The 288,358-nt window shown below is 41.1% G+C and overlaps 7 protein-coding genes across 19 annotated transcripts; 3 read left to right on the plus strand and 4 right to left on the minus strand.

The window, feature by feature from the left end:
• Positions 1–871: 871 nt before the first annotated feature.
• Positions 872–27,543, plus strand: ZNF131 (zinc finger protein 131). Of its 5 annotated transcripts, none has more exons than XR_011147729.1 (8): positions 872–972; positions 4,471–4,609; positions 5,685–5,786; positions 6,782–6,926; positions 8,720–9,408; positions 12,912–13,042; positions 22,553–25,042; positions 25,114–27,543. XR_011147729.1 is itself a non-coding variant. In XM_069001738.1 (8 exons), the coding sequence occupies exons 2-8, from the start codon at positions 4,486–4,488 to the stop codon at positions 23,213–23,215; spliced, it is 1,752 nt and encodes a 583-aa protein (XP_068857839.1). In that variant the 5' UTR covers positions 872–972; positions 4,471–4,485; the 3' UTR covers positions 23,216–27,543. The 5 variants fall into 5 exon arrangements, 4 of the variants coding, with proteins under 4 accessions (XP_068857839.1, XP_068857837.1, XP_068857838.1 ...); XM_069001738.1 differs by having other exon boundaries at positions 8,720–9,083; positions 9,186–9,408; positions 22,553–27,543; XM_069001736.1 differs by having other exon boundaries at positions 22,553–27,543.
• A 15,079-nt stretch (positions 27,544–42,622) lies between these two features.
• Positions 42,623–55,102, plus strand: NIM1K (NIM1 serine/threonine protein kinase). 2 transcript variants are annotated; one of them, XM_069002022.1, is made up of 4 exons: positions 42,623–43,372; positions 43,948–44,186; positions 49,883–50,151; positions 52,047–55,102. In XM_069002022.1, the coding sequence occupies exons 1-4, from the start codon at positions 43,302–43,304 to the stop codon at positions 52,794–52,796; spliced, it is 1,329 nt and encodes a 442-aa protein (XP_068858123.1). In that variant the 5' UTR covers positions 42,623–43,301; the 3' UTR covers positions 52,797–55,102. The 2 variants fall into 2 exon arrangements, with proteins under 2 accessions (XP_068858123.1, XP_068858122.1); XM_069002021.1 differs by having other exon boundaries at positions 43,283–43,372; positions 43,800–44,186.
• Positions 54,441–66,814, minus strand: HMGCS1 (3-hydroxy-3-methylglutaryl-CoA synthase 1). Its single transcript, XM_069002023.1, has 10 exons — positions 66,715–66,814; positions 61,716–62,173; positions 61,219–61,344; positions 60,535–60,699; positions 59,669–59,837; positions 59,375–59,545; positions 58,468–58,574; positions 58,002–58,127; positions 57,568–57,731; positions 54,441–57,169 (listed from the first exon to the last, which is right to left on the minus strand). The coding sequence occupies exons 2-10, from the start codon at positions 62,161–62,163 to the stop codon at positions 57,077–57,079; spliced, it is 1,569 nt and encodes a 522-aa protein (XP_068858124.1). The 5' UTR covers positions 62,164–62,173; positions 66,715–66,814; the 3' UTR covers positions 54,441–57,076.
• Positions 66,815–101,686: 34,872 nt separating this feature from the next.
• On the minus strand, positions 101,687–120,710 carry TMEM267 (transmembrane protein 267). Of its 3 annotated transcripts, none has more exons than XM_069001796.1 (5): positions 120,585–120,710; positions 118,384–118,569; positions 117,955–117,998; positions 116,477–116,864; positions 101,687–102,065 (listed from the first exon to the last, which is right to left on the minus strand). In XM_069001796.1, exons 4-5 carry the CDS (start codon positions 116,798–116,800, stop codon positions 101,730–101,732), a joined length of 660 nt encoding a protein of 219 aa, XP_068857897.1. In that variant the 5' UTR covers positions 116,801–116,864; positions 117,955–117,998; positions 118,384–118,569; positions 120,585–120,710; the 3' UTR covers positions 101,687–101,729. The 3 variants fall into 3 exon arrangements, with proteins under 3 accessions (XP_068857897.1, XP_068857898.1, XP_068857899.1); XM_069001797.1 differs by lacking the exon at positions 120,585–120,710 and adding an exon at positions 119,050–120,502; XM_069001798.1 differs by lacking the exon at positions 117,955–117,998.
• A 254-nt stretch (positions 120,711–120,964) lies between these two features.
• Positions 120,965–131,730, minus strand: CZH5orf34 (chromosome Z C5orf34 homolog). 2 transcript variants are annotated; one of them, XM_069002048.1, is made up of 12 exons: positions 131,591–131,730; positions 131,090–131,179; positions 128,289–128,914; positions 127,555–127,650; positions 126,191–126,314; positions 125,268–125,359; positions 124,981–125,050; positions 124,514–124,684; positions 124,025–124,113; positions 123,209–123,301; positions 122,348–122,388; positions 120,965–121,589 (listed from the first exon to the last, which is right to left on the minus strand). In XM_069002048.1, the coding sequence occupies exons 1-12, from the start codon at positions 131,636–131,638 to the stop codon at positions 121,396–121,398; spliced, it is 1,734 nt and encodes a 577-aa protein (XP_068858149.1). In that variant the 5' UTR covers positions 131,639–131,730; the 3' UTR covers positions 120,965–121,395. The 2 variants fall into 2 exon arrangements, with proteins under 2 accessions (XP_068858149.1, XP_068858148.1); XM_069002047.1 differs by having other exon boundaries at positions 131,444–131,730.
• Positions 131,731–135,375: 3,645 nt separating this feature from the next.
• PAIP1 (poly(A) binding protein interacting protein 1) lies at positions 135,376–163,066 on the minus strand. Of its 3 annotated transcripts, none has more exons than XM_069001278.1 (12): positions 162,962–163,066; positions 161,466–161,583; positions 157,936–158,117; positions 152,460–152,648; positions 148,991–149,103; positions 145,343–145,454; positions 143,631–143,756; positions 141,429–141,535; positions 139,332–139,449; positions 139,143–139,197; positions 138,439–138,532; positions 135,376–136,772 (listed from the first exon to the last, which is right to left on the minus strand). In XM_069001278.1, exons 2-12 carry the CDS (start codon positions 161,494–161,496, stop codon positions 136,679–136,681), a joined length of 1,221 nt encoding a protein of 406 aa, XP_068857379.1. In that variant the 5' UTR covers positions 161,497–161,583; positions 162,962–163,066; the 3' UTR covers positions 135,376–136,678. The 3 variants fall into 3 exon arrangements, with proteins under 3 accessions (XP_068857379.1, XP_068857378.1, XP_068857377.1); XM_069001277.1 differs by having other exon boundaries at positions 162,928–163,036; XM_069001276.1 differs by lacking the exons at positions 161,466–161,583; positions 162,962–163,066 and adding an exon at positions 159,535–159,770.
• A 124-nt stretch (positions 163,067–163,190) lies between these two features.
• NNT (nicotinamide nucleotide transhydrogenase) lies at positions 163,191–207,450 on the plus strand. 3 transcript variants are annotated; one of them, XM_069001272.1, is made up of 22 exons: positions 163,191–163,263; positions 164,202–164,396; positions 171,537–171,766; positions 172,868–173,085; positions 174,473–174,560; positions 175,186–175,274; positions 176,098–176,285; positions 177,032–177,165; positions 179,095–179,286; positions 180,253–180,406; positions 181,300–181,461; positions 182,205–182,315; positions 183,050–183,195; positions 184,489–184,684; positions 185,270–185,503; positions 187,366–187,526; positions 188,441–188,620; positions 192,712–192,871; positions 194,215–194,296; positions 202,538–202,656; positions 203,437–203,552; positions 204,695–207,450. In XM_069001272.1, the coding sequence occupies exons 2-22, from the start codon at positions 164,246–164,248 to the stop codon at positions 204,842–204,844; spliced, it is 3,261 nt and encodes a 1,086-aa protein (XP_068857373.1). In that variant the 5' UTR covers positions 163,191–163,263; positions 164,202–164,245; the 3' UTR covers positions 204,845–207,450. The 3 variants fall into 3 exon arrangements, with proteins under 3 accessions (XP_068857373.1, XP_068857374.1, XP_068857375.1); XM_069001273.1 differs by lacking the exon at positions 163,191–163,263 and adding an exon at positions 163,357–163,445; XM_069001274.1 differs by lacking the exon at positions 163,191–163,263 and adding an exon at positions 163,448–163,468.
• Positions 207,451–288,358: the final 80,908 nt, after the last annotated feature.

The raw sequence follows: 288,358 nt of genomic DNA on the forward strand, positions 1-288,358 counted from the left end.
AGGGGCACAGCTGGGCACCACAGTGAGCCTCGCTGGGCTGTATGTCCCTGCAGCTTTTGACACCACTTCATGATACCCATTTTGGGCACAGCTCAATCTAAATTGTAAAGTAACGCGGTGTTACGGAACTGCACAGAAGAGCAGCTGTGGAACGGAGTTGAGGGGACTTGGGCTAAAGGCAATCCTGTGGGCAGGAGTCCTGTGTGTGGGCGTGTCTGTGGACCTAACACCACCTGCCTTCCAAAATGTTCTGGCATGCCAGACTATGAAATCCACCTGCAAAATGCATCTAGAAGGGGATTTACAGGCATTCCATGTCTGCAAGAGGAACAGAGTTGAACAACAGAGATGATCAAGGGACTGGAGTACCCCTGAGGACAGGCAGAGGGAGCTGGGCCTGTTCAGTCTCAGGAAGAGGTGACTGAGAGGGGACATCATCAATGTCTGTCAGTGCCTGCAGGGAGGGGTCAGAGGAGGGACCAGGCTCTGCTCGGTGGGGCCCAGCAATAGAACAAGAGGCAACAGGGAGTAAGTGATGCACAGGAAGTTCCACCCGAACATGAGGAAGAACTTTAGAGCACGGATGACCACGTACTGGAACAGATTACCCAGAGAGGCTGTGGAGTCTAACTTCACAGATACTGTCCGGACACAATCCTGTGCCATGTGTTCTGATGACCTTGCTTGAGCAGGGAGGCTGGACCAGAGGACCCGCTGTGATCCCCGCCAGCGTGACCCATTCTGTCACTATGAAGGCGGCACACTGAACATACGGACTACAACTCCCGGCATGCCCTGAGTCGCCGGGCCCCGCCCCCGCCGCGCGCGCGCCCTGTCGCGTGGAAGGTGACCGCGGGGCAGGCCGGGAATGCGAGTCGGGATTGGCCGGCGCGCGCCCCGCTTTCCAGCGTGCTGGGCAGCAGGAAGCGGCGGCGGCGGAACGAGAACCAGCGCGGTGAGGAGCTGCTCCCGGTGAGTCCCCGGCGGAACCGCCTCCCCACCCCTCGGGGGGCCCCGTCGTCGGGCCGCGACCCGGCCGGGAATTGAAAAGGGATCGATTTAATGCGCGCTTTGATGACGTAATAAGGACTAACGAGGCGGCGGCGCTGCCGCGCGCCGGGCTCGGGCCGGCAGCGCTCGGGTCCTCTCTCGGAGCGCCCCGCAGTACCCCCGTGCCTGCCGGCGCCGTCCGCCCCGCGCCCGGATCCGCCGTGCCCGGCGGGCCCTGGGCGCGGGCCAGGCCTTCCGCCTTCGCCCGCTCCGGGCACTCGGCGGCTGCTGATTGGCTTCTCCGCCTGGGGCGAGCCGTGCCTGCGCCTCGCGATTGGCGGGGATCGCGCTGACTGACACCGGCGACCGCCAATGAGGCCGCGGGTGGCCGCGGGGCGCGCGGGCCGCAGCCCGCGGGAGGCGCGCGCGGGTGGCGGGAGCCGCGGGTGGGGCGGAGGTGGTGGGGGCGCCTCCTAGCGGCCGCTGTGCCCACAATCCCAGTGGGAACGGCCCCGACTCTTGGTCCGCACTGCGGGGCCGAGGGGCGGGATCGGGATCGGCGTCGAGGCCTGGCCGTGCCTGAGCGTTGGTTTTGTGCATGAGGAATTCCTGCTTCTGCAGTACCCAGCGGGCGGCTCCCCCTTTCCCAAGATGGCGGTGTTGCGGGCACCCTGCATCAGCTCCTCCGGGGCACTCGACCTGCCCCAACACTGCCTCGCTTGCGCTCCCGTGGGATCCGTGTGCGGGAAACAAACATCTGATGCCTGAAATCCAAGGAATTCCTGATGAAGCCCAGGAGAATAGTAATAATAACATGGCTTCATTGAGGTGGATTTATAAAAACAGCTCTGCGAATTACATGCACATCATATGAAATGCGTCCGGGGTTACAGGCTGATAAGGCAGTATTTCAGTGAGTCTTCCAAGGAAATTGCATAGACAACTGAAGCGGTCCAGTCTCCATCCCTCATCTGTGAGCCCACTTATAAGTGGGAATTTGGATCACTTCTGTCAGTCTTCCTTGGCTGCTTTGTTTTCCCAACTGTACTTTTCACTCCTTCCTCCAAAGCAGTCATGCTCTTATTGAACATGTGCTGTTCTGTCAGGCTTTTTTGTGCAGTATGACTGAGGTTTTTAAAATGAGAATACTCAATGAATGCTGCAGCTGCATTTAGACACAGTAAATTCACATTTTTACTAGTTCTGTGTAAATTAATGTACTGCGTAACATAAGGTGTACGTTTCTTACTGCTTTGTAAGAGTTGTAACAAAAAAAGACTTCTTAAAGTATCTTGTGTTTGCTGGGCTAAGGTTGCTCCATTATTTGGAGGTTTGGGTTTGTTTTTTTATCCCTACCATCAGTTTGGAAATAAGGCAAAAATCATGGGATTTGGAGGTCAAATTTTTGCTTAAGGAATTATGCTTTTAATTGCAAGTCATTTGCCCTTTTATGATGTGTCAAAAACGGGCAAGAAGAATTAAACTGTGAAGTAGGTAGCTGACACCTTCCCACATGAGACTTAATGTGAAATACCAGATGGCAAAAGAAAAGCAGGAGCTTCTGGTTGTCTGTCTTAGACCCATCATTACAGATGAGATGAAGAGAATGCAGCAGCAGCATCTGCTCCCTTCCACCTCATCTTCCCCTGCAGGCTGGCCTCCTCTGCCCCCTTTAAGACCCTGACAGGTATTTGTGGTGTGAGAGATGGAATATGTAAAATTTTCTTAAGAAAGAATGTGCTTTGATGTTTGATTTTTGTGTACTTTCAAGCTTCTTCAACAAGAAGGGAGATTTAATCCATTAAATAGAGAGCAGCCAACAAGCTCTAAGTGATGTCCAGGTGTTAGAAAAACAAATTCCTTGTTGGTAGAATGGCCCTCTTAAGGTTTACGACTGGACATACCTCAGTGATCTCAGACCTATGGGGCGGCTAACAAAGCCTGGGAAGAAGGGTGTTTTCTCTGATAGTGGACACAGAGAATGCAGAATTTAGGGGCCACAGGGACATGTAGCAGAAACCCCAAAATAAGGAGTAAAACTCAGCAACTGTGCTGGAATCAGCTCCAGCTGGGTAACAGGTATTTCTGGCTGGGGGAGATGTGACCACCGACCCAAGAAACCCAAAAGAAGAGAGACTGAGCATGTGGACTAATTAGCACTGGAAGCAAGGAAATCATTAACCAATAGAAGAGAGAATACTAATTAATAAGAGAACTATGTTACTTGTAACCAATGAACATTAATCCCTTAGTTTGCTAAAATGTGTAATTAGTAAAAAGTTTTTATAGTTGCGTACTTGATTTGTGGAATTCAACCAGGCACCCAGGCTTGTGCAACTCTGAAATAAATAATCTGTGCCATCTCGAGTGTGTAATTACTGGCTCATTGCACACCAGGTAATGAATCCAACTTTTGTGGGCAACATTTCTGTGGTTGGCAATGTACCAATAGCAGGTAGGGCTGAATTTCCTGAAGTGGTTGCTTCTGCTCTACTTATTTCATGCTCTTGGCAAAACAAGTTCTTCATGGGTGACTTTTTTCTGAGAGACAAGAAAGAGTGTGTTTTGGGATGAAAACAGGAACTCCGTAATTCTTTTTTTCTGCAGCATTCTAAGTGTAAGCCATGTTAGTGTGGAAGCTGAAGATGAGTGTTGCTGCATGGATCTGAAGTAATTTTTCCTGGAGGTAATTTGTGAAGTGCTTTTGTTGAAGCACTTGCATGCTCCCCTGAGGTTCTTTGCATAAGCAGCAGACTACTGTCTGCGTCTCATCCGCATGCATGGGAGTTCTGCTAAACCTCTCCAGGTCTGAGGTCCTCCACAACTCCCACCCCCAGCTATGTTTATTGTGTTAGCAAGGGAGGAAGGGCTATCGGATTATAAGCATTATGCATCTCTTTCAAAAGGCTGGCAAAGAGTATTTCCCTTTAGAGGGGAAGAAGTGTAAGTAGTATGGATTAATAAGCTTGAGAGCAAATGAAATCCCTGGCAATTGTGATGCACTCAGAAGTTGAAAATTGCTTTCTATTACATCCATGTTTAATGGAAGTAAACATCCTATGTTCATGAGCTGCAAAATGTGACTTAAATACATGTTTTAAGAACTCTTCATCAACCAAGTGGATTGGTGGGATTGCAAGAAGATACAAAGATTCTGACATTATGCTGCTGTGGTGTTGAATAAGTAGCTGTGGAGATGTTGCACCCCTGCAGTATTTGCTTTGAGGGTGGTGGGTCCCTACTGTAGGATAAAGAAATACTTCGACTGTTTCTTCATGTGTCTAAATAAGATAATATTGCACATCATTAACTGTGGCATTTCCTACCTGTCAGCTAACAAAACCTGAAAGCAAGACAGGTTTTCCTTTGGTTTTATAGTCCCTGCAAAGTGCTAGTTCACAATTGTATAATAACCTGACTGTGCACAGTATTTACTGAGTGGCACAGTATTCTTACTATCATACGATATTTGTTTTGCAGACCAGGCCTTTTGCCATGGAAGCTGAGGAAACGATGGAATGTATCCAGGAATTCCCGGAACACTATAAAGTTATTTTGGATAGACTGAATGAACAACGTGAGCAGGACCAGTTTACAGATATTACTCTGATTGTTGATGGTATGTACAGGCCTGAGAACCAGTGGGTATACAGGGAATTCCGAAAGCTGTGCTGGGATGATGTTGGATTTTTCATGGGTCACCGGTTAGACTGTGAACAAATTCTTGGTTCTGTACCTGTGTGCAAGTTACTTGAAAAATTTCATTGTAGTGATTAATAATTTTGCTTCTGCTTTTCCAAACAAGAAGCTAAATATTTTCAGACAGAAGCCCTCCTTGAAACTGGTGTGCTGTATTTAGTGTGCTAAGCATTCCCAAAACATGGTTAAAATATTCTTGTCTGACTTGAGCTGGCTGACTGCATGCAGAAAACTTTTACAAATACCGTGTTTAAATAAAAAAACCCCACACCTTGGAATAAGCAGTTTCTCTGGTATCTGTCTACTGTTTTAATACATACTTCAAAAATTGTAGAAGCACACACTTTTTTTATGTGTTCTAAGGACATAAGAACTGTTTTAAAAGGATGGGAAAGATACAAGTGCTTATTATCTTCTTAGAAAAGGTGGAATATTGTAGATACTTAAGACTGCTTCATATGTCAAACATGTCTTAGAATGGATGAACGCTACAGGGAATGTAGGCAGTGTCCACTATGACAGACTTAGCTAAAGGAGTACCACCTGATCTTTAAAAGGATAGCAGCAACTCACTTGAAGAAAAGGATCCTACGGAGTCCAGATTAGAAGGTGGTAAACAAATGAAGAAAAAAAAATATTCTTCAGGGACTGCCATAGCTTCACTGACAGCGCTTGCCCTGAATGTTTGCTCCTTCTTGGTCATTACCACATCCATATGTTGAACTCAAAGCTGGTTTTGTGTGCAGCTGTGTAGTTCTAATCCATGTTGCTTCTTTTATCCCTGTCCTATTTAGCTGTATGAATGTTCATGCCTCCACTGGGGAGAAGAAATACACACAGTCAGTGTATGCTGCAGGAATAGATGTTTACACTGGATGGTCCTTTTTTCTACATCTGCATTTATTCTGCACTATACATATCTATAACATAACATAATAGAGTTATAGCACTATTTGAGTGTTTCCCTAAACCGAAATTTTTGTCTCTCTTTGCAGGTCACCATTTCAAAGCTCATAAGGCAGTTCTTGCTGCCTGTAGCCAGTTCTTCCACAAATTCTTCCAAGATTTCACTCAGGAGCCTTTGGTGGAGATTGAAGGTAATCTGACTTGTGCAAATAAAAGCATTCAGAGTTGTGTGCTCAAACTGGAAATTATTGTAGCATCCTTGGTACAGGCCAGTGCACAGAATCATAGAATGTTCATGGTTGGAGTAATAGAATGTTAAGATATCTAGGCCCAACCTCCCCTGCCATGGACAGGGATGGCTCCCACTAGACCAGGTTGGTCAAGGCCTTATCCAGCCTGACTTTGAACACCTGAACATGCTTGGTCGTAGCAGTTAGCTTTCTAGATCTTAGTTCCTGAGTTGTTCTGAGACAGCTACCATCCCTGGAAAGAAAACCTTCCTGAATAAAAATCAAAATGAGAAGGAGCAGTATTAAATATGTTGGAAGGGAAAATGTGAGATTATCTGGTACTTTTTCATTATTTTTTTCCCTTCTTTCCCCTAATGCATGGCTAATGAAGGTCAGGCAGACCCTGCATATGTTTTTAGGACTAGCAGTACTACACAGAATTTTTCCCTGAGAAAAGCCATTCCAGTCAGCTGAAAAAGGCTGCCAGTGATGGCCAATGGTAGATGCCTTGGCTGGGATGGAAGAGCATGACAGACATGGAGCAATACTTATGTGGTAGGCAGGGAGGAAATGAAATTCCTGAAGCAGCATTTCAAACTTCAGGAGCAGTATTTTTGTGTTTAAGTCTATATAATATTTAAACAGCTTTTGGTTCATCTTATCCTTCCTTTTATCTTTGTCATGGTAAAACTCCACAGTTTTTCCAGATTCACATGTTTCTCTAGTATGTTTTTTTAATTCCAGCATGAGTGAGGCTGGAACTAGATGATTTTTAAGGTTTCTTCCAACCCAAACCATTCAGTGGTTCTATGGAGACATTTAAGGGTATCATCTTTATGAAACTGGCATCTACAGTACTGTGATCAAAGTGGTGTCCAGGCAAGTGGGCAAGGTTTACTGGGAAGATGAGACTGCAGAATTGTTAAGGGTAACTTGTTTCTCTTGCCTGTATACAGGTGTAAGTAACATGGCATTTCGTCACCTAATTGAGTTCACCTATACAGCAAAACTAATGGTACAAGGTGAGGAAGAAGCAAATGATGTTTGGAAAGCAGCGGAGTATCTACAGATGCTAGAAGCAATTAAAGCGCTTGAAATCAGGTAAGCACATAAGCCTCTTTTTCTTCCCAGCGCTGAAGGAGAGAGTCGCAATAAGGCTTTTGCAAGAGCTGGCTGCCAGTACTTTGCAGTGCTGTTCCGTATGCTGGAACCTCCTTAACTTGTGTAGGACCGTATATTCTTCTACTGTAACATACATGTCAGAATTACCCAGGGTAAAAAAAGAACGTTGTATTCGTTGGGCTAGCACTTGATGACAAGTGCCATGGCTTGTAAATGTTGCTGATGTTTTAGGGCTGTGACTCTGATAGGTGGTCTCTGTGCTGTCTGATGGCCCACACCTGACTGACAGCTGGCTGTGCAGTGACAGTGTGACTTTGGTAATCAGACCACATTAGCAAGTTTGTGCTGGTGTTTTGATTTTGTGCAACTTTCTGCTATTTCTGAGAGAATAAGCAGTGATCTTAAAACTGCTCGCTGCAAAATTAACCTCTCAAACCTTTTGAATGAATGTAACTGCTAAAGTCAGTTTTATCTGGGTTCAATACTCAATCAAATGTTGCTGCAGCACCTGTTATTCAGTACCAGGAACTGTAATCCATTGCCAAAGTCCAGCTTGAAAAAAGTGGGCACCAGTCCCATCATGCTGTTTTTCATCCCCTTTCTTCCATTTCACTTCCATAAAGTGCTCTCATGTTGTCATTCCTTCTGTATGTTACACTGGTTGCTTTTGGTACGCAATGCTGGAGCTCCTTGCAATGTACCTGTCATCTTGTAGACATCAGAAATCCAGGCTATATGAAACTGGGTTTAGCTACTCTGTTTTCCCATGTGTGAACAGAGTAAGGTGCCATTTATAAACTGTTGCCTGCACTACATCGTTAGTTACACACCTCTGACATATGACTTGGAGATACTGGGTGAAGTCTTGTCTCCTGTAACTGGAAAGCCTGGAAGCGATAGGGAGTGCATTCCATGAAAGGATTCATCATGGTGCAGAGGAAGGTTAAAAGCACAGCTTACTCCAGTCAGTCTACTTGAGGGGAATATAGCCACTTATTTTTGTAACTGATGATCAGTAGTAAAACCTGCAATAGAGAAGTGCTGTGGATGACTTAAAAGCATTGACCCACTCAGCTGTGTCTGAGATGACATGCTATCCCTAACATTTTGGAGGAAGGGGGTTGTGTGTATATTATGCAGAGAGAGGAGCACAGAACTGATGGTTGTGTTTAAGCCCAGAAAATTAAATTAGAACACTCCTTCCACATTCTGGTGGCTTTTTTTACATCAGCTGCTAGCGGTGTGCCTTCCTGAATTATGAGATATGTTAACCTTTGTGTGTTAACCACACAATAACCATCGTGTGAAGTCACAGCTGAAGTGTTTTCTAACAAGCTCTAAGTACTGCTGGCAGTTGCACACACTCCAGAGCTTAAGAGGTGAACGGTGTAGGAGGGACTTGAACCTTATTTCTGAGTAGGCAGGACAAAAAATTCATTATTTTAGAGGAGTTTTCTTTCCAACTACAAAATTTCACAAATTTTTACATAAGCCTATGTTATTAGGTTAACTGGCTTTTCTTCTTGATAGGTGCTCTGTATCATTCAAGCAGAGCTATTTAAAATACTTTATCAGCTCAATGATGTTATTTTACTGCACTGAGGAGCATAGATTAAGGACAAATTAGCTTTTCATGTGCACACAGATTATGTGCTCATCATTCAACTTTGAGAAACAGCTAGGGTGTGTTGGATGCAGAAGTTCATTACTAGGCAGGAGTTGTTACGTCATTGTTAATAGATCTTAACCATGTTTACGCAAATGCTTTTCAGGAACAAAGAAAATTCATCACCCTTAGAATCAAATGAAGCACAAGGTAAAAATAAACCAAAAAAGAGGAAGATTGCGGAAACCTCTAATGTTATCACAGAAACACTGCCATCTGCAGAATCAGAGCCTGTTGAAATTGAGGTTGAGATTGCTGATGGGACAATGAAAGTGGAAGATGACAGCATTGAAACCCTTGAAGAAGTAGCTTCTGCAGAGCAATCCATAAAGTACATACAGACAACAGGTACATCAGATGAATCTGCTTTGGCTCTTTTGGCAGATATCACCAGCAAGTATCGTCAAGGAGAGAGAAAATGCCAGATCCAAGAAGAAGGTGATAATGCAGCTGACGCCTCGTGCAAACAGGTAGAAGGTATTGAAATTGTGGAACTTCAGCTGTCACACATGAACAATTTATTCCACTGTGAGAAATGTAACCGTTCATTTAAATTGTTTTACCATTTTAAGGAACACATGAAAACACACTCTACTGAGAATTACAAGTGTGACATATGCAATAAAAGATACCTACGAGAGAGTGCTTTGAAACAGCACCTCACCTGTTACCACCTTGATGAAGGTGGTGCCAGCAAGAAGCAAAGACCTGGCAAGAAAATACATGTATGCCAGTACTGTGACAAGCAGTTTGACCACTTTGGGCATTTTAAAGAGCACCTCCGGAAACACACAGGTAAGAGCACTACCACAGTCCTGTGCTTGTAGCCTTCATTCTAATAGTTTGGGCTTTTGCATGTTTAGGGGAAATAGATAATATGCTGATGTAAACATGAGTCCTGAGTGCTAGAAATACTTGGCTTTTACTTATAACTAAAACAGTGGTGTGTCTTTTTGTTTGTTTGTTCATGGGTTTTTTGTTTTCTATTGATGTAAACTTTGAGGGATTGAGTTGATTAAAAACAGTCACCTAAAACCAGAAGATACTAAGGAAGTTTCTGTGTCAAGTCTATTAAATCTTAAAGGTATTTTTCAAAATACTTCCTTAAGGCAGGTTCCCTTCTTCAAAAGTACCAAACTGAAGAACTACTTTTATTTTCAAAATTTTCTAGTAAGTGTGTCTGTTGAAATATTATTTTAATCACAATCTTCTTGGTGGAATACAGTTTAGAGTGTTTCTTTACCTAACAGAACTTCTGAGCAAATGCCTATTAGACATAAAATACCCTCAAAGAATTATTTCTTGTACCATCTTGTTTGGAAAATTTTACTCTTGCTCTTGTCATCTTATCTATGATTTGAATTTTCTTGGTTAATTAAGTAAAACTACTAAAACTGGCAAAACATTTCTAGTCATTGTAGTACACTTGTTTTTACTGTGAAATCTGCCTTTTTGAAATCTGGGTGGCATCTTCTGAGAACAAAGTGATTTGTGCTCCTACTTTCTTCTTTGTAGTATGGGAGATTACTTCATCTCACTGAAAAGTCTGCTAACTGAACAGACACTGAGAATGACACAGATAACTGAATGTAAAATGTATGCAGTCTTGATCTTCCAGAGGTTTTTGTTAATTATGCCAGTCATGAATCATAAGTAAAAATTTAATAGAGGTTAGCAGCTCTATTTCTTTTGCAGCATGTTATTGTTAAAGCCTTTTAATTAGAATGTCATAATTTAATTAGAACGTATCTGTGTATGGGACTGTTGAGTATTGATATATGGCAGTGTCCAGTCCATTCCCAATCTTAAAAGTTCCTTTTATAAACAGTCTTTGGCAAGTCCTTACCCCCTATAAAGCAGGGAGTGTTTCTCCATTATAAGCAATTCAAATCCAGGCTACTTAACAAAAGTCTATTTAAAAAAATTTTGGCAGATAATCCAAAATACATACTGTGTTGGTTGTAGTATGTTGGTTGCTCTTGCAAAAAAGTATTTTTGATTCAAAGCAAGTTAGCATATCACAAGAGGTACAGAGTACTTAATAAATATATATTTATCTAATAAGTATAACATATGGAATCTAATTACTTACAGTTTAGCATTTTCAAAAGCCTTAAGCTTAAAATCAGAACAGATATCAGCATTTAACTGTGGTCTCCTAAGGTGAATGAAAAAGCTCCCTTTCAGTTATAGGCTTTCTAAATTCTGAGTTCTATATAGCACTGGTTGAATGCTAAATTGAAATTGAAAGGCCTGCAAGAAAATGTCCTGAAAATATTTGATCCTGTTGTTGTTCAGTCACTATACCAGCAATTACATTAAACTAGCAATGGGGCAGTAATAGGATGATAAAATGGCTTGGGTTGGAAGGGACCTTAAACATCAGTTAGTTCCACCCTCTGGGGCCATGGGCAGGGTACCTTCCACTAGACCAGGTTGCTCCAAGCCCCAGCCTGGCCCTGAACACTTCTCAGGGATGGGGCAACCGCAGCCTCTCTGGGAAACTTGTTCCATTGCATCACCACCCTCTGAGAAAATAATTTCTTCCTCCTATCTAACCTAAACCTATTCTCTTTCAGCTTGAAGCCATTCCCTCTTTGTTGTTATCACTACTATTCCCTTGTAAAAAGTCCCTCTTCGGCCTTCCCGTAGACCCCCTTTAGGCACTGGAAGGTGCTCTAAGATCTCCCTGAAGCCTTTTCTTCTCCAGGCTGAACAACCCTAATGCTCTTAGCCTGTCTTCACAGCATAATTTCCAGGAGGATCTGCTCCATGATTTTTGGGGCATGGAGGTGAGACTGACAGGTCTGTAGTTCCCCAGGTCTTCTTCTGTATTTCCTTCTTTTGAAACAGTTATGTTTCTGCATTTCCAGTCAGCTTGAACTTTACCAGACTGCCAAACCTCAAATTTTATGGATAGTTGTTTAACAACTTCCTTCACCAGCTCCCTCAGGACCTGCAGATGCATCTCACCAGGTCCCATGGACTTCCTTTTTGTGTTTGAGTTTGTCCAGGACCTTGTGATCCATGCGTACTCGGTAGTATCACAGAATCACAGAATGGTTTGCATTGGTAGGGACCTTGAAGATCACCTAGCTCCAATCCCACTAGTAGCTTGGGCAAAGTCCATGCTTTTTGACCTGCAAGACTGAAGGCAGTTTAGTGTCCTCTGCATTTCCTGTAGAACACTCTCCAAAAATGTAGCATTTTCTAACCATTGAGGGGAATGTTCCCACCATTTAACATCTTTCTATAGCTTTTAGGTGTATCAATGAGACTTAAGCTACTTGTGAATTTCTTTTGAAAAGCTAATTAGGAGCTTGTAAATATTTCTGAAGATTGGTTATTGGTTTTCCACCTCAATATCCAGGAACTGTTCCTGAAAATGCAGACTTTTGATTGATCCTCATGGTATTCACTGAAATGGTTCTGCCTCTTTTGGAGATCATTATCCATTTGTTTCAGTATTGGTGTTGGTGTCAGTACCTATACAGATTATTACAGACTTTCAGAGGAAACACACTTTTCCAATTATTTTTGTAATTTAGTTTGCTTGAATGTCATTGTGCATGGTGGAATTCACCACCTTTTGTTCATTACTACTTGATGACAGCATAGTACCTTGGATAATAAAATTACCTGCTTTCAGCCTCCCCTACTCTTATCCTTAGTTGGCTATTTTTGATACTATGGTTGAAATGAAGTGGCCAAACTGAAAGGAATTTTAATCTTGCTCGTGCCCATTAATGTCCCTCTGTGCTTTCTCTTCAGTGTATTTTGGAGAAAAGTTGGGTGCAGGTTTTTTTTGGTTTAGTATTGATGCACTGTTACTTCACAATCATTCTGTGCCAGCTTTGTTTTCTGGAGTTCAGTTTCAGCTCTCAAGCATAAGCTGTTGCTATTGAAAATAAAAGGTTGTATTATTTAAATACTTCTTCCTTTAATATGTCACTCTGTATATTTACTAATGTGGATTCTTTAATTGTAATTATTATCAGATGAAAAGTGTGAAATAGCTGCCATTTCTTTAAGAAATTTGCCAGAATAGTAGTATAATTTCCACAAATACCTTAAATGCTACTAGTAATTGTTACATTGGTTTTCTTCTAAAAGAAGAAAAAAAGGTTTTGCCCTTTTATATTGAATTTCCATCTCTTTTTCTGCAGAATAATCCAGTTGGCCACATCCTTACAGTGTATTTATCAACCTAGACAAGAGGGAGAGAGGAGAAGAAGAGAGATCAGGAAGAAGACTGGGTGGTTTTAAACACTTACAAGTCCTTGTATCTGTCTTAACAGGTGAAAAACCCTTTGAATGTCCAAACTGCCATGAACGTTTTGCTAGGAATAGCACACTCAAATGTCACCTGACAGCCTGTCAGTCTGGAGCTGGCGCTAAAAAGGGAAGAAAGAAGCTGTACGAATGTCAGGTGGGTAATGGAAGTAGCTGAGTCTGAGGTTAGATACCTCCCTCCTTCAAGGAGCATGGGAGGACTGACCAGGAAAGGCAGTTAGAGTGGGCTTACGTCTCTAAGAGCTACTTCAGTAAAATAAAATAGAATCACAGAATACACTGAGCTGGAAGGGGCCCACAGGGATCATCCAAGTCCAACTCCCAGCCTTGCACAGGACACCCCAAGAATCACACAGTGTGCCTGAGAGCATTGTGCAAATGCTTCTTGAACTCTGTCAGGCTTGGTGCTGGGACCACTTCCCTCAGGAGCCTGTTCCAGTGCCCAACCACCCTTTGGGTAAAGAACCCTTTTCTGATATCCAACCTAAACCTCCCCTGACACAACTTCAGGCTATTCCATTGGGTCCTGTCACCGGTCACCACAGAGAAGAGATCAGTGTCTGCCTCTTCTCACAAGGAAGTTGTAGACTGTAGTGAGGTCTTTGGATTACATTGAACCAGAATATGCAGATAAATTCTCACCTCTAAGTATCTTCATATGGAATTACTGATGTGGAGCCTCATAATACTTACAGAGATTCTTCTGAGTAGGCTGCATTTTACTGGTCTTTCTGCTTTCTTTTCAAGGTTCTTGATACACTGACCTAGCTCTTTTCCTTCTGAGCATGTGTCTCGGTTTGAAAGACAGGTGTCTGCTAAGGAAGGCAGAAGCCTCCCTTGGAGTGGCAGATGTAACCCCTTTCCCTCTGAGTTATGATTTTGGAATCAAGGGTCTTTAGGCAAAGATGTGGGAAATAGGAATAACAGTTCTTTACTATATATATATATAGATAGATAGATAGGTAGATATATAACCAGTCGAACAAAACAACAACAACTATGGCAGTAACAGCAAACACAAACCCAGTCCCAGCCTTCTCGGCTGTCAGGCTATTTCCCCTCGGGTGCAGTTCCGCTCGCAGCCGACAGGGATCGCTGGCGGCTCCCGGTGAGCAGGGCAGGTGCGATGGTTCTCCCGCGGCTGCTTTGGTGCCCTGGGATCCCGGGGAAGGATGGAACAAAAAACTTCACAAATCCCGGCTGGTCAGCCGGTCCTGGACTCCCGGAACCTCAGGCTGGACTGGCAGGCCGGAGCTGCAGGCACAAACACAAATCCCGGGTGGCAGACGAGATGTATCCAAAAGGGGAACCCCCCGGGGCTCCAGGCAGGCAGGGTAAGCACGGCTACAGCGTAGCGAAGGCTCGAAACAGCAGCGGTGCAGGGCGGCCCCAGCCCCAGCCTCTAGCAGGGCAGGGAAAGCAGCCTTGGGATCCCGGTGTTGTTTCCAGCAGAAAGGAAAGACGCCGAAAACGGGAACCAGCAGCTCTTCTCTCCACGGCTTCTCTCTCCAGACGCTGAGAGCGAACTGAACTGCCCGCCAGGTGAAAACAAAGGCCTGGACGGGCCCTTTTGTCTTTCTTAAGTATGGCTATCTCCTCTCAAGTATGGCCATTTATCTCCTAGCAACATGCTATGGGAAAAAATTCCTTTAACAGAAAAAAAACTAGGACTAAAGTAAAACCCCAACATTATCCACCCCGAATTTTTTCCATACTAACATGTTACATGAAACTTAACTTTTTAACCATATAAATACAAGCATCACCTAAATTATATACATATGTACATGCTGATACTGATACAAGTACAGAGCCATGGGTAGTTCACCCTAAAACAAGGTCCCCTTGCGGTATGCATCGGGTCTCTCCATCCCTTTGCATCACCCACCAGGTACAACCTGGTCCCTGAGCAAAAACAACCCCACGGATGGGTTTGTCTTTGCTCAAGGCAGATTTTACCCAAACAGTTTTTCCAAGCATACCTCTCATGTGCACCACTGGAACCTTATCCCCATCTGTTGTTTGTAGGGGTTCGGATTGGGCAGGGCCTGCTCGGCCGGTGGAGCCTCAGGTGTTAACTAACCAGGTGGCTTTTGCTAAATGCACCTCCCAGTTTTTGAAACTCCCCCCCCCAGTGCCTTCAAGGTAGTTTTAAGCAGTCCATTACACCGCTCAACCTTCCCAGCTGCTGGTGCATGGTAAGGGATGTGGTACACCCACTCAATGCCATGTTCTCTAGCCCAGGTGTTTATAAGGCTGTTCTTGAAGTGAGTCCCATTGTCAGATTCAATTCTCTCAGGGGTACCGTGCCTCCAAAGGACTTGCTTTTCAAGGCCCAGGATGGTGTTCCGGGCAGTAGCGTGAGGCACAGGGTAGGTCTCCAGCCATCCTGTGGTGGCTTCTACCATTGTGAGCACATGGCGCTTGCCTTGGCGGGTTTGAGGCAGTGTGATGTAATCAATCTGCCAGGCCTCCCCATACTTGTATTTGGACCACCGCCCACCATACCACAGGGGCTTCACCCGCTTGGCCTGCTTGATCGCAGCGCATGTCTCACAGTCATGGATCACCTGGGAGATACTGTCCATGGTCAGATCCACCCCTCGGTCTCGTGCCCACTTATAGGTGGCATCTCTGCCCTGATGGCCTGAGGCATCATGGGCCCATCGAGCTAGGAACAACTCTCCTTTATGTTGCCAATCCAGGTCTATCTGGGACACCTCTATTTTCGCAGCCTGATCTACCTGCTTGTTATTACGATGTTCTTCATTAGCCCGGCTCTTGGGAATGTGAGCATCTACATGACGGGCCTTCACAGATAGCTTCTCTACTCGAGCGGCAATGTCTTTCCACTCCTCAGCAGCCCAGATTGGTTTTCCTCTGCGCTGCCATTTTGCCTTATTCCACCTTTCCAGCCAACCCCACAGAGCATTGGCTACCATCCATGAATCAGTGTAAAGGTAGAGCTTTGGCCACTTCTCTCTTTCAGCAATGTCCAGAGCTAATTGAACGGCTTTGAGTTCAGCAAATTGGCTCGATCCACCTTCTCCTTCCGTAGCCTGTGCAATTTGTCGTGTGGGGCTCCATACAGCGGCTTTCCATTTCCGGCTAGCGCCTACAATTCGGCAGGAACCATCAGTGAAGAGGGCATATTGTCTTTCACTCTCTGGTAGCTCGTTGTATGGTGGGGCTTCTTCGGCACGCGCCACCTGCTCCTCTTCTTCTTCAGAAGATAACCCAAAAGTCTCACCTTCTGGCCAGTTTGTAATTATTTCCAAGATCCCAGGGCGACTTGGGTTTCCAATTCGGGCGCGCTGCGTGATGAGGGCGATCCATTTGCTCCAAGTAGCATCAGTGGCGTGATGCGTGGAGGGAACCTTTCCTTTGAACATCCACCCCAGCACTGGTAGTCGGGGTGCCAGGAGGAGTTGTGCCTCAATTCCAATTACCTCTGAGGCAGCTTGGACTCCTTCATAGGCTGCCAAGATTTCTTTCTCTGTGGGAGTGTAGTTGGCTTCGGACCCTCTGTAGCTTCGGCTCCAGAATCCCAGCGGTCGGCCTCGAGTCTCACCAGGCACCTTCTGCCAGAGGCTCCAGGACAGACCATTGTTCCCGGCTGCAGAGTAGAGCACGTTCTTCACCTCTGGTCCTGTCCTGACTGGGCCAAGGGCTACGGCGTGAGCGATTTCCTGCTTGATCTGGGCAAAGGCTTGCTGCTGTTCAGGGCCCCAGTGGAAATCGTTCTTCTTGCGGGTAACCAGGTAGAGAGGGCTCACAATCTGGCTGTACTCAGGAATGTGCATCCTCCAGAAACCTATGGCGCCTAGGAAAGCCTGTGTTTCCTTCTTGTTGGTTGGTGGAGACATCGCAGTGATCTTATTGATGACCTCAGTGGGAATCTGACGCCGTCCATCTTGCCACTTCACTCCCAGGAACTGGATCTCTCGGGCAGGCCCCTTGACTTTGCTCTTCTTGATGGCGAAACCAGCTTTTAGGAGAATTTGGATTATTCTCTCTCCCTTCTCAAACACTTCTGTTGCGGTGTTCCCCCACACAATGATGTCATCAATGTACTGCAGATGTTCTGGGGCCTCACCCTTTTCCAGTGCAGCCTGGATCAGTCCATGGCAGATGGTGGGACTGTGCTTCCACCCCTGGGGCAGTCGGTTCCAGGTGTACTGCACACCCCTCCAGGTGAAAGCAAACTGAGGCCTGCACTCTGCTGCCAGAGGAATGGAGAAAAATGCATTGGCAATGTCAATAGTGGCATACCACTTTGCTGCTTTGGACTCCAGCTCATACTGGAGCTCCAACATGTCGGGCACAGCAGCGCTCAGCGGTGGAGTCACTTCATTCAAGCCACGATAGTCCACAGTCAATCTCCATTCCCCATCAGACTTGCGCACAGGCCAAATGGGGCTGTTGAAGGGTGAGTGGGTCTTGCTGACCACCCCTTGGCTCTCCAGCTCACGAATCATCTTGTGGATGGGAATCACAGCATCTCGATTTGTCCGATACTGCCGGCGGTGCACTGTCGAGGTGGCAATTGGCACTCGTTGCTCTTCCACTTTCAGGAGCCCAACTGCAGAAGGATTCTCAGACAGTCCGGACAGGGTGTTCAACTGCCTAATGCCCTCTGCCTCCACAGCAGCAATCCCAAACGCCCACCTGAGTCCCTTTGGGTCTTTGTAATAGCCATTCCGGAGGAAGTCTATGCCCAGAATACACGGGGCCTCTGGGCCGGTCACAATCGGATGCTTTTGCCACTCCTTCCCAGTCAGGCTCACCTCAGCTTCCAAAAGGGTCAACTGCTGTGATCCCCCGGTCACCCCTGCGATGGATACAGGTTCTGCCCCCACATGTCCCGATGGCATTAAAGTACACTGTGCCCCAGTATCAACCAATGCATCATATTTTTGTGGCTCTGATGTGCCAGGCCATCGGATCCACACCGTCCAGAAAACGCGGTTCTCCCGTGCCTCTTCCTGGCTAGAGGCAGGGCCCCTCTAGCCCTGGTTATCATTCTTTCCCTGGGCATACATACTAGAGGTACCTTCGAGGGGATCTGACATATCATCCTCCCTTTTGTAATACCTGGCAGCTCGGTCACGGGAGGCTGAGGCTACTTTCACCTTAGCGGAACCCCCTCGGTTAGTGCCTCCCTCCTTGAGTTCACGCACCCGCGCTGCCAGGACAGAGGTGGGTTTCCCATCCCACCTTCTCATGTCTTCCCCATGCTCACACAGGAAAAACCACAGCTCAGCTCGTGGGGTGTACCCTCTCTCTCTCGCAGGGGGACGACGGGCTCTGACCTGGGGGCCTGTGACTCGCACTGGTGCCACACTGACCTTCCTCATCTCCTCCATCTCCTCCCTCATTTCCTTCCTCATCTCCTTCATCTCCTCTTTGAGGTCCTGGACCACAGCAGAGACATGAGCTTTCAGCGGACCATTGACCATGCTGTCATAATTCCTGAGCTTGTTGGCAACAGAGCCCACTGTTTCTCGGTTATTGTCAGCATCAATGGTTGCAATGAAGGTGGTGTATTGCGATGGCCCTAGTCTTGCCAGGTTCCACATCATCTGTCCTGTGCACCTGACCTTATCGGGGTCATTACCGTGCTGTCCATCCCTCCCAAAGAGTACCTCTAATACTGCCACCTCTCTTAGCTGCTGGATACCTTCCTCGAGTGTCTTCCACTGCATTCTATGATGGTACTCCTGCATTCTCTCTTTGTGAATGAACCTTTCTCTCACACTCATTAAGAGCCGGTCCCAGAGAGAAAGGGGTCCTGGCTCCCTCACAAATACCTGGTTCACACCTGGGTCCTGGGTCAACGATCCCAGATACCTTGCCTCACCACTATCCAGTTGCACACTTGTGCCCATAAGGTCCCAAACCCGAAGCAACCAGGTGGTATAAGGCTCACGCCCCCTTCGCACAATGTCATCTCGCATACCACGGAGACTGTCGTACGACAGGGACTCAATGATGATTTCTGGCTCTGGCTCCCCTGCTGGTTGTGAGGGCCCTGGTTCCCCATCATCATTAACTGGTCGTACTGATTTGGTCTTACACTTCCTCCTTTGCACAGGGGCGACTGCTGCTGGCTGTACTTGTCCTTGGGGTTCAGCTGAAACCTGGGTGGTTGTAACATCCGTGGGTTCCACTGCTGCACCGTCAGACTCACCCTTTTTGGGGCAGGGAGAGGTTTTTTCACTAGCTGAGGAGGTGTATTCCCTTAGCAATTGGCATATCCCCTGGTGCACCTGGCCCATCTCCTGGCGCACCTGGCCCATCTCCTGGCACATCTCCTGCATCCCTTTCGCCAGTACCCCCACCCATTTCGGGTAGTCCATTTCTGAGGTGGGCTGTTGGGCGGTATCTGGCTGTGGGGTAGGATCTCTAGTGTCTGGGGCCGTGTCAGGTTCCGGGGCAGGATCAGGCTCTGGGGTAGGAACTCTACTCTCTGGGGCCATGTCAGGTTCTGGGGCAGGATCAGGCTCTGGGGCAGGATCTCTAGTCTCTGGGGCTGGTGTCTGGGTAGTTATCCAAGCCAATCTCAACTTATCCTTGAATGCTAAATAGAGTAGGCCTACCAGCAGCAGGTGGTTAGTATTCAGAGGGAATCTAAACCCTTCGAAAATTGATGGGGTGGGTCCAAAGAACTGGTTGAGGGGTTGGGGGAAAACTTCCCCTGGTGTCATTTCCTCACAGAAGGTACCATTGTTAACATAACCCCAAAAACATGCGCTCAGTGTGTGATAGCCATTTATCCACGAGCCCACATTCCGGAGGAAGTTAAAAACCCATGAATTCCTCACCTTCTCGACCCATAGCACAAGCTGGATAACAGCAATGGTAGCCTTAGTCAGAGGACCCATATTCAAGTAAGGAGCTGCAAAGGGGAAGAATATAGCCACGGCCACATGCCACCCGAACCAGGGCAAAGTAGACCACATAGTGCTGCCTACCAAGGTTCCTATATCCAACACACCAAATTAAGTTATCCAGGAACTGTTATTCCTTTTTCACCTCTCTCTTTTAATGCCCTCAGGCCCCACGTTGGGCGCCAAGATCTGTCTCGGTTTGAAAGACAGGTGTCTGCTAAGGAAGGCAGAAGCCTCCCTTGGAGTGGCAGATGTAACCCCTTTCCCTCTGAGTTATGATTTTGGAATCAAGGGTCTTTAGGCAAAGATGTGGGAAATAGGAATAACAGTTCTTTACTATATATATATATAGATAGATAGATAGGTAGATATATAACCAGTCGAACAAAACAACAACAACTATGGCAGTAACAGCAAACACAAACCCAGTCCCAGCCTTCTCGGCTGTCAGGCTATTTCCCCTCGGGTGCAGTTCCACTCGCAGCCGACAGGGATCGCTGGCGGCTCCCGGTGAGCAGGGCAGGTGCGATGGTTCTCCCGCGGCTGCTTTGGTGCCCTGGGATCCCGGGGAAGGATGGAACAAAAAAAACTTCACAAATCCCGGCTGGTCAGCCGGTCCTGGACTCCCGGAACCTCAGGCTGGACTGGCAGGCCGGAGCTGCAGGCACAAACACAAATCCCGGGTGGCAGACGAGATGTATCCAAAAGGGGAACCCCCCGGGGCTCCAGGCAGGCAGGGTAAGCACGGCTACAGCGTAGCGAAGGCTCGAAACAGCAGCGGTGCAGGGCGGCCCCAGCCCCAGCCTCTAGCAGGGCAGGGAAAGCAGCCTTGGGATCCCGGTGTTGTTTCCAGCAGAAAGGAAAGACGCCGAAAACGGGAACCAGCAGCTCTTCTCTCCACGGCTTCTCTCTCCAGACGCTGAGAGCGAACTGAACTGCCCGCCAGGTGAAAACAAAAGCCTGGACGGGCCCTTTTGTCTTTCTTAAGTATGGCTATCTCCTCTCAAGTATGGCCATTTATCTCCTAGCAACATGCTATGGGAAAAAATTCCTTTAACAGAAAAAAAACTAGGACTAAAGTAAAACCCCAACAGCATGCTTCACTGAAAGTGAAGTCCAAAGTCCAAAATACAAAGTATTATTTAATTTCTTGTTTTATTATTCTTCTGTTTGATGCCAAACATACTGATTTTGTGTCAAAAGTAATTCCAACCTCTGATGGCAATCTGTAATATTTTTTAAACAAAATAAATGCTTTAGAGATAGCTAGGGTACTTGGTCACTATATGTAACTTGACATTTGAAAAGCTGTTGAGATAAATCTTACTTCACTTTTAAGGAGCTGATTCAAGTCCTAACTCATTTTCTAAACTTCCTCATCCTCTCACAGATGTTGCAAACGTGAATTTGTGTCCCTTCAGCCTGCAGAAACTGCCGCAATTCTTGGATAAATTTTTCTCTTTAGAACTAAATTTGAACAAATAAATCTTTGTTCACTGGACAAAGAGGAGAAAACATTGTGCTTTCTTGATGAGTCCTTTTGGTGCTCTTTAGGTGTATGCCTTGAATTCGGAATTAGATTCTGTGTGGCAAGAACAGTAGTTATGTGGCTGGGCATTGCTGATAGTCATTATCTTTATGTATGATTAAGTAATTTTGAGTGCTTATCTATAATATTAGTATTTTAAAAACTGTATGTGCAATCTCTTTCTGAAATGTGAGCTTGGGGGGGGGAAAAAAGTGTGGAAATAACCCATTTTAGCTGACTTCAACAGCAAAATGGAGATGTTTGTCTCAACTACACAGACTTGCTCTTGAGTTAATCTCTGTTAGATACTCCCTCCATCATCCTTCTGTGCTGTTACTGAAAATTATGAAGAGATAGAACATTCTGTTTCAAAACTATTTGCCAGCAGTGAAGGGGTGTTGAAATGTGTTCTTGTTGCTTTCTACAGCCAAGAACACTTGCATGAACAAAGACTTTTGAGCCTGTGGGTTTTTTTACTCCAAGCCTGACTCTACCCCACTCTTCTGTCTCCCCTACCCTGCATCTTATTTATTTCTGCTGTCTCTGTGTGTTGTTTTCCAGCTATTTACCTTCAGTGCCAGCTGAGGTAAGGAAAGGAGCTCATGTGCTTTGTGAAAACAGCATATCTGCAGTTGAGACAGTACTTTTGGCTGGAAAAGAATGAGAGGGATGGAATTTTAATAGTTTTATCTGCTGAAATCATACAAGTGGGGATTTTTTTAAATCACAAAATGGGAGAGTTCAGCCTAGCCTGTTAAACCTCACAATGTCATGGGCAAGTGAAAGATGATAAGGAAAAGTTGTTCAGTAGTACTTCTTCTAGAATGTCAGTAACATGGCAGTTTGTATTACGCTTTCATTGCACACTATTAATGTGTAAATATTTGGCCACCCAAAACTCTAGTGCCAGACATGGACTGATGGGGGTATGATATTGTATGTGAATTTCAGATGAGAAAACTTTAAAATGCTCTACTGACTCATTGATTTTGTAGGTATTTTACATATGCACAACTCAAAATAGTTCACCATTGTTAAAAAAAGAATAAGTAAATATCAAATCTCCTGTTCACCTGAAGCTGTCTTCTCAGCTTTTACCTCTAACATGTATGTTTTTTGAATCCAAGTAGCAAGAAGCTATACGATGGGAAGCCATGATCTCAGATAGGCACTACATTTTGTCATATTTCTGTTGGCACTGTTTAACACACTGTATCTTTTGTTTCAGGTTTGTAACAGCGTGTTTAACAGCTGGGATCAGTTCAAAGACCACTTGGTAATACACACTGGTGACAAACCCAACCACTGTACCTTATGTGATTTGTGGTTTATGCAAGGCAGTGAGCTGAGAAGGCATCTCAAAGACATGCACAATATTTCAGAACTATTAGTGACAGAAGAGGTTCTTCCAGTGGAAGCTATGGAAGCTGAACCAGTAACGTCAATGACAATAATAGAACAAGTTGAGCAAGTGCATGTCCTACCAGTAATTCAGGTACAGGTGGATCCTGCACAGGTAACTGTGGAACAGATGCACCAGGATCTCATACAGGACAATCAAGTGAAAGGCACGCAGATGGAGGAACTGCAGGAGCAGGTGCAGATTAGTTACTTGGAAGTTGAACACATTCAGACTGAACAAGGTGCTGAAGTTCATGTGGAGCAGTTACATGTTGAGCATGTAAATCAAATACAGATGGAAGAAGTACAGGCAGAACTTATAGATGGAACAGACCTTGAACAAGTAGAATACCAAAGTGTTGATCAAGGAGAAGCAGAAGAAAAGGAACATAATCAAACAGATGATGCAGATAAGGAACATCATGAACAAGCTGAAGACTTAAAAACACAACAGTTAGTGGACACACAGAATGCAAAAGTGGATGACTAGGACAATGAAATGAATGAAATACCAAATTATTTTTGTTAACTTTTACATTGGTTTTTGAACTGTCACTGGTCATCTTTCCAATATGCTGTCCATAGGAAGCTGGACAAGTGGACCAAAATTAGCTTTCTTCATGTACAGTTAGACTTCTCTCATATGTGAAAAATACTTTCCCATTCTGGTAGTGCCATGAAAGAGAAACTACCACAGACACGGACAACTTTGTGAGGTTTTTAGCAATGAATAGCGTGTATCATTTTTACATCATTCCTGGGCATATGTAAGAATAATTTCACCTCTTTTCCTCTTGCAGTAGAAGCAAAGTCTTGGATATATTTGCAGGATGTCTGTGGTAGGAGAATCAGTAAAATCTGAGGGGTTCTGCTGTAAGTGGCAATTACATACCTGTGAATTTTCAGATCTTAACTTTCAGGCTGGGCTAAAAGCACTGTTGCTGGAGGTTTCTGAGCACAAAAATCCTGTGCCTTTTCAACTCTGAGTGGGTTAAATTTCCACAAAGTTTGTAGAGTTTTTGAGAACTTAGTTCTGTAAGAGGCAATGTAGGTAATGTTATAGTGCTTTATATTTTTGCTTGAAATTGTCAGTTACTGATTTTCTTTTTGCATTAAAGTAGAGGCAGGGGGCTGAGGGAGGGAAAATATTTCACTTGGAGGCAGCAGAACATCCTAAAAGAGACACTTAAAAGTAGGCAAAGCTTAGTAGAGTCTGTGATAAACATGAAGATTTGGAAGAAGGCCTACGAGCAGGCTCTTCTTTTATAAATAATCATTTTTGAAAATGAATTTGTTTAAACATAAACATAGAGACTTGTCTATATGGTATCAGGTTCTTGTTTTTCTTGAAATGAAATTCTGACACTTGACAAAAACGTGCTAAACATAAAAATAAAAGCCATAGGTATGAGTGCTAAACTGTGGATTGAAAAGTAGAAGTGTAAATAATTTAATCGATATTAGACAATAAAACAATACCAACCATTAAATGTTGCATTATTTGTTCCATCCAATGTATTAGGAACAACTGAGTGACTGACAATTAAGTGCCAAGTTCCAGTGTTAAGGATCAATCTCATTTTTAATATGATTAATAGCTTTTTACTGTAAAGTTAGATTTGTTTTGAAAATGTTTGTCAATGGTCAAGGATGCTAAGAACGTCTTAATTACTGCTGGAAGTTAGAGGTGCTCCAAACTCCTAAAGAAACTTTACTTTCAAAGCCTTAAATGAAGGGAAGAATTTTTGCAAGGACATTCCCTACTGCTCTTGGTAATACTATAGATCTTAGTTAAAATCAGGCTTTTCTATTCCATCTTCAAATGCAGAACTGTTTCCTGGGATTTGTGCTTTTATTTAGTTTAATTCAAAATTATTCGTGTGTTTCATCTTAGCCTTTGAGAAACTGTTGCAAAAGAAACATGGATCTCAATTAAAATTACAAAGTTTGATAAATGTAACTTGCATTCTTTTTTTATTATATTTTGTGTTTTCTGAGATGCAAGTAATCTGTGATGAGATTCTGCACAGAGGAAAGGATGCGGCCCAGCGTTAATCATGAGAGTAAATTTTAGCTATTTTATTTATACCTGGCTTCTGATAAGCAGCTTGTCTTTTGATAACATGAGGGGACATGTTATCAAGCAAGCCTGCTTGCTTGGCTGCCTAGCTGTATAAAGTGCATAATAGACAAAGTCTGTCGTGGTGGAATTAAAGGAACAATCTGTGCATCTGACCAACAAAACTAATTTTTGTGTAGTTTTTAAGTCGAATGTAAACTGAACATTTCCGTGGCATTGGCAGCAAGGCCGTGGTTGGTAAGCACAGTTGGGCTATTTCTTGGTTCTGTTTGCTCTCTCTTTTTAAACAACAGTTCATGGATTTGTAGGAGAGGAGCGGTGCTCTGCGGTTGTGCCCAGCGGTGCCTATTCCGAGTCCCAGTGAGGCTGGGCGAGAGCATGGTGTCCCCTCCTCACCCGGAGAGACGTGGAGGAAGCCTCTCCTCAAGACATTAACTGCTGCGCCGTTCCCCGCGTTCCCTCTAACTTCCTTTCCAAGTGACGGAAGCCCACACTGGTGCCGGCGGAGTCCTTCGGGCCCCGTTCCCGCAGCAGTTGATCCTGCAGGAAGAAGGAAGGTTGGTAGGCTGTGGGAGTTCCTGGGGCCGCGCCGCCGGGAGGCGGGGAAATGGCGCGGCCGCCCGGCAGCAGCAAATGGCGGCAGCGGGCAGGGCCGGCCCGGCCGGGCGATGGCTGCGGTGGGATCCCGGGAAGAGCCGGCCTAGCGGGGCGATGCCTGCGGCCGAATCCCGGGACGGGCCGGGCCGGCGAGACCCAGCGGAGCCGCGTGGAGGAGGCGGGAGCCGGCTCTGAGGGAGCCGCCCTCGCCTCGTCGGGAGCTCAGCAAAGGGCCGGGGACTGCGGGCCGGCGGACGAGCCTCCTCTCCAGGCTCTGCCGACTCGCCGCCGGAGGCGTTTTGCTAATTTCAGTAATACCTCGTCGCTGCTGCTTTACCATGTGTGTGGGTTTGCCTAGAGGAAGTACACCGGCGAAGTGGAATCATGGAGACACTCCAAACCCACCTGGAGCCGGTGCTGTCTCACCTGCTCCAGGCGATCTTGCCTTGGCAGGGGCTTGGGCCGGATGATCTCCAGAGGCCCCTGCAACCCTAGGGATTCCGCGATTTTTCCCGAAGAGATTACGGGTGCAGCATCCCGCATCTTTCTAATGCTGAGCTGTCTTTCGGTGTGAGCCCCGCGTTCCAGTTGTTACTTACATGCAGATTCTTTGAGGCATACCCGTGTTTTATCTGACACCTCACACTTGGGACTAATTGGAGCCTGAGGCAAAAAACATTTTGATTCAAAGAAATGTCATCCCGTGTTTGAGCTACGAAACACCCCACTAGTTCTGTGGGAGGAGCAGGGACACGGTGCAGTGTTTTCTAGGTTGGGTTGTTAATTCCTTGGACAGTGCAGTCTATTCTACAACTTCAGAGCGGGAAGGACAGTCCCCGTCAAAGCAAACCTCTAGTTTCAGGACTTGCTCCTTTAAGGACATAGTCTGGCATCCCAGTTCATCTACACCGAGTAGGTGTGTTGGCATCATGAGTGCTCAGCTGTTCCAGCCTGTTCAGGTGGTCCCAGCTCAGGGAAACTGAAAACTGGTGCTGGTTATCAGAGAGTGATTTTTCTCTCTGATATTTGTGCTTGTTCATGTGTATATTAAAAAACTGCACCTGAATTTAAGAAATATAATTCTATCGAAAAGGGTCCTAAATTACATATATTTTTTCTTGCACTAGGTAATTTCTTTTAAAATATTTTTTCAGATCTATAGCAGTTCCAGGGCCTGAGCAATCTCATGAATGTAAATGAGCAAATAATTTGGTTGAGTTTATTTATTTTTCCTGAACATTTTAATTTTATCGTCAAGTGCCTTGCATTCAATGATACTTGTTTTCTAAATAGTGCCTTATCCAACAAATAAGAGGTGAGGACTCTAGCATTTTAATTAGTCCTAGACAGTCAATCTATTGGGAATCAGGAAATAAAATACTTGAATATGCCAGTTTTCCTATTCTTACAGTTGCTTGTTTGGAATCTTTTTAGAGTGTTTTGAAAATTGCAGCTCTGGGATATTTAAAAAATGTCCAGTTGTGGAGTCCTTCGCTTTTCCAGATGAAAAAAACCAGTGATTTTATGAACTAACACAGGAGCTGCACTATTGCAAATATTAATAATTCATTGTAACACATTCAGATGTAGTGATGCTGTTTTGAAGGCAATTAAATTGCACTGGAAAAAAATTCGGTTGTTCATACTGCAACCACATTACAATAAACTGATGTGTTGGCCTTTCACTAAACAGGAGTTTTATTTGGTTCCTGTAAGTCGAACTTCATGGCAGGATTTTCTGGATTTCACCACTGAGGAGATGCTCTGGAGTTGGGCCCCACTGCAAGTTCCCACTCAACGAGGCACTGACCCAAGGAGATGCAGCATTGTGGCAGCTGTGGTGCTTCGTCTGGGGGAAGCACATATGACAGAGATGCTTGTCTCTGTGTGACAGACACACTGAAAAGATGCTCTTTGTGGGAGGATTTGGGGTTGTTGCTCTTTTTTAGAGGCCAAGTTACACTGTGGTGGAGGAACACAACAAAGGACAGCTCATGATTTTGAACCATACTCACAAGTGATGAGATTAACTTAGAGCAGGAATATCACACAACTTTTTCATGGCCAATGTTAGCCTCCAGTGTTGTTGCAAAGTCCTAGAAGTCGGGCATGTTTGCTTCTCTTCGTGATGTCTATTGTGAGTTGGGAAATAAAGTTCAACCTTTGAAATTCTTGGCTAGCACTGAGAAAATCTCCAGCATGTTCTATGTGTTTAGAAGAAAGTAGTCCTTCATGCATAGACAGCCCTCTTTTAGGAAGCTTGGCAGATATTATTTAGCTCAGCCTCTTACCACTTCCTGTAAAGTACCTAAATGTCTTTTATTTTACCCTTTTTAAAAAAATTGTTGGGTATTTTTTATGGTTACACAGACTAAAAATAGGCAGTGGAACAGAAAATAGGCAGTAGTGGAACTGAAAATACTGTCCAGTTTTCTGGCTTTCTCTCCTGAAGCATAAAACCAGACTCTTCTCATTGCAAGGAAAACAAGTTATCAAGAAAGGCAACTCCAAAATAGAAATCAGTGTATCCCTTGCTTGAAATACGAGAGGACTATATCTAATGTGGGAAGTATAGGGTAATACTCACTTTCTTATGTTAGTAAAATAAACACAAACTTACTCAGTACCCTTTAAAATTAATTGAAAAACACTGATATTTTCTAATAAATTACATATTTCAGATAGTATCCAAGGATTTTCATTGCTTTAAGTATTAGTGCACTATCTGAGCCTCTCTTTTGGTTGTGAATTGGTATTTTAAGATTCAGGGAGATTTAGAGATTATACCAGTCTGGATATCTGCAATGAAATCATTGCAAGTATGTCTGTGCTAGTGATAAATCTTGTTAATGCTGCATGGAGACAGATCAGCTCTGTGTGAGGAGGATTACTGGGATACATTTTCTGCTGGTTGTCTTGACAGTCATAAATCCATGCAGCTGTACAGCAGTGCATTAATCTGTGCATGTAGTTTAATCCAGTTTCCAAATTAGATCGTCAATTCTGAGCAGATAACAGCTGGATTAAATTCTCTCTGTTCACTTTCCTGGAAATAGAGTCCAGCCAATAAATCTCCGATCTTATCAGACACATGGAGCAATTTCTTGTTGTAATGGCAGTGTATGACTTGCCTCAGTGTCCCAAGCCGCATATTTTTCAGGTATTTATAATAAGTAATCAGTCTGAATTATGTCATTTATGTTTTAGAGATTGTATCAGATGTCTAAGGACTCTTTAGTCCCTCATTAAGATAATCTGGTTATTACACTGTGCAGCAATGTGTGCTGATACTATCGTGACTTTAAAGCTCTAATTGCAAAAGAAGAATGTGTTTAACCTGGAAGGAACTTAGAAAACTTATTACTTGCAAGGCAATTAGAGTGTGCTTGAAAACTCACCTGTCTTTGAACAATTCAGGACAGCTACTACTGGTGTGACTTGATCCCTCTTTTATTATTTTGCAATTACTATATTATTATTTATGTTGTATTTCCTGTAGCTTGCTGAAATGTACTTACGAACTTCCGTGTTTGAGAAAGCTCTCATGAAGTCAAGGTGAGCAGGTTCAGTCCACATGTGCAAGGTGGCCTCTTTGAGAGGCTGTGTTTGTGTAAAATGACAGGCCTGTTCTCTACAGCAGGCCTGTAGATAGGGCATTTTTTTATACAGCACAGTTGAAAAAAATCCATTTTTCTTTCTCCACAGGACTGGATTGTACTGCCAGTTGTCTTCTCTGCCCTGGCAGGCCACTGTGAATTGAGCTAATTGCTGTCTGAGAGGGGCAGCATGGCACTGGACTCGTAATTATAGAAGGAGAGTGTAACAGTGCTTCTCATTTTCAGTTTCATTTTTACACACGGTGAAGTAAGTTTGGAGCTTTCTCTTTGGTTACGGGTTCCACAGAATCCTCATTTAGGAGCTTGGTTTTCCAGAACTCAGGTTGAGGAGTGTTTCTGCTTGTGCCCAGGTCTGGTCCAATAATCAGGAGGCACAAAAATTATGGTGTAGGACTGAGTCTGGGGCTTTGCTCTAAAACAGAGTTCCACTTCTCTGGCCAAACATGGCATAATTGCACCAAAGGAGAGCTGATCGCTGAGTAGTCAGTGTTTAATTCCCAGTGGCACATTTTCATTAGCAATTAATAGGAAAGTCTTGCTTTACCTATTGTCAGCAGTGTGCAGGGTTGTTTAGCTACCAAAAAGCATGCCACAGGAGCACAGAGATTTCAGTTTTCCAGGGATGTTCAGCCACTCTCAGTGAGGTGCTTCCCACTCTTGGCAAGAGCTTCTTAGAAAAGCAGTGAAGCATTTACAAACACCCTGCCCCGGTCTCGTAGCCTACAGCTGGTTGAGGTGTGGATGCATTGCAGAGCTGCACCACCACGCTAAGCACAGACACTGCAGGCCTTTGTGGCTGTACGTGTTGTATCCCTCTCTTGGAAGGGAGCACATTCAGCCTGGGTTTCCTTTACCGGTGCTGCTGCAGCAAGGGCAGAGCCTCTGCACTCTCACCGTTAAGGGCTTGTGTTTGTAACTGGAGCTGCGTTTCTGCAGGTGTCACCCAGAGGCTGGGGCTGCACCTGGAGAGCTGTCCTGAGGCTGGGGACATCCATGACAGCTTGAAAAACGCTCAGATTCTGTAAGGATCAGATTTTGAAAAAACATCAAAGGGAAGTAGTTCAGAAGTAGTACTAGTACAGAGTGTCAGCTCCTCTGCAGAATATCAGTGGCTAATTTTTATCTTAATTTGAAGTGTAATCAGCTCCATTTGGAGATTTCTCTTGACACCAGTTCATTTGTAATTAAGATTGACAACTTTTTGCAGTAGTAATGATTTTCAAAAGTATTTTATTTCAATGTCTTTGTCCTTATTCTTCCTTGGCGTTTTGGTTTTTGGCTTTTTTTTTTTTTAATCCCTCGTGCTTTTCTGTCCCAACCCCCTTTGGGCTGCTTGATATCATTTGAAACAGCTGATACCTTGCTAAGTAGAAAAAATTAAAATGCAGGTTTCCCTTAAGAATCAAAGAGCAGGAGCATCAGTAAGAGCTGGGTTTGACCTTTTTCCCAGATGTAGATTATATCACCCTCTTTGCTGGTTTTTGGCAACCTAGGATCCGATGACTATCTGAGTTCCTGTTTGGTAGAAAAGTGAAATATTGAAGTTAAGAAATACCTGTAGCCCTACACATGACATGAAAATGTAGACATTAAGCAAAGTATAATGAATATGTATGGAAATATAGATTGGAGTTGCTGAAACTCTGTACTTAACTAACACGTTGAAACCGAGGTTTCATTGTAGCAATATAGATTGTTGCTAAACAATCACGTTACTTTATTCAAGTGTCTTCCATAGAGATGTGCCCATAAGCCTGATGGTGAGAAATTATTTCTTAGCTTTCCTTCACATGAGGGTGTAATAGTTTCATACATAATTTTGTGTGTAAATTGGTCCATGGATCTGCATCAGAGTCATTGAACTGCCCTCTCCAGCTTTCTAGAAATTCGCTTTAATGGTTTTCAAAGCATACTCGTAGGATAGTTGAGCAGTGTTCTTCTGTACGTTGAAAGACTGCATCTGAATCCCTTCTTCTGGATTCAGGATAGGGATTCAAAAACACCACTAAGGTCTGAGTAAGTGCTCCAGTCATGAGGCTACTTTGCAGAAGTTCTTCTGGCCTGCGTTCTGTTAGTTTTGTTTGTTTTGTTTAAAAACATATGGAACTTGTTTTTGTCCAGATGTACCTGCTTCAGCTGGTAGACACTGAAATGACAATTAATTGCAATACAGTTCCCCAGAAATTATATCCTTCAGAAGTGCTTTGTGAAGTTTGGCAGCTTTAGCACTGGGAATTCACTTTTGGTTTTGGTCTCCACTAATCCTCCCAGCATAAATACAGCATGGTGTATGAAAGGGATTTCAGGACTGTGAACAGGAGATGTCTGCCACAGCCTCTGGAGTTTTAAACCTTATTTGGTCTCATGTTCTATTTGTACAATTTGTACAGTGAAGTTTTACATCTGCTACTGTAATTTTCATCTGTGTAAGACATTCTGCCAGTAGAGGGATTGACATATGCATTTCAGTACAGAAGTGATACAGACATGCTCAAAAGATGTCCGTGTTTTGTCTGATTCTTGGAGTGCAAACACTAGGTCACCTAGAGAAACCACCGAGGAAGGATGAAAAAATGCCTCTATTAACAGTATTTTTCTGTCTTCCTTGACTTGCTAAGTTAGAAATCAGAATTAAAAGAAAGTCTAAATTACTCTGAAATAATAATTGCATGAAAACTCTGTTAGAGTTGGAGTTCCCATGTGGGCTGAAGGAAGGGAACTCAGCTTCATCAAGCTGTATGAGAAGTCCGCGTATAAAGTTTTTTTCATCTGATTCAGTAGTATTGCAAAACTTTTCAAAGCTCAGAATTCTGTCTTACATTTAGTGCTGTAATAAGAACTTCCAGAATTAATAAATACATTGTTAAGACTCCTTTACATGATGAGAAATTCCATTGTTGGTACTAAAATAGAAAAGGTGAACATATCCCATCTTCATCAGAAATGAGACTCCATTGTTTCCATTTAATCTGTCAGGCTAACAGTTGGGTTCTAGCAATCTTTAAGGTTCAATTTCAAAAATTTAAAAAACTTTGTGGTCATCTGTGTGTGATTGGCATACAGTAACAATTCACTAAAGCTGTTGGCTTAACTCTTTTACTTCTGTACAGTGAATTGTACATATAAGCAGTCATTTTTGTGCATTTTTTGTTACAAAGGAAAAATATGTAAAACATCTTAAAGGAATATTAGGAGTATCATTATCAGGAGTAAAAAGCGGGAACTGTGACATTGTCTAGAGTGAACAGTAAGTCTGTGTGCACATCTAATTTAATTTTCATGAAGAAGAAGAGAGCACAGCCAAGGAGAGGTTGTCTTTTTGCTTGGCTTTGGATTCAACAATGCACACAAATGGTGTATGTGTGCGGTTCTATATCATGTCTGTGAAAAATTGTGGAATTCTATTTTGAGGGTGCAAGAGGTGCAGGATATAGGCTTGATGCTGGTTTTGAATTGGGTGTGGGCTTTCACGTTAATGGTTTTCTGGGTTTTTTATGTTGAATAAATAGCTCTACAGTGTTAAATAGTAGAATGGTAAATAACTGTATCTTTGCCTTTAGAGTGGTTAGGGGTGCCCCTAGGTTTAAAAATGAGAGACACTGAGAGACATGAGAAAAATGTATGAAGTTATTTGGCCCAGTTAATCAAATTATGCCAGGCCTGTGATTTAGAGGTTGTGAGAGTAATCTCTTTCCAGTCCTGTTGAGCTGTGCATGGTGTCATCAGATTAAATGGTGTGATTAGCTGGGTTAAGTACTAACTATATGAAGAGGATGCAAAAGACATGCATTTTCTTTCTTTTTGTCTCTCAGCTAGTGCTACGGCACTGAGAAATGCTGCTGCCGTGGAGAGACACAAAAGTAAATATTGTCAATGAAGGTTCAGTCAGAGACCTTTGGAAGAACTAGAAAAATCAGCTAATCTTTAAGGCTGAAAATCTTGGTGCCAGCAAAGCAGGCTGTTCTAGCTCTGGTACATCACCAGGTAAGATTATGGACAGTATCGTGTCTACTCTGTGATGCTTGCTGGAGAATTTCTTCAAATTTCTTCAGAGCTGATCATGAATATGCTTCCTGAGAGGTTGCAGGCTCTTAATGGAACTTATTTACTAGATTGAGGATATAGGAGATGAAACAAATCAATCCCCTTTTACCTGAAAATACAGCTGTTACAACATGCAACTCTTTGCATGTCTTTATTTCCTGACCTGTTTCCTGCTGTCACTGTGGTGCTAAAATGATATGATGCAATTTGTAAAATGCTGTGAAGAGTAAAAATATTTTGGTCTTGTTGCTGCAGTTCCTTGTGATGCCTTTTTTTAATAATCAGGAAGATGAAAGGGTGCCCTTTCTTGAGAGAAAGTGTTGCCATCCTGCCTTTGAGCTTGGGGTGATGCACCCGGCACATGAGAACTAGGCCTTTTACTGCCAGAGGCTTTGACTGTCATCCTGACAGCAGGTGACATCCTGCCCTGCATAAGTACCTGATAAGTCAGAGTTTGTCCTGAGAGAATGTGACCTTCTGGAATGCCAGATGCAATTTGTTCAGATTGCAGGGCCACATTAAGCATTTCTTGTTTTATCTTGCTGGCCTCCTGGTGTTAGCCTGCTGGGCTTGGAAAAACTGAACAGACTGTTCCTCTCTTATTTCTTGTTCCCATTTTCCCCTATTCGCAAAAGCTGTCCTAGAAACCTTAGCAGGTCTTATAACTTGATGTTTTGAACCGCTAGTGACACTGTGTTGCCTTTAGTAGTATACAAAGGCATCATTTTGGTTTTAAAGCCTTTTTTTCTCAGTACGTTTTCCTGCTGGTATATAATTTCATGTGCATACCACTTAAACAGCAGTTTCATTCTTAAGTATCTCAACAAAACTCCCACTCAATAGGTTTTATAGTTTAATTAGTCATAAATGGAAAAAATAAGTTGTGCTCAAGCAATTCTCACAATTAAAGTAGTATAGACCCTTATAATAATTTGACTCTATCCATTTTCTTTCTCTTTACTTTCTCTTTTCTCCTAAACACTAGTTGTGAACTAGTTCCACTGATTGTTTTCCTATTGTCTTTTTCCCCTTGCTTTACAAAGTAAAATGAAACTAGAGTTTTTGCTTTTCATTGAGTTCTGCTGCGCTCAGACAGCTGCTTTCCTTGAACTGATAAAAGGCTGCTGGAACGGGGTATAGCATTAAGCAAATCCGGGATAGATTAGTCAGTGAATGAAATGCTAGCAGCATTACATTGTTGTCTACTTTAAAATAGATTGCTATTTAAGAACTTTAGTCTAATAGGAATAGCTTATAAAGTAATCTGCATGCCTCTAGTCTCAGATACATTTCTGGATAAATTCTCCTGCAGAATTCTTCAGGGAGAAGATTGAGGAAAGGTGAGAAACTGGAGTCTCTTACCTATAGACTGATAAATAAACTTGGGATTTTGGATTGTGTTATGTGAATAGTGGTTGTCTGCAGAACTGCATCAGGGGAGTGGATGCTTGCAGGGAAGATTATGGCTTAAAGATGTTCTAAAATTTTTTTGTGCTGTACTTCTGCATGTTATTTGCTTTCTGCTTCCTTACTGAACCTATACTCCTTGAAATCGTGGAATGTAATTAGTATCTGTGTAATACCATAGAGTAATAATAGTTACATGTAATACCATGGATTTTTTTCTTAATTTTCTTTTTTGCAGATTTGTCAAATCTCTTCCCTAAACATGAACATTGAATGTGTTACTCTTTACCATTTTAACAAAACATCAGCTGTAAATGTTATGATCTTTTTTACTCAGATTTGCACTATTCTTTCTAATGGAAGATAATTCACATAACCCTTCATTTTCACAGTAATAATAGTAATGAGAACAGCAATAATAATAATAATAATAATAATAATAATAATAATAATAATAATAATAATAATAATAAATAGTCTGAGTTCCAGGACAGATGCTCAACAAATGTCTATAAGATTAGCTGATGAAATTAAATGCTAGGCAAATTGATTAACATTAATATTAATTCAATTCTGGAAGGCTTTCACTGTTTAAGTGTGATATGAAAAGTAGGATGGGTTTTAGGGCTTTGAGATGTAGCAGATTTTTCACATGACTCTGTCAGTGGATCAGTAGCAGGGTCTGTATTGCTTGGAGCTCTGAAGTATTCCTCTTCTGCAGTTTCCCAGGGTATTGGTCTGTGCTTGCCCTCAAACACTGTCTGCTCTGCTGATCCTCGCATCGGGAGAGGTCAGTTGCCTAAATGTGCTGGCAACTTTCTTGGCATACACTGCTGCATTTGGAAATTCAGTCTGAGACAGCATTATGAATTTTTCAGTGCTCCAAAACCAGGTCAGTTAAAAACGAAAAAAAAAAAGGCTGGTAAAAGAAGCCTAGGATGCATGTGAAGCATTAAGCTGCAACACTGAAGCCAAAGCTGCAAAAGAAGAGCAAAATCTAGAGTTGCGCTCTATCTTGTTTGGGTTAATATCCCTCACTTAGGATCCTTGTTGTGCACCACAGTGATGAAGCTGATAGAAATTTCAATTTGCAGCAGGCTGTCTTGGATGTTTCTTGCTCCCTTTGTACTGTTTCTCTAGGCCCCAGTTTCAAAAATACCTATCCTAATTTCACTTCTGTTCTCAATCCAGTGGAAGAGGAATCTTTGGTGAGCAAGATTTCTTTGATACACAGAGATCAGTAACTTATGACCTGTCAAATAAGATCAGATTTCTTCCTGCTAAGCTCCTTGCCATGTCCTGAAGATGTGCTGTGCATTAAGCAGTTTCCAGAGGTTAATCAAAGCTTCAGCAACACTGGGGAGCTTGTGCTTATTCCCCTGCTCTGTGGCTCTGTGCCTGCAAAGCTTGGGGAGGTCATACAGATGGCAAACCTGGCAGCAGTGCACTGCCACATGCAGAGGTTTTCAGCATATGGTACCCAAATAGAGCTCCAGAGATGGGAGCTGGTGTGAACGACGTGTGCATGGCAAGGGGACCCCTTCTGAGAACGTGCCACACTCACAAATTACTTGAGAAATAAGTCTGGGACTGTTTTCCTTTTCCATGTTGTTTTCTGGTTTATTCTAGACATTTCCAGTCTGATGGTCAGTGAGATGAAAAATACAAATACCTGTGTTTCTGTCTAGATTTTTATTCTCTAAAAGCTCTAGAAGTTATCAAAGCTGCAATCACTTTGGGATGTTTAAAATTGGCAGGGGCAGAGAAGTTGCAACAACAGTTTCAGGGGATAATTCTTCAGCATTTTTAAAACCAAGCAGACAGTCTTTATGATGCTGCTCTCCTACCACTTTTATGTGGGTACTATATTTCTAAATCTGTGTCTTCTATTAGTGAGTAATATAATTACTGTAATGCAGTGTTTTGTTAATACTGAGTCAGGGTAAATATCAAGTGTCTTAGACATTACTCTGAAAAATTGGAAACTCCAGTCAGTATAAAGTATATTTCAAAGTGCAGTGCAGGATTTATATATTTTCAAGTAGGTCTTTGGAGAATAATATCAGCTGCTTATATTCTGTCCAGTTACATTGAAAAATGACCTTAGAATGCTTAGTCTTTTAGTACTCAGTACTTTTGAGTCGTGCATATAGAGTGATGCAAGTAAATTTGATTACCTTGTAAGAGGTAATCAGCCAGAGTTGTTCCTATTTGCTAAGGCCCAACTAGTAAATAAGTGGAGAGTAGTGAAAGAAAACTGTGATAGACAATATAAGCCAGAACACTTTCTGCTTTCCTTGTATGAGAACACATTTTAGGTTCTCTTCCTTGAAAATGATAGGATGTTTTTATTGCAGGCCATCTTCTTAGCAATGCATATCTGCCTAAATATTGCAGTCATTTTCTTGACATAAGTGAAAACTGATTTCTTCAGTGATTTCAGCAGGACTCTAAGTATTGCCTGTTTCTTACTTCTTGGACTATAGCTTGCTTTATCCAGAGGATTTATTTTATTCTCACTGAAAAATGAGTCAAACTAAATTTTAGTGAAATAACCAAATTGAATGTAATTTTTTTCTGTTATTTAAAAGGCTAATAAAGACTTTGTTGCATGTCTGTTGACTCAGAATACATACTTAATGGAAATTGATTTTATCTTGGAAGAGCAATTCTGAGTTAAATTGACCTCATTTGCATTATACGTCAAAGAAGGAAAGAAAATAGACTGGCCAGGCTAAAGTTTTGAAAGGGAAAATTTAATTTCAAAATACAGTCAGACTTCAAATTAATCCCTCCCATGTATTTCAAAGACCTGAAGACCTGGAAAATCAATGGGTTCTACTAATAAATTCTTATTTTTCTTTGTTTTTAATGCTATTTTCTGCACAATTCAAAGACTAATTAATTTTAATTCTCTTTCTAGCTGTTTTATCAGCGTTGCTGTGAAAGGATGAAAGGAGTCCCCTCCCTTCCCCCCCCTTTTTAGTTTCTATTTCACAAGTATTAATGTACTTGCTTGGTACTGTTTATGTTACATTGATTGCTATGCTTTGATTATCTTTCCCATATGCCCTGTACACTGCAGACAGCGGATTTGATGTGAGACTCCACTAGCTGGGTGGCACCCAACCTGTGTTGGCAGGGTTATGTAAGCTCTGACTGCTGAGGGCTCTGTGCAGCCTTCCTTCATCTCGCCAAGAGCTTACTCCAGCCTGTCAGCAGATAATCCCTGGGGAGGTGGGAAGGTGAGTCTGTGCTGCACCCTGACACCAGTGTTGCATGAAGTGCCTGCCAGTGGCCCTGCAGGACTCCCCGAGCTGCTGCTGCTGCCACACAGGCACTGGCAACCTGGGTGGGTGAATGCTTGTGCTGGCCCAGCCTGGGGGTCCCTCTGGGTGGGTCTCTGTGGGTCAGGCTGTAGCACTCCTGGACACAGCCAGTGACTGCTTGTTGAAGATCATGGAGAGACCTTTTAGGGGTGGACCACAGAATAGGGCACACCAGTGTGGTTTTCCTCTATTTCTCATTTCTGGTTTTGGCAAGAATGAAGTTGGACTAAATAAATGTGGGAGATTGCTTAGATCTATAGTTTTGTGCTGCAGTGACCTGTGCTGGGTAGTGCTCAGTCAGCAGGTCTGGCAATGGGCTGGTCAGGTAAAAGCCCTGAGAGAACCTGTTCCATCAAGTTCTAAGTAATTGTTTTTGTCTTTAGAGATCCATCCCAGAATGACTGTGGGGTCAATCCAAAAGATGAAGGTTTTAGTCTTTCTGCTGAGGTTAGGGGACACTTGAGTAAGCATCCACCTGTATTCTACTTCAGTATGAAAGGCTCAGGCTTATTAAACTTCTAAATAGGTTGCAGAGTCCCCTGTCATCTGCTCTAAGTCACAATTACAGAATTAAGTTGCAGGTAAGAGCTAGCGTGTTCCAGTGGGGAGGGGTATTTTTTGGCTGTTTTTTTCTTTTTACACCAGGATTTCTTGTTTTTTTTTAGTTTGATGATGGCGTGTAGAACAGGATTTCATTGTGCAACTGTTTGTTATCTCTTCCTGCTTCCCTTCTTGGTGCTGTGGCCAATAAGTGAGGTTTTGTACAGAAGCCTTGAAGGTGTTTATGTTCTGTTTCAGCCAGGGTGATGCATATGTTAATATTCCCTGTTAATATTTGTGGGAAAACAATGCCATGTCTTAGGCTAAGAACATTGGAATCATTTAGGTTGGAAAAGATTCTTAAGGCGATCGAGTCCAACATGTCATGGTTTGACATTGGTCCCCGAGCCCTTGCTGCAGCTTGGATTTACCCGTAATCTGAAGTGCCTTAGGGCTGCACCTGCTTCAAGTGGAGCCATATCTGTGAGCCACAGTCTCCTCAGGGCTATACCTGCTGCGGCATAGATTCACTCAGGCACAGTCCTTTGAGGTGCACCGAGGTGCACAGTGTGGCCTCCATGAGTCGTAATTCCTCCAGAGGTGAACCTGCTGTGGCACAGTCACAACCGCAGCCACAGACACTTTGAGAGGTACCTGCTCCCATGTCATCTACAGGTCACAGTCCCTTCAGCTCAAGTTCACTCTGTAGTTCCAGCCTGTGCAGTGCAGCAGCACAGAACCAGCAGCAATGCCCTGCCCACCTGCCAGCCCAGGCTCATCACTGTGGCTGTTATCAAAACATTCCCAGGCACAGCAGGAAGGTGATAAGAATGGTGTTCATTGTGTCTGGTTTTCATCAAGTGATAACTGGCAAACAGAATGCTGTGCCAGCTAACAGTAGTAATTCTGGGATATATGGAAATGGGTGGTGTGTGGGCCTGGGCAGAGAGGGCAGGTTGTTTCTGGAGGTTCTGTTAGTATTTCCTCCTACTTGAGCTGGGAACATACAGGTCTGTGTTCAGCCTGGAAACACGCTATATTTTGTATTTTGAATAGTTGGGGTTTTTTAACAATTCACATGAAGCTCTGGGGTGTATTTTATATAGTCATTCTGTTTTGTGGCATTCACAGAAATAAGACTGAAAGTGCTTCTCATGTAAATCAAAAAAATGTGCTCAGGGCAAACTTTGAACAAATGTTGACTTCCTTTGGCCACAACAGCCATGCATTCAATATTACTTGAGCATAAGCAAGGAAGTGGAGCTATTACTTTCCCTGTGGTGTCTGTCTGTACAGTAGAGCTTTTGTGTCACCTGTGGTCTGTGCCACAGGTCTTGGGGGACTGTTCTGCTGGGCTCTCATATTTTATAAAAGACAGGTCTTCTATACACAGGAGTATACTAGGTTGTTGGTATTTTCTTGCAACAACTGAACTTTCAAAGCTATGATTAAAAAAAAGGGTCGATATTTTTCTTGCAGATGACTTAAAAAAAATCCCTGCTACTTTAAATTCAGTTTTGTTCCAGAGCTGGGCACATGGTGCATGTAATCTACTAAGCACGAGACATGCTGTTCTTCAAGGGAATTTTAAAAAATTGAACTAATCCCCTACCCTAGGGAAATACCTTAAAAATCTTCATCTCCTCAAACTAGACAGCAGAGGGGCTGAAAAGGGAACTCTAGTGAATGAGTTGCAATATCCAGTGACATCCTCATTAAAACCACCTGATATTCTGACAAAATGAGTGGTAAGAGACCCTCCAGTGTGACTTCCTTCACATACACTGTAATAGGAGCTGCAGCAGTTTAAGCACTCAAAGCCAAGTGGCTTTTTGCCTCTATGAAAGACAGGTTTAATGAAAGAGACCAATTTGTAAAACACAGTGCTTGGAGTGCTGGTCTAACTGCTTCTGTGCTTTCATGTACTCCATTTAAAGCTGCTTAAAACCAGGTCACTTTTTATATATCTATGAAGATGGGATTTTAGGAACCAAAGTCTGTATACCCAGTGATCTCCTTCTTGGTTTAATTCTTTTTCCCTTCATTCAGAACTTCCTTAGAGTTGTGATGCAGGGTTTAAACTGAGCCTGCAGCAGTGTTAGGCTGGCACAGGTCTTAAAGGATTGATACATTTGTTCAATCTGTCTTGTGTTGCTTTTTATGGTGGTTTTGGTTTTGTTTTGGTTTTCTTTTGCTTGCTTATTTTGTTTTTTTAAAGTTACTTTTTGGTCATATAAATTCTTGAGAGGTTCTTCAGGTCACCAGCCAGACTGGAGAAAAAAAATTCTTGGTCCTTCGTTGTATTTGGATCACTCTTGATTTCCTTGCTTTTCCTCTGTCTTAGAATAATTTTCTTTTACAGTCAGTGCCCTTTTATATGATACCAGGATAGATTTTGCTGGGTTTGATTATGGGAAGGAATGTAGGCCATAAATAGATGGTATATGTACTGCTAACACCAGGTATACTGAAATAGCCCATCTCAAAAGACAGGGGAAGTCTAGCCAGTTGGCCAAGTGCCAGGAGGTTGCCGGGTTGACAGTTAAGCATCAGTCCTGAAAGGGAGATTAATGGTAGGCTGTGCTCTAAAAAAGAGCATGTTGAGCCACAGGAGAAATTCTGCAGGAGCAAATTCAGGAAGAGCTGTGTGCTGATGCCTCAATGCAGCTTTACCTTTCTCTTGGCTCCTCTGTCCTGACAGGGTTCTGGAATTCCCATGTGGTTTGTCTCTGTGATCCATGTGGACTGGCTAGCTGCCTTCTGTGCTTTGATGGAATGTATTCAGGAGGGGCTTGTCTACACAAGTTTTTTGAAGGAAATCCTTCTTCTTAGTCAGCCTTTTCTGCACAGCCAGTTAACTGCAAGGCCCCTGATAATTTTTGCAGAAGATGGTAGTAGTTCTGTGTTTCTTCTTTTGCAGGAGCAGAATTGTCCATACCTGCCACTCCGGAGGCTATAGCCGTAAGTTACAGCTGTTCTCTGGTTATGAGGATGTCACTGCCCAACTAAAGACACTTGTTTAAATAATAGTTTATAGTTTGTACATGGCATGCCTGACATTGCTTGTGGAGCTTTCCAGGCTTTTCGTATGGACAACCTGTGCTGCTGTTCTCAGGGTCAAAGAGCAGAATGGGGCCAGAATTCTGCCTTTGAATTGCTGTGACACTGTACAGCAGATGAGTGGCTTCCCTGCTCTGCTAGAGTGTCATCCACCATTTAAACTGTGAAATAGTGACATTTCATGTAAAGAGTTTTTTATTACCTGAAATACTTTTACAATTGTGATGTTGAACAGGTTAAAGCAGAAAACAACTGTGGGCCAGAATTCAGGCCATCCTGCAAGAAACTGTCCTTTTCCCAAATGGAGGAAAAACAGAATGTAAGGTGTGGGTTTAGGTTTTCAGTTTGCCTGTGGATGGAATGTCCTTCCACATAGATTTTTTCCTCTGAGGTATAAAATAATAAAATTAGGGGGAACATTTGGTGCTAAGAAAGACCGGCTTGGTGGGAGATTATAGAAGAATTTTCTCATTTGTCACTTGGTCTCTTCCCTAATAAGAATTTTGGGATTTGGCCATTTGGCTGTATGTATACATACAGTATTTTTCACGGGTTTCACTCTATTTACATCCAGAGAATAATACAATTATGTATTATTTTAAGTTTATGTCAGCCATGAAAGGGCCCTTTTCTTCAAACATGAGTAAGCCAAAAAGAGTAATGAAGGCATTCTGGAAGAAGTACATTTTCCCTCTGTTCCAGTTACAAACTGCATCAGTTAAGTTTGCAGCACACACAGTAAGAAGCATCCCTGGTTCAGAGAGGTGAGAGGGAGAGTCACAAACTCTGAGGGGAAGGAGAAGCCAGGCTTTCTGCTTCACCCTGAGGCAGATTTGTGTGTTGGCGACGTGGCTGCAGCACAGAGAGGTGAAGTGGCTTGCAAAATTTCTTCAATGCGTCTCAAGGCAAGGAGCAGTGTCCCAGGGCCTGGGTCAGTCACCTTGGCCTCTCTGAAGGAGCAGACGAGTGCTTCTGTGCCACTCCAGTTCCCATTTAATGAAACCATCACCAGCTGCCTTTTCTTTGCCCTTACGTCGTGCCTCTGACCTCTCTTCCTCTTGCTCACACAGGAGATTGGGGGGGGTTTAGAGGGCAGCTCCGCCTGACAAATGTCACATGCCCTCTGCTAGTGTGGCACCTTAGATGACTGTCTACCTAAGCTTCAGGCATTGAGTTACTTACTGGTCCGATTCACTCCCCCTCAGTCGGCTGCATCTGCTCTGGCAGTCGGGTGTCTCCCGTGTCCACCAGTCGGGAGTGCTGCAGGCTGAGAGCCGGGGAGGTGAGCGTTGCCACTGCCTGTGCTGTCTCAGAGCCCTCCTGCCCAGCTCAGCACCCTCAGGCGTGTGGCTGCATGATCAGCACTTGCTGATCAACTCCTGCTTTTCAAGGTTAAAAAAGAAAGGTAAAGAAGAAAAAAGTGATGTGCTGCTTTAAGGGTAAGTGGTTGCTCGTGTATTTAGGGAAAGTACTTCTATGTCTGTGCTGCCAGAGTTAAACTGGTGAAACGGTATGGGTCATGCTGTCATTCAGTGAAGTGTATGGCTGTTATGTAAAGGTTTTATATACTTTCTTCATATGTCTGCTTAGGAACATCACGCGTCTGGCAAAATTTTGAGAAGGCTCAAGGCATTAAAGAAAGCTCATCTAAATAAAGGAGGGTTAACGTGACATTGCAGTTACTTAATCCTGTATTGTCCTGCCATGTGACTGCAGGGATACTGAGGCGCAGCATTTCTTTTGCCTGGTGCACAGATTATGCTTTTCCTGTCATCTTCCAGAATCAGTTGCTTTGTTGAACACACCATGGGAAAGAAAAGGAGGGGCAACGTAGTTTTTACAGCAAGGCTTCAACACCAAGTGACATTTCCAAGGTACAGTGACAAGCTCACAGGCTGAAGAATGAATCAAAGGCAATCCCTACAATTAGCTTTTGGACTTCTACCAGAATTAAGGAGAACTACGCTCTTAAGGTCAGCTATTCAAAATTAACTAGAAGGATCTAGATTTATTCAGAGCAATTAATCAGCTTTCTGTTTGACCTTTATCTATCAAGTTAGTTCTCAAAGCATCAAGCTAAAGTCTGAAAATTTGTGTCAAATATTTTGCATGTGTCAAATGTACTGCATAGACAATAAGCACCCCACTGCTTTCTTGCACAAAGTTCATAGTTTTAATTGCAAAGCCTCTTTTACCTTGCAGCTGAAGATCCTAAATCTGTTAGTGAGGAATGGATGTATACAGCTTCCAGTTTTATCTCTGATTTTGAACAAGAGGTGCAATATGTAGATGTGCCAGATTTGTTTTTGAACAAATTTACAAATCTTCAAACTAGTCTTTGGACTTTCTGTAAGCTTCTTTTTTTTTTTTTTTTTTTTTCTTTTGCTGCATTTTTCACAGTGTCCATAATGTGCAGGATTGCACATTCATACAGGATTACTTCATTTAAACTTCAGGACATCTTGTTAAATGGGGAAGTGATTACCCTATAGACTATGACAACAGGATATGTGAATGAAGGAAGTCTTGGAAAATACCGCTGTTCCAGGTGGCATCACGAGGACAGCAGAGAAGATGATGGGCACCTGGAGTGCCATGAAGGAGATGAAGAGGGCAGACAAAACAGGCTGACCCCCTTTGAGAAACTAATGCAGGATATGTCTCATAATGAAAAAGTGGTGAAAGAATTAACCCTGGGAAAGAGAATTGCCTTCTATCGAGTCAGAGGAGAAATAGGAAATGGGAATTTCTCACAAGTGAAGCTTGGAATTCATTCCCTGACCAAAGGTAGGCACCATTGCATGCTGAGTGCTGTATATAAATAGCTTCCAATGGGAAGAAAGATGCTGTGGGAACCCTAAATACATATATAGTGTGTGTGTGTATTTTTTAATGTTACTGAGTTTATCTATAGGCAGAGTCACACATAAATGCTCAGGGTTGGATTAGGCTTTAAAGAAACTAGGCATATTTTCTCTAGATGGAAGCTATTACAGGAGAAGGTCATCACTGCACTTCATGGAGTTAACACATCTCATCCTGTGGCTCAAACACTCCACACTTTGAAGTGTGGTGTTGTGCCTCCCCTCCTACAACCTGCCCTGTCCATCTGCCCTCTCCCCTGCCCCAGCTCATGGCCTGCAGGAATACAGGTGATGAATGCCCAGGACAGTGGGCCAGGCATGCTCCTGCCTGCAGCCAGAGGTAGCAAGGCTTCCTTTGTTTCATCATAAATTTTACTAGTATGGACAAAAATTGTATTTGGTCACAGTAATTTTGGTGAGAAGTGTTATGCCCACTTTACTACTCATTTGCTGATGGATCTTCAATGTAAAAAGCTGGGATGGGGCTATAGGAGGAACAGGTGCAGGGAAACAAGCTCTAGTATTGCCAAATTGGTGTTTGTGTTGTTAATGTGTCAGTTATTTTCTCATTTTAATTATCAGCTGTCCTCTTTCTTCTTCTGCCTTTGTCTGACAATAATAGAAATTGTTGTTTTCCATCAGGGTGACTAGTGCTCTCTGTATCTTTGTACACTACTGTCTTGCTTTTCTTCTCACAGTCTTTTCAGTTTGATTTGCTCCCCTTCCCTTCATCCTCTTACAGGTGAGAGAACGAGATATGCCCCCAAACTGTATTATCTGTTGTTATTTTCTCTAATCACCTCTTTCAGCCCAGATATAAGAGGGGTGAAAACTCACAATTATCACTCAGGTGCAGCAGTTGCTGCACTGGGAATCTAAGTGGGCAACTGTTGGTACTTAATTTTAAGTACATTTAAGCCGGCCAACACCCAAGGGTTGCTTTAACTGTGTGTTGATTTTTTGTTTATGCTTGTTTCAGAAAAGTATCTCTGTTTTACTTGGCCCACAACAAGTTGTTTCCTCTTCTGTGATATTATTTTTCTTCCAGAGGTAACTGTTTTGTGCTTTACTGTTGGAGGAAGTGCTGCTCCTGTACTGGGAACATAAGGAATGCTAATGAAAGGCAGTTAGAAATTTGATCAGGATGAACCCTTTACTTGCTGAGCTTACTTAGGAAACGGGTTGCTTTAGTATCTGAGGAGAGCTGATTGAAAAATTTTGAACTTCAGTGAATACAGTATGCTCAGACAAACTAAATACCAAAACCAAAACTGTACTTTTTCTGGAAAAAGTTCTTTTTCAACAGAAATCTCTCAAATTATTTTTCTTTTGTTTGTTTGTAACTTTTTTGGTTCAAATATTCACTAGAAAGGGAGTTGATTTATTGATGCTAAGTTTGTAACTGTCATGGGGAAGGAAGAAAGAAAGATAAACATTTTCTGACTCATTTCTGCCTGTGAGCTTATCTGTATCTAATAAAATACAGTACATGGACAGAAGAACAGGAATGTGCACACAGGGATTCATGTATACACACTCACCACCACCACACACAAAGAGGATTCTGTTTTTTGCAGTAGATACACATCGTTGTGTTGGCAATGAAATGATGTTCCTACACAGTATTAATGAGTGCAAATCTTTTTTTAAAATCTGATTATGTAAATAATACTGTTTGGATCTCTGTGGTAGAGGGTGGTATATGTGTCAGAGTGCTGTTCAGCTCTTCAGTTGCTGCCAGTTTTGTGTGGTCTCTCTCCTTACATGTCATCCTGTATCAAAAAAAGAAACAATTTTGGTTTTTTACTAAGATGAGCCTTTGCAACAATTACATCTATGTGCTTTTCTGTTGCCCTTGTGATCTGTTGCAGCAGGACACGTGATTTCTAGCAGAGGGAGGGGAAGAGATAGAGATAAAGAGAGAGGAAAAAACTTCGGGATCATACTGGGTGATGAACCCTGTTTCCCTCACAAGGGCTGTCTTGGTTCTTTAGAAAACAACAGAATAATCTTTGGTGCTATGATGCGGATGCCATGTCCCATGGCTTGGACAGGTCCTCTCTTCACTGGATAAAAAGCTGGCTGGCTGGTTGGCTGGACCCAGGGGGTGGTGGTGAATGGAGTTACATCCATCTGGGGCTGGTCACTAGTGGAATTCCACAGGTCTCAGTACTGGAGCCAGCCTTGATTAATATCAGTCAGTTTGCAGGTGACACCACATTGGGCAGGAGTGTTGATCTGCTGGAGGGCAGGAAGGCTCTGCAGAGGGATCTGGACAGGCTGGATCCATGGGCTGAGGCCAGTGCTGGGAGGTTCAACAAGGGCAAGTGCTGGGTCCTGCCCTTGGGTCACAACAACCCCAGGCAGCACCACAGGCTGGGGCAGAGGGGCTGGAAAGGACCTGGGGGTGCTGGTGACAGCAGCTGAACATGAGCCAGGGTGTGCCCAGGTGGCCAAGAAGGCCAAGGGCATCCTGGCCTGGATCAGCAATAGTGTGGCCAGCAGGACCAGGGCAGGGATTGTCCCCCTGTACTGGGCACTGGTGAGGCTACATGTCACATCCTGTGTTTCATTCGTTTTGGACCCTTCACTGCAAGAGAGACATTGAGGTGCTGGAGTGGGTCCAGAGGTCAACAGAACTGTGGAAGGGTCTGGAGCACAAGTCCTTTGAGGAAAAGCTGTGGAATTTGGGGGTGTTTAGCTTGCAGAAAAGGAGGCTCAGGGGAGACCATTCCACTCCCTACAACTGCCTGACAGGAGGGTGTAGCCAGGTGGGGGTTGGCCTGTTCTACCAGGTAGCAAGGGACAGAACAAGAGGAAATGGCCTCAGATTGTGCCAGGGAAGGCTGAGGTTTAGGTTGGACATTAGGAAAAATTTCTATACTAAAGGGGTGGTTGGGCCTTGGAATGGGCTCCACAGTGAACTGATGAAGTCACCATCCCTGGAGGTATTTAAAAGATGTGTAGATGTGCCATTTAGGGACAACATTTAGTGGTGGGCTTGACAGGTTGGACTTTATGATCTTAGAGGTCTTTTCTGATTTATGTTTCTATGTGTATTGTGTTATTCAGGGGCACTGCCCACTATATTAACCTGAATTTTGGCAGAGATTTTCTCCAGATATCCATGGAGTTTCTTGCTAAGGACTGTTACGTTCCTAAGCCCTGTATAACCTTTATTTTACATGCCTTCCATCTGACAAAGGAAGAGTGAGAGCGCAGCTGAATAGAAGTAATTAAGAGCATCAAAAATTTACAGCTAGCAAGAAGTCCATCTAACATGACACAAATTGGAAAAGCAGGAATGTCCAGGCACCCAGTTTACTTTTTTTTTAAGCAATTTTAACTTGGTTTTGTTTGTGTTTTTTTCATTCTGCCATCACAGCATACACCATTTCTTTCTGAAGTTATTTCCCAACCTTTTCCTAGTTTCTCTTACTAAGATTTCACCTAGCACTTTTCAGACCTCAGCATACACTGCATATAGTCAATCAAAATCTCTTTCAATTATTTTTGTAATTATTTTGGTAAATAAGCTGCCTGCTAAAAATGCCTTTCTGTTCAGCACAGCTGCTAAGCAAAAGTAATAGAGGATTTGTAAACCAAGCATTGTTTGGAAAGAGGAAGGAAGAGTTCAGAATAGGAAAGGAAGGTGCCAGATCTTTTGCACTCTAGGTTTCTTTGCATATCATGCATTTACAACTGCAATGATGTAGATTTAAAGGAGCTCGGTCTGAATTTATGGTGGTGTTTGAATAGGATCAGGCCCTTAGTTCTAAACCTTTTTTTTCCCCTCCTCTTTCCTTTTAAAACTTTGCAGGGAAACTGACCAGGAGGAAAAGTAGATTCCAGCAAAATGAAAGGGAAAAAATATAACTTAGAATACTTTATTTTAATGCCCAAATATCCCCAATTTCTAAAGATCAAGATGTAATGATGAAATTACATGGTGGAGATTGTAAGAATTGTAAGCATTTAGTTGTGCAAATATAACCTACTGCAAGCTGCTGCTCTTCCCTCTTGGTTTAACAGATCAATGTACTACGAACATGACAAGGGTCTTTCACTAGGTCAGCAGTCAGAGTGCTGCCAGCACCACTGTCAGTAGCTGCATTTCCTCCTGGTTCACCCCACCTCCACACCATGCAGGAGGTACTTGCTTCCCTGAGGGGCTCCCTAGAAAGCATGGAACAAGTCATAGAGAAGCAGTGTGGCTGGGAAAACTGCCCTGTACTAGCACAGACTCCTGAAAACAGGCACATAAAGGGATAATTCAGCACCTTCCACCACAAGAATCACATGTGCTTCAAGCATCTGCTGCACTTCAGTAGGGACGTCAACTGATGCATGTATCATACTAAAAAAAATGTAAATATACCAAATGTGGCGTTTTCTTGATCTGTACAGGTACATGTGTAAGTATCCTTTACTTGCATAAGTATCCTTAACATTTCCTTTATGTATATTGAAATACTAAACTTGAGTTAAAAACTTAATCACATTCAGTAAAAAAGTCTTAAATGCTTTTATACCAGAAAATGTGTACAAATGTAATAGCCTTCTCACTATTTTCTTACAGCAACAAGTGAACAATACCTTTTTTCCTAATTTATTCCCGCTTAGCAGAAACCAAGGTGAAGTTTTTTTTCTAAAAGATTTATTTAAAATGATTAATTAGTAAGAAATCTGATTTTTTGACTAAGATAGTCTTGAGGGGAAAAAAAAAAACAAAAAAAAAACACCAAAAAAACCCCCCAGAAATCCCTTCTTGCCAGGAATAAATAGTTGTTTTTCTTGCTGTGATGCATTTTAATTTTGCTGTCCTGACAAGTTATACAAAACCACTGTAAACCTGTTTTAACCAGACTAATCCTTCAAATAGCAGCTGTATTCAGAAGAGCAAAGACAAAAGCTGTAACCTACAGACTAATATAGAAACATAAGGGCAATTGTGACTGACCTACTCATACTGCTCTGAGCTACCCTGATGATGTGGTGCAGCAGCAGATATATACATGTGGTTTATGGCCCTTGGCTTCACTTTAGATATGCTCCAGAAACATGTAGGACTTAATAGCAGCTTTGTATTACCAGAACAGCTTATGCTGGCTAGATTTGCTGTTTTACAGGATCCCTGCAACTTACTTTACTTCACTGCTCAGAATAAAATAGCCAAAGCCTCTAAATTTCCCGCAAGTTTGTCTGTCTGGTCTGAAACAAAGCACCCAAATTTAGCACCTCTATTAGCCCCCAAGTACCTGGCTCATCTGAGGAGCTCTGAGCTAACAAGAAAAGCACAGACTTTCTCTACCGGCACTGGACACCAAAACCAGATGCTGTACCTTCAGACCTGTCACAGCGAAGCACACCAAGGCAGCAGATGATTTGATCAGCCCTTGTAGTACTCTACCAGCTTTCAGCTTCCTCAGCACTGAATAGAATGTCCTAGACAGAAAGGGTCAGGGGTTGTGTGGAAGAGTGCAGGTAGGCCCCTGCACCTTAGTTTATACTGAGGAGAAATTTTATTGCGCTTCTACAACCAAACATAGTTGTAAGTAAATAGTATTACTGTTTGTACCTATTGCATTAACAACATGGAAAAATTTTTTTTCTTCTCAGAGAAAGTTGCAATTAAGATTTTGGACAAGACAAAGCTAGACCGGAAGACTCAACGTTTGCTGTCTCGTGAGATATCCAGCATGGAAAAGCTGCACCACCCAAATATAATCAGGCTGTATGAAGTGGTGGAGACGCTCTCAAAACTGCACCTGGTGATGGAGTATGCAGGAGGTGGGGAGCTCTTCACTAAAATCAGTACAGAAGGAAAGCTGCTAGAAACAGAGTGTAGAATAATCTTCTCCCAGATTGTGTCTGCTGTGAAGCACATGGTAAGTTGCTCTTACACAGGCACTCACTACTCTTAGTACATTTTGTGGATATTTCTTTTGACTTTCAACAGTAGGTTTACTGTTAGCCAAAACTTCAGGCCCACATTTCTGAAAAGCAACACAGCTACAGAAGAGCTATGTTAAAGGTATTTGAGAGTTTTCACATCCACCTCGAGTTACTGCCTCTCTGTTGACAGCTTTTAGGAGGAGGCTGAACTGGGAACACCTGGTTGTTGGAATCATCCTTTTAGCAACAGTGTTCTGTTTGCTTTAAGGTTGCTGTGGGCACCAGTGAACAAAGCTTTGTTTCTTCTCTCCCTGTTTCAAAACATAGCATCAGTCACTCTTCTGCTTCCAGAGAGGCTGCTTAGGTGTTGCAAACATCCGGCTTATTTATTAATGAATATGGGAGTCTGTCACTTAAAGACAGTCAATTCCTGGTCCTTACTTCAATGCAAATCTGTGAGGTTTGACCCAGCAAGTCACTTCTTGCCTAGTCTTCAGTATATACACTTAGGATGATGCTGTCTGTATAGACCCCGAAGCATCTTGTCAAGGCAGAAAAGGGGCAGTTAACTACTTCGGTACATCTCCTCTAAACTTTGCAGAGTAATTACAGCTACTTCAAAAAAATAAAATCACGGAGAACTGTTCTACAGGTCTGAGACGTAGCATTCGTTAAAATTGGCTCAGGGTGCCCTCCGGTGGCTCATGTTCTCCTTGCCACGTAGTAGCTTCTGGCAAAGTCAAGGAACAAGGGTCTTCCCAGGTCAGACATAGAGAAACTGCAACGCAAACTGCTCGTGGCTTACATAAACAGCATGCATTTCTTATACGAAATGATCGTGTGTGCTTTAAGTGGTGGATTAGCTTCAACACCTTATCCACAGGACAGGCACCCTGCAGCTACAGGAACTGAATTTACGTGTCAGAATTATACCACATCTATTTATTAGAATCAAACACAGACTGTTGAGCTGGCTAACCTCCTCACTTGTACACAAAGACTTCTGCACATTTCACTTTTGCTAAGTCATCACATCCAGGTTACATAAATCCCATCTCACTGCTGCCAGTCCACAAGGACAGAGGGTCCCTGGCTGTTACTGATGAGAGTTGAAATAGGATGCCAAAGGGTTTCCTTATTGCCTCCAGATACTGCACAATGTTACTCCAAAGGATAAAGCAGAGAGTGCTCATCCATTCCTTCTAGTTATTCCAAAGATGAATCTAAACTCTTACTTAATCAAGACAGCAAGTTCAGTTTGAGTCCTTAGCTACTTCTGACATTTCCAAGGGAAAAAGTAGAAGTTACGGTGTATGTATTTTAGAAGACACCACTAAACTTGGGTGTCCTGCAAAATGAAATACTACGAGGCACAATGGTCCTTTTCTCCTGCCATCACCAATTCCTCGTAGGACATTAGATCACAGAATGTAATTGCCGCAGCTTTCTTACTTTATCTGTGATAATGTTCAGTTGGTGAACTAAATGCTTAAATCTGTAAGTTACATGTAGTAACTGCAAAAACAAGTGCTGTGAACTTATTTTGCACATATTTGAACATACTTTGCACATGAAGGTATATAGTCTTGTAGGATAAGCCACACTGCCCTCATACATTTGCTTCATGAAAATAGTTATGATTAGTTAACAAGTTGAGACTGCTGTGCTTAAAGAGTCCCAGCATCCTTCTTCTCCCCCTACTCAATTCTTCTCCTATCTTTGGAGAATTAAGTTAAATTTATTTAATACTTCTTCCAACTGCAATACTAGTTTCTGACTTTGCCCAAGATAACTCCCTTTCTCCCACGGGGTAATTAACAAATTAGAGGTAGCCATTGAGAACTTTCCTGGGAACAAACCAATACCAACTTTTCCTCTTCTTCCACAGCATGACAATAATATCATTCACCGGGACCTGAAAGCAGAAAATGTCTTCTACACTAGTAACACCTGTGTTAAGGTGGGAGACTTTGGATTCAGCACAATAAGTAAAAGAGATGAAACTTTAAAAACTTTCTGTGGCTCTCCTCCTTATGCCGCTCCTGAACTCTTCCGAGATGAAAACTATATTGGCATCTATGTAGACATCTGGGCACTGGGAATCCTCTTATACTTCATGATGACAGGTAGCATGCCATTCCGGGCAGATACAGTAGGCAAACTGAAAAAGTGCATTCTTGAAGGCACATACACTTTGCCTCCCTGTCTCTCAGAAAATTGCCAGAAACTGATAAAAGGAGTCCTTCAGCCAGTACCAACCAAGCGATACTCTGTCAAACTGATTATGAACAGTGAATGGATGCAAGGAATACAGTTCCCCAAACCCTTACAGACATTTAAACTGGATCCAAAGTATTTATCAGATGTCAGTACACTCAAAGAAGAAGAAATTGAAGTGAAAAATATCCTGGAAGATTTGGGAATCACAGAACAGCACATCCAAAACAACCGGGGAAGAGGTGCACGCAGCTCTGTAACAGGGGTCTACAGAATTGTGTTGCACAGAGTACAGAAGAAAAGGGCACTTGAATCTGTTCCCATCATGTCCCAGCCAGATCCAAAAGAAGACGACTCAAGGAACGGAATCAATTCTTACAGTGGGATTAAGCACACATCCAAGCTATGTTCTATTTTATAAAATTGCACTGCAGGCTTTATGCTCAGCACATTTGACAAAGGGGATTATTCACTTATCCTTAAGTTCTAGTGTTACATTTTTTTGTAATTTTTGAATAAACCAAAAATGCCTCATTTTCTTTGCATTTCTCAAGTGACAGTGAAGCACTCAAATACAGAGCTCTTGTGCATTTGTTTGACCCTTTCTCCAGACACTTGGTATAGCCAGTGCAAGAACCCAGTACCTGAAAGGATCATGAGTGGAGGGGATCTTTTAATAAACACCATACTACTGCACTTAATCCGCTTGGGAGATTCTCTGTACAGGCATGTTAACAGCTAACTTCTGAAAAGCTGTACCTAAGCTTCTCACAACTTTACCTCTGCAAACCGGGACAGTTTTTGCAGAGAACTAAATTTAAGCAGAGACCAGACCACAATCCAAACAACAGCAAATTCTGCTTTTAAACTTCCTCATCAAATTTAACAAGTTAATTTTAAAAAAGCATTTTATTTTCTTTCAAGAAACAGCAAAGCTGTTGTTGGCTGCAGTTCCCAACTTGTCATGACTCCAAAAGACAAATCAGGATTCAGTACTTTAACCCTGCATGTGTGGGTGCCTGACTGGTTGGGCAACCATCAATTACCCTTCTGACACCTCTTCCACGGCTTGCACAATTCTGCCAATCTGGAACTGCTTGGACTCCAGCTGCACTCCAATAAATAAAGATTTAAGCATACTCCAAAACCCACGTAGCTTTAAGTTCTTGCCTTAACCCTTGTTACCAGTAGCTGAATGCAAGCATATATAAGCATAATATAAGCAAATCTGCTTATATCAACTGAGCATTACAGGCTTGTCCTCACTCCTGCCATCCTGCTTTGGCAACCAAAGCTGGCACAAAGCTGATTTTGACACTTGACCACTGCAAGTTAAAAGCTAGACAGTCTGACAACTCCAGTTGTTCTGAGCATCACCAAAATGCAGATACTCCAATTTTCAGCTTTAATGGCTTATTCTGTACTTACATCTTCAACAGCATCAACTCCAGTGCAAAGGGCAAGTGTGGTAGCTGTTCTCTGGACAGGGACAGCTGACATGCCTAAGCTAAGAGGTAGAACCTGTGAGTTTAGTTAAGGTAAGATACCCAATACAAGGTGTACACAGGTACAGCTGGTGCTTTCACATTTAAAGGCAGATGCCTTATCTGTCATGACACCGATGAGACAATCAGTTCACTTTAGGAGAAGTAATTCATATAAATGAGCAACAGAATGACTCAGAAAAGCCACCCATGGGAAACTGGACTCAGTGAGGCTCAGGTATGTACAAAGCAAGAACTAAGCCTCCTTCACAGAGTTTCTGAGGGTAATAAAACAATACATTTTTAATAAAACAGTAATTAATTCCTCCACTATAAACAGTTTCTATATAAAAGCATTTAAGTTATCTTGAAACATGGCCCTAATAAAATTGTTTTACACCAGCCTAAGCTACTCTTTTTTCCACTTTTGTAACGGAATGACACTAAGAAGAAAGACGCAGAATGTCTACACAGTTTGTGAACCCAGAACTTTGGGTTTTAACCAGAGCCAGCTTCCTCTTTCCTGTTAAAGAAAAAGAAACCCATCCTAAAAATCCAACAAGTCAGCACTCTCCAACAGGTTTCAAATATCTCAAACTTTATTTTAATAAAGGATCAGCCTCACAGATCTGTGAGGTCTGTGCCAGTAGCTTGCTTCTTGGCTTGTCCACTGCCAGCAATGGACTTTGTTCCATGACAGTTTGTTTTACAGGTGCCAAGGTTAAGTTTCATGAGGGCAACCTAAACCAAAATACTTGCAAACACTACCATCATGCATTGCTCCATCACTGTCAGCAGAACAAACAGATTAGTATTCATCAATTTATAATAAACAACTATTTTACCAAGGCTTGACTGTACAAATACAGCAAGTTATCAAATCCTATTGAGTGACAGGTAATACAAACACTTCATTACACACACCAAAAAAATTGTAATTAACAGAGAAATTATTTTTTGCTACTTTATATTAACTAATGTAGCTTTGTAGAATTAGCAAAGAAATAAATTCAATGAAACTTCATTCTGTACATTAGCTCAACTTAAATATATATATATATATATGTATGTATGTATATATATATATATTACAAGCTTAAAAGGCTCATATCGTAGTTCATTTCCAATCTGGGCTTTAAAAATCAACCAGAAAGGACTCCCCATAACCACTGTATATTTATCTACTGCTTGCAAAATGGATAGCTTTAGCTTGCACACTGGGGGAGGGGGGAAAGAAATAAAAGACTTCACTCCTACAGTATTACCAACAGTAAGAAGGACTTCAAAGTACAAAGCCAAATTCAAAGCTAGAAAGAGTCTTTTGGAAATGTGTTATATAACAACGAGTAATAGGCCAGAGTTCCAGACAAAGTGATGAAGATCACTCTCTTCCTTCGTTAGCCAATTAAAAGAGCTCCACAATATCTCTAAGTTTTATTTGAAAATTCTGCTGTCTTGAATATTTCTATTGAACAATCCATTATGGTGCCAAATCAATAAGCCCATTTCTTTAGAAGAAAAATTTACCTCCCTTCTTCTTCATCTTTCCTCCCAGACTCCTGTGACGTAAAATGCAGGTATAAAACACATAAAATGTTAGGAGGAATTACACAGTAACTAACACAGTGGATCACTGAGTTTCTTCTACAACCACTTGTCAGCCTAGACATTCTTGATCCAGTCACTTTGACAGGGAAGAGACATCTATTCCAACAATGGATGTTCGTCATTCTATGCCTGTCTGTCTTGGTTTTGAAAGACAGGTGTCTGCTAAGGAAGGCAGGAACCTCCCTTGAAGTGGCAGATGTAACTCCCTTCCCTCCGAGTTATTATAATTTTGAAATCAAGGGCTTTTAGGTAAAGATGTGGGAAATAGGAATAACAGTTCTTTACTATCATATATATAACCAGCCAAACAAACAGCAACAACTCTGGCAGTAACAGCAAACAATCCCAAACCCAGTCCCAGCCTTCTCGGCTGCTGGGCCCTTTCCCCTCGGGTGCAGTTCCGCTCGCAGCCGGCAGGGGCGCTGGCGGCTCCCGGTGAGCAGGGCAGGTGCGATGGTTCCCCCGCGGCTGCAGGGGGCGCTCCGGAGCGAGCTCGGGGAGCACGCGGCACTGGGGCCCTGGGATCCCGGGAAGGGATGGGACAAAGGCTTCACAAACCCCTGGGCAGCTGATCCCGGACTCTCGGGAACAGCAGGCTGGAGCGGCAGGCTGGAATGGCAGGGAGAGCACAAATCCCGGGTGGCAGACAGATGTATCCAAGCGGGGAACCCCCCGGAGGTCGGGCAGGCAGGGCGAGCAGGGCTACTGCGTAGCGAAGGCTCGAAGCAAGAGCGGGGCAGGGCGGCCACAGCCCGGCCTCCAGCAGGGCAGGGAAAACGGCTTTGGGATCCCAGCGTTGTTTACAGCAGGAAGAAAAATGGCCGAAAAAAAGAACCAGCAGCTCCTTTCTCTGCAGCTTCTCCCTCCGAGAACACCGAGAAGGAACTGACCCCACACCCAGGTGAAACAAAGGAGTAGCCAAGCCCACCCCACCCCCAATGGGCAGCGCTTTTGTCTTTCTTAAGTACAGCCATTTGTCTCCTAGCAACATGCATATGGGAAAAAATTCCTTTAACAGGAAAAAAACTAGGACTAAACTAAAACCCCAACATTATCCCAAAGCAATGGGGTGATGGGAGGCAGACTGGGAGATGAAAGGGAAGGTGATAAAGTGAAAGAGAATTGCAGTATTCAGAAGGTTGACTGCTTATTGTCAAGGCACTGAGAACCCTAACATTAAAAGCTTGGACTATTTTGCACACACTTGAGTACTAGTAAAAGTAGAAGTTAAAAGTGTAGGTTTCAAGTCATTTTACATGGAAGAGCAGGCAGAAGATTCCTTTTTTTTTTTTTTTTTTCTTTCTGTATATGAAGACTTCATAATAGACTACAGCTACTTCTCAGCAATTAAAAAAGTTCAGACATGTTAAGGAATCCCCACAGCACCTGGCAAGTCCCTCTATCTCCAATATACTCCTGATTTTAGTGTTCTGAAAATAGTATAAAATAAGCAAACCATAATAGGATGATTTTTCTCAAGGAGTTTAACAGTTTTTTCATGCTCCAATTACATGCTTTACACTGAAACTTCAGTGCTACTGCAATCCTTTTTCTCTCTCTCTCACCCTGCCCTCACACCTCGTTTCTTTCCCCACCTCACAGAGGTATCTTAATGCTCCCCATTGGAAATGGCGACAGTAACGCCTTCAGATTCTGTTGTTGCAGGGATTCTTGGCACTTTCTTAGCAGGGCTTGGGATGTGCTAAGAAGAAGGGAAAAAAACCATTAAATACAGTTTTCTAGTTCATAGACATTCATACTTCATGGCTAGTCCAACTCTCAAACAACATTCATGCTACACTGGACAGCTTGGCTTTAAGTCAATCAAATTGGTCATGCTTCATGCAAACAGATTGTGTGAGAAGAGCCAGTTTGTTCTTCTTTCATTCTTGTGCAGTTTTGTTCTTTCTAGGATGAAATGTACTTTTTAAAATTGCATGTTCAATTTTTTACTTCTGGCTTGCATGTTACACATGTTAACAAAGTACTCAATGTAACTCATAAAACCACTTCCTCTTAACATACATGCACATGCTAAGACAAACATGTAAATGGTTCCAACCATTTACATCAAACTTTAAAAGAGTGCCGAGTGTTCACCTCATGAACAATGCCTGGGTGGACAACTCCAACTCTTGCTTCCAGAGGTCCATCACTCATGAGTGGGCGCCGGGCGTAAGTTCTCCTGTGTTTTTCATCCACACGCACAAGGTACCATGTTCCTTCAAAGAGATCCTCGACTGAACACTGTGGAATATAATTGGCTGTAAAAAAAGGAGTAACACATTGTTAGTTGTTTCCTGGTAAGAGTTTTACCCAACACAGGCCTTTCCAGATTGGCTGCACTGAGACAGAAAAAAACAAGCCAGTATTTTTACTTCAGACATATTGGGCCAATGAACACAAGCTACTCAGAAGCACAAAGGGTTGGACATTTCCTTCATTCTACATCCTAAGCATGTAAAGTCAGGTGGATTAAGTGATGAGAATTTTGCTCTAGGACTAAGAATGATGTACATTTATTAAGTTCTTACCCAAATGATGTGTTTCCTGTCTGAGCTTCATGTTTTCAGCAAAGACATCAGGTGCAATACATTTTCTTGAGTCAAGTCTTGTTTTGAGATCAGAAAGGCTGGCAGTTATTTTGTCCAGTGCAGAACCTGCAATATAGAAACCATAATGTAAGGTGGAGCCAGTACTGAGCATGCACTAGCATGTGAACATTTCAAACCCAAAAAGCACTTTGCCTTACAGAATCTCAAGTATTAGACATTTAAAAATATTCCCAATTACCAACTCAAAACATTTAACAGCATTTGAAAAATATTATTTATTTGTTCAAGAAGACATTTAAACACTCCCTGGAGCTGGATATTCTCATTGTGGCACTGCTGTCATTAAAACTGCTATGCAGGCTTATTTATGCTAGTGGGTTGTGTAACAAGGCATCGAGAGCAAGCTGTGCAAGGGAGGTAGTTGACATCAAATCCTGTTACTCACCAGGAGTGGCATCCTGTGTGACCCTGATGGAATACAGGGTAGCAGCAAAACCAGAGCCATATGAGAACACACTGATTCTCTGTCCCGCAAGCTGCTCTGGGGAGTACCTGCAAATCATACAACAGTTTTTTAAAGTCAGAATTAAGCCAAAGTGCCAATTTTAAATATCTAGAAACTGCAGCTAGCTTCAGAAAAGCAGCCAGCAAATTGCAGTGTCTATAATACACAATTAGCACGCTATGTGCATAAATGCTGACTTTTAAAAACACAAATTCAAATACTGCTGTTACGTGATGGGTTCCAAAGCTGCTTACAGCAAAATATGCCTGAGAAATGCCCAGAATATGATGAAGGCAGCCAGATTTCATTCTTAAACAAACTAAAGCCTAAAATGAATAAACACATCATGGAAGGCAATGTCAAAATGAAGAAAAATGGAGAAAAAAGAAGAAAAAAAGAAAACCCAGGAGGAGTGGTGTAATGTAAATGTAATATCATTTTGCAAAAGACTGTATTTGAAAAAAAATTAATTAAATGCTAATTTAATGTGGCTTTGCTTATTATAGTAAGACAGAAGAAATCTGAATTTTCTTTTCCACTTCAGGAGTATTTCTAGAGGAAGGGAGAGGGGGAAGGTTGGGGCTGAGAAGAGATGCCACCTTACAAATACGATCCTACTTTGCGAGGCAGTACGCAGCTGTTTTGGATCAGTTTCTGACACAGACATTTTTACTGCTTGTCACTTGAACTGAACGTGTGTGCAGAATAGTGTCTTAACTTTAGTTTTTCTGCTTAAGGCAATCTCATAGGAAAAGGTTTGCTAGACAATGCTTTTACAAAAGACTTTCTGAAACAAAAACCTTTTATGACCTTATTCATAAACAGCTTTTCCCGATTTTATGCTTACTGGGCTAGAAGAGAGGCAAGGCAACCATAGACTGAAGGAGTATACATATTTCCATTCTGATTGGATACAAGTAATGAAGCTTTGGTTTTCTGATTGAAGAGCTCTGCACTAGCTTTCATAAAAGCTTTTTCCACATCTCTGTCAAAGTATGTATCTTCAAGTTTTATATCCCTATTCAAAAGAGAAGGAAAAAAAAAAGAAGTTCAGAAACAGTTACTAAAATAGCAGAAAGTAAAAACACACCTTGGATGTGTAATTGATTATCTGAATAAGGAAGACAGCAGCCATTCTCACCTGAAAGCTTCCAGACCACTGAAAACACCATTTGCTGTTTCTGGGTTCTGGTCACTGAGAAAGTCATTCAGCAAGAGTCTAGCCACGGATTTCTGCACCAGTTTACAGTACGGAGAATGGAAGATCATGAATCCAAAGTCATTCAAGGTGAAACGCCTGTCTGTCCCCTCTGGAAATGGAAGAAGCGTTGAGTTACAACCTATGTTTAGTACTCACTTCAACTACGGAAATAAAGCAGGGAGCTGTCAGGACACCAATTATCATAACATGTTGGCATAGAGGAGACACAAACATACAAATAAGACTAACTACTGCTGTCAAGTGCACTTAACATACTGCACTTAATCTATTTAAAAATTCTTTTTTTAACACCTTTTGCACCAGCTAACGTTTGCTCTTATTCTAGAATAAAAAGCTATGTTTAACAGAATTTCTGTATTCCTATCCAGTATTTTGACTTAATTTGCCTCTCTTCACACCTATGCCTCTTAATATAATTTAAGCAATTATTAAACATATTGGGTTAAAAAAAAAAATCAGTATCATTACATTAACATTTAAATAGTAACCCAAGTTTCTTAAAAGCCTGGATGGAGGTGAGTAATAGCATGCTTTTAACCAAGGTATTGTATGTTACACCAACAAATGCCTGTGGAGATTACTGCTTACAGACTGCCAGAAACTCAGCCAATCCAAAACAGAAACAAATAATTTCTTACAGGAAAGAGCAAGTATTTCAATTGCTTCAGAACATACAAATACGAAGAGACTCATAGACTAGTCTTTAGATCAGATACTAAAACTGTCTGTGTAGGACACACTCCAGCATTTGCCAATCTGCAGTCTCATCAGGAGAGGCTACGCACCCTTCTGCCACTGGGCGTGGATTTTGTTGCGATAGACGGTATAGCAGCGGTCTAATGCACTGAGGTAGCACTGTATGGAGAGCTTGCCATCCACTACAGGATATTCAGAGACCATGTCTGGTTTATAGAAGTCATACGCATGCTGCATGTGGGTACCACGCAGCCCTGGTGGACAGAAATTGACAAAAGTTGAAAATTAGTTCATTCAGCTGCTTTGAGTCAATTGGAATGCACCAGTTGGAACAAGTGGGGAAAGAAGCAGTTTTGGCTCCAGTCCTGCAGTTTTTTGTAGCACTTCAGGCTTTTTAAGGTAAGGTTTCACACAGTTCTCAATTGCCTGCAAAGCAGAGTAGGACTGAGCATGACAAACACATGCAATAAAGGACTGTCATCCCATTGTCCTGGAAGTAGAATGTTGTGTTATTCAGCTTTAGTATTACTCTATCAATTTTACTGGAGAATCCTCAAGGAAATAAACAAACAAGAGCATCTCTAATTGTTCCCTGCTGTGTCCTGCAACAGGACTTGGCTGAAATAGCCCAGAGCAAGAGGAGACAAAGAACAATTTCTGACATTACTGGGAGTTAATCCCCTGCTTCAGCAAGGCACAAAAACCAGGGAAGTGGCTTCAGGACAAATGCAGTTATCTGACCTGAACAGTGTATGTTCTCCCACAGGACTAACCTCTCTCAAAAATCAATGGTGCATTTGGGCCGACCAGCATTGCAACAGCACCAGCTCCCCCAGTGGGCCTGGCATTTCCAGAGGCATACACAGCGATGTCTCCAGCCACCACGAGGGCATAGCGTCCTGGGAAAAACACACAGAAAAAATGGTGAGAAGGAGCCACGAGTCTGGCACATCTTAACATCCATCAGCAGTTTTTAATTATTGAGGAGATGACACTGAGATTAAAGGGCTTTTCAATCTTGACTTTTCCCCCACGTTTCAACTAGGAATCAATAGAATTTACAGAAAACCTTTACATTAGTAGCTAAGTCATTGTTATTCACACTGTGACTGAACTAGTGGCAAATGCCCAGGGCATTTAAGAACAAAAACTGCAGAAGAGAGTAACAGTTTACCCTCTGGGTTTTATATGGTTAAACATGAACTCTGTCATTGTAGGGCAGACTGATGTAAAGATGATGCAACTTTTCAAGAAAATACCCTCGACTTACCATCCCAGGAACTGGACTCAATCCAATTAATAGCATTAAAAAGAGCAGCAGTGCCTCCATAGCATGCATTGGTGGTGTCGATTCCTTCTACATCTGTATTACCAGACTCTTCAAAAAGCTGCATCAGGACAGTCTTCACAGATTTCGATTTATCAATTATGGTCTCCGTTCCAACTTCTAATCTCCCGATACAATCGTAGGAGAGGCTGTTCCTCTCCATGAGCTTCTGAACCACAGTCAAGCAGAGGGAATTGATATCCTCCCGGTCAGAGCAGAACCCCATCCTTGCCTGGCCTAGCCCAATGGTGTACTTCCCAGCATCCACGCCATCATACTTCTCCAGCTCTGTCTGGTCAACATACTGGGAGGGAAAATAGATTTCCAGTGCCACAATTCCCACATCTTTGGGCCAGCAGGATTCAGCATTCACTGGAAGAGACCCAGGCATCGTGGCAGATCTTTAAGAATAAAAAAGAAAACCACAAACCCATGTGATTTATTCACATATATTTAGAGGGACCTACTTTCAGTTCCTGTAATTTTATGGAAGGAGTTGTGTTGCACATACTCTATGAGGTCATTTGCAAAAGGCAAGCCTTTGCCTCTGGTAAAGCTTTGGTATGAGAGTAAGTTTTTTTTAATTAAGAGAAAATACAAATTTCAGCCCTGAAGATGAACAGATGTAGGTTAAGCCCAAGCTATCTTTCTGAAGCAGAACACACACTTAGTGAGTGTTAAGTGTTTGAGAAACTAGTGTTCATTATCTTCTGCTTATATGCAAAGTCTCAATTTTGCATATAACCAAGCTGGAAATACTGGATGTTTTTATTAGCATTGCTAGCTGAAAACCCTTACTAGGAAACCACCTTCTTAAAACAGGGCAGGACTCTTCAAAATAGTTTTTATTTTTAAACAAAGTGACATAGGTCACTTTGTTTTGCTTATACTTGCAACAAGGCAGAATTATTTCTGTGTTATTTCAGTTTTTGTTTTTGTTTTGAGGGGCGTGTTTGTGTTCGCTTTTTGGGTTTTTTTTTGTTTGCTTTAGGCATACTTTATTTTGGCATTCCAGAACACTGGAACTCCTAACACCAAGAGTGGAGAAATATTTCATGGGCTGAGATGAACAGTGTTGTCCCTGATAGGCCGAGTTTCCTTATTCTAACCCCACAACTTCCCTGTCCCCACACTAGGAGATTTACTACCCCCAGGGACATACTACATCCATTACTTCAACCCTACCTCAATTACACAGCCCGGCACCATCCTCCTTGGCTAACATCCTTACAGGACACTCGTCCCTTCCGTGCCCAGCTCCAAGCACCGCCGCGCTTACCTCACCAGGCTTCTTCCAGAAGCCAGGACCAGTTGTGTAAAGGGACAAAGAACGGCCTTACAGCCAGCGCACCGCGCGGTTTTAAGCAACACGACCAATTTCGCCTTGTTTACGTCCCCTGCTGGCGCCTCCCCCCACACCACAAGGTTATCCATAACCTGCCCGGCAGCCGGGCAGGTGCCGCGGGAAGGGGCGCAAAGGGGGTCGCACCGCGCCCCACCCGCAGGGTGTGCCGTGCCGTGCCGTGCCGTGCCGTGCCGTGCCCAGCCCAGCCCAGCCCAGCCCAGCCCAGCACACAGCCACCGCCCTCCCTCCGTCCCACCTCTGCCCTCAGGCAGCCGCGCCGCGCAGCCCTTACGCGCTCTGGAATCCCATGGCCGGCTTCTGGCGGGCTGCGCATGCGCGCCGCGGGCAGTGCGCGTGCGCCGGGAGGCGCCACGCCCGCACAGGACGGGGCTGCGGGAAACGCCGGGATACTAAGCTGGGCTTCGCCACCTGGCACGGGGCAAAAACCCCGACGGCACATAAATCTGAATTCTCCAGCACCCAAAATCCCACTTTGAGAAGGCTTTCTGTGTGGTTTTGGTTTTGTTTGTTATTTTGGACAATCTCTCGGCACCTCACTTCTATTTGCACAGTGGAGCGGTGCCGTATCTTCGTATCTTGCTTCAAACTGTACAGATTAAAAAAAACCCCAACAACCCATAAACTGAGCAAAACCATCATTATTCCTGCCTCCTGGAAGCTGTCAGGATTATGGATTTGTTATGGCGCAGCAGCAGGCTGATGCTCTTGGTGGAGTGGCCATCGCCGACTCGTTGAAACAGCGGCCAGGGGAGGGAGGGTGCTGGTCCAGAGAGCCCCCAGGAGCTGCGGGGAGAAAGGGCACGTCCTTTCTCAGCAGTACCGTGAACAAGTCACACGGCTTGGGGACACAGAGCAGCGCTGGGGTCCAAATCTTGGCTCCAAGAGCTGTGTTTTATCCCAAATCTGCCCAGGCACTGCAGGGGAGGAAGAAGCTTTCTGGCTCCCATGTGAATGTAAACACACTGCCCACAAGAGAGATCCCAAGGTACCAGCTGGGAAAAGGCCTTTGGGGTCCAGCTCTCCTTCTGGTACGAAACACCTCATTTTTTTTCAAAAGGATTTTTTCAAAAAGGAAATACCAGCTCATCAATGTCTGGCAGCCACGCTGAGGGTGAGTCACGTACCCAGAGCAGAGCTCTCTCTGCTGCTCCAAGGGCCAGAAAGCTGAAAGTTGGAGGCTGCAGAGAATCTCAAGAGGCTTAATTTTATTTAAAATTTATACAAAAATAATTGAATAGTTTGGGTTGGAAGGCACCTTAGAGACCATCTCATTCCAACCCCCCTACACACCTTCCACTAGACCACGTTGTTCAAAGTCTTCAACCTGGCTTCAAAGAGTTCCAGGAATGGGGCATTCACAGCTCCTCTGGACAACCTATGCCAGTGCCTCACCACCCTAACAGTAACGAATTTCTTCCTCATATCTCATCTAAACGTACTGTCTTTCAGTTTGAAACCATTCCCCCTTGTCCTGTCACTACACGCTCTTGCAAGAAGTCCCTCTCCCTGTGTTTTTTAATAAGCTCACTCTAAGTAAGAAAGAGTGCAGCAAAGTCTCCCTGAAGCCTGCACACAGCATGCAATGGACTTGACAAGTAATGGGCATAGGAGAACAGCAGCTTTCAACCAGGCAGTGAATTATTGGGAAAATCAGTATGCTAAAAGGAACTGCAGTATTGGTGAGAGCTAAGGAAAACCAGTGTGTTCTGTGCTTGCTCCTTACAGAACTTTGAGATGCCAAAACTGGCACTCAAGTGATATTACTTGCTGCAGTTCTCTCATCAGGAAACTTTGTGAAGAACACAACTAGAGGCAGGGTGTTTCTGTCTTGTTCCCAGGCTCACCAAATACCAAGCTCACCAGTCACACCTAACAGGACAGCAGTCTGCGCTACCGGGCTGTACTGCTATGAGAAGCAGCTTTGTAAGTGTACTCTGACCACTGAAGGAAATGGGACGTATGACATCTTGAGTCAGACAGCCATTGCAGAAAAAAAAATTGTTTACTCAGTGTAAAACAGACAGTCTTTTGTCTTCCTGGTCAAGCAGCAAACAACATCCTATCACTTTTACTGAAAATGAAAACTTTCTCAGAAGTATGATTTGTTTTAGAAGACCCAAGAATCCCAAATGCTTTTATTTATGGCATTGAGAAACCTGCTTTGTTCTGTGTCTCCTTATGATTCCGCTGGGAATGAATGAGAAGCGCAAGACAAGTAACCCTTTCTTTCTGCTGGTGTTACCAGAAACACATTCTCTCCTAACAGCTGGTAGCATTATTGTCTTTCTCAGGAATTTGAGCAAACTATGTCAACAATTTGACTCTGTTATTTCTTACCTAAATGTTTAATTCTAACGGAACGTTTTACTCAAAGGTAGAAAATAAGTCTCGGCCCTGTTTGCTACAAGAGATGCCTTTGGCTCCAGTGGGACGGGCTGTGCCCGTGGCAGCCCCGGCTGTGACATCACCGACTTGTCCCCGCACGGGCCCGCAGGTGACGCTCGCACGACACCGCTGCCGCCACCAGAGGTCGCCGCGTCCGCCGGGACCGGGGCCACATCCCCGCGGGACGCTCAGCTCCGGGCGCCGGGATGGGCCGCGACGGGCATCCCCGCGGGATGCTCACTCACTCTGGGCGCCGGCAGGGGCCGCGACGGGCATCCCTGCGGGATGCTCGCTCACCTCCGTGCGCCGGAATACGGGCAAACTGCGCAAAGCCGCGGGGATGGAAGGTTGGATGGAGCCGTGCGGCCTCACCCGCGGGGATGGCGGCACATCCGAGCACGGGGCTCCGTCAGCAACACGGGTGGGCGCCGGGATGCCCACACCCTTGCGGCAAACGCCATCAGGAAAGAAGGCGGCGGCATCCCTTGGGGAAGCACCCGGCTGCCTTTGCCTGGGCGACGGAAGGTGGCGTGAGCAGAGGGCCACGCTCGCTCTGCCTTTCCCGACTTGGGAGGGCGACACTGTCGCGACACTAAGAGGCAATTAAGGAACACACCGAAGGCTTCTCGGTGGCCTCCGAGGCGGGGGCAGAGCTCGGCGGAGCCCCGCAGCAGCCGCTCACCGCAGCTCACACAGCCGCGGGCCTCCCGCGAGGACAGGACGGGAGGCAGCGGCGGGGATCCCTGTCCTGGGATGCGGTTCTTTGGGGAGGCAGCGGCAGGGACCCCCGTCCCGGGATGCGGTTCTTTCGGGGGGAACTTGGTTGCCCGGGCAGTGAGCGTTGCCCGCTGCGCCGCCCCACGGGCCGGGATGCTCTGGACAGCGGCCGGCGCGGGGTGCAGGGTGACACCTAAGTTAGGACCCTGACACACCTTTTTGGGGTGTTTTTTATCCTTTTTTTCCTCCTCTCTTCTTTTGCATTTTTAATTTTTTTTTTTTTTATTTCCCCCCTGCCGCGCTACGGGTGCTCCTCCAAAGGCGTTCCCATCCACTGGAAAGACAGTTCCCAGCTATGCCGATCCTGCCTGCGGCTCCCCCTCCCAGCCCCGCCGCCCCTCGCGTGCTTCCCCACCCGGCTCCGCAGCCCCTCGCTCCCGGCCCGCGGGCCTCCGCGGCCCTAGCCGCCCTCACCCGTCGGAGGTGATGGCTCCCGGTGTCGCTCCCGATGTCGCTCCCGGTGTGGCTCCGCACGCACTCAGGACAGCACCGGCCTCCGGCGGGCGTGCGGCCCCTTTAAGCAGCTGCGCCGCCCGCCGCCCGGCGCGCGCCCTGAGCGGCAGCGTCGTTGCCCAATCACAGCCGCGGCCGCCTCAGGTCCCGCCCCCCGCCCGGCGCGCGGCGGGCGGAGCGGGCGGGGGGAATGGCGTGAGAAAGTGACGCGGCGTGGGCAGAGGGCGGCTCGCCAATGGGGACGCGGCAGAGGCGGCGGGCTCCCAATGGGAGCCGAGCGCCGCGCGGGGACAGCCAATGGGAGCGCGCAGCCGACCGCGGGTGAGGGTAGGAAGGGCTCGGGCCGGGCGCGAGGCGGTTGCCTAGCAACGGGAGGGCCCGCCTGTCCCGCCCGGAGCAGCCCGGAGCATCCCGGCATCCAGGCTGCGGCCCATCCAGGCCCCGGCCTATTCCGGCCCTCGTTTGTCCCGGCTCCCGGCGCATCCAGCCCCCGGCGTGTCCTGACCCTGGCGTGCCCAGGCACCGGGGCTCGCACGGGACTCTGCCAGCAGAATTGCTTCACGGAGGATATGATGGATGTCCTGCCCTGCCCTGCCCTGCCCTGGATCTTCTCGTAACATTTTCGTCCGAGCTCGTTAAATCTTCCATGTGGCAAGCTGCACATCACGGGTTTACTGCTGTCTGACAAATTGGCAGTTAGCTAATGTGTGGATTCCTCCTGCGAGCCTCGCTTGCCTTTAGGCCGCGAGATGATTTATATCCACCTACTCCACTGTTGCACATCCCCAGAGAACTGGGAGCACAAACGTCTGTTGTGGAGGGGAAGTTGCTTGACAAAAGTCAAACACAAATTTTATGAGGTGGATAATTGGGCTGTAAACCACTGCTCAAGTCAAGGAAATGTACTCCCTTAGCAGCTGCCAGGTTCTGTGGGATCTGACTGCTATAGCTAGCAGAAGATACCACCTTGCTCACCTCACACCACTCCAGGGTGTTAAACTGCCATCTTAGGGGCAGGTAAAAATACTGCTAAGGAAATGGAAAAGCCATCATTGAAAGTGTTAACTTCTGACCTGTTTGTTCAGTCTGTTTTGAACTTGTAGCTGTTTGCTGTGCCATTGTCATGCAAAATCATCACAGATTTGTCACCTAACTATCTGTAGTGCAAGGACTGAGAAATACCACTGAGAAATCAAGAGAAGTTTTTTCTGCACGTCTCCTGATAAGCTTGTGCCAGTCAGTGTACAAACCAGTTCCATTTGTTATTCTGAAAAAAGCATGTTGACAAAATGCAAACTTGGTTGGTGATGGCATAGTTACATCATGTTACATCATGTGCAATGGTGCTTCCTGTGCCTACAGATCAAAGGGGCTTGTTAGGAAAGTTCATCTGCTCCGGGATTCTAAAACTTCAATTCCTTCTTCTTTTTCATTCCTTCCAACAAACAAACAAAAAAACCAACCAAACAAACAAAAACAACAACAACAGAAAGCCACCAAAACCCAACCCACCAACCAAAAAAAACCCAAAACAAAAACAAAACAAAACCAGCAGCAAAACAACCAACCAACCAACCAAAACAACAACCCAAAAAGCAAACAAAACCAAAGAACCAGAACTAGAGCTGTATCCTTGTTCTAGACATCAAAATGGGTTCCTAATACCAGCCTTTCAACATGCACTTTGGTGGCAAAATGTTCCTGACATGGGGATGCCTGGACTGTCCTGGTTGTATGGAAGATGTGCTGGGAAGCAGATGGAGCGGCTCATCTCCCTGCTCCCTGAGGGCTCAGCTGGCTATGTGCAAGACCAGCTTTGATTCCCACATCTCAGGTAGCCTGGGATGGGACTGCCCTGGGGAAAGTAGTCTGATGGAGCTGTGAGAAGCCTCCATGGCCACCTCTTCCTTTCGCTTGGGAGCTGTGTTCAAAGCTGGGCCTTTGCCAGAGGGGCATCATGAATGTGCCTGTGCCTGGTACGACCCTTGCTGATCCTGACCCAGTGACTTGACCCCCCAGCTTCACCTCCAACCTACTCATCCCTACAAACTTGTCTGGAAACCTGGAGTCTTGGTTGACCCTGTTTTGCCGTCACTGGCCCTGCTCTCCATGTTTGTTTGGGCACTATGAGTGCGTGCCCTTGGCCCGGTCACTGCCCTGCCTGCCGCCCTGTAACTGCTCTGGCTGCACCTGCTCTTGCTGCTCCTGGCGATGTAAACCTGCTCAGCTGGGAGCCTGCACTCAGGTGGGGGTTTCCTTCTGATAAATGTCTTATTTGCTTTCAAAATGGTGAAGTCAGAATTGTGTTTTGCAGTTCTTTTTGTGTGTGTGTGCGTATAGTCAACACTAAATGCAGATCTAAAAAATAATATTTTTTTATTACATCTTCTACAGATCTCATTAAAAACCCTGACAAAATTACTAAGATTAGCTTGGGGAGGTGATCCATATTACTGCTTTCTTTCCCATGGTCTGTGTATCTCTACCAGATATTTAGAAATTTACGTGGTCATTACACTGCTAAAAGCATTGTTTTTGTCTCCTCAGGATGTTTATGGATCCAGATGCTAATTTAAATTTGTATCAAGTCCAGATGTCCTCCTCTTGCAGACTAGTTTGATGACTAAATCTTATGGCCCAAGATCTAGAGCCTACTTTTTCTTATTAATCAATACAATTTACTTTATAATTGTTGTCAGTAGTGTTGTTCTTTTTATCTAGCTTTATGAGACTATTTGCTTTTCCTGCCCCAGAGTGTATTACAAGGGAATACTTTAAAAAATTACAATTGTTTCTTCACAAGAAAGGGTCTGTCTGTGCTGCTGTTGAAATAGTCTACAATTGTTTTACACTAATTTCTTGTAAAGATTGCATTCATATCATTAAAGTTGTTGGTGAATCTTATTCCAAACCTCTTAGGTAATTAATTATAGTTCTCTAACCAAACTGTGCTTCAGACATGTGATTGCTCTATTTCCAGCCCAGCTAGGGAGAATGCAGGTCATTTCCCTTTCATGGCTGTAGAGTTTAGTCGATCTGCCCAGGGAGATGTATAATCAAAAATTGTATTTGCAAGTTCTGTTTGTTAATTTGGACTAATGCATCAAATTGAGTGTTGCACCTCAGTAACCTTAGAACTGGAAACCTGAGAAAGGACAGGTTGTTTTAATAAAGATGGTACTACCAAAGAAACTCAGCATAACTCAGAATAACCTTGTCTCAGAAACATGCTCAGGTGTGCTACTGAGAGGGCAAGCGCATATCCTCTTCCTCTGTTAAAATCCAGGCTGTTTTGATAAAAGATGGATTTGAATTTGAGCCTCTATCAATGTTTTTCAACTGTGTAAAAGTGTGTGGGAACTCCTAACCCAGTACTGGTTTGAAAGAAAAGTGTTTGCAGTGTTATGACTCACTTTCTAGTTTTAAGCAAGACTATCAAATTCAGCGTGCTGGTTTTGCCTTAATAGACCAAACAGGTTCTTTGCTTCTCTTTAGCAGTTCTTAGGCAATGCTATCTGTGATTTTTTAAAGCATCTTAGAAATGACTTAGAGGCCATCACATTAAGTTAATAACTCTTAAATGAAAAAGCAGACTATAATAATCTGTTAAACTGTTTCTTAAGTGTGTAAGAGTGTCTTTACTGGAATTCTCAAGAATATTAATTACAAGCCTAATCTGGAACTTAATTCAATGGAAGTTACACTTCCAAGCCACTAAAATACTCACTGGGGTTTTCAAATGCAACCAACTACACTTTTAAGCCACCGAAACCCATTGAAAAGAGAGCTTTATTCAGCATTTTCAGGGAAGACAAAGTAATGTGCCCTAATAATCTCTTCCACCAAGCAAGATGTTGAGATGACTTTAGTGAAAAAGGCATTGATTTTATTTTGTTGCCAAGTACAAAATGGCAAAGGTCAAAAATAATGCTCAGGTACAGAGAGTATGAGGTCACTCAAGTGAAGGTTTGGAAACTGGAACGTTTTGCTTCTACATATTTGTGTTTCAGGGTTTAGGGATAAATGAAACTGTATGAGACAGTGGATCTTTCAAGTGCTGTTTTGATACTTCATATACCATTACCAGGGAGGAACGATTTTTTTTAGGTTGAATGACTGGTAGAAGTTTTTCTAATTCAATTCCCAAAAGAATGCACTGGAACCAAAACTTGAAATACAGCTGGTAGGAGAGAGTGGACTTTGTAATCTCGTAATCTCTCGGTTTGATCTAGTGATTCCAGGAGAACCTGATAGAAGACATCACACTGAAGAACTTGAAGATGTAAACAAAAATATCAAAGGTCTAGTAAATGCAAGTATTTCAATAACATTTGAGTTGCAGGTTTGGTTGGGTCTTTAATTTCAAATATGAAGCAGGAATTGATGAAATGATAAGAATCAAAGATTAGGAGGTGTTGGGGTTTTAGTTTAGCTTTTTTTTCCTGTTAAAGGAGTTTTTTGCCATAAGCATGTTGCTAGGGGACAAATGGCTGTACTTAAGAAAGACAAAAGCGCTGCCCATTGGGGGTGGGGTGGGCCTGGCTACTCCTTTGTTTCACCTGGGTGTGGGGGCAGTTCGCTCTCGGCATTCTCGGAGGGAGAAGCTGCAGAGAAAGGAGCTGCTGGTTCTTTTCAGCCGTTTCTCTTTCTGCAGAGAAAGATCCCAGGACCCCCGGCCCACCTTCCCTGCCCTGCTGGAGGCCGGGCTGTGGCCGTCCTGCCCCGCTGTTGCTTCGAGCCTTTGCTGCGTTGTAGCCCTGCTCGCCCTGCCTGCCCCGACCCCCGGGGGGTTCCCCGCTTGGATGCATCTCGTCTGCCATCCCTGCCGCTCCAGCCTGCTATTCCAGCCTGCCATTCCAGCCAGCTATTCCCAAAGGTCCAGCCGGACACCGGGATCAGCTGCCCAGGGGTTTGTGAAGCTCCTTTGTTCCATCCTTCCCCGGGATCCCAGGGCACCAGAGCAGCCGCGTACTCCCCGAGCTCGCTCCGGAGCGCCCCCTGCAGCCGCGGGGGAACCATCGCACCTGCCCTGCTCACCGGGAGCCGCCAGCGCCCCTGCCGGCTGCGAGCGGAACTGCACCCGAGGGGAAAGGGCCCGACAGCCGAGAAGGCTGGGACTGGGTTTGTGTTCACTGTTACTGCCAGAGTTATTGGTGTTTTGTTTGACTGGTTATATATATAATAGTAAAGAACTGTTATTCCTATTTCCCACATCTTTGCCTAAAAGCCCTTGATTTCAAAATTATAATAACTCGGAGGGAAAGGGGTTGCATCTGCCACTCCAAGGGAGGTTTCTGCCTTCCTTAGCAGACACCTGTCTTTCAAACCAAGACAGGAGGCCAGGAAAGCTGACAGTACGAAAACAAGTCACCACCAGTATCTGTACTGCTTTACAAACAGAAGAGAGAACTGCAGCTGTGCTGTGATCCTACAGCTGTCAGAGGACAGGTCTGCAAGCCAAGAGTGCATGGAGCTTCCCAGCAGCCTGTACCTAAACCAGCATGGACCCTTTCCCTTTCCCCTGGAACGGTTGTTCCAGGCTCTAATCCTGTGAAATGCTCTCTCTCATAGAAGGGCCATGGAAATTGGGGTACAGTCCATGCTTTAGTCAGTATGTTGGGTACACTATACACTCAAAATATCACTGGTTGCATTGATGGCACAATTCTGAGGAGCTCAGATGCCATCATAAACCCACCCAGAAATCTGAGGGAAGCAAGAAGGTAAAATCTGGAATGCAGAGCAGAACCTGAGGAAGAAAATAGAACTGCCAGAAACAGTAAACTGCTGCTGCCATATTGTAAAGAGCTTCTGCAATTTAGCATTCCTGGTGCTCTGCTGACCTAGGCCCAGGGGGGTTGGATTCTGTGTAATACCCATTAGCTAATTATCCATGTGGTGTCCAGGCAGTGCAACTGTAATGGTGGAAACTGTGTGCTGTTTCAGCTTGCATCAGCCAGGGTCACATCCTCTGCCTTAGCAGTGTGCTGAGCACAGCCTTGGGAGGAAGAGCCTCTGTGAGGCTCAGAGTCAGAGACGGCACCCCTAGCTCCTGGTCCCAGCAGCAGGCTTCCTGCATACAGTTCCAGCAGGCAGAGGATGGAGCTATGCCAGTGTACGTGCTGTACAAAATATTCCCTAGAATCTGGAAGAAGAGTTATATTAGTTGCCTCATCCCTGTCCAAAGGCTGTTGGCTCCTAAGGGCAGTAATGGTTTCTCTTATCTGTTTTGGAGGGAGTCAAGTTTCTCTCACCAGATTTGCATCTGTAAAGTATGGTGCTTATCTCTAGTGACCTTGCTTTGGTTTTTCATGTTCTTTCTTATTTAGGGAACCTACCAGCAGCTGCTTCTATCCCCTATCATTGGCCTTGCTTTCAGGATGTAGTTTTACATAAAAATTTCAAAACAAACACAAGAGGCAACTCAGAGGAATTCACTTCAGATGCAGTGATTGAAAAAACCAGTAATTGCTGGGGGAAGAGGAGAAAGAATGGAATTGTGCTGCTGTAAGTATTTTTGGCTCACTAGATGTATGCATTCTATGGCACTTACTCTTTTAAAAACCTCTCTTCTCCCTCATTTGCTGCTTTCTGTGTATGTGTTTGTGAGGAGAGGTGCTGTTGATGAGATGCCTTTGTGAAAATACTAAATTACTTGGAAGTTTCCAGGAAGGAGGGAGGAAATCAGGACTGTGCCACACAGGAGAAGGCAGTGCTGTGCAGTGGAAGAGAGGCTATGGAGTGGCCAAGCTGTCATCACTGCTAGTCTTCAAAAAAGGCCTTGAGGGACACACGTAAACCTCAGTCCTAATTATGAGAAATTCAGCAAAGAGTGTAGGAAGGACCCATCTGAAAGATCTGAGTAGCGAACTGAACAAACAAAAGCAAGAGATGATCTTTATTGCATAGCTCTGAATGCCACACTTTGAGTCCTATGGACAGGCTTGGATATTATCATTGAAATTACATTTCATGATAGTAACAGCTGGGAGCAGAGATTGTTTGGAATAGGTAAAAGACATGTTTTTGGCAAACTTAAACTGTAACTGTCTGAAATTGTGTTTGTAAAACTAGGTAAGATGAAGAAAAAAGAAAGATTAATGACTGGAAGAATATAAACAAAACAGGCAACAGCATGAAGATGACTGCAGACAGGGAAGAGTAAGGACCAAGGATAGGACTGGAAACAAATGGAGGAATGTGAAGGAACAGTATGTTAAAACAGAAATCACAGGGGAGGTTGCAATGAAGGCAGGGTGAGAAAGAGGAAGATTTAAGTCTGCCAAAAGATCCAGGAGGTACAGCGAGCACTTGCTACAAGACATTACCAGGAACACCTTGTCGTTTGTCTGATAATCTGATCAGCATCGTTCTGAGTACAGGTGATGTTTTCTGCCTCTGCTTTCTCTGGCACATAGAGATTTGAGAAGTTATTTTAATGCTACAATCATCCATCACTGGTAGAATACGGTATCCTTGCTTGCAGTGCCCTATGCCACAGTATCTTCATCATGGGGCTTGCTTCATCTTGCTACTGCTTCTGTTCTTTCTGTTTGGTAATTTTGATTCTTCTCTGCTTTCTAACATGAAATTTGATCCTGTGAATCTTGTGCTTCATCTTCTTCATCATTTTTTTGACTTTTCTATTCCATGGATTCACACAGAACTTTTTGCCTTTTATGTGGAGACTGAGAGAAAAAAATGGTTGTCAGTTTCAAAGAAAAAAAGTAAAAATCCCAGCTTTTAAAAATCATCATACGTATCCCTCACCTATGAAGACCACAAAGTTGGACTTGGTTCATCTTAAATTATATTTTATACTGTGTTTATTCACTTTTTCTTCTGGTTTCAAATAAGTTAGGATCTAAGTTTTACATTATTAAACTTACATTCCAAAATCTGAAAAAAAGCTTTACTACTTCAGTTCAAAAAGATCCATGGTGCAAAGCAGTACATTTCTATGGCTAATAAATAAGCAGACCACTGTATAATTATTATGACTGTCATGATTATCATGCAAAAATCTAGAAAATGTACCAATTTAATCCAAACAGTGTGATATTGTACCAGAAAAAAAAAAAATAGAAATAGTTTATTTGCGAAAGTAAAGCTGATTTAATGAGTTTAGGCAAGGTTTTTAGAGGATAAATAATTGGAAAAAGCAGATAAATCTTAAGGTGCATGAGTAATTTCTCAGTTCTAAAAATAAAGCAAGTGTCAATGAAGGCTGAATAATATTCAGTATTATTACTGAAAAAAGAATTAAATTTTAACAATCAAGTTTAAAGAGCACAAGGAAAGACAATTCTTAAATCACATACAATGTCGGTTTTTGAATTTGTGTTAGCTTTCCAAGATTCTACTTATTTAAATGCTGCCTAATAGATTTTAACTTGCAGTATCTCTTTCACAGGGAAGGACACAAAATATCTCTTACATAACAGCCTCTAGGTGACACAGGCCATCAGCTTTCTGGATTTCAAACCTCTCCACTCTTCTGAGAATTCCTTTTGGAATTTCATCTGAAATTTTCGTGCAACAGTCAAAGGCCCCAGGAAACAAAGCTAAAAAGAGGAGTAGCAATGTTAGAAACAACACAGATATGAGAGGGACAAGTCATAGTTTGACTGCACAGAATCACAGAGGGGTTGAGATTGGAAGGCACCTCTGGAAGTCATCTGGTCCAGCCCCCTGCTCAATCAGGAACATCTGGTCTCTGCGTCCTGCTTGAGCTTCGCTCCCACCCCCTGATAATGTGGTTAGCTTAATTAACTCCTTTTTATGAGACAAGCAGCCGTTCTGTGACCATGCAAGTCATGTCTTCATGCCCCTTCCCTCATTATGAAGCCCTGGAGGAATTTCCTGAGAAACAAGAGACAAACCAATCAGACTTCTATTTCTGTTCTCTACTAGCCCCCAGCCTCCCATCATTTCTCCCTAGATGCAGGACTTTCTATTTCCCCTTGTTGAACTTCATGAGCTTCCTCTCTGCCCATTTCTATGTCAGCAAAATCATGTGGTGCATCAGCTACAGCTCCCAGTTTGTTATCATCTGCAAACATGCCACAGGTACATTCTGTTCCACCATCCAGGTCTTTAATGAAAACCATGTTGACCTCTGGGGTTTGTGGCACCAATTACAACACTCTGAACCTGGTCCTTCATTCATCTTTCTATCTGCCTCAGTCTTTACTTGTCTACCTTATACTTTGTCAGCTTGTCTATGATGGTATTACAAGAGACAGTATCAAAGACTTTCCTGAAGTCAAGGTACACAAAACACATATCTCTCATCTTGACCAATATGCTAGTCATGTTACTGGAGATGGCTACCACGTTGGTCAAGCATCATCTCCCCATCATAAATCCATGCTGACCACTCCTGATGACTGTCTTGTCCTTCAGATCTTGGGAAATACTTTCTCAGAGGATTTTCTTCATCACCTTCCCAGGGACTGAGATGAGGTTGAGCAGCCTATAGTTCTCTGGATCTTCCTTCTTGCCTACTTGAAGATAGGGGTAATACTTGCTTTCTTTCTATCTTCAAGAACCTCTCCCAGTTGCCATGACTGTTCAGAGGTAACTGACAGTGGCCTCCCAATGACATCAACCAGCTTCCTCAGCAGTGGTTGTGCCCCATCCTATCGGTCCTGTGGCCTTATATGTGTCCAGCTTTTAAAAGTGCTCTCTAGTTTGGTCCTTCACTGCTGACAACAAATCACCCCTGCTGCAGACATTCCCTCTGGTCCCAAGAACCTGGGATTCTTGAAGCCCAGTTTGCATAGTAAAGAGTAAGACAAAGGTGGTGTTGAGTACCTCAGCCATATCCATGTAATTTGTCACCAGTTGCTCTGTCTGATTTAGCAGTGGGTTTTCATATTCACTCCTCTTTCTTTTGTTATTTATGTACTTGTGGAATATTTTGTCACACGTCACATCCCTTGACAGATTCAACTCAGCTCAGCTTTTTCTTTATCTTTCCTAACCTTATTCCTGCATTATCAGAGAACCTTATACTCCACTTGGGTCACCTGGCACTGCTTCCACCCCTTTGTTTTTGCTTTCCACACATTGTTTTTACATTCTGGTGCAGTTAAAAGCTCTGAGCACATCCAGCCAGGTCTCCTGACACACTGCTTGGGTTTCTGTTTGTCAGGACAGACCTTTCTAATGCTTGGAGGGGTTGACCGTTGAACATCAGCCAGCTCTGCTTGACCCCTCTTCTATCCAGAATCGTATTCCATGGGATTCTTTCAAACTTCTGAAGAGGTTTTAAATCTGCTCTTATTAAATCCAGGGCCATCCATCTTGCTTTTTGCCCTGCTCACTTCTCCTAGAATCCCAAACTCCACCATCTTATGGACACTGTAGCCAATGCTGCCTCTGATTTCAGGCCCCTGACTAGGTCTGCCCTGTTTGCAAGTATCTTGTCCAGCTGAGTGCTTTTCTGTGCCAGTTCCTGGATTACTTGTCATGGAAGATGTCATCAATGCACATCAAAACTTACAGATTGCTTGAGCACGGTTGTATTGCCCTTGCAGCAGATCTCAGCATAGTCAAAGTCCCCCCATGAAAACTAAGGCCTGTGAATATGAGGATTTTTCCATCTGTTTGAAGAAGGCTGCAGCTTCTTCTTCCTGGTCAGGAGGTCTATAGCAGACCCCCACATTACCATGTCACTCCTGTTGGTCTGCCCACTAATCCTGACCTGTAAGCTCTCAGCTCGTCCCCCATCCCCAGGCAGAGTCCATGCACTCCTGGCTGCCCTCTTGCATAAATGCCAACTCCTCTCCTTGCCTTCCAGCCTGCTCTTCCTAAAAGCCCATATCCCTCAACTGCAGCACAGCAGTGACATAAGCCAACCCTGCACATGTCCCTGAGCTCAGTGCACCTGCAGCCACACATCATACTCTTGTTTGCTGCCCATGCTGCACGCCTGAGTGGAAGGGCAATTTGGAGTGTTGTCAAGGGCTAGTTATCTTCACAGCTTTTGTGGTGAGATACTCTCTTTTCAGTTTCTCCCACAAGAGAGATTGGTGGTTTAGTTGTTTAAATAACAGTTTCCTTTACCCCTCCTTGTGCATGTGTATGTAAAGGTTTGATACAGTTTTATAAAAGTAATTTTTAAAGATTTATTTTTACTTGTGGATCACCAACATTAATGACGCAGGAACTGTCAAGAGTATAATTTAAAAGCTCTGCCTTTTGAGGTCAAATCAGGCCCATTATCTTTTGTTATCTTTTTGAAATTATTAATGTTCTTACTCGGCTTTGTGTTTTCTTTTACCCCAAGGGCTCCCAGGATTGAATATGCCTCCACTATGGAATTATTTCCTGCAGATTTTTTCCTGTTTGCTATTACCATTTTGAAAATAAAATGTCACCGAACTTTAAAAAGCAGATCATAAATCTAGGTGGGTTTTTATTTTTAAAGATAAATACTAACATTTTGAGGTTTGATTTTCTTCTGTGCTAGCACAGAAATAGATCTTCTAAAAGGGATTTCCTCCATCAGTTCAAGGACAAGCAAAGCTGTATTGCTCAGGGATTTATCTAGGATGAAGGTCTCAGTATTAAACCCACGCTTCAAAGTGAGCACAGCAAGGACCCCTGTGTCCCAGACCTTGAACTAATGTGGGAGAAGTGGGGAGAGAGTCTTCCTATTTGTTTTCATTTTTCTTCCTATCCGTGCTTTCCCTAGGTAATCATTTAGCCTTGAACACAAGAGTCATGAACTAGAAAAAAAAGCCAGAGAATCAATTTCAGCTGCAGTAAGCAGGAGATAAGAAGTGTGTTTAAAAATTTTCCTGTAAGCAAGACAATTGTGTGCTCTGCACCTTACAAGAGTGCTTGCTGAATGCTGGAATAACAGATGCTGGCACAGCTGTAGCAGTGAGCTCGAGCAGCCAGCGATGGAGCTGCAGTCGCCGGAGAGCAGTAACATTGCCCGCTGCTGCTTGCAGGGGCATTTTGTAGCCGTGGGCGTGATAACAAAGCCCTGGGATTTCACAGTCAGAAGGGAGGGGGAAAGACAGAAGCTGGCCCAGCAGTTGTCTCCTCAGAAACCCGGAGAGGAAGGCTATAAATAATCATATGGTGCAGAAGGACTAATTAAGTGTTGAATGTTACCTGTGTTATTTCCCCATTGTTCTTTGTTTTTCCCTCTTCAGCAGCATACTTCTTAGGAAGCAAGTTAATTGATGTTCACAAATGGAAACTCAGCTCATTGAACATCACTAAGTGTAAGTTTTTTTCTGGGTCCTCAAGGTAGAGTTGGTAAAACTAAGTTATAAACTTTTGTCATTGCCAGCAAGCTCCTGACAGAAGGATTCTGTCAGATAAAAACTTAAGGAAGGGTAATTATATTTTAAACTCTGTCTGATGTTGCCTGTTGTGCTTTTTGGAGAGGTCTAGTCCTGTACTTCTTTGGGGTCTAGTAAATTAAAATACTTGGCAAGACCAGTACTACGAGCTCCTGTGGAATGGCTGAATATTACCAGAGGTGTCAGGGAGAACCAGCTGTCCCCTGAACTATTCCTCAATTGGTTTTGCTGATGCTTGGCTACTATATCTTTCCCTCATCCTACTTTATGTACTTAAAATCATCACTTGCTTTGATACTCAGATCTGAGCTATCAGCCTTGCACTTTACAATGCACTATACAGCACCATGTTAGCCATTTGTACACTTTATAACTGAAAATTATGAAATTAACATTGATGTACTTTTATAGCTTTGTAAGGAAAAATATACACAGGCTCAACCAAGGAGAATAAACCAAAACTCCGGCTGGGCTTGTGTGTGTCTTGCTGGGCACTGCTGACTGGCTGCCCCTTTGCAACAAACTTAACCAACAGGAGTTGCATCCTTTAGCAACTTGTTTAGAACTCCACCTTCATACACCACTCACAAGACCAGAGCTGCCGTTTTAGAGCAATTCAATCACCCTCTGCTCAGTCAATCTTTGACCCGGAGCATGGATGCCACTGACGTCCAACCCATGCGGCTGTACAAAAGCTGTGCCCTGCAGCATAAGCACAAGCAACAGGCTTCGTGTGAAACTGGGGAATGCCTCAACGGAAACCAGGCTGAAATTCTGCATAAAATGTAAATGAGTGGTGTTTATGTTCTTGCTAACGAGGCAAGAGAATTTCTTAGGGAGATTGAGAGTCTGCTAGTACTTTTTATTAGAGGTATGTGCCTGGGGAGGCTTTCTTGTCTTCACAGATAGGTATTCCTTGAGGAGTTCTGATGTGCACTGGTTTTTTGAAGAAAAAGAAGCTGTCACCTTTAAATATTTTTTTTTATATTTTTGTTATGTGTACGAAAGCACAGCTACAAGATGGAAAATAGAAATAGACAATCTGTGAATCATAGATGAATGTATGGTATGAGGGTCTTTCTGTCAGAGAACACGAAAATGTCACCAGCAACCTTCTGTTGACAGAGGCACTTATGATAACTGGTACCTTTTTACATGGAAGTCAGTTTTTAAAGTGATTTTTTTTTTCCTGTGTGTGAACAATGAGAGCAGTGAGCCAAGGAATTCCTTTATTTCCCCAGAGCCCGGGAGAGCTGATGCTGCTCTCATGGAGCATTGAGCCATCCTGCAGCTCCATTGTTACTATAATTTCATTCTAATCCTGCAAGTGGGAAGAAATTAGGAGGTAATAAGCAAAGCTAACCATTTCAGCCCAACCCAGGGCCATGGTTCTTTTGTGGTTTCAGCAATTAGATCAGGGTTATTAGTAATTGTTAATCTAAACAGTGGTTAAAAGGAAAGGACTGTGAGTTTGCACATGGATGTTGGAATGGTCTTTTTTGTGCCATTTATCAGTCAATGGGATTTTTTCAGTGCTTCTGATTTCATTCATCTCTGTCACTCAGTGGCACAGTAAGAAATACACAGCAGCTCACACAAAAATTATTTAGACCTGTTGTGTGAAATCGAGACTCTTAAAGCTAAAGGAGCTGCTGAAAGGACTGACAAGCTTAGTGATGGATCTTGGCACAGAAGGGATTCCTCTGTTGTTATCTGTTGTTATTTCAGCAGGTGATATTACCTATTTTGGTATTTCTTCCCTGGGAACTCCAGGGAATGACCTGTTGTTTTCAAAGTTATTTAGCACATTCATTTAAAAAAAACCCAAAAAACAACAAAACAAAACAAAACAAAACAAAACAACAAAAACAAACGAAACGAAAAACAAAAAAACAGCCAGAGAAATAGTCCTTGCACAGAACAGAAGGAGTTGGAACTGAATGATCTTTAAGGCCCCTTCCAACACAAACCATTCTATGACTGAAGTGGAATACTTGGGAACGGAGCACAGTGAAAACAAAGCCTCTCCTGGAACAAGACCTCCATGAGTACTGTCCATTACATCTGTCTTTACATTTTAGTTGATCACTATTAAATCTCTTTGACTGCCTAAACTTTCTTTTTCCATTTCCTATCTGCTTCCTGACCAAATTTAGTCCCTGGGAACTTGTCTTACCCTTCCGCTCTATTTTTTTCATTGTCATGCTCAAACTTGAGAGCCACATGTTAATCAGCCAGAGGAGGCTGGTCATTTACGGTTCAGGCAAGAAATACTAAAAACAATTATTGGTGCATGCATGGTTTCTGGGGCCACAAAGAACTTTTCCATCCTTCTTCAGTTTCAGGCTGATATTCCAAGACTTGCCAAGTCTTTTGGGAGAACTGCCGTGCCTGATGAGGAGCCCTTTTGTGGCACACAGCGGGAGCATGCTGGGCTCTTGTACTGCTCTTGGCTGCAGTTTCAGGCAGGTGGGACTGGGCAGGGGGAGGGCAGAGCACTGGTAAGGAAAGACATGGCAGTTAGTGGTTCTGCCAGCCTCCTCCATAGAGAATTTAACACAGCAGGGCAGGTCTTTGCCTCATGAAGGAGGGCCAGATAGAGGAAAATAGAGGAGATGATGCCACATGGAAATAGATGGTGAGTGATGGAGCCATTGTGTCCCCAACCCCTGTACTTGCTCTTAACTATTGGTTTCATTTTGGTCTTTTAGACTAAACAGGATAAAGAAATCCCTGTGCTTCCCTGTGTAGGGAAGGCATTTTTCCTTCCTTTCTCCATTTCCCTCCACTCCAGACCCAACCCAACTGCCTTAGGCAGGACTTGTGCAACTCTTTACAAGTTTCACTCCAGCAGTCAGTGTTTTGACCAGGCTTTTTTGGTGGTCCCTCCTGGATCCTGCTGGCAGCACATAGGATCCTGTCAGTACTGCTGGCAGACCTGGCTGACCTTTGTGAACTGCATGTAACCCATGAACTGCTGAGTGAAAGGCTGTGCTGTATTTGTTCTTTTACCAGGACAGTTCTTGAATTTACACAAACTAAGGGAGCCCAGCAAGTATTGATAACATTATCAAGCAGGTTGGGTTCTCCCAACACATTGTGTGGTCTGAGGGAATGCTTCTCTTCCATGGTGAGATCCATAAATCTGAGGCACTTTATGTTTCAATGTTGAAATGTGAGACCTGCTGGTAATAGTGCCTCAAGTTCACCCTGAATGGTTGCAGCTCGGCACACATTGCACAAGTTTGGCACACCTGTGCTATTAGCAGCAGGCATTAGGTGTTTCCTAGTGGAATTCTTTTGTGGTTACAAAGTAGGCTTTGTACATCTGGAAAGAAAACCCACATAACTTTGCACTGATTAATCAGATTGACATCTTGGTTATTCAGAACATTGTGTGATATGCTCTGGTATCAATACAGCCATTTCCACAGACGAGTTTCACTAGTCCCATGTTGTTGGCTTATGAACATAGAACCCAGGCTCTGCTCTTGGAGGGAAATTTACTATCACATCACCTACACTTAATAGTAACTACTGTAAGGCAGCTTATTTAGCACTCATTTCATTAAGCTATCAGAAATTGTTCCTCTCATTTAAAACAAGCTTGAGGCTATTTTAAGAGTTCAGCACCTCAAGGCAGGTTTTTTTCAGCTTAACCTAAAGCAAGCCAATAACTATTTCATTATGCAGAACGCTCTGATCCTGGTTGACAGGTGAACAAAGCAGGATGCTAGGATTCTTGGCAAATGCAGCATAGACATAGTCTGTAAAAACAAGGAGGTTGCTTAATAGCTGGATTTGAGAGGCAAACTCAAATGCTGAAAAATGTTCTAATGCATCCTACTATTTTGACATGGTAATACACACAGTTAAAGCACAGTTCGGAGACAGAGTGTAAAAAAAGATAGAAGGGGTTCTAAGCTATAACTGTATAACCATAAACAATAATATAAATATATATATCTATGAAGCATGCTATATATAAAGAATAAATACAAATGAAGCTATGCAGTGATGCTTTTCCTGTTTTGCTATGAGGACTGCTGTTAATATGGACATTTTCAAAGCTGGAAGGCTGACTGGAAATGGATAGATGTCTATTTCATACAAGTCAGGGTTTTCACATGGGTCTTTGTCCATCAAATCATGATCAGTTTGCAAGCTGTCTGTCTCCATACAACATCCTTGGTACTTGAATTACAGAGCATCAAGGAAATGCAGGCTGAAAATTGGCAAAACAGAGTGTAATACTGATGTAGTCAAAAACCCAGTAATATCTATTGCCTTAACAGAAGGGGAAATTTCTGGTGTTCCTAGCAAAAACAAACATCACAATGTCTTTCATATTAAGATGCAAAAAGAAGCTGTCATGTGAACATAAATGTGGTTTGTTTCTATAAAGAAACACATTTTGAAAAGAGGGAACCCATCTTCCACACTGCACAGACCAGACTAACATTAGTACCTTCAGTAGGATAACTCCAGATAACTCCTTTGGGAAGTCTCAGACAGTCTTATTTAGTTGTTTTTCCTATGCAGTAGCATCAAACATTTGGTTTGGATGCTATTATTGTATGTGTATTTCTCTCTTCATATCTTCAGGATGAATACATGTAGGAGCTTCCAGAAGAGAACTTCTGTCTTCTCAAATTGAAATTCAAACCAACAATCTTTGGAATAAGCTCCATTGTCCAGCCTGCTGCATATTTCATGCAGTGCTGCCCCCTTCACTGCAGGTGTAGGGCCCTGTAAATCCCTGGCACTGAGATGTGATCATGGAAGATTACCAGGGTTTTTTAAAGTAAAATTGCAAAAACTTCTTTTTAATTATATTTTGGGAAATGGGGGTAGAGGGGTGGAGGTTGTGGAGGGGGAAATCCCCATCACACTCTACAGAATACCTCAATCTTGTTTTCTGGCCTTGCCTGGCTGGGCCATGTTTAAGCCTGTGGCTAGGTGTGATTTTGGCCAACAGATGGCTTTCCTGGCCTCTCTCAACAGCTACTAATTCACATCCATAAGCAAAGGAAACTTCTGCAAGTTTACATGTACCAGCCCGAATCTTACTTGTAAATCTACTGTCACCCTGAAATAAATGGAAGCATAATGGTGAGCCTAAGAAGTGTAAGCCTAGGTAGGGTTAAGCCCAAATCTGGTTCAGCTCAGGGTAGGGTGTGCCTGTGCCCAGCTAGCCACGTGCAGTTCTGCTCATTTTTACTGTGGGTTCTGCCATTTGAGTATTGTAGCCAAATATGGAGCATGTCTGGATGAGGAAAGTTAGGTGGTAAAGGCATTTCCCCTGTGTCAGGTGGTTCAGTGTGAAAGAGCTATTCTAAGAGAACCTTTACTTTGACCTGTGCATGTACGTGTCAGTCCTATTGTGCAAGACCTTGCTGACTGGCCAGATCATATATCTATAACAAAAGCACTTGCAGAGCCTTCCTACGCCAGCAGGTGCAGTGGCCATTTTAACAGAATAGAATTTTAAGGCAGATTTTTTCCCTGTGTTGCCTAAATCTTCAAAGAATTCCACAATTCCTAATCCTACTTAAGCCAATAGAGCCTGAGAAAGGATCATCCTCCAGAATCTGAGTCACCTTCTCTGTGAACACAGTTTATTTCACAGTAAAAACTTACAAAGAAAAACTAAGAATTCAAGTACAGCATTGCCTAGTTGGTTTTGAAAACTTTTAAAGTTGTTCTATTTTTCAAAAATTTTTAATAAATTTTAAGTTTAAAGTTAAGTTTACTTTTCAAGTGTTATTTGATCTCCTGAATCCTTGAGACATGCTGCACTGAATGCACAGCAAAGTTCTGCTGGGAGAAATCAGTTACTTGAAGTTTGTCATAAAAAGTTTTTTGAAACCTCTACCACCCAGGGCAACTTCACTTTAAAGGAAAAAGACCAAGTGATTTTCTAAACATATTTCCTCTGGGAAGCTTGTAAAGGAGGAATTTACACCTGAACTTGAGAGATCCCTTTAAACAAATACTGACATTTTACTAGGTGTTCCCTCAGGAAATCACTGCTTTAAAGGTCTTACACCTTAAGCAGCTAAAATTTTCATGATACATTTCCTATGACAAATAACTCACATGACTTTTCCTTGCTTAAGCCACTTCACAGAATTATAACGTGTCCACACCTGTTGTGGAAACATCAGGTTTACAGAGAAAATTCTCAGGTTAAGCCCTGACTCCACTGAAAATGCCAATTGCTCTGTGCAGTCAAGGCAGCCAGGTTTGACTTTTTGAAAAAAAGCAGCACAGACCTTTATGTTATCACCTCTGGTCCTGTGTAGAGCTGCAAAGGCTCAAGCAGACACTGTTCCATGTAGCCACACTTCAGGTCTTTTTTCCTTGAAAAGACTAAAGTATAGAGATAGATGAAGTACAGTTTTACTTACTCTCAGACGTCTGACTAACCGTGACTGCTAGAACAACCAAAAGAGTGACAAATTTCACATCCATTCCTCCTTGGAGCTGCTGGAGCACAGACACAGATCAGGCGGTGAGCTGCAGGACTAACACCTGACCCTACCTGCTGGCTGCTGGGGATGAACGTGCGTTAAAGCCCCACCCTGAGCAGCAGCTTGGCGTTGGCTCCGTGGCACTCTGGACTTCAGCAGGATTCCTCCTCTCACCTGTAGACACCTTCACCTGTGTTCCACCTCTTACTTGTATTCCTCCTCACACCTGTAGTGTGGTTCAGTGTTTTGCCAGATGGGAAGATAGGCTGTATACCACACAGTTCCCCAAGATGGTACTGCCTTACAGCCAGATCCCCACAGCCCTCCTCACTGATGAGGCTCTTCAGCAACAGACTTGCAGGGTAGGAGTACTTCAGAAACAAGTACTTGCAGGATTAAGGATTAAGAAAAAAAGCTCCTCTGCTATTAGATGTCAACTCCATGGAAGCTACATGTGAAATGCTGTGGGCCAAACCTGCTGTAGTACAAACAGGTACAACCTCAAGGAGACCCCAGCCTTGCGCTAGCTTTGCATTTGACCTATGAATTTTCAGTCTGTAAGGACCATGTTACTCCTATCACACTTGGCCTTCAGCATTGTTTCAAAGCTTCCAAACCCCTAAAAAAATTACTGTGTGGTTTCAGTCTGAACCGAGCACTGTGGCTGTAAGGGTAGCAAGCAGCTGCTGTACTCCACCCCTGCCAGTGCAGTACAGGCTGCCTGCTTTGACCTTTCCCAGGGCTGAGCTAGAAAAATCCGTCTGAGAATTTCCTAGACTGTTCAACCAAGCTCATCTTTGCTCTGGCTCATTACACCATTCTTACTATTCCTAAATTTTCAGAACACAAGGTAGAAGAAATTGCTAACCTCAGGGACTTTAGTCTATACTTACACTGTCCCAACAGTGGTTTTGCAATATCATCTAATAATAAATTAATAAAGTGCAATCAACCTTTCTGGCTATCAGTGTTTTTCTTCATAGCTGTTGGTTTCTGCTAGTCAATGTTATCTACCAGGATAAGAGACATGGGAAAATCCAGACTACTACACTTTGATGAAAGTCTACTGTTAAAATGAAAAAGAGTAGAAGATGAGTGTTCTTTAAATATGATTTTGGGAAAATCAGCAAGTTGATTCATTGTCACCATTTAATTAAAAATTAAAATTAAAAATCTGTATCATAAAAGCTAAACCACCCTGGCCAAAGCTAAGACAGACCACAACATCTTTATTAACCTGAACCTACATAAGGACAAGAGTATTAGCAGCATTATTGTTCTTCAAAGTAGCATGAAGAGGAACAAACTAGATTAAAAGAAATACAGTCAGACGGGTGCTACTGGAGTAACATGTTAAAGAAGCAGCTTCTGTCAGAATTAGATTTTGTATTCCAGTGTCTGGTTGATGCTGCAAGCCGGGATGCTTTGTTTCCTTGCAGATAATTAATTAGTTTGTTCTGGCGAATGCTTCACATGGGATGATACAGATTATAATTGTCTTTCCACAGCAAGAGTATGGAGTACAGGGAGCTGTAGCAGTGATGGGGATGACAGAAGAACCAAAGCATTCTGTGTTTCTTAAGACCTGTTCCTGTATGACAAGTTCTAAGTGTTCCCCAGAGGTTTCTCACACACACACACCTCCCATGTTCTCAAAAACACAGAGTAAATACAGGTATCTATGTATTATTTTCTCTGTTGCTGGCAACAAGCAACTATACACTGAATAAAACTTACTTTTTTCAGCTTGAGCTCAAGTTTTATATCTCATATTCCTCTGTCTTATGTTCATGGTGTCATTTATAAGTACAGAATAAAATCAATGCCCATTTACTTCAACGTAAAAGTGCAGCAAAGAAACTAGGATTGTGTCAGACCCGGAACATGCTTCCCACTTTATGGAGGCTATATAATGTGTCAACAATTTAAAATGCTAAATCTATTGGAACAGGACAAAATTTAAACTGAGGAAACAACACTGATTTATGAGACTGAGAAATTAAAAATAAAAACAAAGTAAGAGAACAATAGCAAATATTGTACTATGGCTCCACATGAATGTGCAGGCAACCATCCAATTCACAAAGGAAGAAGAAGTTAGCCAGAAATTCTTTTCCAAGAATTGGGCTGAGTTGACAGTGGCATTAGTTACAAGTATAGCTGAAAGAAGGCAAAGAGTTTTATTGACCTATTGACTTGGATTGCATTCAAAGCTCAAATCAAAGCAATAACTTGCAGGCAAAAACTGTTGCAAATGAGAAGCTAGTCATTGTTCTATCCTGAGAAACAAAGAAAATGCTTGTTTTAATCCTTTGTGAATTTCTACCTTTTATTTGTGAAAGTAGAATGGCTAGCAAGGCTAAAACTGACAGATCGTTTAATCTGAGCCTTCAATTTTTAAGCAGAGGTTAATGATTGTAACTTCTACTTCAGTGTGCACTGTAATGTAACACCCTCAGTTATATTTACCTTTCTCCAGTCACTCAAGCCGAGGCAAGAGTAAATGCTCCTTCCTTCACCCTTTCCTTGCAGTCAAACAATCTTCTTTTGCAACAGGAGTACTGATTGCTGAGGAAGACTAAGTCCAGTTTGTTAAAGCAGGATAATTTGTGTTAAAACAACTTTGGATCTTTACTGTTTCCAGGAAGACTTAATTTGATGAGCAATTCTAACACATTGATAGATGCAACAGGCTTATCACAGTACTTCCTATTACTCTGTAAATGATCATAACAATCAACTCACAGTAATAATTTTTTTTTCTAGTTTGGCTTAAATGATGAATGGACAGATTTCACAATGATTTACAATTATACTTTGGACTTCCTAGCAATGTCTCAATTGTTTATGTGGTTATCAAAACCCGAAACTGTGGCCTCCTCAGATGTCCCCTGTTCTAGACTGCATCAGCTGACCCTGTGCCTACCATAAGCCCCCAACTTTAAAATGGTCTGCATAACTCTCATTCAGCCTTCTGCATACCAGAAATTTATCTGTGGGTACTTTACTGTGGGGGAAAAAAAGAGTCCAGAAGAAAACTTTGAGCTGTGAAAATTATTAGTGGTTAATATGCAAGTTCCAATATGCAAGCCAGATTCAGTCCTCTGCCCAAGAGGGAATGTATGGATACACCTACACCTCAGGAAAGCTCCCCAGCAGCCAGCTAGGGCCTCAGTGGGATCTGTCTTACACTCAGCACTACATCTCATGGGTACATAAAACAGGGAAGAAACTTGAGGAGGGACTGGAGCACTCATTCCCCTTGCACCAGGTGAATGTGCCACAGATGATGTTCACATGCTCCTGCTGTACTCAGCCTCCCCAGGACTCTCTGGTGCACAGAATTGCAGCACTTGCAGGAGTTGCTGAGAGGCTTGTCTCTGTCTGTGCTATTGCCTGGCATTTAGGGCATGGACTTCCCATTCCCTGACTACTAAATTTTGACAGAATAGGATGAAAGTTGAGTTCTTTGGAAGAAGATGCAGGTTTTTGTGCTGGTATTTTGGGCTTTACAGACCAAGAAGGCAAAGGTGCCAGCTCTGACTGCAGTGCTAAAATTCAGAGAAATACCTAGTATTTCCCATTGTCCATTTCAGTAAACTGTTTATGATGGGTATTTTGAATTCCATCTGGAGCAGCTGACACAGAGAGTCACATACAGACAGACAGACACAAATACACCCCCCAGGCATTTTACCTGGAGGTGGCTGTATGGACTTAAGCTCTTCCTGTGGCAGCAATTAGCATCACCAATGGAAACAGCACAGAGAAAACCTCTACCTCTAGTACACAGCAAAAGGGATCATTCCTCACAGGGCAGTGTTTTGGAGGCCAAACCACAGGAGGAGGAGAGAATGCTGTGGCACAGGTGCTAACAGAGATGAGAAGCTGACTGGCATTCAAAAGAGAACTGAAAATCTCTCTGAAGTGAGAACTATGAAAAAACAGAGGCTGATACAAGTTCTGTGATTCTATTCCTCTCTGAAGGAATGAAACAGACTGAAAGGAAGATGGCCATAAAAATGTTGCAGACTAGAGAGGCACACACCCAGAAAACAATTACTGGAGAAGCAAGGAGTACCATTTGATATAATGCTGTGTTAGCATCATGTTCCAGATGTTGAACCATTCTGGGAAGTCAGCCCTGAGCAGAGCCCTGGGATTCACCTCAGAAACTTACTTCAAGACTGCCAAAGAGTACATTATTGATAGTGAACTGGAAATCCTGGCTTCTAATGGCATGTTCCCATCATCTGAGATAGCCAAATTATAAACCCTTTCCATACATCTGGTATGACATTTAAGGCTGGCACACTCTTATGCAGCATTTGAAGAAGGACCTAATTTATTGAGGCAGTGAGCAAAAGGACAAACTGGAGAGCCCTTCCCAATCACTGTTTTAAAAAAAATTAATCATAATTTAGAGGACCACAAGATGGGTGCTGAAGAGAAAGAACAGCAGATGTTTTCCATGGCTGATTGGCTCAGGAGAAAACCTGGTGCTAAGATGCACAAGCAGGAAATAAGTACATTTGGATTTGTGACTTTGAATAGAACAAAGACCAGTAATTCTGCATGCTTCCTTATTATTTTAAAAATAAACATATCTTCTTGACTACATAGCTTAGTTTTTCTTGAAACCAAATAAAAAATATGGCGTTTACATCAGTGTCCTCACAGCCTCTTTCCAACTCTACCTCCCAAGAGACTTTGCCTTTTGTTGTGACAAAGCTGAATGCCAAAGACCAGGTACCCCTAAGTTTTGGATGGGGTTTTCTTGTCCTAGGCCTTAAATGACTTTTCGAATGAGGAAGTGAGTCTGTGATTTTGATTCCAAAAGGCAAAAACCAAAATAGGGGATGGACAGAAGGTCTACTCACAAACATGTGAAAGCTCATGCCCTACAGAGGCAGTATCTGCCCATGCATGTCAGTGGTCTGGATCAGCATAATGTTCTGTTTCTAACCTGCTTCTCCTGAGTCCTAAAAAACTTGAAGTTGTCTTCCTGGACACAATGTATCCTGAGCATCTATTCTGATCTCCCTATCTTTTAAAACCCAACATTGTATGCATAGGATGATAACACAAATTGACAAATGTTCAATGGAAATGCATTAAGTCAGGTTTTTTAAAAAGGTTGGTGCTCTTTTCTACCAACATAAATAAACACAGAAATGTCCTGGTCTTACGCATGTTTACAGTCAGAGAGGCTTACGCAGGACAGTGCAAACATAACCGCTGACAAGGTTATACCAACACAAGTGCGTGTGGAGCACGTGCAGTGCATGGCAGCAATGTGTGGCGAACAGCAGCCTTGCACCAGTTTTACAGGGGACAAATGCGATTCTACCTCTTTTTCTGACCCAAATTCACTGACTGTGACAGCAGCTTGTGAAGTCATTACCAACCCTGAACTATGATCTCTTGCAGCCCTTGTTTATACCAGGAAATTACATTTTGTTTTATAAAGCACCATGCCCTCATGTTACATTTTTGTTATTTAGCTAGCACTGAGGCTTTTATACAACTTCACATGACCTCAGGTCTGCCAGGTGACAGGTAGTTGTCCCCTCACAACTCTGAGGTCTCTGAGGCTGTGCTGCACTTGTCAGTCTCACACAGCATACTTGGTTCTTCATTTGGAGCTGAATTCACAGTTCCTTTAAGCCCAGTGTAGACCAAGACTTCTTTTATGCTTTCTATAGCCCAGGCTAAGAAATGTGAGGGTGACACTAATGAAGGATCTTTCCTTTCTAAACAGGCCGTGTGGCCCAATGCAAAACATGTTTTCACTCTGTCTTTGCATAAATTTCCTATCAATGCCCATTGTGTCTCTGGAGCTGCCAGGTAGCTTGGCACAAGTGGGGAAACTCACCATGCAAGGAGCAGTCATCCAAAACAGCTTCTTCCCCATGCCATTTTCAATTTTTTTTTGTCCTTTTTGTTTTTTTTCAGAATGGGAATAACAAAATAACTTCACTGTGCTACTCCGTTATGTGTTATGATGAAACACAGTATACAGGACTGCAGTTGGCTTAATTTCTACTGTCTCATTTGGAAAAAATCGGATTTGCCAAGCTTTTGAAAAAGGCTGTACTCTACCAACAATGGGACACAGAGAGACCACATTTTTGAACAGTAAAATGATGCATGATTTGGATATAGATCCTCCCCATCATTCTCCATGAAGCCACTGTCTCAGGAAAACATACTTAAGGTTTTTTTTTTTTAACATGAATTTAAAGAAAAAGCACAAAAAGTGGGATTATTCCTGGCCTCTCTCTTTTTGGAATACCAGAAGCATGAATTTCACAAGTCCATGGGGTATGGGAATGCCAACAATTTGAAAAAAGAAGTAATAATTTGCATTCATTAGTTCTAGTTTACATTTATAGGGTCTGTTCTTTAAAAACAAGATTAGAATCACTTCTTCTATTTTCATATTTTTACAGTAAAATGTTACCTACATGATATAAACCAAACTATTTATATTGTAAGACTACTTGGGAACAGATTGTGCTACTGTTACACAACATCTAAAATGATTAGTGACTGAGACCTCCCTGCACTACCCAGGACAAATAAATTATTAATAAGACTGTTCTTAATAATATGTAATAATATGTTCTACGGTTCTTGCTTATTAATACTGGAAGGGCTCTGGTTGCTGGATTTGGCCTGCTTTTCTTTTGAATTCCACTTAAAGAAATCTGATCACCAAATATTCCTCATTTGCAGTAAAGGTTATATCATGAAACTACCACAGCAAACCGAGCTCCTCTCACAGCCAGCAGATCGAGGCTGCACAGATGTAAAAGAGTTAATCTGATTCGTGAAGATACACAGGTATAAATTTGCACTTAAATGTGTTTTAGGTTATGATAGCCACTTGAAGTTGAGCAACTAAATTTTTTGTTTAAGCTCATTTACACTCTAGTACCACTGACTGTATCTTTTGATTTAAGGATGGACCACCCTGAATCGTCCACTTCTTCAGACATCCGGTCTTTGGGTTGCAACAGAAATCAAACAGGAATAAGAGACAAATCTTTCAAGTAAATGCTGACTGTCCTGCCCAGGGAGGGTTCTGTGCCCTCCAGAGGACACGACACAGCCTGTCTTCCTGTAATCTCTTTCAATGCCTGTTTTCTTCAAATTTTCCAGTGGTTTCCAGTCCATCAAATACTTGGATGGAGAGAGTCCTGCACAGGTATATTTATTGACTAATATGGGGCATGGAGGTGATTTACTTTGGCAAGTGAATTTGGTATCTTAGTTCCTCATCACTATTCCAGATCCCATTTCCTGGCACTGGAAAGTTGTTTGCAAAACCTGCTCTGTTTTTGTAGTTTTAGAACCCAAACTATTTCATCACTGTAGGTCAGCTAGCAGGAAGTGACTGGTACATACCATTTAACCATGAAGCTAGTCCTTACAGAGTTTGAAACAAGCTCCTCTATAGATCGGTCTGTTTCTTGAAGAAATACATTTCATCATAACATTATCCATTCAGCTTCAAAGAATTTATCTTTGAACACACCCAAGTGTGTTCAAGTGGCCCAGCTATGCCACTTGTTCATATTAGACAATAAGCTTTTCTTCCTCCTATAAACTGATTAGGGATCTAGTGAGATTTGGTAATTCTTACAAAGCACATTGGAGACAAATGTGAAATGCTACCACCAGGAGAGTCACGGATAGAGAAAAGAAAGGACTAGCCATGGACTGGAAGAAAGAAAACAAATGGCAGTGAAGTTTTATTTTGATGAAGTATGAAGGAATAAAACATTCAGTAGCATTGAAGTGTATTTTCTGTATGTCCCAACTGTTCATGTTTCTGTATGGCTCAACTGTTTTGACTTTGAAAGCCTAGCAGAAAACCTTCAGAACATTGGTAAACCAAATTTTACTCAGTATTTAACTCCGCAAGTTCTTTCCTTCTGTGTGAAGCAGCTAAAGTATTCAATTATGTTTAACTTTGGGATGGAAAGGAAGCAGAAATAGCAAACACCCTTTGTAAACATGACAGGATGTGAGTGTTTTCAAACAACATCTCCAATGCAAAGCATTCTATTGCTATTTTTTTTTTTTTGCAAGTCTAGATATAGCACAAGCTTGGAAAAATTTAGTAGAAGCTGTTCTCATTACACTGAGAACATCAATATTTATTACCTCTGTAGATGTAATTATGTCAGTATAGAATCTCAACTGAAAAATAAAGCTTCCATCTCCAGGAGTAAAGTAACTCCTGCCAGGGAAACTGGAGAGAGGCATAATGAAATACTACCAGTGCCAGGGAAATAATGTGTTCTCTACCTTTAATAAATTGTAATCCTTTTGAGAGGTGCTTTCCCCACCCCCTCTGGGCATCACCTACCACCAGCTGAGGAACAGAGCATTCTTCTACACTCAGGCAATTCACCTTCACCTGTGCATTTGAAACCTTTCCCCTTTCATGAAAGCTTGGAGAACATGTGCACTGTGTGGCAATGAGAACAAACTCCCTGAAAGGCCAGGCCTCCTGCAATGCAGGGAGGCAGAACAACTGGGTGAAGAAAAAAGCCAGAGCAAAGTAATTCTGCCTTCAATGCTTTGTTTTCCAATAGACTTTTGCATGCTTTCAGTTAGTCTCTTCCAGAGGAGATTCACCTACAGTGTGTTATGTAAGCAGTTTGGACAGATTCTGATTAAAGGTTCAGTGCATGCCTAGTGCAAGGCATTTTCCATCTTTTGTTGAATACCTTTCATAACCATGACAGGTGAATGCTTGTTAATATGTGCCAAAGGCAAAAAAAGTTGTCCTCAACACTTCCAAAGCTTTCTATCTGTTCACTATAAAGAGGAGAAATGCTCACACTTGGTGACTAAGAAAAAATGTCCATTTTTTTGCAAAGCTAATCCAGGTAAGAGAGAACTACAGAAATGTGCCAACATTCCTCACTTTGAAATAGACAGCAGGAATATACTTGTAAATCAAGTCACTGCCAAACTGGTTTTCTTACCTGAAATGAGTTTTCAAGAAATTTTATCATTCAACAAGACTTTCAGTGGCTGAAATTCTTTAGGGAAAAAGCCCTGTTTTTTGGAAACTCATTATTTTCTTTGTAACAGAAGCAGGTTTTAACACAGATGGAAACCACTGAAGGATGGAGCCCCATTCAGCACATACTCAAGCGATGGTTTCCCTTAACTAACTGCAGCACTCATTCTTTGTGCTGAGTTTGCAGATGGCAGCAGCAAACACAGCACACATCTCCCTGGCAGTGCTGCAGAGTGGTATCAGGAGTTCTAACTGCAATAAATATTTATCATGACAGTATCAGGTGATCAGCTTTTTTCTATATTACCACAGAGACTAGCGCCTAATACAAGCTCCACTTTACGATACTTAAACAGAGCCTCTTCTGTGTTAAGTTTCAAGGGAGAAAAAGGTGCAAACTTTAAACAAATTTCGTGCTCCTAGTCTTAAGTCCTTAAATTGAATCTAGAACAAATAGTAAACTGAAGCAAAGATTTAGCACTGAAAATTTCAGCCATAATAATTATTCTAACTGAAGCTGTGACATCTTCCAAAGAGGAACTCCTGTGTTTGGACAAATTTTGACAAAATTGTCTAACTTTACAATAAATGCTTCATCTGCATTTTAAAAGTTAAAATTAATTTTAAAAAGCTGGTCATCCCTTTACTGAAATATGCCAGTCTAGAAGCAACTATAGCGTAAGTGCCTCCTGAAAACTGTCTCTAGTTGTTTCACTTTTTAATGTTTACATTATTATGTTACATGTCAAAGAACCCCTGGATAAAATAGTCTGTGAAGAAGTAAGTTTCCTCCTCCAGCAAGAGGAAATCATGTGAAGGACAGGAAGACAAGCCCAATCTACAGTCCCAATTATAGTCATGTACCATCTAGTTAGAACAATCTGTGACGACTGGAATGCAATTCAGTACACCAGAAGCATACATCTCTTTTAGGAAGAGATAAATCACATTTTAACCACCACTGAATAGACTGAGCAGCCACACACTGAATACAAAAGGTCTCTGTGATTGTTTACTATGAGACAGTAACCTCGTACATTTTCTACACCCAGCTGAGGTATGTGGTACACTGAGGCAGCAGGACCATGCTTATTATCCAACCTGAGTTAAGTCAAGCACCAGGAGAGCACATGAAACACTGCATTGTCTCTGTAGCTATATAAAATTACTAGAAATACTGTTTGATCAACATTTATATAGATATTTAAATGCAAAATGCATGATGCTAGAGCATGTGGAATTATTTTTCACTTTGTGGAAAAATTACAAATAAATCATGTGCACACATTTTTATAGTATGAAGTTCTGAGCGCCTCTACTTTGCTTATTTATGTTTGATGTATAAGGCATACAGAACACTCACATAAAAGATGCTGGGAAAGCACTCAAACTTTCACCTTAACAAAACGTCAAATAGAAGGGAAGATCTATCTCTTCATGGATTAATGAAACAAAAATTACTTGTGTTAAAAGGTCATGCTAGTAGAGCATTTTGTACCAAAACTCCCCAAGCCACCACGTTTCCACAATAAGACTAGGAAATAACTGAGTGTATCTACATACTGTATACAGCTAAACAAACAAGATGACACAGATTCTTTTTTTGGAAATAGATTGATAAAGCCTTATTACTTGAATCTTACAGTATTCACTTGGCCCAGAAACACCTCCAATTTTTAGAGCAGTCACCACAAACTATGCTCCTAAATTGCTGGCAGTAATACATAAAAAGGAGTTGTTTTTGATTATCAGCAATTTGAATGGAAATGTGAAACTAGAAGCATTCTACCTTCTGAATTCCTTATGCCAGTATTATGTCCACTACCTTTGATTTAATTTATTTTCCACAGTTACTATACCGACCTTCTTTGGCTTATCTGTAAATGCGAATGAGTGGACAGCAGTTTAAGGAAACTACCCCCACGCCAGGCAAGGAGTTCTGGCTTAATGTAATTTTTAAAGGGAAAAAGGAGATTAAAGTAAGATTGAATTCCCTTGGCAACATGAGGAAAGCTCCAGGGATACTGCAAACGTTCCTTGGCCAAAGGAATTGTTTCCGTGGTGGTGGATATAGCAACAGCAACTTGGCCAATTATCCCTGCAACAGTTTCATTACACAAATCCAGTGCCACGCAGATTGTTCACTCGTATTTACTAAGACAAATGCTTTTGGTCTACTAGTTTTGATTAAACAAATCTGTTTTTAAAAACTGCCTAGAAACCTACTGACTTCCATCAAAAGGACAGCATAATCTCTTTTTTAGTTTTCAATATTCTGAAGATTTCCTGCACATTGCACTGAAATGTTTTTGCTAAGTCATAGCATACCTGGGTTTCCCAGTCACTGGGACAAACACTTCTCCTCTCCCCAGGAAAAATCAATATAAAATTAGGCTAAACAAATGGAAAATTATAATATGAACATAGAAAGAAAAATCAGTGTGTGATATATATTTATATAATATATATATATATGTATATACAAAAAATACAAGTACTGTTTAATAGGGGGCTTAAATAACAGGAAATAATTCTACAATGCAGAATTCAAATATATGATTTGAAAGTATAAATTCAAAAATTCAATGCAGAGTATGTAAAATTTGGGAAATCTTAAGAAAGAGCTGAAGACACCAACTTATTATTTTGAGGAAAAATGTTACTACTGTTTTTTTGAGATGAATGCAAAAGGTACTTCAGCTTGACAGCTCTTCCTTGCTTCACTGCAAGGTCTGGCTGTAGCAGGGAAACAAAACTTTTTTGTGGGCTCAAAATTACCAGCTGATCAAAGCTCACAATGTGTAACACTGAGAATACAAAATTTCTTCTGCCCTGAATAAATCTGCATAATTGTCAGTATTTAGATTGGCTCAATTACTCAAACAGACATGTACTCTTCTGATGCATTTCATCAGTTAGCTTTGTACTGACAGTGATGGGATAAAAATACATGTGTCCAAAATTAACTATGTACTAACATTTCCTTCAGAATGAATTTTAACCCCTTCTCTCTCTTTCTGGAACTTTATTTCCATTAGCAATGGAAATTTCTTCTCATAATAAGTCAGTATCAGTGGCCTGCAGTAAAAACTACTTCAGTTTAATTCAAACTTAGCATCATTTTCCTTGGTACATGGCATCAACTATGAATAATTCACTTACCAATACCTTATTAAGGGCACATGATAACGTACTGCACTGTAGAAATAAGTGATGCCAGCAGTCAGGTGAAAATACAGACTACATTTTAAACTAGAACACAAAGTGATAGGAAACATGTTCACGCATTCTGTTAAGGCCACTAGGGAATTAGGAGAATTTTATCTTATTTCTCCAGGACTGGGGAGAAGAAACAGTCTAACATTTTTCTTCTAACTTGGCAGCTATTAGTACCTACTTTTTACGGCAGCAATCCGTTAAAGCAAGAGAAAAGAGCAGCACAGTTCTAACAAAGGAAGTCAGAAAAACCCTACACTTTCTTCAACTTTTTAAGTTCAACTTGAAAATACATGGAAAATGTTTAGACTCGCGTATTAAAAGAATCACTGAAATACCTAATATTTTAGTGATATCATATATTGTGCACAACATCAATACCTTGACTTTGCAAACCACGTTTTGTGTAATTCACATGCTTTTTTGTATATTACATTTACCCTTTATAGTAATGCATGCAGTAAAGCACAAAGTCATTATATTTTTAGTACCTTGATTTATTTTTGTCATGGTTTTGCTACACATGGCAGGTATCAATGCATAGTTGGAAACATCAGTGAATTTGAAATCCTGGTAAGGAATTGTTGGGCAATTCACCTGTAGCACGCAGGTGTTGGGTGAGGAGGTGTAGCAGGATGGTCTGCCTGGAGGGAAGTAAAACAGCTCAAATAATGCCCTGTTTGCAAAGCTACCAGTGGTGAATGCAGGAGGGGGTTGTCCTGGTGCTTTTGGTGCTGAATAATGCTGAAACCAGCCTGCCTCATCAATCCCAGAGTTAGACACACCTGATAGAGAGGTGAAGCTGTGGCAGACCTGGTAAAGTACTGGATAAAGCAACAAACAAGTGGCACTACTACTACTACTACTACTACTACTACTACTACTAATTTGTCTACAGATGCTGAGCTTACACAGCTGGCCTGGAAACATATAGCCCACTCCTACTTTTTAACGAGTTGGGAGAGTCTTCCAACAATCCCCTTTCTGGAACTTGTGTGGAGATTCCTTCCTTGAGTTGGGACATGCCTCAAGGTTACCCCTCGAAGCTGAGAGAAAGAGATTTGCCCACACTCATTGGTATGGGTGAGTAACATCAATCTCTACTTCATAATTTCTTTTGCTACCTTTGATATAATTGCTTCAATAATAGTGGACTGAACTAGACTAGCAGTTAGAGCTACCTATACTGTGTAGTAAATAATTCTGATTAAGATCTTTCAGTCTCATCAGTATAATAAATAATTTATTTTTATATAAATATCTCTGGTTTGTCATCCTTAATCCTGTGGGACAAAGCTGTGAAAAGGTTCAATACCTATTTAATCCATTAACATAAACCATTGACAGAGTCCAGGACTAAGGCTGGATCCAGCTGCACCCAGAGGCCTCTGTGGGGAGTTTAGAAAGCAAGAGGGTCCTGTCTGTGCCTTGTGACTCAACAGGAGGGCTTCTCTATAAACTCTGTAGCTCCCACTCTGCCCACGACACACAGGCTGAAACAGACACCTAACTTCTCCTTTGTACTCTACTCTGGCTACCCACAAATTACAGCAGTACATGCAGCGTGTCAGTTTACCTTAAAAAGTGGCTGATGGCCTCAGCTAAAGCTGCCTAAATGTTAGGCTGAGGTGTGAGACTGCCATGTCTGTCTGGTGGGAAAGAAGTCATGAGGTACAAAGTACTTGCTACTTTCCTTAATACGTATCTGAGTGGGGTTCACCTGTTGCTGTGTTAGAACTGGTATAAGAACAAGGCCAGAAAAAATAGTGTTTCAAAATACATCTCAAAGTTACTGTAAAAGCTCACACAGAAATATCTAGAAATAAAGAGAATGAAACTATGTAGTTTTAAACTACTGAAGATGTACCCATTAACTGATCCTTAAACATATCTAGAACAGTACAGTATTGATCTTAAGGACTGTGGGTGGACATACAGTTACCAGAAACACTTCAGCTACAGTCTAAAACTGAGAAAGTATAATTCTACACTTTGTTCCTATATACATTTCCCTTTGCACGAAATCTGGATAAAGCACAAAATTATACAAATATTATACCATGAAATAAGAATACAGAAGATATTCTAAACGGGCTTTGGTGCTCACCCCTTGCACAATATTCATTATTGGCATTTCATAGCCTGTAGTTTAAAATACAGGCTAGAAGTAAATGAATGAGCAACGCTGCCCTTGTAAACCATCACGCCTTTAGATAAAAGACAGTTTTGATCTGAGGGCTCTAAAGCAAGACATTTCTTACGCTGTTTCTGGAAAACTCTAAGGGACAGAAATCTAAGGAATGTTTTGCTCTTCCAATCTTCTTTCCAAGAAAGAAACTTTTTATTCATTTTATAAAAAAGGCTAGACAGGCCCACTGTACTATCAGACAAGTTTGCATTGTTACACATTTCTAACATGAAGAACAGACAGGGCAGAGACTATTCTTGTAAAGTCACATTTTAAAGAGGCGAAACACTTTCTGTAATTAGCATAGAAAGCTGCAAAGAGCCTTAAGTATTCTGCAACCACAGAAAGTTTCTGGTACTCATTAAGACAGGCATCCCAGTTAATAATTTATCTTTTTTTAAACTTTATCCTAATATACATTTAATAATGTAAATATACACATCCCATAAACCCTTGCACCCCTTGGTAACCTAGTTTAAGCACATGCTACCCTATACATGCAGTTCCATAAAAATTATCCCCTTTGACAGCTATTCACCACAAGCTGGAGTAGTTAAGGCCCCATCTCTTTAATGGGAAATGAATAAAAAATCTAAAAAATATTAATAGACATTCTCAGCTTGTACACCATACACTACACAAGTCTAGACAATCTTGTCTAGTTAGACAAGACCAGATAACTTTTAGTTTGGGACTCTTTCTGAGACATGTCTGTAAATGAAAACTGAATAGTCCATAGTGCAAATTATTACCTCATAAACCTGCAGCATAATAGCACTTTTCCTTAAGGTACTTATTTATGAGGAAATTTCTATTTATGTATAATAATAATAATGCATTTTATTTTACAGTTATGAGGATGATATTGAACTTAATGGAAAATGCTTTACTGAGTAGTAATGTCTTTAAGCAAACTTGTATTATGAGCAATTTTTATTTCCTTGTGTCTCCCTGAATCTTCACATAATCCTTAAATATTTACTAAAATTCCAAATTAAATAGTATTCATAATTACTGTATTTTGAAAAATTAAACAATTTGGCCAACACACCATAATACTAAAACCAAACTGTCTACTCCTTTCTAATTTTGAAGCTAATAATCATCTGCAAATTTAGTACCAAGCAACTACAGGGGAATATAGAATATAGTAAAACTCTGTGATTGCAGGTTCAAAGAAGTGTGGATAGACAGTGTGAAATACAGGCAGCATTTCTTTTAAAACGGTTGAATACAAGAGTCCAGTAGGACTCCTAACATATAAATAAATTTAAAAGGCTAATTGAGGGTTTTCTTAGAAGTATTTTCAGTAATACTTAGCATTTATATAGAACTTCTCACTTTTAAAGTGCTATACAAATACTATCTAGATGAAATGTATTCTCTAAAGGCAGAATACAAATCCAAAGTGAATGGTGATCAAATGAATGGCGCCATGACAGCAAAATGCAATGTAATTACTACATAGACAAACTAAGTACTTTATAAATCAGCTCGCTAGGCATGAACTATCATGGAAGACCACACACTTTACAAGGGGAATGTACAGATATAAAATTATTGTCATTCATTAGATAGGTTCTATGACCACAAGGAATTGACACAAGAGCTGTAATTGGCTCCAAAACCTTAAAATGCCTAATTCAGAAGGTGTAGGAAACATAAGGAAACCCTTCAGTGATAGACAGGCAGGTTATTTCAAGTGCTAGCACAAACCACCTTTAAAGTCATTATTCCTATACATCAATGCGGATTCCATGTTTTATGGACATTAATTCTCTAGTGCCCGTTAAATACATAATAAATGAACATAGATGAGGTAAAGATGCTGTAATCGCCACATACAGCCAGTACGGCAAGGGAGGAGTTTTTCCAAATGGGCAGATCCAGAGGCCATGACGAATCCCATCACGGACGTGATGAGAAGTCCAGGATATGAACAACATCCAGGGAAGAAAGCACCATGAGTCCTTAAGCCTGAAAAGCTGCATGATAAACTTTAATGTCAGAGCCACCACGGGAATCACAGTAGAACAATGAAGAAGTGGTCTCCGTGGAAGAGTCAGAGCAGCCTGCAGAAGAGAAAAATATTATTACCAATGGCTACAATTCTGACAAGAGAAAAAAAGAAAAAAGTTTCATGAGTGTCTACAGGTGTACTGTCAGGTGACTAAGTGGAAGCAGAAAGAAAAACATACTGTTCCTTTCCATTGCAATTAATTTAAAACCAATTTTATGCATGAGAGTTGCGTGCTGCCCTGTCTCTCTACTGGATGATATGAATCATGCATCCTCCTAAGTACTATCAACACCAAGACAGGGAGGGAGAGGGATGAGGCATCCTATTTGTCATATAGTCATGTGGTATGCAAGGACATGTATAATCTGCTGCACTAATTATACGTATTTAATGTCAAGATAATTAAAAGGAAAACAACCACGCAATACACTTGAAATATTTAATATGTTTTATTTGAAATAAATAATGTGCTTTAATGGCATTTACCTTCAAAAATACCACCTATATTTTACTAGAGTTGTCACCTGTAATGTTGTTTCAGTTGCACGGTGTTTAAAACAGAACAATAATTTTTAACGGGACAAAAATATAATCAAAGTTACATGTATTCTGATCACCTTGAGACAGTATTCTTCATGGACAGGCAAACAAAGTTCATAAGCCAACATCTGAAACATTTGTGACTGGGCTTTTTGTCTCAACAACCTGTTTAACAGTAACTCACTCGAAAGCCTGATATTGATTTTAATCAGGTGAATATCTAGCTAGTGAGATTAGATTTACCCATTTTAAGAAGTGATAATGTCAATTTAATATATGTATTTGAGAAGATATTCTGTGGGTGTACTCAGTAGCAACTACACCAGCACCACAAATTCAAACACAGTAAAAAACCTGTAATGGTATACTGGATTTCTATTTGACAAATCAGTAGATTCTTGTGTCTGTAAGCACAGAAGAAACAACAGCACAATACTAAAAGATCTACAGAAGTGCTGATATAATATTCATTGGCTCAATTCAGATACTGGTGAACATTTGGAAAGACTGTTACCAGGCACCAGAGATATAACGTGATGGTGTTATCTGTTTGCTGTGTTGAACACATCCCTCACTGCACCTACTGTAGGAAGTAAACAAAGCATCTCTAACCTTCCATTCTTCTGTTGTGTTAATCCTTGCAGGATTCAAAAGCAAGAGGGCCTGGCAATGAGACTCTGGAACAGTTTCATCAAGTTCATGCATAATTTAGATAACTGCATGGAACCCTATCTTCTCTGCAAGGAAACTTAACTAGCCTTAGCCAGTTAACACAGAGATGGGAAGGTATGGGCTACCTTGAAAGGTAACAGCTCATGCTTTAAACCAAAGCCAACATTAAAAGGCCTGCAGAGAGTTTTGCTCTATTAGCTTCCCACCACATGCTTGTCCATGACTGTCCTGATCAAGTAATGGCGATTAAAAGGTCACAAATTGTCTCAACAATTTTTAAGTCTAATGTTGTGGACCCAATTCATTTAAGTTGGTGCAAAAGGTGTATTTTCTCCAACTTCAGTTCTGTTTCACACAAGCAGATTGTTTGTGGGGTATGCCCACCCCCACCCTGGAAGGACGTCTGCTGAGATAAGGACAGTGCCTAAACCTCACAGCAGAACTCCCCTGGAAAGGGAGCTACACTTTAGTTATGGCGAGAAGAAGACAAACCCAGAATCCTCTGGGGAACTCTATGCAGATCCTTTGTAACCCACTGGCCCTTACCCTCTGACACCCACCCCCTGTATCCCTATAAAGCCAGCCCCCTGTCCCTGCGAGGGCAGAGAGCTGCTCATCCCCGCCTCCCCTTCGCCGGACTAATAAAGCTGCCTCGTGCGGAACAGCCACACGAGCCTCTCGTCTCTCTCTGGTCTGGCCTGGAGGTGCCCTGCAGAGCTGAGCTGGAATCACGAGCTGACAATCACTAAGGAGCTGACAGCTTCTGCACAGGCCCTCCTGCCAGCAGCTGAGGGAAGACACCGGGCCTCGGGAAGACGATCTCTTTTGGGACCATCTCTCCGGACCGGTCACAGCTTCCTCGGTCAGAGCTACTGACCCCCAACCAGCTGCCATAACTGGCACCCGAACAGCCATTGGACCCCGGACCTCCAACGGGCCCCTGGCCTGAGCTGCGTCTTGACCACGCCAAGACAGAACCAGCCATTCGTGTGCTGATCCTCTGAAAAAAGGACCTACGTTTTAGCAGGGCCTTTTGGATGGGGACAGTTCGAGACCCTTGCCTCTCATCTAGGACAGAAATCCCTGAGGATCGAACTGGCCGGACCACCTTCCCCCCGCCAGCAGACTTTTTTTTGGACTTCAACAGGAGCCAGCGTCACCAGAAGATGGGATTTGTAAGTTTAAGATCGGGCTCTCCTCTCTTTCTTGCGTGCAATACTTTTAAGTCCTTTTTGGTTTTTTTTTCTCTTTTTTCTGCTGAGGGAGGCACTTAACTCAAATGGGAAATAGGCAGGCTAAACCCAGCCTTTTCCAATCTGAGAGAGACCTATACCCCTTTCTTCTAACCCTTCTTTTAAAGTCCGACTTTAAATTCTCTAAAGGTGTTCTTTCTAAGAAAAATCTTAAAAAAATCTTTCACTAATTGGATATCTTGAAATTTTCCTGATGCCACCACAGACTCTGTCCTTTCTGATCCATTCTGGGACAAAGTGGGGAAGAAACTATTCCTTTCAAGCAACGGGAAACCTCTCTGTTTCCAGATTCATTCCTTTATTTCATTTAATGGTTAGTATGTGCCGCGTAGCAAAAGCCCCTCAGCCAAACCCGTTCTCTGCCCTTCCCCTCTCCCACTCCCCCTCCGCCTCTGTCACCGGCCAGTCAGAGCGCGGAGCCCTGGCCAGGCAGGGGCGCCGGCCACCCCACATCCCCTATTTCCAGCAGTTCTCCCATACCCAAATCCCCCTGCTAGCCCCCTCGGTCCCGCTGTCACCCCCCAGGCAGCGTGCACGAGAGCCCCAAACCCATCCTCCTTCCCCGGGACGGATGTCTCTGAGCCTCCCCCAGCCCCATCTCCCCGTGCCCCTGGTATTTCGCAGCCCTCTGCACTCGACACTACCCCCGCCCCGCACCGGCTCGCGGTGCCTCTGACCTCCCCCCCCCGCGGCGTCCCAGCTCCGGGCCGCGTCCCTGCTCCCCACAGCCTCGCCCCCGCCAGCACCTCCGCCACGGCCCCGTCTCAGCAAGTCACCCTGCTGCCACTGCCGCTCCCCGCACCCACGGAGCAGCCATGGTACGGCATGGGGCCGGTCCCGCACAGTCCCACGCACGCACTGAGGGCACGGAACAAGTGTCACGCCCCCCGCCAGCATCTGCCCCTCTCGCCGCTGGTGGGACGCAGCCATCCGCGGCACTGCCCCAGGCTGCCGCCCATAGAGTGGAGTCTCCCTCCCCCCTCCCCCACGGCTCTGCTACCCTGGCAAACGCCAGCAGACCCCCTCTCTCCCCCCACCCAGCTGCATTATACACAATCCCTGCTACTAATCTCTCCCTTCCTACACCCCCCCGGGTTCTTGCGCAATCCCCACTTCCTCCGCTCCTGCCCTAAAACCCACCGCCCCCCCCACCCTCCTACAGCCCGTGCCGACTCCACACGGAATTGAGAAACCGGCACCACCTGCAACCCGACCTCCCCCCAAACGACCTGCTGCTGTACAGCCTCTCCACCCCCATACTGCCACAACAGACCCTCTTCCCACCCCTCAAACCATCCCCGACCCCACGCTACCCCTGCCCTGCCTAAAGCAAAGCCAGCATTTCAAAAATGCCGCGCTACGGCCCCTGTATCCCAGCCCCACCCTGCCACAGCTAGCTCCTCATTTCAGATGACAGTAGCAACAGCTCTGATTCTGAATCTGAGGACCGCTGGGCACAGACATGCAGGGAGGCTAACCGCGAGGGAGACTGGGAGCTAGCCAAAAAAATCTCAGCCTTCCCACTCATTATAGGGAAAGGGAGGAGGGGTGGTCCATCAACTACAAAAACATGGGAACCTATCCCATACAAAGAAGTCAAAGAGCTTTGCAAGACAGCAAAAGAACATGGGAGAGGGTAACATTTCTTTAGAAACTTACTGGAAGCCACTTTCTCTGCCTATACATTAGTACCACATGATATTAAAAACATTATTAATTACATCCTTTCCCCTGCTGAATATGTGTTATGGGAAAGGCATTGGAAGAGACATTTAAAAACACTGTCTGACACTTATGCTAAAGATGCAAATCAGACAGATTGGACAATAGAACAACTGGCTGGAGAAGGTGACCTCCAAAAACCCTCAGATCAAGCTACAACCTTACCTGAAGTAGCATTACAAGACATAGCTATTGCAGCTAAGACATTGCTGTTTCTTACCCCTGATGATTCTGTTCCTACACAATATTTCTCTAACATCAAACAGTCAGCAAATGAAAGTTTCATTCAGTTTGTTGATAGTTTAAAACCTAGCTTAGAGAAACAGATAGAGAGCCCGGATGCACAAGAAGAATTGTTGAGTAAACTTGCCTGGCAAATGCTAATGAACAATGTAAGAATATCTTGAGGGCCCTACCCATGGACACAGAACCCACAATAGAACAAATGATAGAGACCTGTACCAGACACACATCCACAGAGAACACAATGACCCAAGCAGTTGTAAAGGGCATCACAGAGGGAGTTTCTGGTGCATTTGCCGCAGCAGTCTCTAAGGAGAATGCCCGCTGTTTCTATTGTGGCGAACTTGGACACTTTATAAAGGACTGCCCACAAAGGTCACCCACCCAGGACCGTCGTGCCGCCTACCAAAGGCACCAGAGACAGCAACAGCACCAGCAGTGTCCAGAAAACTTCAATTGCAGCACGGTGTCAAGGCCCCATGCTCAGACAATAAATCAAAGGCCATACTACCCCACTCTGGCTGCAAACTCCACATCGGACCACTGAGAGCAGACAACTGGACCTCACCCGGCACCATCATCCCAGGCGATACCAGAACACATGAGAAGGATCCAACACACGGAGCGCTACCGATCGGAACCAGACGCCAACTGGTAACATCACTGCCACTTAACTTTGTTGACAAGCGTTTTTATTGTATTCCCACAGGAAAGTATGGGCCGCAGAACGGCCCGTGGGACATTCTTATCCTAAGCGATACCATCCATGGTCCAGAACAACTCTTTGTATTACGTGAGATAGAAACAGTGCACCCTGGACAAGAGATTCTTGTCCAGCTTTGCTGCACGGACACACCTTTCTTTCCCCACAGGGAACACCGATTGCTCAAGTTTTTTTACTTCCACAGAACCGCCCAGAACAGCTTCCTCTCAATCCTACAGCAGTGTGGATAGAGACTGTGGGCTCAAACAAACCGACCATCGAGTGCAGCTTGTTCTGGAAAGGAGAGAGGGTCTACCGCTGAGGGATGCTGGACACCGGAGCAGACATGACCATCATTGCCCGCTCTGAGTGGCCAGGGAATTGGGAACTGGAGCCAGTGGCAGGTATGATCTCCGGGACTGGAGCAGTATCCATGAGAAGCAAACGGAATGTCATCATCAAAGGACCTGAGGGCAAGATAGCGACCACCCAACCATTCGTGGTAAGGGCCCCCATCACCCTATGGGGCAGAGACCTTCTATCTCAATGGGGTGCCACCCTCACCATTCCCAGCCAGGATTTCTGACCGGGGCCACTGAGAAACGCGCACTGCCATCTACTCCCCCACTCACCTGGAAGACTGACAACCCAAAGTGGACAAGGTAGTGGCCCCCTGAAGAAGAAAAACTCCGCACGTTGGAAGCCCTGGTGGAAGAGCAACTCGCCAAAGGTCATATCACCGAAACCACAAGCCCTTGGAATTCCCCTATCTTTGTACTGAAAAAGCCCAGCAAAGACAAATGGAGACTACTCCAGGACCTATGAAAGATCAATGGGGTCATTGAAGACATGGGCCCCCTCCAACCCGGCCTGCCATCACCATCGATGCTGCCCCGAGACTGGCTGCTGGCCATCATAGACATTAAAGACTGTTTCTTTAACATCCCGCTCCATCCCCAGGATGCACCACGGTTCGCCTTCCCCATCCCCTCTCTTAACGATGAAGCCCCACTCAGAAGATACCATTGGCTCGTCCTCCCACAAGGCATGAAGAACAGCCCGACCATCTGCCAGTGGTACGTCGCCCACATTCTGTCCCCCATCAGGAGCCTATTCCCAGAAGCAATCACCTACCACTATATGGATGCCATACTAATCTGTGCATCAGAAAAAACTTATTTGGACAGAACTCTTATAAAGACAATTGAAGCCATAGAAGAAGCAGGGTTCAAGATTCGTGAGGACAAAGTGCAGCACTCCAGCCCATGGACTTACCTCGGCCTCCAGATCCGTGAGAGAACCATCGTACGCCAGCAACTCGCCATCAAAAAGGATCCCAAAATCCTAAGGGACTTACACAGCCTGTGCGGATCCATAAATTGGATATGCCCCTCACTAGGAGTCACAACAGACAACCTCACTCCCTCTTCAACCTCCTCCGCGGCAGCAAAGACTTGGACTCTCCACGTGCCCTCACATCTGAAGCCTGAGACACCATCACCAAAGTCCAGGAAGCCCTGTCTTCACACCAAGCCCATCGCATTGAACCCAGCCTGCCTCTCCCGTTTGCAGTTTTGGGTAAGGCTCCCCGTTTACACGGACTGATCTTCCAATGGGACCCTAAACTCAGAGACCCTTTGCTGATACTTGAATGGGTCTTCACAAGCCATCAACCTACAAAGACATTAACCACCTTCCAAGAAGTAATGGCACATTTAATAAAAAAGGCCAGAACTCGTCTCCGCTCTCTCGCAGGGTGTGAGTTCACATGCATATACTTGCCACTGAGCACTGGAGATCTGAAGCAGTTGCTCCAGACCAATGAGAGCCTCCAGTTCACCCCAGATAACTACACAGGCCAATTTCCATCCACATGCCAAAAGGCAGACTTTTCTACCATGATGCAGCCTTTAAATTGAATCCAAAATTAATCCAAAGCAGAAAACCTCTCAAAGCTCTGACCATCTTTACTGATGGGTGTGGCTCATCCCATCGCTCTGTCATGACATGGAGGCAACCCAATACCCAAAAATGGGAATCTGATATCGAAATAGTAGAGGGATCACCACAGATTGCCGAGTTAGCAGCCGTTGTCAGAGCCTTTGAGAAATTTGAAGACAAACCTTTTAATTTGGTCACAGATTCGGCTTATGTCACTGGCATAGCTATAAGGGCTGAACACACTTTTCTAAAGGAGGTCTCCAACCAAAAATTATAGCAATTGGTTTCTACATTAATCCATTTAATCCCCCACAGAAAACAAACTTACTACGTTATGCATGTGCAGTCACACACTGACTTCCCAGGTCCCACTGCCAAAGGGAACAGGAGAGCAGATGCACTGGCCATGCCAGAAGAGACTGCAAATATCCCTGACATCTTTGCCCAGGTGAAGTTGTCACATGCATTTTTTCACCAAAACATTCCTGCCCTCATCAGAATGTTCAACCTTTCAAAAGATCAAGCAAAAGCGATCATTGCAACGTGCCCGAACTGCCAGAACTACCAAATACCCTCTATGGGTACCGGAGTCAACCCCCACGGTCTGAACAGCTGCCAATTGTGGCAAACTGATGTAACCCACTTCTCATCCTTCAGGAGATCCAACTATGTGCACATGTCAGTTGACACATTTTCTGGGGCAGTGTTTGCGTCAGCCCATGCAGGAGAAAACGCCATCCACGTCATCAAGCATTTTCTCCTTGCCTTCGCCACCCTGGGAGTCCCTGAAGAAATCAAAACAGGTAACGGGCCTGCCTACACCTCTTGTAAGTTAGAAGATTTCTTCAACCAATGGGGGATAAAACACAAGACAGGGATACCTGGCAATCCCACAGGACAATCCATCATAGAAAGGACCCACCAAACCCTCAAAAGAGTCCTCAACCAGCAAAGGAGAGAAACAGAAATCTTGTCTCCTGTTGAAAGACTCTGTAAGGCTCTCTATGTCATTAACTTCCTAAATGATACATCATCAGAGCCTGACCCCCCAGTACTCCGCCACTTCTCAAATTCAACCCAAGCTAAGCAGACAGAGAAACCACCAGTGCTGGTGAAGGACCCAGAATCACACCAGGTCTCTGGGCCTTTCCAATTGATTACCTGGGGGAGAGGCTATGCCTGTGTCCAGCTACCATCTGGCCCAAAGTGGTTCCCAGGAAAAAGTATAAAACCATACCTAGGCCCTATGAACACTGCTCCCACAAACACCAACAAGAACTCTCCTGAGTCAAATACAAGACCTCCCCAAAACCAGACCAGCTCTTCATGGAGACGAAGACGTCGCCAGATGCCCACCAACCAGAGAAAAGATCGTCCCACCACACGGCAGCAGACGAAACAGAAAGCTGAACAAGAAGCTATGGCAAAAGTCAAGCCATAGGCCAGACACAGCCTGAAAAACTGATCCATAGTTTATATGTTACCACCCCTTTTTACCCCAAAATATCCCCTTCCCTTGTCAAACCTCCTTAAACTCTAAAACCTCCCTTCTGACCACAAAGCTAACAAATCTCGCTTATATTCCCTCTCAGAAGCCCCATCCCTGTCCAGAGATGAAATTTATCTTCATTGATGCTGTCCTCACCGCTGCCTCGATGTTCTTCAACAAAGAACGAGTAAAAGACCTAAAAGTAGATAAGAGCCTAGACTGGGTCAATGACGTTTTCGGACGATGGGGAATAATGGGATGGACTGCATCTTTGATTAAGGGAGCTCTGTGGATATTCATTGTAATTATTATTATGTTACTTATGTTCTCTTGCCTCCTACATTGCTGAAGAAAGGCTGCCAGAAATGCCTTTGTAATAAATACAGAAGGGGGAGTTGTGGGGTATGCCCACCCCCACCCTGGAGGGACGTCTGCTGAGATAAGGAGAGTGCCTAAACCTCCCAGCAGAACTCCCCTGGAAAGGGAGCTACACTTTAGTTATGGCGAGAAGAAGACAAACCCAGAATCCTCTGGGGGACTCTATGCAGATCCTTTGTAACCCACTGGCCCTTACCCTCTGACACCCACCCCCTGTATCCCTATAAAGCCAGCCCCCTGTCCCTGCGAGGGCAGAGAGCTGCTCATCCCCGCCTCCCCTTCGCCGGACTAATAAAGCTGCCTCGTGCGGAACAGCCACACGAGCCTCTCGTCTCTCTCTGGTTTGGCCTGGAGGCTGCCCTGCAGAGCTGAGCTGGAATCACGAGCTGACAATCACTAAAGAGCTGACAGCTTCTGCACAGGCCCTCCTGCCAGCAGCTGAGAGAAGACAACGGGCCTCGGGAAGACGATCTCTTTTGGGACCATCTCTCCAGACCGGTCACAGCTTCCTCGGTCAGAGCTACTGACCCCCAACCAGCTGCCATAATTGTTCACAGATTAAAGTAGAAAAATCTTGTGATGGTGAAATTGTTTATCACCTGCCCTAGTCAGATTTTTGTTACTGTCAACAAGAGCCTCAAAAGTACATACTAACCTAATTTTGAAAAAATCTGGACAGCGATATGTTTCAGTAGATAATCTATTGACTGGTCTCTATTTCTGCATTTTGAAAAAAGCCAGTAGCAAAGTCTAAATTAGCCTTTTCCCTCTGGCCTATTAAGGTTAGGTGCCAACAGCAACACTGTGAGTAAGGAAAATTTTAATGTTACTTATGTACACAGTTTATCAGTATTGGTGCCAAGGTGATGCTTAAATTCTTTTCATACAAATTTTAGATGGCCGGGTTGTTCATATAGCAAACCTGCGTGCTCAATTTTAGCAACAGAAAGTCCTACTCTGTAATTGCAATACAGCCATCAAATTTCTGATATGCTGTTGCCCAAGGTCTGAGGGAAGAACATGTTTTACATTCTATGACTAAAAGAACATTTACATCCTTGAGTTGCCAAGCCCTAGAGACAGACAGTTCTGTTTGGTAATACAAGGTGCTATACTCTCTTTTTCCTAACAGGCAAATTTGTTTGCCTTGAGAGATCACCAGATCCTAAAAAAAAAAAAAAAAAAAAGGTACAAGCTTTTTTGCTTTAAACCTCCTGGAAAAAGCTGCAAACAGAATTTATTTGCAAATTACCTTTTCCATTTGCCAACGTGTTCAATCAGGTGCAAGATCATCTTGAAGTTGCTGCTCCTCCAGCCTCTCTCACTACAATGAGCAGCTGGAGACAATAATTGCATGCAGGAGAACCCACGCAAATTATCTGCTTTAACGCTCATGGTGACACCATGGATGTTAGGTAACAACAGATGCTCCCTCACTCATATTCTGCGGTGCCTCACAAGCCTGAAGTCTTTAGTTTATACTAACATATGCAATGTAACATATATTATAGTAGCAACATTAACAGTATAGTAACATATTCAATTCTATATTAATTGTGCTTGTGCAAAGTTTATTCTCCAGTTCTAGAAATGCTCCTGTGCAGCCCAGGTCAGTTATGGACAGCACATTTCCCAGCAGTGTTATGTATGTTTGCCACTGACTGCATTTACTACACTTCTAGAATTTGGCGAGTCTTTAGTAGCAAGACAGCAATTTCTGCATGTCTGTTCTGCAACACGAGTGTCTGGGCTACAATCCTGGTGGATCAGCCCAGCATGTCATATCTGCACTCCTGACTGATGACAGACTGTAGGAACTACCACCTTTAGATCTGTCAGTGAGACAGATTTTTCTACATTTATGTGCACAGTAAAAACTACATGGAACACAAAGAACTACAAATTCCAAGTATGAAGTCATTGTAGACTTCATACTGGTTGCAAAAATAATGTGGGCAAAAGGTCAGATCACATGGCACTCGGTACAGAAGTATTTGTCAGAGCAAATATATAAATACCACAGGTGACTATTTACCCTGAATACTGCAGAAAAATAATCGTGACCATGAAAAACAGCCCAGTGGCCAAACAATCCAAGCACTGAGCTGCGTCAGCAGAAACAGAAGGAGGTGACTGGAGTAGTGTGAAGGTAGCAATTGGAGGTAGAACGTAGTGCTGCTTTGTGCTGCATAAAAAGGTTACTCCATAAAAAATAATCCATCATCAGATTTAAAAGTGATGATAACGAGCTTTATAGGTAATTGTGTACAGTAATGTGAAAAATACTATTGGTACAAATTAGTAATAGTGGTGTGGTTACTTAATTAGACATACTAATTTATTAGTTACTTAGTAATGTGTTGCAAAAGCAGCAAACATAGTGGTCTCTTAAAGCAGGTAAGCTCAATCATGCAATTTAAAGATGAAGAAAGGGACTGTAACTACCAAATACATAGTAAAGAAGTATCCCACAAAGTAATAAATTACATAGCTGACAGCCTGAAATTATGCCATGAAACTGAGAGGCACATCATATTAAGCCAAGGAAAGAAAAATCACACATTACCATTAGATCTAGCTGGCCAGATAGCACACAGAAGAGAAGTTTATGGGGATTACGTTACATCACAAACCAAAGGGACTCTGATGGCACTTCAAGAAGATGTAGAACCTGTAATACACTACTTTTTATTTTTAAAAGGACAGAAGAACTGTATTTTTGTGCCACTGAAAGGAATTAATCTATGGTATTTGGCTCAAATGAAGTCTCACCTAAAATACTACTCACGGTTTTGGACAGTACCCTTTAGAGTACTGAGTACAGAGTACGCTGTACTGAGTACAGAGGGGAGGAGAAAAACAGTATGAGGTTTAGAAAACATAAATTTATTCTCCTAAGATTTGGTTTTTTTGAAAGTTATTTAGTTGAGAAGAGAGTTTTTGTAAAGAATACAAGTTTGCAAGTTGTAATAACATTTTCACTCTAAGAATAAAGAGACCTACACTGGATTATTTCCTTTATTAGCCCAGTTAATATATGGAAGGGAAAGGAGTTGGTAGGCAATTCACTTTGAAAAAGCCTTTGGGCATCCTGTCTTCTCCTTACCTCAGCTAAGTACATTTGGCTACTAAAAGGGCTATGATTCCACCTGCTGTGTTTTGTGCTTCTGATTTCAAAAACAATTTTGGGGTGAGCACAGATATAAGCTGTCTTTTGCAAAAAAACCTTAAAGAATAAGAAAACTAGATCTAACTGTCAACAACAATACTTCAGGCTGGATTAGAAAATGAAATGCTACCTGCTTGGGAACTGAAACAACAGTTACAAATTAAGTGACAAAATTATGAAAATTTACTTGGTTTCACATTGTAGGGATAGGCTAGGCTACACAAACATTCCCCATCATGAAAGGTGTAAGTATATCTAACCTTGCCTCACTGCCAAGAGGCAGGTCACCTCCCAATTCCATGGAAATAATTTAATATTCAACTTTTCAAACAGGCATCGGTGAAGTCTGACATCTAGTGGTCATAATTAAGAAAAATACTGGTAATCATCTCAAATGCATGAAAAAGCAGCAATAAAATGTTAATACTTTCTAATTGCTAGCTAATAATTTACTTACATTCATTGATTTTAAAATAAGGAAAAATACATGAGAATAATTAGAGATTTATATTCTATTCCGTATTGTTATTCAGCAATAATATTATAGGACCCATTAATCAACCAAGCTAACTTTCCTTTTCTTTATATATCTTTATAATTGTACAGTAAGTATTTCTCCATGGAGGAAGTACAGAAAAGGGGAGAACTACAGACTACCTAGGAAATAATGATGCCAGGCACCAGAACATGCTGGTGTCTGACTGTCCATGTGCCAAAGATGGACAGTGGTATCCTGGGCTGCATCAGGAATGTGGCCAGCAGGTCGAGGGACCCGATTCTTCCCTTTCTCCTCAGCCAAGAGGGGAAAACTGACCAAATGCACAAATAAAAGGCATCTTTTCTCTATAATAAATAGTGATACTGTAAACAAAAAATATTTTTCCATTGGAAATCTGATTTTTACATCTCAACTATAAGCAATATTTGCTTATTGCACTTAGCCGTCACCTAAATATTTTTAAAAAATTGGTACACCATTTTTCTTCCTTACATGAATATAAAGAACAGGATTCCCTTCCCTTCCCTTCCCTTCCCTTCCCTTCCCTTCCCTTCCCTTCCCTTCCCTTCCCTTCCCTTCCCTTCCCTTCCCTTCCCTTCCCTTCCCTTCCCTTCCCTTCCCTTCCCTTCCCTTCCCTTCCCTTCCCTTCCCTTCCCTTCCCTTCCCTTCCCTTCCCTTCCCTTCCCTTCCCTTCCCTTCCCTTCCCTTCCCTTCCCTTCCCGCACCTGCCCTTCCCTTCCCTTCCCGCACCTGCCCTTCCCTTCCCGCACCTGCCCTTCCCTTCCCTTCCCGCACCTGCCCTTCCCTTCCCGCACCTGCCCTTCCCTTCCCTTCCCGCACCTGCCCTTCCCTTCCCTTCCCGCACCTGCCCTTCCCTTCCCTTCCCTTCCCTTCCCTTCCCTTCCCTTCCCTTCCCTTCCCTTCCCTTCCCTTCCCTTCCCTTCCCTTCCCTTCCCTTCCCTTCCCTTCCCTTCCCTTCCCTTCCCTTCCCTTCCCTTCCCTTCCCTTCCCTTCCCTTCCCTTCCCTTCCCTTCCCTTCCCTTCCCTTCCCTTCCCTTCCCTTCCCTCCTCCCTCCCTCTGTCCCTTCCATCCTTCCTCTTTGAGCTATTGCCCTATCAACAGTGTAATAGTATTACGAGCAAACTAGAGGAGGAAAACTACTGAAAAAGAGTGCCATAATCTGGTAATGTGAGAAACTGTCTCCTAACACGCAGTTCTGCAAATGGATGATGATCCATTCACTCCTTAACAGGAGCCAATTCACCTTTTTACTTTTATTAATAAGCTGATGCTTGCTTTCCTACTATTTTTTCACTTGTTTAAATTTTTTTTTCAACGAACTAACTTTTTAAAGGTGACAGGTCACATATAGCTTGTTCGTGGGAGATATATTTAGGGCTGGCTAAAACCAATGTATTACTCAGAAACACTGATGAAATGAAATGGAAGCTTTATCATCTACGTTTCAGATATTTCTACCCCACATTTCAGGTATTTCTAACCCTTACTGTAAAGAGAAATGGAATAATCCACTTCATCCACAGAAGTGTGCAAGGCAGCACTTAACTCTTTTAAGCTGGATAACAAAGCAACTATGTGATACACTTAGAATAGCATGTATATGTGCAAAACTCCTTTTTTCCCTTCTAAGTAGCAGAAACTTAACAGTAGATGTAGAATATTTTTATGGCTTTTAAAATCATAACAACTGCATATAAACATAATTCCTGTATAGCTATTAAATGTATTTAATTAAATTATCAATGGAACTTTTTTTGTCTAGGACATGGTAGAAGAAAAATGAAGTAAACAGTGATAAAGAAATTTAACAAATCACCGATCTACTGACTTACCTTTAACGACAGGGATCCAGCAAGAAAGAAGTGGTCCACATCAATGACAGAGGCAAGGAAGCCAGCCAGGGTGACCTCACTGAAGTCACTTTTCTTCCTGAGTCCAATCACTATGGCCCAGGACCACATTCCCAGTATACCATGCACCGCATTATCAGATAAGGCTCGGAGCCAGTCATTTTGCTGAATGAAGGAAAACTGCAGAAGTCTGTCTGCTACAAAGCAGAATATCCCCAAACCTAGACTGGAAATAACTGAGGCTGTACTGAAAGTCTGGAGAAGAGCGTGGGCCTTTTCAGTCTCAGATGCCATGACAAAAACCATGTCACAGCACACAGAATGTCATCAGGACACACACTGTGCATTGTCCTTGGTATCGTCAGTTGTTCTGTAAATGTCACAGATCAGAAAGAAAATTATTAAACAAAGAAAATTCATTTGCACAAAGCATTTGCTATCACAGCTACCACTGGGCATTAAGAACCCAAATTCAGTGTTTGCATTTAACACTCCCAGGGAAGTTTTTATGTCAATTAAGCTGATTTATTGATTTGAACACTACAGCTCTGAATTAAAACACCTGCCCTGTTTAATTAGAATCAGCACAAGTAACATGGAGAGCTCTAATTCCACTTACTGAAATGTTAAATATTACAAAATAACTTGAAACATATCTACAATGGTAAACTGAATATGCTTCAAGATTCCTTCTGATCTTAAAGACATTACTTAATCCAATGAATACTTTACACTGTAATAATAAAAGAAGATTCAATTTGGAGGATTCTTAGGACTGATGCTGAAAATCCCAGACCTCTTTATACAATAACTGTTAAAACTGAGTTTTTAATCTATAATCCAAACCACTATTTTAATTTACATTCTTTGCCAACATATGAATTATTCCCCTGGCACCCTCTCCTGAGCAACACCTTGTTTAGTTTGGAGACTGGAACATAGAATAAGCCTTAAGAAAACCGAACCTACTAAAACATCTTCCCTATTTATAATAAACACAAAGGCAACTATCATTTAGTCAACCAAAGTAACCAAAACCACCTCCTTACAGAGTAAAGCTACTTAAGCTTTTCCTTAGCATGTGCTCCAGTAGAAAAGTCTGCTGTTACTTTTAGGACTTTTCTATTGTCTGCCACATTACCCTCATAACTCCTCTTTTTGCAAGAGAAGTTCTAACTGTCCCAGCTGTTATGCTAGTCTTTTTGGGGAGCTGTAGGGACAGACCACAGTTTTAAAGCCTATATCCTGCCTAAAAATGGATTCTTCCCATGAGTTTGCCATTTTTGTGCAATACATTAAATCTTGACAACCCTTCTTTATTAGGTAAATCCTTAATCCATAGGGACTTTTTTGAGTGTATTAGACTTCCTAAGCTGACACATAACAATTTATGATTTTAAACTTATTATTGATTACAAGTCTCACAAGTTATAAGTGTTTCTTCCACATTATTTACACACCTGCTTATTGTAGAATTATCCACAAGACAGAACTACTGGCATCTCTGTAGGACAAAAAAAAGCCCACTGAATCATTTATTTGGAAAACATTTAAAAAAGTAAAAGAGAAGAAAGCATGAATAATACATGGCCTTTGCACAAAGATGAAAAAAGTGGGTCAAGTTTAGAGTCTGTTAACCGTGACTGTGCCTCTTTGGAATGAATGTGTAGACACAAAGTATTTCCTGAAACAACGGAAGTGCTGTTTTCTGGCGGGTGACCTTCCAGTACACGGGACATTGATGAATGAATTCCATTTTAAGGAAAAAATGGCAATCTCGTCACAAATGTTTCTTCTATATAGCCATCACGTCAGATTGGATTTCATTTAAAATTACCATAATAGCTGTGTAAGAATCCAACCTGTGAAGAGGCGATGTAGCAACATACCTTTAAAAAGCACACCAGTATTCAGAATCAAACTTCCCCTGGGACTAGAAGAACACTTTTTTTCCCACTGCAGGTGTCTTACTCTAGTAGGAAATGTGGTCTATGCCTCAGTGTTGAGCCTCTGTGCTTTCTGAATCCAGTCTGCCCAGTCCAGTGCAGGAAGTACCAAACACCATTTGTTCCATCCTAAATAAAACCAGGCACCAGTAAGCACTGATACTATGCAAAACAGCATACATGAAATATGAACAACAGTAAAACAATCCAGAAAGAATAAACGGATATTTAACTAATTTATAAAAAAATATAATTGAGCTAAAGGCAATTTCAGCTAGCACTTTGAAGCTCTGTAAAAGAAAGCAGAAAAAAAGACCATAAAACAAGAGCAGAAATAAAAATGGAACATGATAATAACTAAAAGATAATAAAATACAAAGTTCAAGAACAGTACCAATGAGTAATTGCACTTCAACAGATAGAGCAACCCATTTTCACAGGTTTCTTCTTGTGCCTGGAAGATTCCCACCTAATGAAACATTTATGAGTCCCATTCAGGTATTTCTTTATTAATTCCACCCCATCACTCAGTGACCTTGGAATAGATAAAGAGAGATCTAGAAATTAATATAGCAACAGAAGTCTGTGTCAGTTCTGTATTAGGCTTACACTTTTGCTGTGGGTAGTATTAACATGTGTTCTTTGAGTCAGAATGAAGAACAGGATGCAGAACTGGCTTCAGGTTGACTGCAGTCAAGAGCCATGTCCAACTGTTGTTTTTAAACAGCCTGTTTCAGCCTCCCTTTTAGACAAAAGTGAGTGCCACCTGTGCAAAAATCAAAGCACATTCCCAGGTACAACAGGTACCTAGAAATACTCTGCAGATCAAGAGTGAAGTCTGACCAGAAAAAGGACAACTGTGTTCAACCAAAATAATCTCTGAAATTACAAATTTTAATGTAAAACTAGAAACTTTTTCCTGTGAAAAATGATGCTTTTCAGACTGTTTACAAAATATCACAATAAAGCCTAAATTTTCCAGCCTATAAATCTCAGAAAGCAGTTGTGGATCTTACATTCTTGTTCGAATAGGAAAGTGGGGAAAAATTCACACAAGAATGCTTAAAAACTGCTGTGTGGTTGGTCCAGTTAACATCCTGAAGGGAAGTTCTAGGTTGGTTTTACACAAAACACAACAGCTGATAGAGTAATCCTGCATAGAGTTGTGGTTTCCCATGTCATTTGTACATGAGATAAAGAACTAAGCACAATCTCTGTCTATAGTCTCAAAATGCAATTTTGTGGATATGCTTAATTTAATTTAAGGATATCACCATGATAATTTTAACGAATGCACAGTTAACACTTTAAATTACTGACACAAGAAGATATTTAGATCAAAACTGTAAATATACTCTTGGGAAAACAGCTGACACTAAGAGGCCATGCTGTATGAGGAAAACAAAAATCCAGTGGCTAAAATTACCACACAGAAATATTGCCCTGCACAATTTTTGCCGCAGTTTTGCCCAATGTTTTCAGGTATGCAAATATGTATAGGAATTTAATGTATAAAATTACAGAATCACAGAATCAATTAGGTTGGACTAGACATCTGAGATCATCAGGTCCAACCTACAACTGACCACCACCTTGCCAAATAACAGAATTATGCATTCTACACAAGAAGTTAAAAGACTGTAATCCCTTACAACACTATAATCTCCTAAACCCCTCATTATTTGATATTGGATGTTTATTTCTATTAAAAACTGCATGAAGCAGAATTAAGACACCAGCTCAAACCTCTAGCGTAAGATCTCATGTAAAAGGAGATCCCAGCCTAAGACTATCGGTGAAGAACTGACAGTGCCAGCATTTTTGGGTCAGATACTTATAACACATTATTGGAGTGATAATGCAAATATTTTTGGGCCAGATAATTATAATGCACTATTGTGGTGATCATGCAAATATTTTTGGTCCAGATATTTATAATGCTTTTGGGGTTGGAGAGGACAAAAGCCCAGAAGGAAGCGCTAGGATTTTACCAAGGCGCTGAAGAACAAACTAAATGACACCGAGCAGAAAATTAACCTGGAAACCCGAGATCGGCAGGAGCGTGAGGGGAAGCGCGGGGCCTCGGCGGGTGAGGGGCCCGGAGCCGCCGCCGCCGCCCGCGCCCCGCCCGGCCCGGAGCCCACCTGAGTGCGGCCGCCGCCATCCGCCCTTCACCCCATGGGCTTCAGCCGCCCCGATCCCGGCCGGAGCAGGCTGGGAAGCACCTCAGGCAGCCGGCCAGGAAAAGCGACAGGGAGCCGGTTAGGAAGCATGCGTGGCCGCGGAGCAGGCTGGGACCCGGACCCGCCTCGTCTCCTCCCATCCCCGCCCGGTCCGGGGAGCGGGGCTTGGTCGTAAGGGGGAAATGTTTCCAGGAATATTAAATACGGGGTTTGGGTGTTCGCGCTTTGGCTCCTTAAAGCGCTGGGAGGGAAATCGACGGTGAGAGTTTAGTGTTTTGTCACTAAAGACATGGTGAGCCACTGACAGACCACACGGCAGAAAAGTGTCTCCTACCCTGAAATTAGTATTTATTTACTAAAAAAGAGCACGATAGAAAGCGTTTGGGAGACATTTTATTCGGTATTATCTTGGTGTAAGCATCTGAATAAAAAGCACGTTTTTACAGTTAAAACTTCCCACCTCTACCCTGGTCACTTCAGCAGCGATCCATCAATCAAATTCATTCGAAAACACATTCATACATTTAAAAGCAGCACTGTCTGGTCAGGCCTGATGTATTTACACAGCAGTGCTCCATTATCTCAGCTGTTCTCTTTGCCTATACCAAATATACCACTGGCGTTATAAATGATATTACACTGGCACCTGGCAGACTTGACCAGGAATACACTTGTGCCTCTGGCTTCAGCCTTCATTCCTCTCTCCCCTCAGAGCCTCCTCAGGCACAGCTGGTGAAGACACAGAACACAGGGCTTCATGTGCCCGTGGGCTTCACTTCCCAGAAGCGGCAAGCAAAGATTCAATATCCTGAATGACTTTAGAAGTTTTTTCCAAAGCCTCCAAGACACAACCTTCGCTGAGTTCTTCCGTCTCACTCCTGTTTTCATTTTTTCTGACAGTGATACCAGATGGATTGGATTTTGCAGCAGATGTCCTTCTCAAAATGTTGCTATTGTCTAATAAAACTAGTGTTACTTTGTTAAGAAAGAATTTCAAACTCTTCCTCCTAAAGAAAAAAAATTAGTTTCTTATAATAAAAATTAGCATTTCTATTCATCATTCTGCTTGCAAAGTCTCACATTTTGTAGCATGGTAATTACATACAGCTAAAAAAAAAAAAAAGTGTGTATTGCTTAAAATGTCTACAACATTTATAGGAAAATGTCTTTTAGACTCCAATTTATCCAAGAGTTACTTTAAAAAGAAAACAGGTGTTACACTGCAGTTTAACAGCATGCACGCCTCATACTAATAGAATTGAACAGTTCTGGCTTAAAGACAATTATAGAGAGTGGCTTTAAGCAGATTCAGCACAGTACACATTCTGACCTGGCTGAACAAAATAGAACAATACTAAGGTAACTGATAAACAGAAAGATACTGTACTGCAACAACAAGCCCAAAGGCAACTGTGTTATTCCTCTTCCAAGAGCAGATCAGCAGATGACTGTTAGCAAAACTGATGCAATACACATAAAAGGGCTTTATTTTCTGGTGACTTTTTATTTTAGTTCTGTACTTAGACACTGTTTTTGTTTGGTTTTTTATCTTTACCACAAGATAAGTGATAAAACAAAAATGATAAGTAAGAAAAAGAGGTAATTTTAAGAAGTGAGACAGTAAAAGATGGTAAGATCAGGAGAGAGAGCCTTTGATGATCTAAATGGAGATGAACATCAGGATATAAAAGTGAGAAAAATCTTTACAGCTTTTAAAAGGATACAATTAAATCTCTGTATTTTTTCGAGCTCAGCATCAGCAGACCTATCCAAGAAAATAAAGGCTATTAAATGATTTAGTATCATAAAAGGTTCTCAAGGATATTTTCTACTTCAGATTTTAATTTTTAACAGTTTCCAGCAATACTGAAAATTAGATCAGCAAAATCCAAGTGAAAAAAAGCATTTTCTCTGTCTTTGATACCATTATTCAGTGGCTGACGTTTGTCAATCACTTGTGTTTCCAAAAATCGGGCCTCTGCTCTAAGAATAGACTCTTTGCTGTATGTATAAATATAGATAGAAGTTAATTTCATCAGCTATAAAATGTGTCAGCTGAATCTGCTACAATTTAAGCAACAACTGCAACTGCAATTGATTTCAATTAGCACATTTTTAATATCCCAATGTGTTTGCTGATGATGTCAGTAGATTTTTGGTCAGTAGCATGTATTAAAAGGGACAAGTACATCAGCAAGAGACACAAGTGTCATTAAGCAGGTTAAAGTACTGTTTTGGACTGCTTGATGTTCTGTTAAAAGACACTTTCTTAGTCTGGTATCCCATCTTTGCCTTCCAAGATACTATCTTTGTAACATTAATTATCCTTTGACAAAGTCACCATAATTCTGATTTTTAAGTAAGACAGGCAAAGCTCAAGGAAACAACTTTCACCTGAAACTCACCTAATATTTTAAACACTGAATGAAAAATACGAAACCATATACAAAATAAATGGACTTTAAAAATAAATTTTCATTTTTGACCATTAGAAAATGCAAGATATAAAATTCACAGCTTATAATATTTTTGAGTTTTGTTTTAAACATTATTTAGAGTAAATTATTTAGGATAAAGATGAATACCAATTTTCTTGAGCTACAGGGTGTGCAGTATATTCAGGAATCTCTTTCATTTCATTCAAACTTCTGCACCATTCTATTGCTGTTCTGACGTACCTATGTTAATACGAAAATACAAAAAAGTAGTTATTTATATGAGAAATATACTCCATTAATTTGAGCAAAAAACTGAAGGCATTAAGGAATCCACCTGGATGTGAAGGAAAACCTATGACTCAAAAACGAGCTTTTTCTCCTAGCTTGCCTTGCCATTTTTTGATTCGTACTTTTTGTCCAGAATCTTCTTGATATTTAGACCTATACACATACAGTAAATTATAACAAAGCTGTATGATTTGCAATGAATGGTGTACAAGTGTTAATTTTTGTTTGTGAATATCCGCTTGCTAAAACACAGCACAGAAAACTTCTGATGATTCCCATAATGAGGCTGTAATTAGAGCAAACAGATTAGAAAAAGCAATCTGCAGGCAGAGGTCAGTATCTGTAATAAAGCAAAAACTGGATAAAGTGCTGTGCAGTTCTATATATCAGCTCTATATAGGACAAATGCTTTTGGGGTTTTTTTTCTTATCCCCTGAAGTAAATGCCAAGTTGCAGCTCTTGTTATTTTTCTAAAAAGACATTGCCATAAACAATTATAATGGAATCACACCATGCAATGACCCTGAGTCACACAGGTCTTGAATCTTTGCCAGAAGTAAGATGTCATATCATTACATGTTTGGTCCACCCCTATTGTCAGTAAATACTGGTTTTTTCATATAAGAGGATTTATAGAGAATCATTTTATATTTAAATTGTTTCAGTTGCTTATACCTTTCATAGACTCCAGGATGACTTATTTGTATTAGCTGCTGTAGCCCATTAGGAGTAGACAACTTACACCAGCCTACATCTTCATTTATCTTAGAAGAAAAAAAAAATCAAATATTAATTTTCTGCTGCAGTCCAAAGAAAAAAAAAGCAAGTATAATATGCCAATTCAAGAATTTAATACCTATGAACAATCCACTTTTAACACTTGCAAATCTTTGTTTTGCTAGGGATAGAATCTGGTATTGTCTGCTATGACAAATGCAGGGGAAAAACACCTGGCAAAGCCCCAACTCTTGCTTTGTGCTATTCAAGAATAAATGATTTATAAAAGTGTGTAAAAATGTCTCCAAACCTGTAGAATTTTCAATTCTTTCTTGTTTTTGTATTTCATAGGTGCCAGAACTTTTGTTTCTTATCCTCATTAGTTTCCTAGTAATACTTTCTCCTGGAAAGTTTTAGGAATAGTCCTTCTTCTAAGTTACAAGTTACCTGGATCTCACTACAGGAAGAGCTGAACTCCCAAACCATAGTCAGGGTTGTCCCATCCCAAAATCCAGCATGGACTTTATGATCTGAGTACACAACCAGTCTTCCTACACTGGGAATAACCTTTTCATGCAGCAAAACTGGCAACATTTCTCGTCCATCTGTCTCAGGTACCTAGAACCAAAAAAATGCATAGAAATGTGAGGAAAGGATATTTACATCATTAAAACTGTCTGTATCTGTTCCAGATTTTTAACTAACTTGTTTTTCTGGATCACAACCAGCTCTCTTCATCATGCAATTGCTTCTTAAATATAACTTTTAAATGCATGCTTCTGATTCCCAAATATATGCCTCCTGATCTGTAAGGATACATTCAACATTCTTCCCTCTAGATTAAGTTCTATTCCCTATAGCCTGTATAATCATCCTTATAACACTGCAAGATTTATAAATTTTCAGCTACATACCACTTTCCAGCAGCAAAGATAATAATTATGACTTAATGACAGTTTTGTTTTGCAGCAATACTGAAGTATTCTGAGGAGAGAAAAAAAATGAACAAAAATTTAAGCATTTCATTCCTACTATGTCTTCTAAGCACTTGCAACCTTTGTTTTACAAAGTTTAGATACATCCTCAGTGCTAAGATAACTTCCTTTAATTTTTATACTTAACATAATAATAAGTGTTATGTGTAATTTTAACTCCTGTCCTTCCTAAGTCAGTGGAATTAACGTAAGAAGGGTACAGTTACTTGGTTGCCTGAGTAATAATTGAGGATATAGAGTATGGATTTCCTGACACATCAGGAGGCAGGCTGTTCACTGAATACATCTTTTCTTCCACCTGCAGTGAAGAGCAGAAAGAAGATGAGTTAGTTACAAGCACCATAGCATGAAAAGAGCATTAAGATCTTGCAAGTTATGAAATTTCTAACTTCTCAGAAACCAACTATAATCACATTTAAATCTGCCAGAGAACACAGACAAATATCTCATTGAAAAGTGTATCCTTAACCTTATGTCTGTGTGAAGAAATATTCAAATATTCAGTTTCTTTACAGTCAGTAAGAACCAGGAAATTCTCTTGTCAGAGAGGAGACTATAGTTCATTACTGAGTGACAATGTTTGACTACAAGTAAAAGCCTGTGTTCCAAGAGAACAAATCTCATTCTTAATTCTGCTTTAAAAATACAAGGTGCTGCATTAGCACTTGAGAGGACCCCTCCTCTGGTAGAACTTGACAGACACAGAGGGGCCAAATCCTTTCTCCAGCACTGAACAGCAAAGACAGAACAAAACCTGCATCTTCTAGGTTCTAGTAGAAAACACTTCCAAGTACAAAGAGATTAAACTCTAATCAGTACATTGGCTTCAAGACTAAACTTCTAAATTAGTGAGAAATGGTCGTTGTAGAATCTTACTTTTGAGTTTGATAAAATAAACGTTAAAATGAGGAAGATTTTTCTTATTGTGTAAAATTTACAACAATAAATTCTGAAACAGAAGGAATAATCTCATCTTTTTGTATGACTGATGGCTTGATTGAGGCATTATAGTAATTACCAGTGTTGACTTCACTACACACTGCACAGCCAAATGTCTTAAGGAAGCTGCTAACTTGAAGGAGTTTGAAACATACTTCTAAGTAGTTTTAGTTTTTAAATAGTTTTATACCTTTTTTGTTCCTTTTTGGATTGTATAACGTACGAAATATTTTCCCAAAAATGCTCCCTCTGACTTGAAAAATGAGTCATCACCAGGATAAATTTCTGTGATGTTTGTCTTACCATGGATAAATCTAAGAAAAACAATAAGATTTTAAGCAATTATATGTCACTATACAAGGAAAACAGATTAGTACACCTGAAGAAAACAATAAGCAGAGACACACAGCAACTCACATGTGAAAATTTTCTACTGTCTGACAAACAGCAGAATGTACCAATAGTTTAACACAGAAGATTAGCATTACCAGGCTCTTTGTTTGCACATGTGCATGGGATGGGATTTCAGTAAGCTAAGGGAAGCTTTTTTGTGTTGAGGTAAACACCTCTCAAGAGCTGCTCATTCCACTGACCACAAAACACGGTGATCCTGAAAAGAAAAATCCAACTTTCTTAGTAGACCAGCCCTACCTAGTGTACACAGGAAACAGCCAGACTGAACAATTCCTGAACAATCTGAAGATTTTAATTTCCACTGCAGCTGTGTGTTTTTCACAAAGATCAATGTTTTTTAAGTTGTGATCATATGGTATCTCTGAGCCTAAAACCAATTTAATGACCCAGTTTTGCAACTCTGGTTAGATGCCTGGACTTTGGAGGTGGAACTTATATGTATGGCTACTCACCATACTTCCAAGGAAATTAGGATTCTCAGAAAAAAGCTCTGAAGTGCTGCTAAACATTTGGTTTAGATTAGTTGAAAATTTAGGAATTACACTGACGAAAAATGAAGAGCACTGGGCAGAAAGATTAGAAGTTTAAACACCAGTAATACTTTTATCAAAGACTTTTAGATGCTAATAGCAGTTGTAGCAATTTCAATTTTAAAGTGTTATTGCTGTGGTTTGTTTTTGGTGGTTTTTTTGTTTGTTTGTTTTTTTTTTGTTTTTTTGTTAACCATATGGACAAGGTGACTTGTCAGGAAAATCCACAGCTGAAGTGCCTGAAACATGTGAATTGGGTCACCAAGATAAACATTTATAAACTAAGAAATCTTCAGCACCAAAAGGAGAAAAATAATTTGCAAAGAAACCAATTACCATGATTATTAGTGAAATCTGTGGGAAGTCCAGCTGTCCAGTAAACCTTTCAGGAATCAGATAATCACTTAAACATGATTTCAGATTCAGACCTGATAATACACTGTGCTAGAAAATGTGAAGTTCAATGAACAAACAGAAGAAACAAAGAGACTCGGACATGAAGATTATGTTCCATTTCTCAGAGAGTGAGAAAGGGACAAAGTAAGACATTTAAAGTTTAACTCCCATACAAATAAAGTCTTCCAGATAACACAAATGATGTCCTACATACCTGTAGAAAACACCCTGGCACCACACAACGTGAATTAGCTGAGGGAATGAATACTTCTCCATATCTTCATTCTGAAAGAAGTCACAGAAAGTCCACCTGTATAAAATGCAATGAAAGTGTCACTAAGTCCATGTGTTGGTTGTTTTTCTCTCTGTGTGTGTGTGCTGGTAATCATTTCTGTAACTAGAACTGATGCATGCACACTCATTCAAAAGAAAAAGGGACGCATATTTTCAGAGTCCTCTGACTCCTTGATTATCCCCATTAGTTACCAAATTAAACTTCTCAATCCTGCAAATGTTTTTTTTTTATTATTATTTTTAGTGATGCTGACAGACAGCATATGCCACTGGCCCACCTCAGAAGCATTATCTTTTCAAAAATGAAGAGGAAAAACCAAGCCAACCCAGTACAAAACCTGTGTTCTTTTTTCAATACAAAACCTGAGTTCTTTTTTTAACATTCTCTTTTTCTTTTGCATGTTCATACAGCATATCAGAAAATAAAATTTACTTTTTCTCCAAACTAATTACTATAGCTTCACTACAGTAGGTTACAGAATGTTGTTTTTACAATGTCATGTTTCAAGAAGTTCCTAAAAAACCCCCAACTGATAGTAATTTTAAACTTTTTTTTTATACCTAGGATTCAGTTATTTCACTAGAAGTTGAAGTTCCAAACTGCAGAATTGTAAAACATATGTTAACAACTACAAAGTAAACAGCTTAAATTACCTGTGTAAATGTGGGGCTCTGCAGCTGAGTGGCAAAGCTGTAGGTAAACGAGAAACTGTTTCATGTGTTTCAGGGTCTGCTAAAATATCACTTTCAACAGCTGTACAGCTGTTTTTCTCATATGTCTTCATTACATTCTTCACAGTATGTAAGTTACAGCACTGTAGTGCCAAGGACAAAGGGTATTTCCATTCTTCTGGGCAGGAGGAAACAGTCCAGCGCTGTGTAACCCACGTGTATTCAGAAGAACAATTTGTGTGGAACAAAGGGACTCCAACTCCTTCGTCCTTTGGTTCGGTTAGTTCCCAGTATTTTCCTTCAGCACAAACATGTTTATTCTTACTGTTTATTCTTGATTTTTCTGCAGCATAACTTTTACTTGGTTTTCCACACTGATCTCCGCTTTGATAGTTGCTGTTCTTTTCAGAGGAGCATGAGTATGCTGCAGATGACTGGCTGACTTTGCATAAGAACTCCACTGTAAATTCTTGCTGCAATTCTGACAAGTAAAGGTGAGCACAGCCATCTACAGATGAGATCTTCACACTGCCATTGTCTAAACATCTTGTCAGATCAGCTGTAGCAGGGTCAGGCCATTTAATTTCTAAGGTATCACTGAGAAGAATCTAATACAAGAAAAAGGATTGAAATGTACAGCAAGATAAAAAATGACCTGCCTTCCAGAACCTGCAATGGAACATTTACATTTAAATTAATTCAGTCCTTCAGTAAGGTGATGTATGGCAAGAAATGTTGCTCCATATTTATCTGCAAGTATGAACTCAGAGGAAGCAAAACATCTAATCTTCATATCTGCTTCCTCCCGTACTAAAGAGTTCTATCTAGCAATAATGTTTTAATTTAATATCCAGTCATAAATGAGTAAGGTACATGGGCAACTGACCAGGCACAACTGACAGTCCACAAGTGTCCACAAATATAACTGTATGTAATTGTGTTTCCAACTGCTTCTTAAAAAATGGGAGAGAATGGCTGAACTATCTTGTTCATACCGATTACCAGTCAATTTGATAAAGAATTGCAAAAGGACACTAAAAAAATAATCACTACCAGACAATGAGGCTGCAGATAAAAATTCAGTTGAGATAAATATAATGTGATCTGAATGGGGAAAGGCAATCCTAACTATATATAGTTATTTATATATATATATATATTTTTTTTTTTTTATATAGGAGAATGGGCTCCAAGCTGACTGCCACCAACCAAGACCCTGGTGTTGTAATCCTCACTCCCATGAAAACGTACTCAATGCTCACCAGCAGTTTAATCAGTATGAAATGCTTGAAAATTCTAGGAATGGAACAAGAACAAACTGAACACATAGTGATACCACTGAATATATATTCACAGTTAACCTGCATTTTGAATACTAGTTGCAGTTCAGAACAGGCCACACCACTGACAAGATCCCTCTAATGGAGCTGTCTAGAAATGTGGATGGTTGGAGTGGCCAAAGGAGAACCTAAGCATACCACAGGAATGGGTTGTTTTGAGCACAAGCCAAGTAATGCAGTCTAAGTGTTTTTGTGCCCTGTGGCCCATGAAAGTATTGTCACTGGTAGTAACAGGTCTCAGGTTAACTGCAAGGCCCTGGGCTGGCCTGTCAGGCTCATTAACAACTTGTTATGAGAGCTGAAGCTTCATAAACTCTTACTTTATTATGGTGGACTGCTGGAGTGTGGCAAAGAGCAAAGGCCTTGAAAACATGGGCACTGGTTGGTAACAGGCCATAGAACAATTAACTGACAGTAAATTGCTGGAGAAGGACAACCTCAGGAGTTCTAGAAAGACTATTTTGGCTTTAAAAAAGGCAGGAGTTTTTCTCAAAGTGAGGGGGAAAAAAACAAAGCAACAAAAAAGGAGTGTGGGGGAGAAGCCAACCAGCACGGTAAGGTTCTTGCTGTGGCCTAGGAAAGTTATCCTTCAGCATGCTGAAGCAGGTAGTCACAAGGGATGCTGTAAGTTAAAAACAGTCTAGAAACCCAGCCAACCTCCAAACGACCAAGATCTTTCAAGGCCTGAGAGAAGGTGGAAGTCACTCACCAGTGCTAAGAACAGACCATCAGCTCTTTGCTGCTGTACTTTGCAGAGAATGCATAACTGGTAAGGGCTGATGTCTTTTAATTAAGTGTATAGTGATACTGAGCATCAGTACTTAAAGCAGCTAAACATGAAGCTAAGCATGAAGTGTGTTACTAATGAAGGGTCAGTCTAAAAGCTTTAAAACTTGCCAGATTAATCAGTTGTTTTAAGATTCCCACCATGCTGTGCCCTCAATTTTGGTGGGTACATTCGGAGAGATGCTGATCAGGAGCAAAACTTCCATAAATGGTAAATTGGTCTCTGGATGGATGTTCAGTCTGACCTGGAGCAGCCACTCCCACAGAGAGACACTTTGCCCCATTCCCCTCACAGACCTCAGCAGCATTTTCACGCAGGTACTTCAATGGGAAGATCTGACAGCCTCACGGAAAACACCCTCCCGTTGCACTGTGACCGTGACTGCCCTGAAAAGTTTCTACTGCCAAAATGTAACAATGTACAAAATCCTAGGTTTTGCCCTTACTAGGAGGAAACTAACTTCAGTGTTTGGCTTCAAAGAACGTGCATAAACAGAGGGCTAAGTAAGAGTTAAAACCTAATTTAAATGGCAGTTTTAAGAAAGATGACAGCTCTATTAGCCGAACTCCACTGGATAGATCTCCACGGCCTGTGAAATGATATTAAGTCCGCTAGAGAAGCTTGTTTTACAAAAACATTACACGGCTAACTCCCACCTTTTTTCTTTCCGGAGGTATAACACGTGAAGGCAAGTAAGGGCGAGAAGAAAACGCATTCCGGAAATCTAGCGCTCGTAGAAGTTGCTCCTGTTGAAGTGCAAAGAAAAACCCTGTTACGAGTTATTACATGCAGTGACAAAATTTCAAACTGATCTTTTGTGGAGCGGAGGCTATAAAACCACCTCCTCTTTTATAGAGAGAAACAAGAACTCTTGTTGGTGCCGTGATGCCCCGGGCCGCCCCGTTCCCGCGCAGGGAGGCAGTCCCGGCACTGCCCAAGGGATGGTCCCTGGGACGGCGCAGGGACGAGGTACAGCGCTCCCGTCCCCAAAAGCACTGCCCGCCGCATACCCGGTAGGCACTGACGACGAAGGCGACCCGCTGGCGGGTGGTCACCGCCGGCTGGAGCGGGTGGGCGGCCGCGGGGAGCGCCGCTTCGTACAGATACTCCGAGCCGCAAGGAGACAGCAGCAAGCGGGACCCCCCCGCGTAGTGCACCTCCACCGAGTCGTCCCCGAACAGCACCATCAGCCTTTCCGCCTCCATCGCACCGGACGCCGAGCCCGAACCGCGGGCGGCGCTCAAGCCGAGCCCGCTGAGGCGGCCGCGCCGCCGCACGGCGGGAACAGCGGGGCGGGGAGGGGCGGGGCGAGCGCCCGAACTCCCCCGCCGAGCTCCCTGCCGAGCCTCCTGCCGAGCCCCGCCCGAACCCCTGCCGCGCTCCGCCCGAACTCCTGCCGAGCCCCGCCCGAACTCCTGCCGCGCTCCGCCCGAACTCCTGCCGCGCTCCGCCCGAACCCCTGCCGCGCTCCGCCCGAACTCCTGCCGCGCTCCGCCCGAACTCCTGCCGAGCCCCGCCCGAACTCCTGCCGAGCCCCGCCCGAACTCCTGCCGCGCTCCGCCCGAACTCCTGCCGAGCCCCGCCCGAACTCCTGCCGCGCTCCGCCCGAACTCCTGCCGAGCCCCGCCCGAACTCCTGCCGAGCCCCGCCCGAACTCCTGCCGAGCCCCGCCCGAACTCCTGCCGAGCCCCGCCCGAACTCCTGCCGAGCTCCGCCCGAACTCCTGCCGAGCCCCGCCCGAACTCCTGCCGAGCCCCGCCCGAACTCCTGCCGAGCTCCTCGCGATCCTCTCCGGAGGCCCTCCCGAGCTCAATTAGTCGGTGAGGGAACCGCACACTCCTGCTCCCTCACGGAATGTGAGCGTATTTCATACACACATCTGTAAAATAAGCTTAAGGGAACAGCACACGGTGTCTTTGTATTTTTTTTTTTTAAGTAAGTTTTTATTTGCTGAAAACGGGGGTGTCTTTTTTTGCTGCTGTGGAAATGAAAGTTAGCAGTACGAAGGCCTAGAAAACCCCCCCACCCTGTTTACGTGTAACTGTGCTTCTCCAAGAGACACCTCGTGCAGTAGGTGCCCCGGTGCAGAGCGGGGCTCCCCACGGAACTGCTTCTCCCGCATCCCTGTGCAAGACCGCGGCTCAGCAACTGGGCATTCGTTCCTCACCTCCCCACACCGCACCTCTGGAAAATCGGGAGGCAGACTGCCCATCTACAACACAGGCTATAGATAAATAATTCTCTAGTGACGGCTCCTTTTCATTCACGCATTCACAGGGCAGGGCGAGCCAACACACAGCTGCGTAGCTAGAACTGGGTAGTAGAAACCCTCCCTGAATAGAGAGAAAGACCAAGGTGCCAAAGGACAATTTTAAAATGATACCTAGTTGACTTTTTGGGAAGATTATATACACTCTCCACCTCCCGCCAACACTTACAGTTTAATCAAAGCTGTTTTAAGTGGATTGACAGTTCACATCTAAGTGACAATTATTATGAACCCCCACGCCAAGCACTTAGCAAATGCAGTTGAAGATCCACACTAGATCAATATGGTCTCTCTTAGCTGCAACAATTGTCCCTTACCTGCTTAGGGAAATACAGGTTTCTCAGATCAGTGCAATCATGGACTAAATGCATTCAGTACAAGTTTCCATTCTTGACAGCTGTTGTCTCAGCAGAGAGTAGATCAACACTCAGTCAAGTGGCTGCTGACACAGCCATGCATCAAAATAACCTCGTTATATTCACAATACCTCTTTTTAATGAGTACTATTATGTACAGTAGTTGCCTGAAGCAAGTTTCAAAGTATATATTGGGATTATGAATGAGTTATGAATATTAATTTTTATAATTGATGGATGATGCATTGTGTTTTGCTGGCAATTTCACTGTTCTGGCTGGAACCCTCAGCATAGGAACTGTGGAAGTAGGTCACACAGGCTGAAGTAGAGGGAGCAAATCAGCAATTCAGGGTACAAACAGTGTAGTATCTTCCCAGACTTTTGGCCAGAGTGTCATTTTCTGTTCCTGTATCAACTAATGATCCACAGGCATCAACTGGATGATTAGAACTATAATTCAGTCAGAGAGAACTTGCAGACTTGAGCTATCAGTAACTCAATGAGTTGTGTGCAGCAGGAAGGAAAGGCAGAATGTGATAAGGAAGTAATGACCCAGTGAGAAATAAAGATTACTACTACAAACCAGACCGAGTGTCACTAACATTCAGTGCCACAACAGATTATTCTATTGAAAAACAAAAAAAAAAAAGCCCAGCTGTGTGCAAATTGTGATACCTGTGAAACCTGTGAAACCTGATGTAGTTGGGCCAGTTTTTCTTTTCTCTGTAGGGCTGCAATTATTCTTTAACACAACAGTTAAAGCCCAGTAACCTCTTCTGTTAAAAAAAAAAAAAAAAAAAAAAAAAAAAGGCCAAAGGCCAGTAGCAAGAACTTCCTTGCAGATTTGAAAGGAAACTACTGAGAACAAGCTGACTTCATTTCTGGATATGAAAATCACTCAACAGCAAAGCACATGCAAAGCAGCAACTCTTGCAGCCCATTTTGAAATTACTTTAAACAAAGTGTGATTTTCATATACTAAACATTTTTGTTAAATCATAATTAATTTGTCAAGAGTGGCAAATTGTGTGTATACTTTTACTGATCTGCAAAGCTGGGGTCTCGTGCTCAAATTCGAATGTGGAGCCTGTTTCTTTTTAGAACCAGTGATAAAGAAGCTTGCTTCACATCTCCCCCAAATTTTGCTTTCCATGTTTCAGTGCCTAAACTGATTTACCATTCCACCATTAGGAAAATACATCTTTTTAAAAGGTTGCACATTTGCAAGGCACTGTTCAGAAACCTGTAGACAAGAAACACTTTTATACAGTGCATTTGAAATTTGTAAATGCTAAAATTCAGGTGAAATAATCTTTAAACCTCTCATAACTCATCTCTATCATACACAGAACAATGAGCAATTAAGAGTGGGCAGACAAGCAGCAGACGAGGGGGTCCTGACAGTGAGAAACCTGCTGCTTTCTTCTGCTCTTTCACATTCACTAGCTTGTATTGAAGTTCTGTGAGATTTAAGACAAGTAGGAAAGACTTAAGTGTTTAATGAAAAGATTATCCTGTCTTCCTTAGGCAGCAGGACAGAGTTAAAACTAATTTTTCCCTGCTGCAGTAAAGACTGAAAGCACTTACAAAGTTCATCTGTACAGACCATAAACTTGTCCAAGAATTTGAACAAAAGTCTCACTTTGATTTTTCAGTATTTTCAGTGGAGGAAAAGACTTGTATTGCAAACTTGACCTGAGCTGCTCTATATATATACAATTCCTAGTTCCTGACTTTTTTTTTACACAATGATTTGGCATGCTTCTTATCTACATGTAAAATTGCTGCTTCCACAAGCTGACAGTACATCTGGAGCTGACAGCTACCTTAAAGAAGACTCACCACCAACTATGCAAAACTAAAACATGTAAATTGCAGTCCCTTGGAGTCACTGTTACTTTACTGTAAAGCATATATGAATGCTCATTCCTTGGGACTTGAAGCTCTGAATAAATATGTTTTCCACAAGACATCTGCTTGTAAAGTCAGCAGAAAGTCTGACCTGTATCTTGATTTAAAGTTTTGTATTAAAATTATGCTCAACTTAGAGAATATGTATTTAGAAGTCATCTAGTTTTCACATTTCTAGTTTCTGGATTTTAGTCTAAAGACTTTGAAATGCTAATATAGTCTTTATGAACATATTGCATTTTGATACATTTTATTTTTCCAGCAAGAATTGAAAGATAATAGTCTCTGCAACTGTGTGCTTTGAAGAAGAGAAAGGAGTGCTCAGTGAAGGAGAGATAAAAGAAGGCAAAAAATCATTTTTGTTTTAAAGCAAGAAGACAAGGTAGTGATATTATACCAAAGGAAATAAAGCTAGTTAAATTTTATTTTCCAAAACTCCAACCTAAATAAGTGTGTTAAATAAACATCCAGAAAACAGTCACTGCTCACTCTATTAGCAGATGCACAACTTATTTAACCAAAAAAAGAACAGTGAAATATTATCAGAATTATTTACATGCATATTTACAATGCGTGTACTTTAGAGTAGCTAACTGTTGGGAAATACTTGCGTTTGTTTTTGGTAAGGATTTCTACTCAAGTCTAACCAGCAACAGGTAACAGGAAACAATTCAACTGAGTTTGGCAACAACAACAATGGAGTACCCTAGGAAAACTAACATGATTATATGGAGTCAAAAAAAGAGCAGTTTGCTCCAGAATGTTAACATTAATGAAATTTATGAGTTTACTCCAACTACAAAACTAAATCAAACTACATAAAATTAGAAGAATAAAAGAAAGTTACAAGGGTTGAGAAAGGTAAGACATATTAGATACATTACTAGAAAAAAAAGCAAAATAAAAAAAAGCACTGCACATACTCTTGAGAAGCATGGTTTAGAACATAACTATATTACTATTGCCTTAAAGAACACAACAAATTACAGAACAGCTTTTTCTTGTAGATTTGAAAATAAGCTTATCTGAACCAAAGATCTTGAAAGCACCTCACTTCCAAAATACTGCTTGCTTTTTCACATATCAACATGTGACATATTTATTCCAAGAAAAAAGAAAAGTCCAGACCTCACTGATGTGTATTTTGAAAGAAGAAGAAAAAGGGAATGAACAAAACAAAAACTCATACACAAAACTTCCACAAGCCACTTTTCATGATTGTGATCTACGGACAAAAAAAATTTCTTTCTTATTTGGATCATACTCTTCTTGGGGGGGAAGTGGAGAAAGTAAATGCAAGATATATTGTTTATGGTAAATAGGATGAGTAAATCCCAATATATACTAAAGCAAACAAGCAAGCAAATTCAGATCATTATTCTTTCCCTTTCTTCCTCAAGGGAAGTTTTATGGGACAGTTCCCCATTAAATTTTAATTTCAATTATAATTTTTAAATAATTTTTATTGCAGCCAAAACAGTGTTCAAAAAACATTTTTCATAAAATAAACTATGATATATACACAACATTTTAAGTTACAGGGCATAAGTTTACAATTTTTGGCAGATTCTGTTAAACAAAATGGAAATTGTGTAACTTTAGTACTTGGAGAAACTGAAGTTCCTCATTTTGGTACAAATGTTTTGTGTCCCCCTGCACCCTAACCATACCTAAAGTGGTTAAATAAACTAACATTAATATGTAACATCTCACTGTTTTCTCTTATGTTCTGATTCTAGACAGAATTTTTCATATGCTTCTTCAATTTCTGGATCCATCTCATCATCAATCTCATCAAAATACCTGAGGGAAAAAAAAAGATCACCAAAGGTGTTAGGTTTACATACAGATTTTTAGAACCAACAGATCTGTGTAGGTGTCAACAAAAAAAACAAAGCTTTATAAATGACAGTTATTTATGACATTTTCTTAAAGGGAATGAAAAGGGAAAAAATAATGGATACTAGGAAAACAAATAAACAGAAACCTCAAAGCAGCACAGACATGTACAAATACCTACAGTGTTTGCCACCTTTTTTCGATCACCTTATGCTGCCCAGTTTAAAACACAGAAATAGTTTCCAAGATGACAGAAAATGCAATCATGCAATACAAGCTTCCCAAAATGTAATAATGCATCTGTACTGATCCATTTACCAAAAAAAAAAAAAAAATTACCAACATATTAGTGTAATTTTGATTGGTTAGCATCCTAGTTCAAAGACAGAATACATTAATATAGAAACCCTGCATTCCTGTTTGCTGGTATGTAAAAGAAGGCCATAGAAAATGTGTAGGAAAAGTTTTTTTGTTTAAAAGTGTTGTGCATTGAGCAATCAGTCTACGTATTTATCTCATTTGTTCCTGCTTCCTTGTAGAAGTGTAGCCTTCAGAAGAAAGAGCCCTCATACAGAACCCTCCTCCCTGGTGTCTGTCAGTCATGAGAAATAGCTGACAGCAAATCAGCAGACATTTGTCTAAGCTTTTCTTAAGCCTTCAACAAAGAAGGTTACAGTCACCTTGCTTGAAGGTTGACTTAGAGTGTTTTACATGTAATTTTCAGATTTGCTGTGCTTTTTAACTGCTGTCTGTCTTCAGTTTGCATTTTTCCTTCTAAGCAGAGGTTCACATGGGTCTTTTTTTCCCCTTCAGTATGAACTTGTTGATTTCTGATGGCATCTCTAATATATCTTCCAAAGTTCTTGACATTCCCCTCAGCTAGGTACAACCTGAAAGTTTTCTAATTTACTAACAAAAATACTGATACAGGCCTGCTGTGTTACCACACATAAAAACAACACTGCAAATGTTCTTGTGTGTCAAATCATGATCTGAAAGTCCTCCTTTGTGAGTGTAAAGCTCAGAGCAATTTACTTTAGACCATGTTTCTTCTTATTTTACATATTTCTTTCTTATAAACCAGTGCCAAAAAGTCAGACTAAAGTCTCATCTACTGCTTCCACCTTTACCATTAGCTTGCTTTTCTTGCTCAACAGGAATACTGAATGGCCCTCTAATTGAAGGGAATGCTACTTAGGCTGAGGAGAGAGAGTTAACACTTCCTCCCTTTGAAAGACACTGGAAATTCAGTAATCATGTCTCGCTGGGATGTTCATGCACATCAGTCAAATGAATTTAGATTGCCTCACTACAAACACTCGAAGGCCTGGCACTTCACTTTGCTTGCAATTTTTTTTTTTTAAATGCAGAAGTATGTTTGTACATGTGCATAAACATCTGAAATGTAATTATCATACTCAATAGAACAAATATGAAATAGGTTTCAAACTTGTGTGATTAAAATCCAATTTATACCCAGACAAATACATCCACTGTAGAACTAAATAACAATTACATTATTTAGTTTCATTTTTGTCAAGATTGGAATCCTAACCCTGTACTATCACAGCATCACAGTAAAAATAACTATTATTAAAAAAAAAAAGAATCACTAAAAAAGAAAACATACAGCTCTCCATGTCCTGACAGATCTGCTCCATTTTCTTCATAATATGGAAACAAATCCTCTCTTTCAAGCAGCTCTTGGTATTTTTCTTGATAATCTGGCAAAGTAAAAATGAGACTGAGTAGATATATGACTAGTCTTCTAAATTAACAGAAAACTATAAAGTTTGAAAATTAGCCAGTTAACAAAACCATAAACTGCAGGAAACATATTAACAGGAAAAGCTCCTCCTACAACATTTTCTCAGGACATGAATGGATCTCTAGGAATGATGCTTAACTTCCCACAGAACTGTAAAGGTAGTGACAGATGTCTTTACTTCAAATGATGCTATGCCATGTTGTGCTCAGACTACAGATAAAGAAATAAAGGATTTTGATTTGATTTTGTTACTAACAGTGGACAAACAACAGACTTAAGTATTTCTGGCTTTTTGGAAAGATGAAATGCTGTGGACTACTGAACAAATTCTTCTGACCTTTATGAACTCAAATGCACATTCTCCATTTCAAACATCTACCTTCTTTTAATGCAGAATAAATCATGTGCTCCACCAAACCAGGAATTCAGGCAGAATTTTGTCTTTTAAGTTGCATAGGTTTTAGATTCTTGAAGAATAACATTTTATGTTCTTCAACAGACTGTAAACTTGATTACAACTTTTTAAAGAAGATTGAGAAGACAGGTAAGCTAAACTTGTGCCATACCTGGGTCTGCTGCAGTGAAAGGAACACCATCAGAAGTGTAAAATGTTGGTTCATTCTAAAAATAAAGTCATACAGAAAGTTATATGTGTTCAGAGAGACAGATGTTTGTAGTTTTGAGTAATGCGATTGTCTATGAATCAAACTAAATTCACATGAAAGTAAGGAACTGAAATGTCCATATATTCTTACCATAAAATAGTTTGGGTCATTTTCAGGGGTAGCTTCTGTGTGTGGAGTTGTTCCATGAACTCTACCCCAGTTACTAGATCGCAGTTCTACTAGTTTCAGAAGCATGTGTTTCACATCTCTGAAATAGAGAAGCACTACAAAAGTTAGAGTGTTTTGTGCCAAGCAAGAAATTGGACTTCTCTTATTGCACAAATACAAGGCAGTTAAATCTGTCCAAAAAAATAAGTTCAAGGACAAAAATGGTGTCCAGTGTGTCCTATCTGTCCAGTGCACAGATAGTTTTCAATTCAATTCTACAACTGCAAGTCTAGATGCTTTAAGTGTCAATTATGAGATATTCACCCTTTTTCCTTTCTCTGCTGTTAAGTAAGGAGCTCATATGAAAAAGGAAATTGCTATAGCTTTTATTGAGATACCACACCTTGCAGTACAAGTTAAAGAACAAATCTGTTTTTGATAAAAGGATAATACTGGGGGGAAAAAGGGAGATGATCTTCAAATTTTAATTTAATTTCCTATTCTACGCTCCTGACTTCAGTCTTCTTCATCATGCTGAAATGCTGTAGTCAAAAGTAAGAAGTAATGTCCCCAGTACATTAGATACCAATGCTCATTTTGTCCCTAAAATAAGAGAAAATCCCTTCTTCTTTTAAGCTAGTCTATGGAGAAGAGTATAATTAAAGAATATATAAATAAATAAAATTTTAATTTCATTTTTTTTATTTTTTCATAAAATTTTCCCAGCTGAAAATGATGCTGAATTTATTTTTGCCTTTTTTTTTTCTTTTATATATTCTCTGTATTCTTTACACATGTATTTGTAGCTCTGTAGCCTATTCTAGTATTCATAGCTAGCATTTTACCTACTCTGTTAGACAGAAAGACAAAAAAAATTCCTCAGTGGCTCCAGGCTGGGGGTCCAAGGTTAGGTTCTCTGGGAAGCCAAGGCCGAAACCAGCTCTCCCACACACATTTTCATAAGCAAAGTTTAGTTCCTATCTAAGGGAGGGGGGAGGAAAGGGGAATTCAGAAAGGGTTGCACCTCAGCATTTATGTCTCTAATTTGGGATACTTGTCAGTTATGCTAATTTGCTAAACATATAAAAATTGTATATGTGTTATGCTGGGTGTGCATCATTGGTGCTTTTCCACCTGGTGAGTTGTGCACATAAGGATCCTTATAAAAGTAACCCCTTTTTGTCACTTAAGTGTGTCTGGTTTATGATTTTAGGATCAGTGAAAAGGCAACAAAATTAGTTTGTTCTGTATCTTTGAAGCCTCAGCTTGTGCCATCAATTTTGGTTCCTGAAGCAAAAATTTCCTCATCCTCCTTGGGGGCAGCTCAATCACAACCCACAGATGTTATGAGCTACTCTTGGCCTCCCTCCATATGGCAAGAGATCAGGGTCTGAACCCTCTACAGGTTTTTAGTAAGTTTGCAAGAAGCTGAGGATAAAGCACAACAGAATCAGATAACCTCATGCACACAGGTTATTAGTCAACCACTAATATATTACTAACACATTAGTCAACCACTCGTTCTTTTCCAGATTGAAGCTAAGACCTTGCCAAAAAGGTGTGCTCTCCAGAAAAAAAAAAACCAAACAAGAACCAGACCACAAAGTATATTTCATTTCGCCTTTACATTTGTAGTAATTTGTATGTATTTAATACTGCTACTTATTTAGTGCTGTTTGCATGTATTTAATCCTGTTCAATTCAAAATTAAAAGTATAAACTATGAGATATTGCCCCATTGTCTCTTTGTACATACTTGCTTTAAGAGCCTAAAGCACTTACAGAGGATTTCAAGACCTAATAGGAAAAGAAAAAAAAAAGTGGAACTTGAAACTCTGTTAAAAACTAAAATACAATAAACCCACCCCAAAACAAAACCAACTCAACTACCAAAAATCCACATTACTCTTCAACTAAAACCACTTTTTTTTAATGTAGAAAATGACCCACACATCACAGTACTTTTCATAAATATAAATTTTTAAGATAATTTTTTGGACCTGTTCATTACTGTTGAAGATTTTTCAAGGTGTTCTTTTTCATATAAACAAAATACTGCACATTAATTTATCTTCTCACCTGCTACAGTTTGCATCCAACACAACATTTTCAATTCTCTGAATAATTTCCTCCATGTCATTCTTCCCTTTTTCTTTCCAGGCATCTTCTAAAACTGAGCCTGTCAACTAAAGACAAAGGATTAGTTTGGGGTTTTTTTTAAGAAAATTAGAAATTCTTAATAAACAGTCAGCTGAAGAGATTCTGTAACAATTCATGACACTTGGACTACCCGATGGCTGAAGCTCCCAGCTGTCTGTATCTCATTGCTAAACATATTAATAGACCTCATAAATAGGTTATTTTAAACTACAGACCACATAGGAGCTCTGTGTCCCGTGTTTATGCTACCTAGAAGTTCACAGCCACTTGGTTTCAGTCTTGAAATATGATTTTGAAACAACTCTTCAGTGACATTGGTCAGATCTTACTTGATTTAAGTACGTACTATCCTCCTTTATTTCCTTTAAGTCTTATTTTTGCAGCTGATTCCACCAGTTTACATGACAACAGCAAATACTTTATTAAACTTTAGAAACACTTCAGTCAACTTGGCTAGCACCACACACACCAGAGAATTCCATCTCGGTATACATAAAGGAGACTAGAATTATCTGACCAAGCCAACCTGAACTTTATTACATGAAAGTCTACAAGGCTAAAGCTGCTGCCCAGAAAGCTTTAGCAGCAGTCAGTCTAGAACGGCTATGGATGAAAGCCTCTGACTACAAGAATAGGTACTTCAGTGCCCAATAATTGCACAGAAGGAGTTAAATCAGAAAAAAAAAAAAATTAGTTTGCCACTAATAGCAATCTCCTTACCATAAATATTACATGATCAAAAATGCTTGGAATGGCACCTGATGATACAAAGGGATAAAATCCCAAGATAAAAGCAAGTACATTGGTCAGCATTTGCTTGGTATTTGTAGTATTCCACAGTGGTCCGACCTTAACCCTAGATAATTAGGTAGTAGCATCAAAATTAATTAAAAATAAACATATTGCACAGCAAACAGGTGAAAAACCTGTATCTATCAGTGGATTAAATGGAAAAGATAAATAGAGACATTTATTGCTTTGGTGGTGAAACCAAGGTTTCATGAGGTAGCCCAGTCTAGCTACATATATACTCAACACTTGTAGTTACTGTAAGACATCAGAAAACACTTGCATGAACAAAACTAAAAGTCTCTTTGTTCTGAAACACCTTTTAGATGGGTGTGTTATAAAACAACTTAGATTACTGGTTTTCTTCAGCATGCTGCACTGTAAAGCTTCCTGATTTGTGTATTGCTGCTTAAAAAGGTTCGTCAGTGGGCCTTACCTCAGGGAAGCACTCCCAACATAAGGACTGACTGCACGCTCGTATTGAGCACAATTGCACTCTTGCTGTGAAGCAATCTCTTTAAACATCCAAACTTCAAATGAAGGTTTTAAGTTACAAAAACCTCTCTTCCCTACTCTCTGTTTATCATATCAAAAGCAGCTGTGAGAAATTACATTCAGGATAGAAGAGTCTGAGAAGTAGTGGAGTATGAGGAAGGGTAAGGAATGAGGAAAAACAAACAAGCCAACCAAAAATCTTCCGAAAAATACTGTTTAGCACTTAACCTTCATTCTTAATTTAGACTGTTTTCCCAACTATGAGTACAATGATACCTAGTGAAGGTAAGAGTTTCTCCTACATAGAAGCTAACCATTTTACAAGGAAAGGCATGGGTTATGAGCTAAGAGGTTTATTTTTGACACGAAAGAGAAATCTATATATTTCTACAACAGTAATGACACATATGATACAGAACGAAATAACTGATATTGAGGACCTTTTCCACAAAAAATGGTGGACCCTAATGGCCAAGTGTCCTTCAGAACACAGAATATACCTCAGATCGCACAATTCATTCAGGCTGGTTAGTTTTCTCCCACACAAGAAGCAGCAAAATAAGATCTAGAGGAAGCATTTACTCCTTTGCACCTGAACTTTAGTTCTATTGCTCATTTCTACATAAATGGCCTTCAATTTATTTTTAGAGCACCTTGTTACTTTTTGTACTGGCTCAATTTCCTAATGATACTAAGGAAAAAAAGTAGTTTGCTCTGCTAATGCTGTAATGCATAAACACCTATAAATATTTCCTCATTTGCAGTTTACCCTGCTATTCCCAAAGCTAGAACGTTTAAAATCTTGATTATTTTTTTGTTTTAAAACTATTATCTCACCTTCAGCAGTTTCACTGCACATATCAAATTACTGTCCACAGGATTAGAGAAGAGTGAATTCAGTAATTCCCGAAGACCTTCTTGAAGAATTTCTGCCCGTGTAACCTGTCCCTTTGTTCCTTTGATCTGAAAAACACATATAAAACCCCCCAACATTTGAATTACTTGAGTTTTAGAAAGTAATTTAGGCTCATGCTCTCTCTTGAATGCTGTATGATTTGGTTTGTGATCAACATAGGTGATCTCTATGGTGGGAAGAACATGCCAAATACTGTAACCATTTTAGAACACAGACTTTTATAGAATGGTTTGGGTTGGAAGAGACCTTAACCATCATCTAGATCATTACCTCCCTCAATCTTCTGGCCATACCTCTTCTGATGCAGGTCATGTTGAAGTCCTCATCCATCAACACCTAAAGTCCTTCTCAGCAGAGCTGCTCCCGATTAATTCTCCAGCCAGCCTGTTCTTGTTCCTGGCCCAATGAAGTATCTTGCACTTGGCCTTGTTTACATGGTCCCATCTCCCAAGCCTCTCTTGGTCCCGCTGGGTGGCATCCCTTCCCTCCAGTCCACTGACTGCACCACACAGCTCAGTATCATTGGAAAACTTACTCTGAGTAATGTCCTTTCAATTCTGACATAATTGCAATGCAATGTCTAACATTTTGTTTCTCAGCTAACAAATTGCCAAGAAAAGCGACCAAATGCCTGCCTAATGGTCCAAAAAATACCAAATTACCGGAACCCCATGCTCTTTTCCATACTGCATTACATATTCTCTACAGCAGTGGTAGCTTGCTTCCAGAAGGCAGTGATTATATATTTAAAAAGTTATAGGAAATAGTTTCATAACAAATTGAATGCTCCAAAGAATATGGTATACTCCACAAATGGACAACTCCCCCTGCTCCAAAGTCTTTGAAAATCTTCCCTTTTTCTTCTAGCAAGTGAAAAGTAGATTTCAAGGACCACTTATGGTTCAGAAATGGAAGAGTCAGAGAAGGATTTTACTCATACCAGCAGAACATTTTTAGAGTGTTTGCTTAAATCATTGAAATAATCAAGTTTAATGTATATTTTTAACTACACTGCAGCAGGAAATGAACTTGGTGAAAGCACAGGCAAAATAATCAAAGAAATTTTTTACACATTTTTGTACATATCACAGACATAGAAAACAAATTTAAATACAAGATTGCATACTTCATGCATAAGCCAATGACTCAACCATCAGAAGAAATATCTTTAAAGGTCTGCATTTTTAATTCCTCATTTTGAGTGTTTTCACATCTGCCTCAAGGGATTGTTAACACCTCTTATTAGTGCCTGAATACTGAATTACATGGGTTATTGATCCTGGTCTGCTTCTGCTAGGCATCTAATAACATTTAATATGTTGGTTAAGTATATCCATCTGGGGTTTTTGCCAGTAAAAAGAAAATACCAAAAGCTTAATTTCAAAGATGTTTATGGTTGGTTCTTCCCAAAAATTCTTACACTTTAATTTTTATACACTTCTCTTCTAATGATCTTCTCCTTCCTTGTTTACATGTTTCTTGGATATACACATTGTAATGAAACTGTTCTAAAGTTTTTATTTACTGCCTTCTGCCTTTAGAAGAACACCTCAAATTATAGTCCATTTCAGTGTTTACCTACACACAACAAAAAATTAATGAAGATCCATGTGACATGCAGCTTTCTTCTTACCTCTAGGTTAAGATAAAGTTCAGCTAAGAACAGCACAAAGGCATGAAATTGTTTTCTAGTAGTCTCATCCCCTTTGGTAGCTTCATCTCTGTTTTCATACTCTGTCCGACACCTGTAAAAATTCAAACAAAATTATATAATCTGTAGCCATTCCAACATACGTAACATGCTACTCATTTAAAGGAATTCTGAGAACTTATGAACTGCATGAAAACTGTTACATGCTGAATGCTGGGATGTATGATCTGTGAAGGAAATGAGAGGCCTTCACAAAGAAACAGTGGATTTGCATCCTTTTAGATGAATACATATGATTACATGATTACGTCTCTAAGCACTGAGATACCTGATGCAGCAAAATTAAATAGAACAACTTACAACATGTAGAAATTAATACAGTTACACAATTTATACAGTAGAATACGGGTTCAGGATGTGCAATAGTAACACAGGCAGCCAATGCCCACAGAAATGAAGCAGACGTTCCCCTCTTCAGGGTGCTTACCACATTGTCTTAGATGCCTTTACACCTATTTGATAAATTCTTTATCTTGCCATGTTAAATGATAAGTGATACATAATTCATGACATCCAGCTGAGTGGTGTTAAGTGACACTCTAGGGGGAAGGGATGGAACACAAGAGGGACCCTGACAGGCCTGAGAGGTGGCCCTGTGCAACTCATGAACTTCAGCAAGGCCAAGTGTAAGGTTCTGCACATGGGTCAGGGAAATCCCAAGCATTAAGAACAGCTTGGGCAGGGAAGTGATTGAGAACAGTCCTGGCAAGAAGGACTTGGGGTGTTGAGTCATGAGAAGGTCAATGTGATAGTGCATGCCTGAATCCCAGAAAGCCAGTGGTATCCTGCATCCGGAGCAGTGTAGGCAGCAGGTCAGGGAGGGAATTCTGCCCCTCTGCTCCGCTCTGGTGACACCCCAGCTGGAGCATTGCATCCATTTCTGGGGTCCTCTGAACAGGGAGGACACAGACATATTGAGTGGGACCAGAGGAGGCTGCTAAGTTGACCACGGGGCCTGAGCATCTCTCTTATGGGCACAGGCTGAGAGAGCTGGGATTGCTCAGCTGGGAGAAGAGAAGGCATTTCTGACACCTTATAGCACCCTCCAGTACCTAAAAGGGGGCCACAAGAGAGCTGGAGAGGGACTTTTCACATGGGCATGTAGTGATGGGACAAGAGGAAATGACTTCAAGCTAACAGAGAACAGGTTTAGACTAGATATTAGGAAGAAATTCTTTACTGTGAGGGTGGTGAGGCACCGAGACAGATTGCCCAGAGAAACCGTGGATGCCCCATCCCTGTAAGTGTTTAAGGCCAGGCTGGAAGGGACTTTGAGCAGCCTGGTCTAGCAGAAGGTGTCACTGCCCATGGCAGAGGGGTTTGGAACAAGATGATCCTTAAGGTCCCTTCCAACCCAAATAATTCTATGATTCTGTAATTTAAATATAAATACAAATAGATAGGATTAACATACCATGGCAGTGAAGTAATCTTTCTAGTATTTAGCAACTGTGCCAAAAATACATAAGTTTACTTAACAGTACAAAAACAAAATTAAAAAATATTTGGGATAAAATAAAACCCAGACAAATTCTAATGTATTCTCAATGATTGTGTAATGGATTGAGAAATAGTGGAGAACCTGAAAAATCTAAAGAGCTGAAATACAACATTTCAGGCAGAAACTTTGTTGATAAACAGAAGATGATCTCTCTGTGGTCACCTTGTTAGGTTGTTTATCTGCCTACACCCTAACCACTCACAATTTCACCCGTATTAGCAAATAAAATATAAGCAACTTTAAATTCATGGCTTCAGGGTGCTAACATTATTGTTACCGATTAGGTTTGCTTCAAAACCAAGAACCAGAAAATCCAACATTAACAAGGATTTATTAATGCTTCAAAATATTACCATGTCCCGCAGCCATAGGGAGGAGGAGAGAAGATCCAGCAGGCAGGAATTGTGCAGCAAGATTGATTTATTTAATTATTTTACAAACTCTTTTATAGATTTTTTTCTTCATAGTCTAATTGGGCAAAGGATCAGCCATTCCTTGGGGGTGATTGGCTAAAATCCTAAAACATCCATTGTCAAAATATTTTTCTACTTTACTATAAACAAGGCTTCTCAAGGTTGGAGGTGTTTCATTGTTTATAGAACTCTGCTACTATCTTCTGTGAGAGAGAAAACTCTCTCACGGACTTAGAAAATAGCAAGAAAACCCTTGCTATCAGCATTTTTGTATCCACAGGGATTTCCTTACATGTTCAAGTAACAGATAGTTAAAAATATCAAAAGCAATAACTTTGAAAGAAAAAAAAAATCAAAAACCAAAAAAAGAAAAACAAACCCAAGAGAAAAATGAGTATTTACAGCTTCTGCATGCCCTGGTTTTAGCTGTTGCTTCGCAGTGTTTGCACTATCAAGGACTCTTCTGCTTCTCACCCCACCCCACCATCAAGGAGGCTGGGGTGGCACAAGAAGATGAGGGGAGACAGAGTCAGGACAGGTGACCCCAACTGATCACATGGCTATTCCTCCCATGCAGCCTCATGCTCAGCATATAAACCAGGGAGAAAGCTGGCTGGGGGCTGCTGCTCAGGAACTGTCTGGGCATTGTGGGTGGTGAGCAATTGCACGGTGTGTCACTTGTTTTGTATATGCTAATTCTTTTACCATTGTTATATTCCCATCCTTTTCTATCCTAACAAAATACCTCAATTCTACTTTTTCTGCCCCCAATTCTCTTGCCTATCTCATTGAGAGGGTGGGGGAAGTGAGTGAGGGGCTGCAAGCTGTTTAACTACCAGCCAAGTTAAACCGTAACATTCCACTCATGATAAAAGACCACTGGAATGCATTTCCATAGAAGTTTATCATGCTTTTGCTCCCAAACATTGCTGGACTAAGTAAAACCTTTTAAAATAAGAGGCAAACCTGAAGGTTAGAAAGCCAGATGTCTTTAAAGAAAAAAACAAAAGCACAATTTCTAAAGAATTCTGAAGTGTCCAACTACAATAGTCCTTCAAATGTCATGTAGAAATATTTGAAAGGATATATAACAATTTAAAAAATGTTGCATTTTTGTCAACCAGGAAGTGTAATCATCATCAAACTAAGGTCCTCAGAAATCTGCAGTAACCAGAAACTGAAGAAATTTATACTTCTGGATTTTATACGGCTATTTCATAGACACAGTCAGTTAGCCAATCAGTGAATAAACCTTGCACAGCAACTCCAGGCAAAAAAAAAGTGTTAAAGAAAAAACCACAATGAAGTAAGTACTGGCAAGAGTCAAAGGACAAGGACAGTACATACATGTGCATTTAGTATACTTTTAAAGTAGACTAGCTTTCCAATTTGCACTATTTTTTGAGATCAGTCTAATGTACTCAGTTCAAAAGAGCCTGTAGAACTTCGAATGGAGTCCTATTTTCATATTTAAAAATACTAAAATATTTTAAAATGTTTGTGTTCAATACTCAGCATGTACCTGTGCTTCGATACTCCTCAACCTATACTACTATTTAAAATAAGTATTTCTCTGTATGCAACAGGAAGAGTTAACATACAAACCAGAAAGATGTAACTGAAGAGAGTAACAGGCTTAAAGTGACTGATACTGACCTTTGAAGTAGCAACTGTCGGAAGTTCCCGCTTTGTGGACTAATGGTTAGATGGTGAGACAGATAGTTACACAATCGTGCTCCCATGTATGAAAAGTTTGGTACAGATGTGGCCTTCCAAAATAAAAATGGAAAAATAAATTATTTATAGCCTAACCATTAGTTTTATCAGGAAACATTTTTAAAAGCCTTTTTGAAATCTGTATGTTGATCAGACAACTTGAGCAGAAAATTAATGACTAATAATCACTGTTAGCCATGTTCACTTTTATATTGCATCAACATTTTGCTATATGCATTTCAGCACTTAAAAGCTCATTATACTGTGATTTTGTGGCTCTAAGAAAACAACCACCATTATGCCATGTATCTTCATGTAACTCTACTTCTGCACTATGACCTACAACCAAAGAGTGTCCCAAAGTCAGTTACAAACTGCTTTACAAAAAATCAGCAGTAGACATTAAGACACTTTTTCAAGAATAATTACTCACTCAAGGAGCAATGAGTACATTCAAACAACACCATAAAAAGTTGTCTTGTTTCAGTCTATGAGCTATTTATTCCAGAATCTCTTTTGGGCCATGGTTAATATCCAAGGAAAGAGTGTAAGAACATGGCAAGTAAAGAGAAACTTTTTCTCCCATACGTGCTCCAGCAATCTGCAGAAGAGGAAACTTCTGAATCAGAGAGTAAGACTATACAATTACAGTTAATGGCTCTTGATGGATCCTTTTTATCCCAAAACAAGTCCTGTTATTGCTGAAAAACTACACCTTTCTCATCTAAAAAAAGGTGGTAAGAACGCTATTGTGTAAAAAATATTGTTTTAATCTGATAATTCAAAATTTAAATTTATTACTGTTCACTCATTTTCAAGTCTCTTCTAACAACACCTGAATTTCAGATTATTTCTCAGTTGCAGTGAAAAGAGTTTCTGCTGCAAATAACTTCACCAGCTCTGCCCAAAAGAAAATGAGGATACTAAGAACTCAGTAAACTTCTCCTCTGGCTTTATCATCTTTGAATATTTCTTTTACATCTTGATCATCTATCAGAGCTATATATATGTTTGCATGTTTGAACTGTTCCAACATGTTTGAAAAAACGTCTTGCTTTTCTCTACCTCTTACAGGTAGAGAAAAATATACAGTTAGTGTAATTCTACTATGTGCATAAAGTTACTGGGAAAAAAATGAAGTGTCTTTGGAAGACGAAACAAGTTTAAGTAATTAAGATAGACAAATGGAATTCACTTTCCAGTAAGAGGCATGTGAAATACCTAACAAGACTTTGGTGCTTTGGTTCAATCAGTTGCTCTGACCAGAAAAGGTACCCCATTTTTATAAGGTGCCCCTTTTTAATACTCTTTCCTAACAAAAAAACCCCCAACCCAACAAACCTCCAGCAAACCAAAACCTTAGCACTCAAACACCTACACAAATTATTCAAACTTCATCTGTATTTTTAAAATATTATCATCCTTATTAGTTGGTCTGTACTTGTGGTTGCATCAATCATTGAACTAATTAAATTTTAGGTGTTATAAACTGGCATAGCACACACAGACAAAAAGAATTCTACCCTGTGTCTTCCTAGTAACCAATTACATTGCAAAATCATATTCTCAGAACTATTATTGCTGGTAATGCCACTTCATCTCCAATTCAAAAAAGTCACAATCTAAGCATGAAGGATAATCTACCAAGACATAGCTTGAGAAACTGTAGTTGCTCTGACAGGAGCAATCCACTGCATTAAGTAGGTAACAGTCAGGGTTCTTAAACTATCAAGTCAGTGTCCAACTTTTGGAAGACAAAAGAACTCGCACTTCACTCTGTTCAGACAGAAATAAGAATAGGAGGAAGTATATAATTAATTTTTAGAGACAGGCTAAGATACCCGACACAGAGGTGAAGGGAAGACCCTGCAGGACGTGGGTTTACTTCATTTTAGTATTTTTCCTTCACAAACCTAGCACCTGTAAATCTGCTTAGTTGGGTCAAATTTACATCACTGAAGGAGATGCTTATAAATTTCAGCAATTTTAATTGTTTTGTGAAAAGCCAGGAGACAAATACTTGAGTCTCTGCTCAAGACAGAAGGATAATAAGCATAGTTGGCTTTGCTTAAACACTATGCCAGCTTGATATACAATAGATCTAAAATTAGGTGCTTTTGGATACTAGCATAGCTTTTTGGCATTAGGTTTTATTTTTTATGTAATTTTAGACTAACATTGAGCTTCTCAGTTGAGGACGGCACAGTAAACCCTAATGCTGAACACTTGTTTTTAAAAGGGAGGCAGAGAGGAAGAAGCAACATTAAAGACTTCTATTAAATGAGACTCAATGTATTTAAAATACAGGAAGTTACAAATAGCATAAAGTCCTCTTTTTTTCTTCCAGTAAAGCTATATGGAATATTTTAATCTTTTCTAAACTATCCTCCATGGGTTCAAATAAAGGATGGGAAAATGATGCTGCCAAATGCAGCACAGGTGATCATCAGTCTCACTAACTGGTCTCAATTAAATTTGCATTAATTCTGTATCATAATGAGAAACCTGAGACTCTACAGTTCTGTACAATGCCCAAACAGCCATTCCACTTCTACATATACCAGATTAAAATAATCTGCAGGTATCTGCACTTGAATAAAAGTCTGCATTCAAGGTAAAACCTGAAAGCAACAAATCCATGTAGGGGTGAGACACCCAACATAATAAAGAACAAGCCAGAAGTATGGCTTCATTCTCTGCAGCGAGCCCAAAAGACAGTAACAACAGCTCATTTGCTAAGCAACACATATTAAGCTGTTCTTTCCAATGGCTCCCCTAATTAGTACAGAGTTCAGCTCAAGGTCTCTGTCCTCATTTCCATGGCCATCAATGGGACTGGACCAAGTTACCCTTAGAGGAGCTTTCCTTTTCTCCAATTATGCTGTTCTGAAATAAGTATATTTCAAATAAAGAAAAAAGCGTGTCAATAAATAAGCATTTCCCAAAGCGTAGTGTGTACAGCAGGTATGGATTTAATTTTTTTAAATACCAAGGAATTAAGAGTATCTTATGACTATGAAGAATTTTTTTTTTGCACAAGAGAATAAAAATGTACAACATTGCTTAAGTTTCTTCAATCTTTACTATATAAATACAGAAATTAAAATACAACCTCTTTTAATTAAGTGCTGTAACTTCAGCCATAATATGTTTCTCAGGAGATACAAACACACAACAAAGGAAACAGAGCAAATTGGGAAAATGTATACAGTTCAGGTATCCTAAATCTGAGCTACCATTTCAATTTCTTGAGCAAAATCCTTCCCTGTATACTTCAGTCCAAAAGGAAAAAAAATTCAAATCATTAAAATACTACATTGATACAATTATGTAACAAATACTGGAATGCCTGTCTTGGACACTGGGTAACAGAGGCATAATGTACATCTTATAAGACAGAATACACTACCTGCTGGTAGATGAGTTCAACAAGTTCTTGTAAAGCTTCATCTGCAATGACCCAGCCATTCAGTGTTTCAGCAAACTGCTCTATTTCAGTGTCAAAACAACCTGGTTGCTCAGTGAGGTGATTTAGGAAGTCTTGTACATATTCTGCCAGAGTCAGATAGCCATCACATCTATTTTCAAAGGAAGAATCCTATAAAAGTGAAAGAAAATACCAAATACTTAATACAACCTTGAATAATTGTTACACTTACTGTCTCCAGAAATAACCATACAGCCCTTGGTTTTGAGTCTCTGCATACTTGATAGTGATCTTTATCACACGGTTCATTCAACATTTTTACAGAGCATAGACCTCGACACCTCCTGGAGTGAAGACCTCAGAAACCTCCTGTAGTCCAATCACCTTAAGAACCAGGTAATGTATTTTTATAGACATTAGGGTCTCCCAGGAAAATACATAAAAAGATGGATTAAAAAGAAATCAGCTTCCCAAGTTAGGTGCAAGATTAACTAACAAACAAAGTAAGTTTATCTGTTAGGTGTAGAACTACCAAACTGAGGCTCAACGCTCATTCCTGGTGTGGACATTAACTGTACTTGTAGTTTCATGAACCATAGAAGAAAAAGCATGGAAAATTTGAAACAAAGTATTTTGCACTTAGATAGTGTGTATAGTGCTTCCAAAACATGCAGAAGGGGGAGTAATTAAAGAAATACAATAAATTCATAGTATTGTTCCCATGTAAAAAGTATAATCAGAAAAAATGGTATTTTAAAGTCAGTGTATTTGCATCTCTTGGCAAAAGATGAAAAATTACAAGTCATGAAATGAAGCCATTCAAATGGAATTGCATTAATTTGCAGCTACTGAGGTTTAAAACCAGATAACACACTTGCTCTCTAAAGAGAGGAGGGGCTACCCAATATCACTTTATCAATATTTATGCTCCCACCAATGGAACAGAAGAACACTGATTTTGTCCATTCAGAAATGAATGTATGTAAGACTATTTAAAGTCAATACTCTTCCAGATGATTATAATGCTGGTATATGAAGGGAATAGCAAAGAAAGCAGCATACTTTGTGATGCCACCACTAGCAACACAGTACAAATAATTCACTTTGTCATGCTACACAAAAGATTGTGAAAAGCATCTCTCAGATTTCAGAAATGCAAGGAGTCTGAAGAAGCATTTCTTAAAAAGTTACTTACAATAAGCAATTCAAGACATAAGAGTGACATACAGAAAATCAGTATTCTCAACTGTTCTACGCTTTAAAAGTGTTTAAAGGATATCCATAGTAAAGCTGAGCTAAAATGATAAAGAACATTTTCTTTACTTAGTGTACATTAATATATCAACAAGGTTTTTAAGTATATTCTCCCTCTCCCCCTTCTACTTCCTTAACAGGGATTTTTCATTACTTTGTCTTTGAACTGCCTGTCTCTCCTCTACTGTGAAGCAACATGGATCTGTGAAAATTTTTTAGCTGGGTATGAACTATGAGAAAGACACACTGTTGAAAATCACATCCTGATATTAATTTCGTGACTTGTGAAGAATGTGTGGGTAAAAAAAGCAAACTTTCCAAAAGCATTCAGACATGTCATAAGGTTATATACTTAAGCTAGTGAGGTGGGGCACACATCTAAGAAAGATTTCCTATGATATTTAATTAAGTAGAAGATTTGCCAGTTAATAATACTAAAGACTAAATAACTTAATGTTGCCTACCAGAAATAGGAAAAAACATATGGGTTTATGGAAATACAGGCAAATTGTTACTACGTAAAGCCTTTGACAGCCTGAGGATTGGAGCATGAGCACTTCAGAGGTTCTTTCTAGCCTAAGATTTTCTATGATTGTAATGGCTTGGAGCTTACAAACCCAAAAAGTAAAGGCCTATGTATGACTTGCTAAATACTCTGCTTCACTAAAGGAAACCAACATTTATGAAGCAATTTCAAATAGCCCCATAAGAGTTCTGTACAATGAACTTAAAACTAGTTTGTTTCATAGAACTATTACACTACTGTGCAGCTACTGCAGCTTAATCAAATAGAGCTGAACTAGCATCTCTCCAAACAACCTGTCTGAAAACTCTCCAGCCAGGCTGCAGAGCATGCAATTGCTGTAGCTAGTAAAAGAAGCTGCTCTTTCTGACAGCCATCAGATCGTTACAAGATCCTCCTTCAGCAGAGAGAAAGGTATCTTCCTCTCACAGTCACTTGGCAAGAATCCAGTCTTGGAGAACCTTCTTGTTTTGTAAGGGATTCCAATACCATTTGGTACACTGGTGTCCCTATTGTATACTCTTATTTCCAGTTTGTAATTACGATGCTAAACATAGAGAACTAAACTGTACCATACTCATCTACCTGTACTAAATATGCAACTTCAAAAGAAGTCTAAGTTTCAGTGACTGTGATAGGCATCTGAACAAATGAGAGAGAAGAATTAGTACTTTAGGAATTCAGAAATACACAACCTTTAACAATTTATTTATACCTGATACTTTAAAAACTAACTAAATTTAGCCCAACAGCCTCTAGACATTAAGTACTTGCATTGCTCATTGTCAGATTTTAGGATTTAACATAGAGGTAGAACCATGCAATGTATCAACTCAAGGAAAACAAAGCAAATGGCTGTTATTTTTCAAGAGGAGTTGGCTAACAGAAGCCTGCAAGATTACACATCACTACAAAGTTATAATTTAAAGCCACGAAAGTCAACTAGAAATTTTCTGCTAATTTCAATGATTTGTCCATCAAGCCACCACTCCAATTCTTCTCTCAAATCTTTGATAGCTACAGGATGGGATCCTGGATTGTTCACAACAAAAGAGTAACTGATGAAAAGTTTATAGATTTGCCTCTCTTTTATTATGTGTCAGTTCACGAGCTTACAGACATAAGAGTAGAAGGCTAAATAGGTACTAAAACTTCTCTGATTTACGTAAAGATAAAACAGAAAGTCTATAGAAAAGATTCATGAGCCAAATCTACTCTTAAGACTCAGCTTCTGTATATGTACTGATTACCATTTTCCTATATCTAGCAAATACACATTTCCACTTATGAACTTAGTCACTAATATTTTATCGTGTATTTGATTTTTCTTCAGACTTCTTAGGAACAAGCTTTTTTTCCCTTCAGTTATATGAACTCAACAAGTTTCCAATAATGTTATTGCAAACTCAAGTACAAAAAGACTGTTGCATATACAAAACCACCCATGCATGCTGAATGAGGTTAAGTGGCACTCTCATGCTTGGCTTCTGATGGAAATTACTGAAGTTAAAAAAGAAAAAAGCAGGAGGGAAAGATTGCGGAATCCTAAAATAACAAAAATCTCACCCCTAAAACTATGAAGTAAGAACATCATTATGCCCTTCTGATGGAATGACAGCCATGTTATACACAGAGCCATGCCAAGGAACAAGTCTGATGTCAAATCCAAACCTACATCTAGTCACTAGTTCTGCTGCAGAGACATCTACAAGTTCCTATGCATTGGACTCTGTATGCAAACAGAGAATTCCACGGTTGCCTTTCTTCAAAGTCCGGGTAAAGCTTTTCTGAAAATTCTAGTAAATCGTGTATTCTGTACCCCTTAAACCATCTTCATGAGTAATTGAGAGTTTTGAGTATCAAAAACTGGAAAGACTGGAAAGTAACTGACCCAATAGCAAATGTTATATGGACAGATACAGTAATTATAATAGTGCACAATCAAACAAGAAATCAACACTATTTCTAAAATAATAAATGGTTTTTTCTATTGCAAAACAACCATGTACTTTATGAGAGAAATACAAGATTTCAGATCTAAAAATGCAGGGGCCTTTATAAATGAAAGCTAAAAAGTACTAATTTTAAGTAAAAGAGAAGTTTCTCTAGCTTTGTTTTGATTCAAATTTTAAAACTCATGGTCAAAATCAGTGTAACTGTAAAGTGTGCTAAATTTCTTATTTTTATTACAAGTGAGCCGAGTTTATAAAATTTCTTCAGTTACTGGAGTAAAAAAACCAACAGATTTTGTAATAGTGAAGGACAAAAGAAAAAATACAGCTGTTTTATGCCTATCATATTCTGATTAGATTAAAGTCCCTGCAACATGTTTTGCTAACAGTTTCAGAGGTATTTTTATTAATAGATGAGTCACATTCATAGCATATTCCAACAACATAGCAACCAGGAACTCCCACATGCTCCCGAGTTTTTACAAAATAGATGAAAAGCAACATTGTTGGTATTGAAACTTTGCAGTTTCAAGAGTGCACTGTGTATGCTATTCGAAAGGTTGTTTGGGTTTTTTTTTTGGTCTTGAAACTGAAACACTTTATTTATAGAAAACATGTAGCCAGTACTGGGACAAAGTAGTTATTTTTCCTCTAGATTATCCATTCACCAAAAAAAAGCACGTTCACACTGGCATTATTAACAGTTGGATATTGGCAGGGGGCTTGTATTATCAGGAGAGTAATTATATTCAGTAAACAGGCAAAGCTGGTAACAATCAGGTAACATGAATTTTACTGGTGAGGAAAAGATTTCAAAACACCAAACCACCATATTTAGCACTCAAATGAGGTATGTTTCTACAAGCTATTAAAAATCTATTTGATTCAGCAGCACTGTTTTTTTATCACTTCATTGCACTTGTAAAAGTTCCCACCTGTTTAGATATAGTACCAGAGTTTTACTGCTTACATAACAAAAGGATATTCCAAGAATTCACACAGATCTTCCCTGGAGCAGAATTACTGAAGCAGTAACATGGAATACAATGGAGTAGAAAATAGAAGTACCAACTTTTATTACATGATGCATCTACAGATTGATCAGAGATGAGTCTGGCTGGAGATACATTTCTTATTAGGTGTGTGGGTAGGTAACTGCTAGGAATGAGTCTAATACTTTTTTTGCCCTTTGGTGATACAAAACCACTGAAGGAATTAGAAGACACATGATGGTACACTAGCTCAGGCAGTCATGACGAATGGTACCTGTGGTGCAGGAAATTCAGGAAAGGCAAAGCCTGTGCTCAGAAAAGCTAAAGTTCAAGCTTTCTCCCACGCTTTCTTCAAAACCCTGTGACTTTTGCATAAAAGTACAGCTAGGCTTTCACTTAAAATGCAGTGTAGATGTAACTACAACAGAGGTAGTCATCAAAAAGCAGCTTACTCTCATACTGGATGTAAGCAATGCTTGGTGCAGTCAACAAGGAATGTGGTTATCCGCAGCAAGCTTTGGCAAAATATCCCATACTAGAGGCTCTCATGTACACCATAATATTCATGCATTACCATTTAATATCCTGGCTGCAACTCTGGAGGTTATCATCAGAATTTTTGCAATCTCTTCAGCAAATATAGAATTCAAATTATCTGACATAAAAGAGCTAAAGAAAACATTAATTTAAATACAAGTAAATTGGCACATACTAAGGAAAGGATTAAAAACACTCACTGTGAAATTCTGATTGAAGTTCTGGTTGTATCCTGGTGGATAAAATTCAGGTGCTTTAACAGACAAGTTTGATGTTGTTACAGGATCCACAGCTAACTGAGGTTCAGCATTTTCTGGTCCAGAATCAGGCACTGGGACTTTATCTTGTGATCCAGATGGAATTCCCGTCTTTTGCAGGTGTTCTGAAAAATTTTTGTTAACAGCTTGTCTTAGAAATCACTCAATTAGTATGTATTCACACAGAATAAGCACAGAATATGTGGTTTTGTTTATTTTTTTTTTTACTTCAAGTATGGTTTTACTATAAATATACTTCCTTTAAATACACAGCCTTACTTTAAATACACAGGTTTTATTGTTTATTCTCAGGCTTGGATATTCATTTGAGCACAATCTAGATGTCTTTCTACATGATAGACAGTAAACAGTGTTCACATGCAGGTGACAAAAAAAAAACAGGAAAAGGGAAAATAGCCTCTCTTCGTTTCCAAGAAAACATGTTTTCTAAGAGTTAACCTAAGAAACTAGTAAATCTGCTTATAGCACATTTGATTATCCTGTGATTTTTCATTGATTTTAGATACAAATACAAGATACAGTTGGAAGGTCAATAAATGACAGATATCACTGATTTTTACCAAGACACTTTCAACAAAATGCTCAAGGACACTTGGTTACTGCTGTTTTTATATATCATTTGCCAAACCATCCAATTGAAGTGTTTTTAAAACACTATTTTCCAAACTTCTCTTTACAGACTAGCTCATAAGTTTACTGAAAACAGAACCTGATACCCACCTGACGAACAAACAGTGCTTTGTGTTACTGTTGGGTTGGGTTTATATTTTGACAAATAGTCTGGAGTTCTTCAGTAGGGGGAAGGCTGAGACCATCTGCAGTCAGATTAACAGATGGATAAAAAGTACACTCAGATGTGGGGGCACAAAAGGGCAGAAAGGACACAGAGTATTGCAAGCAGCTGCAATACAACATCACACCTTTACCTGGTCCAGGTTCATAACCCAGTATCCTGGTTTCAGCTGGGGCAGAGTTAATTTTCTTCTTGCTAGCTGGTACGGCACTATGTTTTGGATTCAGTATGAGACTAGCGTTGATAACAAGCTGCTGTTTTGGCTATTGCTAAGTCATGTTTACTCTAAAGCAAGAACTTTGCATTTCCCATGCTCTGATGGTGAGCAGATGCACAAGAAGCAGGAAGGCAACAAAGACTGTTACAGCTAACCCGAATTGGCCAAAGAGATAATCCATACCATAGAATGTGATGTTCAGTATATAAACTGTGGGGGAGTCGGCCAGGAGCTGTCAATTGTTGCTGGGCATCGGTCAGCAGGTGGTGAATGACTGCACAGTGCGTCACATGATTCTCTTTGGTTTTCTTCCTCTTACCCTTCCCTAGACACCCAGGTGTCCCCCGGCCCCCCGGGCTCACCACGCTGACCCGGCCTCAGCGCGGTGCCCGCATCGCATCCCCGGGAACAGGGACAGCGCTCCAGAGGGCAGGTGCCGGTGCCCCCGCGGCGCCGCGGGGAGCGGCGCAGGTGCCTCGGGAAAAGAAAGAGCGGGGAGAGCAGCCCGTACCTGCCATCCCGGTGCCCAGCGGCGCCGTCTTCGGAGGCCGCAATGGCTCCTGCTGCGGGAAGAGGCCGCCCGGCTGGTGCTGCTGCTCCGAGCCCGAGCCGCGGGACGCGCTGCCCCCGGGGCGGGTCCCGCCGCCGCTCTCCAGCGCGCCGCGCCCGCGGCCCCGGGCGGCACCCGGCGCTCGGTCGAAACTCTCCGACATGCTGAGGCCGGGCGGCTCGGGCGCTCATGGGAGGGAGGAGCGGAGCGGAGCGGAGCGGGGCGGGCAGCCCGCGGGGGGCGGGCGGAGCGCGGGCCCGCCCCGGCCCCGCACTTTCGGTTTCACCCCCGCGCAGCGCCGCGATTGCCGCGCCCGCCCCGAGCCCGCGGCAGCCTGGAAGCGGCGTTTCCAGAGGCACCGCATTGCCTGGGACTGCATCTCCACGGTAACGAGCGGGGCGAGGTGACCGTGGCAGGGCCGAGGCTTCAGCTACAATGAGGGACCTGCAGCCACAGGTGTATCACGCCACGCTGTGCATACACAGCTGTTTCCACCAGAAAGGGATAGAAAAGCAGCAGGCGAAATTCTAAATTTAACCCAATAAAGTCTCCAACCTGACCATATTATTGTATGGTTAGGGCTACTTAATATAAATGTGTTCATAACAATATATTTTCATGTATAATTTACACACGATAACAAATGCTATTCTGATTTAATGTTTAACAACTACCTTCCAGGCCAATAGGAACCACCTGAAGAAAATGGTCCATGTAATGCATCTTTCCTAATATTACCACATTAACTGTAAATGATTCAACTCACATGTCCATTTACAATTTAGTTGGTCCATTCTTCTTCAATTTCAGTCCTAAGTCTTGCTCTACATGTTTTGCAAACTCTGTATCATAATCAGCTTTCAAGATGAGGAGGACAAGTGTGATCTGGTGTACCCCAAATACACTTCAGCTGATCCTGCTGAGGGAGTTTATATTTTGTCTCCCTGAGCAGTCTGGTTTGTGCTGACCTTGCCACTTGTTCCTGCCACAGACAAAATCAAAAGATTGTGTGGCATTGGGTCAAACTCTGTTCACCACTCATGAAGGGGTGAAAAAAATAGGCAAGAATGTATAAAATATTATTTAAAAAAAATCAGAATAGCACTGTCCTGTATTTTAAAAACAATCCAGCTGAATTGTAAAATGGTGCCTTTAGAAGTCATGTTCCTATTGGGTTTATTATTACATGTTACCATTTTCAATTATTAACAGGGGAGGAGCAGGGTATAAGATATTTGTTACTTCCCCAAGGCATGAACTGGACTGATTTTTGGTGAGATAAAAAGGTGGCCAGACATTAAAGGTGTCACAAGTTAAAACTAATGAGGCCCATGGGAAACTGTTCCTAGGCAACCCTTTCTGCAAATATAGAATGATAAACTAATAAATCTATGCTCTGCAACTGGAATGAGAGCCAATGCAGGATGTTTTTGAATGAGTCTTAAAAAAAAAATTGTAATATGTTACTTGTGTAAACCATTGTTGAAACTAATTTAAGCAGTATTGCCAATTCTTTAAAGATCACAAATTAGCTACTAAATTTCTACATTAAAAATATTCAGTGTTCTTGTGTTATTTCAGCTCCAGTTTTAATGCTTATATTGTGACCTCTGTCCACATCTGTAGACTTTGCCTTACCAGGAGGAGAATGAAAAGCTTACATTAATGTGAAGATGAAAGCTGAAATTCTCCATCATTATATACTGGGATCACTTTTGAATATGCCAATCTTTCAAGTTACCAAATTTCATTCTTTAAGGTATACACCTAAGGGGAACTGAATGGCTCAAATTATTGAACAAGTTTTCACCTTTAGACATAAATGTGAATTCTTTCCACTAAGCAAACATTCTATATGATCTTAATTTAATGATTGTTTGGCCACTACTTACCATTCACAGTGGAATGTGATCCCAAATCCATATTTGTCTTTCAGATGCACTACTTAAGCTTGCATTAACGCAGTTATGTATGGTTGGGAACCGAATTTCTCCTCCCTAGTGTAGACACCTAAAACAAAATTAAGAAAAATAATCAGGTAGTTAATTCCAAAATGACAATCCTTGAATACTACCTACAACAGTACACCCCTTTAGACTGTTTAACATTATGCTTAGAATGTTTTGGCCTGAGTAGATGAAGTCCTGTGAATTACTTCAAGCCTCTGAGACCAAACAGCAGAACCCCTGAGATCTCCAAACTAGAAAGACCTATCCTCAGCACCCAATGACTGGATTAAGACTTTCACCAAATACAATTATGAACATTTCTAGGCAGCCATTAGGAGATACTGCTTTGTTCTAAGTGTCTAAAACTTAGTTCAGAACCAACTACACACACACCTTCAGTGCCTGGTGCCAAGAAATCACACTCTGTAGCCTTGTCACTATTCAGAACACAGATATGTTTACATGCCTTATTATTTTTAATGCTGATAAGATATTTCTAATAAGAAAAAAGGAGACGGCTGGTTCTAGCTTTTAAAGTGTAATTAATTGTTAATAGCTGCAATTATTCTGATCGCTACCATACTGATGAGGCATGTTGTTAGAGGAGTCAGTGGTTATTGAGCCCAAAACATAAAGCACAGGTATAATCTGTAGCTCTAAAGCTCTACAGATTTCACCCAGACTTATTTAAAAGCACAGTAATGAACATTTAGTAGTAGAGTATCCTATTAATTACTCCCAAAGTAACTCTCATGGTTTCAGTGCTTAACTTTACTTGCTAAGTCATCATTTACAAGTCTGGAAGCTCTGTGACATGGAAGCTCCAGCAACATGTAGTTTGCACGAGCAGCTACAGAGACTTAAGTCAATTTTTTAAAAAACCAAACCAAAATATGCCTAACTTGTACATGGAACCCACAGATCGTGTGAAGTAAGACAACGTATGTTGTCTTCATGTCTTCATGTGAAGAGAGTCTATGGAGGCAGTGGGCAACCTGGCTGGTTGTCCTCTGGAACTGCCTCTCCAACCCCATGTGCTCTTCATCCAGCCATGTATTATTTTAACAGCCATAGAATTACAGAAGCACAGAATCGATTAAGTTGGAAAAGACCGCTGAGATCATCGAGTCCAGCCTATGACCGAACATCACCACGACAACCAGACCATGGCACAGAGTGCCACGTCCAGCCTTTTCTTAAACACCTCCAGGGACGGTGACTCCACCACCTCCCCGGACAGCCCCTTCCAACATGTAATCACCCTTTCTGTGAAGAAATTCCTCCTAATGTCCAAAGTTGACACAGCTCCCGATTTTCTGTTCTCGTACTGCATCTACCATTCCGACACCTCGCTGCTTTATCACGCATTTTAAGTAGTAACAATAACGAAGAGGACACCACCTACGTGCTATGGCGTTTGCCCCACGTCCAACACATACGTTTCAGCACGTCTGCTCGCCAGCCCCGACCTTCGCCTCCCGGCAGCAGCCAGCTCCGGGCGGCTCGGCGCGGTTATGCCGCTCTCACGCTGCCGGCGCCGCGGGCTCGGCCAGGACCGCGACAGCCCCGCGCCGCCGCCCCTCAGACGCCGCGTGACGCGGCCGCCCGACCCCCGCGTGCCCCTCAGTCCTTCCGGGTTGGCGGGCTCGGGCCCGCCCCCGCCCCGCCCCGCCCCAAGGTCGGTCGGAGCCGCGGCGGCGGCACCGCGGGCGAGAGCGAGGTGTCGTGCGGGGCTGTGGCGGTGCGTGTGCGGAACTGCTTGTGGAGCTCCGTGTGGGCCTGTGCGGGCTCCGGGCGGGGCTCCGGGCGGGGCTCCGTGCGGGGCTCCGTGCGGGGCGTGTGCGCGGCTCCGTGCGGGGCGTGTTCGCGGCGTCGTGTGCGCGGCGTCTTGTGGGGCTGTGTCGGCATCGCCGCGTTCTGCCCGTGCGTGCGGGGGCCAGCCGCCGGTGGGGAGAAGGCAGCGGTGTCCCGCTGTCGGGGGAAAGGGAGGGAGGGAGGGAGTGTGGCAGGACGGACGCGCGGAAGGAAGGACGCGAGAGGAGGCGGGTGGCCCGGGAAGCGGCCTCCGGGCGCAGGAAGCGGGAGGTGGCGGCTGCGGGCTGTCCCGGGAGTGGGGACAGTGCGTGGCGGGGGACGAGCCGCCTACCCAAGGTCATTCGGTGGCCGCGGGCTATAAATAGCGGCGGGAGAGAGAAGGGGCCGCTGCCGCAGGGGCCCGGCGGGATTCCGGGGGAAGAGCACATTCCCGGCTCCCCTGCCCGCTGCCCGGCTGTCCCGCCCCGAGTGCGTGCTCTGCTGAGCCTCCCGGACGCCTGCAAGCTATGTCCCGCCCAGGGTGACTCCTGCGGGGGTTCTGGCAGGGATTGGAGCCGTTTGTTTGGTGCCTTGGGGCGCCGCGGTTTTCCCGTGCCACGGTTCCTGTTTTCGAGCAACGGTGTAAAATGAAAATGGCCTTGAGTCGCAGAAATGCCATCCCCAGGTCGGCTCGTCACTCCAGCTGTTTTGGTTAAGAGCTGTCTTACTTAATTTGGAAAAAAAATTGATTGTGTTTTCTAGCCAGAAAGATAAAGGTGGTGAGGAATGATTGTCTCTAGGCTACTGGCCCTAAACCTGCTGCGTTTACATGCCTTCTGCCCAGTGTCATTAATAACTCTTGATTTGTTTTCACATTTGCCCCAGGGATTCCATACGTGGCAAGGAATTTGTTGTGAGGTCTGGGTGCAATGGCGAGCCTTCTGCGTGTCACTGTCAGTGGGTGCTCAGCTCCTGTTTTTGGCAATGTATTCTCACCAAAGGCGTGTTCCGCAAAGATTCCATGTTTGCGAATGTTTAGAACCCACCAGGTGCTTGGGTCTCAGGCAGCTCCAAAGCCAGGTAAATTGATTAAAGTACTGTAAATAATCTTTTATTTTAAAACATGCATATAAATTCTTTCTTTTTTTTTTCTTTCTTTCAGATCTGCATTAGTACAGAAAAGACTTAAAATAGAAAGAACACTCTTAAATCATGTCAGCAGCATACTTGAGTCAGTTGCAGCACAATTTTAGACTGGCTTTATAGGACTTATGCAGAAGGTGTTTGTGTTTATTATGGATACTTCGGATCCAAGTAGTTTTTGTGGGTAGAGTGTCCGAGCTCCTGCTAATACTTTCCCTGCTTGAAGGAAGTATTTAAATAAATTCTTTTCTTAGTAAAAGCCTGAGTTCCCCATGAGTTTTGGTAGTTTTGGTAGTGCAGCTCTTTGTAAGTACATGAGAGAAAATACAGACCTCATAAAGAGAGCATCTGCAAGCATAAGTATATGTGGACATTATTATCCCATCTGAAAAAAAACTTCTTGGTTTAGGAAACTCTTACATTGTATCACTTCAAAAAACTATTGATCTGTATCTCCGTGTATAGGGTTTGTTAGTGTATTTGCACAAATTGCATTTCAGCAGATAATGGACAAGTTCAGGTATTTTCAGGAAAAAAAAACCTGGGAAAGGGGCACTCTTGTTTCCAGTTTCTAATATGAGCCTGGTATATGAAGATCAGAACTGACAATTTTTTTCTCTATTCTATGCTATGTGTAACCTGATAGTTGGAAGACAGGTCTTTTGTTTTTCTTCAGCAGCCAGTAATTTGTCCCCCTGGCAGCATATATAGGGAAAATTCTTTAAGAGAAAAAGAAACAGAAGGAGAACTCCTAAAACCCCCACACTAAAGAATACATAAAGCAGGTTTAATGCTATTTTTGCCCATTAATACTGCATGGGTCATGTCTCCCTTGGAATTTAGAGACCCTGCTTCAGTGCAGATCTAGAATCTTGTTTTGCAAAACATGAATGTGGAGAGTTGGACTGATTGTACACATGATGTTTGGTTCTTCCAAATGTAGACAGTAGGTAACTGCATTAGATACTTGAGAGTATTAGGAAAGTAGTGTTGTTGGAAATAGAAGTGTCTGGTTGTGAAAACATGGGACACAAAAGTAGCATGAAATAGCTCTGAGAAGCCTGTGTTGCATAGAATTTGTGGCAATACTAACAGCGAATGGTGCATTTTCTGGTCCTTTCAACTTGGTGACTGAAGATTTTGGAAGTTCTGAAGAAATGTGATGAGAGGAAGTTTCTTTACTCTGAGGGCTCCTGATAAATCTGTATCACAGTTGCGTGGTGAAACCAGATTTTTTTTGATAGATTTGCAATTCTCCAAATTTTTTTTCCATGTTAAATATCTGAATGAAAGAGACATCTGTCAGTCTTGATATGGCAGATTGTCCCTTGGTTGGAAGTGTAAACTGGAGCATAGGAAACTAGGTTCAAAGTTCTTTCTCAAATATCCCAGGTAAGTGTCCTTGTTTGAGTTTGGAATCAATTTTGTATTTGATTTTGACCACAAATTTCATCTTGAAGCTGAAGAATCTCTTCAGTTTTACTGAAATTGGTATGCTACTCTGTGTGTGTGAATTTTCTTGTTTTTAAGAATCACTTTTGAAAAACTTTTCCACAAGGATGGAGAATTCTGATTAGTGTCATGTGTTTAAACATTCAGTGCTACCCCTTCGGATCTGTTGTGTGGAAGCCCTTATTTAGGGATTAGTAGTATTCATGAAATGCAGTTATTCGATATGGGGAATTATAAGTTTGGTAGTCTTTTGGTTAATAATTAAGCTGTCCTTGTAGTATGCTTTGGTAACATGTGATTTGTCATTCAGTAGAGGACAAATCGAGGATAAAACAGCAATTTAATGACAAATTAGAAGCAGGGCTATTGCTTTTATTTACTTTCTAAGTGCTCTTGAATTGAAATGTAACAGATACAAACTAACTGTGTTTTATTCTTTCAGAAATTATCTTTGATTATAGTAACACTTGGTAAAATCACTGTATCGCTAAGAAGAGTAAGTTTTCTGAAAAGACTAGTGTCACAGTGATTCTTCTTAAGGCTGTAGTTATTATTTTTCTTGTCTCAGATTAGCTTTCTTTCCATCCAGGCTATGGTATGTACAAGAGTAATAGCTGCTTGAGGAGAAGAGATATGGAGTCAGCTGAAAAGTAAACTTGGAAGATGGATAATTTTTGTACTGCTAGCTGTTTTGCTGCTGCTTGCTTATTAGAAACATAGGAACTTTGATATAGGAGTAAACAAGTATTCCCATAACTTGTCCCAGATAGTCACTATGACCAGGTGCTTCAGAAACGGGTATGAAACTTTCTGAAGCCCTGGGAAAGGTGCATATGGAGTGACTGACTCTGAGCTTCCCAGTATACTTCCAGATTGGTTTGTCCTACAGCTCTGTGACTTTTACCCCTTTCTATTTCGGGATTTTTAATATCCTTTTTATTTTGATATTTATTTCTTAAAATTTCCTGGTTTTTTTCTAAACCTATAACAGTTCATTTTCAATTAATTCTCTAGGTAAGCATTATGTTATTTATAAAGAAGAAATATTCTCCTTTAATTTCATTTTGGTGGTTTTTTTTTTTAAATTCCTTGCTTATGTAATAGGAGGGATCAGGTGTTCGTTTAATCTTCTGTACCATTTTTTTTTCTTTTTGCCAACATCATATTGCTGTTCTTCGGAATATGTCCTCATCTTCAGAACAGGTGAGATGGTTTGTTTAAAGGTTATCAGAGTAAATAAAAAATAGGCAGGTTATGTATTCTGTTTTCAATCCCCGAACATATGGCATGTAGTCAAAACTTCTTTACCTTTTCCCTAAGTCACTCTCTAATACTTGTTGATAATATTTCGTTGCAGACTACTTCCCGAAGTCAGGTTAAGGAGGTAAAAACCTGTATTTTTTTGCTGTAGTTTTAACTTAGAATCTTTTCTAAGATTCTTGTAGATAGAAGTTACATGGAGAAAGTCAGTGTTATACTTTTGTTTACTTGAAGTTTGAATATGTCCTCATTACACAGTTAGCACTATGGTAAGGGAATGAGAGAGTGGCTTCTTATTAGTTTTTCTAAATGCTGAATTTTGTATATACCACAGCATTTCACTGGAATCTATATTCCATTCTAAGACCTGTGGAATTTAATGATTCTCCTTCTGATAGTGGCAGAATCTAAGTACTGTGTATCTTCTACTCAATATATTAAAAAACTTCATGACTTTAAAAGGTGCTCCAGGTATGTGTATATCAGTCAGTGTCTGGAAGATGTCCATGATGTCGTAAAGCAGTAAGTCACTAAAACATACTCAAGGCAGTTCTTAAAGAGATTATCTGACATGAAGGATTAGAAAGGCAGCTTGTAGGCTTCACACTCTCCTGTAACTTTAAACCCCTGGCAAGGATAGCAAATGAGCTTCCTCAAAATAAAACCTAAATCAAAGTCCTAAATTTATAATCGTAGATTTCAATCTTTCAAAACTATTGACTTCGATGAAATTGCTGAATTCAAGAAACCAAATCTGTGCTAATTACAAAGCGTCCTCCTGCCAGAGTATTTGTCATACCCTGTTGTGTGCGTCGGGGCAGACAGGCAGCTGGGACAGCCACAAACTCATGTCTAGAATGCAAAGAGTAAATTTATTTCCATTACTTCGCTAACAGGGTATTGCTGAAGCAGCACCCAGGTGGAGGAAAACAAGCGGAGACACAGGCACCAGTAAATCATCACAGACCTGCTGTTCACATAGGCTTATCAAGAGTTATTTCCAGCTGAAAGGGAGCTTTGCAATCCTCCTTGCCAGTGTGCTGCTTTTTAACCCTTTCTTCCCAAGACCTGTACTGAAGTTTTAAGATAGATCTTTGTTTTTGAGCTGTAGACATCTGCTCCATTTTGGTGCTGAATCATGGGGAAGCTCAGGGCAGTCTACTTGAAAAATGTCCTATACCTGCTCTAGCTAAAAGCTGGCAAACTGACAGCTTGCTTATGTATTCATTTCCCTCTGTGTTTATGGATTACTGGAGGTCTGGTAGTGGGACAGAGAAGAAAAAAAGATGAGGCAAATGAGACTTGTCAGATATTTATCTTGGATTTTATCTCCCAGAGCATTGGAGAAGAGCATGTTCCTCAGTACTGGTCTGTGATCATTCTGTTTATTAAATAAGGTGCAAATACTTTCTATCTGAAAAAGTTGTACTAATTTTTATTGCGTGCAAGATGTACCAATAAAGAAGTGAGGAATGAGGAAACACGTCTGGCATCTAGTGAGTGTATATTCCTGTCCTGTTACTCCTAGCCATTTGCTTTTCTGTTCTGATACTCCACTCAAAAGCAAATGAGCAAAAGGAAATCAGAAGCATCTATTGTCATTTGAACCTTAGGAGCTAAAAAAAGATTAATTTATTTGCTTGAGAAAAATAAAAGCTTTAGTAAAATGTCTGTATGCCTTTAGATTTGTAGTTATCTATTTCCTTTATGCTATAATTTATTCCTCCCCTCCTTTGCTGCCCCTTTCCCCTTCTTTCTTCCTCCTTCCCCCCCTGCCTTTTCCCCTTGTTTTTCCCTTCCCCTATTTTCACCCATGTTTTCCCCCTCCTTTCCTCCCCTTTGGCATTCTTGTGCTACAAAAACTTTCAAAAGGAGAAAGGGAAGGTAGGACTCCAGCTCTTAACTTTTCTCAGTACTTTTTGAAAAGCTTTTTGCATTCTATCCTACCCTAGAGCTACTTCGTCTGAAATTCTGATTGGTCTCTGTTATCCTAACAAATTTCAATCTTCTAGGTTTCATTCCTGCTTCTAAAAGACAAGAGAGCTCATTTCCACCGAGTTGATTTAGTGAAAATCAGAAGCAGGAGTTTATTGTGTAGTAATTAGAAGAGATGAGGAGAAAAGTGTCTTCAAATGACAAGGGTAATTTGAGTGACAGCAACAGTTACCACAGCTGGTAACAAGTGGTTAGTGCTGCTGTGGTAGGTATGGCCTGAGTTGCACGGTGATGTTTAGATTTGGTGTATGCTGGTGAAACAAATCATTGCAAAGCTCTGTTACCTTTGTGGGTCTGTTGTTTTAGATGTGCATTTTTTGCTCCTGTTGTGACTTTATGTTCTTTTAATGTATGTTTTTCTGAATTTGAGTGTTGTCTTATGATTAAAACATTTTAAATGTTCTCCAACATATAAAACATCAAAAACACTTCTATCTTCAAACTATTTGTTGTTATTTTATTAGTTAAATTTCAAAGACAAAGCTAAAACAAAACAAAAGTAAAAGTAACTAGAATCATAGAATCACTAAGGTGAGAGAGGAACTCTAAAATCAAGTCCAGCCTCCAGCCTTTGACTGAACACCACCTTGTCAACTAAACCATAGCACTAAGTGCGACATCCAGTCATTTCTTGAACACTTCCAGGGATGGTGAATTGCTCACCTCCCTTGAGCAACCCATTCCAGTGCTTAACCACCCTTTCAGTGAAGAAGTTCTTCCTGGTGTCCAACCTGAACCTGCTGTGGCTCAGTAAAACCTTTCCTGGTGCAGCAATTGGAAGTAATGAACTTCTTTGTCTGGTGATCTTTCATTCTGTCTTGTTGGATGTGTTCAATTTTTTTTTTTAATGAGTTAGTAGGCTGAGAAGTACAATTAGGTATTTAAGTACAGTTCTTAGCAACTATACTGTTTTTTCAGAACATAATAAGTTGACAGTATCTTGAACGTTTCAAACTGAAAATATTTTCAGATTGTCAGCTTTAAGCACATTGTAGTACAAGTGCAATTTCATAGGTAATTAATTTTGATATTTTAAATCTAAATCTAGTTCCTCAAAGCTCTGATACAGTAGTATGTTTTTTGCTTTTTTTTGCTTGTTTATTTGCCTGGTACAATTTTTTTGTAGCACAATACATAGTATTGGTGGACAATTTAAAAGCAGATTTGTAATTTAAAACAAGCGTGTCATGAATGTCCTCCCCTTTTTAAGGTTTGGGATTTCTTTGGTGGTTTTTGCTGTTGTTGTTGCTTGGTCATTAATATAAGTGACAGCTTAAACTGCTGAAATTATAGTTCATTAATATATATGTGCTGTAAATGTCTTGCGTAGTAATATCACAATCCAGGTTTAAATTCTGGATAGATGTCAGTGAAAGCTGGTACAGGATTCATCCTATGTGTCAGACTGCATGCTGTCAGTGTAATTGAAGCAGTGTGATAGTTTTATGTATGATTATTCTGCTTGAGCCTGTGTATTCATAAATAATGTATTCAAACACTTGTTTGGATCAGAGAACTTTAACTCCCAAATATTTGGCTGAAGGCCCCCAAATTGTACTCAAACGAAGTTAGATGTCTGTAATTTGAAAACTTTAACTAAAACATAAATTTCAGCTTCAGCAGTTTCCTGGTGTTACTTAGTGGAGCTTTGAACAAGTTAAAACAAGGAAATAACTTTGAAGAGAAATATTTTTGAAGAAACTAATAGATGGATATTCCATGATTCTTCAACTACTACTGAATTAATGTTTTTCATTTCGGTGGCAACTTTTAGAGTAGCTTATTGATGTACTTATGCCTTTCAATGTCCTTTGTGCGTATGTTGCATTCAGTCACAGTGATTTGATGTAATTTGATATACATTACAAACTGTAATGTATATTACAGCTGTAATTTGATATACATTACGTGCATACTCAGTTAAAATGCAGTTTCACTGTTCAAGCTCATTTATTTCTTTCTTCACAATAACGTGGAAGTGACTAGAGAGGGATTTAAATTCAGACCTGAGGTAGAATGTGTTATCACCGGAACACCAGGTATTGTGTAAATCAGAATGCCAGTTACACAATCAGGACTGTGTAAACACCGATGGGTATAAACTGCACCAAACACTTGTTACTGCTTGTGTGGCTGATTGTGTTGACCTGCTGATTGCTGAAAGAACAAGGATCTCTAGGAAGAAGGTGCAATTTAAGGAAATGTAAATGACATTCCTAGAAAATAGCATTCTGCTTCCTCTTCCCTTAGGAGGGAGAATTGCTAACTGTGATGTGTCTGCATGTGTCTGTACAACATTGAAGAGTGTCCCTTATATCAGTTAATTAGTGTTTAGTACAACTAATGCTGTCTTATCTGCCACTCTTACAGGAATTCCTTATAAACAGCTGACTGTAGGTGTCCCCAAGGAGATATTTGAGAATGAGAAGAGAGTGGCTCTATCACCAGCTGGAGTTCAAGCCTTGGTTAAACAAGGCTTCAATGTTGTGGTGGAATCTGGTGCTGGAGAAGCTTCCAAATTTTCTGATGACCATTACAGACAAGTTGGAGCAAAGATCCAGGGAACCAAGGAAGTTCTGGCTTCTGATTTAATTGTGAAAGTAATTGCTTTATTAGTATATTTCCTATTACATTGTTTTTGGAGAAATGTATAGGTAATTTTTTTCTGATAATCTGTGGAAAGTTCAGTAAATAAGGTTTTTTAAAGTAACATTTTCCATTTTGAGTTCTGATTCAAGTTTTGTATTTTTTTAGTAGTTCAGGTGTGCACCTCCACTAAAAAAATAGTAAATGACAGCATTGAAAAAACTGTGGATAATTTCTTAGCAAGTTTTTAACAACCTAGGAGGAGTTGTGTTTTCTAGAGTGAGGTATACTGGTTTTGGAATCTAATCAGAGGAGATCCCTGCTCTAAGAAATCTTTTTATCCAAAGTTGGTAACATACAACTCTAGTTACTCTTTAGATAGAGTGGTTTGGAATTTTGAAAATATGAGTCTGTAACTTTTCTGAATTCCACAGCAACAGTATGTTTCAAAATTTGGGAAAACCGCTAAAAGCGGATATGCTTGAGAGGTCTGAGGTTGTGCAGAGAAAGAAAAAAAAAGACCTTTACCTTGATGTTGAGGCTTTCTTCAGTTCCTCTGTTTAAAATTGTCTCATTAGCATTAAACATAGAATTTCTGTGAGCTACTGCGTGAACAACCCTTTTAAGTAGGTTTCACCTTGAGGAAAAGTGAGAAACTCAGGAGTGAATATAGACGAAGATCAGTATCTACTGGACATCTGGCATGAAATTCCCTATATGTAGTCATGCACTGCAACCTAATTAGTGATTGTTAACCTGTGGAGCTTAATTGTCATATCTGTTGAGTAATCATTTTGCTTAAAAATGGTGGGTTTGAGGGTAGCTATCTGTTATAAAAGCAAGTGACTGCTGGTTAGAAGTCATCAGATCTTTCTGAAGGTGTGTGCTGACAATTATTGCCCTGTCACCAACCCAGCTAGAGCCAATTCCATGATGTGGACTGCAGCTGAGAAGTGCAGTTACTCAGTTCAGTTGTGTAAATAGCCTTTGATATACTTTCTTCTTTCTATACTTTTTTGGATGGGAATTGACAGATTGCAAGCCGGGAGAAAGGAAGTGGAATGTGTTCTGATTTCTTTCCTCTGATTAACTTGGAAACTTCTGTCTTTTGTCAGGTGAGGGCTCCTATATATAACTCATCTCTAGGTGTACATGAGGCAGATCTTTTCAAGACGGCAGCGACCCTGATTAGTTTTATCTACCCGGCACAAAATCCAGATCTCCTGAAAAAACTTGCAGAAAAAAGAGCTACTGTCTTGGCTATGGATCAGGTTCCACGGGTCACCATTGCTCAGGGATATGATGCACTTAGCTCCATGGCCAACATTGCTGGGTATGATTATTTTTTTTTGGCTTCACTAAGTACTGCTGGTTTAAAATCATGTGCTTTGATATTCGGTATATCTAAAGCGATTCTACATCTCTGTTTTCATGCAGCACTTTTGAGCAGGATGGTGCTATTGGAGGTGCCAAACTACTAGTTTCTTATGGTTAGCTTTGCAGCAGATCAGAGCAAGGCTTTTAAAATTAACAAACCTGAATGCAATTCTTCTAATTCCTTGACTGTTTTGCTCTGAACTAGGTTATCTTGAGCACAGAGTGTCTGTCATGAGGATCTGGTGTTGTTAGGAGCTCACTAACCCGAACAGCAATGCAATTGCCTTGGCAGTTACAAACAAAAGGTCACATATTGTCAGACCATCTCCATGCTTTGCAACTAGCATTTTAGGTATTGCTGTGAATTAAAATGTTGCTGTACAACCTTCTTTTATTGGCTTCTTTTATTTGGTTGGTTTTTTTAGTTATTATTTTTTTGTCTTTTTACTTAGATGATGTCTGAGGCACAGTAAACTTTTGAGAAGGCTGCCAGATTTTGTGCACACAAGCAGTGTACATCCGTGTACATGTTAGCTTACTTCCCCATGTTTTCATTTGGTGAAATTTTACTAAAATACAGAAATTCATAATATATTTGAAGGTATAAAATGTACAAGGTGTATTCCAAATTTGAACTAATTGTGTGGCATACAGACTTCTATATCCCTCTGCTAGAAGTAGGAAAAAGAGTGGAATGGGACTGTTGAACCTCAACACTGCTAGTAAAAATGCAAGAAAATATGCCCTGTTGTTAAGAAAAGAAAAAATTACACATTAATCTTTATTTTCAGATAGCTCTGCAGGTATTAACTTGGTGTCCAGCTACCCGTGCTTGGATGGGGCAAATGAAGTAGCAAGGTTATTTGCCCTAAGCCGTATAGCTCCAGAAAATTTAGGGTCAAAGTACCTTTCTTGAATGTGCGCCTGCTGGTCTAAGTGAGCTAGCTGCAGGGTTACTCTGAGTTTTGCAGTTATTTGTTCATTCTCCCTTCCATAACAAGCCTCAGGTTACAGCCTTGGAAGGTAGTTTTAAGGACCACAGAGTTACCTTTGGGCAAGTTGGGCATTTATTTTTTACGTAAAATTTTATTATTGAGAGTGAATAGTTGGAGACATCCAGTATACTGCAGTCCAAAAATTATATCTGAAAATGCATTCCATGATTAAAAAAAAGGCAAGAAATATGACCAAAGACTATTAAGCTTGTGTTCAATAGTAAAATACTGAGCTTTCTTTATTCTACACATGCTCTGGTCAAATGTTCATCACGTAGATTGTTTGTAATGAATGGAATTTTACTGAATCTGAGAAAATACTGATATGTGTTCATCCTTGATTGACAGTTACAAGGCTGTGGTCCTGGCAGCAAATCAATTTGGTCGATTTTTCACAGGTCAAATCACAGCTGCTGGTAAAGTTCCTCCAGCAAAGGTATGTGCAATTAAACGCATACTGTGGCAAAAGAATATATGTTTCTGAACACATGTAACTGTTGCTGAAACTGTGTTAAAAGACTTTTTCCTGCCTTTGGGCTGTTTCTAGAGACTTTAGAAATCACTATAATTATTCTCGTACCACATTTTGTTCACATCTGTAGTGGTTTTGTTTTGGGAATAATAGAATAATTTGAGTTTTATTTAAGTTTGCTTAGTTTTAGACATCCCATTAGCTATATGGAGTTGGATTATTTTTATTTTTTTTATTTTTTTCAAAATGGGGGAAGGTAAGGAAGCAGTTAAGAAAATTCAGAGATTGGTATTTCTGATGCATTGAGGAGTGCAATGGAAAAGTTTACTTGATTGGAATTACAGGTGGATTGGGTTGAAGAGAAATAAAAGTAGAATTAGGGAAGGGAAAAAGGAAGATAAATCAAGGAGATTTTTTTACTTTGTTTACTTAAACTATTAGCTACAAAAAGTTGGCTCTTAGATATGTGTAATTAGGAGTTAACAGCTTTTAAATTGTTGGATGTATGGGGCAACTCTGCCAAAGTAAATTTGGTTTTATCTGAAGGTATCTTGTTTAAATGGCTGGTTGATGAGGTTTATCATTCCAGGTCTTGATCATTGGAGGAGGGGTTGCTGGCCTGGCTTCTGCGGGAGCAGCAAAATCGATGGGTGCAGTGGTTCGTGGATTTGATACTAGGTAGGAGTGTGAAAATTGTAATATCAGTCTGAAATTACTTTCTTTGTGGCTGTATTACAGTGAAATAATTTGTGCTGCACTGAGTCATAATTCACTTTCTACCATTTTTATGCCATCATTAGTCCTTCATTTTTTATTCATTCTAAAATCTGTCTAAAACTTTTCCCTTTTTAAAATTCCCTTCTTAAGCACTCCAGATACTGTTATCTTGAGATGCAAGAACATTTCTGTTTAGTTCTCTGCATGTTGTGAATGTTCAACTAACACTCAAACTCAGTCTCATTATTTATTGTGGTGTCATATGATGCAAAATAACTTACAGAATATTAAAAAGCCACTACTCCAAACGCCTCTTCCCCCCATGCCCCTCCCCCCCCCCCCCCCAGCAATTTACCCTGTGAAAATAAGACTTACTAGTACTTCCCATCTCATAGTTTAAAGACAGGGTCACAGGTTCTGTGGTTGTTTCCCGTTTTAGGCACCTTAGTTTGGGCTGTAGATTTACCAAGTCATGACAAGAGAAGTGCATTAGTCAGCAGTGAAACCCTCAGCTTTGAGGCTTTTCTTGGAGCAACTCTGCTGGCTATACAGGAAACCATAGGCTGCCTTCATTCCTTATTCAAGTCTGCCTGGAACCTAAATTTATCAATGTGATTACTTTTTTCACTGAATACAGAAAGCTGAGGACTTAGGTTACAGTCTCCTTAACACTAGAATAAGTTTTACATCTCTTGTCTGAAGACTGTTACAAAAGCCACTGGTAAAGTCATGATGTATTTTTAAGGTAGTGGTTTTTCTCTCACCTGCAATTTACTTTTTCTAGAGCTGCAGCCCTGGAACAGTTCAAGTCTCTTGGTGCTGAGCCTTTGGAAGTAGAATTAAAGGAATCTGGAGAGGGACAAGGTGGTTATGCTAAAGAAATGTCCAAAGAATTTATTGAAGCTGAAATGAAACTCTTTGCCAAACAGTGCCAAGATGTTGACATTATCATCACTACAGCACTTATTCCAGGTATGTTTTATGTGAAAAATGCTAGTTTTCATTTATATAAATAAGTTTGCATATTCTGGAGTTGCATCTGCGTGGAAACAGAGCGGTTGGCGAATTACATCTGTGTGAGCATTTACCTTTACCCTTTTGTGACAAAAGACCTGGTTTTAGAGTGTGTCCCTTTTTTTTTTAACAACTTTTGTTTTCATAGACAATCAGTCTGATGCAAATACCATCTTTTTTTTTACTAGAAAGGAGTCTATAGTAATAAAGTAAGAATATATAATTCTCTTACATATCTATTGCATCATTGCTACTTCTGCTATACAGTTTGTGCACTGAAACAAGTCTGATTGAAATGGTACTGTCTTTTGTAATTGAAACATAGTAAGGTAGAGGTTAGATTTTAGTGCTTTGTATGGCACAATGTCTGTTGTTTAACAGCTTATAATGTGGCCATTTTTTTGTTATGACTGGAATTGTAAGATTGGGTAAGACTGTCAGTTTGCTGACAGAACTGGACTTACCTTTGGTAGACTACCCATGCATAACTTTTTTGTATGCTTTGGAGCAGGATGTTCTAGCATCTCCTCTGTCTTTATAAACAAACTTTCTGTGATTTTTTTTTTTTATTGTAGGTACTGATTGCTTGAAAATTTTGCTTACAAAATTAAAGTTTATATATAGAGCAAAGAGAAGTCATCTCCTAAGTTCAACAAATAGAAAGCTGTATTTTGTGTTTAACTTGCTATGCCTTGTTTTGTCAGGCAAAAAAGCTCCTATCTTGTTTAACAAAGATATGATTGAATCAATGAAGGAAGGTTCAGTTGTTGTGGATTTAGCTGCAGAAGCAGGAGGAAATATTGAGACTACAAAGCCTGGAGAAATGTATGTTCATAAGGTGAGCATTTTAATCTGCAGTTCATTCTTGGTTTGCCTGAACTTCCACCATGTTTTGTAAACTGTGTGCTGAAAATGAGTAGCTGAATTTTCAACAGTCTTTCAGCTGCTTTGGGCTGAAGTAATCCTTTAGATTTGTGTTTCGTCACTATTCATATGTACATCAATTTCAATATTTTAAAAGAAACTAACACCTTTGTGTAGTGGTAATTTGGTTGTTAATGGATATTACATTAATTCTTGCTACTTAAACTTCCAAGTCCAGTGTTTGTCTCTTCTGAGTTGAAGGTGGAATTCGATATCTATTTCTTGGTCTACCTAAAAGACACAGCAGTAGCAATAGGTTTTTTGACTTTCTTACCACCTCCCCTGACTGGATGTTAACATTCCCTGTCATAGGTAAAGCTAAGCAGGTTCAGACTGTCAGTGGGTACTTCAGTACAAAGTATCTGGCTTACTCAATACTATTTCAGCTTCAGGAGGGTGCTGGCTTTGCTTGTCTTTATCTTCAACAACATGAATGTATCTCCCATAGAGTATCCAAGGCACTTGGAATCCAAAGTAGATGTAGCATAAATTGGTTCATTAAAGTAAGCAGGTTTGGTCTGGGCTGAACTACTTTGGTTTTGCTCCAGTGTTCATTTGCTCAGTTGAGAACTTGTCTTTCTGCTTTTTGGGTTTTGTTTTTGGTACTTACGGGAAATCTGATAACAATTACAGAAATCTGGGGATGAGATTTATAGTAGCGGATTTCCTGGGCTGTAATTTGGTAATGCAAGGATATAATACCTTTATTTGGGAAGCCTGTAGGACACTGCTGCCATGGTTGTCATTGACATAAGCAGAACTCTGTATATATCAAAGAATCACATGTTGCATTTGTCTTTGTGGCTTTCTAGGCTTTTGATGTCATTGGTTAAAACCTGAAACTAGAGAATGTAGAAGAGAAGTAAGCAGATACTTGCATGAAGAGTTCATATGGAACACTTTTAGTCAGAAGAGTATTACCCCTGGATTTAGTGTACTGGCTCTGTGCTATGGAAAATAGCAGCAGTACAGAACTATTAGGATTGTGCCAGAACATTGCATTAGGAAGCCAGAGTTCTGGAAGCATGCATGGACCTTAGCTGTAAGTTGTGGGAGCACTGTTTTAACACAAGCCTTCTCTGGAACACCTAAGAGTGTATGTCAGCCTCAGTTTCCCATTCCTTCCTAAAGCCTGATATCCCTTAGTTCTCATTAGTTCTGTAAGAAGTGAGGATATATTAGGTTACATTTTTACATATGTATGAATTCAGACATATTGCACCACTCTGAGGGAGCTCTCTTCACTCCACTGGCGCATAGAAAGTTATCTCCAGTGTTTGCCTTCCAGAAAAACTGAGAAGATGCCAAGCATTAGGCAGATCTACTTCAACTTCCAAGTCCAGTGTTCATCTCTTCTGAGTTGAAGGTGGAATTTGATATCTATTTCTTGGTCTACCTAAAAGACACAGCAGTAGCAATAGGTTTTTTGACTTTCTTATCACCTCCCCTGACTGGATGTTAACATTCCCTGTCATAGGTAAAGCTAAGCAGGTTCAGACTGTCAGTGTGTACCTGGCTGCTTAAAGAAGTTAGGTTCTGAGAGAATGGCAGGATTTGGAGAGGATAAGCTCTTGCATCGGTATGTCTTCCTCTCTGTGAAGTCTTGTTGCTAACAGGATTTAAGGTTTTGTATTTGACCATATTGGATTCTGCAGCTATTGTGAGTAACCTTTCCCTGATTTAATAGTGTCAGAGCTGCAGGTAGCTGATTTAGTTGAGGTTATAAACAGAAATAAGTGAAACAGTTTGGATATGTATTTCCAGAAGGATATATTGGAAGAGAGGATGCTTTTTCAGAGATTGTACAAATCCTTATTATTTTACTTGGATTTTTTTTTTTCAGGGTGTTACACACATTGGGTACACAGATCTGCCTAGCAGAATGGCTACTCAGGCCAGTACCCTGTATTCTAATAATATTATCAAACTTCTAAAGGCTATTAGTCCTGACAAAGAAAACTTCTACTTTGATCCAAAAGATGACTTTGACTATGGGACTCTGGATCATGTTATTAGAGGAACTGTAGTAATGAAGGTAAGCCAGTAAATATTCTCTTCTTAATTTGTGAATACAGACCTAACATCATTTCTGTCTCTTCAAAATACATTCAAAGATACTGCTTATCAGCAGACTTCAGAGGTGGCTTGAGATGGAGCGTGTGGGAAACTGTGTGTTTATTCAGCTGAATATTCCTCTGTCTCTTAGTTTTTGTCTTCTTGTCAAGGTTAAACCCAATGTGTTTACTAATGAAAAATAGGAAAAGGATGAAGGTTGCATGTTTCACGTGATAAAAGCATAGCTACTTGAAACATGTTTGAGACTTTACCAGACCAAAACATTCTTCCAGAAAAACATTTTTCCTTTTTTGTTTTTTAAATAAGTGTTCCTTTTATAGTAAGAGAAAAAAAAAAGGTGAAACTAGAATATGCAGAATACTTTAAGCTTTATCAGAAAATAATAAAATAAAAACTCAGGGCATTGACTTCAGCTCTCCCAGACCACTGAGGTGGTGTGTACAGCTCGGGGCTGATAGCTCCACAGTTATTCCACAGAGGCCTGAAGAACAACAAGAAATGTGGGATATCAGCCTTGGTTCCTATCTGAGGTCTGGAAAGGCTGTGATTACAGTTCACATCTATAGCAGATTTTGTTATTTCCAAGACCTTGTTTTATTTTGCACAGATGTTTTCCACTTCAGGAACTTTATCTCTTTGTTTTTCTCTTGTTTCTGCTCTGAAGCCTTGAGCTGTGTCCTTACCAGGTGTGCTTGGACACTAATGTCAGATCTTGTTTGAAGAATGTGTAAACCAGTATGATTAACTTGGTCATGTCTTGCAAACTTCTGCTGATGCAGAAAAGGAACCTGTTGTGGACATGGCTGTAAAATGTTAGCACTTGCCTGAATTGCAGGATTGGGAAGAAAAGGCTTCTTTAAGTACTAAGCATCTGCCACGTATAACTGTATATAACTGATGTATAACTGTAAATATCTCTTGTCAGGATGGCAAAGTGATTTTCCCAGCACCTCCACCAAATAACATTCCTCAAGGAGCACCAGTGAAGCAGAAGACTGTAGCAGAGCTGGAAGCAGAAAAAGCAGCTACTATTACACCTTTTAGAAAAACCATGACTAGTGCATCTGTATACACAGCAGGTAGGCAACTTCCAGAGCTGGAGAATCAGTGTAGAGTACTCGCCATTTTGCTAATATTTTTGAGTGACCCATCATCTAACTTGTTCAATTGAATGGCTATTTGGGAGAGCAGGGAGGCTGGTGTATCCTGGTGCAAAATCAGTGTAATATAAAAATTGCTTGAGAGGGAAAATAAAACTTCAGAAATTTAACCATAAGTCTTGACATTTCAGCAAGTGCTGATTCATGCTCTGTGCATATATGTATGTTTGGCTCTATTTAAATATTAGAAAAATGCTTAAAATTCTGAAGGACTCCTGCCAGGGACTGTGCCCATACTTTGCATCAGAATCAGTTCAATGCCTTTGCTTTCTTCAGATTTTACTGTACTGTGTGAGACTTACATGTCCACAATCTACTAAAGTACCGGACATAGGACATTCGCTTTGTCAAATAAGTATTTGTTCTTCATTTCATTTGCTACTCTCAGTGCATCAGAACTTCTGCACGAGGTAATTAATGAATTCAGTAGTCTTAATTTTAATCCCTGTTCTTCATACATATGCTTTGATACATCCAAGTAAGTCTCAACATAATTGTGACTTCTGCATTTTTTTTCTATAGAACAGGAGAGTGACAGGATTCAGTGTTGGTGTGGAAACCTATCTGCTGCATTGTGTGCATGCATAACAAATATGTGTGGATTATATTTATGGCTTCACTTTCTATTGTAAAAGAAACACTAGCACCAAAAGAACTTTGTGTATTTGACAAAATGATCCCCCTGATTTTGAAACTAGTCCATGCAGAGAATTCCATTTTGCTTTTGTGTCAGTACTAGGCTCCTATTGTATACAGTTTAAATGTAAGAAGTCACTGAAAAGTCACACAGTTTTCCTGTGCTTTCCTTCTAGGTTTAGCTGGTATGTTAGGGCTGGGAATTGTAGCACCTAATGCTGCTTTCACACAAATGGTGACGACGTTCGGCCTCTCTGGAATTGTGGGGTACCACACAGTGTGGGGTGTGACTCCTGCTCTGCACTCCCCACTCATGTCTGTGACTAATGCTATCTCAGGTAAGTGGCTGTCACACAGCTGCTTGTTGTCTACTTGAAGCAGGCACAACTTCTTTTACTTTAGACATAAGTCTGCTAATATACCTTTTAGAATGCCAAAGAGCCTAGTATTGCTGTGCATGTTTGAGTTTACTTTCATAAATAGCAAGGACACCTGAAACATGGTATTTCTGAGAGTATGATTTTTTTCAAAAGAAAGGCAAATATGTTGCTGTATACTTTTAATTTTCATAAGTAATTTTTTACACTTGACCTGTTTGCTTAAAAGTTTGTTTTGCTTGAAGTGCTACAGTCTCCTTTCATAGACCACATCCTTCCTCTCATCTCTCCAAAACGTTGCCCTGAAAATAACTTTTTTAAATCTTTCATAGTTCCTTACATTCTTTTATTCATCTCCTCAAACTATGTTTTGTGAGAGAGGGGGGAAAAAAGAAAATAAATCCTAAAATACCCATAAAATTAATAATTCTTATAAATAAGATTTTATGTGTCTGTGTTTGGCTATAGGTGGCAGGTTACAAGTCTGATCTACTTTGATTGTTAAAAGCAAAGTTTCTTTTATTGAACAAGTACTTGTCTAACTCTGTGCTTGAGACACTGTTCTTCGAAACTACATCCACATAGTATTTTTTTTCTTTTGAAACATGTTTGTATTGCAGTTGAAAGGATACTTCTATAGGCGTAGAATCTTTTAAGGTTACACAGTAACCTTTCCCAGTAACACTTTTTTCTCTTTTAAATAGGTCTGACTGCAGTTGGTGGGCTGGTACTAATGGGAGGACACTATCTCCCTGAAAACATTTCCCAAAGTCTAGCAGTGCTTTCAGCCTTTATCTCTTCAGTCAATATTGCAGGTATGAACGTTAGGCTTTATCCCAAGCATACTTCAAATACTAGTGTAATTTTTAAAATTTCTTCTCTTTCTTTAATTGTATAATTCCAGAAATACTAGTCTGAGAATAGAATCTGAGAGCATTTATCAATAAAAACCCATCAACCCTCCAATTTTCACAGTAGTTATTGTAGATATTTTGCATACCATGAGGAGCAACCTTTTTTTAGGAAATATTTAAATGTGCATTTTCCTTTTGCAGTATCCTTTGGGTGATGATTATATACAATGTATTTTCCTGTATAACCCAAGATAGTAGTGGATTTGTACTTGTATTAATTTTCCTATTTGAAATATATACTAGTTGCCTAGAATAAAATTCTGCTTCCTTGAGCTTCAGAAGTCCCAGCTTCAATAATAAAAAAGCCAAGAAGGTGAGCAATGTGACTTAGAAATACCACTTTTGCTAAAGTAGGTGGGGTGAACACAGTCATAAACTAAGATATCCTGCAGTCAGTGCAGAGTATGGATCCAGAGCAAGTCCTCCTTTTCTTCTGGAGTTCTTCCAAAGGCTAAAAGAGACTGTAAGATCTAACCCTGATTATACCTTTGTTTTCTGGTGGTTTTCTAGGTTACTAGCTTTATTGGTTGCTAAATTGTATGGTAATATGGTATTACTAAATATTTCTCCTATATCTTGGCATGTGCTTGATTTCAGATTTTATTTTTTTAAGATTGCTCCTTTACTTTGTCCAGGTGGCTTTTTAGTTACACAGAGAATGCTGGATATGTTCAAACGTCCCACAGACCCTCCTGAGTACAACTACTTGTACCTGCTCCCTGGTGGTGTGTTCATAGGAGGCTACGCAGCTGCTCTCAGCGGTGGCTATAACATTGAACAAGTAAGAAGATAATTTTTTGGCTCTTAGCCCAGTGCTCAGTGTTATGTTTCTTCATGCCTGTTCTGTTGAGGAGTAAATAACAAATAATCCAAGGTCTTTCCATCAGCTACATATTCCCACAAGGCCAGTCTGAAGCTGATGAACTGTAAGATTGCCGTCACAGAGCTAACATACTTTAAAAGCTTTGTTGTTGTTGTTTGGTTTTGTGTAAAGTAGCAGGTGCTTTTATTTGTTGGACTGTTTTCCTAAATTACAGTCTAAATACGGCAGAAACTACAGACATCAGTCTTTGATTTAAATGTTTCTGTGAGTTCAACTTGGCATGACAGTTAAAAAAGGATGGGATCAGTTTTCAGCAGAGAGGGATGTACAGGGATTTGACCTATAGCACCTTTTATAGTAAACTTTTGTTTGCATTTGTTTTAATAGTAAGAAAAATCAATCTGTATTGCCTTGTGCATTTGGAAAGAGTAAATCCAAACATGCAGTTATGGCAGGGGCTTGTAATGTATTTGTGTTTTCTCAATTATCTGGACATATATAGCTCAGTTCATGTAAGTTTGTTTGTACTTTTTGAAAACAGCAGTTATAGAATGTCATATAATCATTAATATAGGAAAAGACCTTTAAGATCATCAAGTCCAAGCATCGGCCTTGCACCACCACCATGGTCACTATAAACCATATTCTCAAGTACCATGTCCACAAGCTTTTTTGAACACTTCCAGGGATGGTGGCTCCACCACTTCCCTTGGAAGCCTGTTCCAAAGTTTGACCGTGCTCTCCATGAAAAGAAAAGTCCTAGTATCTAATATAACCCTCCCCTGGGGCAACTTGAGGCCATTTCCTCTTGTGCTCTCACTTGTTACCTGGGAGATGAGACCAATTCCCACCTGGCTGCAACCTTCTTTTGAGGAGTTGTAGAGAGTGATAAAGTCTCCTCTGAGCTTCCTTTTCTCCAGACTAAACACCCCAGACTCCTTCCTTATCAGACTTGTGCTCCAGATCCTTCACCAGCTTTGTTGCCCTTCTCAGGACTCACTTCAGCCTCTCAATGTCCTTGTTCTGTGGACCCCAAAGCACATTCTGCATGACAGTTTCTCGACTTCAATTAAGAATTGTGACTTAAACACATTCTGGAGAAATCAGCCCTTTTTGTGTAATAATTAGAGATTATTAATAATTAATAATTAATTTATCAAAATAAATAATATTAATTAGAGATGTTTTTGTTGCAATTTGTTGCAATGCAATTTGTTACTACTTCATATTGATAGTTTTCTTTTTTTAAAGGTGATGTATCTGGGCTCAGGACTGTGCTGTGTTGGTGCCCTGGCTGGTTTGTCTACTCAAGGAACAGCTCGTCTTGGAAATGCTTTGGGTATGATTGGTGTTGCAGGAGGTTTAGCCGCAACTCTTGGAAGCCTTAATCCCTCGCCTGAATTGCTGGCACAGATGTCAGGTGCAATGGCACTTGGTGGGACCATAGGTATGTGTATGATGAACTAACAATCATGTGTTCCATGCATGCATACATGGAAGCTGTATATACATAAGATACTGTATAGCTCGCAGGTGAATTGACTAGCTGACATTTGTGGCTTGTGCAAAATTATTTTGCAAATGTGTGAACAAAATATCATAACTCTCAGGGCTTTTATTAATGCTTCAGAATGTGATAATGGGCTGACTGGTGGAAAAGCAGGAGCACATCATCTCTGATAGGGAAACTGTGTCCAGAGGTAAATGATCTTACCCAACTTCATACTTCAGTTCCTGACTGAATACTGCCAAGTTCCCTCTTTCACACTGTGTGTTTGTCACAGAAATTAATATCTCGATATTTAGTGAAGCTTCTTAGAACATGATATGCTTTAGTCTTTCTATTTTTCATTATGTCCCCCTTGCACAAAATACACATATGCAGCCTTCAGTTCAATGCCATAGTAATTTCTAGTTGGAACAGGCTTGTGTGTGTGTATTCATTGCGCACTGAACCATCCTGTACTAATTTCTCGCTGAACAGATTGGTTGTGTTTTGTAAGACTTCCCTTCTGTTTTCAACTCTCAACAGGTCTGACAATTGCTAAACGCATCCAGATTACAGATCTGCCTCAGCTAGTGGCTGCTTTCCACAGTTTGGTTGGTTTGGCTGCTGTGCTCACCTGTGTAGCAGAGTACATGATTGAATATCCTCACTTTGCCACCGATCCTGCTGCAAACCTCACCAAGATTGTGGCGTATCTCGGCACGTACATTGGTGGAGTGACTTTCAGTGGCTCTCTTGTTGCATATGGAAAACTTCAAGGTGAGACCTTCTATTTAGAATTAAGCATCTGTTAAAGGGTTTTTCTTCCCCCAGAATTTAGGTCTACTTTTAGACTGCTGTGTAAGTAGAAAGAAACATTGTATTTTGCATCAGATAAAGGTTTATATGTTTGATTCTTGTGAGTGCACTTTTTTTGTTCTAATTCTATTTAATTTGTGTACGGCTTTAGTTATGAAAGGTTGTCTTCGGTGCTTGGGCATATTACTACCATTCACTACAAAATCGTGTGAACTTTGCCTCAGTTCATCTTGTCTAGAAATAAGTGTTGCTTTTGTGTTAAGACACTATCTGATGCTTTTTCTTGAATCAATTTTATTGAACTTGGATGATCACAACTTTGTATTTCTGAGCAGACATTTTAATTGAAACTCTCATGTTGCTGGATTCAGTGAGCACTGCTAATACTTCTAGGACTTTGTTCTTAGCATTGCAATCTTCCTTAAGGTAGGCAGCTTGCAGTATTAGTTGAGGCTGCCTCACTTTAAACCATTCAGTTCGCTGTCTGTTTACCTATTGCACAAACTCTATGCTCCATGCCTCTTGCTGTTTTAGTAAGTATGCTCTCTAAGTTAAATGCTCACTAATCCCTGATTCTTAATGCATGTGAAGGTTTCTTTATTGCACTTATTTTTGGTTTCGTAAGCACACAGCTTTTGAGACACTGAGGTAATACTTGTACTAAGAATTTCAGGCTAAGAGCTTCCTATTACTAATCCTGTTGTTAACTTTGCAATAGTTCCTTTGGGAAACATCTGTTTGCTTTCTTCAGTGTTTGTGAGACCAGCCATTGAAGGAGGAAGTATGACAAGGATGGAAACCTGTCTTCTCTAATAATCTTTTGAAAGATTTGTCAGTAGTATGTGTTTCTGATGTATCCCTGCTAAGTAGTTACTCATTTATTTCTTCTTGTTTTTTTTCTCTCCTTATTGTACCCCCTCAGTGATTTGTGCACATGTCCCTGGTGAACTTCACTGCCTGTTTGAGCCTGTTCTCCTATTTCTGTTTATTTTTTTCTCCCTTGCATTTTCATATCATGATATGAAATATGAAGCTTGTCTATACTATTGAACTACTGATTCTATACTATGGAAAAGGGTAGTAAGTCACACACTTTGACTCCTCCTGCCTGACACCATCAGTTCACTCTTTCCCTTGAATTTAGCTGAATTTAAATGAGATGATGTTATTTCTGATGTTCTTTCCATGTTGTTTGGAAAAAAAAAAGCCTAGTGAAATAAATGTGACTGCCTTTTTAAACTGAATTGCACAAATACTGAATCCCCTTTTCCCCTCAAGTTTCTGCCAATGTGGGAATCTGTGGGAGTTCTGTGTGATTGAGGGTAGTGGTGAAATTAATGCATTTGAAAGCAGAATTGTTTTATATGTGGTGTTATCTGTGTAGTCATATTTTTCTAAGCGCACAGCTTTTGAGAGACTGAGATAATCCCTGTGTAGAAGTTTTAACTAAAAGCTTACTACTACTGCATGTCATATTCAACATACAAAGACCTCGAGACAAAATGAAAGGACATTTTTGAAGGAAAAATAGAAAGGCTTTTCAAAAGGAAAAGAGATTTTTGTGACTGTTCTGGAGCACTTCAGTGAAATTAGGAAGTAAACCAAGTTTAAATGGGACTATTTGAGAATTTAGAGGAATTTTAAATGTGTTGCAATTCTGAGTCAGCACAAGGTGTCAGTTTCTACTAACTTGTTTTGTCTTCTGCTCCTCCCTTTTTCTCTTTTTAATTCATCTTTTGCTGAGTTATTCAGTCTTCTCTGAAGGCAAGAAACAGGCTCCCCAGAATGTACATCTTCATGTCTGAAAATGCATTTGATTGCAGGTATCCTGAATTCTGCACCTCTGCTCTTGCCTGGTCGACATGCATTGAATGCAGGATTGCTGGCTGCCAGTATTGGTGGGATGGTTCCCTACCTGATTGATCCCAGTTACACCACGGGAATTACTTGCCTGGGTTCTGTGTCAGCACTCTCAGCCATAATGGTAAGTCAAGGAATTGTAGAAAGTGAAGCAAGTTACACAAGGAGTTTATTGTCCAGTTTTGCAAGTTTCCTCTTCAAGGATTATATTTTACCATCCTGAGTCACAGTGGGCATGGTGCCTGCCAGTGTGGTAACTTGCAAGTAGCAACTGACTTTTCTAGATCTACCAGAACTGTTCCAGAGAGCTGGAATGCATTTATATAATTACTTTTTGCAGCTATTGATTAATGAAGCTTTTTATAGGACAAAGCATTATTTCAGAAGACTTTTTGGAAAGTTAATCCTTAAAATACTTCAAAGAGCTCTGGGTCTACAGATTATTATGATAACTTCTTAAGATTACTCCCCTGTGTAATTTCCCCCATTCACTCACACCAGTGTACACAAGTGTTGCAAAATTTGCCCTGAATATTGCAACATTCTGTAAACTGAGTCTTGCAAAGACTGTTCAATATGAACTCCTTAATGGTATGAACAGTTTCATGGCACTGGTAGGATATTTTTGCAAGTAAAAAAATACGTGACTAAGCACAGGATGAGGACAGTGGAGTACCTTCCTGTGCTCTCTAAAATGGCAGATTTGGCAAGTCCACTCCTCAGGCCACAGCTTGAATACTTACACTGAAAATACTTGAATAAATTCTACGTAACTTGAAAATTGCCTAGAAAGGTTGTGGATGCCCCATCCCTGGAAGTGTCCAAGACCAGGCTGGAAGGGGCCCTGAGCAACATGATTTAGTGGGTGACATCCCTGCCCCTGGCAGGGCAGTTGGAACTGAGTGATCTTAGAGGTCCCTTCCAACACACACCATTCTGTGATTCTGTATTTATTTTTCAGTGCTGCAGGCAGAGTGTCTTGTCTGGGTGTCCTCCTTAGTCATTGCTGACACTGAAGTATTTTCTTTCCTTTTCCAGGGTGTCACTTTAACAGCAGCTATTGGAGGTGCTGATATGCCTGTAGTTATTACTGTCCTGAACAGTTACTCTGGATGGGCTTTGTGTGCCGAGGGCTTTCTGCTGAACAACAACTTGCTGACCATTGTTGGTGCACTCATCGGCTCCTCTGGGGCCATCCTCTCTTACATCATGTGTGTGGTAAGAAGTCAACAGAAACTGTGCTTGTTTGCTGAGTAATGAAAGAACTTTTTAAACCATGTTTTTTAGGAAGATAAGCTATTGGATCTCAAGCTGCTAGGTATTGATAGACTAGAAAATTCTTGATTGAAACTGTTGGAGTAGATATCAGTCATTTTTCTTTGGTTTGGTCAGAGACGTATCTCAAAACTGAGGGAAGACCCTTGCATTCACTTGTGCGTTAAGGGTTTGAATCTGGGCTCAAACAAGTATGATTACTTGTGCTCAGCAATTTATTTTTTAGTCATGTACCTCTGAAGCGTGGTTAAATTTAAGCTAAATTTAATACATAGCAGGAGATACTTTTGAGTATTGTGTTCGTTTAAAAAGCTGTTAGTTAGCCAATAATTTACAGTTTGGTGTTTGGAGTGCAGAAAGAGATGCTCTTTTCTTCAGAGCATCTACTTCGGAGTACCACGGGGTGGCAGCAGGCTTACAGGAATTCAGTGCTGATGCAACTGTGTCGCAATCTTGAGCTTCAACTCCGTTTGTGAGTTGTATGGCATTGCTAGTAATGACCTCCCTTTTTCTGGAACATTTGTATAAAAATCTTGTATGCAAAGATGGAGAGATAGTGGTTTAAAGAAAACTGTTCACAGTGGAACAGCTGCCAGCCTCCTCATTCTCTGTTGGGTAATTCTGCTTCATTTCTGCCCTTGTACTCTTGTATGATCGATGCCACTGTTCTCCTATCTGATATGTTTTCCTCTGGTCAGCTCTGGCTGTCATCTTTTACTTTGTCTCCACTAATAAATAGTATTGTTACCATGTTAGGAATGTCCAGTATCATTTTTTTCATCTTTCTTGAGGAAGAATTTCAGAAAAGCTTAAAAAGGTATTCTTGTGCAGAAAGTGAGTTCCAATGAACAATTCCAGGTATGAATTTCAAAGAATCTTATCATTTCTTGAAAATTTTCTCTCCTTATCAAAAGGAAATCAAATTATATAGCTTATATATTTAGTTGTATACATTCAGGAATTTAGTCCAAATCAGTAGAGAAATAGTGCTTATGGGTAACACAGGTATGAAAACTATGTTCTTTAAAGATCAAATTCTTGTAAATCTTAGGGAAAATATTAACTGTTTGGTACGTATCTACCAGCAATCCATTCTATACCTAATTTTTCTTTTACTGTCTCCTTCATCTCTTAATATTGCTCACCTCTCTTAGTACTCACAAGAGAGTTTTGAAATTGCAACCAGCTTGCAGAGCTGATTGGGAGAACCGAGATAAATAGGAAGCTTAGGGGAGTAGTTAGCATAATAGTTATGCAGTGAAAGAGTGGCTTTCCTCTGTTTCTCCAATTTCAGGAAGTTTAGTTTTTGAAGTAGTATTCTAGAAATCTTGTGCTGCTTTTATATAAGCTTAGACAACTAAAGTTCATCAACCAGTAAAATGAAAATTATTTTGTATGATTTCTGCACAATAAGCAGAACAACTTGTTTCTAGCCCAGCAATTTTTTTCTGCTTTACTTCCTTTAATGGAAATCATTACTTTTTAAAGCATTTTTATAATCAAGGGATTCACTATCACTGTCTTGAAGCTGCATTTCCGGAGAAAGAAATGCTCAAGAGTTTCAGTAAATTCTGCTTTAGGTGTTGCAACCTCTCCTAATGAAGCAACAGTTTTCCCTTCTCCTTTTTTCCTTCTTTTTTTTTTGTTTGGTTTGGTTTGGTTTTGTTATTTCCCCCCCTATTATTTAGTATTATTTCTGTCAAAACTATTATATTTATTGATACTTATCTAGTGCAGGTGAGAAGGTATTTGTGGAAACATCTTAATGGTTGAAACCATATTTTTACAACATTTTCATTTACTGTGAGAGATAAAACTTAATCATCCAAAGCCAGTTCAGCTACTCTCTTAAAGCTTCAGTTGATAAAATTGGCCAGTATGTGTTTAGATAACCACTTAGTTTTTGTATCCATATGTGCTTGATTTTCCACCTGTCTCTCTGTTGTACCTGTTAGTAGGTGGAGTTAAAGACAGAAAATTTAACTTCAAAAGCAAAAGCCTGTACTGTTTGCTCATCCTGTGAATTGTGATTCTTCTAAGACACCAACACAATACATCTTCAGAACACTTGATTGTTAGCATGTCTTTGTCCCTCCTTTTTTCCCCAGAGGGGAAACTTGATGGTTGCAGTTCTGGTAGAATCATTATGGGATGGGCAAGAAACTTAAGGTTGAAGAGGAACCATTAACTGGGTGGGTGAAACAGAGCAAGAGAAGGGACAAACTGTTAGTCTTACAAATTGTATGCTGGCCACTCGTGTACTAGCTGTGTAGTTTCTGTGGGCACAGTGGAAGCACTTGCAGTTCTCAGGATTCAGGTGTTTGGTTTTCCCTGGACTGTAAGCTCCTGACCATTGTTACCTGTCTATGCACAGCACAGAGGGCTTCCTGCCAGTTGTTGGATTATCAGTGGATGATGAAGCCTGCACTTTAAATCTTTATATTTGTGGTGGTAAAGAAGGTGGAAGAGGCTACAGAAGAGTTTTCACACTGTCCCAGCTATGTTGGTTAACTGTTGATAAGGTCTTGTCTCTCCTTGGAAGGAAAGTTCTCTTGGAACCACTTGTTCTCTTGGAAGGGAAGTTCTTCTTGGCTCTTTGCAGTGGAGCCAGGCAAGGGTGCTTCAATCTCATGTTTGCTTTTGGCTGATTCTCAGATTTCTGATAATATTTTATCTTCTTTTTTTTCCCCCTTTGACTTGGTCTAACTGTTGTCTTTTGGTTTAGATATGTGTAGAAAGTGCTTTGCTTCTGGTAAGCTTGGCACATGCAACATCCGAAGAGGGTATTCCTCTGTCTAGGCTGTCTTACCTGACACATAACTGCTGTAATGTTGTGATCATGCCAAAGGCGGTGTGTTCTTAGGGCATATCAACTACTGTGTGCTGCAGACACTAAAAGATGTTGATTTCACTGTGTTTGTGTGTGTCCCTTACAGTATCTGAAATAGTGATGACTGACCAGGAAAAACAAAAGTTCTAACATCACCATTCTTAATTGCTAGATGATGAATTTCAAGGAATGGCACATCTTCTGAGGCTGTAGCAAAAAATCTGTGGAATTGCATGATTTGAAATATCAGTGGAGAGTGGACATCTGGAAGCACACTTTTATGAGGGTGATTCCTCCCACTATATGTGTGTTTCTCCAGATCCATTTCTAAATTCTGTCGTGGTTTCTCAGCTAGTGCAGAAGATATATGACACATGTGTAATTAAAGAAGCAATTTATCTGGTTCCTTTCCTGCTTTTAAAGGTTTTTTTTCCCTGCAGTTACAAGTTTTGCCTATTTCCAGTTATTGACAGATACTGCTTTGGGACCACAGACACAAGTAGATGTGCCAGAAAAAGCATTTAGCCAGTGGCTTTTCCGGGCTATGTGTCTAATGGAGCCAGGTTTTCAGGGTGTGTTCTTCTCAAATCTAGTTAAAGTTTTCCTTTGGTGGTCAGCCAGTAAGTTAATGGCCCCCTTCAGTTCTTTACAGTGTGGCTGGTTTTGTGTGGCTTTTGTGTTTTCCTGTCTTGTTGCTGTAGGAGTTTTGCTCCAGTACTACCTGTAAGAGCTTTGTGGATTCCATGCTGTCATGGAGCAGTGCTGTCCTTACACGTTGAATTGGTTAAAAACTATGGGAAATATCTTTCAAAAATTTTGTGTGTGTATATATATGAATGTAAAAAATTTTTTAGAAATTCTGGCATCAAATATGCATTCCTTTATATTCCTCTCTTTTAAGAACAAAAAGAGACCAATATTTGCTATTTGTGTTGTTTTGTTCTTTGTTTAGGGGAAATGTTGGTGCTCTCCCATCACATGTGCAATGTAGTGTGTTTGAAGCTGATGTTTGGTGACTGCTGTGTTAAAGAGTTTGTTTTAAAAGGCTTTGGGTCTTTTTAAGAAGGCAAAACCAGCATATAAAGACTATTGTCAGAAAGCCTTTAATAATTTTCAGAAAATTTTTTCAGAAGTTTTCTTTGTGGACTCTCACCTTTATTTTTGAATTTCATTTTTATATGATCAAAACCATCCTGTTTTTCAGGCTATGAACCGTTCCCTTGCAAATGTGATTCTTGGTGGCTATGGCACTGCATCAACAGCTGGTGGGAAACCCATGGAAATTACTGGAACTCACACAGAAATCAATGTGGACAATGCAGTTGAAATGATAAAAGAAGCCAATAGTATTATTATTACTCCAGGTAAGACTTTCTTGACTTATTCAGCAAGATGTATTATAAATGTATTATAAAAAAAAAGTTCCTGACCAAACAAAACCACAAAACAAATGAAAAGACTGTAGCCTGAAGATGCAGCACGGCAGCAGCATGTCAAATGTTGACTGGATCCATGTGATTTGTTTTTGTTCCCAGGTCAGTTGTCATTCCTCTGTACAGAGATATGTGCCACTTAATTTTTCTCTGTGTATGTCTCTTCAACCTTTGTCCTTCTTATTTGCATTTTAAAATCTTCAGCACAAAGACTATCTTTAAAATTAAGCTTACACCACAGCAGCTGTACAGAAAATTACTGTGAATTTCCAAGCAGTACCACAATACCAGTGGTACCAATACATCTGTCTGTTAAATTCCTGAAAGACAGGATTTTGTTTACACTTCTCATGTATGTGCTCAATTCTGCACTGGTTTATGAAAAAAAAAAGGCAAAACCCCCCCAACCAAAATATAGTTAATATAAATAATGTAATTAAAGTAAAAAAACCCAACCTGAAAACCAAAAGCTGAGTTGTCTGAAACTACTATGTTGGCTGTTCATGTTGTTCAGTAGTACATTCCCTGATAGGAAAAAGTCAGGTAAGGGACAGTTCAAAACTTCACCTTCAACTGAATGGCATGACTATCGTGTTAAACTCATTTTAGCAATGGAATGTGAAGAGTGGTAAAATACAAAGTCATCTTTCATTTTGCTTCAACTTTAATGAGACCATCAGTGAGGCAGAGTTCTAATTTGGGAAGTTACTTTGTTTCTAGTGAAGCTCCCATCTTCAAGGAGTTTGCCTCTTTCTCCTGTGGTCAAACCTCGAGGACACCATTAATAATATATGCTCTTTGTTTTTCTCCCGGGTATAGTTGCTCTGATGAATTAGCTGAGACAGAAAGACTGAAAAGATTGTTTACTGCTAAAAGCCATATCCAGCTACTGGAGTTGCATTACGCAGATTGGAATTCTGTTGAGGATAATGGTTCTGAAGTAACCTAGCAATTGCCCTTTTATCAATTTTTCAAAATACCTGTCTGCAACGTCATTTTCTGATAGCGAAAGAAACATGTCTTTTAGTAAAGGTGAAATTAGTTGCTTTAGTTTGACTGGTCAAATCACTGCACTGTAAGTGGTCAGGAGATCGAAAAAGAGATTAATTACAGTGGGCAAGCTGTGAATATATGAGAATGTAATGTGCATGTATTTATTTTATTTATTTTTAATTATAAGAGCTTCTCTTTGTGTCTTTTTGTCTCTTGTTGTCTACAACTAGTCTTTCTGCAGTAAAACAGGAAAATAAGTTAAAATTTTGAAATTCTTTCAGGTTATGGTTTGTGTGCAGCAAAAGCTCAGTACCCAATAGCTGATCTGGTGAAGATGTTGAGAGAACAAGGGAAAAATGTCAGGTAAGTGTTTTCCTTCATGATAAGTATTACAGCTGTTTTGGTTTGGTTTGGTTTTTTCATTAAAACCCCCTGCAAGACTTAGTTTTGGTTTAATATTTTTTTCAGTATTGACACAGGCACAGAATAGCAAAGTTAAAGAGATTTCTGGATTGTCTAGTTCATGCAGCCCCCTTGCTCAGATCAGAATCAACTGGAGAAGTTGCCTAAAATCTTTTCCAATTGGATTTTTAATATCTTGTCTCCAGAGGTGGAGAATGACAGCCTTTTTGGGCAGTTTCATACGATGTTTAGTCATCCTTAGGGTACAACTGATTTTTCCCATATTTCAATTTGCAACTGTTGCCTCTTCCCTGTTCCCTGGATACCCCTGAGAAGAATCTGGCTCTGTCTTTTTTATTGCCCTCCATCTGTATTTATACAGAGCAATAAGATTCCCTTAATCCTTCTCTTCTGCAGGCTGAAGAATCCCAGTTTTCAACCTCTCCTCTTGTGGCAGATAATCCAAATCATTAAGCAACTTAGACCCACACTTATGGGGTTCCCATAAAATTTTACTATGGCAAGCAAGACTATTAGAGTTCTTTAAGTATTGCTTAAAAAGATTATGGGAGTGCATGTCTCCACTCTCAAGAACTTATTCTGCTGGAGTGCTGCTCCAAAAAGCAGAGATAATTTTTAGGTTGCCAGTATTGGCCTCACGTCCTTTCCTCCTTCAGTTTTTCTGTAGACCTTATAGATTCTGAAAGTACTGGAAAGAAAACATTATGTCTTTCTTGCTGATTGTTTGAAATTTTGCTTGTTTTCTAATTATGATAACTTAATATTTTAAAATCAATCGAGGCTCAATTTTCATTTCAGACAAGGTATTTTGGCAGATGCTGGCTAGCCAGACTCATTCTCTGATTTCCATATGTTTATTTCAATTAGATGGTGACTTCCCTTTGGAATGAGTACTCTAGTAATTAGCATTTTTTTTGGGTTTGTTTTTCTTCTTCCACTACTTTTCCGACCTTATTAAAAAGTTGCTTGTAAGCTTTTGCAGTGTGTTACAGCACTGTGCTGGATAACACAACACAGAGTTCTAGGGCTCAGCAGCAATTATTTGTTACTGTTTAACCAGGATTTTGCAATTTTGCATATAAAATTGCTTTATGAATGTATTTCTTCATGCATACATGAGAAATGAGGGTGTGTGGTGGTGTGTTTGCTTCCTGGAGCAGTCTTTACACCTTGTTTCTCCATGTTTAGCAACAGCTCTGTTTGTGCCCAGATTGCATTAAAACATTTGAAGATGCCTTAGTTGTGCAACAAAACAAAACCTCTTTCATGGCTAATGCAATGACAGTCTTATATACTTCTGGCTTTCCTTTCAGTGCTTCCGTGGGGGGTTAGCTTTTTCTTGACCAACCTTGGTGAAGTAAAAAAAAATATACTGTTTTTGCCTTTTATGTTGGTTTTGCAAGGGAGAAAAGTGAATGAGTCCTTGAAATAAATGGCTTGTACTTGAAATGAGTCAAATTCAGGAAGGAATCACTGCAGTGGTTACCTAGTATTTTAATGAAATAAATCTGTATTTACAGTTTGTGGTAATTCAGGCCTTTCATCACTTTGCTGAGCTCCCATGGTGTTCATTGAGTGCAGCTGTTGTCCTCTGGTTTCAGTAGGCCTGGAGTGCCTTGGGACCCTAATACACTCGCCATCCAGATGTAGTGACACTCTCACACACACGCTGTGGAGGGCTGCCAGCATGGACACGGATTGCATCAGTTTGTAGTGCCCATCGTGTGCCAAGAAAAATTGCGACTGTCATATGGTCTGTTTTTTTGCTTCATGGCTCACCACTGATCCAGAGAAGCTGTTGTTTTAATTTGCTTTGCCTATAGCCATAACATTCTCAGTGAAGACCACAGATTATATAACATGATGCGTAACCTTTGACTGGGATTTAAATTTAGAAGTACAGGAGAGTTTTTGGAAACTTTAGACTGTTTTAGTTACTCAGTTGCATAGCTAACATCATCGCTCACTTGAGATGGTCTTGCAGCAGATCACATCTTTAATGCATTAGTAAAGTCACAGAGAAAGCTGGATATTACTGAGCCTTGAGTATAGCTTTCCCTTGTCATGGATGGATAAACAACAAAACTTTTTATAGGCTAAATCCCGTAGCCCCAAGAATCTATTGGCCTTGGAGAGGAAATGGCTGTTCTACAACTGGTGTTGTATTTCTGCAAAGTTAGAACTAAGTAAATTGTTGAAAGTTCTTGCCTTACCAAAGTTCATTAGCCACATGTTGTTTGTAGAACCCCCGGTTGTGAAATTCTGATTTTTTCTATATAATAAAATTATATTCTGTAGTAATTTTGTATATAGAAGCATAATTACAGTCTAAAACTGTATGTTCTCATATGTGCAAGGGTTGTTGATGCTCTCCATATCCACATCAAGTTAACTGTCCTAATTTTTACCACGGTATGACTTTCCTGAGATGTTCTCTTTCAATGTGTTTTGCTTTCCTGCATCGTAAGATGTTCTTGATAAGAAAAAAGCATTTTTGTATGGAAGGACTCTTAAAATTGTGCTTTGCGTAGACTTTCTAAATAATTTCATAGTTAATAAGTTGATTTTCTGGTAATTCATAGTTGAGAGACATGCACATTGCTGTTTTAACAGCCTTTCAAAATAGTTGCTAGTAAGTTAGTGTTTTGGTTTGGGGTTTTTTTTAACCTACTTTTTATAGGTAGATATCTCAAAGGACTTGGATTTCTGTGTTTTGATGCTGGAGAATGTAATTACTTTTTAACACATGAAAACAAGTTTTCTGTATTTTTGAAAATGTGGTAGTATTGATTTAGTGTTGTACCTATGGTTTTTGATTTTTTTTTTTTCATTGATTCTGCAATGATTCGGCTGAGCTCTAGCAAATGTGTTTAGGGTTGTGGTTTTTTCCTCCACTGTTTAATTTCTTGAATGTAATAGAATGTGTGCTTGGGTATCAGTTACACATTTATCTGCAAATTAATAAATAAGACTGATTACCTACAATTGTTTATGGTATCAATTTAAAGCCATCATCTGTTGTAGCTCTACATGAAAATCTAGAAGAATTTTAAAGGATGAGCTGTTAAGATGCTGTCCCAAGCAGCCTTAACACATGAGTAGCTCACACGTGCAAGATGGGAGTTACTGTCACTGGTGAGCAGCAGCATAGGAACAATGTGTGCTGGTGCAGGTTTCTGGGAAGCTGAATTATACACAGCACAAAAATACAAAGTGTGTACCGATGTGTCAGTTCTTGGTTTGTTGTAATTGACGTTAGCGTGTGGGTTCTGACTTACTAATGCTGCAGATGAAGGAACAGCTGGAGCCCAACAGGTCTGTTTAGCTCCATTGGTTTATTGAGGTAGTTAGAACTAGCAAACCATGCAGTGCCTGATGGCTTCTGCGAGGATGCAGCTGTAGCTCTGTGCTCCTGGGGGAGTATTGCAGGTGTGCTACTGGTTCCATATGGGTCAGCTCACCTCTGGATGACCTTACTAGGTCAGCATATGATGCTTTGTGGAAGCAGGCTTTTGCTTTTTGCTTGTATTTGGGCTCTTGGGAAGGCTATTGGACTGAGCTGAGATTCATCTGGATCTTGCCCCTGCTGTCATAAATGATAGTGGCTAGAAATAGGGAACCAGTGTCAGCCCTCATTTAAGTGTGTGTAATTTAGCTATCTAACTCAATTTAAATTTAACTGACTTGACTGCTGGAAGTGCCACCGAGCTTGGTCCATGGGACTGGTTTTGGGGGCGTATGTTGCTTTAGGCACGAGAGCAGGTCTAAACTAGCTGGGCTAGCTCTGTGTGTTGATGCTTGTAACCTACAGAGTCATCCATATGTGTGATGAACATTATACCGTGATACTCTGAAGTCATGCTGCACTGCAACTGTTACATGGCAGAATTCAAGCTGTGGAATATCTGAGTGATGCTCTTCTTTGTTCATCTAGTTTGTTGGTGTTTTTTTTCACTTCCTGTTACCTAGAATAATGGATTGTTGTTTGCACTGAAAACAGAGCTGCAGAGAGGTGTCTAAATAAAGTGAATGAGATGGGAGGAACTTCAAGTGAGGCAAAACCCTTGGGCAAATACAGCATTTAAAGTGTTGAGTAAGCTAAATTAGGCACCAGCCAGATGTTACTTTGCTCTGCCCAGCTTTGTTACAATGACAGGAACCCTATCTTCACATGGATGAAGTGATCCTGAAACACTTCTGGGTTAGGTGCTGCTCTCCTGAGCCAGCTCTTTCAGTATTGATTACAAGAATGTTATCCAGCCAGCTGTCATAAAGATAGATACTGACTTTATGAGCTGTATGAGAAATAATTTCCATTCTGAGATTTTTTAGTCATTTTTCGTGCTATAGTTGTCTTTTTGATATTACTAACTTCATACTACTTCCGCCACCTTCAGTCCTTTCCATCCCACTCAACTCCAGATGAAGTGTTTTCTGTGCTGAAAGTGCTAGATATGTGTATGTCAGGAGTTTTAGATATTTAGCCTACATTTAAAATAAAATGCTGCACTTTTTGTATTACTCGAAAAAGTTTGAAACATAAACTCGTGTGCTGTGTTGTCTTTATAAAACTAAAAGGATCTAGTAGAGGCTGGTTAAGAAAGTTGGATATCCTTGCTTCATGCTGTTTATCTATGAAGTGTGAGTAGTGAGGTGATGTGCACTTCACACTTGATCCGCCAACACAATGCAATCTTGTGCTCGCAGCATGAGCTCTGGCGTGCCTCAGGTCAGGGAGAGTCCAGCTGCGTTACTTCTGTGCGTCGCTGAAGCGACCTCGGCATCAGGAAAAGGGCTGCTGGCTGGGCTAGCTGGCTGGCTTCTTTGCAGAGGGAACAAGGCAGGAGCTGATGGTATCGGCTCACGTTAGCTTGGAGACAAAGGAAGAGAGAGGCTGTTCTGGTCTGACTCCTAACAGGTTCATTGTTAGAAGTTTCGCAACCTGTACAAGCTCGGAAGGGATGGAATGCGATGGGAAGCTCCCGCCCGAGGCTTGCCCTCAGTTTTATAGAGAGTTTGAAAACCACGGCAAAAGGGGAAAACCACCAAAGAGTTACAAGCCAGGGGGAGGATACAATGTTACAAGAACCACTTGGGGGGTAAACCAAGAGGCGGGAGTTGTAACAGAGAACCAATGAACAACCAAGTAACCGAGAATTTTCCCGAACCGGGGGAAGTGGCTTGGACCCGGGCACCGCCCAGGGGGTGCAGCTTAGGCTTCTGAGCCGCCCCATGACCCACCCTCTGAGTCTGCCTCTTTGGGAAACTCGATCCAGGGGATGGGCTGGGATTGACTGGCATCACGCTGCCCCAGCCCCGCAGTGGGCTGGGTCACAGCAACACTTCCGTATTTGACAATTGTTGGCGGTAAGCAAGCACCACCTTAGGCTGTCAGGGTCAAAAGAAAAAATTTCTGTTGAATTCTGTATTTCAGTGAAATACCAGAATAATGTTTCAAGTCATACACAACCTGATTGTTGCTATGTGTTGTGGTTTAAGATTTCTTCTTGATTTATAAACAAACCAACCAACCGGAGTTCCTGCATAACTGATGGCAAAAGAATATCAAAGAAACTTGGCAATTTTTCACTTGAAAGCATTTTTACCGTAAAACATGTTTCCCTTTAAAATAATTTCTGTGTTAAATTTTTGCATATGAATGAGATTCATGTTACGAACATCTGAGAGAGCATATGTAACAAAATGTTCCTGCTGAAATGCACATAGCTTTGAAGAACTGCTGCTGTTGTGAGTTGGAAGGAAAATTGGTGCTTTTATTAGACAAGTTATGAGCCATTAAGGATTTTAGGTATCTATTTTCCATGTTTATCTGAATTCTGCTTTCTATTGGACAGGCTGATTTCACTCCAGAAGTGTGTAAATGTTACCTTGTGACATTAATTAGAGCCTTAGAGAAGCTATGTTTTTTAATTATTCTTTTTGACATTCTTGCACATCCAATTTCAAGTAGTACTGGCAAGCTACTGTCATATTTGGTTAACAGTCTCATACAAGCAGACTCTTGGGAGTCACTTCAGTATTTGTCCAAAAAAGCTTTTGTATGAGCAGCTTTCTCAAACTTTGTGAATATGCAGTATGTGGTTTCAAGCAGAGTCTGTCAGAAGTCTCTAACTACTGATGGTTCATGCCATAACTCTTCCTGCATGAAGATAATTTGTTCCTTTCTTTTCTTCTTTCCTTGCCTCTTGCCAGGAGTGGTGAAGTCAAAGGTGAAATTCATTCTCTTGGCAGCTTTAATTTTGGCTTTCCAGCCCTTGAAATAAGATTGTATGTGTATATAGTACTTAATAGAAACCTCACGAGTATTTTGTTTTGTGTACTGCCAAAGCAGCTTTGGTCACAAAGGCACTCAAATAATTTTATTAGACACAAAAGAGAATTTTGTTGGAAAATCTGTTTTCACTGCCAGAGGAGTGATGAGTTTTCTCAAGGGTACTTCAGAATAAGAGCTCTCCTACTGTACTGTTAGTGATTGAATTTGGTATACTTAAGGTCTATCTGCAGTACTACACATGGCTTGTGCTACTGAGTGAGTGGTGTGAAACATAAGCTGTTAGTAATTTATGCTGTATATTTGCTCTCCTTCTGATTCTAGGTATTATCCTTTGCAGCAGGGTCCCAAATGTTTACTAGTTGAATACAATCTGTTCCCTTTCTTCTTTAAAAGCATTCCTTTTAAAACTAGCTTTTATCCTACTGTTCAACATAGAGCTTAAAGTTGTAGTATATCTAGTATTATGTGGATTAATCATATGTCCTTAATTTTGTTGCTGGAGTTCCAATTGTCTCAGTTTTGTATTGTATTAATGTTGCCTTGATGATGGAGTGCTCAGTTGCCCATTTAAGGATGTATTTGTACAGTCTTCAATTACCAAGTGATCTATGTTGATTGGACTGTGACTTGTGGTCCATCAGTGATGTGTTATCCATTCCCATCGCGGTGGAGTTGAAAATAGAAGTATGTGTCATGGCAAGTTGGTTTATTAGTCTTTCTCTCATTTCTGAAGAAGTCTGAATAACTTTCATTTAATTCCTGATTTACTTGGATTTCTGCTCAGAAATTTCTGTTCCAAAATCCAAGAATTCAAAAATCCACTTTTTTTCTTGGCTATTTTTCTTCTCTTCCAAAGTATACGTAGGCTTCTGAATTAAACATTTATCTTCAGCCCCATACAATCTTCATCTGAGGCACTTCTGGCATGAGTGAGTCAGCATTCCATCTGGTGATAGCTCCAGAAATGGAAAGACAGAAAGTGCACAGGACAGTAGACATGGATATGCCTTGCTTGTAAGGGCCAGTAGATGATCAGAAGAGTACCAACATGAAACAGATCTGCTTCTAACCAAATATGTCTTTGGTGGTTGCTGCTAAACCAGTTTACATCTCCATTCTGGCCTTTTCAGGTTTTTACTCTTAGAGAACTGCATGCATGCCTGAGCACCCCAGGTGCCACCCTGTTGGTCTGTCTGAAGTTTTAGTAACTCATGAGCAGTGTATTTTCTCTAAGTTGTTTTTGAGCTGTTCTGAAAACATTTTTTAAAATGTTTATGCTTAAACTGTTACAGTTTCTTAGGTCTCAGCCTTTTCACTCCCCCTCCTTTTTTTGTCCTCTTTTCATTTCTTCCTAAGGTCAATCAGAAGAAGAAAGTGGCGTGTTAACCTGATTCGGCAAGGCATTGTCTTGTGCTTGAAATAGAGTCCCTGTTAGTTTTTCTGTTGGATTGAAGTGTTTCTTCATACAAGTGTTTCTTGCACATACTCTAGAGATACCTGAATTAATAAAGTCATTTGCCAAGGGCATTTCTGCGTCTAGGAGAGGTTTTGCTTCAGAAAGGTGGCATGGTCTCTTGCCTTTTTCATGGTGATTTTATTTAGTCTTTGGTGTTTTCAGTGATGTAAGGGGACCTGAAAAACATATCAATATGAATGGTAGTTTTGCAGTTAAAAGGTTCATTTGTAAAAGCCCAAAAGAATCTGTCACAAGACTTGAAATATGGTACTGCTTGGAAGCTGAACTGTTAAAGTTTAACAGTTCCATTTTATTAATTGCCATTTGTGCTTATACTTAAGAACTTCTCAGCCTTTTAAGTCACAGGTGACAATTTTAATGTATTAAACAAAGTGGTCCAAATTTATTAATGGGATTTGTTTCCTTTTAGGTTTGGTATTCACCCTGTGGCTGGCCGTATGCCTGGTCAGCTGAATGTACTGCTAGCAGAGGCTGGCGTTCCCTATGATATTGTACTGGAAATGGATGAAATCAATGAAGACTTCCCAGGTTAGCATGTGAGACATAAGTTTCCAGTAGATTGGATGATTTATTTGATTTTGTTTTTGCACTGCACAGGGATTTTTAACAATAGAAAGTCAAGAAGTCAAGCCATTCAGTTTCTTTTTGTAGAGGACTAGAAGTCTTTTTAGGTGGGGGGGAAGTGGGGAGGAGCTTTTTTTTTTAATTGCTTGTAGCTGTGAAGTAAATGGCAAATGCTGTATCTTTATTATCTCTGTTACTGCCCTGTCCCCACAGAGGAAAACTATTGTAACTTCTTTAGGTCAGGTATTGTGGATAACTTGACCCTGTCATGTCTTGCAAACCTGTATAGCACTGTACTGGCAACTTCTTGCTTTCTTACATCTTTATTTAAAAGGCAGAAGGTTGCCAGTAAAAGGTTTTTCAGAAGAATATTCAAAAGAAAAGTGAGGCACAAAAAAATTTGAAAGTGATGATAGTATGCATGTATTCAACTATATTTAAAAATCAAAAGGATTTAAATTTTTTCTGTCAGGGTGATCTGATGAGTCCCTTGGAATTGGGTTGTGGATGATTGCAGCTTGTTGGAGGTAGCTGGCAGCACATTTGAATGCTCACATATAATTTGCCCAAGAAGTTTGTAAAATACTTGTGTGCATACTGTCTCCATAAATGTTTGTAGAGTACTTAACCATTAGGGGTTCTTCTGCCTAGAAATATCAGATTTAACACAAAAATGTGCATCAGCCTCAGTGGTCAGATTTCAGATAATTTTTCATCAGTGTCATTTTCTTTGTCTTGCTGCAGAAACTGACTTGGTCCTTGTAATTGGTGCAAATGATACAGTTAATTCAGCAGCTCAGGAAGATCCAAACTCTATCATAGCTGGAATGCCGGTTCTTGAGGTCTGGAAGTCCAAACAGGTGAGATTAACAGAGTTGAGTTATCACCTACTTTTAGCAAGCTTTTAAAAACATGGTTTATAGGATAAGCTAACAAGATTCTTCCATTATTCTGGTTTCCACAAGAAGCTTTTCTCCAAGTTGTCCAACAAAACAGTCAGTGCTTTGCAAGTGTGATGCACTGTTTGTGATTCTATAATCATCATCAGTGGCTTTAGTGAGACTAATTATGACTGCAATAGAAAAGATCAAATAGAGTGCTTCTACTAGGATGTGATTAGAATAAATGCTTACATCTGCAGCCCTGAAACATTTCTGTACAAAAACCTGTTCTGTTGAGTTTATAGCTGACGACTTTAATACTGAGGTGGAAATACAAGAACTAATAATATGAGTAAATAAAATAAAAATATTAATTAAAGAACAACAAACACCCCTCAAAACCCCAAAACAATGCATGGCTGAGTCGAATAGAGAGCTTAGACTGTCCAGGTTGAACCAACAGTTCAGTTACCTTAACAGTTTTGCACTGGTCTAAAGTACATGTACTTGTGTTTCCTTGATATGAAATCTTTGATACCTTGTTCTGAATGCAGTGGTGGCCTCAGTTGTTCTGTGGGTTATCCATTCAAGTACTCAGTCATGGGCACATCTGTTTATCAGTAGTGTGTGTAGCTATATATTGCAATTTAAGAAATAAACATGAACATAATTAAGGTAAACCTTCTCAGTTTCTCTGCTGAAGGTGCCACAGTTAACTAATTTGACATTTAATAGCTAAAACTGTCTGAAACTTGTTTTGAAGTCCCACAGGCACTTCAAAGTTAGTCTCAAAACCCTTCGATGTTATGGTTATCAGTGCACATCTTGCTTTGACTTTATTACATGGAATAAAGTAAATGCATGTGTAATGTCCACAATCTCTTAATCTGAAATGTAACACTGTATTTAACAACAAAATATTTCTGAAATTGGTGTGGATATCAATTTATCTGCTATATTAAAGTTTGAAATACAGTTTCATAGCAGTGAGCACTCTGTTTTGGTCAGAGATGTCTCTTCCTCTTCCTTCATTTTTGGAGGTTGGTTTTGTGTTATCTTTGTTTGAGGAAGGATGGTAGCTGTGTGTTCTGCTGTTTCAAACATGAACTCTTTGTGTGCAGGTCATTGTAATGAAGAGATCTTTGGGAGTTGGTTATGCAGCGGTGGACAATCCCATCTTCTACAAGCCCAATACTGCCATGCTGTTGGGAGATGCTAAGAAGACTTGTGATGCCCTGCAGGCCAAAGTCAGGGAATCATACCAAAGCTAAATATTGATTTATATTCTGCTCATACTTCCGACTACAGTTTTGTCACAGACGTCACAGAAAATGAGAGGTGGAATGATCTCTCACTGTCGTAAGGCAGCTGGCTTTTGGAGAAGACTGCATTGACTCCTAGGAGATGTAGTTCAGTCAGGGGATATAGACTATTATAAAAAGATGGGCAGATTAGCCCTTCAAACTAAATCTCCAATGAGACAATGCATAAAAGAATGAAAATGTTCTTTATAAGGCCAACATTGTACTGTTACTAGAGGAAATTAATAACTCATAGCCATCTTTAAGTAGTTACTGACTTCCTCCTCCTTACTGTCTGTATTCTGTCATGGAAATTCACTAAAATATACTGTGCCAAAACTGTATTCAGTCTTATCATCAAAGCTGGTTTTTGGCTGGTATGGACAATGCAACTATTGATTTCATCAAAACTTAAATTTCAAACAGATGCAAGCAGAAGCAAATCCTTGCATGTCCCTTCAAACTCAGGACATTCTCCAAAATAGATGCTTACATGATTTGAGATCTAAGCATAATGTTCTTTTTCTTTTGGGGATTGTATGGATGCTGTGAATCAGGAACATTTTAGGAAAGTTACTTTTCTTTAAAATACGGTTCCACTTTTTTATGGTGCACACTTATGTTAAATGAAACACAGAATATCAGGCACTTGCCAAGTAATCTTCAAGTCTGACAAGGAAATGTACATTTATTTGCATTGCTTAACTATTTTAAGCAGCTGCTAAATTCTCCATCTTTTTCAGTCTCTACCTTTTTAAGTGTCTGAAAAAAAACATGGTCCAGTTCTGCAGAGGCAGAAATCTGATCTGTTCACAGAATTTGGACCACAGTGTTTCAGTTTGTTCACTTAGACTTTTAATTGTGCTTACTACTTTAAAACTTAGTGATGCTTTCGTAACTAATATTCTTGTGATGCTGAAAAAAACACTTTTGAACTCCTTCTCTATTCTGCTCTTGTGAGATCCCACCTGGATTGTTGTCTTCAGCTCTAGGGCTCCCAACACAAGAAAGATGTTGACATGTTGGAACAAGTCCAGAGAAGGCTGCTAAGCTGACTACAGGGCCTGAGCACCTCTCCTGTGAACACAGGCTGAGAGAGCTGGGATTGCTCAGCTGGGAGAAGAGAAGGCATTGCTGACACCTTATAGCACCCTCCAGTACCTAAAAGGGGCCCACAAGAGAGCTGGAGAGGGACTTTTCACATGGGCATGTAGCGAAAGGACAAGGGAAAATGGCTTCAAACTGAAGGAGGGCAGGTTTACATTAGATGTTAAGAAATTCTTTGCTGTGAGGGTGGTGAGGCACTGGGACAGGTTGCCCAGAGACACTGTGGATGCTCCATCCCTGGAAATGCTCATGATTAGGCTGTATGGGGCTCTGAGTAACCTTGTCTTGTGAAAGGTTCCCTGCCCATGGGGTTCCAATTGGAACTGGATGATCTTTGAAGTCCCTTACAACCCAAACCATTCTGTGCTTCTATGTTTAAGATGCTGGAGTTCATTAGAATTTTTCTAAATAAATAAGCTATTGTTTGGACAGCACAGAAACATACTAAACATAAAATCCAGTGTTTTGATTATTTGACTTCTTACTAATTTAATTAAAAGCACAATTTAATTTCCATAAGTCCAGCAAAGTTAAATTATGACATAGGTTGCTGTTTTGTTTTTATTATATTAAGTATACTTGAGTGAAATTCAAATATTTGCCGAATAACATGAATTTGTCATATTTCCATAATGATGTAACAACTGTCCATAGTGACAAAGGCTAAATAGATATAAGTGTCCTTGTGTTAGAAGCCATTCATACCTGGAGAAGACAAAGTATTATGAAGTAAGCCTTGAAATTAATCCATCTTGGTCGATAGAACAAACTATTTTTTTAATTACACCATACATAGAGACCTCATATAAAATACAGTACTTCTTCTTGGCTACCTCTGTTTTTATGTGAAGATCACTTAAAGCACAGATTTTGAATAGGTAGTACATTAAAAATGTAACGATATACAGCAGATCTATCATTTTTGCAGATCTCTTTTCTATGATTTAACAAAAAAATTATCATGCAAGCATTAATAAGTTATATTCTGCAGGAAAAGGCTTATAACTGAATTTTAATTTAGAACATTGTGACAACCATATTTGAATGTAGCATGTATGGCCTCTTGATTTCATTGTGTTCAACCTTTCCTTCAGGTCTGCAAAAAATAGGAGGGAAATGGGAAAAGAGGGAAGACAAAGAAATAATTCTCCATCTCTCTCCCTCCCAGTTAAGCAAAAAAATGGGGGATTTGAAGGCATCTAATATCCTAATGCATTAATTTTTGTCTTGTCAAACTGGCTGCAGTATGCATCATGTCTCTGCTTATAGGTAGCTAATAAAGGATCTAGCTTTTCTTTAAAAAATAGCAAACAAGGGAGGGGGAACACTTTTTCATTTGTACTCAGAAAAAACCCCAAACTGTTACTTTGGATCAATAGTACCAGGGTTCTCTTTAACATGTGCTTTACCATGGAACACTAGATAATTGTTGAAGTGCTAATAAAAAGTCAGTTATTTTTCTCTGTTGATCACTGTCTTTGTTCTCTCCTGTTGTGTTTCCTGAGTATTTAACTAGTCCAAGATTACTTTTGAAAGTTAGACTCAAAGTGCCACCAAAGGATGTTGAGATTGAAGGCTGTAGTGAATGGAAATCATAGCAAAATATTCTTTTTTTTTTTTGTTGGTTCTTTACATTTCTTCCTTTTAGGTATGACTGTCACCTGACTGTAGGAACTTCACTTAGTTTTTCTAGTAAATGAAGAGGGTTAGACAACTGAGAGTGATTGAACAAGACATGTGTTGCTTTTTTGAGATTAAAGAAGAAAGAAAGCTGTAATAACTGACTGGTCTGAGTAGTTTTATTTTCCAGTGGCTGCGGTGTGAGATGAATCCTTTCCCTTTGAGCCAGGTGCCATAAAAGCTTGCTTCAGTTGTTACTTGGTTCTACAAGACTGTTGAGTTAATTGCTGTGATGGTTACAGTTTCTACCTTCAAAGTGATTGATAAGTGAATAATTTTAGCCATCTGACAGTCTGTTCAGTAATATCACAAGTCTGACATCCAGCTTTCATGTTTTCCCTCAAGCTTCAGTGAAACCCAGACTGGAGGTCTCTTCCAGAGGCTGCAGCCTGGCATTGACTCAGGGAGTAGCCTGTCTTCCCTCTTGGAGGATCCCACCTGGGGATCAAATACACAGAGCCTAAGGGTTTGTAGTGTGACAGAGGGTAAAGATCTAGTCTATATCCTGTGGCTCTGCATACTGCTTTGAAGATTTTCCTATCTCTTCCCTATTTCCAGCTTCTTATTATCACCAAAGAGGTATTTGCTCTAGTCTGCCTCAAGCAGGCTATGACAATCTGATCAGATCATGGCAAAGCAGTGCAGCAAGAACATGAGCATGGAGGACACTCATCTCTATTCAGCTGTGGAACTTTCATGGTGTGCAGTGTGTGTCCATGACTTGCTGAGTCAACTTTAATCTTTGCTGTGGTTTTCTTTTTTTCTTTTTTTCTTTTTTTCTTTTTTCTTTTTTTTCCTTTTTATTTTTTTCTTTTTAATACAAATTGTTGTATTACTAAAGTTACAGAGAAATTTAGTTTGGAAAGATCCACTAGACATAATTTGGCTCAGTTCCCTACTGAAAACAGGTCCAATTTTATTAGATTGGTACAGGCTTTCATTTGAACATCCTGGGGGAGATGTCAGCCTCAGTGTCATTACAGTGTTTGATTCTTCCAGTGGGGAATAAATTATTTAAAAAAAAATTTAATTAGAATTTCCTTTTTGACTATAATTAGAACTTTCTTTACTGGAATTGCCTGCAACCTTGGGAGACCAGTTTGCCCAGTTGTCCCAGTCTCCAGCAGCATTTCATACCCTTTTGCAGGCTGATGTGCTCCCCCATCTCTGGAATGCATTAATTGTGCAAGCATCCAGTTTATTCTGCAATACCCACCTGCTGTTCTTATCTTAGACAAACCACACTGAACATCAGAGCCGGCTGAAAGGAAGGGGATGGAGGGGATGTGTGGGGGATGGATGGACTGAAACCAGAACTAAAGCCCAACTATCTTTCATCACTGTTCCACTCTTCTTGAGCCAGCGACTTATTTAGATCAGAAAATAAATGTAACTTTATAAAAATGGTATTTCTAAGAAACACATTTCTTACTTACTGGACTGAGAAGTACAAAATTTTTTGTGCTGTTAAAATGGCTTTGAAATTTCTTGCAAGTAGGGGAAAATTACTGTTTACAAAATGACAAGGTTTCTATTGTGTGATCTATCAATCTGCCTCTTAGATTCTTTCTTTAGTCTATGATGTGGTTTCTAAAATTCCAGTCTAATGAGTCATATCTATCCCACTATATTGGTTTCATGCAGCAATCATGTAATTCTGGTCCATTCAAATAGAGAAACTGGGGACTGAACCTGCTTCTGTATTTTAGTTTGAATTTAAAAAATGGCATTTGGAGTTTTATTCACTTGCTAGGTTTTGGGTTCTGTTGCAGAGCACTCTTGGAGAACACAAATTGGATGTTTTTGAAACTAAGATAGAAGATATTTTAGCACCATGAAGGAACATTCAGTCTGTAGGACCAGATTAAAGGTCACCCATAGTAAACACCCTTAAACAAATATCCTCGGCATAGAAGACCTTGTTTGTTAGGTTTGTTTCTAGAGGGCCAAAATAGCTGCTGAGGTAGTCTCCCAGATCTACAGTGCATGAGACAGAATGAGGGGATATATTTCAGTTTCTTCCATTCTAAGGCTCAGTTATTTGTAGTAAGTAAACATTTTAAATTCAAAGAAACACACCAAATTGAGAATGATTTGCACCACCAACACATGTGTAAACTTTCAGATTCTGCAGGAAAACTTACAGGAGGGAATTTGAATACTGGGTGATCTGTGCCCTCTGTTCTGTACCTAAGCAGCACAGTTCAAATACTCATTTCGTAAGACTTGCAGTGAGTATTGTTCCATCAATATGATTAGTGTGGGGTGGTTTACAAATTAAGTAAATTACAAAAGATAATAGCTTGCATAATGCAACTGCTCTGCAGCTGCCCAGAGGATATATTGAATTGCTGTTTTAGGCTATTGGGATATGTGGTTCTTCCTGAGAGGAAGATATGTACTTAGACATTTTCATAAATGGACTTAGTAATATTTGAAGCTCCAAGTTCTCAAAAGGTGATGGTTGGAGCAGCAGAAACAATCCTAAAATACTAATTTATGGTGTTACTTGAGAAATTAGGGGACTAATTCATAGCCCTTATTCCAGGGTGATCATCCTAAGGATTTCTAAGGAAAGAGCATTTTCTCCAGTTGCAAAGATAGCAAGGAATGTTAGCTAATGAGAAAACAACAACCAGGAAAAATTGTTAGAGGAAACAACTATTCTGCTTTCTCTAATTTCACTTTTGCCTGGAGATGGATTTTCCCTGAGAATGAGTGGGATTATATTCTTCAAATGAACATATGCAGAGGGAGTTTTTTGTTCTTCCTTTAATGACAGTTCATTGGTTTTGTTTTTCTCCATACACTCTGGGACTGGTTGTAGACCTCTACATCACTCTGAAATCTAGCAATTCAGAATCCAATTTTCTGCACACCATATATAAATCACATGCTAATACCCACTTTTACTCACTTGTTAGAGAAATGGTTGTGTGAATTGTACATTGCTAATTTTTAAATTCACACCTCTTGACACTTTTTTGAACTCTGCAGCCTATACTTCTGCAAAGCAGTTTTAATTGGAAAAGGATATGGGAAATTGTTATTAAACCTTATTTACCAACTACAACTGCTTTTAGAATATTATATGAACAAGGTACAAAATATGTCTGTTACTTGTTTTGATATTAGGGTTAAAATGGGCCAGACGTGGGGGAGAAAGGAATTGTATGTCAGTGAATTAAAGGAATCATGCTATAAAGATCAGACCTTTACCTTGCAGGTAAGTATGGCTTTGAAAATAAGGTCATACATGATGCAGTTCTCTTAGATGTGCTAAGTATGACATTTACTAAGTGTGATTAGACATGATACTGTGAAAAGCCCCTGTGTGTCTCCTGACCATTTTTTCCTGTCCCTTGTTGACAAAACCCCATAAAACTGGTTATTATCCAGCCATTTCCCTATTAAAGGAAGCAACAAAGGAACTGGAGGACAGAAGGACTTCACACTCAGTAAGAAGTGTCTTCTGAAAGAAGATTGAGGTTGAATGCTAGCACAGCATGAAATTAAGTTATTCTATTACATGGTCAGTCTAACCCATAATTCAAAAAAATCCCTAACAGAATGGAAACTAACAGCTAATGAACATAAAAAGCTCAAGCAGATGTTAAAGCTGTCTCATGCAGTAATAACTTGCAGTTGCGTATTCCCCCTATTAAAATATTACAGATGTGGGTAAGAAAAGCCATTTAATTTTCTGATTTTACATTCTCAGAAGCTCATTGTTGTTATGGACCATGGTACACTGAACTTCAGTTTTCAAGAGTTTTATGGTGAATTTGTTGATGTAGGGAGACAACACACGAAGTCTCGGATTTATAGACACATCAACAATCCTTCTTTTTCATTAGCACTTTGTCCCCCCAAATACCCATTTAATGTTAGTTTAGTGAACGATAAAATTCGGTGTGACTGAATTATATCTGAGTTTTGAAAGCAGAAAAAACTGCAAAATATGCCAACAAATGCAATGTGCTATATATTGCTGTAATTTTCATGTCATATTGCTGATGTAACACTGAGGGTTTTTTTTTAATTTTCAGAGATATCATAAGCCACACTTTACACCTGGTCAATTTGATCTGGAAAAGTGTTAAGCTTATCCATGGAGCTGCTGAATTTTGGCTGTAGACCTTGGAACCTTTTTTCTGCAGGATGATATAGCAAGTAGCATGTGTTGCCTTTTTACCTACTCACTCAATTTTGTGTTTTGTGTGAAATTATCATGACATTTGGTACTTAAATGCTAACTCTTTCTGATGGATTTAATTTCTGTTGTCCCCCTTGGGAACTAGTCATCTTTGCATGTTTTTTATGGAGTTAATCTTACAGGAAACCCTACAGTGGCCTCACCTTACTGCCCTGTATCTCTAACTCTGCTGCCACGTTTAGAAAAGAGAGGGAGCTTCCCATTTCTGGAGCAGCTGTTGTGGCTGTTCCTAAAATGTTACCTGGCTGCTGCTCATTTGTCTTTACAGTGACCGTAGTGAGGCGCTGCCACAGGTAAGCCCCTTATGTTCAATACAGATCTGAATAGAGTAAATATGGCCTGAATGGGAGATGATATGAGTGAGAAGCTTCAGTTTTGATGTGGAAACTTGCCCTAGTGTATTGTGTTACTTTGGGATTACATAGTCTTCATGTCAGACATACGTTGCAATTCCTCAGATTTGTTAAAATTAATTTTATTAAAAGATTAAGTAAAACAATGTTGGGATGAAGTTGAGGTGACTGAAGACCAAAATACAGTTTGAAAACTATAGTGTAATAAATGCTGTAACACTGCACATAAAAAGCCTTGCTTTGGTTATCCTGCAGATGTGCTAGATTTACCTCCCTAATGAATTGCAGTGTACCCCTATGAATAAGAAGGAAGCATCTGAAATTTTATGTCTTTTGTTGATGACATGAGAAATGAGATTATTTTCAAGAGGGGATGAGTTTGACTTTTGTAACAGTCAATTCTCTTTCACTCCATTCAGGGACCAGCTCTGTGGCTTTGGGCTGAACAGTTAAATCTCAGTGTTTGGGGGGCGTGATATCCTTCCATCTCAGAAAATGTACAATGGCTTACAAACAGCAACCATTTTTCAAATAAAGTAAGTAGTAGCCTTAGCAACACATTGTTTCTGTGCATGCATTCTTCTCAAAATAATTGTCTTCAAAATTGTCAGCTCTTAAAAAGAGAAAGAAGAAAGCTGGCTCTTTCACCAGAGAGAACCTGGAACACATACAGTGTACAAACTGGTCCGATGCTGCTCTTGTGTTTGTAAGGTGGTATTCTACCCTTAGATCTTAATAAAGCTGTAGCACAACTTTCCATGGACAAATAGCTTCTCACTCCAAATAGCTGTAAAATCTTTTTGGCCTATTTAATTTAGGAGTAAGTTCTACTATATAAAAGACATGTATTTGAGAGGATGTTTTGTTAGAATTGCTCCTGCAGACAATGCTTTTTTTCCGCTCAAAAAACCCCATGCTGGTGAGGTGCAAAAGTTAGTATTTGAGCCTTAGTTTTCAACCAATAACTTTTTTATTCTGTCTTCGAATTATACTGATTTGACTCTCATCCAGACTTACTTCATATATTACAAAGTTAGGACAGGGAATTAGCTCAGGTTTTGATCAGTTTGGCATTAGGTTTACCATACCTGAAGACTTATGTTCTTTGCAGGAAATACCATAGCATCCTGTCAGTGTTTAAATTCATTATTATTTTTCCATTTCCAAGCAGAGTTAATATCAACTTCCTTTTGTCTACCTAGCTCCAAAGATTGCTTCCCTCCTGGCTTTTACTTTTAAGACTAGTTGTGGTTGCCTTGGGAATTACTCTGATGATCTTGCAATATAAATTTTAATGGATTCATTTTTTGGGTGAAAATTAGTTTTGGTAATTTTCTTAATTGTCTGAATTTTGTGTTGGAGGAGGTGGCCATAGTTTGTAGGAATAAAAACATGGGAAAGAATTACTACGCTTTGCAAGCAATTAAATTGTGTTGAATATAAATATAATAGGAAGGGAACCAAGACAAATAGGAGTTGAGTATCTAAAGGATCTTTTTTTTGCAAAAAACCTTTAGTGTTTTTATAGTAAAGTTTCAACAAAATAAAGACATAGGCTACTTTATCCAGACTGAATTAGATGCTGTATCCAAAAATTTCTGTGCTCCGTATAGGAATTACTTGTGATTTATTACAGTATTCACAAGCTTTCAAAAAAAAAGACATTTAAGAAATGTAAGTATTGAGATGTTTGTCTTTGAAATATGACATTCATGTTTTCTGATTAATGAGTAGATAAACCATTGTCCCCTCACTGGATTGTATTTGTTGTGTAGAAAATGTTTTCAGGGAGCCCAAAACATGGGATAGTGGAAAAGAAAGGCCCTTAATAACAGACCTTTATGCCCCAGGGCCGGTTTGATACTCTGATAGGGGAGTCCCAGTTTGCCTCATGTCTGCCCTGTGATGGTAGTACTACTTTAGAAGAGGACTTATGATCTTTGTCACCCCAACCACTAGTTAAGTGTTCAGAGTGTGGAACACAAGTTTCCACAAAATAAGACCTTTTAAGGCTAATCTTTTGCCATAATTTATTAAAATCCTGTAGAAATAAATACTGTTGAGGTCTAAACAGCAGGGGTAGAGTGCTCTGCATGTGTATTGTAGTATGTTGTCAAAACCTAGGTTTCAGCAGATATTTATCTCTACAAACACATTTTGCTCATGTATCTATGACTTTTACATATGTTGCTGCCTGGTTGCATATTTACAGAGTTTTTTTGAAAGCTTGTTCTAGAAATGTCAAAGTTAGGTCTCTTTGGCTTCGCTTGTATTCCCATTACCACTGAGAATTAACCTTGTGCAGAATGTGTAATGGAGCAGCTGTGACACTGTCTTCTGACAAAGACCTTTCCCTCTTCATGGGTTGGTTGGTTGTTGCTATTGTTTGGTGGTCTGCTGTTGTCATAACAGACTAAAAATGAAAGGGAGAGTTGACATCTTTTATTAGGGAACTACTGTAGTTGGGAAAAGAATAGACACATTTTTTTCAGCCCTCATTTTCTTCCTCTAGTCAGAAATGGCCTTGTACTTAGCTTTGAAGTGTGCTTAGCTTGAAATATTGTCTGGTCCTTTTCCAAGCTATATTGTTAGGTCTTGCATATTTCTTCTTACAAAACTTGCTTTCTATGGCATGTCAGGCAAGTCTTTATAAATTTTCTTATTGCAGTGGGATCTAAAATTATTGACCATTAATATGGTACTAAATATATCTAGTGTGGTTTTTTTCTGGTATTTATTCTTAAATGAATGCCTATTTTCCTTTTTCTCTAACAGCAATATTTGTTAATCTTATTTTAAATACTAATGTCTTGAAAATTCTTAAACAAGAATTTAAAATGGAATGCACATGTTTCTATTGACACAGCAAAAATGAATTGTGTTCCTGTAAGTAAGCAACAGCAAATAAAAGAATATGTGTATGCATGGTAAACAGGTACAGATTATATTTCAAGATAGGAAAAAGGCAAAATTTTAAAAATACTATATTGTGGGTTTTGGGCTTTGATGTCTTTCACACTAGAGTACTTGATTTGAACATTTTGTTAAATATATCTTTAAAGTTAACTGAAACACTTCAGCCTCTTACAGAATTACATATCTCACAGCATTCTGTTATTACTTAACTGGTACATTTGGTCCAACCATAAACCTGGCACTCATCCGTGACCCTAAGTGGCATGTAGTGGTTTTCATGGCACAAATAGTCAGTAGCTGCCTGCTGATGGGACCTGACCTGCTTTTCTATGCTGTGTCCTTTTTTCACTGCGTTCTGGTGGTAAGAACAACAGCAAGGTCTAACAAGTGCCTGATGCTATGACTGGGCGTTGTGCTTGTGACTTGTCACAGGAATCACTCCAGAGGGTCCTGTATGAAAGAGGGCTTTGGTGAATCGATGCCGCGTTTATTCCACAGGGTCCCTCATGGAGACGCTTAGGTGGCACTCTGCCAGCACCCACATGTGCACTCGATCTCACCCTCACAGGTAGTCGCGAACAGCCGCTCACACACACAGTCTAAGCATGAGCCGGAGATGAAGAGGAGAGAGGGGTTCTCTGCATGCAGTTCTGAGGTGTTTAATGGAAACAACACACTCCAAGGAAACAGGGACAAAGAACCAAGAATGAAACGCGCACGTGGTCTTTATCCCAAAGGGTCCCAGGGGCGGGCAAAGCATCATGAGCCAATGGTCTGAGGGCTAGGGGGCAGAGGCAAGGGTGAGTGCCATAACAGGAGCCAATGGGAGAAGGGATGGGGGGTGGGAGAGAGTCAGTGACCAGTGGAATCTTGGTAAAGGGAGAACTTTCTAGCACAGAGGTTTACAGAGAGACCACTTTCAAAGCAATGTGGGGGATGTAAAGTGGACTTAGCCATTGCAACATCTCCCCCTAACTTACTTTAAAAGAAGGCTTCCCCCACTTACTTGGAGCCAGCCAAGGTGGGAACTGTTCTTCCTGTTTCTGCGAGTGGGAAAAGGGTATTTTGATTTTAACAGTGAGAGTCCAGGGTTGTGGCAGTATTTCCAACAATGAACGGATGGCAGAACAACCAGAGACACCTGCAAAGCCCCCAAAAGGAGGCAACCCCTCCCCCGAGTTCCCAATGTCCCAACAAGTCCCGAGTTCCTTTGACGGTGCTGGGTGCAGTGGGCCTTTCTGGGCTACCAAGGCTGCTATTTCCATGCTCCTGTCAGCCACAGCACCCATAGCTGCAGCAGCACCTCTGGGTACTTGCTCGGATTGGGGACATCTAGGAGACAGCAGGGTGACAGGTGCCAGGTTCCATGGGGGAGCTTGGGCTGGTGTCTCTGTAAGGGTCTCAAACAAAGTTGTTAAGGATCATGGCAAGATTACTGAAAGATCGACTCACTCGAGGAAAATACCTGAAACTGGAAATGTTCGTTCTCCCTTTATCAATTTCCCCTTTCCATCCCTCCTTTCCAAAAAAAGAAGGTAGGTATCGGGTATGGGAAGGGTGAAGGATTATTTGGGCAGGGAAACCATGAGGGAAGGTCAGAGGGGTTCAGGGGGATTTTAAACTGAAACAGTCTGGAGGGGACGCAAATCACATGTTCAGGTGGCTCGTCACTTTGCGTCGACGTCGCCTCCAGGCAGCACTAATCTCGCCTTTGGCTGATTCACCATCAGGGTTATTTGTGTTTTTTCTTATGTTCTCAGGAGCTGTTGGTGGTGGTCCAAGGTAGGGCTTGATATTTTTTCCCGGCACCCATTTCAAACCTGCTGGTGTGGAAACACAAGCATATCCCCTCCCCCCAGTGATGAGTGGAAAGGGTCCCTGAATTTGACAGCTCTCTGGATCCTTGACCAACACTGGTGGCTGTTCCTTTAAATTTGGCCTGTGTTGAATTGGTCAAGTGTCGGAATACGGGGGGGGGTGGGTTCTGAGAAGGAGTTGTTTAAGAAATTGATGGTAAAGAGAGCTTTGCAGAGTCTAACAACAGTAGAATTAACCTCAGCACCTCCGCACTGTTGGTCAAGGACCCTCTTGAGTGTTTGGTGGGTCCTTTCAACAATAGACTGTCCTGTGGGGGAGTGAGGTATGCCAGTGGTGTGCTGGATGCCCCACTAACTAAAGAAGTCTTGCACTTTATTAGAAACATAGGCAGGACCATTGTCCGTTTTCACTTCTCTGGGCACTCCCAGGGTGGAAAAGGCAAGGAGAAAGTGTTTTATTACATCTGTGGCCTACATCTGTGGCACAGGCAAAGACAATTCCAGAGAAAGTGTCTACTGACACGTGGATGTATTTCAGTCTCCCAAATTGGGGGACATGGGTGACATCCATCTGCCACAACTGGCAGCTGCTGAGGCTGCAGGGGTTTACCCCAGTGCCTAAATATGGTAGCTGATAGTGCTAACAGCTAGGGCACGTCGCTACAATTGCCCTTGCTTGATCTCTGTGGATTTTAAACATTCTAATGAGGGCAGGAGCATTTTGGTGGAAAAACTGGTGGCTTAACTTGGCTTGTGCAAAGGTGTCAGGTAAGCTGGGACTGGGCACAGCCATGGCCAGGGCATCAGCTCTCCGGTTTCCCTCTGCGATGGGTCCTGGCAGATCTGTGTGTGACCTTACATGCATCACATGATAAGGCTGCTCTTGGTGAGAGAGAAGGTAGACCAGTTCTGAGAGCAGTTGATATAACTGGGGATTTTCCACTTCTTTTAACAGGGCATGTTCTGCTCTGGTGGTCACGCCAGCTACATAGGGTGAATCTGTGACTAAATTGAATGGTTCTTGAAATCTTTCAAATGCTCTGACCATGGCCACCAATTCAGCAATTTGTGGGGATCCCTCTACCACCTGGACATCAGATTCCCACATCTGCATCCTGTGGTCCCTCCAAGTTATCACAGATTTGTGAGAGCTTCCTAAAGCATCTGTAAAGACCATCAGAGCTTTGAGAGGGGTTCGACTTGCAGTGATTTTGGAACCAGATTGAATGTGATGCCATGAAGATTTTTTGCCTTTTCTTTTATACCCCTGTTATACCTTTTTACAACTTCTGTACTCTTAGTGCTTTTTGCCTACATTCTTGGACTTGTTTGTTAAGCTAAGAGACTAAACATTTTAGAAGCTTCGTAGCTAGAGATCAGTGTGCCCCAGACCCCAAGGTCCTCTCCAGAACACATTCTGTAAACCAAGATAGAACCATCCAGGGGAAGATTCCTTGGGGAGGGGGACTCACTTGAGCCTCTCATTGGGGAATCTTTGATAGATATGCTAATTAGTAAAATCGATAATGTTATACCCAATGTTGGGGAGAGGGAGAGAGAGAGAGACTTGGCAGGGTGCATCTCGATGCATATGATCTGGACGTGTACACCTAAGGATCCTTAGGTAAAATCCCGTCTCCCCTTCTAACCTTGTATGACTCTTGATTTTAAGACCAGGAAAAGGCATCAGTTGCTGTGTTAAACAACTTATGTTTGGGTTTGTGAACTGAAATTTGGCCTGTGTAGCTGCCCAGAGCATACTGGAGATGTTCGTTTGTCTGGAGCAAATACTCCAAGTTACCAACTGTTAATGGCAGGTGTAGGCATGCAAAATCTCACCCAGCGAGGGTTTGGAGGTGAGCCCTGGCCCTCATGATTGATTGGGCCATTCGTTCCTGCGGTGTTGTGATGCTTTTGGGCGATTGATGTGACAGAAAGATCCACTCTATGATGATTAGAGGGTCCTTCTGAAAGATCAGGCCATGAAATCTGGGTGCATTACCTAGAACAATGAAACTGAAAGGCAGGTGTGGAAGGGTCTGGTGAGCCTGTCGCGACGACAGGGTGAGCTGCCCCTTGTTGACAGCTTCCCAGGCCTCCGTGGTGATAGCACGTGGCAAGTGCAGGTCCTCACAACCCTTGAGAAGGTCAAGCAGGGGCGAGAGGTCTTCCGTCATACTACCCAGCAGAGGACATACCCAGTTGATGGACCCACAAAGCTGATGCAAGTCCTGAAGGGTCTTTGGGTCGTCTTGGATGGTGAGCTGCTGGGGCACGACGGTCCGTTCACCAATGTGGATTCCAAGGTAAGTCCATGGGCAGGTACACTGGACCTTCTTGGATTGAATCTCACACCCTGCTTTCTCGATGCTTTGGACAGTCTCTTGGAGGGTCAAGTCCAGGTAATTGTCATCAGGTGCGCAGATCAAGATGTCATCCATGTAGTGGAGTATGATGGCCCTGGGAACTCTTTCCTGATAGGGGACAGGACGTGTCCAATGTACCACTGTTGGGGAATTTTTCATATCCTGGGGTAGAACTCGCCAATGGTACCTGCGCATGGGGGCCTGCCAGTTCAGGGATGGCACGGAGAAGGCAAACCGAGGGGCAACACGTGGGTGTAATGGGATAGCAAAGAAGCAGTCTTTAATGTCTATGACAGCGAGCTTCCACTGTTGGGGAAGCATTGAGGGCGAGGGCAGGCCAGGCTGCAGGGGACCCATCTCTTCAATGACCTCATTGATTCTCTGGAGGTCCTGAAGAAGCCTCCCCCTGTCTTTGGCTGGCTTTTTTAGAACAAAGGCAGGGGAGTTCCAAGGGTTGTTGGAGGGAGCAAGGTGGCCTTTGGCCAGCTGTTCCTCTGCAAGGGACTCAAGTGCACTCAGCTTTTCAGCCGACAGGGGCCACTGCTCACTCCAGATGGCTTTGTCTGTCTTCCAGGTAAGAGCTGGAGTGGCCCCAGCTAAAAATCCCATGATGGAGGTGGGATTACCAGCTGAGCTCCCCATTGGCTAAGGAGGTCCCTGCCCCATAAGGTGAATCCTGATGGGATGACAAATGGCCTGATGGGTGCATAGTGTTCATCTAGGCCCTCAATAATGATGTTATTTGTGCTCCTCATAGATGCTGCAGAACCCCCAATCCCCATAACTACCCCAGCAGCTGCCTTAAGCCCCCACTGCCACAGCCACCCTGCTTCGGATATGATGGTGATATCAGCCCCTGTATCGACCATCCCCACCAGTGTGGCTGTGGATTTCCCATTGCGCAGTTTGCAATGAAGGGTTTGTCCTTTCCCACTACCTCTGCCCACCATATGGATGATGTCCTACAGCACCTGGGGAAGTCCTCGGGTAAGATAATAGTCTGTACTACCACTTGACCCTTTGTAGAATTAAAGGGGTGTTGGCACAGGAGACAGCAATCTGTACTTGTCTGCTGGGGTCTACCCTGTGCACCTTGGGTGAAATAGAGAGCTCGGGTGGACCTCACACAGTGTCTCTGATTACTAAAATGTCCACTGTTTTGTCTAAAAGTTTTTAAAGCCTGTGTGTATGGGTTTCTGCATTCTGTTATGGAAGAGGTGTGCACAGGTACTCACAAGCAGAAGGCTTTTGCCTGTTTCCCACTGCAGCGAGGAGTCACTGTCCGTGGCATGGCTGGCAAGGCAGGGAGGTCACTGATTTGGTGTCGTTGCGCGGAGCCAAGCCGCGTTTCACTGCCTGTTTCCCAGCTGGTGTTTGCAGGTAGAACAGTCTGTAACAACAGGCTTTCCAATCCTGTTAGATCTTTTGGGTTTAGGGCAGTGTTTTATGAAGCGTTGAAAACTTCCACAATTGTAACACTGGGGCCTTTCATTATCGTCCTTTCCTGCTGTTATCGCACCCACCACCCCTTGCTGGAAGCCTGGGTTAACAGTGGACTCTTCCCATACTAGATGGTGCACACTTCCACCATTTGGTCAAAGGTGGGGGCAGGGTCCATGGGGAGGGCTCTTATGACACTTTGGCATCTTGCATTATCTCTCTCCAAAGTTCTAAACAGCTCTCTCTGAGCTTACATGCTTTCGACCTGGATCTCTATTGCCCCTTTTAGCCAGTCTACAAATTTGATGAAGTTCTATCCTTGTTCCTGCTTTATAATGGAGTAGCTGGCAGGAGGGGTAGAGCCGGTGGGGGTAAGGGACAACGCCCTCTCTGCAGCCCGATCCAAGTCTCCCAGGACCGGCTCCGGGAGTGTCCAGGCCTGATCCTCAGGCTTTTCCAGGTTGCCTTCGCCGCATAGCTGCTCTAGGGTTAAATTTGGTCTGTTGGGATCTCTCTGGTAACTTGCGTGGAGATCTCAGAGCAGCCTTTTCCAAGTTCTCTCCCACAACAGACATTCAGCCGGAGAGAGCAGGCAGGACATGATCCTTTTAATATCATGCAGCACTAGTATGCTTGCGGCAAAAGTAGCCTGTATTAGGCTTTTAAAATAAGGAGATTCCTGCCCGAAATCATTTGCAGACTTACACAGTTCCTTTAAATTGGCAAACAGGAATGGTTCCCACTGGGGATTCTGTCCCTGCCTATTGTATGTAACGGGGTGGCTGTGAACTCCCAGTCTCTGTTCACTTCTGGGTTTGCAGGACTGTGGGAACCTGATGCCATGATGATTTTTTGCCTTTTCTTTTTTACCCGTTATACCTTTTCACAATTTCTATATTCTTAGTGCTTTTTGCCTACATTCTTGGACTCGTTTGTTCAGCTAGGAGACTAAACATTCTAGAAGCTTTGTAGGTAGGGGTTAGTGTGCCCCAGACCCCAAGGTCCTCTCCAGAACACATTCTATAAACTAAGAACCTGCCAGGGGAAGGTTCCTTGGGGAGGGAGGGACTCATTCAAGCCTCTGATTGGGGAATTTTTGATAGATATGCTAATTAGTAAGACTATAATGTTATACCAGATCTTTTGGGGGTGGGCATTGTGGTGTGCATTTTAGTGGATTCCACCTGGATGTAGTGCACCTAAGGATCCTTAAAATAAATACCATGGTAAAATCCCTTTTTCCCTTCTAACTGTGTTTGACTCTTGAGCAGGAAAAGGCATCAAACCAGAGGGGGAGGCTTGGGAACCGAAAGGGGAGGCGGGGTTAGGGGAGGGGCTGCTGAAGGCAGGGGCAGGGGTGTGGGTGGGGCCCCTGACACAAAAGGGATTCCCTGTGGGGGCGGGATCGGCCTCACAGAAGGGATTCCTGGTGAGGTAGGAGGGTCCTGGCGCAGTTACACCCATCGACGTAGGGGAGGGGCCTGGCACGATGATGCATGTGGGCTCAGGCAGAGGGGGCTGCAGGGGACTACATGGTTTCCGCCATTTTGAGGGGCTGCCGCTGACACGTGGCCCCCATTGTCTGGGGCAGGGGAGGGAGAACCTGTAGTGGGGGGTAGGTGAGGCACCAGAGCCAGCCATGTGGCCCAAGCCATGTTTATGGCGTGGGGCCGGGGCCAGGGCCAGTGCTGGGGCACGCGAACTTGGAACTGGGGAAGGCACTGTAGCGGAGCAGATTAGGCTGCCGCCGCTGCTTGGTGGACTCGGGGGGGGGGGACACGCCCTGGCATGGCAGCAACCACACGCAGCCGCGCTGTCCGTGGGCGGGGAGCGCTGCAGGGCGGGGAGGAGTGTCTCCCGCCTGGGAACCTGGATTTTCAGATGTTGCAGCCTCGTTTTCTGATTCCGAGACCGCTTTATAAATTAAAACGGATAACGGAAAAACTTCTTAACTGACTCATCTCCACCTTGCCTCTGGAATGCCAGTGTCTTGATCACCCAGTCCCAGAATGCAGAGTTCTTAACTGATTCTATTGTAACATTAGGAAAATAGTAGAATATCTAAGACACTCTTAGGAAAACAGATTTTCCTTGCTTTTAGGGTATTTTTAACTTGGATAAAAGCCTCTCATTGGGGAACTGAGAATTTTGAATTGAGAATCTTTCCCCAGAAACCTCACCCAGCCACCGAGAGAAAAAAAGCTAGTAAAAGAAAAGGTGAAAAGGGACGCGAATGAGCTTTCCTCAGCTTCACTCACTCATGAGTTTCAGCGGCTTTCGCTGCCTCTGAAGCTGCTCTGCTGAGCCCTTGCTGTGGTGTCTCTGCTCGTGCTGCACCTCTGGCACCGCGCCCCACTGTCTTGGTTTGAAAGACAGCTGTCTGCCAAGGAAGACAGGAGTCTCCCTTGAAGTGAAAAAGAAAATGCAACCCCCTTCCCTGGAATTATTATAATTTTGAAATTAAGGGGCGTTCAGGCAGATATGAGGAATAGGAATAACAGTTCTTTACTATTATATATATATATATATATATATATATATATATATATATAAAAAGGCAAACAAACAGCAATAACTATGGCAGTAACAGCAAACAATCACAAACCCAGTCCCAGCCTTCTCGGCTGCCGGGCCCTTTCCCCTCGGGTGCAGTTCCGCTCGCAGCCGGCAGGGGCGCTGGCGGCTCCCGGTGAGCAGGGCAGGTGCGATGGTTCCCCCGCGGCTGCAGGGGGTGCTCCGGAGCGAGCTCGGGGAGCACGCGGCTCTGGTGCCCTGGGGTCCCGGGAAGGGATGGGACAAAGGCTTCACAAACCCCTGGGCAGCCGATCCCGGTGTCTGGCTGGACCCTCGGGAACAGCAGGCTGGAGCAGCAGGGACGAGCACAAATCCGGGATGGCAGACGAGATGGATCAAACTCTGGGGCTTTGGTTGGAAACCCTGGGAGGTCTCAGCAGGCAGGATGTGTGGGGGCTACAGAGTAGCAAGGGCTCCAATGCAGTGGTGGGGGCAGAGAAAGGCGGGTTTGGGAATACTGGGGTTTCTCCAGTAGAAAGAAGGCAGCTGAAAACAGAAAGCCTGCAGTGCTGATGAGATGGCAGCAGCCTCTCTCTCTCTTTCTGACCACCTAGCACCAACTGCCCACACACCCAGGTGAAAGAGAATAGCCTGTTGGACCACACCCTCAGTGGCTAGGTCCTTTGTCCTTCCCAAGTACCCAGCAATTTGTCACCCCGGCAACATATATGGGGAAAATTCCTCAAAAGGGGAAAAAACCAGAAGGGGAACCCCCAAAACCCCAACACCTGCCAAGCCCTGTGGCTCCCAGCTCTTGGGTGAAAGAAAAATTCTCAGTGGATGGTTCTCCATTCGTTAGCCGGCTCTCTCATGCTGAGAGAGGTATCGGCTGTCCTTCCAGGCAGGTCTAATAGAATTCAGATCTCCTGTCTGGATCGTGGTGTTTTGGAATGGTGGCTCCTCAGGGCTTTCACTCACCCAGGGACACTCTTTCAGGGACTTCAGCCGTGGTCCCTGTTTGGGCACCAGATATAAAAGAGGGCTTTGGTGAATTGATGCCATGTTTATTCCACAGGGTCCCTCATGGAGACGCTTAGGTGGCACTCTGCCAGCACCCACATGTGCACTCGATCTCACCCTCACAGGTAGTCGCGAACAGCCGCTCACACACACAGTCTAAGCATGAGCCGGAGATGAAGAGGAGAGAGGGGTTCTCTGCATGCAGTTCTGAGGTGTTTAATGGAAACAATACACTCCAAGGAAGCAGGGACAAAGAACCAAGAACGAAACGCGCAGGTGGTTTTATCCCAAAGGGTCCCAGGGGCAGGCAAAGCATCATGAGCCAATGGTCTGAGGGCTAGGGGGCAGAGGCAAGGGTGAGTGCCATAACAGGAGCCAATGGGAGAAGGGATGGGGGGTGGGAGAGAGTCAGTAACCAGTGGAATCTTGGTAAAGGGAGAACTTTCTAGCACAGAGGTTTACAGAGAGACCACTTTCAAAGCAATGTGGGGGGTGTAAAGTGGACTTAGCCATCATAAAAGTCCTGGCTGAAGATCTGACCATCCCCATGTTCTCTGGTGTATAAATTCTGCCCATGCGATTTTATTGTGAGTAGTGTTCAGGAAAACAGATTCATGAGATGATTTCCTAGGTCTTTATGTAACTATCTCTTCTGGGAAAGTTAATATGGAAATGCTTAATTTTTGAGCTCATGAAAATTAAGCTGAATGTAGTTTATAATATGAAAATACACCCTAACAGAATATATAATACCCAGGAAAGATGCCTAATGCTGCTTCTGTGTTCCATTTCCTAGTCCTAGAATACTTGTCTTGCTGGGAATTTTTAGACACAATTTCTAAATATGCCTTCCCAAATCAGCTGTTCAGCTGTGCTTTTTTGAGAGTACTCTATGCAACACTTTGAGCATTGATGAATATCACAGATAGGTCGCAAATTTCATAAGACTACCTTTGGAAAATCAGTTTTCATTCTGCCTTTTTGAGGATTAAAACAAGCTGCAAAATACATAGCCTTGCAACCAAATTCCACTGCAAACCTGAACATCAAAATCCTCTTGTAAATGTGATCTCGGGTATCTCTCTGCCTCCCTAATTCTTGTGTCAGCCTCTGGTGTGATTTTTCTAGTGAGGTCCCTGAAGAAGTTCCTTTCAGTCAGAAAAACTGGTTGACTTGCTTTGGGCACTTGGGGTAAACAGGGAGCAGAACAACGGAAGAAGAAAGATACGGGTGCTGGAGCACCTGGCTTGAGAGCTGAATGGTAATTAACTGTACCGGCCACTGGATGTCACTTGTTCCACATAAATACATCTATGAAACTAAATGTCTGGCAGCAGAGACATTCGTTTGTGTGTCTGTTGGGAACATGGAAATGGTGTCTAAGCGAGCACGGGTAGCAGAATTTTTCTTTCACTACCTTATGCTTTTTCATATGAAAATCAAGAGAGCTTAGTTTGAAGTGACATCTTGTTGCTTTGGAGCACAAGCAGCTTGTGCCTGACTTTTGCCTATGCCAACCTTCTTAAGTTTGAATGCTGGCTTTTCCTGGAATGTGGAACCATGAGGCAGCCATCAGGAGGGTCCTATTTCTGCCACTACAGTGCTGGTCTCCATCCCCTTTGTAGCATTAACAGTGACTTGCACCATAAGTTGAGTCAACAGAAATGTGGTTTTCACAACAGTGCTTTTGATCTTCCATGGGTAGGTTTGCCTTAAAGATGAAAATGTGGGTGTAGACAAAGATACATCAAGGTCAGAAATGGAAAAAATGCAGAAAATAAAACCAAAAAGAGATAAAAAAATATAGAAAGGAACAAAGCCCAAGGAGAAATAGTCTATTCTTGATGTAGTGACCATTCACCGCAGATATTATCTAGGTAAGGAAATTCATATCTTGGAAAAAAGTGTGTGGGCAGTGTAAACACCAGTCAAATATTTACCATCCTTCTGTGTATTGCCTTATGTAGTTACTCTTGATCGGATCATGTGCTGTGCAGACAGAACTGTGCCTGGATGTACACCTTGTCTGTCATCTCCTGAGAGGAGACTGTAGCCAGGTGGGATCAGTCTCTTCTCCCAGTAAACCAGTGGCAGGACAAGAGGACACAGTCTTAAGCTGTGCCAGGGAAGGTTCAGGTTGGACATTAGGAGGAATTTCTTCACAAAATGGTGGATCAGACATTGGAAGGGGCTGCCCAAAGGGGTGGTGGAGTCACCATCCCTGGAGGTGTTTAAGGAAAGACTGCACATGGCACTTGGGGCCATGGTTTAGTTGACAAGGTGGTGTTGGCTCAGAGGTTGGACTCAACGATCTCAAAGGTCTTTTCCAGCCTAACGGACTCTGTGATTCTGTGTGATTCTGTAATTGCAACATCTATGTGACAGCAATCAAAAGTCTGGTATAAAAGGAGGAAGGGCCTTTTCCTGACTGATCCACAGATAACTGCATCAAATCTTTTTCACATGTCAATGCACATGCAGGTAACCCTCAGCCAGAGCACACTGTCCCATCACTTCTTTTCCTGGCTAAATTGTCATCATTCTAGTAGGTATGAAAACTGTGTAAAAGTTTGTACAGCTCTGTAAAAAAGGAAAATAAAAATAATTTTCCAGATACATTAACAAAATATAATATGAAGACATGTAAAATAAATGTAAAATATATAGTATGCATAATATTAGCTATACGTATAAATAATATCCCATAGTTAGTGATTTTATGTCAATACAGACTTTCTCTAGTGTCAGAATGTTATTTTCTACTGAAATGCTTCCTTTCTAAGTGTCAGCTCTTAAAATTTTACTGGTATTTCAGATGTAGAATGATACTTTGTCCTTAGTGAGGTGAGGTCTGATTCTTCAAATGACTTCAGGCTAAGCATGTTTTTCTCACGTGAACAGAGTTGTTCTGAAGTGTTACTGCATTCTTGGAAATAAAAACAAACACTCAAATAAAACTGTTCCTTATCATCTGGCAAAAAACCATTTTAAAAATCATCCAGTGAGAAATTAATCTTGATTTTTATTTCTAATCAAAACTTGTTATTCAAAATGAAAATACATGTTGTTGCATCTTACAAAATTCTGTGCATTTCACCTGAAGAATGGGAGTTCAAGTGGATCCAATCTAAAAATTACTAATTATTGTTAACAATTTCCTCCTACTTTTATTTCCTCAAAACTTATGGCATAAACACTGAAGTGATAGTGCCTTCGCAGGGTACACGAATACACTTTTAATATGATTGTATTTGTATGTTTTTATTGTGTTTTCACCTATTTATAGTAAGTTGCTATCTTCAAGTTTTATTTACTGCTTTGGACAATTTTTAGTTTTTTACTGCAATGTATCAAATATTGCAGGTGTTTAAAACTGAAATAGTATTTTTTTTCCCTTTTATTTGCATTTTCTGCATCTGATGTCATCTGCCATTAAAACTCAAGTAAAGGTCACTGCATTGTAGAGTCTCAGGTAGCTGCTGCTTACCAACTCTACAGGCTGTGTTGTTAGAGAATGGTCTCTTTCTAAGGGTGTTTCAGTCAATCTGAGTGTTTTTTATGTCTGGTCTTTGATCACATCTTTTATAAAGGAGTTTTGTCTTCTCAGTTCTGTTGTGTCTTGTTACTCTACAGTGAAGTTTGAAGTCCCAGTTTTTCATTACTCTGTATAGTATAAATTTCCCAACAGCAAAGGTTGCCTCTGCCTGGTTATTATAATTATTAGATACCAGTGGAAACAACAGAGCTTGTTTACTCTTAATTACATACAATTCAAGCAGTGTATAATACAAACCTTTGCTAATTTTGTTTCAACAGTTAAACATATTGGTCAAATTTGGTAAATGACGCCCTAAAGGACTGTGCTACAGATTACAAGATCTGTAGGAGCTTGTAAGCTACTTTCTGGCACTGAATTTTAATTAAAAATATGAGGAGACCTTTCGTAATCACACACATGTGAAGACTGGGAAAAAAAAAGAAAATAAATAAAAAACATCACCTTTATAGTTGTACACTTAAACATATTTTTTTCTTCTAGCAGCTATAGCAGGATATTTCAGATCTTCCCCATGTAATTCAGATAGGGAAGGAGACAGCTGTTTTCATGAAAGCTGTTCATGGATCAAGGCTTTCATGTGCTAGGTCTCCATCCCTGCTTTCAGAAGGAGCCATATTCACAGCTTGTCACTTTCTGTGATGGCTTCACTGGTATTCAGCTGGTGTTTCATTTCACATTTGAGGAGGGCAGGGGACTGCAGGTAGATAGTGACATGTATTATGGCTTCATTTCCTCTTTCCCTACATGCCCTTTGTCCTCTGAGCAGTGTGGATTTCACCACAAGCATACTGTTCCAAGTGGTTTTATTTTGGTTGGGGCTTTTTTGTGCAGCTTTCTAATTCACATGATTAGGAATTTCAGAAACAAGAGCAAAGATGTGTCAGGGTTAGTGTGAGGTGAAGTTTCCACTTCTCCCTTGCTTTGCTGGGTAACTAAGGGACACCTCACTGGAATTTTTATTAATTCACTTGTCTAGCAGTCCTGTAGCTCTTTTTGTTTTGGGGGTTTATCCACTTGTAAATTATAGATGGGTAGACACAAGCAACTTGCTTGTCTTGATTTGTATCAACTCCTTCCAAAGAAGTTCTTCTACCAGATTCATGGAGGATTTCCCATGTCTGATCCATAATATTGAAAACATAATTTAAGGAAACATTTCCTAGCTTTAAATTCACGTTATGTAAACTCATAGATTGGTATCCAATAGAAACACATGTATATAATGGTACCAAAAATACAGCAGATCCTTTGGGTAGTAGTATTTTAGTCATACAATAGCCCAGGGCTGTAAATTTTACTGCAGTCAGGTTACAGACACTGTAAGTGATGAAATGAAACAGTACCTACTTGAGTTCCTTTTCATGCAAACATTTCAAACAAGCTGAGGCAAAATGAGTAATGCATGCATTAGTGTTCTGCAGGGTGATATATTCATTAATTCTTTTAAAGTGTGTGGTGGACTTCCTCGTGAATCATGAGAAAATACCAAGTCCTTCCAACCTGCTGAGTGTCAAAAAATGGTAGAAAAGCTAATTTAGGTTTTATTTTGTTCATTCTTTTTAAAGCGTGTGTGTCTGTGTACTTTAAGCTCCTAATAGGCTATTAATGAAAACAGATTTTTTTTCTTTTTTCAATTCTTTTTTTTTTTGTACAGCAAATAATGAAGCAGTTCTGCCACTGGCAGCTCAGAAAAACGTAGAGAGAAGAAAAATTCAGGCAAAATAGTGTAACTAAAAGTCATTTTGTCCAAAGAAAACAGGCAAGGAGATGAGACTATTTTGTTGAGTTCTGGCAAGTATCGAAATGACTCATGTTGTGACAGGGCACATTTAGCTCCATGATAACACCCAGGAAAGCCCTGAGTTCCACATCCTGATAGACTTACCAATAAATTTGAAAAAAAGTCTTTGCATGGAGTGTGAACATTCTCTGTCAGAGGATCCAGGCTGATGAGGTGACCATAGCTTAGAGTAAAAAATTATCTTCTTGACTCAGCTGAGCAGAATTCACTTCTCCCACCCTTCTCTCTCCTGTAAGGCAAATTTTAGCATCAGCTCTGTTATGCTTGTGTGAGCAAACTCTTTCCAGCAGAAAGTCTTTATGACTGTGGGCTCAGGAGAGCAGGCCCAGCTGGGAGCTCCAGCCTGGTGTTAACACAGCCGATGTACCTCAGCACTCACACGGTCTGGGTGGATGACCAGCAGGTAACTCTGGATTTCACGCTGTACCTTTGTAGGCACAGACCTTTTGGGGCCTGAGCCCATGAGGAATCTCTGTCTACAGAGCTGCAAGGGTTTGGAGAGGTTTCATCCCCGCCAGGTGGGATGACTTTGCCCAGGTCAGGCAGTGGGGAAGGACCTGCTTGCACACAGCTTGTGAAAGACAGGCATTCCTTCTAGTGAAATGGCACAAATGGACACCCGAATGCATTTCAATAGGCAAAGTCATGTGTAGTGCTTTCTCTAATTAAAAAATGTTTATGTGAATAATCTCTTAGGAAAATGGGGAAAAACTATCAATTTTCCCACATTTGAACTCTAGAATTTGACCCCGATGGAGAATTACTTTTGCCAGCAGATTTTTTTTCATGAGCAATACTCTTTGGTCTGACATTTGAAACTTGTGCCAAAACCACTGGGGTCAAAAGGTAGAATTAAAAAATTCCAAAACTCCCTTTTCCTTTCTTTCCTTTTTTTTTTTTTTCTTAAGGAACAGGTATGTTTCTCTATACAGAAATTAAAGAGATGGAGCATTTTTGCCTTTCAAAAAGTTACTTATTCACTAGAAGTTTTGCAGAAGAAAAAGTTATTTACACATTGGGCAAATATGTTCTGTTTATCTGCCAAGACAGTTCTTGCACCATAGTAATTCCTTCTGAAGAAACAAATGTCCCCTTTCACATTACAGCTATGCACAGTTTACATGAATTTTTCCAGGACTCCACTTTAGAAAAACTGAGGCAACACTTAAATGTTTTTCTTTTCCTTCATGTGTAAGCTGTGACCTTTTTATCATGGCCCCATGCTTATACAAGCCAAAGCACTGGTAGGTGATAACCTGTAGGTGTTATGAAAAGTACTTTGCTAAACAGGAGCACTGCAAATTTTGCCAGAGAAAATAGTTTTACCACATCCGTGTGAGAAGGGCAGACCAGAATAGAATTTAGGAGCTCACACTTGATGCAAATGTGGGACTATATGATCCATGAAAGACACCCTTGATATTTTCCTTTCTTTTGGGTCCCCTTCTATCAATGTTAAAGCAAGTCTCTTAACATTTTTTGTGCCAATAATTCTGGTATTGCCTACCAGAGAATTCTTTAAATAAAATCTTGAGCCTGGACTGAGTGATGCCCTTGGGATACCAGTCCACTGGGAATTCTCCCAGGACACTTAGCCCTGGTGGCCCAGTGAAACTGGATTCCTCTCAAAATAGAGTTATACAGATGCTTTATCTTAAAACAGGATTGGCACAAAAAATGTCAGCAAGTAACATATAAAACAAACTCCTGCTCAGAGCAGGCTCTGGAAGTAGAGTGTGTAAGCCATGAGGAGACATCCTCCTCCTCAGAGGACGAAGACATGTCTCCAAGAAAGTCTTTAAAGTGTGGACTTCAAAAACATCTCATACTTTTATTATATTTCAAACTAAGCTTGACATTTTAACCATACCAGGCACAGACTTTAAGAAAAGGGGTGCACAACTTTGAGTTGTGAGATGGGAGTTGGTTCATCTCCTTCTTTGGGGAGTTTAGTGTTATAATCAAATGTATTGCTCCTGCTGGCCATGTCTGTAGATATCCCAAACTGACTGTGCCCAAATAAACATCTGTAACACTTTTGTGGGGCAGAGGTCTCTGACCATTATGAGTGGCCAAAGTAAAGCTGGTTTTGCTGGACTAACACCCTGCAGGTACATCGCCTCCACCAAGAATTCTCAATAAAACCCAAGAAGCATTTTTTAAAACTCATAACTGCTCAGATATTCCCAATTGCATATCTTCAAAATACTTTGCATATCACTAGGATTAAGCATTATTTGCTTTGAGTCACCTGTGCCTAGGAGTCCAGCAGTTACAGGTTTACTCTTACTCTCGACAGTGCCTTACTTTACTGAAAAAATATTTTTTTCTTGTTAGCAAGTTCCTTTTCTATTGGAATTGATGTATCGTGTCATTCACAAAAGACTAGTGACATTATTTATGTGATGTATAAGATGGGGTTCACAGAAAATCTTCATCGATTTTAACTGTGCAGAGTGATATTATCTTGATAAGCAGAATTTATAAACACCTGTGGAAATTGTAACTTTCTTATGTTGTCCTGCATTTTAAAATGAAGGTAAAAATTATCAGAAATTAAATGTGCAACACAGGTTTAATACAGTAAGTTCAAATGTAGCTATTTCCTGTAAGAAATACGTCATTTTATAAACATATTTCCTTTTTTTCTGGAGAAGAATTTGATCAGTATTTCCTGTGTTTTAATACTCTTGACATATTTGTTATGATTGGTCACAGGAAAAGTAGCTAGACATTTGGCTAGTGGAAATGGAAGATATATTATTGTTTTCTTTACCAATGGTAGCTTCACTTTTAGGACAAAGGAATGTATTTCCTTTTAAAGGCCTATAAGTTTCCAGATTTTAGGTGCTTAAATGAAAAGCAATATTGATATGGTGTGTGATTAATATAAGATAAAACATAGAAAAAGAAAATGCTGAAAATATTTTAGTTTGGTTTTTTTCCCTTGCATTTTTTCCTGCCTGTGAAGTGAGAGCAGGCCTGTGTGTTGGAATTTTGAAAAAAATCTATTTGGTTTCAATTACCAGCTTTTATAGAGTAAAATGTTTCTTAGAAATGCAACAACATTAGGGAATACTTAAAATTTGAACTGTTCTTTTTGCTGGGGCACTTTAAAATCTCCTTAAGTTTTGTATTACCTTTACATTTTTGTTTACAATTTTATTATTAAACTCAAAATTTAGGCCTAAGCTGTCTCTTTAAGGAAATGTCAGCATATAGTAAGCACTCTGGATATGCTTGAAATTTTATTATTGTAGAGGGTTTTTTGTGGGGGAGGGGAAGGCAGGAGGGATATTGGACAATTCAGAGCAAAGGGGAAGAAAACCTAACAAATTCTTGGGTACAGTCCAATTCCTGAGCTAAACCATGAACTCCATATTTGGCTTGAAATAAGGAATTTTCTCCTCAACAGCTGTCCCTGGAGTCAATATAAACTATTCTAAAATATTTAGTTACCAGAAGAGAGGTACTACAGGAGACACAACCAAACTGCTGGGAAGCACTGTCCATTGCAAGGGAGCCCTGATTCACAGACTGACATTGCATAATGGTGCAGCTATTCCCCTGCGTGCTTCTAATGTTATCCATCTTACATAATGAGAGGGCTTCCAAGGCACCCGAGCCATTCTTTTGGGAGGAATGACACAGAGATCAATAAAGCTGTAAGGAAGGAATGCAGATCCAGGCATGATGATAGAGGCTGAATTACCTTTCCTTTATTCCTAGGAAGACTGCAAAAAACAAAGTATGGTATTCACTCACCTCTTAGCCTGTCTTGGTACTTTTTAAAGACTTACTACTCTAAAAAATGATGAATTTTGGAAACAATACTTTCTGACAATGGAAGAAAGCCAAAACCCTGTTAAAACCTAAAAGGATCAATAGAACTGAAAGTACCCTTTGAGTAAAATTTTACCACTTTGAACGAACTACGTGTGCAATCAAGGTATTGAAATGCTACTTAAAATGAAGCCTTACGAAAGACAGTACTTTTCTTCTTTCACTTGTAAATCTTCATAAAAGCAGGACAAAAAGTTCTTTGTAATATGCTGCTTGACTTCTCAGCTGCTGAACTGAAACCTTATGCTAATTCAATGTATGCAACTGAATAATGAACTGAGACTGAGATTACCTACTCTAGGTTGTATATTTATACTGCTAGAGAAGCAGCAACCTTACTGTGTATTTAAACAATGTATGAAAGAGGGTGCGTGCAAATAAAGAATGTCAGGTAGATATAAACCAGAACTGGCTGGAGTAAGGGGGCTGTGAAGCTGCATCTTCTCTTATGGAACATTTTGCAGTCTGCTAAAAACTGTGTGTATTTTATTATCGTCAAGGATGATGACTATTGTTGAAACCTGAAGTACTGACATAGAAGGCTTGGATGTAACTTCTGCAAAGCAAGTATTACCAGAATGCATCACTGCAAAGAATGTTTTTTGCAAGATTTCTCCCCTTGAGGGCAGTTAGAAAGAATGCAATAAAATGGATTTATTTTGAACAGAAATGCAACAACTGGCAAGATCTGTCTTGCAGCCAATGCAAAAGATTAAACCTGGCTTTAGGTTGAATGTATTATGACACCAAGAGGTTGAAACAAAAATCTTTAGCTCACAGGTATTAAACAAAGATTGCTGGCAACAAACTCATTCATGTTTTGGTCGTTGTCTATTTCAAATGTGGTTAACCTCATTCTGTTAAACTGGAGGACTGTCTATACTGTTACTAGAAAGAGCACAGCAGAAAAACCCCCAAACTAACAGCTTAACATTTTTTGCAGAAAACAGAGACGGTGTGGGAAGATGATGGTAAGGCCCAGCAAAAGGGAAATAGACAGACAAAGTAAATACATAAATATATGCAATATATAAGAATGCAAATAACTGTGGGTTCTGAAAAGATGAGAGTTTTTCTTGTATTGCCCATAGTATCCAGGGACTGAGCAGTTCCAAATAGTGACTAAATTTTATATTTTCTAAAGTGAGGCAAAAGTTGGTATTAGATTTTTGTACATAATTGCTGTCGTCCTCAGCAAAACTGTTGCCATGAATGAATGACTGTATTATCTTAAAATAATTTCTAACCATAGGAAACAATTTTTTACATTAAATGGAACATATTCTTTGGTGTGTAACAACTTCTAAATGAGAAGAGGCCGTTTCCTAGGGACAGTCTTCAAGAATCGTTTTCTCTGAAGTCATGGCACTGGTTGACACAGCTGGCACGTGCAGTCTGGCTCTCACCTCTCCCCAGCAGCCAACTGTCTGGTGCAGAGCCCACAGGAATGTTCTACATCCCTCCTAAACCTGAATGCTCATCAGCCTAGCACAGCTAGGGTGATCTATAGGTAAAAGGACAAAGGGCAGCATTGCATTTACTTACCTTTGCTGGTTGTGGCTGGTTTGGCCAGCTTGTAAAATGATGCCTTTCACTTCTGCCCCTTGTAGAAAAACTGTCTTTGGGTCTCCAACTTCCAGCTCTACATGGAGAATAAATTAAAAGGTGTTTAAAAGAGATTCAGTTAAATTTAGAAGGGATGTATAACTGAAATGCATGCTCATGCTGCCAATGAAAAACCTGCTAGAAAGCAGAAAACTTGTTGTAACCACTGGACTCTGTCTAGCAGGCTGCAGTGGCCTGAAAGCTCAGCGAGGGTTTCCTAGGGCCATGTGATAATCGCATCCTGGAGTCCATTTCGGACAGCCCCGCGATGTGGCTCCGGCAGCCAGCAGTGTTACAAGGCAGTGGATGGTAAAGAAGGTAGAGAAGGGTCTCTCTCTCATGAGGGATTGAGATGACTTTAATCACATCTTGTCCCTGCAATGTTCAGAGGTAGAGAGACAGCGTGGTCTGGGTGCAGGATGGTTTTGTCAGGGGCGGTCCCTGGGCGGGGTTGGGGTACAAGAAAAATAGGGAGAAACTGAGGGAGTGGCCAAGGCTAGGTGGGGAACCGGGGGAACATGTGAAATAGGAAAAGCAATGGATTAACAGATCCCCACAAAAAATCAAGTTAGAAATATTTAAATTCATACAACTTCATCTCTGTTGTAACCCCTAAATGAAGTTCATTCCCTGGAGATAAATCAATTTCTTTTTGTGTGCATATTCTTCCAGTAAAGTGCTGATATTTTCTGCATCTGCTTGAATGATCTGGTCCCCTTTAAGAATTTATGTAGCATAAGAATATTCAACATTTTGAATGAAATCTCCTTAGGGAATTTTTTGTTTTATTTTGCATAATATAAATTGAGCTGTTGACACTTGATGAATAATAACAAATACTAATTTAAATAATGTGATTACTTCATTTAAAAAATGTAAATGGAGGTCTGTTCTGACAAGTTCTGAATTCAGGGCTTTAATTAAATTATATTATTTAATATATAATTTAACTTTTCTGTACAAGGTTTCAAATTAATAATGTGTGGTTTGCAATTTCCAGACAATTGTTGATTTGTTATGGGACCTCTGCAATGTAAGAGGTTGTTTAAAGTTGTCAATCTGCAGTCTATATAAATCACCTCTTATTTCTGTGAATTTTACTGAACATACACTTACAAATAAAAATTAGGCCATGGCTATCAAATGTTGATTATTCGTATCTGCTGAAATAACTGATTTTATAAAAATATCCAGTAGAATGTATACTTGGTACTTGGGCACAATCTGCACTCGGTATAGAAGCAGATTTGTAAGTATTAATGTGATAAAAATTATGATGCCCATAACCTTTCATTCTGTGAATGTAAAACCTTCAGTTTTAAAATTGTTTGCTGTTAGAAACAAAATGAACTGGATGGAATTCTGTCTGCTTCAGACTCAGAAAAGCATCTTACGGGACACTTAGGGGTGTTTTAAATTTTCCTCTGAGGACAGCATTATGACCCTAAGCATCAAGCTCTTAAGTAGATCTGGTTTACCTTCATTTGGTCCAAGTTTGCTCTAAGTGACTACAGATATATTAATGAGATTGTATAGCTGTACCAGCCAGCTCTCATAGTTCCTGGCTGTGGCCCAAACCAGCTGGTACACCCACAGAGGAGTCCCAGCTGTGAGACCTTCCAGGAACCATTCCCAGGAGCTGGTTTGGATGTTTCTACCCTCTTTTCCTAGGGGGATTGGGAAGGGGATACATGTGGTGTGCTCTGTGCATGGCTGTTGGCCTCAGGACCAGCAAACAGTACCAGTCCTGCTGTGAATATAGCCAAAACATCCAGCAAGGCTGAACGGAGCACTCTCCCTCTGGCTTATAGAAACCTTTTGTGGGTAGGAGCAATTTATCAGTACCTTCTGGAAAAACACCAAAGAGGAAGTTGTTGTTATGCCACCCCCCAAAATCTGTGCATAGTGCTTTAGCAGGGAAGTGTATTTTGCAGGGGTCTGCTCCTTAGAAGCTTATTTTCTTCCTGCTCTTCCCAAAGCCTTCTCTCTGAGAAACTGTGATGTATCTTTCCTTTGCCATTCTGGGCCTTATTTCAGTCCTGACATGAGCTGGGACTGTTTCTTTGCAGACCATGCAGAGCTAACACACCCCAGGATATTAACCTGCAGAGTCTCCCATAAATGCAGGTGGACAGACAGACCCACTTATCTCTCCAGCAGAGGTACTGTCTCTTCCTAGTAGCTCATCATACTGACAAACAGTTTCTTAAGCACTTTTCATTTCTTTCAGAAGAAAGAGTGAAAAAAAAATTCCTCAAATCTTATGGCAGTAGTACTATAGAGAGAAAAATAATGTATAACCATGAATTTTGTACATAAAATATTTATGGTGAAATCTAAGATTCTTTCCCCTGGGCTTGATTTCACATTAATGTGTGCCAAAATCAGGACCTGCAACACAGTCTACTGATGATTTTAGTCTTCCAGAGAGAGGTGGGTCCCCAGGGCACCAATTATTTGAGTTATAATATATTTGGCATTCCAATACCTCCATCTGAAATTCATAATCTCCAGGACTAAGAGGTCAAAAAAACATTTGGAAACAACTGACAAAGGCATTTTCTTGTTGTTTCTCTTTCTGGGATTAGTGTGGAGACATTTGTCTTCTGCAAACTTTAGTTCAAAGTGTTCTGCCACTGCATCTCTAGTCCAAATCACCTTGTGAAGAAACTAGTATCTATTGACTAGACCTTAAAATTGAGACTATTCATGGCTACATCACCTTCTTTTGGGATCTTCCCAAATCTGACAAGCTAAGTAGGGTAGTGCATGTTGGGAAGCTTCTGGGGAGAGGCTGCAGTTGAAAGTAAGGGCAATCAGCAAGTCACTTTTGTCATAGCTTTCCTGGGCTTGCACTTAGTTTTTCATGCAGCTTCTTGTTTCTCAGTGTGACAGAGGCAGTGTCTGGTCACATGCCTAAATTCAGCTGCCAGGTTTTTGGGTCACTTAGTGGTGCATCAAAATGCTTTGCATCCACACTACCCTTGTCCTTACCACATCATCATCATATGGTAGACATTGTGCAAGCTGGTTGTGAGGCTTTTATTGAGTGGATCCCCAAAGTGTGGGGGCTGGGATTATCCTAAGATGTTGCATAATGGTGTGGTTGTACATCTCTGAGATATGTATGCTCTGCTTTTAGGGGCCTGCATGGGCAACTCAGACAGGCAAGTGTGTTCATCACCCTTCTGCTTGCAACCCATGGGCTGTGAAAACAGCCTTGAGGGATGGCAGGGAGCCCATTTGGTGCAGAAGGTAAGAATGATCACATGTTTCTACTGGTTCTACAAAGTTGGGCATCTTTCCAAATCTGTTGTTTTGTGCCACTGATTTAAAATATCATGCCCTTGTCTTAGAGAGGAGCTCTGAGAACAAAGGTACCAATGAGTCCAGTGGTATTCTACGATACCATTGCAATAGAGGCCATTAGTGTATTTCCTTTCTTTTAAGTGTTTCACTTTGGAAATGATGTGATAAGTAAGTACACTGTACTTACAACAGTAACATTCATGTTAGAAAAACACCAGCTTGGACCTGGCAAGAAGATATGGGAGCCTAGCTATTTCTTATAAGTGTTGTAAGTTACACACCAAATGACATTTGTCCGTAAGACAAATAGTTTTTCACTTTTTGAAATTTTTTTTCAACACCATCAATACGGTGTAGATTCTGTTAAATAAAAGTTTTGAGTCTGTCTGTGTTTGTATTTTCCCAGGCTCTTTCAATGCCTGAGGGAATAATTTATAGGGCTATAATTTTGTGGGTTACTGTGTTATGACCATTTATAAATGTCTCCTTAGGGCACTAAAAGGGCCAAGAATATGTAAATACAAACACAAAACAGAAACAAATACCTGCAACATGAAGAAACCTACATGGAGAGAGACCATATGGCCTAAAAATTCAACTCCACTTAATGGCTCCATTCACCTCCAATTGAAACAAAACCATATTTTACTACTGACCATGGTTAAAGAAGAATTGAATGCTAAAACCTCATCTGTAATGTGACAAACACCTAACTTTGTGTTTGAAAGTATTCATACTAATGTATATATTTATTTTTTTATTATTGGGCATCAGTGCTTTACTACCAAATATAACTGCTTGTTCCCCTTTCCCTCCAAGTTTAATAATGAATATTTTGCAAGCTTTGGGCTTGGGTGCTTAATAAGCTCTGTATGATTTTTTTATATTGGAGTAGTTGAAGGGAACTGTTGGCTGGGACACCTGATGGGAGTCAGGCACTGTTGTTCCTATTCAGTGTTTATGGAGACAGATATGTGCTCCCATGTGGAGAAATGGGAGCTTTGCTGGGTTGTGGAAGCACACACCTTATTGTCCAGAGCATCCAAGAATCGGTCATGGGCAAAATATTTCTTCTTAGAGCATTTTTACTTAGTCTATGTCCAGTTCACATCAATTTCTGAACAATGATATGGCTAGAGAGAAAAAAAAGAGAAAATAAGCATTAAAAAAATCATGAGGCAAAAACTTTTCCCTCCCTCTTTCCCAGGCTTGACTTCCTGTATATTTGTTGGGGTTAAACTCAGTCTGTCCCATTTACTCTGGTCAGATGATAGGTGACACAGGAGGTCTGGAGTTGTGTGCATAACTGTTTTTTCTGCTGCTCTCTTCACTTATTTATTTTGTTCTTTCCACTTTGCACTTTGCTTCTTACAGCATTTCCTCTGCTGCTGTTTGTTTCTCAGTATTTTTCTTTGCTTTATCGTTGCTGCTATTTGCTTTTTCATTGTTGGGGTTTTTGGGGTTGTGGGTTTTTTTTGGTTTTGTTTTTTTTTTTCTTCACTGCTTCTTAGTGTCTTTCATGTTGGTTCCTGTTGGCCATAGTCTCTCAGGTGTGTCCCTGTCTTGCTGTGGAATACCTGGGGCCTTTGGTCCCACAGAGATGTCCCTGCTGCTGGTGGGTCCCCTGTGGGCTGCAGTCCCATGGGGGTGTCCCTGCTGCAGCCAGGGTCAGCTGTGGGCCACTGTCCCTCAGGGGACTGAAAGGTCTCTACCATATCCTTGAGCTGGCTATTGCAGAGCCTTCCTTGAGGAATGATTTTTGAGCCATCTTGGGAATCTGGAAAGGTCCCAGTTGACTGGAAGATGGTGAATGTTGTCCTCATCTTCATGAAGGTCAAGAAGGGGGACCCTGGAAACTACAGACCTGTCAGTCTCATTTCAGTGCCTGGAAAAATCACAGAAACTATTATTCTGGGAGGTATTGAAAAACACCTAGAGGACAATGCAGCCATTGGTCACAGCCAGCACAGCTTCATGAGAGGAAGGTCCTGCTTATCAAACCTGATTTGCTTTTACGACAAGGTAACCCACTGAGCTGATCTAGGAAAGCCAGTTGATATAACCTTTTTGGACTTCATAAAAGCTTTTGATATTGTCTCTCACTGTATCCTTCTGGACAAAGTGTCCAGCTCACAACTGGACAAACACCTCCTGCGGTCGGTGAGCAACTGGCTCATGGGTCAGGCACAAAGGGTTACAGTGAATGGGCTGACATCAGACTGGGGGCATCACACTGGTGGGATTCCATAGGGCTCCATCCTCAGCCCTGTGCTCTTCAACATCTTCATAAATAACTTGGATGCAGGACTCAAAGGAATACAAAGTAAGTTTGCTGACAACACTAAATTGTGAGGAACTGTTGAATTTTTTAGGGCAGGGAGGCCCTGCAGAGAGATCTCAACAAATTAGAAGATTTGGCAATCACCAACCATAAGAAGTTCAGCAAGGGAAAGTGCCAGATTCTGCACCTGGGATGGGGCAACCCTGGTTTTGTGTGTAGACTGATAATAGGATGTCAGAGAGCAGTGTTGTGTTGTAGAAAGGAAGCTGGGGGTCTTGTTAATGGCAAGTTGAACATGAGCCAGCAGTGCCCTGGCAGCCAGGAGGGCCAAGCGTGTCCTGGGGGGCATCAGGCACAGCATGGCCAGCTGGGTAAGGGAGGGGATTGTCCCCTCTGCTCTGCACTGGGGCAGCCTCACCTCGAGTGCTGGGGGCAGTTTGGGGTGCCACAGTGTAAAAAAGACATTAAGCTGTTAGAGAGTGTCCAAAGGAGGGTCACGAGGATGGTGAAGGGTCTGGAGGTGACGAAGTGGTGTGAGGACTGGCTGAAGTCACTTGGCCTGTTCAGTCTGGAGGAGACTGAGGGGAGACCTCATTGTGGTCTGCAACATCCTCGTGAGGGACAGTGGAGGGGCAGATACTGATCTCTTCACTCTTGTGAGCAGTGACAGGACCTGAGGGAATGGCCTGGAGCTGAGTCAGAGGAGGTTTAATTTGGATGTCAGGAAAGGTTTTTCACCCAGAACATTGGAACAGGCTCTCCAGGGAAGTGATCACAGCACCAAGCCTGTCTGAGTTCAAGAAGCGGTTGGACAACACTCTCAGGCACATAGTGTGACACTTGGGGTGTCCTGTGCAGGCCAGGAATTGGACTGGATGATCTTGATGGGTCCCTTCCATCTCAGTGTATTGTATGATTAATAGATCTATGTGAGCATCATCATCATAACTTGTGAAGTTTCTCTCCACTGTGAAGCGAAAATTTCAGGTGTGCTTCTAATTCCTTTGGAATTAGATTCCTGAAAATATATGGAAAGGTATTCCTTTGATCTTTAATTCTCTACTGTTAAAAATGAGTAGACCACAAAAATGTATAGAATGCATACACAACCTATAAACCGTGAGGTACTTCTGAGGTTGAGGCCATTTGGACAAATGTCTCTTTTTGAAGAGAAAATGTCTTTTCCTTTATTCTGTGGTAAGATTTTGTTAGTAACTACCTGCAAAGGCCCTGTGAGCCAAATCATGGGCAGTAATCCTGCACAGGTCTAGCTTCCTGGCTTTATAGAGAAAAATATGGACAAGTTAAGCTCTGTGATTTAATGATCTAGGACAGTGTTTTTCTATGAGGAGTCTGTGAAAGAGAGTTAATGAAATCAAGGTTTTGCTTGGCTTAAGTTTGCCATACATGTCTCCCATCTTCTCTGCAGAAACTTTGAAGATCCAGAAATGGGGAGGGCAAAAAATCATTGGTTTGGGCCATTCTTCCTCTTATTACGTCTGAGTTTTTCCAATAAGTCCATTCAAAATGAGACAGAAAGCTGTGTGAGAAAGTTTAAAGGGGCTGAGGCAAAGAATCCTACTTTTTTCCCATCAGAGGAATCTTTTACAAAATGGCAAGAAAATGAAAAAAGTGATGTAGTCAGGAAGCTTTTTCAGCCACACTGATGGTTTGCAGAAGGGTAGGTGCCATATGAACAATGCTGCATGAGCCTTGAAACCTCCTGGCAAGGAAATCAGTTCTAAATGAAAAATCCTTGCCAAATGCGCCCTGTCATGTTTTCCATCAGTAGAACTGGATATTTGTGTATAATTCCTGTGGGATTGGAGGATGGTAATGTATACACACAGAAAAAGTTCAATTTCAAGTAGCTGCTAACATCCAGTAAACAGTATGTTCCAAATTCCTTTCAAGGAATATACCAGATGGCCTTGTGACAGTCCATTTTTAACATCATAAAATGGGGAGAATCTAGGCCCTTGTTCTATGGGGCCTTGTGACCAAGGCAGGCAAAACACACAAAGCTGCTGTTGGTACTGGAGTGGAACATAGTAGCAGGGGCACTCTCAGAAGTGCTTCAGATGCACCTGTAAAATCACTGACTTTTTAAAAAGAAAATAAAATCCCTGCTCAGGGTTTTTGCAAAGCTTTACATCCTTGTGTTTGTGTTTACGCATGCTCATAGTGAGCAGAACTTTTGGTCAGCCACATGACGGCATTGAAACCCCTGTCATCAACACTGAAATTACAGAAGAAAATTCCTCTTTGTTTAACTCACATTTTGTTTCTTGAGATAGCACAAGCCATAAACATCAGCCACCAAACCCACTGCAGCTCGTCCAAACACACTGAATTCCCTTTCGGCTTTGAGAGTGCACGGAAGCATGTGGTCAGCCCTTGTTAATCTCAGACAGCCTTTTGCTCACTTGCCATTAATGTCATCAAGCAAAGGAACTGCTCAGTTTTCATTTAAAGAAAAAGACATGTGATGGGCCATGCTTGAGAGACAAAATATTTATCCAAGAACTTATGCAGTACTTCTGGATGTTAAATAAACAGACTTCAAAAATAATGAGAGTAACTTAAAAATCGTGACTTGACACATCATAAAATGCTCCATGGTTTCCCTTTGGACTTTGAACTTTTAGACACAAGGGATATTTAGGCATTTTTTAAACCTCAGCATGAGAAACTTCATTTTGTGTCCAGGTCACCTAACCTGTGGCTTCATTTAAACCACATCAGGACATCTTCCAGGATATCTTTCCCATCAAGAAGTCCCTTTGGAGGCCTGTATAGGGAGGGTCTGTCTGCTTAAATTCTGTAGGAAGGATTAATTTCTTGGGCATATCAGTATTTCCATACAAGCTCAGGGTAAGGACTGAATGCCCTCTTGTAAGCCATAAACTAAGATTCTTCATGAACTGTGATTTTGAGAAAATGACAATGTACTTGAATATTCTTGATAAAAACCTGTGAGATGCTAACACTATGAAAGAGAAGATGAGAACAATCATACAATTTTGTTTGGAATACTTAGGGCCCTTAAATTCCTACAGCTGTAAGTAGAGTTACCTTCTCCTTATGTTCTCCCTACCCTCTTAGTTTTTCCTTTTCTCCTCCTTACCTTCTTCCCCAATAAAAAAATTATGATTAAAAGTTTTTTTATATTTTGATTAAATACTACTAATTGTCAAGCCACAAACAGTACTCAGAAGTAGTTGCATATATGGCTACCCAGTGCTTGTAAGTTGATTTTCCAGTACTTTCTCAAAGTGAAAATAATGAATTTGTTTGCATTATTGTACTGTGTCTATAGAGCAGCAAGGTGGTTACTGACTGCACCTATCACATTGGATGGACACACTGGATTATGTGTATTCCCATGTATTTGGATAATCTTACTATTGTGAATCTTATGGAGTGCCTGCTAGGAATTGGCAATGCAGTTTTGTCCAGTTCTCACAAGCTTATTTGGCCCTTCTACAGATAAAACAGGCATTCAGTCTTCTGACTCCTATCAGTTAACTTCAATATGTGATTCTCCCCCCTGCAAGGAGGCTAAAATGATCTTTATAATGATCTTCTTTGTGATTATGAGGTGAATGTGTGTGATAGATGTTGAGTTTAGCTAACAGCAAAGAGTAAAGGCAAGAAAGGATCCAGTCTGTCCAGATCCCTCTGCAGAGCCTTTCTGCCCTCCAGCAGATCAATGCTCTCACACAACTTGGCGTCATCGGCAAAGTGGCTGAGGGTGCACTTGACCCCCTCCTCCAGATCATCAGAAAAGATATTAAGCAGGACTTGCCCCAACACTGAGCCCTGGGGAACACTACTTGTGACCAAGTGGATTTATATCCATCTATCATCTCTCTCTGGGCCCTGCCATCCCACAAGATTTTAACCCAGTGAATAGTGCACCTGTCCAAGCCACAGGCTGCCAGCTTTTCCGGGAGAGTGCCATGGGATACAGTGTCAAAGCTTTACTGAAGTCCAGGTAGACAACATCCATGGCCTTTCCCTCATGCACCAAGAGGGTCACCTGGTCATAAAAGGAGATCAGGTTGGTCAAGCACCTTAGGAAGGGCACCTGCCCTTCCTAAACCCATACTGAGGCCTGATCCCCTGGTTGTTCTGTATGTGCTGCATGATGTCACTCTGAATGATCTGTCCCATAACCTTCCCTGGCAATAAGGCCAGGATGAAAAGCCTGTAGCTCCCTGGATTCTTCTTCTGTCCCTTCTTTTGGGTGGGCATCACTATAGCCAACCTCCAGTCAATTGGGATCTGCTTGGGTAGCCAGGACTCATGATTAAGGATGGAGAGTGGCTTGTAAAACTCTTCTACCAGTTCCCTCAGTACCCTCGGGTGAATTCTGTCCAGCCCATTAGAGCTGTGGGTCTTTACGTGATGCAGCAGGTCACTGACTACTCCCTCATGGTTTATGGGTAATTCATTCTGCTCCCCATCCCTGTCAACCAGCTCAGGAGGCTGATTGCCCTGAGGATCAACCAGTCTTTCTCTTACAGATGGTGGCAAAGAAGGCATTAAGTATCTCAGCCTTTTCCTCATACTTGACAATGTTGCTATGCGTGTCCAATAAAGGATAGAGATTTTTCCTTGGCCATCTTTTTGTGAATGTATTTATAAAAAAACCTTTCTATTTCCTTTCACAGTAGTGGCCAGATGGAGTTTTAGCTGAGCTTTTTCCTTTCTAGTTTTCTCTCTGCATGGCCTAATGACATTCTTGAACACTTCGTGAGTCACCTGCCCCATCTTCCAAAGGTTATAAACCCCCTTTTTCTCTCTGAGTTCTAGCAAAAGCTCCCTGTTCAACCAGGCCAGTCTTTTACCTCACCAGTTTGTCTTTCAGCACATAGGTATGGCCTGCTTCTGTGTTCTTTTAAGATTTTATTCTTAAAGTATTTCCAGTCTTTCTTGGTTGCTATGGACTGTTTCCCAAGGGACTCTCCAAGGCCTGAACAGGCCAAGGCCACCCTCTGGAAGGTAAAGACTTTGTTGATCATCTTTCTTACTTTGGTGAGAAGCAAAAACTCTATCATTTTGTGGTAACTATGCCTAAGACAGCATCTGACGACCATGAACTGCTAAAGCCCATAACATCTTTTCCTACATGTCACACCTCATCCTTTGACTTTGTGCAGAACTTCAAACACAGAAGTAAGAAAGCAGGATCTGACAAGGGTGACATTACACTAAGCTTGAGAAGAATATCTTCTGAACTTTACGAATAAAAGCTGAGTTTCTATTCTAACCAGTGAAAAGCATTGCCTTGCCCTAAATAATATGTGAACTGAAAAAAAAGAAAAATTTCCACATTTTAAAACAGGGCATCAATCTTTATGACATATGAGCAGAAAGGTTAATCACACTGGTAGCTTTATTAGTTGTGCAAGCAGTCTAGCTTTTCTTGACAAGATAACAAAGGTGCCCTAACATGATTCCAACACTACTTGTTAGATACAGCTATAAATTTGTGAAGCACTTTTAATATGTGTGATAATACTTTGCATTTCAACACGGACTGTTATCTAAGCCAGAAGGCTTACAAATATTAATTAAGCTTTACAAAATTCTTGTGAAGTAAGTGTAATAAATATAGTGATGTTAAGTTTAGATGAAAGATTATCCGGAATGTTAAGCAATGTGCCAGTACAATAACCCAGTGCTTGATTTAGGAATACAGCTCTCCAGTAAATGCTCTCAGCCATTAGGCTGCACTGGATTACAGTTTACTGGAACTGTAAATGAATTTAGAGCAGTCTTAATACCTACGGAAAAGATGTCTTAATGTTGTCTGTCAGCAAATTGCAAGGCAGCAAGTCAGTTACACTGGAACTTACCAGAGAATTTGATGCTGGAGCAGTTGGATTCAATAATGCAAACTAATGATACTTGATGTGGCATTATATGAGAGAGTTCTCCAGCACAGACAGAAATGACATGGTTGTTTTGAGAGTAGGAGAATCCCATCTTGGGAAAGTCAGATGAGTATTCAGGCTTGACTTTGAAGCCTTTGATGAGAGAAAAATGTCTAGTCTAATCTTTGAGTGACGGATTCATAAACACACACACTACTGTTGAAACGCTAATGGTCACATTATGCTCTGCTGATTTGCTTTGCCCTGCTCATTAAATTTCTTTATAAATTTCAATCCACAGATGAAAGAGAAAAATGCACAGTATGTTTTAAGGACCAAAAAGAGATTTTGTTTTCAATCTCTCTTGTTATCAAGCAAGGCACCAGAAAACTACAGCAGCTGGTATAACTTAAAGAGGCCACATAGCATGACAGAATACTACTCTTATAGATGAAAATCTGTTAATGTCCATGGGAGGTAAATTAAGATTAGCAAAGATACAATGTCACTGAGAACTGCAGGCCCCTGTCTTCACTCCCTTTGCTGGTCATATCTCTGAAAATCTTTTGCTACCAAATCTGACTTCCTCTCGTGCTTTATGTGATGGTGTGACTAGTAAGCAGAAGAGCAACGGGCTTCACTTCTTAGCAGGGAATTTTTCGAGAAAGATGAAGCAAGTCTTCAGGAATTGCAAACTGATGGTGAAAACAAGGGTTGCTATGATGCTGTATCTCTTACAGATAGCTGCCACAGCAGCACTGGAACTCCGGGCAGCTGGGATAAAAAGTAGCCTATGAGTCTCTGTTAATGCAAAGCAATGCTTTTGACTGACCTCTTTGACTGAAGGCTACTGATGTTCTGTGCATCCAGCAGGCTAAAAAACTCTCTCTGTAGCCATTAACAACAGATGGTAATGAACATTACTAAGACCATCATAATAAATGTTTGGAATCTTTGTTTATGACACTTCCAAATCTAATAAATTTGTAGTGATAGTTTCATTTCAGGTCTCAATGGAAAATCATCTCTTTAAAATCTCTGAGCTTAATTCTTGGTACATGTTTTTCTTTTACAAAAGAGAATGTAAAAATTTTAATCTTGCATTCATCGGCAGGATAGCCTTGCCAATTTCACAGAAATAAAAACTTCCCATTGATGAGCAAACCAAAGTTGTCTAGCTCTTCCAGCTATACAATTGAATTTTCTCATTTTCAAATGTCCTCTCTGTCAAAAACTTAACTACATTAATTCAGGGCTATGTCATGGTGTGGAAAAAGGCTATGAGGTGTGATGGTGATTTATCCCCAGCAAGGCCACTCTCTTGTTAGGTGGCCTATGGTGTGCAACCTTCCAGTTTAGTATGTCTGAATGTCTCCTGCTCTTTGTTCACTCAGACCCCACACAGTCTTTCCCCCAAATTAACCAAAAAAGGTATGCTGTTGATTAGGCATAAAGGGGCACTCTAAGAATGAAAGTTTATTTGTTGCATGTTGAGAGTGAAAAGTAAGACAATAGGTAGGAATCCACTTTATGTTCTATGCTCTTTTGTCTCTCTCCTGCACTGCTATAGTGTGAAAAGGACTAAAAGTCTCCAAATAGAGGCTCTGCTCTCCCCTATGACTTTGGTGGGAACTGAAAATAGAGCTCACAGCTGATAATGGGTTAGGAAGCTGTTTTCTGTTACAGGAAAATGCACTGTTCCTCTTTAGCCCTTCCTGCAGTTTAGGTGTATCTGTTAACTGAGCAGTGGAGTTGCATTCTTTGACTTGGATGTCTGGAAAACCGTCACGGTCTACTACTGCAGGACTCTGAGGTTGCAGCCTGTACTTTTTTTACATGCTGTTGTGGCCATAAAATCTTATCAAATATTTGATCTTGGCTGTCTATTGTAACTGTCCCCAAAAGCAGTCTAGTAAGTATACCCAGTTATAAATCTAAATTATGATTACGACATGATAAAATTGCCTTCAGCTGACTAGGTCAGATCAGTAGATAAATTGTGACAGTTTTTATATGTATTTTATGTTGGACAACTGTATGCTTTGGATTTTTGTTGCAATGAGTCCAGACACAGCCAGAAAAGAAATGCATATGGATTAGTCAGTATTTGTGTGAACCCTTTGTGCTGTTTCATCCACCTCTTTAGGTGATTACATGCATGGTGTGGTCCTAATGATGTGTAAGGTACTCTGTTCTTCAAGGCAGACTGTCCTTATATGAACTCTGTACATCTTGATGATTTGCCTTCGGATCCTTCTTGCTAACAAAATATTTGGTCCCATTCTTTGTGCTCTTGGGAAGCCAGATGGATAACAAACAGTTTGCTTTGCTTGATGCTCTTGCACGCTCATTGAACTTGATGCTTCAGCCAAGTGACATTTAATTTCCAATCAATGTGGAACTACGAGAGCTGAACACAAGACACCAGACACTTTTGTTCCATCCTTAGGCTATCTTTGGTCTCTAGGTCTGTAGATGCTGGGAGTGTAGTGAGACTCACACATATTCTGTGCAGGGCCTCTGAAACCTTCCTGGGAACCTAAGGAATGGGTCACCCTAATGGACTTTGAAGATCCCTTTAACCATTGATAGACACCGTATGACTGTGTTAAAAACTGTTTTGTGCATAGTGTATAAGAAAACAAAATAACTTTCTCAGAGCTCTGATTATGCCAAGTAATTAATCGTAGAACTGTTATAACTGAAAGTGTATTGTAATTTGGAATAATTTGCTTAATAGTAATAAATTGATAGAGTAAGTTATGAAAAAAGCAAGACATTTTCTGCCCAAACTCCTTTGTTCAGGAAGGTACTTTATTGCAGTTGGTAAACCAAAATAATACAAGCTCCTCCCATGTGGAAAGAAACAAAAATGGCAAATAGGCACAGATAGATGCAGGTCTTTACAGATGAAAAGTAAAAGAGATAGAAAGAACCTTGAAATAAAGACAGCAAGAAATAGTTTTCACAAGGAAAATACATTTTAGTAGTGTGTGCTAGCTTTATAGGAGACTGGGATAGGAAACAGAAAGACAGAAATATGAAATCCTGCTGTGTATCTGTCGAAGTTTGCAGACTTCAAAAAACCTGATTACAAAGCCTATAGTGGTTTTAAGCATTATGATATCAGAGAACGTGTAGAAACAAGAAAACCTAGAAAATAAGGGAATAGAGAGGTTTCAGATGGTTGTTTCTCTCATACAAGGCAAAGTAATGGACTTGAGCATGAAACAAATTATGTGAAATTTGTTGCAACTGATCATTGTTTCACTTTTGTGCTTTGGTTTTCTAACTGAAGTAAGAACCATGTCTAACATGCCTAGCATGTCTAACACTGCCGCATCTTGATTCTGGCCAGGGCAGAGTTAATGTTGCAGTAACCAAGAAGGGGCATGGCCAGGATCCAGAGGTTATTCTGTAGCACCTCACCTCATTTTCTGGGAATGCTGGAGGGGGTCCCTCCCAAGTCAGGGTATAGAGAGACAGCTATTGTTGTGTTCCTCATGGTATAGTGGTGAGCATTTTCATGAGAATCAATTGCCTCTCTTGTACTCTTTTGTTATTGTTACTGCATCTCACTGCTGTTTTCAGTATATTGTTCTTATCTCAACCTGTGATCTTTACCTTTGGTGCCTCCAATTCTCCTGTCAAGCCTGCCTCAAGAGGGGGAGGGAGGAGTGAGCAGTGCTGCATGGTTTGGAGTGGTTTCAGTGAGAACACTAAATTGGAGAGTACCGTTCCTAAACTATAAAAAAATATTATTAAAAATGGGTGCAAGAGTGCTGGTTTTTACAACTTAACCTATTATTAAGCCAACAGTGAGACTATAAAAATTAGAGAAATAAAACTACTATGTTGTTGTTTCAGAGGAAAGTTTAGTAGCATGACAGAGCAGTTGACAAGATGGAATAAAATATTTAAAGGGCTAAACAAAAGATATGGAATAAAAGAATAATTAGTATCAATACTCATACTCTGAACAGAATGCCAAAGCTTATCATTGACAGTAATGGAAACAGAGGCTGAGTCCTTCAAGGAAGCTGACTTTGCAAAAACTAACAGACTAGAAAGCCTTATGAAACAGAGAACTAGGAAAAGTAATGCAATAGCAAGGAGGAGATACAGCCATGGAATCAAACATTAAATGTGGAGGAGAAATGTTAACGATTACATAGTGAAGTCAGGAGTGTAAAAGATAAGAAAAGCAATACTGGCAAATGAAGTGAATACCCTGAGATTAAGATAATACAATTTCCAGGAGAGTGGATAGTACATGAGAGATGAAAAGTCAGTAAAGGAAGGAGAAGGGCCTCTAAGAGCAGCTTGGATTAATTTACTGCCAGGAGAGTTAAAAATTACTAAAATCTCTTCTAAAGCTCTCCCTCTTCAAAAGCAATTTAGCACAAATAAAGAATCTAGCAAATTACAGAGCACTTGAAATATTATATAAAAATGCTTCTGACTCTTAGAGTGACGTAATTGTTAGCCTGTCAGTTCCTTGGGAAGGAGGAGTTGACTTTCTTTGAATGAAGACCTAGCTTGGAAGCAGGATGTTACAGTGAAGCCCTTTCCTTTCTGTGAGAGTGGATGTCTTATGACCGAATCAGTTTGATTGAACTTCTGGGTTTTGGGTATTGGTCAGTCTAGTTCTATCCCTCAGGGCTCTGAGGCAGTGCTACAACTCTAGGGCAGTCAGTTCTGGCACTGTGTTGCTTGGATGCATTTCCAGAGAGCCTACCTGGTGGTGGAGCTCTTGTTTCTAGTCTTTAGGGATAAAGCAGTTGGGTAGGCGAGAAACTCGGGTTTAGCCAAGCCACAATCACTTTTACTATGGAAAACACTAGACAGTTACAAAACAACATCCTGTACATACCCTCCTCCCCCGCTTAGTGTGATCTCATCTCTCCTGGGAGTCCTGTTTTGGACAACATCTTTCCTGGCTTTTCATCATGCATGTGGTAGTGGTTTGCCCTTTTTACTCACACGATCAACTTTTATCATGGTCTCTGTTGTTCTTTTGCTCACATTCTTCAACTGGGAGTGGTGTAGTTTGCATACTCTCCACCCTCCACTGGTTCCTCTACACAGTTTGTCAAAACAATGACAAACCTTACTGTAGAAACTCCACTTTTCCAGTAAAAAAAGATTATCAGAGACCAATGGATCTTGACTACTTTCTCAAGCAAGCAAGGATATGAGTAAACTATATGTCAGAATGACATTTCCCAAAGGAGGAGTCATTCCTGGGATAATGTGGATGGACTCCAGTGCAGGAGTACACTTCCACTCTGTATATTAAAAAAGGAAGAACGTGGTCATTTCAGTGCAAGTATGAAACACTGCTGCAGCATAAAGTTTTTCCTCCACAAGCCACGTGTTTTAGTGGTACTTACACATTGGTGACTTCCTGATATATTTACAAATGGTGCTTGTCAATTGCTAACCCACTTCATGCTGTTCAGGTTCTTTCCAAGTCATTGGAGAAGGTGATGAACTCTCACGTACTCCAGAGACCAGGCTTTTTCTTGAATGATCTATATTGTAATTCTTTCTTTTACTGACCTTTTTCATCTCAGTTTGACTTCTTTTCTTTTAAAATGTTCGATTTGTAGCTGACTGAAAGCCTCTTGGTCCAGATCATAATGAAGATGGATTTGCATCACAGAGAAAAACTACTGTGTTTGGCTTTAGCTGAGATCCTTGCTGACTCTTTGAGAAGAGAGGCCAAGAATTTAATTTTATCACGGGACTGAATTCTTTTGTTACCTCTCCCATGATCTGGTCTCTGCTCAATGGAAGACTCCACCCAATGCTAAGTCTGGCAGTGTTTCCAAGCAGCATAACACTTGCATCGAAGAAAAAAGGGGGGTTATTCAGTTTTCACTTGTAAATGCCACCATGGGAATAATTTACTGTGATGATACAAGCATGCTGTTTTGCAGTGGTATTTTAGAACTCTACTGTAGAATTGGTAAATAGATGATTAAACTGTCCTACATTGAGATTAATGGACTAAGGCTGGAAATCTAGAATAGACTGGTGCAGATGAAGGCAATGGAGAAGATGATAGGTGTACATCTTTCCCCCATGGCATTATTTAACTTGTTAAATACTGCTATGGTTTCACAGGAGAATGTTTGGTAAAATATGGGATTTCAGTGGGAGAAAAAAACCCAAATATTGTTTTGCTATCTTGTATCTTTTGGTTTTACAGGGTTTGCTGTCTGCTAGAAGGGACACAAATTGTTTGAGCACACAGGAAAGACTGCCTTTTTTTCTGCTCAGTTGGGAAAAGGCTCCAGTAATGCTGATCATGTGTGGTAGAAAAAGAAAATACATAAGTACTTATTTCATATTTGGACACTTATTACATTTTTTTTTTCCTAATAACTGAGCACTTCTTTTTTCTCCTGTCTTTTCAAGCAGGCCATGGAGGCCTCTTTCAGCTGCATGCCAGCTTACAGATATTTGAGCTTAAAGTAACTGTAGTGGAAAGAAGAGCTGAAAATGGGGAAAGAGCATTATAAATAATTTCTATCTCTAAATCAGTTTTGTCTCAGACATATTTTTGTCTCTATTATATTGGCTCTAGTGCCATTCATGACTAGCCCTGAGTTTGGTGATTTTCCATGGTGAAAACTAAGATGGATAACTTTTTAACAGCTGTAAGAAAACAAAAGTGATTCTGTTGCATGCATCTGGACAAACTGAAATCCAGCTTTCCAGTCAATCCATTCTCCTGCTATTTTGCGAAATAATCATGCTGTCTTATTTAGGATTATTTTAAATACTCTAGGCTTATTTGCAAGAAATATTATTTCCTGATTTATAACTCTTGCAGGCCTATTGACTTATATGGAGAGTTAGACTCATTGCCGCTCTCAAAGGTATGTAAATAGCAGCTGTCAGTACAAACAAGACTGCAAAGAACCTTCCTTTGGAGGCCACGCATGAAGGCTGGCTGTTTACTTACTGCTAGAAGGAAAGTGGCTAATGTGTTCCCTGCAGGCACTGATAAAAGCCAGTCTGTCATGACAAGGCAGCTCTCTGTCAGAGAACTTGAAGGGATGTTTGATCCAGGAGTGCATTTTACCATTTTCATAGGTTATGAATTCATGGTGGGTGTAACCCTGCTGAAGGCAGCAGAGAAGCTGAATGCTTTTTGCCACATGTACAATCTTTGCTGGGTGGGGTATGGAGATAGTAGAGGATCACAGGCTGCTTGTGAGGTACACAATAAAAGATGTAGTTCTGTGATATACAGTGTTGGACCAAATTTCTGACTAGACAGCATAACTGAATTGCTTCATTGGAAAATACAACCAGCTGGCTCAGCATTTGGCCTTATAGAATCTCTTGTAAGATTATTGGTTCAGTCTGAGATGAACTGTCTACTTGTAATCAACCAGATAGGAGATCAGAGCATTGCATAAGTGATATGACAGCACCGTGTCAAGGACAGGAGATGAAAGGTACGATGTCTTACCTAGGAAGGTATGTGTGAAACTTACTTGGTGGAGTCAGAAAGCATGGAAGATGCTTGAGAAGGCAATGAAAACTGGATTTTATTCACAGCTCCTTTGAGCAGTGCTATGAGGGAAAGTGGAGAATTAAATGTATTCTTTTTTTTTCTTTAAACAAGCTCCTCACTTCCAAAAAAAATCCCATATGTTAGAAATTGGCTGGATATTAAGAGAAGAAACAAGTAAAAGAAAATAAGCTGATTTATTTAAGTAGCAAATTATTTTAACTGCCCATTTGATATACACAGTTGTCACCATAAATATAGTGATAGTTCCTAGTGTTGATAATAGTTTGCTCATTTGTGATGTAAAGCACTGTGCGTGGGACCGTGAAGGGTAGCTGCATTTCCCTGAAATGTCCCTGACAATGGGATCGTTCCGGTGGGTGCAGTATAGCACTCCAGCAATCTTACTCCTTTCACCCGTGCGGCTGGAGGCGCGGACTCACACACACGCACTCAAGCCAGATAGCTCATGTGTTACCAGAGGCAAAGAGTCAGGAGGGCTCCCCCACACGGCATGTTTCCACGGATGAGGTTTATTGCATCCTGCCACAAAGGGAGACGAGAGACGGAACAGAGTGGGACCAAGGAGTCCCAGGGTTTTTGTACCGGAGCGGGGCAAGCATCACAGACAATGATCTGGGGGCACGGGGGTGGTACACAGGAGGGACTAGGGAAAGGGAGCCAATGGGGAAGGTCTGAGGGCGTGTAGGGTAACAAGCCAATCAGACAGACTAAGTCTGCACAGCACCACAAAGGCTGAGGGTGAGGCTTTCCCTTTCTCAGCATGAGGTCAGGGGAAGTAAGTTCTTAAACCTCAGAACTGGTCCACCAGCAGGCCTCTGCTATTTCAGGGCTCCTTGGCCCCTCAGCCATCACAATTGCTTGCTCAGTCACCTCAACAGTGATGTACTGTACAGTCCATAGTATTGGTAGAAGTCATGTTTGGTCCAAGCTATACTGTAGAGATGGATGCAGTCACATGCTGCTGCTAGAGGGAAAGAGGTGGCATGTGAAATGGTGTTGCAGAAGCTGATAGTACAACTCCTGCATAGGCAAGAATAGCTGTTAAGAGGAAAAGCAGTTGTTCTTGCAAAGTAGTCAACAGGCCTTTGTGTAAGCAAGACTTCAAAATTGCAGCACTTTGCCTCATGCTGTTTTTCCTATGTTGACAGGGTTTGCTTACCTGTTCCAATGCACTCTGCTTGCCAAGCCTTCCTTTTCGATTTCAGCAGGGCGTTTCCTCCTCAGGGCTTCTACCACTGTTAGTGCATACAGTGTTGGCTGCTACCGCTCCCCCATCCATAGAAGCCTCAGCTAGGTTAAAGTTGAAGTGTAAAGGTCGAGGAAACTCCCATGTACATTTTATACTAGAAGGGCAGTCAGACCACAACCTGGTATAACCCAGGTACTTGGGAGCAGACATCTGTGACAATGTGTGTCTGACAGGGCAAAGGTTTGCGACAATAATCCCTTCTCTACATCTCTATTATTGACAGCCCTGAAAACGCTCTGCAACATTACAGAATAAACAAGGTGTGAAGAAAATGTGACAGGGAAACTACAGATTTTGTTGATTTCTTCAAGTTTTGAATCTCTCTCTCAACAGAAATGGCCTCCCAATTTTGTATGCTTATTTTCTGCAATTTTCAAGTCCCTGTCACTATTGTCAACTTATTTGTACATGGATGTGAGCCCAATGAGTTTCCCCATTCTTTATAGGTCTGTGATTGAAGGTACTTCTCCTAGGTGTTGGGAGTTCTTCCTTATCATGTGCATGTTTCATTCTTCAACATTCTTTCATCATTCTTCACTACTGTCCTGGGTTGCAGTGTATTCTGTTACCATCCTCATGAGCTGTGGAAATCAGGTGAAACAGTGTTTCCTTGCCTCCTCCCCCCGGACTCTCTCTCTGTTAATGGCCCATCATTGTCCTGCTGCATGGCTCAGAGATAACTCACTCCGGACCATCTTCTGTTAATGAGCCTAATCAACACCTGGCCTTGTGATTCATCACCCCATTGTGAGATGCTCCACCCAGAGGGAGGAACCAAGCATCCCATCGTGGATATAATCTGAGATTCCGAACACCACAGACAACCTTTCCACTGGATTCCCAGAGGACAGGAGCTACACAGCCACCACTGAACCTTCCGAGGAAGAGCAGGCCCTTTCTATGGGATCATTGCTTCGACAGAACCACATCCATCACTTCAGGAGGACTGCAGCCACCATCTTATCGGACTGCTACCGCCACCCTGACTAACAGGGTGTCAGGTTGTATCCTGACTATGTCAGTTTAACCCAGTGTTCTCTGCCTTTATTTTTTAAATTTCCCTGTTAAATTGTTATTCTGATTTGGTGCTTTCTACTGGTTTGTTTTCAAACTAGAACAACTACTCTGTGCAATAGGCAAAGGTACTTATTTTAGAGTTTTCCTTTTAGAATTTGGGAACCTAAATAGTCTTAATACCTGTTCTTTCCACCCCTATAAATTTCCATAACTTTTTCTGCTTCTTTTGATTTAATTGATTTCCTTTATCTGTCATAAAATTATTTTGCTGTACATTCTACATAAAAACGATCAAGAAAACTCTTCATGGACCTTTCACTTCCACATGCCTAAAAAATTACTTCTCAAACAGTTTTAGAATGCTTTATGGGTCTGCAATCTTAAGTAAAAAACAATATGTAATGATTGAAAGTTCAAAAGATGCACGCATCAGTGTGGAAAAGGAGGGGTAAAAAATTGGAAACTAAATAAATTAGTTTGGAAATTAGAGAAGAAAAATTTAAATTATTTAAATTAAAGTAGAAATTAATTTGGAAGAAAAGGAAGGAAATAAAAATATTTTTAAAAAGTATACTGGAACCTGAATACAGAGCTTTGTAAGGAGATATAGATTTGTTAAGAAAAAGACTGGCAAAACCTTACAAAATTCAGCCTGAGTTGTTGAAATATGAAGTTGTTGCTATGAATGTGAATGAGAATTAAGAGGGGTCACACAGTAGTCCCACCTGGCATGCTCCATCTGGGGGCCAAGTTAGGGAATAGGCCTTGTGTTTTCAGTTTAGTGTATTTGTGATGGTGTTCTGTATTTGCTCCATGCATAGAGAAGATATTCCACCCTTGGTGGTGTCAAGCCAGGCCTTTTAATGATTACTTGATATCTATGTTGCAAAGCAGCTTTAGATCATTAAGATAAGCCAGACACTTTACCAAGAAAGACACCTATCTTTTAATTTTTCTCTGAAATTGTGTCATCTCAGACAGACCACAGCTGCAATATGAATATCTCAATGGTGCTCTGAAATACAATGCAAAGAGGTCAATTAACTACTGTAGGGTAACTGGAAGGAATGAGTTCACCTGTTCTGAAATGTAATTAGAACACAGCAATAACACCATCAATGGTGACTCTGGCATTTTAAAATCTAGTGTATTGGTGTAGATTATGACCTTGGTTTTAGTATCTCTAGTGATAATGCCAAAAGAGCACAGTCTCAGCAAATTAAAGCTTACCCTTAAATGAGTACTCCAGAACAAAGTACCTTTAGTATTCATCAATAAAGATGGGGCCATTTTGACACCTCTCTCAGGTCTTTATAGTCTGGGATCAGATCAGAACATGCAATCAGATTTTTTTGCATCACCCATTGTTTAATTAAACTTAATATAGACTATAAATGAGTGCTTTCACTGTGACCTGACAGATCAGGTTTACCTTATGAAAACTGAACAAATCAAATGCAAGGTAGCCAAAGCATAAGTGTAATCCTTAAGTGGTAATCACCTTTCATTTTCCATTCTATTTATTAACAGTTCCCGCCTAAAAGCAAGAAAACAAGCTGCGATTAAGAATCATTACTTCAATGCTTATAAAAGTCTTGATGTACTGCATGTGCAACCAGTAAATATTGGTCAGCTAAATGTTCACCATCTGTTCTATTATCCTCACAGTAAATAATCACTGTTGCAGCATTTAAATCAAAAACATGCTTAGAAAACTGTGCTTATTTTCAGACAGTTCAGCTCATCACAGTTCAGTTCAGCTCCTCACACTGTTTCACAGTTTACCAACATGTTTTTCCATCTGGGAATATTATGAACAAGTGCATACCCTTGGGGTACCAAAAAACATTTTTAAACCTCAGGAGTATGTCTGCTCATGTTAGCTAGACTTTCCATAGTATTTTATACAACCAGTAATGATGAACTGTTTGGTGATTGTGTCAGTGCCAGGAAGAAAAGCAACAGGGTTTCTAGGGACTGCACAGGGACTCAGTTCAGGCTTAATCAGCTAACCCTGAGACCCATGCAGTTTACACTGGGTGCATTTCGTAGTTTAAGATAAGTATTTGTGTAGTCACTGCCATCCTAATATGATTTCATTATTTTACTTGTACAGTCCTGCCAGCAACTGGATATCTAACTTTACACTGGAGAAGACAGAATTTATTTTTAAACCCACTTCCAATTTTCCAGTAATTTTGATTTTTGGCCATTTTGAAATGTTAGGAATATGTTATTGAATGGTTAAGATTATAAAATGATTGTGCTTTCACTCTATAGTGTTTTTAGTGAATTAGCCTCAGTGTTTGTTTACAAGAGACTTGCAAAATTAAACCTACAAAGCTTTAAAGTGAATTGCACCGTTTGTGTAATTCTCTGAGGAGGAAAATGTTTTTGCAAGGCTCTTGGCACAACTTTCTTTGAAATTGTTCGAGCCTTTTATTTACCAAACAGTGTATATTGTTGAAAGTAAAACTTCCCCTGTGCTCTAAATTTTGGCCCAGTTATCTTTCAGCAGGGCTGAAAACAGACCTTTAATTAACTTCAGTTAACCCAGTCACTCATCCCAGTGTTTATCTGATACTGTGTCCATACAGGCGTTTGGGGACATCAGAAAAAGGCCGACTTGTCAGTGGGACAGCTGAGAAGATCTTGGTGGCAGGGGGAAAAAAGAGACCACAGAAATGGAAGACATTAAATGGAATTTGATACAAATCCAAAAGGAATTTTCTGACCACAGTAGTTTAGGACAGGCATGGATTTCTCTTGTATTTCTCCCTGATCTTCTCTGGTATGTCACCCACAAGAACAGAGAGGAAGACAGTGGTCCCTTGCTGTTTGAATGTAGCATCTGGTGCGATTGAAGTCCTTTGCTGGGGAGGTGCTGACTGAGCTGAGAATAAAACCGTGCTGATGCTGTCGTCGCAGGAGCAGCCAGCTCAAGCCAGCGTGGGGCTCTCGGCCAAGGTACTCATTAAGCTCTTTTGCTGTCTTCAGCAACAAAGATTTAGGGAGAAATCTGCTCTCCCCAGTTGCCTCTAATTTTTCTGCTTTCTGTTGAAGGGGAAGAGGGTGTATGTGTATAAGAGTGCAGCTGAAGGGGTGACGTTAAGGTTTGAGTGGACTGAAAATCATAAGTGCTTGCCTCTAAAGGGAACTGGGAAGAATAATGGGTGAGGACTTTCTGGTGGATGGCCAGAACAGAGGAAACCCATGCTGATTTGTCTTAGGGATGAAAAGGGATGACATCCTTGTTTCCTTGTAAGCCTGTCATCACAGACCTCTTGTGAGCAGAAGGAGTCTTGTGCTCTACTTCATGATGCACTCAATCACTAGCAGTATTTGTCATGTGAGTACTTCAGTCTGTGCCTGGTGGACTCTGTGACCAGCCCCAGGGAGGGCTTGACCTGTGGTTTTAGAGGCCATGCCTGGTCCTTTGAAACAAATAAATAACAATACCCAAGCACATAGGTAGAAATTAAAAAACTAAGATGAATTAAAGGAATTGGTCTGCTTCAGATACTCCTGCTCAGTAGTAAATAAGGAGTAAAATAGAAAATGAGTAAAATAAGAAAATAAGCATGGAAATGTAAACCAAATTGCAAAAATATAAAGGCTATTTAGAGAAAAAAACACAAGGCACATTTGGGGGTGAGCTGCACTTTCATTTTGTTCTTCACTTTACTTCATTTGCATTTGTGAAGTGGTCTGTAATGCTTGCACTTGGTTTAGACTCACATGGCATCATTTGTGGTTCAGAATTCTCACTCACCTCATTTTTTTCCCCTAAACAAAGATGTACCATTCATATAGTTGTAAAATTGTCTTGTCAGCAAAAAATCTGTAGTTCTTGCCAATGCAAGGAAGTCTGATATTAAAAGCATGCATGGCTTCACTATCTTAAGATGAACCCATTAGCATGTGGCTGAAGTGTAAGTTCGAAAGAGAGAAATCGTGTTAAGAGGACAGAGTGACTACCTGGTGCCAAGAAGATATTTTATGCTTGCTCAAGTGGTTTTGATGAGTTGATAGCTGAAATGTTTATGCTTTTATTCACATAGATAGCATACTAAAGAGTTCTATTTTAAACAGCAGATAATCCAAGTGGTGCATTTAGTTTGTGATGTAACTGTGGCTGGTGTTCTAAGGCTTGGAGATTTGCTCCTGCTCTTGTTGACTTCTAGCTGGGCCCTGCAAAGCGAGACCCTTGACTTCTTCCCAACACGAAAACAAAAACCAGGAAGATGTGCACAGGCTGTAAATTTTCTGTTCCTGTTGATGCAGAATACAAATGCAAAGCATCATAATGATTTCCACTTCATTGCTCAAATGTGTAAAGTCACAAAGAGTTCTGTTTATAAATGGAAAATCTGTGTCTCAGGAATGTCCAAATGTGTAACTTGGTGATTTACAGGACTCAGTGAAGCCCGGTTTCAAACTGTTAAAGTCGATGCAAGAATTTAAGTGCCATTAACAACTTTAATCTTGGTAATCTAAACTTTTCTTATGTATTGTCACTTCCTTCAGACTGCTGCATTCACTACCTTTGATTTCTTGTTTTCCCCAAGAGCTCTTCTCTTGATTTTCTGTTTTCTTTCTCTTTAAAAAAAGGAATAGCTTTGCCACTACATTATCCTTTAAGAAAAGAAAACTTCCTTTATTTCCCTGCCTGCATCAGTTATATCCCTGGCATCAGATCTTGGCTGCCTTTTGAGGACCATGGTTTATGTGTTCACTCACATATTGTTAGTCTTTTTCTTCACAATCCCAGAATGTGTAGGGGAGCTTTTATCATAGACCCCACATAAATGAACCTCACCTTTCTGTGGAGGGGCGTTTATTTTGATACAGCTTCTAACACGTTCAAAAGGGGCAGTAAACCAGAGTAGTCAAAATAAAACAAGCAGAAAAGGAACAATAAAATATTTATTTGACATCCATTTATCCTATCCTTAGCCACTTTCTTCGTCTCTTGCAAATCTTCTCCCGCTGGTAATCATAGGCTAGTAGACCATTTTAATAATTTCTAGATGTATGTAACTGTCCAGACTATTTCAAAAACACCAGAGGCTGGTACAGCTACTTGTATTTGCTGCAACTGGGGGAACCTTTTATTGATGAACTTCCCATGCAACAAATTCCAAGTGTCTTTGTAGAAAAGCTAGTTGAAAAATTTAAAGTATGTAAACTTTTCAATCTTTGTCTCTGAAGGAGTGACATTTTACCAAGCCACTTGGTAGTTTCTGTGATAGGTTATCTAGCTAATGTTATGACAGCTCGTCAGTCTGTGTCATTTATGTCTATTAGTATTTGTCAAGGGCTGCCCAAGAACAGTGACTACCATGTGCCATCTGTTTGGGATTGTTCATGACATCCTGGGATTTTGGCTTCTTGATGCCCTGGATCTGGGTCTTTCTCTGGGTGTTTTTCAGTCTGATCTCTCCTGTGACACAGAGATACAGCCATTTTTCATTCTGTCCCATTCGGAGACCTACTGCCAGAATCCTAGGGAGTGGATATGTATTAACAGTGACTGCACACTCAGAGTAGGCAAAGGGAAGAAGCCATTCAGTCCATTGCTCGTTTATGTGATTCATGAAAGATATTTGTCTAAACTGTTCTTAAATGCTCCCATGATGCTAATACCCAGCTTCCCCAGGCAACTGATTGACAGTGGTTAGTACTAGAAGGTTTATCCTAATGCCTTCTCAAATACTCCTTGCACTATTCTTTCTCCTACTGATCTTTCTAGGAGCAGTGTAGATGCCAGATCATTGTTATTCTGTTTTCCACAAATCTTCTCTTATCTAAGTCAAACAGTCCCAGGACCTTTCAATCACTTCTTCCAAGTCACATTTTTTCAGATGTCACTTTACCACTGCAGAACTCCTCTGGATTTTTCCTTCATCTGTTCCCTGTATCTCTACAAGTGATTGAGAACATATTCCTCCTGAGGCCTTATCTCAATGGAAAGACTACTTTGAATCTTCTGCAAGTCGAATTGCTCTTAAATGCCTTAAACTGGCATTGATCTTTCCTTTGCATGAAATTTTTGATTGCTGTGGCGCTTGTGGTCTGATTTTTGTTGTGCAATGTCCTGTGTTCCTAAAGTGGATAATCGTTCCCTAAAACCATTGTTACTCCCTTGTCTGTTGCATTGTTTTTCCATATCATTTCTCTGAATTGGCAAGATCATATTGAATTTTCTCACAACTCTCAAGCTTGATCTTAATCATAAATCTGAAATTCAGTTTCTTTCATCCTCCATGTTGACCATTACAGTATCAGCCACAGGGCAGATTCTTTCATAAGGCCAAGTAGCCTTTCTTATTATTTGTTAGCTTTTTTGATCCATTGTCTGGGCATATTTACCTTAAAAACTGTGCTCCCAGATTTTCATAATTTTTTTTGGATTATTTCTTACCACATGGGGATCTGTGACTAGATAATGTCTGTTAGGATTTATTAGATCAGGCACAGCATTTTGACAACCAGTTTGTGTTGGTCCATTGGACTACAAAGCTGAAAATGCAGGTAGCAGACAACTTTGCACTGTACCACCACTCTGGAACCAGTGTCAACAAACACTTACTGAAGCTAAGACAGACAGCACCTCTTTGCTTTTTCCCCCCATCCAAACAATCTCTTACTCATCACAGAAAAAAATCAGATGGGAACTTGGCTGGTTTGTCTTGCCTATTTCTTATCTCCTCATTTCTTCAAGGTTCAGTTGCAAACTGTTACCTTCATATTTGCCAGTGGTTTGTTTATTTTTCTCTTGAAAGTGAAGTTAAGATGACCAGTCTAACCTTCTACAATTCTTTTTTCTCTGTGTAATTTAAAGGTAGACAAAATATTTCCCATTTCCAGAGCTTCACTGATTCCTACAGACTTCCAAAGATTATTGAAAACTCTAATTACTCTGGACAGGCCTTTCAAAGTTTTCTAGAACTGGATTTAAGATCCAGATAAATTGAAATAATCTAATTTATCCAATAACTCTCCAAAATTAATTCTATTAGTGTAAGAGCGACTCAGCCTTTTAGAACAATCTGAAACAAAGTAAACATTATGTGCTCTGATCTATATCATATTGAGTATCTTCTGTCTTTCTCATTAGGTAGCAAGACAGTATTTTCCCTAGTTAACCTGTGACTCCTAATGGATTTCTAGAACCAATGTGACAATTTCTTTTCAGTCCAGTAATTTTGCATCTGTACTATACTGTCTTGTCCATATATATTTAGAGTTTTTTTTCATTTCCTCCAAATACTCTCAGTTCTCACTTTCTACAAGAGTCCCATTCACATGAAATTTCTTTTTTTTTAGTCAAAAAACACCTACTCCTTTACTAATAATTTTTTGACAATTCTTTGAAATGCTTGATTTTGCCATTTTCAATGAAATAGAATTGTGATCTGATACTGGTTGAAGGCTAGCTAACAGCCAGGGTTCCCAGACTAAAAGCAAATCTCACTATCAAGAAAGTATTAAAAATAACACATGGTCTCAAAAACCAGTTAGAACTCACTACAGTATTGCTGCAGCCCTTCAGCTAAATGTAGTCTCTATATTTTATGCTTTGCCCCATAAAACACCCTCCTACATATTTTTAGTACACAGGGATGGTGTTGGAGGGTGTTGGCTTTGTTTTCTCTCCTGTGGTACTCACTATACAGTCAGTTTTCATACAACGAAATTACCACTGAATTTCTGGTTTTCAGAAATTCTTGATGCTTTTTTTTTTTTTTTAATGCTAAGAAAGTTGAAAACACTAATTTCTGTTTAAGTAAGGTGTATAAAATTGAGGTTGCATTATGAGTGAAACTGGAACACAGAATTTTTTACCTGATCTTATATTCCATTTGGAGTGTTGGCTAATCAAACTCTTAAATTCTTTTGACTCTGGAAAGGCCAAAGCATGGGTCTATTGAGATAAATACTTTTCATCTTTACTCCAGAAGGGCCAAGATTTTACCCAAAAAAGTGTTCTCACTATCTCTCCACACTGTATTTCCTAGCTGAGAATGATCACAGCTGTCATGATTCTAGCAACAGAAATGGCTCAATTTTCACTTCAGTTAGAGAACTCTTTTTCCATTATTATGTTGGTGATTAATTCATGCTTTTCACCACTGAAGGCAACTGTTTATGAAATCCACAAGGGTAAAATGGCCATTCTTACTTTACTGTCAAGTATGTCACAGCCCTTCCATTTTGTATAGCACAGATATCAAGTGAAGAAGCCTAAATATGTAGGAGTGACATATCCTACATGAAGAATGAGGAGACATATACAAAAAAGCACAGAAGGACAATGAAGTAGGACAGAAAGTTTTTGACTCCAGATTATTGCTGAGAATTGCCTATTTTTTCAGATAAACGCTCAAGTATAGCTCCTGGAAATAGGAAATTTCTGTCTTGAAAAGGCAATACAGTGAGTAACCAAGTGGTCCCCAAGGAGTCCCACAAGGCAACCAGACTTAAGCGTGGCAGACTGGTGCTCTTAAACCTGTGGGTGAATGTGGAACATTGTGGCTTTATCCTTCTCTGATGTAATGATTACTTGTGTGTATCTCCCAGATGTAGACCATTATAAGTGGAATTATTCAGGGTTTCATCAGATTTTGTTAATTCCTCTGGGCTTTCCTGTCTAACCACATGTAGGTTATTATGCTTTTTTCAAAAACCATCAGCATGCAATATTTTTATGGAATAAGAACAGAAGAGTGCATAGCCTCATAGTGGGGTTTTTCCTCTACTTTTCTTAGAAGTACAAGATATTTGGTGATTAATTTTTTGATAATTTTTTTCTGAGTACATTTCATTTGCATGTACTCTTCCTTAGGGTCAGGTCCTGAGGGTCTGTGGCCAGATTTTTCCATTTTCTGTGTTTCCACAGGATCAAAAGAGGCAAAGCAACATGGCAGATCTTTCATTCTTGTGCTTGACGTAATCTGCTGTGGGATGGTACCTCTAAGAAAAAAGAAAGATAGGTCACTGGTCATGACTCAACATTTTCAAATTCTTCCCAGCAGAATGTCTTGGCACCTACTCACTCCTTCTTACCTTTGTCCAATCTCCATTTAAAATTATTCTTCCAGGAGAGACCAAGGAAAACATGACTGGGCATTACTTTTACTGTAAAAGTAAAAGATAACATTCTAGTTTCTGGTTGTTTTTTTTTTAAGTAGGTTACTAGGAGTGACTTGGCAACTGGAGTCTGTGTGAAACTCAGGTGTCCAAAAAATAATGTGTGGCAGATACCTCAACACCATGACATGGATATTTGCACATCACTTATTTTGGTGCTGGACACTGCATCAGATATATTTGTGACGTGGTATGAAATCCTCCACAAAGTAAATTTGACTTGAAAACTTGAAGTCATCACCAAAGACTTGGTTCATGGTGAAGAGCACAAAGAACCCCAGCTGATCATTACTGTGAAACAAATACTTAAGAGAGTTCAGTCAATTCTATGTATAATCCTGATTGTCAGGCCTTCTGGGACAGCTAAGGCAAGAAGGGAGAGAATATTGTCACAATGGCATATGAAAAATAGGTGCTCTCCATAGTGAGAACATTACAGTTGCTGTCTTTTGCCAATGAGCACCAAATTTAGACTGCTTGGATTCTATTTACCTCTCTGGGGAGTGATGATCAGGGCAGAATTCCAGTCTCAATTTCCAAAAAACTCCTGACTTGCATAAAAACATTTGTCCTGTTGAGGATGCCAGTGTTTTCAAACACTTTCTATGGTTTTCTGTCTTTTCATACAAAAGCAGATTATTTTCCCCACTGAAGTGCATACAACAGGTAAAGTGCATTACTGTAACAACTGTATCTTCAGCACTTACTTGATTACTGCTTTTATGGTCAGGTAGATGAGAAAAATAAAAAGACCTATACTTTTTCTGCGTCTGGGTGATATTATAAATAAATAAAAATGACGACTTCATTTCTTACACAAGTTGTATCAGATTCTAGGAGTGAAATTCCAGTTTACTTTCCTTATCTTCTGGATCCAGTGTAAAATAAGGCTTTCTGGAGGATATTTAGGAAGTCCAAGACTACTGTGCTTTGGCAGCTTCCTTCTGTTTGATAAATGTATAAATCCATAATCTACTGTGTAATTTAGAGTTCTTCCTTTCTGTCTTGGCACATTCCTTTTCTTCTTTTGCTGAACTACCTGAGACACTTTAATGAATCATGTATCTTAACATTTAAAACAGCCTTTGAACTGATTGTGAATAAGAATCAGATAATGTTGTGTTTTTTTCTATGCAGCTTATCTGAGTCTATATGCATTAACATTATGTGGATCATAGGATTTTAGTGAGAAAACCATTTAGAGGTGTACACGGAAAATGCGTAATAGAAATTACGTATTGAGTTCCTCTCCAAGCAGAGAATAAATTAGACCAACGTGTGTTTTGAGTGGGTATGATCTGTGCTTTCAAGCACATCACATGCTTGGTCACTCATTCAGATGATCACAATTCAGTAGAATAACTCAAATCTCAGATATGCAAAAATACTTGATGAACTAAGCAAGTATCCCAGTTCAGTGAATATCAATTAAGTCCTGTGAAAATGATCTATTCACAGGTGTCTGATAAATAGAGAAGGAGCTTAAAACTTATGGAATTACTCATTCATAACAAATGAATCACTCAGTATGAAATGTGGTCCACTTCCAACGAGAAAGAGTACTGTCTTTGGTAAAGACAAGATAAAAAGTTGTATGTGTTCTGTTATTGCATCTCTTGTTTTCTAAGGTATTTCCTAAAACTTGTAAAACTTTAGAACACTCCCCCTCCCCAAAGTATGTATTTCTCAAGTTCCCTTTCTCCTTTTATTTGTAAATATTTACAGATAATTGCTTATCAGTGTAAAATATGGAATGAACATTTCATTTATTATTCTGCTTGAATAAAAATAAAATCCACTCTGCACATATTAAAACCTCGAAAAAGTCCCACATTTAATTTATGGGACAGCCAGTGCCATTTAGGACCTCTTTCAAGGTGCACTAAAGTTAAATAAAGAGACAAAAGAAGTTTGGACCAGACCCACATTCCCTAAATGGCTCCTCTCTCTTTATGACAATCCTAAAGACTAATTAGAACAGCTCTTTGTTTACATTGATGGGCTAGAGCAGCCCAAAGGTTGGAGACTATCTTCAATGCCTGCCATAATATTTGCCAGGAATAAGTCTAGTAAACAGAATTTGTCTCTGAATGGATTTGGAACATCTATGGAGAAGTCCTTTTAGGTGAAAACAAAGGCCAAAACCCTTTAAAAAAAAAAGAATTCTATGGTTAACACAAAATGATGTGCAGGTATTTGTATGATCAATATAGACCTGCTTCAGTCTCCATTGAAAAGGCTTTTTTTCCTCCTGATTTCAGAACATTTTGGAAAGCCTACTGTTTTATTCACCTCATTATAGTTTCAAGTGGGTTTCAAGGAAGCTGGCTGCTCTTTCCTGCTTATCCAGTTGTGTCTGATGTTGATCATGGCATGTTCTCAAATACACAGGAGGACAGTCTTCTCTGCAGCAGTGCATTAGTGCACCTTCAGGGATCAAAGGGATTCTCTTGGCTGTGCACTGGTGAGGCTTTCATATGCCTTTGTGGCTTTGACTTGCACCTGCAAATGCCCCTTGGCTGTAAACATAACAAATCAAACATGCTCCTGAATCCTCCCTGAAGTGAAACATGTTGTGCTTCCTCATGCCCAGGCCATGAGTGCAGCTTCTGTGGCCTGACAAGCTCTGGGGCAACAGGTCAAAGATCAGGATTTGAAAATAAGTTTCTCAGCAACATTTCTTTACAATTCTTACATGTGACAAGCTTCCTACTTGTGTGGCAAGCAGCAATGTGGCTTTAAAAGGCATGTAAGAGTCTGCGCTTGCACATTTGACCTTCCTGCACTGAAATCGCGGTCCCAGCATGTAAATGTGCCCATAGGGTAATTAATTTTCCTGTCTTGCTTGCTTGGAGGCAGAAGGCACACAAATGTGGGGAGATCCCTGGCTCCCACCCCAGGGCTGTGAAACAGCCTATGTAGCGATTTCATGAGCAAGTCATATGGCACCTAATTCACAAATGTGAAAGAAGCATGGAAGTTCAGGGAATGGAGAAAGCTTTTAGGAAGGGAAAGCAGCAAAGATAGATCACATAACAGCCTGAATATGGGACATATCTGTAGATAAAGCTGAAACTGCAGCCAACTGCTGCTAGGAGTCTGCCAGAGAGTAGGTGCCATGACTAGCAGATGTGTTTCCTCTGTGTGGTGTCTCTGTAGTGCTGACTGTTGAGACCAGAAGTGCTTGAGAGGACAAAGAGAAATGGGTCAGTGAGGTCAAAGAATTCATATTTCATTGCTCAGAAGAGTGCCTATTGGTGCTTATTTTCCTTTAAAAAAAGCTGTTAAAATCATGTTTTCAGCTCTGACTGCACCAGACTTCCACATTAGCAAGTGCAGCAATGACCACCTCCAGTCCAGCAGAGCGCTCAGGCACGGCTTAACCTCAGTTCTCAACACCGCTGTGTTTAATACAACCTAAATAAGTTCAGTAAGCACTCTGTTGAAATGTGCCTTGTATGGTGTACACTATGCATCCAAAATTAAGGTTTTCATTGACTTCAGAGAAACAATTGTCGATGTTTAGCATTTAGGTATTTAGACTTTAGAATAGCTGCAAAATATCAGCCACTGGTGGTGTTTAAGTGTTCATCTGTTTACAGGAAGTGACCTAAATGCCCTTGATTGCTGTTACAATTAGTTGTCCCTGCAACTCTGCTACTCTAAAAACTTAAAAAGAAATAGATCTTAAGGTAAACAAACTTCTGAGGTCCAATTAAAATACACAGATTCAGCTTATAACAGAAACAATTTTCTTTTTCTTTATTTTTTTCCCAGGTTAAAATGTGATGGCATGAGTAATTTCTACTTCTTTCTGAAATCACTGCTTAAAACTGCAGGGATCTTATTCTAGCTAGGATTCCTAGGGATCTTTTTGTAGCTACTGAAAGACTTTCAGGGATGTTTGCGTCATGAAGTCTTGAGATCATACAAATGCTTGATCTTGGTATTACATTTTCACAAATATATTTCAAAATTATTGTCAGTTTGGTTGCAGATGAAGACTACTTTAATTGCTTAATGTCTTCAGCTACTGGGTAAGTGTTAAAGCAATTAATCAGTCTAGTAGCAAATTTTTAATCACTCATCTTTTGTTACAAGAACTATAAAAAAATTACCTGATTTTGGAAAAAGACTTGAAATTACAGAATTAATGTTACTTATACCACTCATTTTATATAATTTTAAATTTTATCCAACAATAAATGCCTATGGAAACACATTGAATTTTGGTTTTTTATTGATAAGTAGTTGGAGTATAGAACTTGGACATGGAAAAATATTTTTCATCCAAGAATATCAAATACTATTAAATGAAATTACACCTCTGAATCAAGACTCTTTGAAGCAAATGGTAACATTCCTGTGTTACTGGTAGATAAGGTGACACATATATATATATCTATATATATATAGATATATATATATAAGTGGTCTGCCTAAAGTTGCAAAGCACACTGCTGGCAAGGATCCAGGAATTTTCAGCTTGGGCCTTCTCTATATAAATATGCATCATATATTTCTATGCAATATCTACAGTAATAAACATCCATTTCTTATTGTTAATTACAATTATTAGAAATACAGTGGGTTTTATTATAGATTTATTGCTTTCCTTGAAGCAGTGCTGATCCATTTTCTGGTCAGTGTGTACCTGAAAAAATTACAAACCTTGTATTAAGAGGAGACATAATAAAAATATTCTGTGTCTTTCTACGTGCAGTTCAAGGTCATTATTCTGATCTTTTTACTTTTTAACTCTTGAAAGCATACCATTTTCAATTGAATAATTGGGCAAAGTGTCACAACAAGCATATGTTGTGTTTGCAAGGTGCCTTATCTGGGAAAATCCTCTTATATTTTTCCTTCAGTGCCAAGACATCATGACACACTGGCAGTGTACTACAAGTATATCTTTTGCTGTGTTCCCTTAATTCTTTTTGTTTAACAGAGAGCGGTTTCCATCATTTGCAAGGTAAACTATAAAAACTCCCTGCTAGTGCTATCTGATACAGCACTGAAAAGTGAGCTGAAATATTTCAGTGGAGGGCTCTTGCTTTGTACATTTATATCACGGTATCCCAAAGCACTAATGGGACCTTTACAAGGAGGGAAAAAAAAGGTAGTAGCTGACTACTCAAAGACATACCTTATCTGAATAGTGTTATTGTGAGAGATAGACTTGTGAACAAAAGATGGAAATTACAGAAACAGGAATCGGATATCACAGGTCCAGAATAAGAATGGCGAATAGAATATGGGGCAAAAGACTCAAAGCCTGAGTGGCAGCTCGAAGAAAAGGTGGTATTTCATACATTTTCTAAGCATTGCTTCTGTGCTTCCCTCAAAGAAATGTTCAAATCCCAGCTGGCTTTCCTAATTAAAGAACAGTGAATGTTCTATAGATAGAAAGTGTGTGTGAATATGTAAGTAGGAAGGGGCTGAATTGTATTTACCCTTTTCTCACTATGCTGTTTTCTATAGAAAACTATGTGACTATTTGGGGATTTAGATGTATATTTGCTTAAAACTGAATAGTTAAACGTCAAGCATTGCCGATTTATGAGGGGCCAGGAGGGGGGCAAGAGGAAGAGAAAAAAACCAAATGTGTGTGGAAATTGGTGAAGGTCTTGCAAACTGATGGACTAACATATGACACTATGGTCTGCAATAAACCCTTTGAAACATGTTTTCCAGTGTCAATTCCTCTCAGCAATTAGTCCCTTGAAGTAGTACTCTGTTGGAGCAGGGGCAGATGTGTTTTGGGGAGTCTGACACCAAGCTGCTATTCATTCGACAAAGCCTTCTAGGTCACTCATCTCTGAAAGAGATATATATTTTGCACAAAACTTTTTTTTTTTTTTTAAATCTGTCAGCTGCTCTTTTATTTATTATTATTTTGGACTATTTTTTTCATGTTTACCATGTAAGAGTCAAATGATCACTGACAGGTTATGAAAGTTGAGGAAACATGGAGACAAGAACTACATAAACAAAACATACAGGATTTGTACCCAGTGAAGTTGTATGTAAACATAGTGAAAAAAATAGTGGGATGGAAGAAATTCCTTTTATGTCGCAGTATTTTGCTGCACTATGTCATTTTTTTCCTCTTATGACAATCAGAATATCTAAAAAATTACATCTCAAAACGTTTTCAGACTTAAATGCAAGAGCAAAAAATGAGGCAGGTAAAAACAAACTTTTCAAGATGACAGGTTCTGGTATGAGTAGTAGCAAGACAACAGATAATAAACTAGCTGTAGAAAGTGGTGGGGAAAACAGTATGGAGGAATAATGACATTTAGGTCTATGAAAGTGAGTTAAAGCTATCGTAAGTACTGTAAAAGAAAAGTGGAATTGTCTCATTCAGGAAAGACATACTTACAAGTTTTTTTGTTGAAAATGTCATGTCAAAGTAGGCACTGAGATTCCTCATGTGCTACTTTCTGATGAATTATGACTGGAGGAAATATGGGGAAGACTCTGGTGGTTGAGACAGTGGGAAGATATAGGCATAGGGATGAGCAAATGCTGAGGGATAGTTAAAAACCAGAAACTCAAACAGAGAAAAGATCAAAGGTTAAGGGTGATAAAATTACACATGGTTGAAATAAATGCTTGGCTTTCACAGCCACTGCTCGTTAGAAGAATTAATTAATAGCATATATGGGAATGACTGAAAAAGGGAGAGTAATAAAGGCAAAGTGTCTAGGAAGGCTATCTTGTTTCATTATTACATTATTTCTCTAATTTCAGAGATGCAATTAAACTGCTTTCCCCAAGTTATGGTTTGTTTCTTTTTGTTCTTAGCTGTTTATAAAATTTACAGTATTTTACTTTTTCTTGTAATGCATTTGGAATGATATTATATGTGGAATATATTATCTTTAAAAAAGATAAACTGTGTATTTATAATTTCTTTGATGACACAGGGCCAAATTCTGTCAGTATATAAACAGGTGCAACTCAGTTTAAGGTCTATATTATTCATGCTCATTTATGTCAAGGCTGAAATTGGTCCAGAACACATACGTAAAAATCTAAGCCTCTTTCTTGTGGACTCAGTACTCATGCATCATTAAGCTAATACATTTCTGTTTTTACAAGGGTTATACAAATTTCTGCTTCATTTTAGCAAGAGCTTGGAGGTAGCGAATAAACTGTAAAGCCTAATAAAATCTGACTTTCAGGCAAACCCTCTTGTATATAAAATTGAAGAGTACAAAGTGCCAAGGGCTTGTATTAGTACCATCCATTTTGTTAACATTTTTCCAATTTATCTTGCGTTACGAACCCTCAGAGTACTATGTCTATTGTAAATATTTAAGCATTACTGTTGACATAAAGATAATGCTGACAAATTGAGTTAACATTTCTTCTGAGGATTACTGACCATGTGTAGTGCAGAACAACTTTAACACCCACACCAAGCGCTGCGCTCATGCCAAACTCTGTTTAGTCTACAATACAGCAGTGTCCCTTAAATGAATTTTTAGCTTTGATTTACACAAAACATGAAACAACCTTTCTTGGATCAATTAATTGTTTGACTTTCTGTCGCGGGTTGGGTTTGTAACCGGGCAGAAACACCAATTTAGTGTAGTGGTTTGGTCTAAAATACTCATTACTGTTTATCTTCTGTGAGATAAGAATTAGGAGAAATGCAAAGCAGGCACCAACTTGAATGAATATAAAGAAGTTTATTAACAGACCTAAAAGAAGAAAAGAAAAAAAAATTATACCACCTTTAGAACTCTCCTCCTCCCCCCACCTTCCTCGCGTCTCCCACTGACAATGTAAAGACAACCCTTAAGATGTTCAGTCTGTTTACCACTTCCATAATAACCTGGTTCAGTCCATTTAGAAAGAGAAGTCTCTTTTTGCTCATGCTATGAAAACAGTATCACACCGAGACAGCCACCCACTTCCAAATATTGTTCAGTCCATTTAGGAAGAGGAGTCTCTCTGCTTGCGATGTGAGTCCCTTCCCCCGACTTGCAGCTTTTCCCGCAACTGCTTTCGAGGGTCCACTCTTGAAAGTTTTCTGGGGTACAATTTTAAGGTTGAGCTGTTCAGAAACAAAAAAAAACAGAGGCCCTTCTCCTTCCCTGGGAGCAAAGGGTCATCTTCATCTTTAAGACTATCTCTGGAAGCATCTCTAGGAATTGAGGTTTTTCTCCTTTCCTCTTTGGAGCAAAAGTCCTCATCTGGTTCATCTGGTTCATCTCTCTCTGTCCAAACTTCTCATGAAATTACAGCTGCGTCAGCATCTGCCTATCTCAGCGCAGGTGCTTCTGCTTATGAGTTGAACACTCCACCCCCCATATCTTCATGAAATTACAACAGGATACTCTGATATATCATAGCTTCACAACAGACTTTCAGCTTTAAGCATCTCCTCTCTCTCTTCCCTCAGGTTTTCAGCTCTCCACAGCAATAAAAGGGTTAATCTCACCTCGGCCTTGCAGCTGGAATGTGGCTTATCGCAGTTGGTCACCTGACCTCTGCCAGACAGAGGTGCCGCTTTGCTGAATCTCGGCCGCAGTGGAGGAGGGGGGGGGGGGTTCCGAGCCGCTCCGGCTGCCCACGGCAAGGCAGTGGGGGGGTTCCATGGCTGGAACAGGCCCATGGCTCCAGGCTGGCCGTGGCCCGGCCCGGCCTGGCCCAAGCAGGGCCTGGCCGGGCCTGCTGGCCCCTGCACGGGGCCTGCAGCCACCTGTCCCAGCGCCGGAAACGAGAGAGAGCTTGGGGTGGGAGTTTGTCTATTCTTAAGTGTGTATCACAGAGGCGGTCACAACTTTAAGTGGCTTAAAGAATTGTCCATATTCAAACTGGCCAGCTGATAGGTTCTATCAGGTCCCAGAGGAAGCTGTAAGCACCCCTTAGCAAGGATATCCCTTCCGGGACTATGCTTGCTAACCTATGACATTCTCCACCCCTCGCCTCTGTGAAGACACATTTAAGAGTTATTATCAAAATTGCATTCAACTTCTGCCATATTCCACCCCTAGGTAGTTCAGTACAATTACAATATAAGTTTCTCACTATCATGCTACTTAACTTATGACCTAATACTTGCTTTGCCCAGTATTCCTCCTAATTAAGCTTTATCTCACAGATCTCATCAATTGCCCGCATTCTCCACCATTTTGTCGCGGGTTGGGTTTGTAACCGGGCAGAAACACCAATTTAGTGTAGTGGTTTGGTCTAAAATACTCATTACTGTTTATCTTCTGTGAGATAAGAATTAGGAGAAATGCAAAGCAGGCACCAACTTGAATGAATATAAAGAAGTTTATTAACAGACCTAAAAGAAGAAAAGAAAAAAAAATTATACCACCTTTAGAACTCTCCTCCTCCCCCCACCTTCCTCGCGTCTCCCACTGACAATGTAAAGACAACCCTTAAGATGTTCAGTCTGTTTACCACTTCCATAATAACCTGGTTCAGTCCATTTAGAAAGAGAAGTCTCTTTTTGCTCATGCTATGAAAACAGTATCACACCGAGACAGCCACCCACTTCCAAATATTGTTCAGTCCATTTAGGAAGAGGAGTCTCTCTGCTTGCGATGTGAGTCCCTTCCCCCGACTTGCAGCTTTTCCCGCAACTGCTTTCGAGGGTCCACTCTTGAAAGTTTTCTGGGGTACAATTTTAAGGTTGAGCTGTTCAGAAACAAAAAAAAACAGAGGCCCTTCTCCTTCCCTGGGAGCAAAGGGTCATCTTCATCTTTAAGACTATCTCTGGAAGCATCTCTAGGAATTGAGGTTTTTCTCCTTTCCTCTTTGGAGCAAAAGTCCTCATCTGGTTCATCTGGTTCATCTCTCTCTGTCCAAACTTCTCATGAAATTACAGCTGCGTCAGCATCTGCCTATCTCAGCGCAGGTGCTTCTGCTTATGAGTTGAACACTCCACCCCCCATATCTTCATGAAATTACAACAGGATACTCTGATATATCATAGCTTCACAACAGACTTTCAGCTTTAAGCATCTCCTCTCTCTCTTCCCTCAGGTTTTCAGCTCTCCACAGCAATAAAAGGGTTAATCTCACCTCGGCCTTGCAGCTGGAATGTGGCTTATCGCAGTTGGTCACCTGACCTCTGCCAGACAGAGGTGCCGCTTTGCTGAATCTCGGCCGCAGTGGAGGAGGGGGGGGGGGTTCCGAGCCGCTCCGGCTGCCCACGGCAAGGCAGTGGGGGGGTTCCATGGCTGGAACAGGCCCATGGCTCCAGGCTGGCCGTGGCCCGGCCCGGCCTGGCCCAAGCAGGGCCTGGCCGGGCCTGCTGGCCCCTGCACGGGGCCTGCAGCCACCTGTCCCAGCGCCGGAAACGAGAGAGAGCTTGGGGTGGGAGTTTGTCTATTCTTAAGTGTGTATCACAGAGGCGGTCACAACTTTAAGTGGCTTAAAGAATTGTCCATATTCAAACTGGCCAGCTGATAGGTTCTATCAGGTCCCAGAGGAAGCTGTAAGCACCCCTTAGCAAGGATATCCCTTCCGGGACTATGCTTGCTAACCTATGACACTTTCCTAATACATTTCCATTTTAACTAGATTATGTCTGTATCACAGGACGAGTAATGGTTGCAAGATGTTAGTGCTCTCATGTGGGTGCGTGTCTATGTGCACACGTGCATTGTGCCATTGCTCTTTCTCCAAGTTACTACCTTCTGTGTTTTCAGTATCAGCCTACAGGTTACTCCTGTCTGCTTGCATTTTCAGTAATACCTGGATGTGCACAGCTAAAAGCGTGAGAGGGTTTTTGATGTGTGTTTTCTCTTCCAAGAAAAAAGCTTCTGCAGCATCTTTTCTCTTTTGACAAAGCATGTGCAGTACAGAAATAAAGAATCCAGGCAGAAGTTTGAAACCATTTATTCCAGCAGTGTGGTATTTCTATGCTGTAGTTTGCAATTTGGTGGCATTTGCAGGCAAGAGTCTTCCAAAATTGCATAAAATTTACATGTTTCATTTGCCATCACATAATTGGCATCCTGGACAGCACCAACATATTTTGATTTGAAGATTGTAAGGCATTCATATATAACCTCAATTTACAGAAATATTGAAGTTCAAGCCATTTGCAGCTTTACAATAATCAAGGTTGGTACATGTCAAAATTTTTCTACTTGAGGAATTGTCTGTGAACATTATGAGATATATTAATTCTTACGTGTTGATAGAATTGAAGAATGAGTTAATATTAAGCCCTGATTTCTTAAATTTGGACTGTGTAAACACTAGCAGAACTGATGTGGATCAGGATGCCACGTTGCAATTTGGTTACACAGCATCCTTCCCTCTTGCTTCAGTATCGAATTCCCCACATTGCTTCATTATGTTGATGAGAGATTTCCGAAATGTGTTTTACTATGAGGCAACTAAACCAATCCTTTTCACATGTTTTCCTTTTTTCAAATGACAGACAGTATTTTCCACACTTACAATGTCTCCAATTATTATGTCAATAACAGTACTCCTAGTAGCTCAAAGATGGTTTACAGAGGGAGTTTAAAACTCCTTTCCTAGCTTTCTAGTGAGCAGACCCAGGGAGACTGCCTGTCTGCCTAGTGGCCTAACAAGGACACAGGTTTCCTCCAGCTTCTAGTTATACTCCTAAACCCAGAGAGATGTAAATCCTAGGACATGAAACAAGGATAAACCTGAGACTGAAACTATCGTGCTTTCTTGAGAAATGAATGCAAACTGAAATTCTGAAGAAAATGGTAAACATCATATGTGAGATGCTTGTCCTAGGTAAAAAATGCCTTGGTTATTGTTAAAACAAAGTTGAAAGAACCAACCGAACCTGTGTTACTTTCCTCTGGATTCATACGTGGGGTTTCTCTTCATGCAAACTTGGAGGCAGCCTTAGAGCTTGAATCAGAAATTGTTGGCCTCTGATCTAGTGAGGTGCATGCTTTGGGGACCCATAATACTAGTACTTAAAGGGCAAGGTGAAGCTCATGTGTCAGTCCTGAAGAGAGAAGCAGCTCAGAAATATGTAAAAACATTGCTATGGCAGTTACAGCTATCTTATGTGATTTTAAAAAGTTCATCTATATTGCACGAGTTGGTATCAGCAATGGAGCTTTCACAGCTTTGGCCGTTCTTGGCTTGGCCACCTGATTCTCCTCGTACCTTATAAAAATCACAGCCCTCATTCCAAAGAATAACTATCGTCCTGCAAAGTCCTTAGCACAGGACTATGAGAACTAATGAAATTTGCTTTGAGGCCTGAAGCAGGAGGAATACCTCTGCAGTGCAGAAAGAAGCAGTCCTGATCAGGATAATTTTACTCTAGCAGCAAAAATACAGTGCTAGTAAGATACCAGGTGGTTTGTCAGAGCTAGTTATAACTTGCTGTTTCCAAGACCAGTGTTTATATTTAGCCAAGCAATAGAGGAACTTAGCTTAAGAATAAAAAAGCACCCTATCTGTCAGAAGTAATTACCTAGAACTTAAGCATTTTACATTCGACCTTAATGACTTCCCAGGGAACTGGTGTGGCCTGAGCTCTTTACAACCTTAATATGTGTCTGTTCTCAGTACAGCCCTGTAAAGCTGGCAAAAAAGTAACTAAATAAAGACACAGTAGAAAAAATGATACATCCTTAGTCATAAAAAAGATCAATGATACAATAACATCTAGTTGCCAGGTTTTAATAGGAAATGTTAGAAACTAATTGTACTCTAAGAGATGAATTTTACCGTTTCTTTACCTCAACCATCTTTTGTTTTGCTTGTCTTCTCTCCCACATCATGTATTCCTGTCCATTTTCCCTTTACTTTTCTGTCTTTCCTTGCAAGTCCACTGCCTCCCTTCCTTAAAAACAGCAATTTACCCGTCCTTTTTCTTCCTTGCCTGAGTGGAAGAAGCTTCTAACCACTCACACATGCCTCAGCTTGCAGACAAACCATGGTAAGGTGGTCAGCAGTTCTACATAAATCATTGTGTAATTTCTTTATTAGATAGCCTTCTGCTGTGGCCTTTGTCCTTGTGGTGCTCAAGAAATGCATTTATATGAACACTTAGCAAGTTATCTGGTATGATCTAAAGTGGCATCAAGAAGAATGCCTCTCTCATTGGCTACCTGCCTGCTAACTTGGAAAACTCAATCAATAGAAATCCATGTTTGGATAGCTTTTTATAAGGACAGGTGTAACACAGACACAATATCTTTGGGTTTGTACTAAATTCTTTCTTTTTATTTGGTCATTAATTAGTGTATAATGAGCTCATTCTCTTTCTATTTGAGTCTTTGCTTAGCTCTTTATTTGCAGGTCTTCCCTTGCAGAAGTTACAGCCTCCTACTTGGCATGAATAATTTCTACCTCTTTCTGAAATCACTGCTTAAAACTGCAGGGATCTTATTCTAGCTAGGATTCCTAGGGATCTTTTCGTAACTACTGAAAGACTTTCAGGGATATTTGCATCATAAAGTCTTGAGATCATACAAAACAAACCCCATTCTTTCACACATATCATGCTGCTTATTTTGAAAAAGAGCAGGCTGGGAAAACTTGTGTCTTTGACAACATCCTTCCTGTAGAGAGGCAAAAGCAAAGGTTATGGCTTCTGGGAAAATACCGTGTTAGCAGGAGGATCATTAAACACATTAACACTGTCTTTAATGATCTTTACTAGGAACAAGGATTATTGTGAGTCTAAATTGGTACTTTAATTGGTGACTGAAAAAAGGGAGTAATGAGCTTGGTATATCAACATTTACGAGCAACATTTATATGCCTGGGAGGAACTGGGGACACAGTGAAACTACAGAACTACTGCAGCAGAGAGTGGAGAGAAAATTAATTCTTTAGTTAGAATAAAAAGTAAACCACATAAAATGAGGAAAGATAACATGAAAGATTAGAGGGAGGGAACTAGAGTTGGTGTTGGTCCAGAGTTAGCTGGACCATTTACTGTATAATGTAAATCAGACTTTTCCACTAAAGGTTTGTCATGTCTTTTGCTACTTAAATGACAAAATGCATATGTTGGAGCCTCTGTGCTGAATCTCAAAGGATTGTTTGGAAGAGCCTGCTATCTACTGCTTTCTGTTGAAGTTTACAAAAGCATCTCACAAACAACAGAAAACTTTTCAGCATTCACTGACTGTCTTACTGCTCAGTTTGTGGTAAACATACATAGACCCATGCACCAAAACACAGGGGGAGTGGGGCTGTGTACAGACTTGTGTCAAAGAGTGGATTGATAATAATCTCCCTGTACATAAGGTGCTATGATTACACATCAAATATTTTCTGGGCAATGCTCCACGCCAAATGGTACTGATAGGAGGAGAAATTCAGCATTTAGGAAGGCCTCTGTGGAAATGAAGCACAGACAGGTTGGGGTTTTTCTTGAGCTGTTTAAAATATAACTAAACTCTTGAAGGAGGATAAACTGCAACAACCTTATGCACGAGCATATGGAGAGATGGATGCATCAACAATAACAAGGAATTATGTATGTCTTAACAATAAGAGTGGTAGCTAAGAACGGAGGAAGCCTCCTGGCTAGGACAGCTACTAGCTGTGGAAAAATCCCGTGGGGAGGAGCAGATACTCTGTTCCACAGAACATGAAAAGCCAGACTGGATAAAATGCTGCTAGGTATATGATAGGGTCTGTACTCCTGCATTGAAAGGGGGTTAGAACAGAGGAGCCCATAGGTTATTGTTTGCAGATCCCATGATCACTGGAAGGATTGATAACTCTCCTCTGCCCCCCAGAAATGGCACCCAGCTGCTCCTTTTGGACAAAGGGATAAAACTGAGCCTTCCTGCCCAGGAGGGAGCCTCAGACACATGCATGCAGCAGCTCCACCTGGATTAATGCCCAATCATATTTTTGTTGTTGGTCGAGTCTTTTTTGTTTTGAAGCCTGAAGGCAGACTTCTCCTTCCCCTATGCCATCTACCCCAGCTTAACTAGATGGCTTGTATATTTCAGAGGTTTACAGCCTGGCACTGCTATTCAGACCCTTGAAGCTTTTGATAAGACCTCTCATTTTCATAGAAATGCTGGCTCTCCTCAAATAATTTTAGAAATTCTAATTGATTTAACTCTGCCATTCTGAGAACTGAGTGCTTATAAATCATGACAGAACTTGTCAAAATGCTTTGAGACTCTGCAGAAGGACAAAAGATGTTACAATTAATGGAGTATCTCTTTTTATTTGAAACATAGACAATTAACATTCTTTATTTTTGTATCAAATGTATGTGCAATGTTAAAATTCACTGACCCAGAGGAGAATTTCTGTGAACAATTCACCATATCTTTCTTCTTTGTGGAGATGCAAATCTATGAAAATGGAATTGATGCTTTCTCACAGTTGATTGATAAATGTACAACCCATTAGGTGTGTAAGTTTTTTTAATTAACAGAGTTTTAGGTAGTATAACTCTACCTATACATAGGGTGGGAATAAAGCAACACTTGCATCCTGGTAAATCTGCCCTTTCTGGGACAGAAAATTTCTCTTCTACTCACACATCTCAGCATGTTTTACCAGTGGGAAGACTGAGTTCTCTTCAGCAATTTTTGTGTGATTCTTGATTCAGTGGGCTCCCTTAGGAGTTTGATTGAGGGAGCTCTTGATTGAGAGAGCTCCTTTAAGCTCATTTCCACTGAAAATGAGACTTTCATGCATGTATGATATTTTCACAGTGTACAACAAATGTTTTACATGCACTTGCATGTTGCAAAAAATTAGTATCTCCAGACCACCACCTTATTTTTATATGCAACCTAGAATTAATTACTTTGGAGTGGCTTAGATCATCACTTTTATTTCTCTATTGCACACAATGAGAATGCCTCTGCTAGCAGTTTTTGCAAAATTGTGCTAGTAGGCAGACTGTGATCTTTCCCGGTCGGGAATAACTGAAGAAAGATGAATTAAGGGAAATACTTCCTCTGTCATTTGATATAATAGGAATAATTGCTCATTATCTTAAAAAAAATACATTAAAACCAAAAAGAAGACGAAACCATCCTTTCATCCTAGTGTAATTGGGAGTTACCTACTCTTTGTCTAGATGGATAGAATTTTAAACCACAACAGCAAACAAGGGCAAAACTGCAAGTCTTTGGTTACAATCTTTGGATGTACAAAAAGTCAGTGTAATGTACTTTTCATAGCTGATATGGGAGAATTTCATTATTCAAATTTTCTTCCTTCTATTGTCTTGTGAAAATAAGCACTGGGGGGAAAAAAAGTTTTGGAGACTTACAGGCAAACACAGTCCATGGGATACCAAGAGAATAAAATTAGGAAGAATGCTGGAGGCCAGAAGTAACAGAATGGAAACCCAGAATGTGCCTGTCAATACTGTGTGCTTTCACCCATTTGTTGTCAGGGGTGTGGGAGTCGCTAGGGATGAAAGGAGAAACATTTTGATGAGACAGGAAATAGATCAAGTGAGAGATGCTTGGTGTTGCAGCCTGCCAAACTAGTGGCTCCTTTCCCTCCATTTTTGAAGTGAATTTGGTGAGATGGAGAACAGAGACAAGTTTCAGGACTTGGAGGAATCCCTGTCAGAACTCTCTGCCCTGGCTGGGAGAGGGGTGGAGCTTAGCACTGTGTGGGCATGGCCAGCCTGCTGTTCTATACCACACTGTTGGGGTTTTAGTTTTGTCCTAGTTTTTTTTCTGTTAGAGGAATTTTCTCCCATATGCATGTTGCTAGGGGACAAATGACTATACTTAAGAAGGACAAAAGCAGCAGAGCAGCCCGTTTTGGGGGTGGGGTGGGCCTGGCTACTCTTTGTTTCACCTGGGCGTGTTGGGAGTTTCGCTCTCAGCGTCTGGAGAGAGAAGCCGCGGAGAGAGGAGCTGCTGGTTCCCGTTTTCGGCGTCTTTCCTTTCTGCTGGAAACAACACCGGGATCCCAAGGCTGCTTTCCCTGCCCTGCTGGAGGCTGGGGCTGGGGCCGCCCTGCACCGCTGCTGTTTTGAGCCTTCGCTACGCTGTAGCCGTGCTCACCCTGCCTGCCTGGAGCCCCGGGGGGTTCCCCTTTTGGATACATCTCGTCTGCCACCCGGGATTTGTGTTTGTGCCTGCCGCTCCAGCCTACCATTCCAGCCTGCGGTTCCGGGAGTCCAGGACCGGCTGACCAGCCAGGATTTGTGAAGTTTTTTATTTGTTCCATCCTTCCCCGGGATCCCAGGGCACCAGAGCAGCCGCGTGCTCCCCGAGCTCGCTCCGGAGCGCCCCCTGCAGCCGCGGGGGAACCATCGCACCTGCCCTGCTCACCGGGAGCCGCCAGCGATCCCTGCCGGCTGCGAGCGGAACTGCACCTGAGGGGAAAGGGCCCGACAGCCGAGAAGGCCGGGACTGGGTTTGTGTTTGCTGTTACTGTCATAGTTGTTGTTGTTTTGTTCGACTGGTTATCTATCTATCTATCTATCTATCTATCTATCTATAGAGTAAAGAACTGTTATTCCTATTTCCCACATCTTTGCCTAAAGACCCTTGATTCCAAAATCATAATAACTCAGAGGAAAAGGGGTTACATCTGCCACTTCAAGGGGGGCTTCTGCCTTCCTTAGCAGACACCTGTCTTTCAAACCGAGACACACACGCATCATTACTTGGGACTTTGGTTCAGGGGGAAAAGGTGGGCATCATTTCTGTTCCCTCTGTGGCTGGGTACAGTGCCAGCTGTGCTCATCCTTTCCTGTTTCTCCAAGATGCAGCTTGGAGATGTAGTGCTTAAAAAGCAGTGCCAGTGTGGGAAGCATCTGCAGGGAACAGAGTGGTGGAGGTGAGCTGGGCCCAAGCCCAGACAAGTCTGACCTGAGCAGAAAGGATCCAAGCTGAAGGGAGCTGAGGAAAGCATTAAGGAGTGGTTAAAAGCAGCAATGCCAATGCCAGATGCAGCCATGAGGAATCAGCATCCGAAGCAGTGACGTGGCACAACACAGACCATCTGGCTTTTGGGGGTTTGTCCATCATAGTTTTCCATTGTGTGTTGCAGCACTTGTCGCCTTGTCTTTGACTGAGGAAAGCCACATGGACAAAACCTATGGGGAGCACCTGAGATCTTGTCTTTGTCCCAGTGGCCACACAAAACTAAGTCAAGGTGGTGAACACCTTTTGTGAATAAAGCATTTTCTCATTTTGTAGACTTATTTTGTTAATATTGCTGCTGTTCCTGTGCGTTTCTTATTCCATAGCTTTTTTCTTTCAGTAGATTGTTATCTCAATATACAGTCTCTGCCTTTTCCCCTCTCTTATCAGAAGGGTTAGAGGGAAAGTGAGAGGCTTGTTTGGAGTTTAATTTCCAGCTGTTGTTAAACTACCACATGATATGCCACCAATTTGCAATGAGAAGGTATGTGGCTGTACAGGTTACTTCCAGAAATTGCTGAATCCCCCAGTGTCCTGAACTAAAGGCTCGTAAGCATTTCAGATCAAAAGAAGCTGCTTTGACCAGACAATTGCCTGAAATGTGACCTTTGAGAGTGTAGACATCCTAGCTATAATTTATTTGATTTAATGTAATCAGTGTGTTTAGTGAATAAAAACAAATGTGGACAGAACAGTAGAAGGAGTGCAAGCCCCAGCAACTCCAAAAAAACCCCTCACAAAATTAACCTGCATAGAGATTAGTGTCCTAGAGTGGGAGGAATACTAAGTATTCAGGAGATTTTTGACCGTCACATAGCATTTGCAGAGAAAACCAGAAAGCGGCTTGTAGGAAGTCTGGGAACATGAGCCTTGTGAATGTAAGGGCAGCTGAGGGCCGCATTAGATGGGGAAGAGGAGCACGTTTCCACGCAGCACATGTGGACAGGAACCACATTGTGATAGGTGTGAGTGGTCAGGCTCAGTCCCTGATTGTTCTCACTCCATGTCTGGGTGTTGTAATTCAGAGATCTTGGAAGCAGTAATGTTTCGAAGCTCTGCAGGTTGGGATGGATGTCAAATGGGGGTGATATAAATGCTTCATGGTTTGGCAAGTCCATTGTGAAGTTCATCTGCCAGCCTAAGAGGCAGGCATGGGTCGTATCAAAGTATAAAGCCAATCAGAAAGACTCACAGTACCATACCACCTGGGAAAAAGTAAAGGAAATCCAATATTTGACATGCATAGATAGCCAGAAAGACAAGTGAAGTGTGAGGGAAAACAGATAGGAAGATGGAAAACCAGTAATTCAAAGAAAAAAAATGGGAAAAGATGAAATATTGAAAAAGTATTTGCAAAAGCAGAAAACATCCAGAAATCTCCCCCTTTCTTAAAATGTAAAAATCCTCATATGGGTATATCCTTACAATTATTTTCTGTTCTTTTGCCTTTCTGTTCCCATAACAACCAGAAATGATGAATTCAGAACCTACAGATATGGACCAGGAGCTTAAGAGATTTTGTAGATCCTGACTCTTTCTGAACAGATGTTTGCAGGGATGATTTCAGGGAGGATCCTAGAAAAATGCCAGTAAGACATGGAAGTAAAACAAAGGCAGTATGAAAAATACTTATAAGCCAACAGAGAGTTTCTCAGTGCTGTACAGGTTTTGTTTGTATAATCATTACAGCAAAGTCATGTATCTTGTGCAAAGTTGAATTTCCTTTGTCCCTTCAATTCTTTCTTTGTTCATTTGTTCTTTCTTTAACTATAAAATAAAGTTGAAATGTGACCCCTATAATTAATATTTAGAACAAGGACTTCATCCTGGGCTGTAACGTTGTCTGGGCTTGACTGGAATCTTATTTCTGCCTCAGAGTCAAAGAATCTCTAAAGCAAATAAAAAGGAAAAATAATAGGCAAACGTGGCATTGTGGTTATGTATTTACTAGCAAATGCAGCCACTACTTTTTGGAAATGGGCAGGAATAAGGTACAGGTTTCAGAAGCAAGAAATGTCTCTGCTCATACACTTTTTACATGAGTTCACTTAAATGACACTTTGCTAATGACTGGGTTGTGTTCTCATCTCTCTCCAGTGACAAATAATACTGTTAAATTGCTGTCAGAATTTATGGTTATATTTATACCAGAATATTGGTTATATTTTTCAGTGTGGGGAGCCTCATTTGAGGACCAGGTAAAGACTTCTATGAAGGTCAGTCTGGCCTCCTGCATTGCACTACTTTTACATTACTTTTGAACTGAGCCACTTTAGAAATCAGGAAGTCATAACAGTGTCTTTGATGTGATGGTCCAGCTGCCCACACTGTTGCTCTTCCTGTGGTGATCATAAGTGGCTACAGGTTATGTCTGTCCTCAAAGGAAAATATTTTCCTTAGGATAATGAAATATTGTCCCACTCATCTGTGGTAATCATCAGAGAAAGACGCAGTTCAAAAGGCCTGATTTATGTTATTCCCCTCTGTTAGTTGTCTCTGTTAATAGCAAAGGATATTCCCCTTGCAAGCATAGTAGTTCACAAAGATAATATCAGCAGAGTCAAAAAAACCCCAGCAATGAAGCCTGTGCAGACACAGATTTTTGTTGGGGCCCTCCCTCCTGCCGTGGGGTCCTGGGAGAGGGGCCCTGGGGGGAGACACGGGGTTTCCCTACCCCTGGTCAGCCTCGTTCCCCATTGGTTGTTTTGTGTTCCCCTGCGCGAGCAAGGACCCTCGGGTCCCGGGATTGCTGCAGTTCCTCAGCAGAGCCCCGGCCATGCGGCTGGAGAAATGAACATCTTTGAAACATCTATCAAGAATCGGTCCATGTATATTTCTTTCCACAGGTGTAGGGGTTTGGTCCAAAATACTCATTACGGTTTACCTTCTGTGAGATAAGAATTAGGAGAAACACAAAGCAGGCACCAAACTTGAAAGAATATAAAGAAGTTTATTAACAGACCTAAAAGAGGGAAAAAAGAAAAAATAAAATCATACCACACCTTCAGAACTCTCCTCCTCCCCCCCTACCTTTCTCCTTTCTCCCAGTGACAATGTAAAAAGACAACTTTTGAGATGTTCAGTCTGTTTACCACTTCCATAATAACCTTGTTCAGTCCGTTTAGGAAGAGGAGTCTCTCTTGCCCATGCTATGAAAACATTATCACAACAAGACAGCCACCCAGGTTGGTTCTCTGCTTGCATGTGAGTCCCTTCCCCCAACTTTCAGCTTTTCCCACAACTGCTTAAGAGGGTCCACTCTTGAATTACTGGGGTACAATTTTAAGGTTGAGCTGTTCAGGAACAAAAGTTCTCTTCACCCATCTCTGGGAGCATTTGATCTCTAAGAACAGAGAGGTCCTTCTCCTTTCCCTGGGAGCAAAGGGTCCTCCTCATCTTCATCTCTAGGACTGTGTCTGGGAGCATCTCTATGAACTGAGGTCTTCTTTTCCATTTGGAGCAAAAGTTCTCATCGCTTCCATCTCTCCCTGTTCAAATTTCTCATGAAATTACAGCTGCTTCAGCATCTGCCTATCTCAGCGCAGGTGCTTTTGCTCGCAAGTACAAGTTGAACGCTCCACCCCCCATATCTTCATGAAATTACAATGGGTATTCTGCTACATCATAGTTTTACAACAGAATTTCAGCTTTAAGCATCTCCTCTTTCTTCTCCCTCAGGTTTTCAGCTCTTCAGAGCACTAAAAGGGTTAATTTCATCTAGGCCTTGCAGCTGGAATTTCACTTATCGCTGTTGGTCACACAATCTTTGCTGGACAGCAGAGCAGCTTCAGCTGAATCTTGGCCGCACTGGAGAGGGGGAGCCGAGCCGCTCCGGCTGCCCACAGCAGGGCTGTGGGGGGGTTCCGCGGGTGGAACAGGGCCCATCGGCTCCAGGATGGCCTGGCCTGGCCCGGCCTGGCCCAAGCAGGGCCTGGGCTGGGCCTGCTGGCCCCTGCATGGGGCCCGCAGCCACCTGTTCCAGCGTCGGAAACGAGAGAGAGCTGTGGGGGGTTTGTCTATTCTTAAGTGTGGATCACAGAGGTGGTCACAACTTTAAGTGGCTCAAAGAATTGTCCATATTCAAACTGGCCAGCAGATAGGTTCTGTCAGGTCACAGAGGAAGCTGTAAGCACCCCCCTGCAAGAACATCACTTCCGAGACTATGCTTTGCTAACCCATGACAACGGGCCTCGTTGTCTGATACATCGTGTTGCAGAATCTGCAGTGTAACAAATGGTAGAGAATTGCGGGCAAGACACTGATCCCTAAGGACAGAAAATTTGTGAGTAAAAACCACTCTAGATCTCTCTCTTCTTGCCTTGGTTTGGATATTCTTTCTGGACTATGGAAGAATCATGGGAAATGTGGCTCTCTGAATCACATGAAGAAGTGTATCTAGAAGTTAAAGGAATCCTTGAACAACAAAACAAGAAAGTATTTGTTCTGGGAGATCTAGAACATTTTTTTTAACTGGCTTTTCAAAAATTTCTTTTATATTTCTTGACACTTACTTTTTGATATTAATCCTCCTGGAATTACTGGAATTAATCACGGGTGTTTTTGGCACGGGATCTGGGATGAGATAAGGGATCAAACAAAACATGCACTAGTGATAGAACTTCTCTGTGCATCCCTTGTAATCAGCGAAGCTTGAGGAGCATTTGTATGGTCCCATTACCCCTAGAGCAGAGGATGGCTGTAATCCCATGGCCAAGACCACGCGGCAGCCATCCCAGGAGCGCGTGACTGCAGCCGTACCAGTGGAGGTGCCTGTGCTGGAAGCACCCAGCCTCCTCGGAAGCGCGTGCCTTATCGCGGACTCCATCCCTGTCTCGGTGTCCCCGGCCACTCGACTGCAAGTGAGGGAGTGATGCCGCAGGCGCTGCGGGTGCTGTGGGCCACGTGCAGCAGAGAGGTGGCCCCCACGAGCAGCCAGGAACCGGGGG

Source organism: Aphelocoma coerulescens (genome assembly GCF_041296385.1).
Source record: "Aphelocoma coerulescens isolate FSJ_1873_10779 chromosome Z unlocalized genomic scaffold, UR_Acoe_1.0 ChrZ, whole genome shotgun sequence".
NCBI lineage: Eukaryota > Metazoa > Chordata > Aves > Passeriformes > Corvidae > Aphelocoma > Aphelocoma coerulescens.

What these genes read in the sequence shown, in the direction of transcription:
- TMEM267 (XM_069001798.1), bottom strand. Translation starts at nt 116,800, where the DNA reads ATGGTTTTTGTCATGGCATCTGAGACTGAAAAGGCCCACGCTCTTCTC. An exon ending in CTGGATCCCTGTCGTTAAAG is followed by an intron (nt 102,066 to 116,476) that starts GTAAGTCAGTAG and finishes TCTCTTCTGCAG; the next exon opens with GCTGCTCTGACTCTTCCACG.
- HMGCS1 (XM_069002023.1), bottom strand. Translation starts at nt 62,163, where the DNA reads ATGCCTGGGTCTCTTCCAGTGAATGCTGAATCCTGCTGGCCCAAAGAT. An exon ending in AGTGGTCTGGAAGCTTTCAG is followed by an intron (nt 59,546 to 59,668) that starts GTGAGAATGGCT and finishes TCTTTTGAATAG; the next exon opens with GGATATAAAACTTGAAGATA. An exon ending in ACAGGAAACACATCATTTGG is followed by an intron (nt 57,732 to 58,001) that starts GTAAGAACTTAA and finishes CTTTTTTTACAG; the next exon opens with CCAATTATATTCCACAGTGT.
- CZH5orf34 (XM_069002047.1), bottom strand. Translation starts at nt 131,638, where the DNA reads ATGGAGGCGGAAAGGCTGATGGTGCTGTTCGGGGACGACTCGGTGGAG. An exon ending in TCCAAAAAGGAACAAAAAAG is followed by an intron (nt 125,360 to 126,190) that starts GTATAAAACTAT and finishes TCTTCACTGCAG; the next exon opens with GTGGAAGAAAAGATGTATTC. An exon ending in CATCCTGGAGTCTATGAAAG is followed by an intron (nt 123,302 to 124,024) that starts GTATAAGCAACT and finishes GTATTAACATAG; the next exon opens with GTACGTCAGAACAGCAATAG.
- PAIP1 (XM_069001276.1), bottom strand. Translation starts at nt 159,736, where the DNA reads ATGTCGGAGAGTTTCGACCGAGCGCCGGGTGCCGCCCGGGGCCGCGGG. An exon ending in AACTTTATCTTAACCTAGAG is followed by an intron (nt 143,757 to 145,342) that starts GTAAGAAGAAAG and finishes TGTGTTTTTCAG; the next exon opens with ATCAAAGGAACAAAGGGACA. An exon ending in GTGCAGTGAAACTGCTGAAG is followed by an intron (nt 141,536 to 143,630) that starts GTGAGATAATAG and finishes CTTTGTCTTTAG; the next exon opens with TTGACAGGCTCAGTTTTAGA.
- ZNF131 (XM_069001736.1), top strand. Translation starts at nt 4,486, where the DNA reads ATGGAAGCTGAGGAAACGATGGAATGTATCCAGGAATTCCCGGAACAC. An exon ending in GCACCTCCGGAAACACACAG is followed by an intron (nt 9,409 to 12,911) that starts GTAAGAGCACTA and finishes CTGTCTTAACAG; the next exon opens with GTGAAAAACCCTTTGAATGT. An exon ending in AGAAGCTGTACGAATGTCAG is followed by an intron (nt 13,043 to 22,552) that starts GTGGGTAATGGA and finishes CTTTTGTTTCAG; the next exon opens with GTTTGTAACAGCGTGTTTAA.
- NIM1K (XM_069002022.1), top strand. Translation starts at nt 43,302, where the DNA reads ATGAATCAAAGGCAATCCCTACAATTAGCTTTTGGACTTCTACCAGAA. An exon ending in AGGAGAACTACGCTCTTAAG is followed by an intron (nt 43,373 to 43,947) that starts GTCAGCTATTCA and finishes CCGCTGTTCCAG; the next exon opens with GTGGCATCACGAGGACAGCA. An exon ending in TGTCTGCTGTGAAGCACATG is followed by an intron (nt 50,152 to 52,046) that starts GTAAGTTGCTCT and finishes CTTCTTCCACAG; the next exon opens with CATGACAATAATATCATTCA.
- NNT (XM_069001272.1), top strand. Translation starts at nt 164,246, where the DNA reads ATGGCGAGCCTTCTGCGTGTCACTGTCAGTGGGTGCTCAGCTCCTGTT. An exon ending in GTTCGTGGATTTGATACTAG is followed by an intron (nt 175,275 to 176,097) that starts GTAGGAGTGTGA and finishes TACTTTTTCTAG; the next exon opens with AGCTGCAGCCCTGGAACAGT. An exon ending in TGCATCTGTATACACAGCAG is followed by an intron (nt 180,407 to 181,299) that starts GTAGGCAACTTC and finishes CTTTCCTTCTAG; the next exon opens with GTTTAGCTGGTATGTTAGGG.